Source organism: Musa acuminata, chromosome BXJ2-4 (assembly GCF_036884655.1).
Source record: "Musa acuminata AAA Group cultivar baxijiao chromosome BXJ2-4, Cavendish_Baxijiao_AAA, whole genome shotgun sequence".
Classification (NCBI taxonomy): Eukaryota; Viridiplantae; Streptophyta; class Magnoliopsida; order Zingiberales; family Musaceae; genus Musa; species Musa acuminata.
This window is the reverse complement of record NC_088341.1, coordinates 10,656,600-10,935,968: the sequence shown is the minus strand read 5'-3', so window position 1 is coordinate 10,935,968 and position 279,369 is coordinate 10,656,600. Positions and strand designations below refer to the sequence as shown.

Below are 279,369 nucleotides of genomic sequence, written 5' to 3'. Positions count from 1 at the left end.
ACATATATGTTGCTCCCTAATAAGGTATATTTTGGGCACTGACCACGTCACGACCAATGCTGCACCACGCCATCGCCAGGTTAGCGAGAGTACTCTCACATGTCGAGCCAGGATCCGTACCAAGGCATTGCTTAGTACATCTTGTCCCGGAAAGCTCGGAACAATGGCGGCATAAAGGTACCTCCTCGCCTCTCGATGATCGACCGTCACACCAAACCCACGTATAACCGACCATCATACAATAGTATAAAAACCTCTGACCGGCATCTAGCCAAAAGAAGAGAAGACAAACAAAACCAACCAAGCACTGACTTACTCGTTGAGGGGCCAAAGTCGGTAACAACCCGACGAGGGTCTTATGTGCAGGAGAGCGACCACCCTCCGAGCCGCAACCCTCACGACTGAGAGTCGCCAACCAGCATCTCAACCGAAAGATGCCAATCAACATTCTGGTGCCAGCATCCCATCCTGTGGGCATGATTGACCTCGGCAACCAACTCAGCCGACCGAAGACTCCCGACATCGACCTGCGGACCAAGCCGTGCTGACTCACTAGCCACGACGCATCGGTTCATCAATATTTTTGGCGCTAGAAGGAGGGCCATATCGTAGGAGCATCCCGCAGGAGTTCCCCCCGAGGGAGAACCACTGGTCGGCCACCCTCCTTCCGGACTCGGGGATCAACCCCTCCCCGTCCTCAAAGACGGGGGGATCCTGGCCTCGACATCGGATCACTACTAGCACCTGTTTAATGATCCGAGGCTCTCTGCCCTTGGATATACCATAGGACCCTCGGTCATTTCGCCTGAGGCATTCCTCGGCTTGGCCAAGCAAGTACAAGCCTTGGCAGGAATGATGCAGACAATCGTCTTACTCATGCCGTAGATTATGCAACTAGTAGCTCCCCCGACCTACCTGACGCAGCAAAGGCCAAGCAAGGAGACACTCTGGACAAGAGAAGCCCAAGAGTAGGCAATAAATCCGAGAGGCCTACTCGAGCAAAGCATGCTCGCATATAGCCAGATCGCTCCATCCTACCCCTGAGCCTGATACCATATTATCGGACTCGGCGGATGACTCATTCAGGATCCAACTATCCATGGTCAACCGATGCTTGGATGAGTTCTAGTGCGAATTCCAGAAGTCACGGGGTGAGACAGGCGAAGGCAGCTCGGGTGGATCCCCCTTCACTCAAGAAATACAGGACAAGCCTGTATCGCTCAACTTCGGGCTACCAGCATTGGAAACGTACGACGACGGCTCCGACCCCGCAGAGCATGTCGTCGCGTTTCGGGCTTAGATGGCCCTTTATGGCACCTTTGATGCCTTGATGTGTCGGGCATTCCCAACCACCTTCAGAGGACCGACACGAGCATGGTTCAGCCAACTGCGCCCGTTCTCGATCTCATCCTTTGATCAACTCACAAGGGAGTTCAAGCAAAACTTCTTGGCCAGCGTGCAACCTAAGCCTTTCATCGCCACCCTGCTTGCGTTATCCCAACGTGAGGATGAATTGCTCTCCCAATTCGTGGCATGCTTTGCCATTGAAATCCGAGGATTCCCAAACTCTCACCCTTCTTTGGTCATGCATGCGTTTTTGATGGGCTTGAGGCCCTCAAGGTTCTTCTGGTCGCTGATTGAGAAGCCGCCCGCGACCATCCCCGAGATGCTATAGTGCGCCAACCAGTACATCACCGCCGAAGCCCTAATGGCAGGGAGGCGCGAGGACAATAAGAGGCCGAGGATGGAGTAGGCCCGAGGAGCGGCTTCGGCGCCACCAACGTAACCTCGCAGGAGGCCCGATCGGCCCGAGCTGTTACTCCCGAGGCCCCCGCCTCTGCCTCTAAATGCATCCCGTGCCGAGATCTTTCTCCAGATCAGGGAGAAAGGTCTCTTACACCAACCCAATCCCCAAAAAGTCACTCACAAGGATCGATCTAAATATTGCAGGTTTCATCGGGACTACGGCCATAACATGGAAAATTGCTGCGACCTCCAAAATCAAATCGAGGAACTAATCCGAAGAGGTCACCTCGGGCGCTACCTCAAGGAACCAAGAGAAGCAACTCCGCACCCTAGGGGACCTGTCGAGAGGTAGATCGATGTCATTACCAGAGGACCAGCAGCAAGCGGCAGCAACTCAATGGCAAGGAAAGCCTACGCCCGAAGCACGGTGGAAAAATACCCCAAACCCGAGTTCGAGCCCGAAATCACTTTCGGAACCGATGAGGTCGAATGCTCCCATCATGACGACGCTTTGGTGATCTCTATCCGGATCGCCAACGCTCTGGTCAAAAGGATGATGGTTGACACCGGGAGCTCTGCCGACGTGTTGTACCTCGACGCCTTCAAGAAGCTCGGCTTAACCAATGAGGACTTCACTCCCATGAACTCGGCACTCATCGGATTCACTGGAGATTCCATCTCCTCGCTCGGGACCACCACACTCCCCGTCACCATCGGGGAAGAGCCGAGAGCCAAGACGACAATGACTACCTTCATGGTAGTCGATCTACCCTCAGCCTCTTTGGCCGCTCGACACTCAACAAACTGAAAGCGGTAGTTTCCACCTACCACCGGGCCATCAAATTTCCAACTTCAGTAGGGGTCGGGGAATCCCAAAGCGACCCAGGCGAATCAAGGCGGTGCTACCTTACAGTAGTTACTCTCCCGGAGAAGTCATGACCCCGTAAAGTCCCAGATCCCCGTGAGAGAGCTGTGACACCAATGCACCTAGAGCCCCATGAACAACTCACTTAGGTACCCTTAAAGAGGAACCGACCCGATTTGACCATAAAAATCGGGACAACACTCCCCAAGCAAATCAGCTCCAGCTCATCGATTTCCTAAAGGAAAATGCTGGTGTGTTTACATGGTCCTCCAAGAAGATGCTCAGGATCAACCTAAGGGTGACCTAGCACCACCTCAACATCCACCCCGAGGCTAGGCCGGTGAAGTAAAAGCCAAGGAAGTTCGCTCCCGATCGACAGAAGGCGATCAGCGACGAGGTTGACCGCCTTAAAGAGGCAAGATTTATAACCGAGGTGAAATACCCTCGGTGGTTGTCGAATGTAGTCCTCGTTAAGAAACCCAATGGAAGCTAGAAGATATGTGTTGACTACACCAATCTCAACCGAGCATGCCCCAAAGATTGCTATCCACTCCCGAGAATAGACCAGCTAGTCAATGCCACCGCAGGCTACCAACTCCTTACGTTTATGGATGCATTCTCGGGCTACAACTAGATCCGGATGGCACCACAAGACTAAGAGAACACTACCTTCATCACCGATAGAGGAGTGTATTGCTACAAAGTGATGCCTTTTAGCTTGAAAAATACTGGGGCGACTTACCAAAGAATGATCGACAAGCTGTTCAAGCAATAGCTCGGGAGGAACATGGAAGTATACGTAGACGACATGATCGTGAAGAGCAAGACTGCAAGCACATATTTGGCTTACCTGGTGGAGACATTCCAAATGCTTAAGCAGTTCAACATGCGCTTGAATCCCTCCAAGTGCATCTTCGAGGTCAGGTCAGGAAAATTCCTTGGTTTTTTCATCCACCAAAGAGGGATAGACACCAACCCGGAAAAGGTTCAGGCCATAAATGAGATGCAGCCCCCTCGCTCGATCAAGGAGGTGTTGCGCCTCGCAGGGAAGCTGGTGGCGCTCAGCAGGTTCGTGTCGCGATCAGGTGACAAGTGCCTCCCTTTCTTCCGGGCTATGCGACAGGCCGACAGCTTTGCGTGGACCCCGAAATGTGAGGCGTGCCTCGCTCGCTTGCCCCGACTCGCCTGACCCGAGCCGGGCTAGACCCTCGGTCTTTACCTTGCAGCTTTGACATAGGCGGTCAGCTTGGTGCTAACTCGAGAAACACCACCAACACAATAACCGGTCTATTATGTCAGCCATGTCCTTGTCGGACCCGAGGTGCGACACTCCCCAATCGAGAGGCTGACCCTCACACTAATGAAAACGACCTGAAAGCTGCGACCGTACTTTCAAGCCCACACAGTCAAAGTGATAACCAACCAACTATTACGATAAATCCTCTCCAAGTTTGACGCATCGTGTTGGATGCTGTGATGGTTGGTCAAGCTCGGCGAATTCGACATCCAATATGCCCCTAGGACAGCCATCAAAGCCCAAGTATTAGCTAACTTCATCTCCGAACTGACTCCTAAAGATCATGCTGTCAGACAGGAGCACGACAAGAGCACGTGGACCCTGCATGTGGATAGCTCTACCATTACAGAGGAGGCCGGGGTCAGACTTATCCTCAAAAGCCCATCCAGAGAAACCTACGAAAGATCGCTCTAGTTATAATTCTGAGCCACCAACAATGAGGCCGAGTACGAGGTGCTACTCCACAACCTACGCCTCGCCTTGGAGATGCATGTGGGCAACCTCGAGGTTTTCAACGACTCCCAGTTGGTGACGGGACACGTCAAAGGGAGCTATGAAGCCCGAGACCCGACAATGGCGTTATACCTGACGGAAGCAGAACGCGCAGGCCGATGCTTTCGTCGGGTCGGCTTCTGCTCGCAGCATGGAATCAATCTCGACAATTGAATCCATAATGGCGCTGACAATGCCAACCCACGATGTCGCCGAAACAAAGGTCTCGCCGAACTGGATGGAAGAAATCCTCCACTTCAAGAAGGATGGGACACTGCCCGACGACCCGACGAACCCAAGCCTGGTACTGTGAGGTCGGTGGAAAACTATACCAGAGAGCCTTCTCTCAACCCCTTCTATGTTGTCTCGCACCACCAGAGGCTGAAATAGTCCTCGTCGAACTCTAAGAGGGGCTTTGTGGGGAGCACATCGGGGGCCGAACCTTGGCCTTCAAGATCCTCATACAGGGATACTATTGGCCGACCATGTGCCAAGACGCCCTATCATACGTACAGCGGTGCCAACAGTGTCAAAGGCACGCAAGGCTGCAACACCAGCTAGCAGTGCCTCTTAGCCCGATGGATGCGGCTTGGCCCTTCGCCCAATGGGGACTTGACCTCCTCGGGCCTTTTCCTCCAGCTTCGGGATAATAACGCTTCCTCATAGTCGGGGTTGACTACTTCACGAAGTGGGTTGAAGCCGAACCCCTAGCATCCATAATCGAGAAACAAGTTCAAGGCTTCACATGGAAGAACATTATTACCCGGTTCGGAATCCTGAGGGCTATCATCACCAACAATGGAGCTCAATTCAATAATGCTAAATTCAAGGCCTATTGCCAATCATACGAGATACAATTGAAGTTCAACTCGGTCGCACACCCCCAAACCAACAGCCAGGCCGAAATAATAAATTGGGCAATCCTGGAATGCCTCAAGAAGAGGGTCTCAGGCGCGTATGGGGCCTGAGTGGACGAGCTCCATAGCGTCCTGTGGGTAATGCGAATGACCCCCAAGACCACTTCGGGGGAGTCTCCGTTCAGCCTGGCGTTTGGGACTGAAGCAATCCTTCCGCTCAAAATGGTGTTCCCAACCTTGCGCACCGTCGCCTACAAGCAATACAACTCTGAGGAGGACCTACGGGCAAACCTAGATCTCCTTGAAGAAAGAAGAGTCGAGGCGCACCTGCACACATTGAATTACAAGAAGGCGACGACTCGAATATACAATCGCAAAGTTCGCCCGCGACCGATCAAGGTTAGAGACCTCATCCTTCGAAAGGCTGAGGTGAGCGACCTAACTTGAGTGAGGGGAAAGCTCGCACCAAACTGGGAAGGTCCCTATCGGGTCTACGACGTGGTCTGAGAAGGGACCTACCATCTCGAAACTATGGAAGGGAATCCCCTACCATGGACTTGGAACGCAACAAATTTAAAAAAGTTTTATCCATGAAGACAGAAGGTCAAGATGCTAAAAAGATAGTTTTCATTGATCAAAAGAAACATGCATATTGTGGTCAGGCAATACATTCTCAAAACTTGACCCGACCAAAGCAAAAAAAAAAAAAAAAAAGTTACAACTCCTAGTTGGGGAGGGGAGTCTCGGGCCCATCGTCAAAGGGGACACCACCGGCGTGTCAACGTTTTGATCCTTCGGCAGGTCAGCGAACAGGTCCGACTCTAGTTCTAAGTTCGGGTACTTTGCTCGAAAGCGAGTGAAGGCAACCCGATACCTAAACTCATACGTCATTCGCCCCGTCCTTTGGAGATCGCACTCAAACCCGAGGGATGACTTGTACTCGACGATCACCCCCTTGATCTTCTCGGGTAGCGCCAGGAGCTCCTCCAGAATCTCCTCGATGGCCCAAGAGGAAGACCTGGCAGAGTCGATGTCCTGGGAGAGGGTCAGTAGCTCATCGTCGAGTGTCTAGACATGGGCTCAGTTTTCCTCGAGCTCGACCTTCAGACGATTCACCTTTTTGTCTTGGATCGAGGCACACTGTTCGACCGCAGCGATGGCCTAAGGGCTAGATCCGCTCTTCAACTCCAAGATCTCCAGGCGGAGAGTGGAGTTGACGTCCGACAAATGCTCGATCACCCGCCCGACATCATAGATGCAGTTGATCATCGCCATGGTATAATGCTGGCCTTGCACGAAGATCGACGTTAGAATCCACACGCAGAAAGAAGAATCGAACGTGGGAAGAGTGCCAGTACTTACCCAGATGAACGACTTGGCTGCCTGGTCCATCAGCACATCCGAGGAGTAGTAGAGCTCTTTGCTAGCGCCAGGTGAAGCGCCCCTCGGGTAAACTCCTGAGCAGTCAGCCCAGATCCAACTATCAGCCTTGAGGTTCGCCCACCGCGAGGCGTAGGGAGTCCCGGGCTCCCCTGCGGGGAGATCGGCCATGCACAGGGCCTGGAACTGGTTGCCCTTGGCCTGAGAGCAGACGTGGCACAGGTCCCACATCGACTTCGGGCGTGCCGATGGCCTCCTCAAGGGGTCACGGCCGGGCGATCTGGCTGCCCCCTTTCCTTTTGCACTCTCTGAACCCTCGCCTAGAGGAGCGGCTCCCGACGACCCTGGGGTAGCACTTGCGTGAACAGCCGAGCCCGCGTACACCTTCCACGTCCCCGTATTCGCCCTCTTCAGCGGGTGACTCACCTCCAAAGACCCTGGCGTGCCCTTCTACAAGGCATCCCTAGCTCCAGAGCCCTCGCCATCCCGAGATGGCGGCACAACAACCTTGGCATGAGACGTCGCCTTCACTGACTGTAGGTTCACCATCTTTGCAAGCAAAAGATCGATCGATCTACAGCTTAGGGCAAGACGGATGATTCGAAACCTAAGAACGATCGTACCCCTAGTGGTTAAGATTAGTCCCGCCTCAACCAGCCACTTCTCGGTCATCTCCCTGATTGCTCGAGAAGAGGACAAAATACCCCTTAAATGACTCATGTCCGTGGTTTCTCCGTTAGAAAGAAACGATGGGACATTGTTGATGGTTTGGGAAGCTCATCCAATATTGAAACCCCACCCCCGACTATAACTGAAGAAATAGTAGCTCTTCCAACCTTTGTTATTGGAAGGAGTATCGCTGATCTTGAAACCTCTATGGGCGATTAGGTAATACCCACCTCGCCCCTTACACAGACAGAAGCACGGGCCAGGAAGAGCTTCTGGGTCGGCTCAATCCCCACTCCCCGACACTACTCTTATGATAATTCTAGAAAAGATCCCACAGCATCGACAAAACTAGCCCAATCCAGACCTCACACGAACTACTCTTATGATAATTTTACTTAAAAAACAATAGTTATTATCATGACATTGTACTTATATTGCATAAACAAAGCTCATTGAAAGCTGTGATTGACAAGGGTTAAGACACAGTAAAGTAGCAATAAGTTCTGCTAGTAGTGGGCTATCCCTAACACCATAGTTTCCATCGAGTGTGATGTTTGTATTAGACCATAAATCAGTGAACTCTAAATTTAATATCATTGTGTTTGCTCATTACTTCATTCCAGGCACTGTAGATTGTAAATTTTGTCCTAGTTCTATGGCTTATAGTTTGATAGTAAATTGCATACAGTGTTTTCCTTCCATTAAGCTTGTTGTATGTCAATGGTAGAATATGTAATAATCCATAAAACTCATCCTAGAAAGAAAATCCATGTTTGCATGGTGAAAGACTAATCTTTCCAATCCAACTCATTCTGACCTTTGGTTGGAATTTTTTTCAGCCATAACCTGATCTCATTTAGGTTGGGTTAGTCCCATGTCAGGTCAAGTTAGGGATGGGTCAGGTTGATTTGAATTTTCTTACTCGGATTATCTAAAGCATATGAGTTCAAATATTATTCTCTTTTATCAAAATGATACTTTATGTTGGGTTCAGTGATGTTAGACTAGGTTTGAGTTAAATCCATACTTGAGCTCTAGCTAGTTCTGTTGAGATTTTACTACTCTAATTCATCCACACTCTACGAAAACCAACAAGTTTGGCGTAATTGTTGGGTTATGTCAAATAGGCTTTAGATGAATTCAATCAAAGTAACAGTTTTACTATGATTGTAATGTTGTGCAGTGCAAAAGTTAGAACAAGAAAAGATAAATTAGATAAATTTATTAATTATATAATATACATATCAAGCTGGAATAGCTCAGTTGGTTAGAGCGTGTGGCTGTTAACCACAAGGTCGGAGGTTCAAGCCCTCCTTCTAGCGATATTTTTTTTTATCTAATCTGCTTTTTTGCTTAACACTAATTTTTCATTTGTATTTTTATTTATTTTTACTTCATCATAACATTATTTTTTTTCATTTTTATACATATGCAATTGTTTTTTACATTTCTATATTTATTTTCATAATTTTTTCCCTTTATACTTTCTATAATTATATTTATACATTCTATAATTATATTTTATCAAATTATTTGAATTTTTCATATATATTTTTTACTTAGGTGAATTTTTGAAAAAAAAAACATATTTTTTTTCTAAGAGCGTCGTTAGTTTGAAAAATTCTAAAACAACACCCTAATTCCGTGAAAAGATTTTTTTTTTTTTCGTTGAACTCATCGTCGCCTTCACAGTCTCATCGTCACCTGCAACCCTCACACGAGAGCCTATCGTTGTTTGCTACCCCTCGCACTTATAACTCTTGCATGAAAATTGGTTACCTCTCTCCATCTTGTGCGAGAGTTGGTCGCCTCCCTCTATCACACACCGGGCTGCCCCCTTTGTTGCAACCCTTGCATGAGAGTCGACAACCCTCCTCTAATGCACATAAGGTCGCCCCTTCTATTACAGTCCTTGTGCGAGAGCTAACTGACCCCCTCCATCACATGTCGGGTTGCCCCCTCCACTATAACCCTAGCACGAGGGTTATTCGCCCCCCTCTATTGCGAGCAAATCACCCTCCACCAACTCCGAGAAAGTATTTATCGTCGAAAGTTATTAGATTCTGACAAGAGTGATGACGAAGATGGTGGCTAACAAGCTTAGTTGGCTGAAGGCAAGGCAAAAGGGGCAACCAACGATAAGGTAAAATTATTATTTAAAAAATATATTGTTTCCAAATTTTTTAGAGTAAGAGTGCCCTATAAGAAATTTTAATAGGTAAAAGTTTTTTTTTCATGAATTTACCCTTTTTACTCCATCATAGCATTGTTTTTTTTCATTTATATACATACGCAATTGTTTTTACCTTTTTATACCTATTTTCTTTTTTTTTTGCTTTATACTTTCTATAATTATATTTTGTCAAATAATTTTTGTCTTCATCAATCATAACTCTGGTTTTAATTTGTCAAATTTATAATATTTTCATATAATTTTGCTTTATAATTTCTAGAATTATATTTAGTCAAATAATTTTTGTCTTCATCCATCATAACTCTGGTTTTTAAGGATGGAATTCAAACCCTCCTTCTACCAAACATTTTTAATATTTTTAATTTAACACTTTTTTTTTCATTTGTCAAAGTCATACATATGCAATTGCTTTTTGTTTTTTTACCTTTTAGTACCTATTTTCATATTTTTTGCTTAACACTGGATTTTCATTTGAATTTTTCAATACTTTTTATTTTAACATGGCACTGTTTTTCTTGTCAAAGTTATACGAATGCAATTGCCTTTTTTTTAATACCTTTTTATATTTATTTTCATAAAGCTTAGTTTTTTCTAAGAACATCGTTAGTTTGAAAAATTCTAAAACAACACCCCAATTCCGTAAAAAAATTTTTTTTTTTTTCGTTGAACTCATCGTCGCCTTCACAGTCTCAACATCACCTATAACCCTCATGCGAGAGCCTATCATTGTCTGCTACCCCTCACACTTATAACTCTTGCGTGAGAGTTGGTTACCTCTCTCCATCTTGTGCAAGAGTTGGTCGTCTCCCTCTGTCACGCACCGGGCTGCCCCCTTTGTTGCAACCCTTACATAAGAGTCGACAACCCTCCTCTAATGCACATAAGGTCGACCCCTCTATTGCAGCCCTTGTGCGAGAGCTAACTGCCTCCCTTCATCACATGTCGAGTTGCCCCCTCCACTATAACCCTAGCACGAGGGTTATTCGCCCCCCTCTATTGCGAGCAAATCACCCTCCACCAACTCCGAGGAAGCAATATCGTCAAAAGATGTTAGATTCTGAAAAGAGTGACGACGAAAGTGGTGGCTAACAAGCTTAGTTGGCTGAAGGCAAGGCAAAAGGGGCAACCAACGATAAGGTAAAATTATTATTTAAAAAAAATATTGTTTCCAAATTTTTTAGAGTAAGAGTGCCCTATAAGAAATTTTCATAGGTAAAAGTTTTTTTTCATGAATTTACCCTTTTTACTCCATCATAGTATTGTTTTTTTTCATTATATACATACGCAATTGTTTTTACCTTTTATACCTATTTTTTTTTTTTTTTACTTTATACTTTCTATAATTATATTTTGTCAAATAATTTTTGTCTTCATCAATCATAACTCTGGTTTTAATTTGTCAAATTTATAATATTTTCATATAATTTCGCTTTATAATTTCTAGAATTATATTTAGTCAAATAATTTTTGTCTTCATCAATCATAACTCTAATTTTTAAGGTTGGAATTCAAACCCTCCTTCTACCAAACATTTTTAATATTTTTAATTTAACACCTTTTTTTTTCATTTGTCAAAGTCATACATATGCAATTGTTTTTTGTTTTTTTGCCTTTTAGTACCTATTTTCATATATTTTTGTTTAACACTGGATTTTCATTTGAATTTTTCAATACTTTTTATTTTAACATGGCACTGTTTTTCTTGTCAAAGTTATACGAATGCAATTGCCTTTTTTTAAAACCTTTTTATACCTATTTTCATAAATTTTTTGCTCTATAAATATATTTTGTCAAATAATTTTTGTCTTCGTCCATCATACTCTAGTTTTTAATTTTTCAACTTAATGCATATGCAATTTTTTATTCATTTTTATAGCTATTTTCATATGATATTTGCTTTGTACTTTCTATAATCATATTTTGTCAAATAATTTCTGTCTTCGTCCACCGTAACTCTGGTTTTTCATATTGTTTTCGTACTTCTTCACATTTATTTTTGTCAAATGGAACTGGTCTTTTATTTATTGCAGCTACTCATATGAAAGTGCTTTCAACTTCCCTGCATATGAAAAGAAAGTCAAGCTTTTCTTCTAATTTTAGCTTTTATTTCCTCCTTTTCCTTATGTTTTGATACATTCCTAAGTTGATTTTTGTGGCTTATACATTGTGAGAATTATCACATTTCTTTTGATCCAACCACATTCCTATTTATGCGTATAAATCTTAATATATCACGCCACACAAATGTCTCGTCAATCTCGACTACTGGATGAAGAGAACCAACGAAATAATAAGGTTGCAACTAAATATCTGCTCAAATCTGATTACGAGAAAAATAGCTGCAGTTCAGGGTTCAGAAGCCGCATCAAATTTTTTGGTGGAAGAGAAAGAAGAAACGAAGAAGAATTGCTTCCCGAACAGTGCAAGAAAAAGCCATTCGGGCGTGAACAAATCTAGAAACCAGAGGGAGAGGGAAGAAGGGATGTACCTCCGAGGAATCGACTCGGATTGAAGACTGTTCACAGATCCGCTTGGCGTTCTCCGGTGTAGAGGAGGTCGCGGCGGCGGTACATCCACACGTCGTAGAGGAGGTCGCGGCGGCGTGATCCGGAGAAGAGACCGAGGAGGAATGGAGGAGTTCAAGAGTTTGGGAGACGGAATAGAGAAAGACAAACCGATCGGCTTTGTTCCCTCTTAAAAGGAAGCAACAGAATTTTGGAGGGAAAATTCTGTTTAGGGCCTTTTTATTCTATTCGAATTCAGGGGGAGATTACTTGTGCTAAATAATGTCGATCTCAAGCTGACATAGGTAAACTGTGTTCATGTCATTTGCCCTTGAAAAGCGATATACGTATTCATGTCTATGTAACATCGCAGCGATATACGTATTCATGTCTATGTAACATCGCAAACTGTATTCATGTCCATGTTATATGTATGATGGCCATTACAGCAGTGATTACAAATTCATATAGTGACGCTTCACTCGGTTGCCTCTTTCCGTACGCCATTTGACCAAAATTAAGAGGATCATCAAAGCGATCATCGTGATGGAGCAATATCCACTCTATTATTCTCATCTCTAGCTAGCTTGGGGAGAGAACTCCATGACAAAATCTGCCGGTTCCGGACTTAATGTCCAAACGATGGATCTAAATCACCAAAAGCTTTCCAGTAAAATCCTACAAGATAAATAATTAACGTAGTGACATTTCTTCCTAATTAAAAGAAAACCTGAGCCATGATGATTGGTATCATTCATTTCACCCGAAGAATGGTCAACGCGAAGGATGCCAACATATTTTCTTGCATGAAACAGAAACGGTGCATATGCCGGAAAAAGTAAGGCAAAAATATTAACAATCATTTACAACCGCAGTCTAACCAAGTCCACTATGGAATAAAAGAAATGAACTACAAAAGAGAGGCCAAAAGTAGGTGCTCCAAGCATGAAAATTATGAGATTCTAACTCTGAAGTCCATATCATATTATCCCACTGTATGAAATGGCAGATGTGTTCCACCATATTTTTCTATACATCCCCTCGACCTTTCTTTGAAATGCCATCGAGATAGTTGCCCAATAGTCTCTGATCCATTACCATATTGGGTACCTGCATACAGTTTGCTCATACTTGAGACTACCATTATAATGGAAAGGGAAAAAGATAAAAGATAAGTGATTCAATTAATCATTCATCAACCTTCTCCCCGAAGAAAATTTTTGAATTATTTGCAATGGCTTCAATGAATTTGAGCTCAAGAAATTCAGGTGTGAGCTTCAATCTATTGGCTTCAGCTTCCTTCATCACTCTGCAAAGAAATCATGAATACCGAGCATTTACAAGTATCACACCAGCAATTACCCGATCAACAAACAGTGGCCCACCTGTAAAAGTTAGCATCTGCTTGGCTCTTTTCACGTGCAATGTACATCTCATTCTCGATTTCCTCCTGCCTCTTTGCACTGTTCTTTTCCATTAGCTTCTGTTCCATTTGAATCTGGCTGACCTGTGCAATCTTCTCTGCTTCTGATAATGCTATCTTTTTCTGAGTCTCGGCCTCCTTCTCTGCAACCTTCTGTTTCTCTATGGCTATCAGTGCCTAAAAAAAGGGACAATTTAACAGTTAGGTAGCAAACTGCTTATGTGAAAATGCCCTATAGATTGTCGAGGGATCAGGTTTCTATTGAGTTTGTAAATGGACCACAGTATTGGTGTTGCAGTATATGGCTGCAAATGTAGCAATAACAGTACAACTCCATATGAAAAGATATTTTGTACTGTCCATGCTATTCAGTGTCTATCGATGCTTTATAATTGCACCTTGAATTCTAAAAAATTTACCACCATATACATATTCATAAGGCCCTTTTAGCCTATAGTGAGTTCAGAATCTACAGCCTCATCCGTGCAAGAGATCTGTAAAGCATACAAATGATCTCCGGTTTGCCAAATTACAAGCATTCCAAAATACTATCCCTTAAATCTTTATAAATTTCTCCACCAAATATTTTCATCTTAAAAGCTGTCAGAAACTTGATGTGCATTACCATCGATATGTAGATAACCACATGCAACTTGCTCCTGTCCTATGGGAAGCAGTAAAGTGGCATGTCATTAATTCGATGACTATAATAGAGATGAAAAGGCAAATACCTTAGTGCGTTCCTCCTCCATCAGTTCAAAATTCCGTTTAATGCTCACAGGGATGTTTGGTTTTGTAACACGAACACTAATGATCTCAATACCAGGAGCATAACGTGTACAGTCGGCTTGAATGGAATCTTTCACTTTTTCATCAATCTGAGAATTTAATTGTTTCGAAGCCCAAACAATTGCAACTCATCTGCTTTAATATTGGGACATGACTCAGACGTTAAATATCATAACTGCTATTTACCTGATCAAACATGTCAATATAAACTTGCTGCAGAGAATGAGCACTGCAAAACTGATTTATCTCATGATGAATCTTATCATATATCCATGTCTTGTCATAATAAACGCCATATTCATGCAAAGTCTGATACACGAAACTTTTACGAAGCCGATTGACGACCTGCTAGATATGTAAGCATCATAAATAAAGGTGAAAGAACAAACTAAACATGATAGAGAGAAAAATGATTAATGTCTCATACAACAAAAGCAATAAAAAAACAACGAGCACAACCAGTGTACCTCTATCTTATCAAAGCTGATCATAACACCACCTTTGGTACCACATGGAATGTCTCTAACCTGCTTGCCAAAAGATAAATGGCATATATCAACTTAAGATACATGTCAAAAAGAAGAGCTCAACTTGCGTCCATGAACCACCGCGAACAACAGGATGGAGTTGTGGTACAAAGTGATCAGAAAACTGAGGTGCAGTTTTTGAGGAAAGGTTCAGTAGCAACCAGAGCACCCAAATTTGTTTGTCTTTCTTCACAAATGGGGGAAGGAATTCGTTAACGTGTTTAATATCATGGACTTGGTCGAATGAGGAATTAAAAGTTACCTGATCAGTTTGAATAGTCACTTGTATGGGTTCAAACTGGGTAATCAATGGCAACTTCCAATGAAAACCTAAAAATGAAAAAGTTATTAAACAGTCTATGGTCAGCAAAATAAAAACATGGAACAATTCATTTTAGGCACACCTGGATCAGTAGTTGCCTCTAAAAGGGCACCACCCCTCCAATATACCCCAACGTGACCTTCAGGAACTTGATGCAAGATGGAGAGACTTGAGCCTGTTGTTGATGATGATACCAACAATACCTACAAAAAGTATCTCCCACAATAAATACCAGTCCAATCAATCATGACATGGCATCCAAACACCAAAAAACCAAACAATTTTTCTGAACTATTTCTTTCAGGGTGTACCACTAGGAATTAGTACCATACCGACCAATATGTGCCAGTTCCACAGGTTTCCAGTATCAGTATCGGGCTGGTATATTAAACCTTGCTTCAAAATAGAGAAAATCGAGAATGCAAGAGAAACAGGTTTCTCAATGACCAAAATACTCTTTGATGTGAAAATCAATAAACGAAAAGTAATTCACAAGAAGTTTGAAGGTTTCTCAATCTTAGCCATCCATCTAATTGCAATGTTCGATGATTATGCCTACCCCTAATTTATTTCGGAAGATAAACCATCGACATTATAGACGAGTCCACCGATGGTCACATATCGAACACCGTAGGGAAATCGAAAAAGGCCGAGTGATATAAAGACTCATGAATGGAAGATTAACCATGTGTTCACTCATACACTACAAGATGTAATCTGAACTAAATATGCGTCCGATGAATGTTCTAAAGCCACAAATGGTAGCATTAGATCCAAGTTTGGTTTACCCAGACCATTTTACTATCTAATCAGTAGAAGATTCTGCAATCCATTCTGAACCACGATACGGTAATAACTGTAGAGACGCTAAAAATCCGAAGGAAGACTGACTGAAATCAAACCAAAGATTTCATATGACACTGAGAGCGATTACCACTACCAACACGAACAAGAAAATCGTAACCACTGCGTTGAAGATGCTATCGCCACCGGACGGAGGGTCTGGCCTCCTCGGCTGATACTGCTGCTGCCGCGGCTGTCGCGAACCTTGCGGTATGTCCATCAGCGGCTGCCGAAGACCCTGCGACGCATCCATCGGCCGCTGCCGCGAGCCTTGCGCGTCCGGCGACGACTGCGGCGACCCCTGTGGCGGATCCATGGAGATCGAAACCCCCACGAAGAAGGTGAGGCACAAAAGAAAGGACTACAAAGTGGGGGGCGCTCGCCTTGGGGATCAAGAAAGGAACGATATCCGTGGTCGTAATGTGATCGATCGGACGGCCAGAAACATAAGCTGCGCGATCTCTCCGCCGTCGATTGGATGTTAAAGCAGCGGCCCATCAGTCACGGTTACGGCGGACCAACTCGATACCAAGTTCTCGTCTTGTGTTTGCTTGTGGATCCAACTTAGCTAACCATCGTTCATCAAACTCTATGCCACGATGCTCGAGTATGCTGGTTTTAATGTTTGATCGATATACTTTCGAACTAGAATCATACAAAATATGATGTACATCTCTCGTTATTTAACTAATAAGGATGGATATTTTGCGGACTGAGTACCCACATTCGTCCGTACGAGTCAATGTTTATCGCTCTTTTAGTTTATTTTAACTAAAATTAAAAAAATATTATGCTAATTAACATAAAATGTAAAAACAACACACTTAGCCGCCACTATGATGTCTTAATAAAAATAAATTTATATTTATTTTAATATTTTAAAATTCACTATGAATCTATGGAGAAAGAAAAAAAATAAAAATGATAATATAGATATAAAAATGTACCATAATCCATAAAAGAGATAAGGAATTTGAGATCACAAATGATGCAAAGGCATTATATTCTATTAAACACCAAAGGATTTCGATAATTGACTTAACAACCGTACACCTATCATTCTTGTCCAACTAAAAAATAAATATATTAAGAAGGTTGAATTATCCCTCAGATCCAAAAACTTCTTTTTGGGTTTGACCCTTTTCGATAGTTCGTTGAGGTGTCAAAGAAAAAGAAAGAAATCGTGTTGCTCCGATTCACTTTGAATCTACGATAGAAGAAAACGTTTAAAGTGATGAATGCACGTATAAATCCATGAAAGAGGTAAGAGAGATCACAAATAATACAAAGGTATTATTTTGACTTAACCGTCGGTCACGAAGGGCTCAACCACTGCTGTCTTTTAGGGTTAGGATGGTGACAACATGCATTAGCAATGATGGGCGGAAGCTCACAGGAGGCTGCGGTCTTGCTCATCATTTATGATGATGTGGGACTAATGGAGATGTAACCCGTGTCTCTCTCTGCGTGTGCATTATTGGCTCCTCAGCGACGGTGGTGGCCGGATATAATTTGGCACCGAAGGGGAAAACCATCCTCCGGGAAACACAACCGCCATGGGCCAGCAGCCTCATGCTCTGGTTGTTCCGTTCCCGGCACAGGGCCATGTCATCCCTCTCCTGGAGCTCTCGTACTGCCTGGTGGATCACGGGTTCAAGATCACCTTCGTGAACACTGAGATCAACCACGCCCTCATCGCCGCTGCTCTGCCGGAGGGGCCAAGCATGATGGACCCGATGGTACGCTTGATCTCGTTCGACGATGGGTTGGCTCCCGGAGAAGACCGACGTGATTTGCTGAAGCTGAGAGACTGCTTGATGAAGACCCTGCCCATGTGTTTGGAAGAGCTGATACTGAAGAGTCACGAACCTGGTGAAGACAAGATCACTTGCATGGTCGCTGACGGGATGGCGCCATGGGTTCTCGAGGTTGCGAGAGAGAAGGGCCTCCGGTCGGCGGCGTTCTGGCCGATGGCGGCCGCTGTGGCTGCCACGATAATGAAAATTCCCAAATTGATCGAAGATGGAGTAATCGATGCAGATGGTAATACTGTTCTGTCTCTGGCATCACTGTGTTAGGATCTATTGAATGGTCGGTACTGCACACAACTCCGAGAGCTATGATACGAGATAAAGAAAGAAACTTTTAATTGATTGATGATTCTTTTAAGGTCACAAAACTGTTCAAACACTATTATCTTTCGCAGTTTTAACGATAACACAATCAATTGATCGCCAGAAAGATGTTGGTGCACATAAACAACAGAGACAGAGAAAAGAAAAGATGATCGATCCACATATACCGAATCTGGGTTTGACATTGTCGGTATGTTGTGCAGGATTCCCAATGAAACAAGAGATGTTCCAACTCGCCCCTGGTCTGCCGCTCATGAACCCAGCTCATCTTACATGGAACTGCTATGGCGATCGAGAAACGCAGAAGGAGATCTTCCATCTCTTGCTCGACGACGACCAAAGGAACCGGGTTGCCGAATTCTTCCTCTGCAATTCATCTTATGATATGGAGCAGCCAGTGTTCGCCTACTCTCCAAAGATACTGCCGGTCGGACCATTGCTCACGGGGCAGCGTCTCGGTAAGCCGGTCGGCCATCTGTGGCCTGAGGACAGGACCTGCGAAGCTTGGCTGGATCAGCAGCGTCCCAACTCCGTCGTCTACGTAGCCTTCGGTAGCCTCACCACGTTCGACCGCGGGCAGTTCCAAGAGCTTGCACTCGGGCTGGAGCTCTGTGACAGACCCTTCTTGTGGGTCGTCAGGCCTGATCTCGTCGAAGCCGCCATCGACGCCTATCCACACGGCTTCAGAGAGCGAGTTGCGCTTAGGGGAAGGATAGTTGGCTGGGCACCTCAGCAAAGGGTGCTGGCACACCCTTCTGTTGCTTGCTTCATGTCTCATTGTGGCTGGAACTCGACACTGGAAGGGGTGAGAAATGGACTGCCCTTCCTCTGTTGGCCTTATTTCGTGGACCAGTTCCTTAACCAGAGCTACATATGTGATGTTTGGAGGATTGGATCGAAGATGATGCCTGATGAGAATGTAATCGTATCGAAGGAACAAATCAAGTCAAAGGTGGACGAGCTGCTTCTCGACGAGGACACGAGAGAGAGGGCGCGACTGTTGAAGGAATTGGCACAAAAAAGTGCCAGGAATGGTGGGAGTTCCTTCGAGAATCTCAAGAGATTTGCTGATGCCATGAAGCATGAGGGCGACAAAGATTAGTGGAAGCGCGAATGGCTTGCATTACCAGGCTGTGATCGTTTACTAGGAATTGAAATAACATTTGAACAAGTGATGCATTGTGGTGTAAAAGTTCTGTTTGATGTCTGCATGAGAAGACGAAAGGAATCGAGATCAACTCGAGTTACTTTGTTTGTCTCCACGGCAAGCTAAATACTGGTTTTATGCAGACTTAAGTGCTCTCTCAACAAATACGGTAGAATTGAGAACATGAATGTCATTCAAGATAAAGGTCTAAAATGATCAAGAAGAGTCTAAATTTTAGCTCATCTTGAAGGATAAAGGTCATTCAAGATCATATGTTTTTTATTAACCATATAGATAGGTAAAATGAAAGATTCATGAATTGAGAACATGAATGTCATTTAATGTATTTAATAATAGCGTTCAAAACATAAAAATCTTTGCTTTCTTTTTAGCTTATTAAACTTCTTAGTTTGTAGCATTTTAAGGGAATCAATATGTTGTTCTAATTATTTTATCAATTTTTCATTGATAAAGTGATTAGAATAGTTTCTCTTCAATCTTAAATGATTCATCTTGTTTCAATTGGTTGGAGGGTGACAATTTGTATTCCATATGTATCATAGTTCTTAAGCTATTGGGGAGTATGATTGCTAAATTGGGGAGTATGGTCATCTCGACTCAAGTTTGAGGTTTGTATATCCATTTATTTACTATCTTTTAATCTTTTTTTTTCTTCTTCTTTTAACACTATATCTATAATTGTTATTATTCCTTCATCTTCATTGTTGTGTTTTTTGTGTTATTACTATTTTTTTTATTTTTTTACACTTTATAGTATAAAAAAAGAAAATCACAAAGTAAAAAAAAAACAAAGGTAGAAAAAAAGAAAGAGATGAGAATTTAAAATAAAATTATTGATTCAAGAAATTCTTACAAATTACATAATTCTATAATTCTTGAATTCTAATCCTTGCTTGTGATTGAAGTGCATTACACACCCAATTTTGCAACCCTTGTATTATCATAATCTAAATTATTTATTTATGTACCTTAGTTAATCTAAAAATCTAAAAAATAAAACAAAAGAGGTAAAAGGCAAGAGTAGTGAGATTAGTATTGAGAAAAGTTAAAAATTATATGAAACACAAGTGGAGTGAATCAAATCTTGAGTGAAACACATGAGAGAGTGTTGCTGAGGCTGTTTTAAATTTGTTTTTCAGGTTTTAAATATGTCTAAAGATAAAGAAGTAAGTTTTTTATCAAATGATCTTTTAGTTCAAGCAATATAGTAATAATTTAAATGCATGTTCAAAATAATGAAGGATATAAGAGATCATCTAGAAAGGCATGATAATGCAATTAATAGATTGCAAGGTGAATCACAGGGTGGGAGACAACCAGCCTTTGTCAAGGATGAATATGATAGTAGAGATGACATGGATGATAATCAAGTTACTCTAATTAGTCAAGATGTTAATCCTATGAGACAAACTAAGAGAGGACGTTTTGATGATATGGATAAAAACATAGGAGGCATCAAAATAAAATTTTCTTATTTTAAAGGGAAGACTAATTCAGATGCCTATTTAGAGTGGGAATGAAAAGTGGAGCTGATCTTTAAATGTCACAACTGCTCTGAAAAGAAAAAGGTAAAATTAATTGCTATTGAATTTTGTGATTATGCTATTGTTTGGTGGGATCAATTATGTAAAGAATTTGTCCCTAGCCATTACTATAAGGATTTGAATCAACGATTGTAAACTGTTACACAAGGTTCCACGAGCGTTAAGAAATATCACAAGGAGATGAAGATAGCCATGATAAGGGCTAATATGAAGAAAGACTATGAGGCCACTATGGCTCGATTCCTGAATGGATTAAATAGAACATTGCTGATCTTGTGGAGTTGCAATATTATATGGAGATTGAGGACATTGTCATGGACTTAGTTGAAATTGTCTAAGTTGTGAGGCATCCTTGTGGCCAAGACGCGAACTTAGCTTGAGTTGCCTAAGTCGCGATGCACCCTTGCGCCAACTTATCGGACTTAGTTGGGATTTCCTAAGTCTTGAAGCGTCCTTGTGACATATGTATCCCCAAAGGTTCAGCCAAGTTGCAACCTCATACAGGTCCTGAAGGACCAATAAAATAGAAAGTTGATTAGATTGAAAACGAGCAACGGATAAGTCCCGACGTCTTGCCAAGAGGGAAGCATTACAAGCAATTCAGCAAGCACCTTATGTACTCAGGAGAAAAGAGAGAAAGAGGAGAAAAATAAGGACTTTAGAAGGTAGAACAAACAATTGCAAGTCCACAAACAACTGCTCATCAGGTGCTGGGCGCAAAGGCAAGTTCCCATCAAGTCAACGTGCGAACTTGTGAAGATTTTTCAATGCCCGACTATATACCGAAGTTCCATCCAGCCTTGTGCCACCCAAGGTGTTCTAGGGTGCTGAGATGGCTAACATTTCGTGTGCTGCAGCGGGCTGCAAAAAATAGCCCGTGACATGTGAAAACGAAGCCATTTTGGGGCTTTGGGCCTAGCACGGTGAGCGGTCGCACTGTGCACTGCAACATATTTGAATATATATTTTTACAAGTAAAAACACATGCAATTACGGCAAAATAGGTTGTCATGTCTTTATTCAAGCATGCAAAAGCGACGAACAATTCGTTGAACGAAGTTGTTGCGAGTGCGCAATGACCGTTCGTGACAACATGGTGAATATGACCATGAAGATTGAGAGACAACTCAAAACAAAAGACACAATGTATGATTCAAAACCTTATTCGAGTTCTTCTTCTTCTTGAAAATTGAATTAGAGTAGAAAGGATGATAAACCCATTATTAAGCCTGATGAAACTAATGCAAATATTAATTAGATAGAAAAAGTAAATGTAAGAATTAACCAAATCAAACTAGAGGCATTAAGTGTTTTAAGTGTCTAGGCATAGACATATGACACATGAATATCCTAATAAGAGATTTATGATTATGAGGGATGAGATTATGGAATCTAAAAGTGAGAGAGAAGATGATGATGATATTCCATTTGTTGAGGATGCTAGTGATGTAGAATATCCTAAAGGTGAAATTTTAGTTGCTCAACGCACACTTAGTTTGCAAAATAAAAATGATAAACATGGTGAACAACGTAAAAATCTATTTCATACTTATTGTTTGATTGCTAACAAGTTGTGTAATGTAATTGTTGATAATGGAAGTTGTACAAATATGGCAAGTACCTTACTCATGGAGAAACTAAAATTACATATTATCAAACATCCAAAACCTTAGAAGTTACAACGGTTGAATGATAGCGGTGTTGTAAAAGCAAATCGATGCATGTTAGTTTCTTTTTTAATTGGTATATATAAGGATGAAGTTTAGTGTGATGCGGTACATATATATGTTGGTCATATATTGGGGAGACCACGACAATATGATCAAAGGGTAATACATGATAAGTTCAAGAACCATTATTCTTTGATCATAGATAGATAAAAATATCAACTTAGACCTTTAACCTCAAAGATAATTTTTGAAGACTAAATGCACATAAAGCAATAATATGAAGAGCTTGAATCTTCATTAACTAAAACTTTAGGGAGTGAGCAAGAAAGAGAAAGAAAGAGAAAAAAAAAGAAAAAGATGAGTTGAGTGATAAAAATGAGAGTGTTGAAAAACACAAAGGAAAAAAAAACAAGGAAGGCCTTAGTGAAAGGAAACGAGTGTTTATGTTAAAATGAGTCATGTAGAGAAAGTCTTAATCATGAGGTAGCCCTTAATTGTACTTATGTACAAGGACGTTTTGACTGCTTCTAATGAAATTGATAAAAGTTTGCTTAGTGTTATAATTGATCTTTTGTAGGAAAATGAGGATCTCTTTCTAGAAGAAGTTCATAATGGTTTGCCACCAATTAGAGGAATTGAGTATTAAATTGATTTCATTTTGGGTGCAAGCATACCAAATAGGCCAACATATAGATGCCACCCCGAAGAGACCAAGGAAATCGAAAAGCAAGTGAGCTTATAGAAAACGGGTATGTGCAAGAAAGCATGAGTCCATGTGCAGTTCCTGTTTTGTTGGTGCCTAAAAAGAATAAATCTTAGAGAATGCATGTTGATTACAGAGTCATCAACAAAATCACGATAAAGTATACACATCCTATTCCTAGGCTAGATGATATGTTAGATAAATTGTAGGGTTCTTGTGTGTTTTCAAAAATTGATTTGAAATATGGATATCATCAAATAAGAATGAGTAAGGGTGATGAATGGAAAACCACTTTTAAAACTAAATATGGTTTATATGAATGGTTAGTGATGCTATTTGACTTAACTAACACATGTAGCACTTTCATGAGATTGATGAACCATGTTTTACATACTTATATTGAAAAATTTATAGTGGTTTATTTTGATGATATACTTATGTATAGTAAAAGTTTGGATGAGCATTTAATACATTTAAAAGCTATTTTTGATATGCTTAGAAAAGAAAAGTTATATGTTAATATAAAGAAATATACTTTTTGTACTAATAAAATTACTTTTCTTGGATATATTGTTAATGATAAAAGAATACATGTTGATCAAGAAAAAATGAAAGTAATAAGGGAGTGGCCAAAACTAAATTCATTAAGGATTTTTTATAATTATTACATCATTAACTAAATGTATCAAAAAGAATGTGGGATTTAGGTGGTGTAAAAAAGAAGTTGATGCTTTTAACTTACTTAAAGACAAACTCAGTTTAACACATTCGCTTGCTTTGCCTAACATTGCTAAACTTTTAAGATTGAGTGTGATGTGAGTAGAATATGTATTGAAAAAGTTTTAATGCAAGAAGGTAGACCCATTTCATTCTTTAGAGAGAAGCTAAGTGGAGCAAGTCTTAACTATCCAACATATGATAAGGAGTTTTATGTTTTGGTAAGAGCATTAGAGACACGACAACACTACAAAATGAGTTTAGTTTATTGAATTCTTTCCATACATCATCAAGTATAAACAAGATAAGAAAAATATGGTTGTCGATGCTCTTTCTAGAAGGTATGCTCTAATGTCTAAACTTGATGTAAAATTATTGGGTTTTGAGTACATTAAAGATTTATACAATTCTAACCATAATTTTGCTAATGTTCATGGAGCATGTGCGAAAGGGGTTTTGACAAGTTCTTCAAGCATGATGATTTTCTTTTTAAAGAAAACAAATTATGTGTTCCTCAATCTTCTCCTTGCCCGAGGGTGGGCAGTTTCAGGCCCAACTGATGGCCGACCTTCTGGTCGGGCAGTCGGGAGCCCCTTACGCCGCTCGGTGGTCGACTCTGAAGGCCGACAGCTAACCCTAGGATGATGGAGAGACCGCCCAGGAGTTCGTCCGAGGGGCACTGCACCCCTCATTGGCCAAGGAGTTGTACAGCTCCGACTCGAAGGTGCTGGTGGAGCGGGTGGCCAAGTCGCTCGTTCGGGTAATTGATGGCCTTCCTCTTTTCTTTGCATCCTTCCTTCGTGGATGTTGATAATGACTTTTATATAGAGATTGCACTACGGGATGACTCTGATCGATCGGGTCCTTGACACCGAGTGGGTGATTGGGCATCAGATGGACCTTGATGACGCCCTCCGGAAGGTGAACCTGAAGCTACGAGCCGAGGGGGGTGCGGAGGCGATGGAAGTGGCTTGTTTGAAGGCCGAGCTTGAAGAAAGTCGATCGCACATCTGTTCGTTGGATGACGAGTTGATGTCCCTTTCCTAGGACGTTGAGGCCGCCAAGGCAACGACCCTGGCCGCTGAGGAGGCGCTCGAGGAGGAGTGGCTAAGGTTGTCTGGAAGGGTGGAGGAAGCGATCGCCGGGTACAAGGCGTCCCCAGGGTTCGAGCGCGGCCTGGTGAGGTAAGGTCGGGTCATGTGCGAGTACAAGTTCCGAGTGGCCTGTGCTCATTTCTGGGTAAAGTTCTCAGACCTGGACCTGGAATCAGACCCGTTTGCCAAGGACCCTGCAGACCAGAACGTCGACATGCCGACGAACATCCCCTTTGACAATGGGCCGCCGACTCCTCCCTCGAGCTAGGGGCCGCATCCCCCTGTTTTTTTTTTTTTTTTTTTTTTGAGTTTTGTCTTCTCTTCTTTTTCCTTTTGTCTAGTCAGGCCTAGGTTGCTCGACCGCTGTATGTATATCCTTTTCAATCAAGAAGCGGTTTCATTTTGAGAACCCAGGCGTATTCTTTTCCCTTGACTACGTATATGCGGGCTCCCATACCTTTCTTGCGTCCTAATCAACTCCTCCCCCCTCAAGGGTAGAATTTCTTTAGGTTCACGACATTCCACGTCCTTGGGAGGGGGCTTCCCTCTATTATTTCAAGCCGGTAGGTGCCTTCCCGTACCACATCGTAGACTCGGTAGCGGCCTTCCCAGTTGGATGCAAGTTTTCCCCTTGCTTGGGCCAGGTTGTTGACTTTTGCTTTTCGGAGGATGAGGTCCCTGACCTGAATCGACCACGGACAGACCCTCCGGTTGTATATTCGAGTGGTCGCTTTATTGTATGCCAGGGCGCGCAGGTGTGCCTCGGCTCTTCTTTCCTCAAGGAAGCCCAAGTTAGCCCACAGCCCCTCCTTTGAGTACTCTCGCTCATAGTTGGAGGTGCATAAGGTTGGGAACACCATCTCGGGCGAAAGAACCGCTTCAGTCCTGAACATCAGGCTGAACGGGGACTCCCCCGAGGCGGTTTTGGGGGTCGTTCGCATTGCCCATAGGACGTTGGGGAGCTCGTCCACCTAGGCCCCACACACGCTTGTGATTCTCCTCTTTAGACCTTCAATTATTGCTCGGTTTATCACCTCGGTCTGATCGTTGGTTTGGGGATGTGCGACCGAGCTGAATTTCAACTAGATCTCGTATGACTAGCAGTATGTCTTGAATTTATTATTGTTGAACTGGGTTCTGTTGTCGGCGATGATAGCCCTCGGGAAATCTAGGGGCGACATCATATGCGCAGCGAAAGAATAAAAAATAAAAACCTAAATTTCCGAATAAGTGTTCATCGTTGTGCAAAGATTGGTGCGTAAAATCCGTAAAATCAAAAAATGCATGTTAGAAATATAGTTGTGTTTTACCTAGGGAGATCATATATCCCTAAATTCCTATAAATCCGTTGGAGATGACGAAGGAGGTTAAGCGTCTTCCTCTCTAATGGTGATCCATACAGTAGGGCTATGGCGATGCTCCTCAAATGTCTACACTTACTATTTAAGGAGAAAAAGGGGAAAGGAGAATAGGAGATGACAATCAAGAAGCCAAAACTTATGGACCTTTAGTTCCCTCCTATTTATAAAAGCCCCTAGTTAACCATAATGGATCATGCCCTATTGAGTATTAGATCACCATCCAATTACTCAAGCCTCTTAGATTAGTAGGTCTCTACCCAATAATCTCTTATTAGCTCTTATTGGATCTTATCCATAGGATCTAATAATTCAAGGGCTTATTGGATATCCCATAAGATAGAGGCTCCAACGGATATCTCAAATTCGAACATCTACTCATCGCAACACCTACTATATGTGTATGACCCTTTAGACCCAATATCGAGTTGGTCATGAGTCATATCTGTTAGAATTACTTCTAGTTCAGTGAATTATTATCTTCATAATAATTCACTCGACTCATCGACTACGGATGTATTAGGCCACTACGCCGCAGTCTCCAAACGATATAGGGGAATCCAATCCTTTTGACCTATCCATCCTCAGTTACCGTGTGCTTATAGTCTCTCATCTATATAATATCTCAAAAACTATATACTATGCATGGTACTATCAGGCCTATTCAGTTTCTCTTTGAGTCTCGCTCTAATCGGATTCTCTCGAAAAACTCTTTCTCTCTCAATCCAAATGACCTTGGCTAAGGATTTGTTTAAACAAAAATACACAAGATATTCCTCTCATGATATCGAGAGCGAATGATCCTCTATCGACACTTAAAAGCCCTCGTAAGGTTGGTTACCATTCCCAATGATCGGTTGTACTAGATCTGAAATTTTCAAACCTATAAGTTTGGTATCAAAGAGTGGAGTGCTCATATAGGACATCCTTGGTGTCTCAAGTCTAAGGACCAGATATATTACTAGGATGATAGAATCGCTATTTGATAATGAGGTATTATCAACCATCCAACATTTCGTAAGTGGATCAATCAGTGAACTCATTCTCCAATGAGCACATGCACTGTATCATTAGTGTCCCCATATGGGCAGCTATGAGACCAGCTGCCTCCATCATATGGACAGGTATATAGCACACTAGTCTGTCTGGTTATCTCGATATCCCTCTCAAGTAACATATGACTAGGATTCTTTAGGGTTTGTGTTTAAAGGTGAATCAATCTCATTATCGTGATCTCATAATGATCCGATTCACATTGTACAAATCCATGGACATCACTATATATATATATATATATATATATATATATATATATATATATATATATATATATATATATATATATATATATATATATATATATATATGTAATAAGTAATATAAAGTGATAAAATATCAAAATATAATAAGAAAAAAGAATGTGTATCATATCACATGCGTTATCACTCATGTAATTGGATTGTAGGGTATCTATGACTAGCACTTTCTATACTTAGCTTTTATCTTGGGTTTACCTAAGTTGAAATGAGAGAGAAATTCTATTTTTGTTGCTGTTGACAAATTTAGTAAGATGATATATTTCATTCCTTACCATAAAATAGATGATATAACATATGTTGTGGGACTGTTCTTCAAAGAAATTGTAAGTGATAGAGATGTGAAGTTCCTTAGCCACTTTTGAAAAATACTATAGAGCAAGTTGGGTATAAGGTTGTATTCAACCACTTGTCATCCACAAATAGATAGACAAATGAAGATAGTAAATCAAACTTTATCAACACTTTTGAGAGCCATAATTCAAAAAAAATTAAAAAAATTGGGAAGAATGTTTGCTATAGAGTTTGCTTATAACAGAAGTGTGCATGCTATAACAAATCATTCCCCATTTGAAGTTATGCACAGGTTCAATCTATTAACTCATATGGATTTACTATCTTTACCTTTGGAAGAGACTAATTTGGATGATAAGCAAAAAACTGATTTTGTCAAAGCATGAAAGAGTCCGAACATAAATTAAAAAGAAAACTCTATAATATGAGAAACAATAAACCAAAGGTCGAAAGCAAGTAGTATTTAAAATTAGTGATTGAGTTTGGGTACAAAGAAAGGAAAGATTTTCTAGCCAAAAGAAGTTTAAATTAATGCCAAGAAGAGATGATCCATTTCAAGTTATTCAAATAATCAATGATAATGCATGCAAGCTGAAACTATCAAGTGAGTATAACAATATTTATCCAACCTTCGATGTTTCTAATTTATCTTTATTTGATATATGTGAAGAAGATACTAATTTGAGGATGAATCCTTTCGATGAAAGGGGGAATGAGATGAATTAGTAAGTTAATCATAATTCTGTCAAAGACCCTTTAACTATTCAAGGAGGACCAATGACAAAAGCTAAATCTAAAAGGATGAAAGAAGCCTTAACGTGTTTATTGGAAGACATTTGGAAGGAGCGAGCTGATCAAGACTCGATCAAGGTTTTATGGATATAAGAAGAGTCTAAAATAATTAACATGATTTAAATAAATCCAAATCATGAAGAGAAAGTCCAACCTCGAGAGAATGACGAATTTTAGCTTATTTTGAAAAATAAAAATCATTCAGTCATGTTGCACAATATTGGAAATTGTGAGCTTATTTTATTTTAGTTAGGGTTTTATTTTATTAAAATAAAAATTCATGTGTTTTTGATTAGCCAAAGGGAATTTCAAGATAGATTCATGAATGGTTTACATTCATGAATTAAGAATATAAATATCATTTAATATATTTAATAAATTTATTCATTTTGAACTTAACATTTGTCCTATATAAACAAGGTTGATTTCCTTTGTAAAGAGACAATTTCAGAAATATAATCATCTTTCACATGAGTGTTTTGTTTTTAGGTTCTCGAATAAACATTGAAACTTATAAAGCTTTTTTTTACTTTGACGTTTAAAACCTAAAAATCTTTATTTTTTTTTTAACTTATCAAACTTTTTAATTTGTGATGTTTTAAAAGAATCAAATTATTATTCTAATTATTTCATCAATTCATTGATAAAGTGATTAGAATAATTTTTCATACTTTAAACCATCCATTTGTTTCGATAGTAATTTATATTTCATATATATCATAGCTCTTTAACTATTAGGGTGTAGGTTTCATATATATTACAGCTCTTTAACTATTAGGGTGTAGGTTGGTAAGTTGATGATTTGGAGCAGAAGTTATCACGTGATAGAATTTTTAAAGGGATACTGATTTTGCAGGCTGAATAAAACCGAGAAACCCGTGTCACCTTCCATAAAAGCAAGATGCTCAGTTGCATTATGTTTGAAAAGACTACCGAGTTACAGGCATTCGTATGTGTCATTGCTGCATCTGTTTGTCTTGTTTGCAGCCAAACATAAGTTGCATCGCCTCAAGTAATGAACTTAGTGGTGTTGTTTCTGCAAGATGACAACTTCACTTCTTTGAATCTTCCGTCCAACTTCTTGTTCTTAGCGCATCTGAGATGACACGAAAGTCAACACATCAGCCGGCCGGTACGATGAGACCGATCACATAACTATAGTTCCGATGAAGATATGGTAAATATGGAACAAGAAACCAGGAAAGGTATCGAATTGTTTGAATAAGATACCATTCCATCGTCATTTGTCTGCAATATATGTGACGGCTGAAGTGCACAACTGCGATAGCAGAGCTGACATGGGGGTATTGCCACATGCACTGGTACTGCCATACCCAGCACAAGGCCATGTTATCCCCCTCATGGAACTCTCGCATTGCTTGGTGGATCGTGGCTTCAGAATCACCTTTGTCAACACAGAGTTCAATCATGATCGTGTTGTCGCCGCCTTACAGATTGATAGCACGATGGAGCAGATCAATCTGGTTTCCGTCCCAGATGGGTTGGACCAGGAAGAAGATCGAAATGATCTCGGGAGGCTAACCGAAGGTCTCATGAAGACTATGCCGCTGTGTTTGGAGGAATTGATACGGAAGAGCAGTGAAGCAGGAGACCGGATCACATGCATGATAGTCGACGAGAGCATGGCATGGGCGCTTGAGATTGCGAAGAAGATGGGTCTTCGGCCGGCTGCGTTCTGGCCGGCGTCAGCCCAGCTGCTGGTCACACTGCTCAGAATTCCGGAGTTGACCTCCAAAGGTGTCATCGATGCAGAGGGTAAGAATTAGTCTGCAAACTGAGAAAGAAAGCTACTATTTCACCTGTGATTTATTACTCGACTACAGAGCAGTTGAGAGAATCTGTTCCATTCTGTGCAGGAGCAGCAACAAGGCAAGAGATGTTCCAGCTCGGCCCCGGCATGCCGCCCATGAACACAGCTCACTTCGTCTGGAACTGTATCGGCGATCGTAGAACCCAACGAACAGTGTTCAACTACATACTCGACAACAATCGAGCAATCGAGATTGCAGAGTTCGTCATCTGCAACTCTTTCAAAGAGATTGAAGAACCAGTGTTCGCCAGTGCTCCAAGAATTCTCCCCGTAGGGCCATTGCTCACAGGCCTGCGACCAGGGAGACCTGCCGGGCATTTCTGGCACGAGGATACCACCTGCATGTCCTGGCTCGATGAGCAGCCGCCCAGCTCGGTCATCTACGTTTCCTTCGGAAGCTTCACCATCTTCGACCGCCGCCAGTTCCAAGAGCTCGCGCTGGGGCTCGAGGCGACCGGCCGCCCGTTCCTGTGGGTGGTCAGGCCTGACCTCACCGCCGCATCCGATGATGCCTACCCACCTGGCTTCGAAACCCGTGTCGCGGGAAGGGGGAGGATGGTAGCCTGGTCACCTCAACACAGAGTGTTGGCTCACCCATCCGTAGGATGCTTCCTGTCCCACTGCGGCTGGAACTCGACCATGGAGGGTATCAGCAATGGAGTTCTTTTCCTGTGCTGGCCATATTTCGCAGACCAGTTCCTCAACCAAAGCTTCATATGTGATGTGTGGAAGGTGGGTCTGAGGTTGATGGCTGATGAGAATGGGATAGTGAAACAGGAACGCATCGAATCGAAGGTGGAGGAGCTGCTGAGGGACGAGGAAATGAGATCAAAGGCATTACTTCTGAAGGACATAGCCCACAGAAACATTAGCAGAGGAGGGTCTTCCTCTCAGAATCTTCAAGCTTTTGTTGATGCCATGAAGACCTGAACGAAAGAAAGCCCGGAAAGCCTTCGAATTTGAACTTGCACTGTCGACAACAGTCTGAATGACTAAACTGAGCCTCACTTATAAGATTTCACATCTCTTGCTCTGTTCAGTGTATGTAATAAAATGTACAGTATATATATATATATATATATATATATATATATACTCCCACGCAAGAAGGACTCCCATTACGTTAAAGAGGATAGAGTCACTAGGAATAGTACACTGCAAAGTTCTTATATAGCACTACTCGATTGAAAGTGTACAGCCATCTTGGGAACAAGTATTACCAACTTCTTTTTCTATCTTTTTTTCTAAAGAAAAAGTGTTTCCACTAATTTAAGAGCACTGATGCCTTGCTAGTTCTAGCTTAAACATTGGGACAAGGAGATCGCAAAAGAATCTCTCAGTTGGCTGTCCCCTCATCGACCAGAGCCACAATCAACACAGACATAACAAAAGACGCGGCAAAATGACATGATCAATCCAAAAAAACCATCCTTTTAGCTCTCACTCTCACTCTCCAACATATACCGCATCACTCACTGCATGCCGCCATTCTTCTCCGTGCAGGGGCCATGGAAATCCACCAACAGCTTCAAGACCTCGACTTGGGCCCTCAGCAGAAGGATATACTCCGCCGTCTCCTCGAATATCCTGTCGGTAGCCATCTCCTTCTCCTTCACGCTGTCGGTTTTACGCGGTATAAGCTTCCTGAGCGCTTGAAGCCGCTCCTTCACTGCCCCCGACGCCACCGCCGCCGTTGCCGGGCTCTGCTTCCTCCTGCCATCGATATCGTAGCATATCCTCGAGCGCTTTAGAAGCGGCAACCTCCTCCGCCGTCTCCTGTTCATTCTTACTACAGGTCTCGCGATCTTGTGGTCGAGGCTCGTCGGCATGGCAGGGAAGAGGGTGTCGAAGAAGCGGTCGCCGAAGATGGGAAGCAATGAGACTCTTTCAACTCATTTTATGGAGACAGGACGGAGGAAACATGAAACAAAGCTCAAGTGTTGAATCGCATACCAAAGTTCCCCTGTTTCTTCCAATAACTACGATATCACCACCACCACGTCAGTGAAATCAGCACAGGGAGCGATGGCATTCTTGTATATTAAAGACAAGAATATGGTCAAAGTATAAGAGGAAAAGTTAAACATGAGAAAGCCATAGGCGGTACTGCCACGGATCACGTGGGAGCCCGAAACATTCACGTGTCTCAATTCCCAAAATACCCCGTTACGTAAAAAGCAACAGCTGTGTTTTCGCACCGGCAATTTTTACATTCAAACCGCACTGCAAACCGCTGCCGACGCGGCTTGAACTGAAGCGTGAACGGGACCACCTCCTTCCGCGGGCACACTGAGTGGGTGCAGATTCGGAACGTTTCTTTGATCAAACCCGCCTTTTGCAACAGTAACCATCGTGACAGGTCCACGTGGGTGTCAGCGGCTCCTTCGCCCCGTTACGCGCTTTCCTCGAGACCGTGGCACGCGTGATCGGATATCGATCCAACGGCTCGTTACGTTGATGGCGGACTCGTTATAGCGGGCGTTACTACTGCTACGGCAACCGCTACACAAGTTTTATAGCAATAACATATATATCGGTAGACGGTTGCAATCTCGTGCGTGTTAACAGTTTTTGTAACCAAAGACATTAAGTAAAAAAGATATATAATAAACCTTATGTATTTATATATAATTAAGGACGAGGAAAGGATGCTTGCTTGGGGGTACTGAGGTCAGCTAAAACTTGGAGGAGACGGTGGGTGGGGTTTGATACGAAGCAGAGAGCATGTGAAGATGGGGAGCGTGGCCAGTGGCCAGTGGCCAGCGATACATCCGCGTCGTTGCCGCGAGGAAGGGGCGGGAAGACACAGGACCAGAGAGGGAGGGAGACATGGCGGAGAGCACATGGAGGAAGGGTGGGGGAGGAGGTGGGAGCAGCATGTGGGCGGAGGAGGAGGAGGTGGTGGGCGCAGTGCCTGCAACATTCCATGCACCCCCAGAATCGAACAGTGCCCGCTGTCCGCCTGCAAAGCTGATATCGGTAGCCAACTAAAAAACTTTATGTGTAGCGGCTCACAAGCAACCAAAGTTGCAGTACTTGGAAATCCTAAATATTTTCCTGAATCAATCAGGAAGACAATAGTCTTATGATCCTTTCACGCATTTAATGAAAACTTTTTATCTACCTGTTGGGACTTACCATATCATGCGTGAGAATTAAAAGAAAAACGTCGAGAGACTTATGTTCATTGATAGATTCTAATTGTCATTCAACAACAAAAATAGATATTTAACGGACAATTTTGGCGATGGAGACACATTACCTGATCTATGGTTCCCAAGAATTTTAGTCGTGTTAGATGACTAAAAAATTAATGTGCATTCTATCAATTCTACATGGACGAAGAAACTTAAACGTTTTTGGGTCCACGAGACAGCTGTGTTAATCGAGCTTGTTTTGTTCCTTCCCATTCGGTGAAGACAGTTGATGATTAGTCCGGTTTTATGATGAGATTTGGTATCTTCCCTAATTCATGATTGATTATAGATGGTGGAATCTCTGTTTCGGCCATTCATTAGGCATATTGCAGGTCCCATTTATCACTCAATCAAGCCAAAACCCAAGTCACCATTGTGATCGATCGAACTCGAATAATTAACTGTGTTACGTATGAGGAAGATATCCGTAATTTTCGATAAGCGTAATACTTATAAATGCAAATATAATGTTGATGTGACGCATACCGACATCGACAAGACCTTTGAAGGTTTGACCCGGTATTCAGCTTCCATCACTTCAATCAATTCCACACAAGAAAAAGGAGAACAAATATGAATGTGTGCAGGTAGATGCACAGAAAAGGTCGTGAGCCACAATTCCTCCGTGTTCTATCTTGAAGAATTCCACGGATTCGGCCAATCTCCATTATTAAGTGAGACGCAGTGGAGTTAGGCATACGATGATGATGATGATGCAGTAGGGAGAAAAGTACAAGTAAGCGTTAACTAATCTTACCAACAAAAAGAAATATATTTTTTCTATCTTTTTCGTTTAAAGATTGATATATTGTTTAATATATTCAATATGGACGAATTATTTAGACAATCTATTTATGTCGATGTGATTCGATACATAATAATCGATAGATACATCAGTATAAATAAATAGATAAAATAAATCGAGTGAAGATTTCTTTTCTTTTTAATCCATTATCATTACAGTTTCTGTTGTAGTGTTTTCTACGTTATAATCAAATCCACTTGCTTCTTTTTGCTGTATGTTGTACCATTGCATGAGGTTGTCTGCTACCTTCCTCTCCCACTGTCAGTACCCTTTTCTTAAACTATGGATCAGCTTAACATCTTTCATCTCGCACCAACTTTCTCTCAACCAACAATCATTTGCCTTTCCTGATCTCTCAAGTTTCCTCACAGATCTGATCATCTTTATTTTTCTTAAAGAAAATGAAATTTTTTATCACAAAAAATTCGACCAAAGTATGTTCTTTCTGGTTATTAATCTCCTAGTTTGATGATTGTTACTTATCTATTTCAAAGAATACATGAGAGTAAAAGTGCTGTTTCGATTCTGGTGTGGGTTTAGAAGCAAACTTCGGATACTTGGAAAAGTCTGACATGCGGAGAAGAAAAGAACGTCGTTGTTGTGGACTTTCCTGGATTTGTTCTCTGTTATTTTAGATTGCGACCTATGAGAACTTGGTTGTTCTGCTGTCATTGTATTGATTTGCCTGCTTCCTTCATTCTACTGCAGTAAAACATCTTGATCCTCCAGTTCTCTGGACTAGTTATTTGAATCCTAATGCTGTCTGTTTTGGAGTTACGTGATGGAGAACATGCGATCATACAGTTGACTGTTTCCTTCCCTTTCGTTCTCTCTGTCGGTTTGGAAGTTAAATTAATGCAAGAATTTTTCGTCAGAACACGTACAATATTTCCATCCGGTGATAAGAAAATGTTTGTGTTTGGTAGATCGTGAGATGCTTGCGGAGTAGTCGATGTCAGTGTTACCTCTTTGACTTTTTGTGTGGTGAGTTCATGGTAGGGAGAATGAACTAGATCTCACAATGGGAGTATGAGAAAGAAGGGGAAGGCCTCTTTTTAGTATTTAAGGAGCTGCAGACCATTTCCTTTCTCTTCACAGGGAAGTCCTCTTTCTCCTTCCTCTCTGTGATCCTGCCATAGGATCTCAGATCTTCCCGTTCCTGTGCCTCTTCCTTGTAGGAAAGTTCCGAGAAGGTAATGTTCTCACCTGATATGAAGTGTTTCTCTCTGGTTCGATTGATAGATTTCTATCGTCCTCTGTTTGCGCTGGTCTCTTTCTAAGCGTCCTCTTTGATTAGTTATGTGCTACGGTTAGTCTTTTAGATCGACAGTTGTTTCAGTATCATGCTGCTAATTCACAATTGTAGAATGAATGATGAGTAAAAAAAGAGTTCAGATTTCTCAGACTTTGCGAGTGGTGTTATGTGACAGTTTTAGTTGTTAAGATCTTAAGGTGCATTTCCAACTGTGATTTTTCAGATTTGATCCACATGTAATTTTTTTTGCGGCTTGAGTAGCTTTCGTTTGGGGATAAAAGCTTGTTAACCGGCAAAATTTGACCTTGATCTATCCTTTCATCATGGATTCTCAACATCTTTCCGGTTGGAGAAGTTGAGCTTAAGACAAAAAAAATATATAGATATAGCTGCAAAAGTTCAATTACATTATGAACACTCTTTGAAGAACTCGAATGAGAAGGAATCGTAGTTTTAGTTGCTTTGAGTCTCGGACATTATGCTGGTTGCAGATCTGTAGTGTTTGCAGCCACTCGACTCGTATCCTTTCTTAAGCCTTGATGTTGTCAGAAGAATCAACGTCATGAATGATTCAGATTCGTCAGTGTTTTGCATCTTCTGACCGCTTGATATTGTTCGGACAATCTCGAACGCAGACATGGTGAAGATATGCTGCATCGGAGCCGGCTACGTCGGCGGCCCAACCATGGCCGTGATTGCTCTGAAATGCCCTGCCATCGAGGTGGTGGTCGTGGACATCTCTGTCGCCCGTATCGCCGCATGGAACAGCGATCAACTCCCGATCTACGAGCCGGGGCTCGACGATGTCGTCAAGCAGTGCCGAGGAAGGAACCTCTTCTTTAGCACGGACATAGAGAAGCACGTCCGCGAAGCCGACATCATCTTCGTCTCCGTGAACACCCCCACCAAAACCCGCGGCCTCGGCGCAGGCAAGGCTGCAGACCTCACCTACTGGGAGAGCGCGGCTCGCATGATCGCTGACGTCGCCAAGTCCGACAAGATCGTGGTGGAGAAGTCCACCGTGCCCGTCAAGACCGCAGAGGCCATCGAGAAGATCTTGACCCACAACAGCAAAGGCATACGCTACCAGATCCTCTCCAACCCGGAGTTCCTTGCGGAGGGCACGGCGATCCAGGACCTGTTCAACCCTGACAGAGTGCTCATCGGCGGGCGGGAGACCCCGGAGGGCCGGAAGGCCGTCCAAGCTCTGAAACAGGTTTACGCCAATTGGGTTCCGGAGGACAGAATCCTCACCACCAATTTGTGGTCTGCCGAGCTATCCAAGCTCGCGGCTAATGCCTTCCTAGCTCAGAGGATCTCATCGGTGAACGCCATTTCTGCGCTGTGCGAGGCCACAGGGGCCAATGTGGCCGAGGTGGCCTACGCTGTCGGGAAGGACAGCAGGATCGGGCCCAAGTTCCTGAACGCAAGCGTTGGGTTCGGTGGCTCCTGCTTCCAGAAGGACATCCTCAACCTGGTCTACATCTGCGAGTGCAATGGCCTCCCGGAGGTGGCCAACTACTGGAAGCAAGTCATCAAGATCAATGACTACCAGAAAAGCAGGTTCGTGAACCGGGTGGTTTCCTCCATGTTCAACACCGTGGCGGGCAAGAAGATCGCAGTGCTCGGGTTCGCCTTCAAGAAGGACACCGGCGACACAAGGGAGACTCCGGCCATCGACGTCTGCAAGGGCCTTTTGGGCGACAAGGCCAAGATCAGCATCTACGACCCCCAGGTGACGGAGGACCAGATCCAACGTGATCTCGCGATGAACAAGTTCGACTGGGATCACCCCGTCCACCTCCAGCCGATGAGCCCGACGGCCGTGAAGGCGGTGTCCGTGACCTGGGACGCCTACGAGGCCACCAAGGGGGCGCATGGAGTCTGCATCCTGACGGAGTGGGATGAGTTCCGAAAACTGGACTTCGCCAAGATCTACGAGAGCATGCAGAAGCCTGCCTTCATCTTCGATGGGCGCAATGTGGTGGATCCCGAGGAGCTTAGGGAGATCGGATTCATCGTTTACTCGATTGGGAAGCCACTGGATCCATGGCTCAAGGACATGCCTGCTGTGGTCTGATTGGGAGACGACAACCATGGATCATGATGTTGATTTTACTTCTTTATGATTATTGCCTTATCATATTGGGTATTTTTCTCAATTATTTTCAGTCTTATCCTTTCCTATTATACTTTGTAATGGAGTGTCTTTTGTTGCATTAAATGAAAGCATTGCTAGTTGTATTAGATGGATCTATCTATCTATCTATCTATAACTTGATGAGACCTCTGTTCTAGGATCCATATCGACTGCACTGCACTGCACTGCTATCATTGTTGGTTCTAAAACAGTCAATTATTGTGTATAATTCTTAAGTCAAAATGAAAATTTTCTGATAACCTTATGAAACACGTTCACAAAATGAAGTGACATTGCCCAAGATTTCACTTGAGTGTCCCGAAGAAAAGGCCATTTATCTCGAATTGGTTTACTTTGTTTGTGACGGTTTTGAGTCTGACTTCTTCTAAGTTGTACGACCTGCATCAGTTGGAACAGAGCAGATCATTTCTCCGTCTTGTGTCGAGCTCATGCGTTCGCACACTCGAGACTTGCAGACTGCAGCTGCTGAGCATGATATTTCACAGCTTCTTTGCAGGAACTGTGTATGCCATAATAGCTAAATTAAGCAAGTAATAAACAATCTTTCTGAAGCTGAAGCATCAAATTCACCTATGAACCATAAACTCTGAATCCGTAGAATTGCTGATTTCTTACAAGCATGAGATAATTATGAATGAGAAGAAGAAATGTTAGCTAAATTTAAGAATGATTGGTCTTCAAGCTGCAGAACAATTGCTTCCTGAGAAGAAATTGCAGATCCACGTTGTAATTATTTCTGGATAGGAGGAGGACAATGGAAGGTTGCAACGGGTTCATTTGCAATAAGAAACTTGAAAAGGGCCTTTATGCAATACACGTTTGCACTTGGGTTTTATATATACGCCCCTCTCCATCGGAAAATATGCAGTTGCCCCCTCTCCACCGGTGGTTTCACGCCGAACGCCGAGTGGTGGAAGATCCACTAGGTGAAGTGGCCAAGGTAAGGGCCTTTATCACGCGCATCCGGGATCGGTAGTAGAACGTCGTCGAGATCGAGAGATATTCCATGGCGAGCTCCTCGACCTTGTCGTGGATCGTGTTCTTCCTCCTCCTGGGTCTAGGACGCTGTAAAACCGTGAAGAGAGACGGTACTCCTCTTCTTCCGCCAAGCCTATTCTTTTCCGGTTCGAATCGCATAGTTTCTCGACACTTTTGGGCGTGATAGATCGCTCGTAATTCGGTGGCTTTCCTCTCATCTTTTTGTTGGAATCTTGGTGGATCGCATTACCAGGATCCAGAATTGGTAGGCATGGTTCGGTCAATCGTTCGCCTCCACGCTAAATGTGGGCAGCAAGTTAGGTTTTATCGGTTATTGTTGAGCTCAATTCCTTTTCTCGTCGACGAATTGTGCAGTGCCTCTTTCTTTAAAAGTTCACCAGCACTCTGATTTAGGACGAGAAGAAGCTTAATTTGCCCAAGACATTTCCTTGTTGTTTGCTCCCAACACCTTGACCTGAACACTGGCGTTTTCTGAATTGGGAAGGATGTTGGGACTCATACAGTGATGGTGCTTTTTTACACAGCTTCGATGGAAAGGGGGCATGTATATGTTATCATGATTGGACATATAAGAAATTTGAAATGCCTCGTATAGAACATAATAAAATGTGAAGATGTAATTGATGCCTTCTTATTGCTCTACACTGAATACCTTGCAGTGAAAGCACTGAATGAAATCAAGTCTTCACTTGGATGGAGAGTAGTCTATGCATGGGTGGGAGATGATCCCTGTGGAGATGGTAATCTTCCCCCGTGGTCAGGGGTTACATGTTCCCAACAAGGAGATTACAGGGTTGTGACAGAATTGTAAGTATCCATACTTTCCCAACTAATCATGTTTCTTACGTTTGCACCTTGGAAGTTTTGAGACTTTATCTGTCTGCAATTCGGTGGCCTGAGGGAAACGACATCAGTGACTTTTCAATGAGTTGTCCATGATATTTGGACGCAAACAGAGCATTCTATTTCTATGTAGATTACTCTCATTATTAGGAAGACTTGGCAGATGAATGTTATAGTTTTAAGCTTAAATATAAATAAAATCACAAGCTATTTTTAGTCGTATTTGATCTGTAGCTTTTGTCTTCTAGATAAGGTATTGGTTTTGAATATATAGTTTTGATGTAGAGCTTGTATTTTCTGAAGTAAATACTGGTTTTAAACATTAAAATTGTTCTATTGGTCCTACTACACTTGCAGGGAAGTTTATGCAGTTTCAATCGTTGGCCCTTTTCCTATAGCAGTAACAAATCTCCTGGACTTAAAAAGACTGTAAGAACTCTCCCTGAAATATCAGTTGCAAATTTATGAGTTACAGAATATTTATAGCAACAAGTGCTGGTTGTATTCTTCATGGTGCTTTTTCTGTACGCTACATCTGTGAACACAAGTTCACATCATGATGTGACCATGTGCCGGCATTCTTGCATCATGTTATACTGAATAAAACATGGACTTGGTATGTCATTTTTCAATAAGAAATGGACAGCAAATGTATACGGATATGCCAGCAATCTTTGCATCATGTTAATCATGGACTTGGTATATCAGTTTTCATGAGAAAGGAAACATACAGAGAGAGGGTGCTCACTTCCGTTGTTGTTTCAAACAATTAATCTATGCATGTTCACGTTCTGCAGGTATCCTTTGAAAATGCTAACATTACTGAATATGGTTCCTTTATAAAAGAGCAGTTACTTTTATCATTACATGCTGCTACAGTTGATCGAGCTTGCTTGTAAGTCGATAAATAATAATTAGCTGCTGACAGCTTATGCAATGCATTGTTTATCTCCACAGAAGAAATCAACTTATTTGTTAGCTCCTCTAAGTTGTCTACATTAGTTTTTATCTCTTTGCATGTGAAGAATAAAGCATATGACTAGCTTTTTATGAGCTTCCTATAAATCATGGCTTTATACTAACAAACCAGCTTCCAGATTATTAGCTTGTAACTACATGTTGCGGTGCATTTAACAAAAATTTTCAACTCTACTTTACTGTCAGGGATCTTCATAATAACAAGTTGACAGGGCCCATCCCTCCTCAAATTGGACGTTTGAAGCACCTCACGATACTGTATGTTCATCTGAGTTTTTTGGTGAAGCCTGTAATCTGATATTGGTCGGTATTTTGTTCTGTTGTTTTTTCAATGAACCAGACTGTATAGGTAGGTATACCATTAGTATATATGTACTGTACAGGTCTGGATAACAAGAACTAGTATTGGACTGAGTTAAAAATCCTTGTTGCTATGCTTATACTGAGTTTGTCTTTTTACAAGCTTATAGTTCCCCATTTAATTCTGTTTTATCTTAAAAATTATGATATGGTTGAATTTGATTAGAAATGAGACTACTTTTTGTAAGAAAAAAAGTTGTTTATCTTAGGTGACTAATTAGAGAGCAAACTTTTATTTAGAAACACTAATATTATGAACTTTATCTTTCAAAATGACAGTAACTCTGTAAAAAATAACCCTGTAGTACTTTCAAGCAGTGTCTATCATATCAAATCGTACCGCTCGGTATGGGCGGTACGTACTGGTCCGACAGGCCAGCGGTACACGGATCGCCCGGTACCGGTCCGCACTATAGCAGTGCTACAGTGCTCGGTACACCGTATCGTACCGGTACCGAGCCTAGGTCGAAATACCGGTACGGTACGGTATTGCGAACCTTGCTTTCAAGCATTGCCTTTGTGAGTTCCTTGACTGGCAAAGCGACAGCAACTCTTCTTGAGGATTTTCATTTGAGGAAAGCTTATATAACCTGACAACTAATTACTTATAGTTTTTATTGTTTTCATCTGGATGCATCTTAGGAACCTGAGATGGAATAAGTTGCAAGATGTCATTCCTCCTGAAATTGGTGAATTGAAGAAACTGACACATTTGTGAGTTTTTAAAGGTGTATTTGTCATATAATGGTTAGTTTTCAGAAGCTTTTTCATATTGGTGTTTTTCATTTTGAAACCTTTGCAGGTACCTGAGTTTCAATCATTTCAAGGGTGAAATTCCTGTAGAGCTTGCAAATCTACCAGAACTTCGTTATCTTTATCTCCACGAGAATCGCTTGACTGGAAAAATTCCCCCAGAATTAGGGAAACTAAAGAACTTACGACACCTGTGTTGTTTCTCTCTCTCTCTCTCTCTCTCTCTCCTGTGCATGTCTGTTGTCTGTTTCTGGATATGCAGCTGTTGTTCATGCATGTTTGCTGTTAAATAAATACCCTCAAACCTATAAGGGATCATTTAGCGGTCTGGATTTATGTGATAACTCTCTTTTCAGATTCTTTGTTTATCATTTTGTGATAATTTTGGTAGCAAACTTCCAAGATCAAACATATAGAAATTTCCTAACAATGTATCTATTTCTAGTGATGTTAGTGGCAACCACTTGACGGGAACTTTGGCCGATTTCATCCAAAATGGAGATGGTTTTCCATCTCTCCGCAACTTGTAAGTTCCTAGCCTTCTTTCATATTATTTGTTTATTACTCTGAGACTATTTTTGGATACTATTTGTTGATATAGGTACCTGAACGATAACCAACTAAGTGGAGAATTGCCTGATCAAATTTCAAATTTGACCAACCTGGAGATATTGTAAGTTTTGCCATATTGAATGAAATTTCACACTCTAAATGTTTTTTTTACGACATCCAATTTAACCTAGCACCAAGATTTTTGAGGATTCTATCTATTTGTTTATTCTATATATGTGTTTGTAGGTATTTATCATACAACAAGTTGAGTGGACAAATAACTCCCAAGCTCATGGAAATTCCCAGATTGACCTGCTTGTGAGTTTACTATCTAAAATCTCTTCAATTGAAGAATGTACCATCTCATGAAAACAAACTTTTGTTTGTGGTATCATCTAAACTGAGCACTCTATCAATACATCTTTTAGGTACCTGGACCACAATGCATTTACTGGGAAGATCCCAAATGGATTATACAAGCACCCTTTCTTGAAAGAGATGTAAGCTTTTACTAAAATGCTTCCTCTAGACAGCATTGATCGCTGTTGTTTCTTTGTTTCTTAAGAACAAGTCCGATGCAGGTATGTTGAAGGAAATCTATTCAAGTCTGGCACAAAGCAGAAGGGTCCACACAAAATACTTGATCTATCTGACACAGAATTCTTGTTCTAGCCAGCTCCAGTTTGATCCATCCTTACATAGTATCTTACACAGAAATATGTGGAATTAACTATGCTATATGGAAAATCTTCCTAGAGTCAGATATCTAATGTTTCTGTTTACCTTAAGAGACTTGAGCAACTTTGTCATTTCTTTATAGAGAAAAATGGAAAGAATCATTTATGCTGTCTACTTCTGCTTTTGCTTTCTACTACATGATCACAACTGTAAGTGTGATCTGAAGTCCTGAAACAAGTTGCATATGCTACGAGGCCTCAACCAAGATCGTGAATGGTTTGGCAAGTTTGAAGCCACAACACTTGTCAAATTGTTTCATTTCTGAACAGTAATATCACTATATGATCAATTGCTGGATGGATGTTGGATGCTGATTCAGATGGTCGATGAATGATCGGTAAGTCGATTTTCTATTCACAACATCAGTTCTAACATATATGGTTTCACCTTGGTTCAAACAATATGTGGTCAAGTAACTGAGAACAAGATTGCCTTTTGGTTGTACATACATGCACGTTTAAGACTTGCATGAATCTTTATTCAGCTGCAATATTTTCTGAAGTCGAATTAGACGAACTGCTGTCATTGATCAACCCACAAACCTCGGTGATCAATCGACATGCTCCGCAAGACAGCGCCAGTCTCCCAAGCTCAAAGTAGTCCGGTTTGAATCACCAGCACTTTGATAGTCCAAGGTTAGCAGGGATTGTGATTGTTCGGCGTGACTGATGCACGATCTGCCAACTTGCCTTGATATATGGGTATTTGATTCTCTGATCCACGAAACTTTTGCGGCCGGAGATCCTTACGATAAGTTGTAGGAATACAGTAATACTGCTCTGAGAACTTCATCTTCTCCTGCAAGGCAGTAATTTTTTGTTGGAATCTAGTCTAAAACTATGTTAGATAAACTTAATAATTAGAACTAACTTGGACAACAGTACAATCATTGTTACAGGTCTCTGAACAAACACATCATTGACCCAAATAATGCCTGATGAAGTTAACAGATGTATAATCCATAGGTGGGTTGAAGATTTACCTACTATCACATGGTAAGTGTTGTAGCATCAATGCCCGGGTTTTGCCATCTGGTTTAAGTCCAATGCTGCGCATTTTCTTGTACATTATTTTTGCCACTTCGATCTTGCCTCGTAAGCAAAGCCCATGAATAAGTGCATTGTATAGGGAAGAATTTGGTGCAACAACCTGTTAAATCCAAGAAGATATAGCATGAACAAACTGTTGTCAGAAAGTAAATAACCACCTACCTTGATGCCTAAATATATGCATAAATAGCACAGTGAATAATTTCATTTTAAATTTCACAACCAAGAAGGTCAAAGCAGAAAGAGCAATAACAAAGATAGAAGCAATTTAAACCTAAATTTGTCAAAAGCTCATGCCATGATTATGAGGGTCAATAGATAAAATAAACACACTTTAGCCATCTCCTCTGACACCTGGAGTGTAATAAGAGAGGAAGCAGGGTGATGCTTTTGTAGTCACCAGAACAAGTGAGCAAGGACATCAACAGTATCTTGTTCATTTACATCTGCTAACCAAAGTTTTAGATGAAAGAATTTACACACCAAGGTCAATGCCTTTCTAGTCACTGGAGTAGAATCCGCGATGTAAATACCAAATATAGCAAAAGCATGTTTCAGCCAAAATTTTGTTCCTCCCCCACTAAACCTTCATCAAATTGTTTTTATGATTGTGGAGATGCTTCAGTGTTTTTTTTGGATCCAAGAGCCCAAAAGATGAATATTTGTTTCATCATCGTATGGAAACAAAATTGCAGGTGCATAACCATGGTCTTCCTGTGGTGTCCCATGCGTGAAAATCTAACTATGTCTGTGCCAACCAGCTAATTGTTATATTTCTGCATGGAGGGGAGGCGGAAAGAACTTCTCATAGAAGCAGTCCCTTATGCAATATAGGATGCCCTCATTGGTCATTCCAAGGAAAAATGAATACCAAAGCTGCTTTAGTTATTTAAAAAGCAAAAAGAAGATGGCAGGTAGCTACAGGTAATTAGAAATTTGTTTGTTATCTTGAACATTTTGATGACTTCTCTTTCAACGAGCAGGGGAAATAAGTGAGAAAAAGAGAAACAGCTGATTAATGAAGTGTGACAAAGGAATCCATGACCAAATTAAGTTATATGCATTTGACTATAGACAATCTCTGTCAATCTCTGGTGGTTTATTCAAGCAAGATATTTCGAGGAATTCTAACCCTAGTGACAGTACAATGGTGTTTAACTGTTAAACATTCAACGCGGACATACTTATGATATTTGTTGATCAGAAAGACAGTCAAAAATCTAAATGGCATGGAGAAAAGTGGATGTTCAGTATGTTTCCAGCATAGTGAAAGCAAGATAAGAATAGTAGAGATTTCTATCATGCAAGCAAGGATAGATGAACTTGGAAGGAAACTATCTTCACTAAAGACCTATGCAATGCTAGGCACAGGACATCCGTGAATGGTGAGAGAAATAATCAAAGAAGGAGAAAAATCACAGCACACTAAAACCTTCTATATCTCTTCAATAAACCTAGAATTTCCATCAGTGGCTAAAATAAATAATATAATTCTGGCAAGATGTAACAATGTACTTTCCATGGTCTAAACTGAAACTTTGATAGACATATATTGGCATATTATGTTTCAGGTATCATTGCAGATACTAAGGTAAGGCTTGCTAATCATGACTTGTCACAGGTTGTAATCACAAATAAGACTAGAAACCCTGATAAAAGTGAGCTAAGCAATGAGATGGTACATACCTCCATGATTTCCTCTATTTCGGTCCAAAGGGATCCCCAGATGCATGATCTAATCAATGATAAGTATGTGAAGGTGTCTGGGGCACACTTCTGCTGAATCATGTGCCGATACACTTGCAATGCAACTTTTGGCTCCCTTGCAACCTCACAAGCAGAAATCACATGGTTATAAGAGGTAGTTGACATTTGAATTCCACTTTTTTCCATCTGCCATAACAGCTGCAATGAACGCTCCCATAAACCAAGTCTCTGACAAGACATGAGAGCCATATTATATAAATGAGCATTCAAGTCAACATCTTGTTTTGTTTTTATGCCCTCAAATAATTGTATGGCATCAGCATATCGATTAGACCTATATAAAGCACACAGTAATGCACACCATGTGTATCCATCAGGCCTATGCCCTACTGATTTCAGGAGATTATAGACCTTGAATGCAAGATCATCTTTCCCAGCCTTTCCAAGGCAATTGATCATTGAGTTAAAGGCAATCATATTGGGCTTGATGCCACGATCCAACATTTTCTGGAAAATGTTGAGACCCAGATCCCACTTCCCTTCTTTGGTGCACGAAGAAAGAATTGCATTCAGAATATCCTCACTCGGTTCTAGTCCACTCTGAATCATATCATAGTATGCATGAACTGCAAATTCTGGCTGCCCACACTGCACAAAAATACTGACCAACAATTCATAAGTTATCATGGTACTTCTGAGCGCATTCTGCCTTAGCTTTCTCCAGGTTCTCTCAGTCTCAATCCAGTTCCTAGCTTTCCCACAGATTGATATCATCGTATTGTAAACAATAACATCAAAAGTTTTTGATATGCCTGCCTCCTCCAATGCCTTGAACATTTCTAAAGCAGAATTACAACCTTGAGCACTAGCAACAGCTTTAAGTACCAAGCTAAAAGTATGGCCGGTAGCCATTCCTTTCTCATTCATTATCTCGAAAACCTTCAAGGCATCATCATGTGATCCATTGCGCACAAGACTTGATAGAAGTGAGTTACAAGCATGAGCATTAGGTCGAAGGCCAGAGGCTGTCATCGAAGTAAACATTTCTAGTGCACTCTTAACTTTGTTCAGCCTGCTGAGGATCAAAACCCTCTTTGACAACAATTCTTCATCTTGTTCCTCTAAAAACAGCAGCTTTCCTTCCGAAAGCTGAAACTGCCTCTCTGAGTTTGAGCATGAGAGATCATGCGTAATTTCAACACCAAGCTCTTGTTGAATAACTGAGCTCCCCAAAGGCAGCTGCTTTTGGATATACTCGTTCGTGCTGAATCTGACTTCCTGATCCCACGTCAGCATGCTAATTTGCTGTCTATATGCAACACCAGATTTACAGTAGCAAGCAGACACAACATGATCTCGTCTTATAGAGAAGGAAATTTTAGTCATTCTGGACATTACAAGCGGCTTGAGTTCACACAATCTACCACTTTGTGCCACCACCAGCAGGACAGGTGAATGCACGACAATGCAATTATTCTGCAGACAACTCAATTTGCTGGGTCGAAGATTCAGGAAGCAAAAAGACGGACGGACTCGCTCCTGTTTTCTAACAGAGCTTTTACCAAAACGAGAGCCATCATATATGCCGCAGATTGAACTGTAACTGCTCAAAATTTCCACCATATTGATAGATTTAAGAAACCACTAGCCGGACGGAATTACACCTATGTTATCAGGCAGGCAGGAATCGACACTCCCAGATCTAGCAAATACAAGAAAAGAACTTATCTTAAAGGAATTAAACATCAAATAACCCCAGAATCTCTCACATCCATAGACGACAAAGAATTTCCACCATGAATAACAGGCATCCGAGACCTCAGAAGGTTTAGGAAAACTAGTCGAAGCTCCACTAGCTAGAAACAAATAGTATGCTTCTTGGATATAAAAAGAACAACCAATAAAACCAAACCACTTATCGAAATATAACCAAAGATACAACTTTTTTTCTTTTAATGGTAGAACCAATTGAATTTTGACCTTAAAAAAATCGATTTTTTCCCCTTGACACACACCCAAAAAGAATCCATAAAAAACCAGTGACCATCAAGAAAAGGGCCTCGAATGCTAGGGTTACAAAGAAACGTTAGGACGAAACCTGGACTTAGTTCGCACCGACTGTCGATCGGGACTCAGAGGGGAGCTATCGGGGAGGAGGAGAAAGAAGGGGCCTATCGTCGTCCGGGGAGGCTGTCGTTTAGGGACGGAGCTTTCAACGAAGGGGAGGAGGAGAAAGCAGGAGGGGGCTGTCGGGGAGGCTCGGCGGGGTGCGACGGCAGAGGAGGAGGAGGAGCAAGAGTGAGAGCGACAGCGGGAGACGGGAATGGGGGCGGTGGCGGCTCCTCTCGAAGCAGTCCTCGACAGCGGCCCATATCCCAACTAGAAATTTGGATATGATTTGTTTTCTTTGCTTCGGGGATGTCATGCCATTCACGTGGAAACAACGCTGATTTGTATCACTTTGTTTAATCACCAAAGTTTGATGATTTCGGACATTATGTAATACAGTTAGGACATTTGACATTTGCTTAAAGATCATGCATTCTGTATTTGTATTTATATAAATTTCTGATTATAAAATATTCCAACTATTTTCTTCTCATCAACAAATATATTTTTTTAATATAAACATTAAATTAAAAGATTTCTATTAAATATAAATTTATATAACATCTTTATGAGATACTCATATGATTAGATCTATGTATTAATTATTTGCAACCCGATATGATTAGAAATACTATGACACATTAAAGAAAAAGATTAATGTACAAAGAAAGATTTTGCTATAAGTAAGATTTTAAGTGTTTTTTCTACTGTCTAACCGAGTTCTTAGTAAGATTATATAATGATGGCATTTTAATAGAGTTTTCAAGAACTTAAATTATGCAATCTGATCAATCATGATCATGGTCATATCAACATCTTATCATTCTATAATACTAAAAAATACAGTGCGGCCATTCTTATAAAAATATAAATAGATATTAATTATTCTTAAAAGATTACCAATATTTATGAAAATTCAAAACAAAATTCCAACATATTTGTATCTCTAATAATATATATATTATTGCTATGAGTTAATGCTGCTGCTGCTCCTACTGCTACTTATGACCCCATTCAAGGAAATAGAATTAGTCTCGATAAGAACTTTCTTCACATATAAAATCCCCGAGGCTTATAAAACAAGACTATTACTTACTCTAAGAATCCAACAAATAAAAATTCAAATTGTTAGACAGTTTTAGATCATTACTTGCCAAATTGGTTAAAACCAGTTTGCTGTTTAGATGAGATCAAATAGTCCGAATAATATACAAAATTTTTTGACTTGTTTCCGGAGGCATGGATCACTTTGGATGTCATTAAATAGCCAGCCACACATAGGCAATACAATGAAATTAAAGCATAGTATAAAAGAAAAAAAAAAAACACATAGGCATTAGTTAGATATATCAGATGCCAGTAATAAGATCAGCCAGAAAAGGACTAGAAATAAAATGAACTATAACAAAACTAGATAATCAAGTGACGTTATCAAAGGGCTCGCTCATACATGGCCTTCACAATGGAGTCGAATTTTCAAGTGTCCCACTTACGTGATGGTAATATTGTTCATTGCATACATTTATTGCCAAGGTCGGAAATCCCAAGCCATGGCTCAGCAGAAATTGCAAGACATGCATTTAGTAAATGACCAAGCACTAGATGGCTGTTATCACAACAATAGATTGATGCCAAAACATGCAAGCCTCATGTACTTGATAACTAGCCATTTGAACTCTAGTTTGATCAGAAGAAATACAAGTCAAGTGAATATTTCCCTGAGAAGCCAATCCAAGCTAGGGTATGCAAAATATAGTATCAAAAAAGAGGGCAAAGCAAACAGGATAGTGATTAGGAGATAAAGGGCTAAGATGGCGGCACTTGCAGGAATGGCATAAAGGACTATGAGGAGGAAGATTATTACAAGAGGGAACTTGGCTGTCAATTGTATAAAGAAAGCCAGAGACTTGCGTAAGGAAGCACGTAATCTTTCGATACTGAAGTAGTTACCAATAAGTCGAGCATGCATTTGGTTGGAATGATCTTCATGCGTGTGTGGAACTCTATGGGTGTTGTGTTGGCGGTGAGAATGACTTCCCCACGACACATTGCCACTTGAAGGATATACTGGTCTGTGTTCCCCATGGATCGAGGACTGAGATCTCGACCTATCACCGTTCATGCCCTCGACCATCCAGAGTAAGAAAAAATTTTTCCGGGGAAATATGAGATTAGCTTTGTAGACTAGCCGGAGAGACAAGAGGTTACACCACGGGCAGGATACGAGGAGGGGCAACTGGATCGGTACAGTTGGAAGCTTAACCACAGCCCACTGAAGACCCAGGATGCAGTTCTTGCATAGTGTGTGGCCACACCATAAGACATAAGGCACATTCTCAACAATGTTAAATGACTCCCAGCAGATTGGACATTCCAAACCTTCTTCTTCTTTACTAGCACATGAAGAAACATCATCATCAGAGCAATCAGGATTGGTGGTGCTAGCCTTTGCACAGATGTTCTTTGAGCCTGATTTTCCAGTAGTCGCATTTGATATGAAACTCCACATTTTGATGGAAGGCTTGACAAACTATGAAAGAAATGGCTCTAAGGTTGCAATGTCAAGAACAAGATAGCTTGACTGGGTAACAATTTCCAAGTCTGGTACTGATCCAGATTCGAAGAGCCTGTCAAAATGAACCTGAAACCAGAATGGATCCTTGACATGCATTTTATTTTTCTACTAAGATAATACAAGAACGGCATTCCACAATAATGCAAGTGTGGATGTTAAGTAAAATTTGTATGGAACAAAGAAGAGGTTTTGGATTGCAAATACAAACATGAATAGTATCAGAAATACCCAAGCGGCAATTTCATTTTAATATATGCAATTGTAAATCCTAGAAATCCTACCTATGTGTTCAATCATATCTCATAACGTCCTGAGTTTATGTCGATCTAAAGAACAATTTAAAGCACCAGGGATCAAAGATCGTTGATTGACTCCATGCAATATGCATTCCATGAAGTCAATGTCAATCACGTCTCCTGTAATCATAAGTTTATTTTGATCTATAAAGTAAGATCTAGAGAGCATCAGTAATCGAAGATTGTTGATTTACTCTAGGCAACATGCATTCTACAAAGCCACCGTGAGGTCAAATAAACTATAAAGACACAGAAATAGTATAGTAGGACATCGCACTCGTATCCGAGGAACAGACAGCAGATGATCAAGCATGGGAGCAAAACAGCCGTTTGAAAGTTTAATCTCAAAATTGAGCAGACAAGCAACATCTTTTAAGAATAAATTACAACGCAGGACTGAAACACGTAAGTCATTATCATAAACTTTATTACTTTTAACATGCATATCATCTCCGGCTGTCGTGGTTGACAATTTCAAGATCACATCTACGCATATGTAAAAGTACAACTTCAATTAAACTAACAGGAAATTTCCAGCAAATAACGATGTACCGATGAAGAAAAACCAAGAAACCAAATCACAAACGAAACAATCTTATAATGTTCATGAATGATAAACCAAAAGCGCAGCAATTGAGCATAGTTTAGATCACATTCCAATAGTGGCTCGTGCATCCAAATCACACCTTCCGTAACACATTATAAACACAATATATGAAAAGGAAAAAAAGGAGAAAGCAAACCCAACCCTAGAATCCCCAAAGACGGACCACTCGATCAATATACCGCTCATAATTCAGAAATAAGAGACAGAATCCACCTAAAAGATCACAAAACGCCCACATCAACGGCAGAAAGAAGTGATTTTTGCAATAAAAACAGAAACAAACACAATAAATCCCGCCAAAAAAAGCCTGATCCAGAAATCGCGTTTTTCCTGAGAGAAATGAGATTAAACGAAGAACGCACCGACGGTACTGGCTTACCCGTCAATCATTGCGAAACAGTAGATTGCCGAAACAAGAGAGGAAATAGACGAATCGAGGAAGCGATGAGAAGACCTGCGGAACCTCCATCCCAGCTCCCTCGCTCTCGGACCTCAGGGACGCATCGAGATCCTTAGCTCATTATGTAGAGCCTGGGGAAAATGTAATTACTTAGCTGGGCCTAGACTTGAACTTAATCACGAATAAGACATTTGTAATGAACTGATATCTTCCGTTTATTTTTGATCCGACGGTGGCGGATAGAGAGGCGGAGGTGTACGTGTCCACAATGGCCGTGTGCATTGTGTGACAGATGTCGGCACCGTTCTCGTTAAATAGGGGGCTGGTGGGAGTCCTGATCGTAATTTATGATCCACGATTAATACCGATCGGAAGTCTGGATTTGCCTGATTAAAATTGATGTAGGAATCTGAATATGGTCAAATCTAAAGCGAACCCACCCGGTAACGGTCAACGCAGTTCGATTCAAACGATTCATGTTTAATTCGCGAGCCAAACTGTGTTCCAAAAGTAATTAATCTGAGCAAGCCAAACCAAATGGCATAGTTAACAAGTTAATCGTGCTGATGATTCCTATCGTAGTGACTATTTTCTTATCGTAAGTCGTCTGGCCCATGTTTGGGCATAGGAACAAAAGACTAGTACGTGTCCAATTGCACTACTTGTCTTGAGGATAAGCCTCAAATTATTGTTTTATTTTATAAAAAAAATAAATTAAGCCTGAAAATACTATACTTATTAAATGCCTTCCAACTATTTATAAATCTTTGTCGACATATCAATGATGGATAGAGAAAGTTACACTTATATCAGACCATCATTTGATGTGATAGAAGTGATGATTAGACATAATTGAGCTGCAATAATACAGTCAAATCATGAAACGAGATGGCTGCTTACATCGATATGATTGATAGATTTACATGAAAAATAGCTCTCATCACTAACTCGATTTAATTATCTAAAATGATAATTTTTTACATAAAAAACCTCCCTAAAATGATGGCTTCCAACACCGATTGAACTATCTAAAAAAATAATTCTCAACACTTATACGATCGAACTATTCAAAGAGGTGACGACGCACAATATTAATACTATATGATTGCTTAAAAATAACAAACTCTCAACATCAATACAATCAAATTGCCTGAAAAGATAATTTATACTACCAACATGAACAAATAATTTAAAGAAATAATTTTCAACACCAACACGATCGAAAATAAAGTGATTCCTAATACTAACATGATTGAATCATGAAAAGATAATTTTTTGACACATTTTCAAATTATTATGAGGGTTGATAATTTTTTTTAGATTATTATAAAACTTTTACTTGAATAAGATAATTTTATATTATAAATATTTTTATTCATTTTATTTTGTTTGGAATGTGATCAAAATATTATTCATGCAAATATTTTTTAATAAATTTAGAAAGGACAAAAAGGAAAAAAATTTAAAAAAATTATGTGAGATAAATTAGAGTTAATTTAGGAAAAAAACTTAATTCTTAATTTGAAATTAAAGTTAATTCATAAAAACACTTATTAATACGTTTTGATATGACAAAGTTGAGGGTTCAAAGCCTCTAATATATTCATATCTTAAACATTGATTTAGTGATTAATACTAACTTATCAAAAGTTAAGAATTCAAAACATATATTAATATTTTAAATATTGATCTGATGACAATATATCAAATCTTTTACGAAAGGTTAAGATTTGAAACCTCTCTAACATATTAAAGGTATTAATTAATAAAAAATGTTTACAGAATCTCATTTTTATCATTTATTATTTTATAATTAATTTATTACATTAGAAAAAAATTAAAGAAAAATACAAAAATGGTAAGCGAAGCGCAGCGCCATCATCGACCGTCCAGATGATTATGATCCAACGGCTGGGTCGCTACCGGACTCGACGAAATGATCATGTTGGGTTTAATTAAAATCCTATTGCCGCGATTTGGAATCCGGGTTTCTTTTGCTGCGACGACGGAGGAGGGCGAGCGAGAGGTGGTGTGTCGATCGCTTCTCCTCCCGGATTCCTTCGCAATCCAGGTCGATTGATATTTCAAGTACAATTGGCTGTTCTTTTCTCTTTTTACATCGTCATCTATTGTGGTGGAGAAGTGCAGATTTCGGCCGTCACGTTGGACGAGGAGCACTAAGGCCGATGCGGGAGCCACAAAGACCTACCCGCAGCAGGCTGGGACGATCCGAAAGATGGGATACATAGTGACCAAGGAGGATGGCCATGCGAGGTTTGTGTTCTCTGATCACATTGATCGAAGGATGTTGTTGAATGTAATTTTTCATGAGCTTCGTGGATTCTTCTTTTGTTCTCATTTATGTGTTGTTTTAATTCATCAATTCATAGATTATTACGGATTCTTCACTTTCGTCAATAAATTTTTCCTCTAGTTGTAACTGTTCGCAGTTGCCTGTGGATACATGATTTAACTTGTTGTAATCAAATACCTCTGGTTGCTGACTGGTTGATTGGATTGTCATCTATGCTGTTTGGTCCAATGACCGGATTGAATACGGTTTGATGGAGTCAACAATATTTCAAGCATAAACATCTAGAAAGCGAGTGATTCTGAGATGAAGCATTAAACTACTTTTTAGAAACTTTCGACTCTTCAGAAATGTTGAATATATTAATGTTGGTGGTGGGAATCACAATGGTGATCGAGCAAGGTAGTGTGAGCGCAGGAGACTCAGCAGCCAGAATGGGGACAATCATGGTTGCTATAATTAGCCTTAACCTGCCAAGCTCACTGTTTGTTAAGTGGCATATGAAAATATTGGCGTAACCACATTTATGGGCACATGCATGATTGGTGGCAACCAAATGCTAAATGAAAATTTTGCAACAGGAGTTAGGAGAATCCCAATCACAAGCACCGATACTTCATCTTAAACTTTGAGATTTGTCATTGCCTGTTGATTAATTACTTCCGGACTTCTTGCTTAGTTTCATTTACTTTAATTGTTTCGAGGTTTTTTGTTGATCTGAACTGTTTAGTTTTTTTTATCAGTGAACAGTGTCCTTTTTGTCTTACATGGGGTTTGTTTTTTATTTGTTTACATTACACAGTCTTAGTTCTTCAGCTTAATTCAGGGAAACAGACCTTATAATGCTGCATACTTAAATCTAAGTGAGTAGATGCGTTCAATAACACTTCTTACTGTTTAGAAGAGCCCATGTTTTGAGTCACATAATGTTTCTAGTATTATTAAATAGAACAATGATTTCGTTTGAGTAATCTCTGAGAGCAAGTGATATAGTTTGCAGCTTGCTTCAGCCTACGTTCATTTTGATGTTAAAAAGAGCAGCCCAGTTTGTGAGGCTCTTACCAATACAATTTTTCTCCAGGTCATTTGTTGGATAGATTACTGTCATTAGCATGAGGTTCTTTGGTGACAGTTCATTTAGGACCTTTAATACTCAATTAGTTTATATTCATTTTAATTAGCTCATTTGTTCTGTTCTATAATTCCATTGATCTTTTGGTATGTTAATCTTTTGCTTATGATGAAATGGCCAACTAGAAATAGGTCAATCTGAGTGCCTTACATAATCCAGGCAAAAGTTTTTATGGCATCTTTGTCCTTGAAAGACTCCGTAGCATCTTTTTCCTTATTATGCAAGCTTTTGCAGCTAAAAAGGACATGGTCTTTTCAGTACGTTGTCATTGGGAATTAACACACTTGACACTTATCTAGAAGTACGATGTGAATTATGTCATTTAGTTGACTATCTGAGTTGACATTATGTACTTGAATATATTTGTCACTGACTTTACTGGCATAATTGTCTTGATTCCAAGGAGTTCTAGCCATAGTCGCCAGGAACTCTGTTTCCCTCTTCAAGAGTTCTCCCTGGAAACTGAACTGGGAGCCAATTCATTTATCTGTTCAAGGCTTGAGGGGAACTTGACATGCATTCCAATCACACTTGATGAGTTTCTTATGGTTACTGGAAAACTCATATAGCATATAAGCCATTATATATTCATATCTGTTCTAACTCATAGTTAACATATACCCCTTTCTCGGAAATTTCCATTGTTGCAGCTCAAAGCACTCCTCTAGCATCTTGTTTTCGTCATGCTGAAGCTTTTGGCAGGACAACAAAAAAATTTAGTAACATTTGTACATTCAAAAGCTCTCTCTACTTTTCTGTCCCGTAGTAATTTTTTTTCTTTTTGCTCAATTTGCACTGGTGTCATCTATAAGATTACTTCTCCTAGTCTAGATTCATTTAAAATTTTATTGACACATATGATTCTTTGATTCTATTTAATTAAATAAGATATATTATAAATATATTTAGATTTTGATTATGGTTATTGGTCACTAGAAAAAAAAGTTTATATTATAATAGGATTCCTCAAGGGATGTTCTTGACGAGAGGAGTTCTCATAATAACTTATTCTAGACTCTTTGCTTTTGCTTATAAATAAATAGGATATCTAGGGGCTAAAGAAGCATTGACATAGTTTAGAGATTATAGTTTCTCTCTCAATCTTCCTGAACCATCAATCTAAGTTCTCCTTACAGATTGATAGCGATTTGGTGGCAATAGTTGTGCCGAGCAACATGTGCATCACAGGGACGGTCGCAGGTCGAGTGCTAGGCTGATTGTGCAGGTGATGGCTTGGTGCGAGTAGCAGCCGTGCAAGCAGCACACACGCGACGGCCGCGCACGGGCAGAACCCGCGTCCAAGTGGCGACCGCGGGAGGGCCGCACAGTCGACAGCCACCCGTAAGTAGCGGCTGCGTAGGCGACGTCCGCGCGAGGGCACAGGCCATGCCCAGGCGACAGCCGTGCGCGGGCACAAGTAGTGTCACGGCTGCGACAGCCATGCGCAGGCGATGGCCACGCCTATGTGGCGACCATGTGCGCCCAATTTGTACTATAGGGGAGCCGCACAGTTGGCAGTCGCTCGTTGCAGCAACCGTGCAAGTGGTGTTAGAAACGAGTCGATGCTAAGAGTGGAGGGGGGTGAATTAGTGCAGTGGATAAAAGTCATCGATTCGAAAATCTTCGTACCATAAAAACCCGATTCTGACGAAAACTATTTCGTAAAGATATTAAGAGTATGTGAGTGTAATGAAAGCAATTAGAAGGTAAATTGCTCAAAATGAATTGCAAACCGAGTTTTATAATGGTTCGGTCGTTGTGACCTACATCCACTCCATCGATTCCTCTTTCGTCGAGGCCATCGGTATTCACTAACGATCTTCTTTCAATTGGTGAAGATCAACTACCCTTTTACGCCCCTCTTCTTCATTTCACAGGTTTATGAGACAACCTTTTACAAGCACTCACTCCTCCCTAAATAGAATTCTAAACTTAGAACTAGATGAGAGATCTCTCAAGTGATTGTTACAGTGTTTCCCACTTTTAAGCTCTTTGTGTTTATGTAAGTTAACTAGGATGAGAGGGGTATTTATAGGCTTCAAGTGGATTCAAACCTGGAGCCTAAAAAGATCTCATCCCGAGTTTCTCGGGTCCTAGCGGTACCACCGCTTGTAGTACTGACACTTGGCGGTACCATCGCTTGGGAGACTGTGTCTGGGAAGTACCACCGTCAAAACTGGCGGTATCATCACTTGACAGTCTCGGAGACTGAGTCTGGACGGTACCATTGCTTGACATAGTCTCGAAGACTGTGCCACAATGGTTCCACATGTTGGGTCATTGTTTGGGCCTTTTCTCTTGGCCCAACACAGTCCAAACATGGGCCCAATTGGCCCATAATTGAGTTGACACAATTCCAACCAAATTCTAAGGCATACACTAAGCAAATCCAGTCCGGTTAGTCTTGGTTTCTTCCGACGATCTTCCGGTGAACTTCCGATGATCTCTCAGCAATGTTCCAGTAGACTCCCGGCAAGCTCCTAGACTTCACAACGATCGTCTTGGTGAGTTCCGACGAGCTTCTTCGGCAAGCTCCTAGACTTCTCGGTTAATTCCGACAGAACTTCCGACAAACGTCTGGACTTCCGACGAACTCTTGAACTTCCAACGAAATCTCATTCTTGAATTCGGGACTTCATTTTGCTTCATGCCTTGATCACTATCGTAGTTAATCCTGCACAAATAAAACCTACTTCGATCTAGACAATTATTATAAAGCTTGAATCATGTTGTCTGGCATGTCATTGGTTCATCGATGCTTCGTCCGATTCTTCGGCGCATCGTCCTCTCTTACGGCTTATTGCCCAATCGACCAATTGACTTTTGCAATTCCGATTTTTTTAGCGTAATTTTCGCTCTTCTTGGCTCGATGCCCGAACTCATGGCCCGAAGCTTTCTATCGATACGTTGATCGATCCTCCAGCTCGACGTCCAATCTTTTGAAATGTTTTTCTCCAGCCCAACATGATTCTTCCTGTTTTAATTATCTCTCCTTGATCGAAGCTTCCTACGTCACTTAAACACACATTAAATCATAAACACTATCAATTTGTTTCATCATCAAAATCTGAGATTCAAAAGGTGACGGTAGCAATGTTGATTTTTTGCAAAATTATAGTTTTATCCCAGGGTTTCCTTTTGGTCAAATTATATCTTTGCCCTTATATGTTTTATTAATATCTTTTAATATTTTGATAGTTCTTCCGAAATGTCATAATTATACCTTATATCCTATCAATAAAATTACGATTTTTATGAAATCGAGAATTTCTAATTTATATCCTAAATTATAAAATTGGTAAATATGATTTACTATAATTGTGATTGAATTTGATCATGATTATATTTTGATTATTTGATTGAATTTAATTTTTTAAAAAAAATATAAATTATGATTTTCTTTTATAGTTTTCTCATATGACTTATTGATTACATTTTGCATGTGGTAAATAAAATCCAATTAATGTTCGTATATATATTTTTGGTATTCATATGTATATAGTTAAAATTATGAAATAATATTTATCTTCCACATGAAGGCGTAATTTATATGTTATTATGATTATAATTATTATATGAGTTTTTTTTTATTAATTAGTGTTCAATAATTATTATGGTTATTATTCTATTATTGAATTGCTTAGCATAAACTAAATTGAAAAAATTTGATGAATATTATTTGTAACTCATCTCCCTAAGTTTTATCTAGCTTGTAGCCAGCAAAGTGGCTTGGGATGATAAGCTTTTGGGATATGAATTATAATAAAAGTCTTATTATTTATAAAATATTTTAGATTATATATTTTTTTTATTAGTCTTATGGCCACCAAAATTACCTGAACCAATAATCTATAAAATATATTATGGAATTAGTTCTAAATAATATTAAATAAAATAATATTCATAATGACACACATAATTAGGAGATTTAGATAATCCAAAACGAGAATCTATTTCAAATAATTATGTGATGGGACATGATGATACTGTTTTGGATATCCTTATAATTTAGCGTTGTATACCTAAAGGTAACAACACTATTCCACAAGGATGATATCAATCCTCCATAAATGATTATGTGTGTGAACACTAGATATATCAATATTAAAGGTAAAATATTGATGATATCAATAGTTTCACATTCATTAAAAAAAATTCAAAGCATTAATGTTATATTATTATAATTGTACTTCATTCATTTTATCTTTGTAAATATCCCTATATTTTTTTAAATAAATAGCTTGAACATATGCAAATTGTATTAAATGAGTGAGACCTTGATCGGATTAATTGATGGGAACACAGACTTAATTATTAAAAGTTCTATGAAATAAATAATTGAGGAGACCGACAAGGAAAGATCTGAAAGACTCAATTTTATAATACTTAGACTTTACAGTTTACAACTAGCGCATGAGAATATTTAAAGATTAATTTAAATTTTCTAATAAGTCATTAGCTAACACTTTAGTGAAAGAACTGACTACAAATGATAGTATTTAAGAAATTCAAAATTATATCCTTAATTTAATTGACAAAATTGTAAACATAAAACTCATAATATTTTGAATAATGTAAACATAAAACTTATAATATTTTGAGTATTATTCAAGAAGTGGGTAACAATAAAATAAGGATGAAGTATAAGTCACTTAAGTTTATAATTATTATATAAACTCATAAAAGAATATCTTCACAATAAAGTGTTATTTTGTGAAAAAGAACTATAAGATTTGATTTAAAATTAAAAATTATAAGTAAAACCTTTATATAATTTAAATTAAATATTATAAAAATTATTTTTCTAATACTTAGTGGATTAATTTGATGCTTCAACATACGTTATCAATAATAAAAATTTATTTTAATTATAAAAATGGATATATAAAAAAAAAGGTAAAACCAAAAGAGAATGAAATATTCATCTTAAAGTGAAAGCGATAGTAGTTTATATTTATCGCTTACATCTAAAGATGATTTATTTGATGAATCTTGAGGATTCATGTTATGTTCTTATAATTCCAAGAATTTGGGTTCTTTACCTAGAATTATTAGAATATTGTTTCTCCTTTAGTGTGGTTGAAAACTTAATGTGATTCAATAAAAGTTAATATTTGAATTCTGTATAATAGTCTATACAAAATTAATATGAATCTTAAGTTTACAATGATCCTATAATTAAATATAGTTTCATAATTAAATATTAATTTAAGAGTGTCAACAACATGAGACTTTATAAAAATAGGTCATTTTATGTTTTCGTCTCATTAAAGAGAAGCATTTTATTACCATATAGATAATCTATTGAGATATTATTATATATATATCTAATTCATATAAAGTCTCATGTCGTTGACACTCTTAAATTATACATAAATGAGGTTGAAAAATAGTTAGATAGAAAGGTTAAGATAATAAATTTTATGATATTTATGATTAACCCAATTATAATTTTAATTGATTCTTGAAAAAATAAGGTATATGTGTTTAATATGATTTACCAAATGTATTACAGTAGAATATGATTGTTGAAAGGTAAAATTATACTCTTATAGATATGATTAGGAGTATGATGTATTATTCTTTTGTACTCAAAACAATGTGAGAAGAAGCTTTAAGGACAACTTGTATATCTTAAATAGAGTTCCTAATAAATAAATTACATGACTTCTTTTGAGTTATGGAATGATAGGAAACTTAACTTAAGATATTTATATTTTTAGAATTGTCATATAGAGATAAGGATCTTCAACTCACATAAAAGAAAATTAGATTTAATAATTATTTTTAAATATTTTATTATTTATTCAGAAAAGTTCAAAGGGGTACATATCTTATTGCCCTAATAATAGTATGATGATAGTTAAATATGGTAATGTGAGATTCCTATAAAATATTAAATCAACAGGAGTGAAAATCTTGAAATTTAATTTTGATATAAAGGAGATACAAGTTGATACTCCTTTATTATTCATTATTCGAGAGATTGTTGTTACTCAAATCATTAAATGATTTGATAAAGATGAATAACAAAATAACATTATTAAACTCTCACATTATATTGATATCGATATTAGTTGTCTTGTAGAATAACCACAAATGATAGTCTTGGGAATATTTAAAGGGAAAGGAATCCTATCATTTATGGTTATTATATGGTATATCTATAAGAATTATATTATGATATAAAATTCAGAATGAATTCCTCGTTATTTTCATAAGTCATGAGAGATAGCGATTCTAATAAATAATATGATATAATAAAATAAGAGTTACAATCAATAACTAGAATGATGTCTGATAAATTTATCAAATTATTCAATAATTATAAAAGAGTCTATTATATAAATATGATTCAAAGGACAATGTTGAATGATATAATGGTGAGACTTGTGGTTAAAAGTTGTACTCATAAAAAATGTATCAACTATAAAGAGACATTTAGTTTTTAAATGAACTCGTTAAGAGTTTGAGTTATATCATAATGATATGAAAACAAGTTTTTGATTAAGGATCTAGCTTTATATGAGTTACCTTAAACGATTCATAGAGAAAATAAAATAAATATAAAATTTGGTATGCAAATTCAGGAATCCATTTATGATCTTAAACAAGCTTTAAGATAATAATATATAAATATTCTTGATATCATTACTTTTTTTTTCAGATTTAAGAAAAAATATTATTGATTAATATTTATATCTAAAGATTAGTAGGAGCAAGTTTATTGGTCTTATATATAGATAATATTTTGCTTATTGATTTATTATCCTAAATCAAAAAATTTGTCATCAAGAGTTTTAAGATAATTAATATGAATGAGACATCTTATTAGCATTGAGATATTTAGAGATATATCTTAATGATTGTTAATACTATCTCAGAAAGGATATATTGACCGAGACTTAAAAGGATTTAATATACTGTTTTGTTCAATAAACTATAAAAATAAAATTTTAGTCAAAAGTAAATGCTTTAAAATGATTTGAAGAGAATTAGATAAAGAAACTATTCTTTGTATATGTGTAGTTGGAAGTCTATAGTCAAGCTTGTGTCGGAACAAATAAGTTTTATTATTAAAATATTAGGTATATAGTAGAGTTATCTAGAAGTAAAAATACTAAAGGACTACAAAGAAAATAATAAAATATCTGGAAGGGACGAATGATTATATGCTCACATGTATAAAATTATATTCGCTTGAAATGATGGTATTTTTCATATGTTGATTCTATAAAAAACCTCGATAATAAGAAATTTACCTTATGACTAATATCTATATCAATTAGAGAGGTAATTTATTATTATATTATTAATAATAGAAGTTTATTTTGTGGTATGCTTTGAGGCTATTGATCAAACTTTATGACTGTAAAATTTTATCTTAGGACCCAATGTGGTCAGACTCAATTGTCAAGTCGCTGAAGATATTTTGTGACTTCGTATTAGTTTTTTTCTCTAACAATGACAAATACTATTATATCTCCATGCATTATGGTATAAAGTACTTAATGGTTAGAGAAGAGAAGTTTAGAAACATCCAATGTCAATTAATTACTTGAGTTCCACTATATTGATTGCTGATCCATTCACTCAGGACTTACAACCTAAAGTATTTTGAAAGAATATGTTCTTATGATTGGGTTTGTGAGCAACCCATAAAATGATATGGTGATGTATGTTTGAGTGGATACTATAATTGACATTCTTACTTACATACTTAAAGTTATTTATTTATTTATTTTTGTTATCATGTTCATAATTATTTACATACATATTATGGTTGAATACGATAACATGATTGTCTTGACAAGACAAATTATAAATCATTTTGGACTGCATTAGAAAATGTTAATAGTGTTATGGTGCATAGAAAGAAGTGTGACATTAATGACATGCAATCGTTATGACTCGTATTGTTAGTCAAACTTAATTAGTATTATTATATTTATTAGACTTATTAATTTATTTTTAAAAATTTGTGTGCGTATAAATAGTTTTTTTTTTAATTCAGAATCTAATTGGATAAAATTATTTTAAAATAAATTTTATTTATTTAATTTTGATTTTAAGTCTTTTTATATTTTATTAATTAATGGGTCAAGTGAGAGAATGTTAGATTATGTGGTTCTATTTAATTAGGTAAGATATATTATGAATATGATTGGATTCTTATTATTGGCCAATAGAAAAGAAGTTCTAGGATTCCTTAGGGAATGTTCTTGATGATAGAAACTCTCCTAATAATTTATCATAGATTCTCTGCTCTCGTCTATAAATAGATAGAACCTCTAGGGGCTAAAGAGACACAGTTGAGATATTATAGTTTCTCTCTCAACTTTCTTGAATCATCAATTTAAGTGATCGATAGAAAGAGTGGAGAATGAGAGTCTAGTTTTTTTTGCATATTGATAGCGATTTTGAATCTAAAGACAGTGCCCAAATCATATAGTAATCCTTTTTCATATGATATCAAAAGGTACGCATTGTAAAAATCAATCTAATATTATTTAATTTCAATCTTAGCATAATTTTTTTTTTCGTATTACATATAGTATATTACATATTTTATGTTATTATTGGCACAAATCAAAAGCTCTTTTTTTTTTTTTTCTGTCCCTTTGTAATTTCTTGTTTTTACTCTATTCTTGCACTGTTGTCATCTAATCTTGTGGTGACTGTCGCGTTCGCAGGAGGCGGAAAGCAAATCTATGCACTAAAGGACATTGGTTCCAAGTAGCTTTCCTCCATCTACTATTTGCTGGTTGCAGATTCCTACAAGAGGATAGGCTTCCAGATGATACTTTCCGAAACTTGATCCGGCGTTTGCAACAGGTACGAGTAGTTAGTCAACTTGCTTTTCAATGTTTTATTTTATAAAGGAAACCGAATTAGCTACAAAAAGAACCTCCGACAACATAGTACAAAACTTCAGGCCACAATTATCTTGTCAAAAAAAGACCGTTCTTACTTGCATAGTAGTAGCCTTTGGTGGTTCACACTCCTCGCTGCTTGCTGGCCGAGTGGGTTCTTTAGCATGTCCAAAGCTTTGTTTATTTGTAATCCGATTGTGTTTTTCTACGAATTTGGGACAGAAGGCTCATTTTAGAGATGGAAAATTATAGGTAAAATAAGCAGCCATCGTTTGGCACGGTAATACGATGCGATTTATCACATCACAATCGTGATAAACGTGTTTTATCTGTTCATACTGCTTGTACAGCAGCAGAGTCCGTCTGGTGAGCAACGCTGCAGAAGTACCAATGCCAAATCGAGAACCTGACAGATTTTGACAGATCGTGAGCAACCATCCAGAAACGACGAAAGAGTCTGCTCACTTTATCTCTCTTTTTAATTTTACTGCAAAATAGATGTTTGTCCTTTCCGATCAATGATGCTGAGCATTCATCGTGAAGAACCCAGGCGCTCGTGCTTCTCTCTCTTGGTGCGCGTGTGACTGCACAGACTCATGTGGCCCTACTGTAGCAGCGGGCACCAAAGAAGCGCCTCCGCTCTCACCCGCCGCCAACTAACATTCCGTGTCGTCCCCGGAATACCCTCCAACGGCCTCTGGTTTTACAGAGCTGCCTTGCTATGGATCTGTCCCTCTGCTCCATGCAAAGTAAATGAGGAGAAACATGGGTAATGCGGTAATTGCACATACCAACTAATTGGCCGACAAGTCAACGAGTCTCTCTTTACTCCCATCTGATCATTACCTCGGAGGGAGGCCTTATTTTTCCCATTTGTAGCTCCATATTTAACTGCAAGAGTCGAGAGCAGTTTGGTATGAATCTGATGGCGGAGAACGGGGGCGGCGGCGGCGGTGGCGGAGCAGGAGGAGGAGGAGGAGGTGTAGTCCGAGGAGGGAAGGCGGCGGTTCCAGGGCCGGGGACGCTGCCGCGGCCCACCATAACCCTCCCTCCCCGTTCCTCCTTCGAGAGCCTCTTCCACGGCGGCGCCGGGGGCGCGTCGGAGGTGAGCCCCGGTCCACTGACGCTGGTGTCGAGCTTCTTTGCCGAGGAGTCCGAGTCGGACTGTTGCTCCTTCACCCAGCTGCTCGTTGGCGCGATTAATTCTCCGGTGGCGGCGGCGAAGAGGACGGTAGCCTCCTCGGGGGAGCAGGGGAAGGAGGCGGAGAAGCGCTCCGGTGGCAGGGAAGCGGAGAGTGGTGGTGGATTGGTTCGGTTGGGGCAGAGTCGGCCACCGGGACTGGCGATTAGCCAGCCGCAGATGTTCACTGTACCGCTCGGGTTGAGCCCTGCCGGCTTGCTTGATTCTCCTGCCTTCCTTTCTTCTGGCCTGGTATGTATTTCTTTGAAAATCCAATCTTGATATTTTTTTTGCCGTCATTATTTATAGATAAAATTAAGTGTGGATGCCTAAAGCATGTCAGATAGTACTTAGTAACACGTTATGAATTCGGCACCCAAGTTGTTGTTGTTGTTGTTGTTGTTTATAATTCTGCCCATGTGTTAAATAGTGATAAATTCAAAATTTTGCAACATCTAAAATATCTTAATTAGGGGTTTTACAAGTAAGTTTGAAATCTATGCGATACATAAATTGAATTTTAGATTAAAGCTAAACTGAAGATTCAGAACGGACGTCGAGCTATTAATACAACCAAGTTGCTTGTATGAGGGTATAAATTGTACTGGTCGATTCGGCCCACTGCTTAGGAAAGAATACTGGCAATTTGGCACTAGAGAAGGATGCAAAGCAGGGTGCTGTCTTGGTTCGTAATGTTATAATGGATGCTACCCCCATCTTGATGTGTTTTTGAGTTAACAGTGAATGGGATTTTACTAGACAAATGGTCTAGCCGGCTTCCTATCGAAAAGGGATGGATAGTTTTGGATGCATGTTTACCGCAAATTAAGTTTCCTTCAGATAAATTTATTTTAGCAAATTAAAAATTGTTGCTGCCTTGATGCTGTTGACGGAGTAATCATCAGAGCTTGATTCTATCCCGAAGGCACAAGCTCATCCTGATGGCCTACGTGGTAGTCACGAGAGGTGGTTAGAGTGGGGGAAGGTCCAACTAATGCAATCCCGAGGTGTTGCTTGTTCCCTCGGGGTAGATTCTACGTCGGATTGAAGTGGTATGGGCTTCCTTGGGGTTCTGGAGATGAGCTGAGGCGTGCCTTGGCTTCGCCGGGAACCTTGCACAAGCGATCAACGTTGGGCGAGTTCCCAACTCGACCCCTCTGATGGTAAAGTTAGTTTCTAAAAAAAGTGGGAGCAAAAGGGTTTCTCGAGTGTCGATCCCATTTTCAGGCCTTGGGGATCGGCTTTTATACCTAAGTAGCCGGTAAAGGGAGACCGACGATTGATGTGGATGGTCCTATACATCCTTCAAGGGCTAATTTATACAGACGACTGGTGGGTACATTTTCATGTGGCGTGTTGTTAGCAAAGGACGATTGTAGGGGTGTCGTTTGTCAGGATTGGCGTCTACTCGGGATAAGTGGATAACGATTGCCTATGCCAGGCAACCGGAAAAGGGGGAAATAGAGCGGCAAGGAAATGACCTTCCACCCCTAGCCAACCACAGTTTCGGGAAAGGCCGCACAGGCCGACCGCAGGGAGCATTAATCACTAGCGGCGAAACCTATTTCCCCCTTTTTTAGTAACCTAGCATAGGCAATCATCATTCGTTTATCCTATGTAGGTGCCAACCCTAACAAACAGCACCCCTGCAACCGTCCTTTGCTGATGGTGTGCCACATAAAATTGTATCCACCAGCCATCTCCATAAATGAGCCTCCGAAGGACGTACGAGCCTATCCACATCAATCGTCGGCCTCCCTTCACCGTTACTTAGCTATAAAAGCCAATCCCCAAGGCCTGAAGAGGGGATCGACACACAAGAAACGTTACTGCTCCCACTCTCTTCGAAAACTAACTTTACCATCAGAGGAGTCGGGTCAGGAATTCCTCCGACGTTGATTGCTTGTGCAAGGTTCACGGTGAAGTCAAGGCATGCCTTCGCTCATCTCCAGAACCCCGAGGAAGCTCAGACTACCTTGGTCCGATGCGGAATCCATCTTGGGCGAACAAGCAGCACCTCGGGATTGCATCTACCAGATCTTCCCTACTCCAACCACCACTCCTGATTGCCACGTGGGCCATCAGGACAAGCTTGCATCTTTGGGACAGAATCAAGCTGTGACGACTCCTCGATCAACGATATCAAGGCAACAACAAGAAGTAAGGCTTATCGAAACATACATTGATATTATCTGATCTAATGAAGTCATAAGTTGAAATCCTACATTTACTGATGATTGGAAGATGATATAAACTTTTCATTACTCTACATGTGGTTGGTGACTGCTGATCATTGTGTAACACACTGAGTAGCTTCAAACAAATGTCAGAACAGCTGGCTGGCATGGATCATTAGAGTAATATTTACAAAATCTATGTAGCAAAACATTGATGAGGTGATTAATAGAGGAAATTAATGACTGAATTATCCAAGTTGATATCCATTCAAAATAATAAAATCTGATTGTTTCCATGGTCAGAATATTGTGTCATAGATAAGCCTCTTTATAATCTTTGTGTTGACAAATTAATGTGTTTTGGACATTCTACCTGCTGGTGATAGCAACGATGAGAAGGAAGTTTAGAGTTGCTAATGTTGTGAAGGGAACCTTAAAATTATGTGATGTTTCATAACCCTTTATTAAGGTGTATCATTTGAGCAAAAGGTGGTCGTTGTATCAACGTAATTAAACTATTTGACTAAATACTTGATTTTACTTATGTTCCTCATAGTCTATGATTCTATCATCAATGGAGTGCTATAAGGAGATCAATGTGGAAAGGACAAAAAACTAAGCATTTAATAAGCAAAAAAATTATCATGAGAGAAAGCAGATGTGATGTATGTTGCACCTTTTATTGGAAGTTGTTAGTGGATTTCGAAGGTCATATTTTTTTTGAGAAATACATTCATGGTTTCGAGTTCTGAAAAGTTTGGACTTCACCATATAGTGTTAGCATGGTACCAGCACGGGTCTATTTCCAGGTCAGGTAGCACACTATGATAATGTCATGGCCGACATGGCCGAGTCTATTGAAATAATTAACCTATTAACTTTGTCTAGACTGAATCACTGACCCATTAATTTTGTTAATTGTAGTACACTCATCCAATTTTTATAGACCAATTTAAGTCCTCCTCAAACTTTCTATGTGGACTAATCTGGGGATGTTACACATGCTTTTCCATATACTTCTGTTTAAGATAGCTAGTAGGGGTCTTGTGCAGTATCATGCTGATGTTGATGTTGTGAGGCATGTCGACGGAAAGAAAATTCCTATCTACTGTGAATTGAGTATGGAGAGGCAGTAGAAGTTTAGCTCAAAATGAATATGATTTTGTGCGCAGATGACAGCGTATGTTACCATAATCAGCAACCTATGACCAATTTTTGTGAAGAGGGTTCTGGCACACTCAGCCATCTACGTTCTGTTATAAAAATAATACTTCATTAGGAATGTTAAGTTCTGAGATGTCAGAAAAAATCTAGCTGTGTAGGCATAAAATGATCCTTCAGCCAACTTTCGGTAGAGTTATCGAAAACCTTGAGGAAAATGTGTAAACTTGTTTTATCCACCTCTCATTCCACTCTCTTATGTACCTCCTTGTTTAATAGGCCATGTACTATCATTTCAATTGTTAGAAAGACTCGGTTTTTGTACCAAAAGTTACAACTCTATTGGTCAATATGGAGATCAGTAATCTGGAGATCATTGTTGACAATGACTAAAACTTCCAGGTTTGACTATAAAGCAGTCTATCATTAGTAAAGCATGTCCTAAGTGATAATGGAAAATGATGAGTGCATCTTATACTTTGCTTCTCTTTGATGTGTTCTTCAATTATGATACTTTTATCACTAATACTTACTATTACTTGTTTCCCAAGGTTGAGACATATTTGAACACACTTTGTATTATTAGTTTATGAATAAAGTAATGCTCTTGTCTTTAAAGAATTTTTGTTGAAGTCTCAGTTGTTTTTCACTGATCCCTATAGGGGAATTTTGCAATGTCTCACCAAGAAGCCCTTGCTCAAGTCACAGCCCAAGCTGCAGAGTCTCAATTTAGAATGCAGAGTGAAGCTGAATTTCCATCATCTTTCTTAGCAGCAACAACCTCCTCCTCATCACAACAACCAATTCTGGAGACTCCTACTATCAAACCAACTTATGCTGCAGAAGAATCTGCGGACGGATCCCAATCTGATCGGAGGTTGGAATCTAATACTGCTATCGTCAACAACAATGCTCATGATGGCTACAATTGGCGCAAGTATGGTCAGAAGGTTGTGAAAGGAAGTGAATATCCCAGGAGCTATTACAAATGCACCCATCCAAAATGTCCAGTTAAGAAAAAGGTAGAATGTTCAGTAGATGGTCAAGTAACTGAGATAATCTATAAGGGCCAACATAATCATCAACGTCCGACACCAAATAAACGCGCCAAGGAAGCCAATAGTTTTCCAAGTGGATTGAATGAAATGAACGAGAGCCTTGACAATCCTAAACCAGGCTCTCTGCCTCATCATGGACATTTCAGCAAACGGAACGACATAACTGCTGCTCCGATTTCCAGAAGAGATCAAGAATCTGATCATGGGACACCTGAACAATTATCTGGGTCAAGTGATGGTGAAGAAGGGGCTGAAATTAGGACAGATGAAGGAGATGACGATGATGAGCGTGATCCCAAAAGGAGGTATTGTTATATGCATACCAAAATTGTTTATAATTATCATCATTCTTGAGTTCACGAGATCAACTTTGGCTGATCTGCAGGAACATGGCAGCATCTTCTCATAGGACACTGAATGAGCCCAGGATCATTGTGCAGACAACAAGCGAGGTTGATCTTTTGGATGATGGCTATAGATGGCGCAAATATGGGCAAAAAGTGGTGAAAGGAAATCCTAATCCAAGGTAGCATCTTTTCTGTACAATTTTATAACCTGCTTTTGGTACAATAATATGCTTCACATGCATATTTTGGTATTATTTTAAATTATCTTTGAATCTAGCATATAAGTGCTTGCAGAAAGTACTATGTTAATTGGATATTTTGGAAGGTCATGTAAGTTTTCTGCCATCTTACTAGAGCCTGACAAGTTTTTCACAAATGTATCTTAAGGAGAGAGACTTGGAAGATGTTACTGATTTAATCATCCTGTCAAACATGTCTCCATGCTTGTTGGTCGAGTCTGGACAAGCACTTCGAAGTGGCGTCACATTGAATATCGAAATGATAGGTACCATAGGATGCTAAGGTGACAAAAGGATATTGTTAGGTTGCTTGTGGCTATATTTGCTTTGGTATAATTCTTCTTCCATAGCTAATATGCATGGGAGGTTACAGGCTCTCTACATCATAATATCGGACGTTCATTTTCAGATTGACTATTCTGCTATGGATTCGGACAGCTTAATCCTTCTTAATTCAATGCAGGAGCTATTATAAATGCACGTATGCGGGATGCAATGTCAGGAAGCATATTGAGAGGTCTCCGACAGATCCCAAAGCTGTAATAACATCATACGAGGGAAAACATAACCATGATATCCCAGCTGCTAGAAATAGCAGCCATAACACTGTGTCTGTCGGCACTGCTTCCAGCAATGCAGTTTCTGATCAAGCTTCCCTTGCATCTTCAAACTTCAGAAACCAACATCGAAGGCCAGTTGCAGTCCTCCAACTTAAAGAAGAGCATGAAAACACCTAAAATTTTCTGCCATGATATTTTTAGGTCTTGCTGCATTCCCCGGAGTTATGAAGGCTAGAAAGTAAGTTCAGCAAAATGTGATATTTCATGCTTACTATATTCTAGTATTTTATGTGACCTAGCCGATAGTTCTTTGTGTGCTATTATTTATATACCTACCGCTCTCTTTGATAATTATCATTCACGTGCATTCATTCCTTTTCACTCTAAGGTCATTTGACATAAAATGAGATTGATGATTGTATAGATGTTTGCCTCGGGAGTCCAAAGATCTGGCAGTGGATACTTGGGTTAGATTCTGCATTATCCTTGTAACTATTTATTAAGCTAATTAGACATAACAGAGTCGTGATTTTACATTGTGTTCAGCCACATTCTTAGGACCGACTGATTTCAAACAGGTAGTGCTGAGTGCTGACTACTTGTATTTACTTTGATACCTTATTCTGTGGTTTCAAGTGTGTTTGCGAGGCACTCTGCTATCATCTGGCTGCTTGTATAAATGCAGACAAAACAAAGTTGACTTATCATTTCCTTAATCAAAGGAAAGCCTGAGGTAAAGATTATTAAATATGAACCATGATTTTTTTTAGGCTTTGTCATTATTGATTTCCATGTATGACAATTAGTGTAATTATTTTTCTGAAGATTGAAAGAAACTTAAGAAATATGATTTCTAGAATAGAAACATGAAAGCAGCCCAGGAAAATTTAAGATCGTCGGTCCCTTTTTTTTCCCAGAAATAGCATGTCTGCTCTTACTTTTTTAAGATATCATATATCCCTCGAAATATTAAGACCACTGTTCCTTACATTAAAACCATCAAAAACACATAAATTAATCGTTTCTAACTGTGGTGATCAGCGTTGGTTTTAGCTAAAGATTGCTAATGTTAGTGAGTTTTAATTAACAGTCAAACGATATATATTAGGGCAAATTCATTAAAACATTCTAAGTTTTTACTTTTTCACATTGAATATCTTTTTTTTTATTATCATATAGTATTTTTTATTTTTTTAAAATAATGTTATCCTTGGTCTGTGCCTCTCGTCGTCACCTATCACTTTCGTGTGCTTGCCTTCGATGGCCATCTCCATCTTGTTGTGCCCCACCTCACTCCTCTTAGCCTCGCTCTCGACCTCCTTTGCCTCCATCATGCATTCGTCACCTAACTTTTTGCGGAGGAGTTCCTCCATCGAGGCGATGAAGATAGTGGCAAGGGCTCTATGGGTAGGGTAACGACGACGACAAAGATTGTGAACGATGATGAGAATTGTTATCACTTGTGGAGGTCTCGTTACTATTTTCACCATCCTCTTAGGCCCTATGAGACCCTTGTCGCCGTGCTTCCACCTCACAACAAGGATTAATGTTGTTTCAATTTGCATATAACAAACATAAGCAAAAGGGGATAGAACGATGGAGAGCGAGAGGCGACAGAAGCGACAAACAGAAGCAAACGAGTGTTCGAACCTTCAACACAATGAGCCTTGACAACAACGAAGAAGGGCTACGGTGATGAAGGACGAAAGAGACCCTTGTCGCCTCGCTTCCGCCTCACAATAAGGATTATTGTTATTTCAATTTGCATATAACAAGCAGAAGCAAAAGGGGATAGAACGATGGAGAGCGAGGGTCGAGAGAAGCAACAAACAGAAGCAAACGACTGTGACAATGAGCCTTGACAACAACGAAGAAGGGCTAGGGTGATGAACAAGGACAAAAGCGATAAACAAGATACTTAGTGACGACAACAAACGAAGATGAGGATAGAAGCAATGCACAAGGGGATACAATGACAATGCCGAGGGAAAGTGTCAACAAAGGACAATCTCATCTTTTAAAACACAAATAAGACTCTACAAGAATAAAGCAGAAAAGGATGTTTTGCAAGAAAAAATAAATGAGAGATTTTTTTTTAGACAATTTATCTATATAAATAATTTTGCTAAAAAGAAGAGAATTTAAGAGAATATTAAGTCGAACGTTTGCCGACAGGTAGGATGAGGTTGCAAACATTCGTGGCCGATCTCTTTGGTAGCGATGAACAGACATGCAACCATTTTTGCCCAATTATCATTTAACCTCTACACGAGTCATTCACAGAATGTGTAAATAATTCCTGTCACAGTAAAACTTGCAGTATAAATTCATTTGCGCATGTACTAATGATGTTCTTATTTATCACTCATCATTTTGTTCAAATTTCTACGAAATTACGAATGACTCGTTAGTAAAAGGTGTAAAACCGCCTCATAAACTAATATGCAAAACCATTTATCACATACGGAAACACACCCATAGGAAAACATCGGCTCATAATTGTTATAATTAGATTTTGTATTAGCAATGCAAGAAGAAATACGACAAGATCAACGAAGATTTTAATGAAACTATAAAATAAAATTTAATTACTTCTAATTTAGTTAAAGATATTATTTAATGCAGCACTCAGTCATGACAACAAATCCATATAGTTAATGATAAATAGTTAGAAAATTATAGTTTGATGTTGAGAGGAAACATGCAAGTAAGAGCACAGGTGGAGCACATCAAAATAGGACCCAAAAAGGCAAGGAGAATTGAGAGGCTACAGGAGCAGGTGAGAACAAAAAAAAGAAATGTCTAATAGGAAAGAAGTTTATAGACAAACAAATACCACAAGCAGGAAATTATAGATGTAAGCAACTAAACATGAGAACATATCAGACATGCATTTCTTGGTAGCAACTAAACATGAGAAAATATTAGACATGCATTTCACTGAAAATATTTCCGATGGCATCTAACAAAAGTTCAAAAAGTTTTGAAGATGACATGACCATTACATGAACTGATCACCACAGGTCATGCAGGATAGTTTGAAAATTTCAATCCAGAAAACATAAGCACAAAAGTAGATCGCACATTGAAAGGAGCAGATATCGCAGTCGGAGTAAAGACACAGAAAAAGCAAAAGGTGTACCCATGGGACTAGAGAATTACTGGACTACAGACTCCGGCGTTCATCCATATTTGCCAGAGCAAGAAGCGAGCTATCTGTAACATGCAAGACGAGAAAAAGATCATTTTGAGACCGAACAACTTAGATAAAATATGACGATGCATAATACATTCTCTACTAAACAGATGTGTTCTTCCACTTCATATCTTGAACTGTAATTACCTAATACTCAAGGCAATTTAAACCTGAAATAATTAAATAATAATTCAACAATGATGACCAAAAAAATAGAGGTATCTTGAAGCATCTGAATAGGACAATGCTTAACAAAATTTACTTTACATCAAAAGACAATAACAAAGATAATGCTCAACAAAACTTTGATGTTTGCAGACAATTGCTCCAAAACACTAGAACTGAACCACAAAGACAATCATAGATCTCCATATTCAATAAAAGGTTCCAGCAAGATAGACATAAGACATTTTTTCTAGATCCAACCACATTTTCTGGCTAAGTTTAAAGCTAAGCTAACCTACTTGTGATCAGTTCTGAGCAAATTTGATGATCTCGATGTAACATACAGAGGCCAGTAAAAATAACACAAAGACTCAGTATATTTCTCTTTCGTTTTCTCTTGTCCATCAAAATTTTTTTCATACAACTTCAAAGTTCCATGGTTGTTTATTCCATAAACACATTTTCTAAAAGGAGAGTGAACAATTGTTGTCTATAAACACAAGTTTCATAGTCGTTTATTCAATGAGAGGTTTAAGGAGGGTGGACAATTGTTTTCATGATTTAGACTCTAGATATCCAATTCGTAGAGTAGCAATCTCCAAGTTGGGCCAAAGCTCCATCTCATGCATAGATCTTAAAATGGAATTATATCACTTGAAAAATAGAAAATTTTATTTATTAACCCATGTAATAAATGCAAAAGGCCCTCACAAACAATTTTACCGACATGATTTTGATCTGAAATCATTTAAAAATAGTTACATATATTCTAGAAGGATGAACTTTTACGTCAGAATATTGCACAATACTCTCTGCATTGTTTTCTATTCAGAAGATTTGTAATTTAATAATATTCTCTTCAAACCTTGTTTAAGACTGTAAAACTTGATGATATGCATAAAGCTGCTGAACTTGAAAATTTTGGGGCTTAGACCAAAAATGAAATCAGAACTGATAATATCGAGTTTCACCAAGTTTATGACACCACACTGGGATGCTAAATGATATCAAAATCAACAGCATTTTCACATGCAAGGACATAAATCCAGATGATAACAGTAATAGCAACCCAAGACCAGTAGTTTCAGGCTTTCAGCCATGGACAGGACCATGTTGGCGTGGAAAGAAGCTGGGAACAAATTCCATTGACATGTGAAAAACAAAGGCCATACTCCTGCATTGCACATTAAAAACGAGGTAAAAACAAATGCCAAAGCATACAACTAACTATACCTCAGCTAGGTTTGTTTTGATATTATTTGAAAACCCCTACTGACACATTAATTTTAAAAACTACATATAGCAGCTAGAGCCCGGAACATAGAATAATTGAGCGTTTTACAAACATATTATCAAAGGAGGCTTTGTTAATACTTAATAGCAGAGACTACTACAGACGGTATGTCTGTTTGTTGTTTTTTATGTTAAGTGAAAATTCCTATAAAGATGTATAAAAATTCCTTAAAATTCCTCTCCTGATCCCTAAACAACCGTGATCTGAGAACAACAACATTGTACCTTATAATGGCACCACACCATCTCTTTCTTTTCCAATCATGATTAAAAGATATTGGATCAGGTGCAGTAGTTGTCTGTATGAAATTGTGTACCTATAATTCCAGTAGAAGTGCACAGCTTTCAGACTGATTTTTTAATATAATTCTAAAATATTACATATCTTACAAATATTATGTTTTAATTTAAAAAAGGATTACATTCATGACAAAAAATATAATTAATATGGTTGAACAGCATTATCTACTACATTTATGAGCATAAATATTTTATATTAGTTCACATAAACATATGTTTATAATATAGTATTTGATTTGGCTTAATTGGAGCCTTTTTAAAATAGCAAACCGAATCAAATCAAAAGTTTAACTTCAAATTTTATAATTAATCCATATGGCTATTTTGTTTGATTGGTTCATTTGCACCCCCCTATATTTTGCAACATCCCATGTAAGTGAGGAGTTCAGAAAGCTTATTGTTTATACGCATGGTGGTTCTCTCCTTCTTAAGTGAGTAGCATATCCTATAAACGAAAACATGTTTGCTACCTCACATGAAAGACAATGCAAATCCTCGATCCACATCAATTCTAAATGCAAGATGTTACAAAATAAATTGATTCTTCTAGAGAAAACAATTGGGCTTCAGCCTCTCACTCTTTTTTATAAATCAATTGATCTGCTGAATCCCAATCAACTTAACCTAATCTAACCCCACTTGACCTACAACCTAAGCTATGAATTGAGCATGGGATGGGCACCGTTGAGAAAGGTCATTTTGGGTCAGTGTTGAGAAAGTATTTTTATCCTATATGAAGAAAGTGACTACACCTTTGGCTTCTACTCGATGAAAAAGATTGATGAGTCACATACTGGTGTATTCTAAATTAAAGTTGTTTATAAGTTTTACAAGTCAGTCATTCTAGATTAAGTAGAACCATGACCAAACATATATAATGAAAATCTAACAGCACTAAGATTTATAAAAGAATTTTTCGAAATGTAAACTTTTACTCTTTTAAAAAATCTACTCTTCAACAAGAAAAGAAAACTGAAGAATGTTAGTTGGCACCTTGAGACTCCTTTGTACTTCTAAATATAGAGTTCCTGAGTGTCCAGGCATGAACCCCAATGGTCATATGACCCTTGGTTCTCTTAATGGCTGGTTTTGCCCTAGTCCTATCGATTCTAATGATTGAGCCCTTAGTTGGGAGCAAACAGAAATAGAACAAGTATATAGATAGCAAAAATCGCATGCACACAGGTGCATAACATGCCTAGATGCATGCCCAAACGCAACAGACATTGGCAACCCAAGCTTGGGCCAATTGGTTCTTAAGTAACAAAGAAAAACAGTCTTTCAATCCTTGTAGGATTCAGGAGGATAGGCGAAGCATTATGCATCACACAAAGCTAGCAAAAACAAGACAATACATATCATTCACCTTACTAAGGAACATTTAATAAAAGAAATATTAGAGTCTTGAAAGAATCTGCATGGATGCATTCAAAGTCATAGAGGAAATTATGGCACGATATCAATTAAATTGCTGAAGTGAAAACAACAGCAAACAGATCAAAGCTCTAAATATACTCATACGTGTAGATCCAAATACCAAGTTTCAATTCACTCTAATGTAGAGATCCATAGATCATAAATACGGACATATGATCCAAGGTATCAAAACAAGCTGAGTTACCAACCGGAGAAGCAACCGAAGGCCGAACTCAAGACGAAGGAGACTCCGGTGTAACGGCTGAGGTTTCTTCACCAGCACCAGAAGTCATGGAGGCCGATTCAGCGGGCGCCGTAGCTGCCTCCTCAACAGCGGGTGTGGATGACACAGGTGAGGCCCTCGACTTGACGGACTCGATCATGCGCTTGCTGATCTCCTTGGAGTAGATCTGGAGGACCTCCAGCCCGTCGTCAATGGAGGCGGAGGCGCGGACGCCGTCGGAGTCGGCGAAGTCGAAGGCCTCCTGCTCGATGAGGCGGGCCGTGGCGGAGGCCTCGTCGACGGGGACGACGCCGTAGCGTTTGGTCAGGACGGACGAAGAGGAGAGGGTATCGATCAGGCGCTGGATCACGGCATCCCGCGTCCGCTGCGACGGCGGCCAGATGTTGAGGGAGACGGGCGGGAGGCCAGAGGAAGGGGGCGGTACCGGCGCTTCCACCGCCGCCGAGGGCTCGGCTTCGTTGCCTCCTTTGACGGGAACTTCGTCGCCGTGGGGCTTCGCCGCTTCGCCGTCTTCCGCCATTCTGGCCCGCGAGGGTTTGGTTTGGGTTGGTTTGGCTGGATGGTGAAGAGGAGGCGAGGATGCCGATCTAAAGAGGCTCTCTCTTGGAGTCTGTTATTGGAATACCAACATAAGGCTGCCAAGGAGTCGGCCTTTCGGCCTGTTTGGGCCTTTGTTGGGTCTTCATTAACGGATTGGCCTTTGTCGATCATGTACTGCAACTAGGATGAGATTTGATCGAATGATCTTGCTATCAACGGTCAAGATCTCAACAGGTTCATCCGACTGACAATTTTCATACCTCAACATAAGATAAGTGAGTCAATTGTATTATATTAATAATATTATTTTGGAACCAAAGCGATACATTAAGGTGGAGTACAGATTCACATGGAGAGAAGATAGGAGAAGAAAACATTGCATAGTATGACACTCGTGGGAACTCCATAACTCATGAAACCAAGCAGGTCTCATCAGAGTTGTGACAGGACCTCTCTCATGGCTTGGCGAGGCATGCACAAAGCCTCCAAGGGAACAGCCATGGGAGCGGTGAGTCCCTCGCTCTCACTGAGATCCACCTCCTCTTCTCCAACTCTCCTCCACTCAAAGCACTGCACCAGAGACGCCAGCGCCAGCCCCATGGTCTTTTCGGCCAGGGCTTGCCCCGGGCACCGCCTCCTTCCAGCTCCGAAGGGAATGAACTTGTATCCTTCTCCTTCCTCGGTCTCGAACCGCTCGGGCATGAACCTCGTAGGGTTTGCCCACACCTCGGGATCTCTGTGGACCATATGTGCATTGACCAACAGCATCGTGCCGCGCGGGACGTGGAGGCCTCCTACCTTGCATTCCATGGTCGACTCGCGTGGGACCAGGAGAGGACCCGGAGGGAACAACCTGAGAGTCTCCTTGATGACACTGTTGAGGTAGCGGAGGTTTGAGAGATCAGAGTCCGCCACCAGGCGCTGATGACCGACGTGAGTCTCTATTTCGTCGTGAACCTTCTGCAGGGCTTCGGGATGGTTGAGGAAGAGCGCCATTGCCCATTCCATGCTTACAGAAGTCGTATCGGTTCCTGCTAATAGCAGAACCTGGGCATCCAAAACCAAAAGCACCAATCAAACACAAACAAAGTTGTATATGTATACACGCGTAAAACCAGAGAACACCCCATACCTATGATTGCGAACACAATCAAAATAACACAAACAACTTACAGATCATTCCCAAATGAAACTTGAATCTACTATTTGATCTTAAACGTTATGGTTTTTCTCCTTACCTCTACCATTCCTTGGGTGATATTATATGTATAAACCTGCGGATTCTCCTCTTGCATGGAAAGCATAACCACGACAAGAGTCATGTCCGCGTCACCGCTCTCTGTGCACTTTCCTTCCTTCTTCGTCCGCCTCCTTCGTATCTCGTCGACGATCTCCTCAATCAGACCATCTATCTCTTTCTCCAACCTCTGCATTCGCTTCTGGAGTCCATTCACCCCCACCCACCTCAAAAACGGCATGAAGTCTGCAGGGTTCGGAATGGAGCTTAACCGGAAAGCCCCTTCCGCCATGTGTACAAACCTCTTGCCCTCCCCAATGCAGCACCTGCTTCCCGTGATCATCTCCACAATCATGTCGAACGTCGTCTCCATCAACCTGGACCTGACGTTCACTTGCACGAAGCAACGTTCTGCGGAGGAGGTTGAGGCTCCGAAGAAGCGATCTGACGTTTGCCAGAGGTGCAAAAGAGGCCAAGTGAGCAGGGGAGAGTAGACGAAGGGTGGCAATGCGGCGAAGGCTGCGCCAGCGAGCGCCATAGGGGACTACCGCGAAGGTGGTACCGTTGTAGTTGAAGTGTTGGCTGGAGAGGAGGAGGGAACGGTTGGAGAAGCAAATATCGTTGGTCGTGAAGCACTCCTTCGTGGCGGAGGCGGAGGCGACGACGAGGACAGGGCGAGAACCGAAACAGAGGAGGAGGACAGGTCCATAGCGAGCGCAGAGGTGGGTTAGAGCGTGGTGGGGATGACCTCGTGGCAAATGGCTATGGCCAATGATGAGAAGGGGAAGGAGGCCCCATGGGAGCTTACCAAGACCCAGACGGCGGAAGACATAACAGAGAAGAAGAGCAAGAACAAAGAGGATACAAGATCTGTTCCAAATTATTAAGTTTGTCTCTTTATAAATAATTATAAGTTTTTAATTTTCAAGTATCTCCTCTATGTAATTCTATTTTCAACCCTGATTTAGCATCCAACAATTGTCTTGGTCATGCTATCTGTTCAATCATCGTGATAATTAGTGTGAGGTGATGGTTTTTGTTAGGATGTGATGAGTCCCATATTAAATTAATATGAGGTAAATAGGACATGATTCAAATGCTTAAGAATAAATCTAAATATCTTAGAAGTACTAAATATAATTTAAAATATTTATATTGTGAAATAAAAAAATATAATATATATGATTAGGAGATGAGGAATGATCGATTGTCACATTCTAATAATACATCATGGAAGAGGGGTATAATAGCATTAGTATAATATCGTTCATGCATCACTATCACATAAGTTTTGGTAAAATATCACAATCTAATTTTATTTTTTTAATTTTAAATTTGATAATAATACTTAGCCTAATGTGCTATGCTATCTCGCAATGAACAAAAATACATACATCAAAAATTTTAAAATTTGATGTTTGTAATATGAATGGTATTAAAGTAAAAGGGATGTAATATCCCTTTACAATAGAGTTTGCCATATTTTTATTAGGATTTGATATCTATTGATTTATGAAATCTCATCCAATTTTATTTACTTTTCACCTCATGAATAAGGTTGAGATATAGACACATAAAAATTGTATATAAAATTTTCTTTCCAACCTTAAAATCTTTTATCATGTATAATATAAGCCTAAATAAGAAATATTTAGATTTTCTCATCTTGATATTGATAGTTTCCTAATGTATTCAATTAAAATCTTATCGTTATCAATCTTTGTCAAGTGGGTCATGTCACACTTATTTAATTTGTATCTAGCAAGACAAATAAACCATCATTAGTACAATACCATGGTGACATATCACTAGAAGTTTTGATAAAATATCATAATCTAATATTTTTTACTTCTAAATTTGATGATAATACTTAGCTCAATTACTATGCTACTCTTGATGACTAGTGTGACATATATCATGTTTGTAATATAAATGCTATTAGAGTAAAAGGGAGTTTGTCATATTTTTATTACATAAAAGGGATTTGATATTAGTTGTTTATTTTTCACCTCATAAATAAGGTTGAGATGTAGACAGACACGCAAAAATTATATATAAAATTCTATTCTCAATCGATTTAGAATTCAAACTTTAATTATAACTAGAACTTATATGCATGATGTAAGCTTAAATAAGAATTATTTAGATTTATGATCTTAATATTGATCCTTTCCTAATATGTTTAATTAAAATCATATTATTAGACATCTTTATCAATCAGGATAAGTCAATCATGTCACATTTATTTAATTTATATCTAATAAGATAAATGAGCCATCATTAGTACAATATCATGGCGACATGTCGCTAGTATAAAAGTCTTGATAAGATATCACAATTTAATTTTGGTTTTTTTAATTCTAAATTTGATGATGATACTTAGCCCAATGTGCCATGCTAACCCCCCAATGTGCCATGATAACCCCCCAATAACATAGATACTTTTATAAAAAATGTCACGTTTGTGATTTGAATGTAAAAGAGACAAAATATCTCTTTATGATGGAGTTTACAATATTTTTATTACATAAAACAGATTTGATATTTGTTGATTTATGAAATCTCATATATTTTTGTTTATTTTTCACCTCATAATCTTCCTTCAACCTTATATATATTGATGATGGTACTTAGCCCAATTGCTATATACTGTCCTAATGACTAGCGATACATACATCATCTTTATAATATAAATGCTATTAGAGTAAAAGGGACATAATCTCTCTTTATGATGGAGTTTATCATATTTTTATTATATTAGTTGTTTAGTTTTTACCTCATATATAAGGTTGAGATGCAGCCACACAAAAATTATATATATAATTCTTCCTTCAACCTTAAAATCAGATTTTAAGTGTGAGTAGAACTCATTTGTATGATGTGAACTTAAATAAGAAATATTTAGATTTTATGATTTTGATTTTCATCCTTTTCAAGTGCATTTAATTAGAATCATATTGTTAGGAATTCTTATGATGAGTGAGTCATGTCACATCTATTCAATTTGTATCTAGTTAGACAAATGAGCCATCATTTCAATTAGTATAATATCATGTTGCCACATAAGTTTTGGTAAAATATCATAATATAATTTTATCTTTTTTAATTCTAAATTTGATGATTATTTTTAGGCTAATATGTTAGATTTTATGATCTAACTAATTGGTTTATATATATATATATATATATATATATATATATATATATATATATATATAACATAATTATATATTATCTTAACAAGATCTTTATCTAGTTATGTTAATGGTAGAATGTTATAACATAATTATATATTATGTTAATGGTTGAATGTTATAACATAATTATCTTAACAAGATAAATTATAAGGGTAATTTTGGATTACATTAGAAAATATTAACGGTATTGTATTACATAAAAGCAAGCACGACACTAATGATACATAACTGCTATAATTCACATTTTTAGTCAAATTTAATGTAGTATTATTATTTTTATTTATATGCATATAAATAATTTTCAAAATTTTATAATATAATTAAATAAATTTATTTTTTAATAAATTTATTTTTTAATAAATTTATTTTATTTTAAATTCTTTTTTTTTGTATCTTATCAATCAATAGACGAAGGAGAATTTTATATTTTATGGCCCTAATTAATTGGTTAAGATATATTGAGATTTTAATTAAATTCTAATTATAGTTAGTATACATTATGAGAAAATCTACTTATATTAGTATACATTATGAGATAATTTTGATGAAAGAAACTTTTTAAATTTTCTTATTCAGACCCTTGCTCTTGGTTATTTGTATAGGCATGACCTTTTAAGGATTATATTACCATAAAGATTTCTTTTCTCATATTTCGATAGGTAGCTACTCTAACAATTATTGTGTTCCTAAAAATAGAAAAAAAAAATGAAAATCTAGTTTCTTATGTAGATTTATAATGCATGCATATAGTTATATAGTGTGAATGTGTGATGTAGATCACAATGCATTATTTCACAATATCGGAGATACCTATTAATTATTGTCACATCCAGAATTTATTTATTTATTTATTTATTTATTTCCACACAGGTCAAATAGAGAAACATCCTTTATTCATCATCTATAATCATTTATTACAATTCATTTATTCATCAAATTACAAATAGAAAAGTAAACATAGTGATGTTAACTTCAAGAGTCATCCTAGTGGCTCTACCTAGCGGTAGAGGAAGGTCCGCTCTCCACTGGAATCCGATTTAGTACTAGAGGGAGGCTACTCTGAAAATCAAAAACAAAGAAAATTCAGCAACGCTGAGTAGGAACCCCAAAAGTCAAATCAAGATAAATACATAACCAAAATTTAATCAATCATCCCATTGGCGTATATCAAATACCCGAAGGAGCACTCCCCCAACAGCGGATGGAGAGGCTTTATCCTACAGGATGAGTTTGTGTTCTCCCAACAGCGGATGGAGGCAAACTCATATCACACTCCCAACAGCGGATGGAGTGGTGTCCCACACCCGCCAAAGTGGGGACACGTTCCTCCCAACAGCGGATGGAGGAACCGTCCAGCCGCCACGTCTGACGGCCCGCTAATCCCCGAAGGGAATCGCCCTACTTGCCCTTGGCAGGGAAATAACATAATCTCACACTAGTCATGTCCATATAGGGATGAAATAACACATTTAAACATTTCTTTCAAATATCATCAATACCAAATAATACAAATTAGCCCTCAATTGACTTGAACTCTAGTTCAATTGATCAAATTGAACTCTAGTTCAATTGATCAAATTGAACTCAATTTACTAGGACCTAACTGAACCGATCTCGAATCCTTATTTAACTGGTCTGGAACCACCCTAGACTAGTATAATTTGGATTAGATTAGATTCAATTTAGGTTAAACTAACTTGAATAAGTCAATCAATTTGGAATCACCCTGATCTAGACTAATCAAGCATAGTTTAGTTCAATCAATAATATTGGGCTCAAATTCAACAATAATATTGAGTTAGATTAAGCCAGCTCATCTACTAGTCATGTGCATTATACATGACTGGGCATGCATCACACAAAGCTGGCCCAGCCTTGGCCCATGGACTGGTCATGTGCATCGCATGTGACCGCCTATGATGGTTAGGCTGGGTTAGCCTACGGGCCAAGGCCTGATCCGTGGGTTGGGCCTGGCCTACGGGCTGGGCCTAATCTGATTAGGCCTAACCAATAGGCTGTGGCCTGACCTATGGGTTGGGCCTGGCCTGTGAGCAATTTCAATCCAAATAATATATAATTTCATACCGCAACATATATTCACTAGCAATATAAACAAAAAAACATAATAACGCATTGAATGATAGACGAGGAGATAAGCTTTAAAACAAGGTAATAACATTCTAATTTGAATGGAAATCATAATACATTAAAAGACATAAACTTTAATATAATGAAATAACCTTCTAAATTCATATAAAAATCATGCTTTCAATACATATAAAATTTCAACATATTCTAGTCAAATTCTAAATCATACAGAATAGCATATTTTAAATTTCAAATTAATGAATATCACAAAAGATTTTAGATAATATATTTTAATCTAATAATATTTTAATTCAGATAAGATTAAAGATAAACAATAATATCAGAAAATATCAGATAAAACATATAAATTTTTAACATCTTTAAACCTACAATAAAAACTTAATCATGGGTCAACATTATACAAGCGATTACTTTAATGTAATAATAAAAAAAATTTAACAATTAAAGAATTGATAAACATTTTTCAAACTACAAGCTTTCAACATTCAAAGAATCAAAATAAAAACTAAAACTTTTAAATTTAAGAAAGACAGGGAAACATACCTCTTGTCAACAGTGTGTAACTACTCGTTCTCTTGTCAATAGGCTGTAACTCCTCGTTCCTCCTGCTGTCAGGCTCGACTAGGTGAGGAACGAAGGAGAGAGATCCCCCCCTTTAAATAGGAGGAGGTGAGCCTCTATTAAGGGAAATAAATTTTAATTTTCGTATTTATTTAATATAAATTATTTTCATTTAATATACTACCAAATATGATATCATCATATTTGGAATACTTACTAGTTATTTCCTTAATTCATATCAACAAACAAGGAAGTTTCCTTAAATTATAATAACAAGTAAGGAAAGAAAATCAATTCCTAACTTAAATATTTGATGTGATTACAATTATCATATTTTAAAGGTATATAATTTCTTTTATTTACGATACTTGATTTTAATTTTAACATAAATTTTTTATATAATAATTTTTATTTCTTATACAATGTGTTATGTTATCCCTAACAAACAAAGATATATACATGAAAAACTTCATATTTATAATATGAATGCTATCAAAGTAAAATGATATAATATCCCTTTATAATGGAGTTTGTGATATTTTTATTATATAAAAAAGATTTGATATCTCTTGATTTATGAAATCTCATCTATTTTTATATATTTTTATCTTATAAATAATGTTGCACAAAAATTATATATATAAATTCTCCTTTCAACCCTAAAATCTACTATCAGGTATAAATCGATTCCGAATTCAATTATTAAGTATGAAGAGAACTCGTGGATTTTGTATACAATTTTGAGAAGTCTATCACATCACCGTGATTCAAATTACATGTACGAATTGCAATGGTCAGATTTGTGGAATACTGTTGACTTCCTCCATCGCTTTGATGGATTCATGTGGAGGTTCCCGTCACATTACGCCAACTAACTTCTACCCCGCTTCCGCTTCCGCTTCTACAAGAGTTCAAGAAGAACCAGGTGTGAATGATCCTGCTGGGTTTCATCCACCGTCGGATGCGACATCCAAAGGCTGTCGTGGAAGACGTGGTTGCTCCGTGATTCGCAAAATGGTATCTACTCTCTTCCAATCTCGTCCGCAGCTTGTTTCGATCAATGCCGTTCACGGAAAGGCCATATTCCCACGTCGGTTAAAGTCCATGGGCCCCACCGGTGCTAGTTGATAGTTGTCTAGGGAGTATACCAAGTCGAAGCAAACTATAAAAGGCGCCCTCAGGAACTCGCGGCGAAGTTTTCCCCTTCTTCCCGTTTCCTTCCCCCCTCTCTCGCCGGCAATCCCCACCTCCCACTGGCACCTGCACCGCGGCCTTCTCGAGCGGAGTCCTTTCCCCGATCTCCATGGCGCGAGCCAGTGATTGGATTGCCGCCGCCTCCTCCTTCATCTTCCTCCTCTTCCTCTTCGCGGACGCCGCTAGAACGCCGGAACCCTCCCTCCGTGCCCTCGCCACGCATGGCGGCAAGCCGAACTTGGTGCTGCCGCTTGTTTGCTCCCGCTCGAACTCCACCCGCCGATCCGTCTTGGCGAGACGCTTGCTAGGCGAGCAGGTCACTGCCAGAGCAAGCATGAGGCTCTACGATGATTACGTCACCAATGGGTGCGCCCCGCCTCTCTTTTCCTTTCTCCGTCCGTTGATCTCTTGTCTTAGATTCGAAATTTCTTCCAATTATTTTTTACCTACGCTAATGGATTTAGCGTCGCGGGTCTCTCTGCGATGATTAAGTTTCATTCTTCAAGATAGCTTCTTTTTGCTAATCGATTAATGTTTATGCGTATCTTTAGGTATTACACTGCAAAGCTCTTTATCGGAACACCGCCTCAAGAGTTTGCCTTGATCGTGGATTCTGGGAGCACGGTCACTTACGTTCCTTGCTCCACGTGCGAGCAATGTGGGAATCATCATCAGGTATTTCTTCTGTCTTGATGGAACTGAAATCACTTTTCTTTTTCTTCTCTTTCTTTTGTTCCAAACAGAAATAAACACATTGCCCGATACCGAGTTATAATGCAAGGCAACCAGAGCTCTTTTTTGGATTGATAAGTAAATAGGTTGCACGATCGATGGATTTGTTCTTACTGAAGATACTGCGTTTTTCAAGGTCCACTTACCTGCCACCCTTGTTAGTAATTGAGAAGGCCTCTATTGATGTAGACCGAAGGAACACAGCTAACTGACTAGATTTTTTGGTAAAGCAGACTGATTATACTTGAGTTTTTTTGTTACAACTTTGTTATAACATGGATATTAGCTAGCGTGGTTGGCATAGACAACGAAACACTAAACCAACATAATCATAGTACTGGAGCAAACTGCTTTTATATTTACTAGTATTGTGGAATTATCTACACTATTGACCACTTAGAACCATGAATACATTTTGTTAAGTGTTCTATGAAAATTTTAGTAGCTAGGGAAATAATTGTAAAAGAATCTTTGGACAGTTCTGCTGTTATTCCTAAATGACTAAACCTTGTTTTGTGAATCCAGCATGATGTGGCTATTTGTTTGCTGTTCCAAGTCATTTCCCATCAAAATGAGTGGACTCTGAAAACCTGTTACGCAAGTTAGCAGGGAAATCTACGTTATATGTCATAGTATAAGATCATACAATGAAGATAGGTTATGATCTGGCATTGAAGGATCATGAATTTGAATTTTTAACCAGAAGTTGGATGATTTAGAGAATAAGTACAGTGTACCACAATGACAACATAAACGGATTATTTTGTTATTATATATTCACAATATAAAAGCATTTAAAACTACAGAATTCCTACATGCTGCTTCACTCATTTTGTCTTCTTCTGCCTAGATTCATGTTCTTTGAGTCCCCCCAAAAGCTTATCTTAGATTTAATTAATGCAATTACCAGTGATTTGTTATGTGTGACATTCTTCTCCAACTAGTGAATGGAAAGAATCACACATTTGCCTGTTACCATTTCAGTTCTGAATTCTTTTTCAGATGCTGGGCTGTTAGACTTCCTCTTCATGTACTTAGCATATAATAGTCAAGCATGATTGTTGACAGCTCAGGTTATTTTACACTTGAATAAGGTGCACCGATATAAAAAAATTGTAGAAGATAAATTACTGTTGTCTTATTTCTATGCTTCAGATTCATTAAGGTAATTTATTGCTCTTCTTCCATTTATTGGTTTGATGTGGTGAATGTATCTAGATGTCCATTGGTTTGCTATATTGTATCTTTGAATGTCCTGATAACTGAAGATATATGTTATGGATGAGTAGTTTTATATGGCTTCTCACCTTGATTCACACTGTTGATGTCTAGAATTTGAGATTTGAACCTGATTTGTCAAGCACATATGAGCCTGTGAAATGCAATGATGATTGTACCTGTGACAAGGAGCAAAAGCAGTGTGTTTATGAGAGCCAATATACTGAAATGAGCTCTAGCAGTGGTGTGCTTGGTGAGGACCTTATATCATTTGGAAAAGAAAGTGAACTTAAACCTCAGCGTGCTGTTTTTGGCTGTGCAAATTCTGAAACTGGTAATTTGTTCAATCAACATGCTGATGGAATAATTGGGCTGGGCCGTGGAGAGCTCAGCATAATGGACCAACTTGCTGACAAGGGTGTTGTTACTGATTCATTTTCTTTATGCTATGGTGGGATGGATGTTGATGGAGGTGCAATGGTCCTTGGTGAGATAACTCCACCTCCTGACATGGTTTTTTCCCGATCAGATCCTATTCGCAGGTACAACAAATCTTTTGTTTATTGGAGTGATCAAGTTTTGTTTCTCTGCATGTGCATTTGACATATTTCTCAGATTTACTTGTCCTGGGATGGCAACAGCCCATACTACAATATTGAGCTGGAGGAAATACATGTGGATGGTAAACTACTGCATCTTGATCCAAGACTATTCAATAGCAAGGATGGCACAATCTTGGATAGTGGAACCACATATGCATATCTACCAGAAGAAGCATTTATGGCATTTAGAGATGCTGTAAGATTCCTTTCTGCCTTTTTATGTTATGTGTTTTGTTTCAACAAATATCAATTATGAATTTTGGACAGGTTTAATTGCAACTAGTAGGATCTTTGAAATTTGAACCTATGATAATTGTATTCTATTTTCCCATTATCCAATAGAATTTTGAATTACAAGATACTGTTGTATGTTAACATGTCATGAGTTGCTGGCTTTCCTGGTTTTTCTGATAGTAGAAAGTTCCTATATACATTTGCATAGGATCTGATATTGGAACTTATCTTTTGGGGTTTCTTGCTAATGAAGATATTGAGCGTTAAAATATCAAATATTAAATATTAGTCTCAAAATTTACAGAACTACACTTTGTCACTTTTTCAATAATGTGTCAAAGCTTTTCTTTTCTTCTTTTTTCCATTTTGACTACTACTTGCAAAACAAAAGTGCAGTTTTTTAACTTAAAGAAAGCTTTATTGAAATGTTGTATTTTTTTATTGATAGCTTTTAACCTGGTGCTAATGCCAGTTAGAATTTGTCACCTTTTAACTGGATTTGTCTTGAAATAATGTTCTCACATCTCACAGATCTTGAGCAACTTACATTCTCTAAAGCGAATACTTGGACCCGATCCAAATTACAGTGACATCTGCTTTTCTGGTGCTGGAAGGTATTGTAGCGATATTATATCTGGAAATTCCTCATTCTTACAAGTTTATGACTAACTTTTGAATGCCTTCAATTGAAAACCTCCTTGGAACTGTTCCCAGTGATGTCTCTGAACTCTCAAAGACCTTCCCAGTGGTTGATATGGTATTTGGTAATGGAGAAAAGCTGTCGCTTTCACCAGAAAACTACTTGTTTCGGGTAAAGGTGGCTCTAAATTCATTATAAATTTACCAATGTAATAGGTGGACATTGTCCTGGCTATTGCTTAGTTGTTATTGTACTATTTGCTAATGTTCTATTAATAATTACTTTGGTTAACTAATGTGTTTTTTCTGTATTCTTTATGTATTTCCAAAATAAAGCATTCGAAGGTTAGTGGTGCTTACTGCTTGGGAGTCTTTCAGAATGAAAAAGATCTGACGGCAATTTTGGGGGGTATGATACCATATTCATAGGACCCACAGAATAGGATTTGCTTATGTCAATGTTTCATCTTTTAACATAGTTGCAAGCTCTGTTATGGTAAATGATACTTCATCTGAAAACTTCCCATATTAGTTGTTTCTCCTGGCAGGTATTATTTTTCGCAACACTCTGGTAACTTATGACCGTCAGAATGAAAGAATTGGTTTTTGGAAGACTAACTGTTCTGTATTATGGGAGAGATTGCATAGTGATGGAGGCCCTACACCTGGAGTTTTAGATTTTACAAATTCAAGAGTGAATGACTCACCAACTCCTGTTCTACCAGGTAATTAACTGCCTACCTGCAAACAACTTGAAGACAACTATTTTCTAGTATTTGAAGATTCAAGTTGATCGTTGGCTTTAGAATTGAAGTCAAATAGGATATGCTGAAAAATGGATTTATTTCTGCGAGTAAATAACGTAGGATTTGTCTTGATTTTTTTGCTTTTCTCAGATCTGTTTGAAAGTGGGGTCATTACCTTCGACATGATTTTGAACATTGCATATGCTGAACTATTGCCCCATGCAAAGGAATTAGAGGAGCTTATCGCACATGAGTTACAAGTTGATATAAATCAGGTGAGGTTGAACTTTTCTGTTTTGTATTTTGGGAAAAGCCCAACCTTTTGGGATTTACAACTTGGCCATTGTAGAGATTACGAGGTAAAAGTGCTTATGTTTGGGTCATCAGGCAGAAACTAGTCTTGTTATAGTCTTCGAGATGTCATTGGGACTGTCTCTATTTTGTCATAGATCTGCAAGATATTATAGTATTTATTTCATAATCTCTGTATTGTTCAACAGTGGAAGTTATTTGTTTACAGGTTAATTTAATAAATATTGCAAGCAAGGGAAAGAGTACCATGCTGAGATTGGCGATTTTTCCAGCTGCATCTTCTGGTTTCTTTTCTGATACAACAGTGATGGTAACATTTCTATCTGGCGTCTTTCCAAAGGTTAACATTTTTACCTTTCCGACTTACAGCAAAAATACTAATATGCAGGATATAGTATCTTTTTTATCTGAACATCGTGTTCAGCTTCCTGAAAATTTTGGAAGTTATCAGGTGGTTCGATGGAATTTTGAGCGTCCATCAAGAAGGTACTGAAATTATCAATCAGCAATGAGTTTATCTCCTTTTTTCTTTTTGTTTTCCGGTTGTTTATCTACTGTACTCGACAGATACAACAAAGGAGTTTGCCTTTCACTTGCATATTAATTTTAGGTTCCTTCTGCTTTGCCAGAAAAATGGTTGAATACTATGACATTATGCTGGCAATCTTCACCTTATAATATGCTTTCAGTGTCTAGTTTTGCAAGTAGATAGATTTCCTACACAAGTGTACTGGTCAGGTCCTACAATATTATCTAAGTTATAATAAGTTCCACTAAATTAGATTTACATCTTTAGAAATTGAGTTCAGCTGCTTACAAGCACAAAAACTCAAACCATGCAAAAAAAGATTGAGAAAGGTTCTTCAAAAATGTACTAGAATTTAATACTCCGTTACCGATTTGAAGTTTGAGCCACTAGCTTTCATTGGCATCTCATGCTGGAGTGGTCCTAGCTTGAGTTGGCTGAAAGATCATGTCTAATGTGGAGCTGTTTGACCACATTAAAGGCTAAAGCAATGCCATGAATGAAGAGTAAACGTTTTATTGGGTAAAACTAGTACAGTTTATGAAGAATCACACTTGTCACACCATTATCTTCAACTGCTGTTTGTCTGGATTAATGTTGGATCTTCCTTTCTGGTGCACATCTTGGTGCTTTATCTAAATTTTTTTAAACTTGTTGTGGTGGTATCTTTTTATTGCTTTCATCCTCTACTTTTTCGTTTGTCATGAAAATTAAACTTCCTTATTTTCTTGTCCTAATTCAAGATCTTATGCTCTGTAGTACATGGTGGGAATGGCGGACAATGTTGTTACTGGTGGGAATATTACTCGCGGCTTTCCTCCGGTTTACAGCCCTCTCGATGTGGCCCGACGCATCCAGGCCTTTGGATGCACCTCTTCCTGAAGAAGACTTTTGCCCCTTAGCTCGATTCATTTAAATCCTGTTCTCACTGCCATCACTGTCGTCAGAAAAGCTCAGCTCTTGCATTGAAGCATGTCGATGGCTGATGTAGTGATACAAGCTTACAGAGGGAACATCCTAGAATGATTTTGACTTTGGAAGTTTTGGCCATGTAACAATATGTTTAATTTTAGAAAATAATAGAAGCTGGAAATAGATCAGACCTGTATTTTTCATTTTCTTGGACGTTTGGAATAGATGATAAATCAACATAGTTTATACTTCATGGGAGATAATATTCTTGGGAGCCTTGACTGCAAGCAAATTATCTGAGGAAGAGCATAAAGATGAGAGTTGGCAAGTCAGCAGATAAAGGAGAGGGTGTCGCAGGTTACAGTGTCGTTTGTCGCTCAGCTGAGCACCAAAACTCCCTTACTTTGGATTTGCAGGGGCGAAGTGCTGCCAGTAATAACATTTGAGAGTCTGAGATGATAAAAAAGATGTAGAATATGTTAATAAATAAGCAATAAATTGGTGGGTTACAGTTATGACAGCTTGGAGTAAGGAAGATAGTAGGAGAAGACCAGTCAGTGGCTTGGTTAATGTGGCAGCAAGAAGCTTCCTGCTCACACGCCAGTAGCAGAGAAAAGGGGTGGGTTGATTACAGTGGTATGGAGGCAGTAACCGAGTGCATCCGAATCCAGAAGACTAGAGGTGTTTGGTGAAGAAGCACACAATTCCAGAAGGGAAGCAACTTCGAATCATTCTACCTTAAAAAAAACAAAAAGACCTAATCTTCCCAAGAACAGATGTTCAATGCTCTCTCTCTCTCTCTCTCTCTCTCTCTCTCTCTCTGCATATCCTCTGCTATTAGAACAATGGCACTTGATGCAGCAATAATTTAGTTTATATAATATTTAAATAACTTTTATTAGTTAAATATAATTTAAATATATTATAAGTAAAAATACTATCTATTTTTGAAGAAAATAATAAATTGTATATTTGATTTGATACAATTATTTTTTTATTTTTATAATTGAGTCTATAAAAAAATTTAGAATACTATAATACATAAATTAATGAATCGTATTTTTTGTTTCTCTATGAGTGGTGTAAGATCATAATTATATTTTCGATGGCATGATCTGATCAATGGTACAAAAGAATTTATCCATTAAGCTATGATAATTATCTTTATTATTATTATTATTATCATCTTTTTTTTTCTTTTCTATCTACTCGTCTAACATCAGCACTCCTCGGTTAGGACTATGACATGCACTACATTATAATCTACTGACGTCTTCTCACATGCGTTTTTTGCTCTAAAGATGAGGCACATAATCTCATCATCGACCTGGTTTGCAGCAGCAGCAACAGCAGCAGTAGGCCACTGTACATGTACCCCATCTCCGGCATCAGATTCTTGTCCACCAACTTACCGCCATCAAAGCGCTGTCCTCCATCAAAAGACCAGCGAAGGACGGGTCTCCATCCCAAGCCCCATGCTCTCCTAACCCTTCCTTTTGCTCTGTACCAACTGAACTCTCCCTTTGCTTTCACGGTGGAGTATTGATGGAAGTAGCCAAGCAGAAACAAGAAAACCAAATTCCACGGACCGCAGACACCGCGCATGCGCCTCCCTCCACATAGCAAAGCCATGACCATCGGTGCTGCGTGACCGCTCCCTCTCATGGGCCACGCATAGGAGGAGCCTTCTTTTTCCTCTGTTAATCCCAGTCGAAATGTTTCATCCCACTCACTCTTTTTCATTTAATCTGGAGTTCCTCTTGCGAGACTCGATCGACTACTACTTTGTTCTCTTCTGCAGGTGGCTATTGAGCCCTGCTAACGATGTGGGAAGGGAAAGCGCACGCACTGTGGCAGTGGTCGTCGTCCACAGAAATCGTCGATCCACCAACTTAACTTGGTTTCACGTTCCCACGTTTTTGTTCTGCGCTTATGTGCATGGATTTTAGTGCCAACGAAAGGGACAAAGTTATAAAGCATCTTGTTGAACCAACCGTACAAAGGAGGGCGAACAGTGACAAAAGTTGGAAATATTTACGTACAATATAAAAAATAATTATTATTATTATTATAAAAATAATATTTCTAAATATTTAAAGATAAAATCGTATACATTTGATCCTCTTCCGATTTCATGTTCACAGAAGTCTTATGCATTAGTTACATCTTTTTTAATCATATAATATGATTTGATTTAAACGTAATATCGTATTTGTTCGTGAGCTTCGATCATATTGAATCGAGCTGTCCATAAATTTATGATCCTCTTCTGATTTCATGTTGACATAAGTCTTATGCATTAGTTACATCTTTTTTAATTATATATTATGATTTGATTTAAACGTAATATCGATTTCGTTCGTGAGCTTTGATCATATTGAATCAAGCGATCCGTAAATTTATGATCCTCTTTCGATTTCATGTTGACAGAAGTCTTATGCATTAGTTACATCTTTTTTAATCATATAATATGATTTGACTTAAACGTAATATTGTCTTTGTTCGTGAGCTTTGATCATATTGAATCGAGCGATCCGTAAATTTATGACACCAACCAACGGATCAACCTTAGTTGATCTTATGCTTCTTAGTTGGTCTCATGATTGGAATTTCGAGTTCATCGATCAATTCCTTCCTCTCTTGCACCTAAATATGATAATATAAATATATACTATGAAGAACAAAAAGAATCAAAGTGGTTGAAAGAAGGGCGTATAATATCGAGAACAGCATCCGCAATCGTCGCCGAGTGATGTCTTGTTGGGCTCCTTCTTGATTCGCTTCGTCCCATCGACGTTGTGGTGTGATGTCTTGATGGATAGTCATTTCACTGTTTCCATGTGTATCCCTATTTATATCTGTCACTCCCAGTTTGACACTCGTATAAATTATTCCTACGCTCTCTATATATATCATAATAAAGTTTGTGGACGAACATATTAAAGATTATTGAGACATGTCAACACTTTTTGCTACGGCATTAATGACCAAACGTTGAAAAGTAATCCTACAAGTGCACATGTTGCTTATAATATGTGGTACTTTTCCCTGATCGGAATTAATCGGACATGAGTAATCCAACATCAAGTCAACTCTTCAATTCCCATTATCTAACTATTTCTCACACTCAATCTATAACCCTTGGATTAGTCTTACATTTATGATATTAAAATTAACTTATAAAAATATAATAAATATATAGGTCAAACAAATTTGATAGATCAATTAACTTATCAAGTCCGAGAGATTAATAAAAAAAAATTACCGTCCACCATCAGAGTATGTCCGCACCATGTTAGGACTTGATACTAGGTATGTTGGGCCTTGACGAAAAAAAAAATATGTTAGGTCTTGACGAAGAAATCAAGTCTTTGAATAGAAAAACTTATAATATTCCGATTAATCGAAGTAAATCAGACTAATAATTTCAGCTTAAATATTTTGATAAATGATTTGAATCAAATATCCATAACAATGTTTAGGAGGATTAAGCTATTCGTTATTAGCCATAACCCTTTATTACTGAGGTAATCTAAATCGTAAGGTAGATTAGTCTCGAACATCCCATTTGTCTCGAACAAAGAAGAGAGAAAGAGGAGCAATTGTCATAAGATTCATATTTTTTTTGTCGGTGGCGGCATCTCAAATTAGATTTTCTATGTACCTGTGATGTGCATTGAAGGATTCTGTGCGTAATTATTGATGTGTTGCCAATATCTCTCATTTTATTATCTGATGTAATCACGTGTGTGCAAAGACTGTCGTACTATTTACTACGGTCTTGTGCCTCCATTTGCTTGTAACTCCATTTTATTATCTTGATATAGACAACTTTGATCCATCATATAGTACCCGAAAATGATCGTCAAGTAAAGAGGAGACAATGTGATGGCTATTAATTATATAAGTTTTTCTTCTGAAAATATCTATTAAGTGCATGATTTAATTTGCATTGTAATATGTAACATGCATGGAATCTTCCTGAAATCTTTGTACCTTGTTGATAGATAGATATATATATATATATAGTGTATGATAGCATAGAGACGACTTAATAACACTGTGGATAGGGACCCTCCTAAGGGTACCGATGTCGGAGCTCACCACACACCATTAATGGAGGCAGGCCAGAAGGTAAGAAAGATTCGGGCAATAAGAATTGGACACCTTTCACATCATTTAATTGCTGAAACCCCATCCACAGTTCTTGGTTGGCCATGCAGTGCAAATGACCCATTTACTCAACTTCAAACTAAATTTGAATATTCAAATTGATTGTTTACACTGGAAGCCAATTTAGAATCAATTATTATTCTTTTTATACATCAATCTTATTTCGAGTATTCTTAAAAAAAAATTACTTATATAGCTCTTTTTATAATGAGCTCTTAGGGTTACTATTCTCATTATCAATATTGATCATGAAAATTAATTACATACATACATCTCCTAGGTGTTTTCATATTGTGTTATATCGAACTCATAATATAATTAGTCTTACGTTACATAACGAATATGTATTGATTACGTAATATTAAGATATTATTGATTAAGTATTGAACTTATGAGGTTAAGATATCGATCACATTAAATATAAAATATGATTATGTTCTTATTATCATATTAAATATAAAATTAATTTTAACTTTAAAAAAATCTGATATACCGTGATCACTAAATTATTTAATAAACTCATAATTAGTCTTATAAATTAATAATGAAAATATGTATCTTTTACGGAAAAAAAAGGAACTTGGAATAAAATATCGCTATATATTTTGAGCAATCAGATCGGACTCGCCCAGGTGGTGGGCCCCATGGCAGCCGGTGACAAGTCATGTGTCGGGTGGATCACAGTGATGCCGGCGGGCGCTTCTCATCATTCGGAAATCCCACGTGCAGTCCACATGCCTCATGCACCTGCTCGACGGCCGGTCTCCCATGCCCAAGTGCAACTCGTCCGATTCCCACCCTTATGCCTTGCTTTCAAGCAAATCTGACACACGGTGGTGATGGGACGAAAGACCATCGACCAACTATTCCAAGATCCCAGTGGAAACTAATGGCTTAATTTGAGTTTGGTGCCATCGATCGTCACGAAGAGTCAGGGCTCAAGTTAGATCCGATGTGAATTTAATTTTGACTCAGTTTACTCGGTCAAAGCTGTGACCAAATAGGCCGCCAACAACCCGCTCGAAACGTCTCCTCCTCAGCCGTCTGATCTAACTTCTCACGGTCAAGATGCATCGGCATTAGGCTGCCACCCTGTAACATGAGAATCTGGCAACCGGTCACGTGCCGCACCCGTCGCGCGACGCTCCGCCGTCTCCGGCCCGTCGGATTCCTCAACGAACCTTCCTTTAACGGTGCCGTTAGTGAGGCGAGGCACATGCGCTGCTCCCCCAATAACGAGCGCCACGTTTGAGTCTTGCCTCGTCCCATGATAAGTGTGCTTATTCGCGGTGTGGATACCGACTCCATTTTCAAAGGAATATTTTCTTTTGGATATCACGCCGGTGTTACCTTGGCTTGGGTACGTCGGGGCTTATGGGTACCCGGGAGGTAACGAGACATACTCCAAAGTGGTACCGTCAGTGTCGACGCTCGTGTGATTCCATCCATCCTAGTCTTTTTTCAGCGCCACCCTCGATAGATGTTAAATTGTCGTTAACCCCATTCCTTTTCCCTTTTCCTATAGTCGCAACCAATTATTACTATGAGGTCCTTGACGAAACATATTTCACATTTTGGTCCATCCCTTCCCACTGCTTGTAGTTATAATAAGTTACGGATGGTTCGGCGGAGGGAGGAAGTCGAACGCACCGGACCATGGAGAAGAAGCAAGGGTTGTTTTCGGCGCTGGAGGAGGTGGTGCGGGGGCTGTCGCCGGCGCGGTCGAGAGCGAAGAGCCAGTCGCCATCGGCGGCATTGCTGCTGCTCCCCCGGCGGTGGAAGGGCCACGGGCGGGACCATTCGCTGGCGCAGCTGCCGGATGCGCCGCTGATCGCGAGATCCGGGAGCTTCCGGCCCGGCGGAGAGGCTCTAGCGCCGCTCATGGAGGGCCCTGATGGCGACGCGCCGGAGGACGGCGGGGGCACGCGGAGGGAAGGGTGGGGCCGCTGGGTCCGCGGCCAGCTCTCCCGGGCGCCCTCCGTCACGTCCTCCCCCGCGAACGCAGCTGGGTCCTCCTCGTTCCGCCGCTCCGATCTCCGCCTGCTGCTGGGAGTAATGGGAGCGCCGCTCGCCCCCATGCACGTCAGCTCCGCCGACCCTCTCCCCCATCTCAGCATCAAGGAGACTCCCATTGTAAGCCTTGGTCTCCATCCCTCTCCAACGCTGTTAATTTCGTCGGTTTCTATCGTCCTCCGTGCTCTGTTCTTCCATTCCCAGAGCTAAGTTTCAATCTTGTGTTCCAAAATGGCATTGTTTGATGCGTTACTACGCGTACTAATAGTTCTTCTATACGTCTGCACTCTCCAACACCTTTACTTCTTCGCTTTATTCTGTTTCGTTGTCGCAAATAACCATTTTGAGGATTAAAAAGTGCAGTTTTTGCCTGCTCACATCTGGAGCTTGGTGTTTCAAAGATGGCAATTTGATGTGCTCCATGCACCGCTAACTCATTCGTCATTTCCTTCTTTCAGGAAACCTCATCGGCTCAGTACATATTGCAGCAGTACACCGCCGCATCGGGCGGTCTCAAGCTGCAGAGCTCCATCCGGAATGCCTACGCCATGGGCAAGGTGAGGATGGTGGCGTCGGAGTTCGAAACTGCGACCAAGGTGGTGAAGAATCGCGGTGGCTCAGCGCGTGCAGCTGAGTCAGGCAGCTTCGTCCTTTGGCAGATGGCCCCTGACATGTGGTACGTCGAGCTCGCCGTTGGCGGCAGCAAGGTCCATGCCGGCTCCAATGGCCAACTCGTCTGGCGGCACACCCCGTGGCTCGGCGTGCACGCCGCCAAGGGCCCCGTCCGCCCTCTCCGGCGCGCCCTCCAGGTATAATAGCACTTCAAACTATCACGGTTTCAGCTCCCCACATCTCACATCGTCTTATAATGAACGAATTGCTCGTTTGAGCAGGGCCTTGATCCTCTGACGACGGCGAGCATGTTTGCCAATGCACGTTGCATCGGGGAGAAGAAGGTTAATGGGGAGGATTGCTTCATCCTCAAGCTCTGCGCTGATCCGCAGACGCTGAAAGCCAGGAGCGAAGGCCCCGCAGAGATCATTCGGCACGTCCTCTTCGGCTGCTTCAGCCAGCGAACAGGGCTCCTGGTGCACATGGAGGACTCGCACCTCACGCGAATCCAATCCAACGCGGGCGGCGATGCGGTCTATTGGGAGACCACCATCAACTCCTTCCTCGACGACTACCGCCCCGTCGAAGGCATAATGATCGCCCACTCCGGCCGCTCCGTGGTCACTCTTTTCAGGTTCGGCGAGGTGGCCATGAGCCACACCAAGACCAGGATGGAGGAGGCGTGGACCATTGAGGAGGTGGCCTTCAACGTCCCTGGCCTGTCAGCCGACTGCTTCATCCCTCCTGCGGACATAAGACGCGGTTCCGTCAGCGAGACCTGTGAACTCCCGCAAGGCGAAAGGAGCAAAACCAGCATCGGCAACCGGGCGAAGGTGGCGGCGGTTGACAAACCACACGCTACCGCTGCAAGTGATAGAATCATTTGGAGGGTCGAAGTTTAGCGATGCGACGGTGGTGGCGTCTGTCCGGGAAAGATGGAACTGTTCATACTGCTCGTTCTCGTGCTAATTGTCACTGACCGACCATGAAATGTAGGTCACTGCCTACTAATTTCATGTGCTATCCTCTGTAAATAGGAGCGTAATTGTTCTCAGGTCTCATTTGTCACAGGCCTCGCAGAACCTTTATCCTCTGAATGCAGAAGGGTATTGGTAAAGCATCGGTTAGATTCAGATGGGGAAAGACAGAGAGAGAGAGAAAGGGTTTCTTCCTCTTCTTGTTCCTTCTCCTTCATCCCTTTGGCTTTGCTGCCTTTCCATGGTGTTTTAGATCAAACTCATTTGGTGGTCACAAGGTCATTTAATGTGTTCATGCAGTTGAGTTGTCGTTTGTGTTGGTGGAGTTCATGTTCTTAGATCTCTTCGGTGTAAGAATGAGCGAGATATTGTCGGTGGCTACCGAGTTGGTGCCAATCCTAGTGGGAAAAAGCTGACGGCGTGTAAGACAAACTTGATCAGATTATTAATGCCTACATGTAGCTGTTCTTCCCTCTTTGCAGTCTTCGGATGAGGTAGCTTTATACTTGCCACCACCTCTCTCTTGTGGATGCTGCTGAGATGATCTTGTTCTCTCCTCTGTCTTCTTTTCCTTGTTTGCATGACAGCAATTGGGACACAGCTCATCCTCATGTGCTGCTCAATTCTCATCTCAGTCACTGCCTCGGCGTTATTAATCTTTAATTGTCCGTGCAGACATTGCCTGCCTACCTCTTCTTCTTCCTCTATTTTGATAGATTAGATTACATGTCCCTTTCTTAATCAAGCTAGGAAGCTTCCACAAGTCAATTCCATGGTCACCAGCAAGTGCTTGGAAGCAGCAAACACATTTCTCAGATACTGGGAGACTAAAGATCCGTATAAACATAAGAAGAAGGAAGACAACACAGCATCAGTTTGTTCTGCAATGCTTTTCCAGATCCACAAATCCAGATGGACACATGCTGTGAGATATGGACTTAGCATCCCCCTTGATGATTGTCTTCTTTATTGGATTCTTCGGGTGGGGGGGGGGGCAAATTAGACCCCACGTTGAAATGTAGGGAAAACAGTACACATAAGACAAGCATGCATCGATGGAGATGGACACTGAGGTCGAGCTAATTCAGTCCAATCTGGTATCATTAGGTTCCCAGATTTCATCCTTCACCGTGAATCTCCTGTGGCTGCAGTTTGTGCCATGATCGACACTTTCTTTTACTAGCCTTTGGCACGCAGTGCTGCTTTGGGATCCCTCACCAGGGCAGAACGAGAGACTCAACAGGAAGCTGGGCCACCTCCCACTGAAGGATCCATTCACGATGTTTCCCAGCTCTCACGCATCTGGGATCCCAGTGATGATGACGTACTGCTGGTTTCGATAGTACCAGTCCTTTTTGTCTTCAATCAAGCACTCTTTTGGATCTGCTCAGTATGAATAAGATGCACCGGATTGTGCATAACACATCGGTTTCGAAGTCGAATCAGATTCAGCAGCAGAAAAATCTGACTCCATCTAAATGATAAATGACTCGAAGAGAATGCAGTCTTATTTCTACGAGTACTCTACTCGTATGTGATGTGATCGGGATAAAAGGAGAAAAAGCAATGAGGAGAAATGGCTCTACTCTGGCAAAGGTGGAAGATCTTCTGCCTCATCTCATCCTCCCTCAAAAGCCAACATAGGCTTCACAATGCAGCTACCTCCCGACATTCCCTGATTATTGCAAATGATGTTTAAAGTAACAGACTTTAAAGGCACCAAAAGAGACAAACTGATAGGCTTAGTTGATCAAAGCATGATCTTCTTCTTCTTCTTCTTCTTTTGTTTGTTTGTTTTATCTTTCCTGCTTTTACTTTAGTCCACAATGCACAAAAGATATCACTTGGGGCCTCAACCTTTAGGCTTTAGTCTTTGGATTGCTTCTTCATGCAATACTCTCTAAGATCACAGTAGACAAGACCCCCTTTTCCCCCTAGTTTAAACCTCTAAAAGACATCCTATGGTCATGTAGGGCAAACCATATGTGCCATCTCAAACTAAAGTGGGACAAGCATGCCAAATTCAGTGTACTCTGTCATAAATCCAGTCTCTTTCTTCTTTCCAATTCAACCATAAGTGCCATCAAAATAAACATAAACCTCACTATTGTTTAGCCCACATTTTGAGTACGCACATATTATTCCTCAAAATTTTGTACTTTTTTTGTACTAGTAATTCTCAATCAGGGACGCAAAGACCAACTGATGAGAGGCGAGATCATTACTTTAGATTTCCTCTCAGAAAGTGCACTTTTGTTTGAATCAAAAAACCATAGCCAGCTAACCTAAATTATCAAATACAAAGCTATCTACACCAATTACTAAGCTAACTCAATCGAGGATCAATCTCTTTCTGGTAGCCAATAAGTTCTGTAACTCTAAATTTGCGCCTTATACCGAGATTTTGCCCACAGTTTAGTCAGCTGTTGCACCCTGATCACAAATATATGCCTTCTTGCAACCAACACATGAGAGCTAAGATTTCTTCAAGTAGTAGCTGCATTGAGGGAGAAAATGTCCACGGGTGCACTGGTGCAGTCAAAAGTGCTTCCCTGAAGCTTGGAAGCCTTCCCCTCGAAATGGTCGAGATAGATAACGATGACTGTTATATCATCATGGTAGTGGCGCCTTACTCCCTTTTCCATATGTTTTATGTCATCATATTTTATTTCGCTTTTCTTGGCGGCTTCAGTGAGAGCAGCTCTGACAAGTCGCTTGGCTATTCCCTGCAAAACATAAGCCAGCTATTTAATCTATGACAAGTGATTGATAAATGAAGATTATGTGGAACAAAAACAAAAAGTTGAAGAACTAACTGCTCTGGGGCTTTTGAAGACAATATCCACTGCAGCTGCATCACTTAGTTGTTCCCAGAGACCATCCGATGCAAATATCAGAAACAAGTCTTGTTGTGTAAGCTTACGTGTCCTAATTGAAGGCTCTGAAGTCATGACAGGCCGTTTTAGTGGAATGGGAGCAGCACATTGCTGAAACAATGGGTCCCTGGAAAAACTGGGTTTCTTCAGGTAGACATCACCGATCGACCTTGATACCTGACCATGAAGTTTATCAGCTTGTCATTAAAAACATGATGATCGCTCTTTCTTCCAGATATAATGCTTAGCATTGGTGACATCTACATGGACATGGCACAATCTATCATAAAGTTGTATGTGATGCACAAACTATTCAATTTCAACTTGTAAGAACAAAATGTTCAAACACATTGTAGCTTATGCATAGGGTATAAGAAAGGCATATATTTTTCTGATCTAAGTTCAACCAGTAACAATAAAGGAAATAAAGCCTCTAATGTGCCCAGTCCCTTTATGGGAAGATTTTATTGTCATCATATAGAACAGATTCAGAAATCATAAAAGATATAGAAGAAAGAAATTCTCATAATTTGATACAGTCGATGAAAAGCTATTTTTGCTCGTAACAGAGTTAATTGCTAAACCAATACCTGATATAAGTAAAATCGAATCATGGGCAAATCAAGCTCATACAGTTGAAAGTTAATGAGCTTCTTTATTTAGGAAAAATTAGTATCCAATTCATGCTACACTCCCCCCAAAAAAAATGCAATGTCAATCAGCATGGTTTGGAGCGTTGCATGCTAAAAAGGTGCTGGCAGCATGGTATAGGCCCATGATAGAAAGGCAATGACATGCACTCCCATGCTAGTTGCCATGAGACAGCAATATTTGTTGAATATAGACTATATTAAACCCCAAGGAAATGAGGATACAACCTATGACCTTAAGTCCGACCATCATGTAGAAGAAAAGATGTCATGAAAACAAAGGTGAATATTTAAGAACTCAGTACCTTGTAACCATCCAACCATATTTCTAAGTGAGCTTGTGATTACCATAAAACGAGTGATATATATTTTATGTTCAGAATCTTCTCATTAAATAATATGATCATGATGCAGTCTAAATATTGTTAGACAAGATTTAGAGCTAGAAGACACTTATACACATATATACTGGATGGCTGGTCCTTAGGACAAGGCACATATACAAACTCCATGACAACCTGCATCAACCACGACTTGTTTCTGTTAGAAAGTATTCACATAATATCTAGAATGTTTGCCATGAAAGATTCGCACGCTCAACAAACTTGATAGTTGACCATGATAGAATTTCCTAATATGGTTGTCCCATGCAATACTCCTGTTTAATGTACTTATGTTTATCAAAACAAATAGTAAGCTAACTTGATCATCAAACAAAAGAAACATTGTTCTGTGCTACCGTTAAAGGTGACCATTTATTCCGACAACCACAGTCCTGGGCCATCTGCTTACAGAATAACTTTTGAGAAAATTGGATAACTAAATCTGCCACCATCTTAGGAAGAAGTCTATGACTATGTTCCTACTAAAATTTCCCGGAGCAGATAAAAAGACTCATTCAACTGATCTAGTAATCAGCATCCCCAACTCTGTTCAAGATCAGGTATAACGCATGACCAAGAATATCAAATTCTGAATTTGGAGTTTGGTTAATTGCTCTGATTACCATCACTGATCTTATTCTGCATGTAATGTGTAAAAAGATTAAATCAAGTAGCTAAAATGCAGCAGAGAAAATTCAACTCGGAGAAGAATATGAAAGGGATCTAATGTGCCAGGAACCTGGATGATCCCTTTGATCCGCCAGACGCCTCTGTTACATAGAACAATGCGGGAGTCATCAGGGTGGAGTTCAGCAAGTTCCTTCCTCACATCCTCCTCAGCGACATTATGGTCTCTCGACAGCCGCTCTGCCACCACGGACCTCCCATCACTTCCCTGCTTGCCGAGCACTGCCCTGGAGTCTCCCAGATTGGCCACGTAGAGAACGTTGTCTGTGATCGCACCGACGAGGCAACATGACCCCACCGATGCAATATTTGGTCGAGAAAGCCATGATCTCTTCACCAGTTGTAAGAACTCTTCCTCGGTGACATTGAACGCCTTGCGTATTACCTCGACCGAGAGGCCTCCTTGCTCCGACGCAATCTCTACGCGATTTAGAACAACACAAAACATGTCCTAATCAGCGACTCATTGAGACATTTTGCCATCGACCTGTCAGGCATATTGAACACCAAGAACACACACAGGTGCACCATCACAAAGGTCTCAAAAAAGAGAGATCTTTGCGGTGGAATCTACTAAGCAACGAACGATTATTATATCGTTCGTTCGACCCAAAAAGAGATTTTTACGAAACGGGGAGAAAGCAAATCACCATGGAGGTGGGAGAAGATGCGGTTATTGACGAATCGGGAGGCCTCGGGGCCGCCGTGGCCGTCGAAGACGCCGAAGTAGGTGGTGGAGGGAGAGGCGAGCACCTGCCCCTGATCCTCGAGCGAGTTATTGGCCTGGACGACGGCGATGGAGAAGTCGCCGGATGCGTGGGGCTTTAGGTCCGTATGCCAAAGAAGGCCGTCCGCACCGGCCCCACCCCGGGCGCCGCACCACCCGAAGCAGCGGTGCACTTGGTGCCAGCACAATCGCCGCCGCATCGCTTCGCTTGCTCTCTCTCGTTCTCCCCCTCCGGTAGACGCATCCGAGTGGAAACCGCGTAGCGAGATATAAAGACGTGAAGCGAGAGAAGACGCGTTCGTTCTGTTTTACGGGTTCTCCAGTTCTCCATTTCCAGCGACTTTATCGTCCTTTAGCTCGTTCGGTCTTCGGTGACGTCGTCCGACCCGTCCCAAACCTCACGTCTTCGTGGCGTTGGGCAGCGTCTGCTTCAGACTGCTACTGCTGGTCAGTCCTCGCCAGGTGCAGCGATCGTCAACCACCAACGCTTTCCGCACAACGCATTCAGATGGATGAGGCTTTTATGCTGAGCTCACACAAGACGAGACTGTGTCGCTTGGAGCCCACCGCGGGCATGCAGTAGCTCCGGTCTCTATCTGCTGCTGAATCCAGAGATGGCAGTGGGTTTGCCATATGAATATTTACGTATACTCGAGGAGGACTGGTGAGGGCTTACGGTGTGGACTGCGTGAAACGGTGATCGAATCTTGAAGTCTCCGAGTCAATGTTTCCTTTGGAGACGGTGTGGAATTTAAGCTATCTAAAATTGACTGCCATGAAAGGAATTGAAGCTATCTAAATTTAAGCTTTCCAAGGTAGAAGAAATCCAGGTCAAGGATCCAACTGTTGGAGACGTGCTTGGAGTTCCCATCCATGGACTTGTGTGGCAGTTGATCTGGTCATACAAGACGACCTCTATCTAGACTATGAATCCGTAATGCCCATGGAATTTTGGCCTTTATTCTTAAGGAAAAGCCGTGCTAAATCTGTCACATATATATTTTTTGTCAGCATGTTGGTGATTCAGATCGAAGTATAAACGAATAAACAAGGAGTGCATAAGAACCAATTAAATAATAACAAGAATTTGGGATCGATTGTATATGCATCTTTTCTTCGCTATTAATAACAATAAATCTTCTTATTCGCTCATCTTAATTCTATTTGATTCATTTTTTTAGATTAATTTGTTTGGTTTGACTTTGGAAAAATTGGGGAAAAAAAAAGTGTTCAGCTTTACTTAGTCTTCAACTTTGCAGTTTAAAAGATAGGATATATTCTTAAAACAATCTTAAATTTTTATTTTCTCACATAGCATCCTTTTTTTTTTTGTTTGGGGATTTCAAATGGTAATCCCTTTTTATTATTTACAATCATATTTAAAAAATTTTAATATTCTAAAAATATCAATCTGTAAATGAACGTAAATGTTATTTTCTTCCATTCTTCTATTTGAGTCATAAGCAACGTTGGAATGGAAAGCAACGGTATTGGAAGGAGAGTGGATAGAGGTAAAGGTAGGAGAGGATGAGAGTGAGGGAGAGGGAGAGGTGGAGGAGGGGAGAGGGAGAAGGGCGAGGAGTAAGGGGTGAGGGTGACAAAGAGAGGAGTAGGGGAGGGCAGAGGAGGGAGAGAGCTGGGGATGAGATAAAGGAGGGGAGGAGAGCGAGAGAGAGAGAGAGAGAGAGGAGGTAGATGGGGAAGGCTTTGTGGAGGGGTAGGAGGAGAAGGAAGGTTTGGGTTGTGGGAGAATGAAAAACTAAAATCGATAATTATTTTAAGAGATTAATAATAAGGGATTGTCAATATAAAAAAAATCATCAATAACAATTTTTTTTTATATATTTCTGTAAACGTTATTTAATTGTAAAAGATGATATTACCCCACCTCATTAATCGTCATATTTGTTTCTCATCTATTGTTATTGTCGTGCCCTCATCCATCGTTTTCGTTTCATCATCATTGTTTTTATAGCCTCTTCTCTATTGCCTCTATTCTCTTCATATATCCTCTCCTTTGTTAGTTCTCAATACTATAGCTTCCATTTATGCATAGAATGCAATGTCTCCACCTTCATTCATCACCTTTGCCTCTACTCAATTATCTCCAGGCCCACACCCTTTGCACATCATCCCCTACTACACATACTTCTTTTCGCACATCCTCTCATCTAATACATAAAGGGGAGGACATACGACAAGAATGAAAATGGATAGTGAGATAGAGATGATGATTAAATATAATCTCAAATAATAAAGGGTACGATCAAGCAAAAATAAAAAAGGACATTCTATTGGAATAAATAAAAACGTAGAGTTTTTCTTTTGAAAAATTTGCTCTAAAAATATCATAAAAAAATTCATATATTCTATTTTTTATTAAGTATATTTTGGATATATCAGAATTTACATAACATTTCAAAATAACACATGTTAAAATCCTTATGAAATATGTGAGTTTCCAATTAAATAAATTAAAAGTTACAGCTGAATGTGATTCAGATTAACATTTTCCTGTACTCTCTCTCTCTCTATATATATATATAATATGTGTGTGTGTATCAACTCTTTATCTGTCAAGTAGCCTGCTTGCTTTACTGCTAAAATACTTCAATGACAGCACACCTCTGTTTCATCTTCCACCTCTGAATCCTTTCACTGGCTACGCCCCAAAGTTCCAGCATCACACGCACCATGACACCTCAAGGAAACCCTAAAGCCACAAGCCACCGTGCATGGCTCTCCTTTTTGGTTAGGTCAGGAGCCAACATTGGACCCCACGAAAGGACCCCTCTTGTTCCCTTCCTGCTGTCACAGGATGACCTACTTTGTTTCCCTCCCATGATCCCCTACATCCAATTTGTTGCGGTGCACAAGAAGCTTTCCACCCATATCTCATACTGTCAATACTACTACAGCTTTCAGTGCATCCAGTCATGAATTTGGATAGTTTCATTACCAACATTTCTCTCTCTTTGAGATGAGGTTCAGAAACATCAAAAGCAGCATGGCCTCTCCATACTTTGCAAGCTCCCAAAGAGCTACAGGCCCACCTGTCCCATGACCTGCATAAAGGAAATGAAGGAGAGAGATTGGAAAGGAGATAAAGGTCATCCAACCTGACAACAAATCAATATTAACTTGTCACTTCTCCAAGCATCAACGTTCACCTTCACTCTATCTTCCCATGGATTTTTCTCCCTAGGCCAACCTAACCAACTCTTCTTTATCATATATGATTACCACCTTCCTGTCCCAAATCCAGACACATAAACAAGCATTAGAAGATCCAGCATGCCACATTGCATCCATGAGGGGGCAAACGAAGATTCTTACGGCCGCCTTGAAAGGAGGCATGCAAGGGCCCAACACAGCAGGAATGTCTCGGGGAATTAGAATATAGTGAGCCTGCTCTGCTTTCCTTCCATCCATGGTTTTATATGCCTCATCCCTCCGTTTGTCTCCCTTCATATCTTCCAACCTCCCTTTCCACCAAAGAGAAGGTAGGAGAAGTCCTGGAAATGGCTCAACAGGAGAAATGGGAGGCCTTTGAAGAGGAAGAAGAGTCCTTGTCGCTATCTGATCTCCCAGAGGTCATCGATGAAACCATGGATGAGGAGTGCAAGTCTGGCGAGGCCGCCGATGACTTCGAGTTCAAGATATCGGTGGCAGGTGGCCTTCTTTCGAGTTCGGTGGAGACCGACATGTGCGCCGCGGACGAGGTGTTCTTCCAGGGACAGATTCTTCCACTACAGCCCTCAATCAGCCCCGGCAGTGGCTTCTTTGCCACCGGCAGCCGGGGGGCGAGCCGGAGCGGGTCGAGGTCGGACTCGCTGGACCAGTACTCATCTATCATTCTGGACTTGGGCTTCAGCGGTGGGAGTCGGAGCAACAGCAGCAGCAGCAGCAGCAGTTGTATCAGCAGGAGCCATTCGTCGAGCAGTCGCTCAAGCAGCACTCGTGAACTTCCCCGTGCATCAGTCGCCAACAATTTCTACGCCCACCCAAGTCCGACGCCGCAGGTTCGCATCGTCACGAAGACGAGTGCGGGCCGGAAGAGCGCGAGTTCTGCCCCACCTGGGTGGGAGATCTTACGGTTGGGCGTCGCCAAGGCTCCCGAGATGAAACTATGCGACATAAGGTCACGGAGATCAAGCAGCGGCAGGAAGAGCAATGCGGAGGCCGAGAGTGCAAAGAAGGCACCGAGCGGTACGACGAAGTCTCGTTGTGCTAAGAGTCATGCAGTTTGCGGTAGAGCAGCACAGAACCAACAGAAAACGCCGCCGCGGCCCGGCGGGCGTGGGTTCATCTGCAAGTGCTCGTCGGATGCGGTGGAGCCGATCGCCATGTCGAAGTTAACAATTAGAAGGAAGTAAAAGGAGGAGGAGGAAGAGATGAGTTTGAAAGGGCGTGTGACCGTGGTGCAGGAGTAGGATATATGAATGGTTGGAGGAGGTTTCCACTGCAAAGGCAACAAGATTTCAGGTGGTGGTGGTGGCGGCGGCGGTCATATAAATCGGGGTGGAGAGTAGCCGCCTTTTGACCTGTCCATCATTAGCTCCATGGAATCTTCTTTGCATTGGTTCCTTCTTCTCGAGGTCCTCTTATGGGTGAATGTGCTGAACTTTGTATAACTTTCTTGCTCTTTTGTCGTAGATGTATTGATGATGGTGGGAATGGAAAGGGGGGAATTTGGGTGTGCCTAAGTACATAGCTTAAGCTCTCAGCAAGAACTGTGGTTTTTCGTTTACCATATATATATATATATATATATATATATATATATATATATATATATATAAGGTTCGTCTCTACGTCTTTTCCCCGCTGCTTGATGATTTCTGCCAATACATTAGTCTTTCCATTCTGCATTAAGTTCCTTAGGTTTATCTCCTTATTCCGATTGGAAATAGGTAGGAAGAAGAAGTCAATTATAAGAATCTTTGTACGATGTTACAGTTAAATGAGAGATGACAGAGACTTTAAAGAGTTAGCAGAGTTTAGAACACAAGATGCAGTGATTACAGGATATCATAAGCTATGAAACAGATGAGGAAAAGTGCAATGCATCCCCTCCTCTCAACTTTGCAAAGGGAAAGGTGCATCGGACTCGAAGACAAAGAAGCGTAAAAGAATCTCATGTGGAAGGACAGGCCTTGGAAGGTAGTGCTTGGACGCAATACAAGTTGATACATTCATTGTGCATGTGGGACGGATGGATGAGGTCAATTCTGACAAGCTCGGGTTCACACTGGGTGACGAATGAATGGGACTGATCCAATCGAACCTGGCAAAGCAAACGGAACATTCTTCTGAACGAGGGGGCGGGGGCATGTTCTTTTGTGCTTATCTTGTCTAGGTTTCTTTGTGTGTGTGGTCTGATCGATACGGACATGGGCATATATATTCTGGGTCTTGATGAAAGCCATGCTTGATTTAGTTGTAGTTGGACTGTAGCAGAGTCTTCAATCGAAGGACAAAAGAATCTTTGAGTCATGGAGCATATCATGCATTGGGTTCAATTATTTGAGGAGACAAGATATACACTTTCGAACTGCTTTTAGTGGATAAGTCTCCTGGTGCATCTGAGCACACACAGAAAGTGTTCATTGAATCACAGGGTGATAATTGTTTGTCGATCAATCTCCAAACCACTGATATCATTGCAAAACATAATTGAACGACTCACTATAAAATAAAAGAATTTATTATCAGATTGATGACGATGAGACACTGGGAAACGCATGTGAATCCCATGAATCCTCCCCCACATCCTGCACGGATAGAAGCCTCAGGTGCTATTAGTTGCAGAAACTTATCCTCGTCGTTTTGAGTGGTTCAACTGCTTTGGAAAGTTCGATCAGCCCAAGCCTATAATTTGGAGGCCATTGGAACAGCCTGAGCTTACAGAGAAGGGAGCAACTTGGAGGTCATGGATGACGCTCGCCCTTCAAACTATTCTACTGGAGAATCACCGGACAGTCTCTCGTACAGGCGGTAGATCAAAGATGATTTTGACATCTGAGGCTCCGTCTCAAGGGCTGCAATCACATCTTTAACAGAAATCTTGCGTGCCACTTTTGGATGAGATGCCTGGGCACTGTTCCTGCCGAATCTTCTCATGCTCCCTGCAGAATCAGATTGAAGTATAATTCATGGTAACTCTTTTCATGCTGTATATGAATATAGGTCAAACATCAGATCTCTGACACCATAAATGAATGAGATGGGTTGGATTAGGTCGGCTTGGACCTAATCTGAGTATGAGGATCTCTGTTTGATCATAAAGTCGATCAACAATTGATTCCAACCATATCGGATCCCTCATTGAACTAGGTCGAATCCAATCCATCGACAACCATAGGTGGAGTGGGGGTGGACAGCTGGATTAAATCATGATCGTTGCATATTCTTTGCAAGAGATATTAAGTTAAAAATCCACCATTAGATGTGATCTAAAAAACGATTTGAAAACCTCAAAATTAAATATACATCATATATATAACATGTAGGGATATCAACTGATTCCTGGATTGGACTAAAACCTTCAGTTTAAACCAATCCATATCAAATTGAATTATAAATCAAATTGGATTATACGACCATTGGGATCATCACCGTAAACTCAGTCTATTTGATTCTGATCAGATGAGATCTAATTCACTGGCATCCCTAGATTTGTAGTATTAGCGTCAAAGAGCATATACTAAACATTGCATGATATACAACATACTTACCAGATGTACAAAAGGCAGAGGAACCTTTCTTTTCAAATTCTTGCTTTTCTTTTGAACCTCTTCCTGAGCTCAATAATGATTTGCTGCTTGCACTTTTACCTTGTTGGGAACCAGAGGCCCCATCAACTCCATCACGTTTCTGCCGAGCCTGCTCAGCCATGAGTTGCCATTTTGACAGCATATCATCTCCACCGACAGCAGCTCGGGCTGCAACATTTGCAGCAGTTGCTCTCATTTTATCATCCTCTTCCTTGTTAGCCTGCTTACAGACCAATAATTGATTGGTAATAGAAAACAGAAAAAAATATGTTAAAGATCAATTCTACCTTAAGGGTCTTTGAACGGCCTTCTTCTTTGTCCTTCTCTGCATCAACCCCTGCACTTCCATCCATCTGCAATTACAGATAATTGCAGTTATAGATTACCATAGACATTTTTGGCCTGAAATTGCTTAAATGACGTGTCCGAAGTAGAAGAGCAACGACAAAAGGACAAAAAAAAAACATATCGACAGTGAAACAATGACTTGGTTCAGGAAGTGCTTTAGTTTAACAAACAAGTGTTTGCTTAGGGTAAACTGGGTAAGTCCTTGACTTCTGGCTTCCCAAAATAATTCATGCCAAAGATCAGATGTTTCCATCTCCAAATGTGTACTTGCAGCAGTAACTAATTATGATGTAAGAACTAAGAAGTTTGTAGAATGACAAAATAATTGCCAAACAGTGTAGGAACTTGAGGTGATGGACCTATCTAATAGTGTAAAACATAGCCTCGGTGCCTTGTCAATAACCCAACTTGCAAGCTTTTAGAAAAAGTCACTTCATCATTTTATACACAATGTGATAATTTCAATATTATAGAGATTGCAAAAGCAAGAGACTCAAAAAATACAGGTATATGCATATAATCATTATTTTAAAACTAAGCAGCATATAAATAAATGTATTCTGGCATAAAAATATGTGTGTATATATATATATATATATACACACATGCATATATACATACACACACACACACATATATATGTGCCCAAGGATATTGAGGTTTACCACTCAAGTAGCAAGCACTAGCATGTGTGCATAGGCAATCATCCATAACTGACCTAGAGCAATCACTGGAAAGGTCATGTTAGTCTATGTCGTGTCATCACCATATCAGTAGTAGCCTAATATACACTTTCATGCGCGAGGGCTAGACTAACTTATTGTAGAAATTACAACTGCGTATTGCACCGTTAACCTATCCCCATGCATTGGACAAAGTTAATTGAAATTAAGCACTATAATCATGATAAAGTAAATGATTAGCAGGCAAATTATACCAGAAATATAGTTAGTAGCAAGATTTATGTTCTTTGAAAATTCAAATGAAATAGCAAAATATCACACAATGCAACAGATAAACTTAACAATGCATACTCACGAAGAACATCAGTAGTACAGTAGCAAAAAATGAAAAAGAAACAAGACTCTGACTACTCACTTCATTTACTTTTCGAAGCTTGTCACACTCTTCAGCCTGCTTTTTGTCCCACTCTTCCTTGGCTTTTTGGTTCATTAACAAAATTTGATGCCGTACATCTGAAGTGATTACAAACCGGTGCCTAGATTTTTCAAGATCAACCCTCTAAAAAAGGGGCAAAAAGAAAACCTCAGGAGGTGAAAATGATAAAAACTGGTAACTAACGCAGACATGTTGGTAATCTTTAAATAGCACTAACCTGTTTTGACAGTCTTATGAGATAACATATCAACCCCTTCAAACGCTCCTCCACACACTGAGGAACAGCAAGTCAGATCAAGTAATACATCACTTCCAAAATGAAGCATAAGAAATTCCTCACCATTGACAAGCAACGCTCCACATCACCACCTATATTCTTCAAACTACATTTGAACACTGCAACAAGCACCACTAATCAAAACCATTTTGATTATAATTTTCATCTTACATGAAAACAACAGCATCACATAAAAGAGGAAGTAACTGATATCTGAGAGCTTTTTCCGAAGGGAGGCCTGCTGCAAAAGCAACCTCTCTTCTTCTTCTTGTACAACCCTTCGGGTTGCTTCTGAAGTTTGGTTCTCCTCCTTCAGGCCAGATAATAGTTGCTCTTCCTCTTCCTATTAAAGAGTAAAATACAGTCAAGCATTGAGTCTAATAATCCATCACCTTTTTCTTAACTAATCAAAAGCTAAAAGTTATATATACATAACAAAAGTAACATACAAAAATTTTATACCCTTAGATCAACTCCACTAACAGCCGTAACATCATTTAGTTGTTCAATGCTTTGATCAATAGAAGTACCAGATGTCTTCTGCCTTTTGCTGATGGAAAAAAAGAAAGATTTTTGGAAGTTTAGTTCTATTTATACGTCTAGCAAGATTGAACAAGGCTACATGAACCACATTAAAGGAATATTAAATATAAGGTTAACCTGGACATGGGAGGAGACGAGCCTAATGCTTCCAAAGGCTTCTTCTGCCCAACAGTTGGTTTCTTTGAGGGAGTTTTCATGGTTGCCCCAGAAAGTGGAAGAGTTGCAGATGACACCTGAGAGTGCATCCAGCTTCACATAATCCCAGTAGTCAAGAAGAAAGAAAAAGAACACTTTTATGAAACAAAGATGTCAAATGGTCATCATAACCTTACATTAATGTACTTCACATTTGAAGTTTACATTTAAATTTAGAGTAGACACATGTTATAAGAGGCAGTTTGTAAGGAAAGTCTTATGCTAATGTTCTTACGGTAGGACATATTCCACAGACTAATTGAAAAAAAAGAGACTCCTTTAGCAATGGCTTAAGTGTGCCATTCAACATGTAGCTTTCCACAATACTTTAAGCAGGTTAATGTAATCTGAACTATGCAATCATGAATTCAGAGAACATATTAGCTAGCACAATCAAAATGTTCGTTTGCATTCACAAAATTTAAATAATCTAAATACTAACTTTAGCTCATCATCTCAAATGCAAAATGAAAAAAAGGAACTAGAAACAAAGATAAGTAACAAAAGTGAAGGAAGGAAATAAAGAAAGAGGAAAAAAGCATTGATTGTAAATCTAATCATGTGAAAATTGAATCATCTGGTTTCTTTTTTCTCTTAATTAAGGGATCTTACTATGCAGCCATGGTGTTCCAAAAGACAGTTGATATGGGGGAATATAAGAATTACCATGCCAACTGAATTTTGCCAATACAGCTCAAAATGTACCATGCCAAAAAGGCATCCACACATACTGTACCTACTTATGTCAAAGGAGCCAACATGTGGTTAGACCAATTTTTTACCCCCGTCGATTGACACAAGAACATGTCAACCAACACGACACAAAATTGTATCATGCAATAAAAGTACTGTCACACCTAATGCCATGAAACAATGATCCTTAAGCGCATACACGGACAAGTAAGACCACCTAGTAAACAAATCAAACATGCAACAAACACATTATAGATAAACCAAATAAGCAAAATATGCGATTGCATTTCTAGGTCATGCAGCTACACATGCTGCTTCTCATCTTCAATACTATACGTGATAATATATACTAATCTATAATACCACCTATCCTATGGCTTAACATATATTGAATATGCAACAAACACATGCTTTTCTAGGTTATGTAGCTACACATGCTGCTTCCCCTCTTCAACACTATAAATGATAATACTACACCAATCTTTACATACCACTTGTTATTTTAACTTTTCAATGGGTTCTTAAATAGGCATTACCCAGCAATTCTTATGTCCACTGTTGCTTATTAGTCGATCATAATTTCTGATTTTGGTAGTGAGATCATGACTTTGTAGTATGTTCTGGTAAACTACATATGTTCTCATGTGAACTACTGTCCCCAGCATGTGTTACATGGCATCTTGACCCTACCATGTGGCATGTACTTTCTAGATCAGGAGTGCTCCAGTTTCTTTCCCTTTTTCAAACAACCCAACTTCTCATTCATTTCATGTGTGTCTAATTTCTTCTCCTACCTCAAATAAATGAAAGATTCATTAATGAAAAAAGGTTAGTTATAACTGTGACACATTTTGAAAGTGCTTTCAGGTGCATGACCCTTTTGAAAAGATGAATGAACTGTACGCCATAGTGAAACTCCTTGGTGAGACTTGTGAGCCTTTAGAAAGGCAAGTCTCAAAACCTTACTCCTCCAGAACATCTCCAGTGACACTGGCTGTTTTTATGCAGCCACTTGAACAGATTAAGTGTACCTCTGGATTAGTCCAGTTTAAAAGGATACTTGGAATATCCTACTATTTTATGGCACAAAAATGGAACTTGTTAGGTAAGAATGAAATCCAACTGTTACTACCTCCAATAAGCATCAACTTTTTCTTCCAAATGAAGAGCTAAAACTACTCTTCAAATTTTCTTTCTTATCTACTAATCATCTTCTTTGTTGTCTCAAGAAAATAGCCAGCAGTAAGATTTCAAAGTTCATACAGATCTTCATGCTAGTCAAACTAATTGAAATTGCAATTGCTAACCTGCACACTTTGGTCCGTCTGGATAGGCACAGGACCTGAAACCTGAGTTGTTCCCATCATACTTGAGGATCCAAGTGCAGAATTTTTTTGGTTAACATGAGCTGTACGAAGTGAAGTGACTCCTGAAGGTACAATGTGAGACTTGTTTGGAGGTTCAGATGATTGATCAACAACCTCTTGCTTCACATAAGCCATTGACTTGAAACCACTATCATTTTGCTCTTTGTTTGCGTCCAATTGTCGTGCAAGTGGGTTGTGCTGGGAGGCAAAATGGCTTGTCGATGGACCAGCTTGTTGTCTTTTGCTTTCATTAGCAGCATTTTGATCATATTTAGGCACATTCATTATGTTCGTGGATTGGGTTGGCCTTATTTGTGTTGAAACAACTCCCTGAGTACGGGAAACTTGTCTTGTATGTGAATCTACATTAGATGGTCTGGGAGAAGTTGAGGAACTCACAGATGGCCTTGGATATGCTTGGGTATGATAACCACTTGTGCTTCCAGATATCGAGAAAGATGATTGCGGAATATGTGTGGCCTGTTGCTGCTTGTTAACTGACTGTAATGAAACCATTGAAACGTCTCTTTCTGGATTGGCCATATTCGTGTTGTTAGTAAAATTTTGCACAGAATGGGGTCCCTTGCCATCTGACCCTGTCTCAACTTCTTGAGACTTCTTAGTATTGTTCCGGGGACTTGTAAAACTTGTGCCAGGATGCACTTGAAATGTTGTAGAAGGTACATACGGTTGACGGGGAGGTGATCCATTGGCTTTCAGATTCTGAGATTGTGGCATGGAATGGGATGCTGGAAATGATTGTGGCCCAGTGATCTGTTGAGCACCACTAGAAGAAATTTGCTGAGAGGAAGCAGGAGCCTGCAATGAAAATGAATTTGTATTTGTCTGAGAATTTTGAGCTGCTTGAACCTGAACCTGTTGATACGTTCAACAAAAAGCGAAGCATCCGTACAGACTAATTTAATTCTAGACAAAATTATATCCTTCAATAGTATTAAGATACTAGAGAACTTTTAGAAATATGTTTCAAATACTTGCCTGCATCTGGATCTTTTGAGCTGCTTGCCGAAGCATCTGGTCCCCAACAATGTTCCTTGTGGCTCTCAGAAAGTCTTCTTTGCTGACTTCATTATTCTAGAAAATAACAGTGCATTTTTTAAGTTTGACTTCCAAAATAATTTAATTAATAGAAGATTGTTTCATTATTTTTCTTCTGGATTTACCATAATGTTATCATTCACTTCAGCAAAAGTTAATTTTATTTTTTTTTCAGAAAAGTAAAACAAAATCAGATGTGGTATTAGTGACAAATTTTGAATTTGTTAAAATCTGATGCATTAGTTGTACTTCAAATTGAAAAAAGGCTTAGTCATACTCTATCTTTATGATAACCAGATGTTGCATGTATGGCCTCTGGACGAGGTGTTTCTTAATTTGGGAAGAGGAGAAGAGGGTATATTATCAAAAAAAGTAAAAAGACCAAACATTTGACCCCAAAAAAAAAAAAGTTGCATGATTCAATTGGTCATTTACATGACATGGATGGCATATCACTCCCTTTCCTGTTGTATATGTGTCCCAACTTCTATCTGTACTGCATTTCCAGAAAGTTTTCAAGGTGCAGCTTCATGAAATTCCTTGCTTCAGTGAATTCAGTAGAAAATAAAAGCCAATGGCATAAATGTGGAAACGACCTACCCTAAGTTTAGTAAAGATAGCCTGAAGCTGCATGGATCTATCTTTGTCAAGGTGAGGCTGTAAAATTGGAATCAGCATCTGAAATGGTATAGAAGAAGCAGCTTTAGTTTTCCTCATCACCAAGTTTGCTTGGTTAGAAGGGGGTATTTGTTGAGTATTTGACTGCTGCACTACATGCTGCTGATGACCCTCAGAATGATTAGAAGATATGCTTGCTAGGTTGGTAGTAGGTATCTGTTTATTTGACTGCTGCGCTATGTTCTGCTGGTGCAAGTTTTCAGACTGCTGAGTGACCTCCTGCTTTGGTCCCTCAGCTGTGTTTGATTCCAGGATATTGCTTTGCTCAAGTTTCTTTACCTGTTCCTTATCAACAAATTGAAGCGAATTAGTTTCTGACTGTTTCTGAGAGGCTTCTTGCTGAAAAAGGCAGTCTGTCATGTTCTGGTCGGTTACTAACTTGTTCATCTTGAGGTTTGGCAACATATGGTGGCTGAATCAACCCTCCTCCAGTTGAATGCTGTTCTGACGATCCTAAATGTTGTCTGTGTTCCTTTTGTTGGATTTCCCTGCCATTTTCTATCTCACCGGAAGTTTGCCACTGCCCAATTACTTGTCCTGATGCCGAATTGCTCCATTGCTTAGATAGTACTAATGAACTCATGACTAGGTCAAAATGATAAACTTCTAGAAAAAACTCCATCAGGAAAATATATATGCAATTCACTATCCAGTAAAAAAGGTAATTCCATCATCATTATGGGCATTCAAAACATGTTGCATAAAACTGAGATTTTCGACTTATCAATTCATGTAGGAACTAGGAACCAAATTGGAATATTATTCCATGGAGAAATAAAGTGGACAAAATAAAATAAAAAACTTGACCTAAAAGAGTAATGAACAAAAAACAGAAAAGAACAGGACAAATATAAACCTACACTCCATAGGACTTAACCTAAATGTGACTCTGTTGTACTCAACTCAGACAGAAAAAACAGATTCAGGGATATTTCACTACAGATTGGTTCAGAACTGCTAGCCAAACAATTTTGTGTGTTATTAATGGGTGAACAGTATAAAATGTTATTAATGGGTGAACACTATAAAATGTACACAATTGCCCTTTGCTGAACTTATAGATAGCACAGGTTAGACCCATTGTCATTCTCAATGTCTTCAACATCTCCTGCTACACATCACAAAGTCCAACAGATAATATCCAACAATATCAAAGGAATCCAGAGAGAGACTGCATGGTTGGTTATTTCTCCCTCCCATTCTTCTTATTTGTATAACCCCACAAAATGGCAACCATGACCACAGGTTAATTCACATGAAATAACAGGATGTAACCCTTACAGAATGCTCATCCATTACAATTTTTGACATAGAGAGGAACATATGGGAAAAGAAGAGATGAGGTGTAACAAAATAGAACAATAAAAGTGGAGCTGAAAATAGGAGAGAAAAACAACACTGACCATGCTAACAAGGAAAAGAACATGCTTTGGAGTGAAAAGGAAAAGGCAAAAAGGCAGATGTGTTCGGGTTACAAAGAAGGGACAGATATAAGGGCAGTCACAAACAAGATAAAATCTTGTTCCAGTATATCAATTTCAACACCTTGTCAAACCATTAGGTATCAGCATACTGACCTGTACTGCTTGGTATCACTGTAATGAATACCGCCCAATTGCAGGCTATATGGTCCAGTGTTCTTGGTCGGACTGGTAAATAATAGTTGGTGTGTAAAAACCTTGGTCTTAATATAAGTAACATGTGTAAGCATTAAGGACCTTGTGTAATTTGGTGATATTCTCTGCATTTACTTTTCCTTAGCTCCTCCAACATAAGTACTACTAGGTTGAACCACAGAACATATTTACTGGATATAAAGCTAAAGATACTGGTCCATATGAGCAGTCCACCCATGATCCTGACAACCAGACGGCAAGGAGAGTTCACTACACAATGAAACATCACAATCCTCTGTACCTTGATGCCTAATACACTTATTAACCTTGTGAAACTTTTACTCATCCTTGCTCTTTCCAAGATATGCTCCAGAGTTCTTGGTCGGACTGGTAAATTTTTCATCGACATTGGGAGCTGTTTTTGGACCAAATCTCAGTCATTAGAACTCATGCAAGAATAATGCTTCAGGAAATCATTGCCATATAATTGTTTGTCGTTATTTACTAATATTATCCTCCATAGACCATTCCATGATGTGCTTTTTTTCATAGCTATATGCACATAGTACCAAAAGATCCAATCAACCAACTCTTTTCAACATCATATCTTATCCTTAAAAACACTAGGAACATGACTATGATTTGAAAATCTTCTATTTTATTTAAATCCTAATTATGTTACAGAGAAAAGAATGGCTACCACTGCTACCATTTCATCTATAGCTTGTGACTACAAATTATATCCAAACATACAGATTGTGGCAAATATCAGCACCATTCCATCCTCAACCATCGTGTTCACTACCACTTTTGCCACATGGGAAAAGGCCTTCCTTAATTGGCATCTTATCCAAGTGGCGCCTCATTATCTTCTCCAAATCCTATAATAGGCTGTCAGAAGAATCCAAGTGACAATGAAGAAAAATCAGTAAGGCAATACAATCAAGGAGTTATGACAGCCCCTATCCCTATCGACTAAGAAATGTTCCACAACATATGTCTCCGAATAGGATGCAGATTCTAACAGCAAAATGGACAAGAAATCGAACCCGAACATACGTATAGCATCACTACCGCATCAAGAACGTACTCATGCAGGCCAAGAAGGCATAAAAAACAATGTCACGGAGATGAACACAACGGCTTCACCTGCATCGGACTCCGGGGGCTGGACGATCGCGGCGGGTTCACCGCCGATGTCGCGATTCAGCTCGGCCGACAAGGCCTCCACGTCGGCGCCGGAGTGCATGCTCTCATCCTGCACACAATAGATCATATATTACCCTATCTTCCTTCTTCCTAGGGCAGAGAAAGACTCATACATTCCGATGACAAATTGCGAAGCTCAGCAGGTGATTCCAAGAACCAAAGAAGAGGAAGAGGAAGACGAGGAGGAGGAGGAGGAGGAGGAGGAGAAGGCGTACCTCGTCCTCCTCGAGGAGCTTCATGATGGAGGGATCCATGGCGAGGAAATGTTTCGGCCGTCGAGGGCGAGCGCCCGCGAATCAGCGAGTCGAGGCCTCGACGCTTCGTTGGAGGGCGAAACGAAGCAGTCGCCGCTCGGCCTAAATATAACTGAAAGAAACTTCAATCGGGTTGGGATTTAGAATCCGGTTTGGTCTTTTGGGGCTTCATCTCGCGTAAATAGAAGGCTTCCGGGTTCATCTTCTGCTGCTTATATTGTGGAATCCGACTAATTCGCTGCCCTATAAAAATATCAAGTAACGATCGGATCTGGGTCGGTTACGTTTGAATCCGGATCGGATTACAAAAATTGGGATCTTGTTTTGATGAGTATTAAAATTATAGAAGAAGAATAAAATGATGATGATGATGTGATTGATGGGGATGCCAAGTATACGAGCCATTAGTTCTCTTTAATTCATGAAATAATTCTCCTCGTACCAAACAAGATTTATGATTATTATATTATTTTTTAAATAATTAATTAGAACCTCTTAATATAAAAATTTTGTTACGTTGTTATATAAAATTAGACCGGAAGGCTTTTGTCCCTATATTGAATGAATCATGTGGAATGTGGAGTTCAGGGCATGCTGAGACGCCATGACATATCTTATCTAGGTATTCATATATCAAAATATGACAGATGCTATTCCTCCTCATCGTTTTTGCTCCAATTTTGAATCCATTTTAAGTTTATAAATATCTCACTCATCCCTACTTAAATCCCTACTTAATTAGAGAACTTGAATGCAAACTTTGTGATCTAAGTAAAAAAATGCTATTGTAATTCTTTAAGAGTTCTCCTCCTTTTATTCTAAGTTTAGATTTTTATTTAAGGGAGGGATGAGTGACTCGTAAAGGTTTTCTTCTAAGCTTATGAAAAAGAGAAAGAATTATAGAAGAGTAGTTGATCTTCGCCCATTGAAAAAAGATCGATAATGGAAACCGATGGCCTCGACGGAGGAGGAATCAAGAGTAGACGTAGGTCATGACGATCGAACCACTATAAATCTGGTATACTCTTTTCCTTTGCTATTTACATTTATTGCTTACTAGTTTTATTGCCCACTCCACTTTATACTTACTTTAAGTCAAGCTCACTCCATATCGATTTTCATCGAACGAAATTTTTTGAATCGTCAAAAGTTTTTCGATAGCACTAATTAACCCTCCCCCTCTTAGTGTTATTTTCGATTCTAACATGCACGAGTAAGCACCTTCATTATATCCGCTTGCTCCTATCGTAATAAGAAAGGTTACGAATTATACCACTATGATGAGAAGGGGATAGTGATGATGAAAGATGAAGGATATTTTTATCAAATTTATGAAAAATATATATTTTAAGATAAAAATCAATTAGATGAGTCCTATTTGTTAAAAGCCCAATATTTAAAGTTAAGGTATAATGGCCAATTTTATTTAGGTTCAACTTGAGTTTTTAAATTGATTGGTTTGATTTAGTTTAAAAATTCGAAAACCAAGTGTATATTTTATTTTGATTTAGATTATAGTAACAAATCTCAAATTGAAATGACCAGATGTTTGTTATATAATAATTAGATACGAAACAATGCAAAAGCAGATATTTTATATTCATAAATGTAGTAAACAACGTTAATTCAGTTTTAATAAGTATATATAAGAATGTAAATAATAATAAATGTAATAATATATCAAACCTACCGATAATATAGAAATTTTAGAAACTTAATACGAAAAATTGGTGGCAACCCAAATCGGCGTCTGTTTGCATCCCTAACAAGCATAATGCGGATTCGATACTCTATATTTCTACCACATACTTAGTCCACCGGATTCATGTAAGACCGAGGTTTTGTGGGCCCCATCATTGAACCAATAAACTACTCTGTCGTTCTGTATTGCGTCTGACGCAGTTCAGTGAGTTGCGGCAACGTTATTTTTGGGAGTAGAAATGCTTCACCTCCCGAGTTCCGTAGTCACCCACCCGCGTGGCTCACCTGCCCCACGATTGGCAGTGACCATCATGAGCCCAGATAGGGGACCCCCCATCACGAGGTAAGAAGAATGCGAGAGCTTGACACGTGCTATCTTCGTATCCACGAACAGATACAGTTGTTGACACGTGTTAACTTAATTCTTATTTTAAGTCGGTGCTGGGAACAGAAGTCCTCTGTATCCTAAATATAAGAAGTCACGCCGTCTTCTTTTCAACACACCCTTTCCATCGTCAAGTGTTGTCGAAAGAAACCCACAGGGCGCGTGGAATACCCTACGATGGCGTATATTTATCACTCGCCTGCTTCCCGTTCCCTACTTTCAAACGGGACCGAACACAGCGGCCGCCCCCAACTCGCAGTTATGAACGGAGTCTTCCTAAGAAGTGGCGGCCGAGGAGCCCACGGCCTCCTCCTCGGCCACCTTAGATCTCCCCGCGTCTGCGTCGAGCTCTCCAAGCTTTCATCAACGCGGTCCAGAGCCTACGTCCGCTCCCACATCCTCTTCTCCAAGTTCAAGGAGTCCTCATCCGGGTTCTCACACGCCTCGCCTTCCCTATACTCCCTTTCCTTGTCAACTGCAACTGGCGCGGCATCATTTTCTTGGATCCGGAATGGGTTCATAAGTTGGTATATCGGCATGATCGAAGCCCGCCCTATCCTCACCAAGAGCCTCACCGCGGGGGTTGTCTTCACCGCCGCGGACATCTCCTCCCAGGTCTGAACATGTACTTTTCTCTCCTTATACCTCTTCTTAAAAATCCTTTCTTGTTACATTCGTCTGCGTTAAGTTTGTCGCTTGGGAAGTTTGATCGTCTCCCAAACTAGCGGGGTGTGCCAAAATTCAAGGTCTTTGGTTCATTTAGCTAAATTGTAATTATAGGGAAAGGAACGGTATATTGGATTTTGTTTGATGTTTATTTTGGCCTCGCGAGGGTGGTGGATTTAAAGACTACTTTGTTCTTGTTTCTAGGGATTCCGTGAATTACCGAGTATGTGACATTTTTATCTTGTTAGTAATTTGCATATCAATTGTTTGTGTGAATTGGTTCATATGGAGTCTGTTCTTTTGAGTTATCAAATGCATTGTTGATTATATGAAGACTCATTGCACCCCTTGTTTTTCTTTAGTCACTTGGCATCCTCAAAGTACATCAGAAGAATCAACTACAAAATGACTTAGATGAGTCAAGTCTAAAGTATCATGTGGTTTGTTCTAAATGATGCCTTGCATTTTATTTAAAGGTTTGAATGATTTAGCAAAACGATTATGAAAAGGCTCTTACTAGTGTCACTCTAAGCATAAACATTAACATAATGTCCATCATTAGAACCTTAATTCCTTTTAATTAACAATCATAAAATTTTATATATTTTTAGATATTTTCAAGTTCTTTTTGTACAGCATCTTCTAAAGAACTGTAAGCTTCATTGTTTTGAAGTCATCATTTATTGATATAACATTAATGATCCTTAGTTTTCTTCATTCTTAACAGATTATTACACTTGCATCCTCCGGGGGTCTTGATTTCATAAGAACTCTGCGAATGGCGGGTTATGGGTTGCTTGTTTCAGGACCCTCTTTGCATTTCTGGTTCAATTTTGTTTCCAGAATTCTACCAAAACGAGATGTTTTTACGACTTTTAAAAAGATGGTTCTTGGGCAAGTTACATATGGGCCTATAATAACTGGTGTTTTTTTCTCAATGAATGCCGGATTACAAGGTAGGAACCTTTTTTTGGCTTGCATTAATAACTGCATTGTGTTGCATGCCATGTAAGATTCTTTATTCTAATTTATTATCATGTTCTCTATTCGATCATTGATAGATTAATGTAAATCGATATTATCCAGACATCATATGGATGCCTTGAGTTTTGTTATGGAGTTAAGAAGCAGATAATCATGTTTAATGCATTAAAAATATTTTTTTTTTGACAAGCCACATGAGTTTCTTTATTTTGTTTAGTTATAGAACTTTTGTTTTAATGGTGATTACTGTTTTGGTTTATAAAGTCAGAGAAACCTGAGATCATGATTATTATTTTCATTGAATGTTCTCGACAACAATGTCTCAAGGCAAAAGCGGAAGGGTAACCTAGTGCATGAATATAATTTTGCGGCTCAAATCCTTCACTTAGGCTGCAAAAGAGCAATATTGCCATTATATGAAGGCTCACCCTCAATTATGTGTCAAAACTATCTTGAATTGAATTTACTTTTCTGTTGATATGATGCAAATCGTGAGCAGTTTTGTGACTATTACTTTTGAGTTGGGTACATTTAACAATTAATTTCTAGTGTTCATCATGGCAAGGCATTTGTTCTTATTTCCTAGCAACATAAGTTGAGAATCAATTAATTCTAAGTTCAATTTTCTTTTTTGTGATTCTGTACGATTTTTTTCTCTTGGCTTTGGTCTTGTCGACATTTTGATTTTCAAAACCAAGTTTATCATCAACTTGATGGAGTACAGCCAGCACTAAGACATCTCATCTTCTCTTACCTCTTATGCACCATAGATTAAGATGTCTCTTTCCTTCTTGCTTCCTCTCCTCTCACTCTGCCTTCTGACATGAGCCATTGGAAAAGATAGGATAGTTAGATTCAAGAATGATCAAGTTCTAGTTCTGCTTGGCCAATCCTTTGTTTTGATTGGATCAGTCAAGAATCAGTTTTGATAAGGACTGCTCCAATCTGATTCAATAACAACCCCACCCTGGTGCTTGGTTCTTCTTGGAATCTCAAACCAGGCAACCATTTGAGCAAATATGTATGTGATTGGTGGCCACTAACCATTCATAACTAGGTAGCTTGGTGTCCTCCATTCTGTACTCACCGAACTATTTAGAGTGCCTTATGCTCCATGAACTAATTAAGCACCTGGATTTAATCTAGACTATCACCTAGGCACCAAAGCCATCATTCTTTTAATATGTAATGGTATATCACGTTACATTGTTTGGAGTTAATATCATTCATGGAAAAGTAACATTGTTACGAGTGTATATGTTAAACAAAATGTGTGCATCTGCAATGTTTAGATGTCAACATTGTTTGACATCTTAATATTCTTTTATGAAGTTGTATAAATTGATTAATAAAATTTATGATCATTATCTTATAGAAGGCTGTTCATTATTTTACAGAGAGGTCACTGCCTAGGACCATCTAGGATACTGACAAGCTTGCTTGTATTTGATTGCCTGTGCTTCCATCAACTATGCATGTTGGTTGGCCTCTGTCTTCTCTGTTGATATGTTTGGTCCATATACACCTGAATGAAATCTGTTGTTATGATGTCTTGCATTCGACAAACCTCAGATGATGCAAATGGGTCTTTTTTTTTTCCTGTTTGCATCTTGTATTTGGGGTTTCTCGGAGAGGCGAATAATGGTCCACTATGTATCATAGTGAAGTTCTTCTTTATCCTTGCCCATGGACAGAGTGACTATTTGCAAAATTGGGATGCCATTTGGTACTTTGTGTGATTGTCTTTCTTCTTCTCGTCTTCTCATTCCTCTGTGTTGTGTTCCCTATTTTGGCCCTTTATTACAACATTAGTAGATAGTGGATATGCACTTTGTATGTTGTAATTGGTTAAAGGCAATATTTTCTGTTTGAATAATATTTCCTATTTTTGTCAACCATAGGTGAAACTGGTGCTGAAATCTCTGCCAGGTTAAAAAGAGATTTGATTCCTACTCTATTAAGTGGAATTATGTACTGGCCTATATGCGACTTCATTACATTTAAATTTGTCCCTGTCCGTCTTCAGGTAACACGGAAACCTGTATTGTCATTTAATCTCTTAATCTTTGAGCACCTCCTTGGCTGATATAACCATCTTGTTTTCCTTCCAGCCCTTGGTCAGCAATTCATTCTCATTTCTCTGGACCATCTATATCACATACATGGCAAGCTTGGAGAAGGCAGTTGTGGAAAAGACGGCGACGGACTAAATCCTCTTGGTAGCTCTAGCTCAACGTTGTGACTTGGATCTTTCCAAATTTTGAACCGCACAGAAATAATATGGTCAAAAGTGTTACCTAACTTCTTAATTTTTCATATGATGTATTCTGAAAGAACAAGTGCAATTCATAGGTTTCCATCATTGAAGTGCCTCGTTCATCCTTGTTAAACTTCATGGGAAAAACTATCAAGCATTATAGAAAAACCTGTTCTTATTTTACACAGAGAAAAACATTTTGATTGACCTCTGATAGAGAGGAGAACTCTTGTTTGAACATTTCTGATTAATAAGACTTCTGGTTTCTGGGAAAAGAGTGTGCTGATCTTTATATTAAATCAGTAAGTTTTCCAGCATGCAACACAGTCTATATCTTTGGGTTGTTTCTGATTCTAATGGGTTGTGGTTGACTTTGGACGGTGGTTTTGACTTTCCATGCAGGTAATAGGATTCCTTCCCACTGCAAATATATAATCCCAGCCGACAGCCGATTGCTTGTGAAAGCATGTAAATCTGAAGATCTAAACACAAGATGGTTTCTGTATTGCCAATTCCATCTGTGGTTGTTCTAAATGGCTGTAACTTTCTTTGTTGGAAGCAAACTAAGCAGTCAAATACAATGGAAAGCAGTGATTCTATGAACCATTACAATCCAAAAGACACCAGCATGTCACGTTTGGAACAGGGAAAGAGCCAATGAGGCTGCTTCAGTCCATCCTTCCTCATCTGTTCCTCCATGTCGAACCTACTCTTTCCATCACGACCGAACCTTGTGGATTCATCCGCCAGCTGATGCAGCACCCACTCGTTGCGGTTTCGTTTCATGTGCATGTTCCCGTACTCGTTCGAGGATGAGGAAAAGCTGGACGCTGAATCCGAAGTCAATGATGCGTCCTTCTTCTTCCGTCGAGCTCCGCCGCTTCCGGTGGCGAGAGTCAGCTCCAAGTCGCTCTCTTCGTCGGCGTCGAGCACGACCCCTGCCGGGAGTTCCAGGTCAAGCGTCCGACGAGGCCCTGTCTCATCCTCTGCATCAAGTAGCTCGGTATCTGCTCGTGTGCGCCCTTTTTGCCTTTTCATTTCGGCAATCTTCATGTCTCCCATCAACTGCTGCTGAATTCGGTACAGACGATGGAGTTCATGGACCTGAATCAAGCGTGGAAGTAACACTCGGTGCCTCCTGAAACTTCCTCACGGGAGATCAAAGGAAAGAAGGAGGGAGGGAGATACCTGATATCTAAAGATTTCTTCCTGCTTCAACATCGCAATCTTCACGTACTCCTTGTCGGTCTGTTGCATGTATCTCGGCATTGATCTTCTGAAATGTTAGAATCGTTAGACTCGCAACCAATTCCTTGATGGAAATGATCTCAAACAACAGTTTGCTGCTGATCTGTGAAACTGATAAGCAGCAACGATTGACCGATGCTTTCTTTACAGAAGCAAGAAAGGAAAAGAGGCGATGAGCCGATGACATGCAATTCTGCCACAAGGAGAATTCCGAAAGAAGAACTCATTAACGGTGAAAGGATCAAGAAACAAGGGAAGGATGAATCCTTACTTGAGTTGCTCTATCAGATTCCGCTATTGGCAACCTCAGGTGAAGAGCTTCCTTGGAGAAAGCGGCAAGCTTCACATACCCAATGGGTGCAGGATTTAAGGCTCTCTACACAGACTCTCACCAGCATAGTTTAGTGGGCTCTCGACGCATGCCAAACAAATCCCAGTCCTTTGGCTTAGTGCAGCAGTTCGAGTCTTTCTGAAGCTAGAAAAGGACGGTACAGACAGTGCCAAGAAACGCCATAATCAAATAAGAAGGCCCACTTGTTCATCTCCATTCAAATATTATGAGGCACACAACACTGCTCCCAAAGAATCAACCAGACAGCTAAACCTGCCAAGGCAGATCACATGTATCCTAAAGTTTTATGATCACTAACAGTTGTCTCAACATGTATATTATTGTCCTATGCATACACCTTCATTCGTACTTATCACCTTCTTCAGATCGGAGATCTGAAGTGCCTTTGTATATGTACTCAATGACATGATGCTTTGGGAGGAGCCATTGATCTGCTGTTATTTTGGGGGTGATTTTACTTGTAAGAATCACTTGGAAGGACTAATGGATAAGAGATAGGGAGGCGTGTATTATTGGCACAATGATTCCAAAGGTTGCCTCCATTTCTTTGGGGCGGAAGGAAAGGGCTGGCTTTGTCCTTGCAGTGCCGACAAGGCCTCTCCTTGGAGGAGCGGATTGACTCCAAGCACAGGAGAGGAACCAAGGAGCATAAAATAACAAGGAAGGAAGGAAGAAGGGAGAGAGAGCAGATGGAGATGGAGATGAGTTGCTTCCATCAGGAAGTGATCACATGTGGGGGTCATACGGATAACCCTTCTTTCCTTTATTCCCTCTTCCTTGTACTGTATGTTCTCTTGTTTCTTCCTCTCTTTCAGCCGCTCAAGCAAGCTCCAATTTGTCTTGTTCTCCGGCTACAGAACGCCAAGGGCCGACATTGGGGCACGCGTTGCCGGTGAGGGGAGGCACAGCCGGGTGTGGCGTTTGTGCCCAACTTTGGCGTTGTTCTGAGACGAACAGTAGATGTGGAGAAAGGTAGAGATCGTAGATGGGCCCGTCACAATAAAGGCGAAATGAAGCTCTCACCTTCAACCTCACTGATGAAGCTAGGGACTTCATTGTGTCTCTTGCTGTGATGATGGGAACGGCCTTGATAGCTATCTTGACCTAGTCAAGGTATGGGAGGAAGAAGAAGAAGAAGAAGAAGAAGAGTGACTGACAGAACAAAACTAATAAAGGAAGCCTGCTTTATGAACTCAGAAACCAAGGTGTCAAGTAAACCTATACATTAATATGTGGGTCATTTTGATTCACTTGTTCTTTTTTTTTTTCTGAGAGGATCTTGATCTAGCTAAATAAAGATTGCTAGAACAATTCAAAACCTAGTTGGAACATGATGAGCCATGGCTACGAACTGTAGCCAATCTATATCTCTAGATTTTGCGGACATGAGTTGCAATCATTGTTTGGATTCTATTCAGATTTCACAGACATGCTTCTTAGATTCCTTGTCTTGGAGTGGGCAACGATCTTTCAGGTCTCGAAGGAACAGTTGACAGGAGCTTAATTTTATGGTGCACTATTCTTCCTTCAACTTGCTAAATTATAATTGCAGGAAACATCCAATCGAATGCAGTGCCAATGAATGGGTGTCGATGCCTATCTGTTTGATCTTGCTCCAGTCACTATGATTGGACCTACAGTGTCAAGAACAGGAAGTGTTCCTTGAACTGTGAGTCCCACACCCACCTGATACACTTGTGGGTGCACCTGTCCTTGTTCCCCCTCATCCCAAACTGGACAAGAACTTGATGGTGATGGAGTGAATTCACAAGAAGATATAATTGCAGGACCTTTTTTGTTCTGTTTTCTTGTCCAAATCATGGTTCTTTGATCTGAAAAAACCAAAAAATTTCTGCATTTTTATAGAGTCCAAACATTGTTAAGGACCATTCTGCATGATTCATAATGTTAGTAAGAAAGAAGGTAGAGATGTTTGGCATAAAAGAAGCTTCATCAACACTGATATCATGTGCTTCATTCATTGACTTGTGATCCTCCTCTCCATATTAGGGGGAGCCAATCTTCCCTTGAAATTATGAATAGGATCAGCTGTTAAGATTGTTCGAATCTTAGACATTACAGTTTCTTTTTCCCCACATCAAGTTGAACTTGACAAAGATCTTATTATTCCATGTCCCTTTAGATAAACACATCCTCTTTTGCCATGTTTTAGTCAATTCTAATGCATAACCAGCAAGCCAACACATTCTCTTCAGTTCTCATTATTAATGGCCAGTGTGCTTATTTTGACCCTCAAGTGGAGAAGACTATTGCACATTTAGTATTGACAGTCACATAACATGAGATCAGTCAACATCATTGCTCCATAAATATATCTGCAATATGAACATATGATCATTAACAGTATTCCCCCAAATCCACTAACATAGTCACATTTTGTAGGTCACAGAGAGAGAGAGATGGATCATCCAACACCACAGCTAGATAAGGTGGTGTCAATTGGTTTGAGATGTCCATTATGTGGCCTTAAACCTAAACTTCCAATAAAATAAACTAATAAATTGGACCATGTCCTGCCATGAGGAACATGCAGCAATAAGTAATCTGATGGATAGTTATTATGCCAATTAAATGATGTCTTTATGAGACATGCAAGCATGAGGAGATTGTGTTCATCTTTGGCACATATAGAAGATGGATTAGCATGAAATGTGGTAGGATAATGACAACACCAATTCTATTTTTTTTTTTCTGCAAAATATTTTTGATTAGAAAACTAAGCACCATTTGAACTACCTTAATAAATTCCAAACCACATGGTTTACAACTCATCCGGAGGCATTAAACACTAATCCCACATACCAAACACCACATGCTTCATTCCAAGTATTAGATGTGGACACAAACAACATTTCTTAGTCCATCACCTCACCTCAAAAGTGTCACATTGGTATTGTTTCTTAGATCTCTTTCAAATGTTTAATTGGTAGGTCTATGTTCTTGGGGGGAATGAATGATGAGAGCTAAGAGATAAGGATGGTGTTAGTATTTTATATCAAGACATACATCAAGATATATGGTGAGGAATCATCTTTAATTTGCACTGTGGGAGCACATGGTATACAGTCCTACATAAGCACCAAAATATTGAGCTTCCTTGGAGTGGTTAATGCAAGCCACATCTTGCATTACCATTAAATAGTGTCACACTATTGGGAATAGCATTTTATACATTAAGTTATGTGAAGTTAAAAGCTAGAAAGTTCAAATGTTTGTTGTACTTACATGAATGGTTTTGAGAATTGATGCACAAGTCAAGCAATTTGGGTTCACCATCTCTTTTATGGTTCATGAATTCTCAAAATTACATCCCTTGTTCAAAATTTTGGATGAATGATTTATTTTCTTACATCAAGTATTTTATGTTGATAAAAAAAAAAGGTTCTGAAGTCATAACTTATTAATTGTACTCATCCTTTTCGTTTAGATTCTTCTCACCTATCACATCTCATATTTTGATAGACATGATCGAGTAAAACAGCTTGAAATGGAAGATTATGTGAGTCCAATTCTCAATAAGTATTAGAGGATTCTAACCCAAACATTTATCCCTATCCTTATGTGATCCCCAAGGAAGAGGAGATTATTAAAAGGGTAAAATGATTCATTTGAACAGTAACTTAATTTGGATGCTAAATGATTCATTTAAACATTAACTTCGTTTGGATGCTCTCTCTCTCTCTCTCTCTCTCTCTCTCTCTTGTTTGTGCTATTAAAAATTAGTGAGTAGTGAGAGGGGAAATAAACAAGTAATGACATGAGTTCTTTCTCATCTTTGGTTGTCATTATCCTCTCCTTAGGATAATATAATTGAGGAGGCCAAGACTTTGGATGAGGTCTTATATTATTATTGGTGCTTAAGAGCTTCTTTCATCTTATAATTATATAGGAATAAATCGTAATATCTCCTAAATCCTAAAAATTAAATTTATCCTTCAAAGATTAGAAGATTAAGAAATCAGATCTTTATTAACTTTTTTCTTGTAATTTGGATTCTTATAAGAAATAATGATCACAAATATTATTATCTTTAATACTAACGCTAGTTATGTTTGAATTAGACCTAACGAGGTTAAATGGATGATTATATATTTATTTTTTAGATTATAATAACTCTCCCACACTCTATTTATTAATCATAATTAGTTATTTTATTATAAAAATAAATATTAATCTTTCATAATAATCAAGTTCTGAGTACTATTACACTTTGATAATAAATCCGATTTAGATATGAGTAAATAATAGATATGATGAAAGTGTCAGCTAGTATAGGACTTTTGTGACCAAACAATACCATCAACCTTACCAGGATAATAATATATAATATATATAATTATATATATATATATATATATATATATATATATATATTTGCCATATTTAAATTTAGGTATTTAACATTGATTACTATCATTGAACATTTCATTGGATTTGGCAAATTATTAGTGAATTTACGACGACTTTATGTTAAATAAAATAAAATATCAAATCCAATATATATATATATATATATGTGATTCCAAATCATAATGGAGTCGGTGGGAATAGCAACATACCACACATTGGGCTGGGCTGCTCCTTATGGATGAGGCCCAATCCTTTCCCCAAGTAAACGAAAAGAGATTTATTTGGACATCGATTGGATTGCCATCATGCCACAAATGTTCCCTCAATATTGGGATTAAAGTTTACATGTAGAGAGCATAATTGGGTCGAATATTCAATTGGACGTAATATGTCATATGAGTTTTGTCCAACAGAATCTCGATCTAATTTTGTAAAAGAATGAATCGAAACAAACTACGTATAACTTTTATCATCAAAAGAACTTGAGTCGTGACTTGGAACCACATCTCATAAAACAAATTTCTTCTCCTCTTTCAAATGTCATAACACTTCAAAAAATAAGATTGATCGGATCAAAATTAATGTGAGGTTGGGACCAAAATTGAATTGACATAATAAAGAAGAAAGAAAGAAAGAAAGAAAACGTTTCTTCTTTGTTTTTCATTGGCAATGGAATGAATAGAATCGACCATCTCGAATGACCAAATGCTATATGATATTAGGCTGGCCTTAGCGATGCGTATTCCGATAGGGTTAAGAATGATTAGAAGCAGACACATGTCACTAAGAAAAAAAGAAAAAGAAAACGCATGCAGTCTACTCAATCCATTTGAGTTAGATTACGATACACATTAATTAATCGGTATTAGAATGAATAGATATCAAAGAATATGTATTTGAACTCAACTTTTTCGATTTAAAGGTAAGCGATGAAGATAGATTTGATCTCAAAATATTATGGTGATACATCGACGATAAGTGGCAAATGACTTAATTGATACTTCATCATCATGCAAACTTAGTAGCACGTAGATTGTTTGAGGCTACGTCGGTTACACACGATCAATAGATGAAAAAGGATCTAAACAACATGTTGACACATCGATAGTTCGAAGCCATATCAAATATACGTGAGCAACGTCACATGTCTCCGACAAAACTCGAATCAATTTAGATGAAATCCGAATTTGGCACACCATAATATCACCTTATCGATTCAACTCAAGAATGATGCAAGATCACCCTTCCATGATCGTTTGTTGATGATTCTAAGAAAAATAATCTCCTAAGTCAGGTATAAAATGGGTTCACTGAGTATGTTTTCTAAAATTTTCTTGAGAAGGTTATCTAAATAGTTTAAATTCCAAATTAATTTGATCGTCAAAAAAAAATATTTATTAAGAATACTTTCGATTTAATTTTATAGGTCCAACCCTTTGAGACGATCAAAATAATAATTTTAGCCGAGACAGAGTTAGGAAGAACTATACGAATACAATTCATTGATCGTAAACGGCGAATGTCTAAATTATATTTGAAGGGTGCATCTACTTTCTACATGCGGTGTACGCTTTCGTTTCGGTGTTCAAAGTGAAGGACGACGTATCCCACCATCGCCGGTTGATGTCCCCGCGTCGTATCTAATGGTCCCTAAGCAATAATGGAAGAAGGCTACAAATAGCAGAGAATAGTGGTCCATCTTTCCTAATCAAATCAACACATACATACATAGATCAAATCATCATTTTCTTTTTTCGTTGGACTATCAAATCGCATCTTCCAACTCAACATGCTCTCTCTCTCTCTCTCTACATTCCATACGTGAATGGCTTTCCCCCATTTTATTACCCTACTTTGATGCTTCCACCTCTTATCCTAATCACAACGTTTATACGACTTGAGTTTGACACTCTCCAAGTAACTATTTTGAATTCTACGTTCGCGGGGTCCGCAGTGTACTGGCTGTTCCCTGGAGCGGTCTCCCGACGGGATCACGCAAACCGCCCCCACCCCAGAGTGTTTACCGACTCGACGACGACACCCGCTCGCTCACCCGGGCGTCGGACGGTGTTCCTGTCAGGGCCCAAAACTCTTGGTGCAATGGAAACACGAGTAGATGATGCAGGTAAAACGTAGGCATAGAATACTAAGTCGCTGCCGCTTCGGGCAGATGCCTGCGGCCCACGTCAACCGTACGATTCGATCATCATCATCCACGCGTCGGTCGCTGCGTACGTCGACGCGGGAAAAATCTCCGACGTGTACGGGGCAGGCTGACCGTCACGTGCCCGTCTTGGAAGGAATTAGCCGGTGAACAGTCGGGTGGGCTTTTTTAAATGGGAGACGTCGACACCCGTAACGGATTCCAAGAAACACACTCGTTCGCTCTCTCTCTCTCTCTCTCTCTCTCTCTCTGCGACGGCGGCGGAGGATGGCGTGGTGGGATCGGGTGGCATCGCCGATGAGGAGGGCCTGGGCTGGCTTCGCCACCCGGCTCGGGATCCGCAAGTCCGGTGAGTCCCACCCCTCCCTTCATCGGATGGCTACGATCTGACCGCGGGGGAGTACCGTACTAACCCCTCTTTTCCTCCGTGATTCGCCGCAAGGGCTGATGCGGCTGAGGCGGGAGGTGAGGACGTGCGAGTACGAGGACGTGCACGTGATGTGGGAAATGCTGACGGAGTCGCGGCGAGCGGGGCCGTACCGGGCCGCGGAGGCGGAGGCAGCGGCGAGGAGGAAGGGGAGTCGCCGGCGGGACGGGTCGCACGTGTGGGCGTTGCTCGGGTAGCTCCGATTCGGCCTTCTGCCGCAGGTCCTAGAGGCACCGCACGCGTGGGGGAAATTGTAATCCGTTCGATCTTGCGATGTCGCTACGATGGCTGCTTTGTAAATACCAGGTTTCGAGAGGGTGGGTGTGGCAGCGTGAGGCGTGTATAAATATTATAATATCATAAGGCTGCTGCTATTGGTTGATATTAATTGCGTTTAAATTCATCTGAGAGAGGTCAAACCAAGTCAATCGTATCATGTCAGAAACTTCGCCCTCGTCGTGGTTCAGATCACTAATTGATGAACACAATCCCTTTCAAATAAAAGGAAAAAACTTAGTCTAGAAATTAATTGCATGTCACATAGTTAGATGTCATATCAACGTTCTCCACAGGTTTTCTTGTACTTTTTCATTGTGGTATTAATTTCTTGGGTCCTACGATGCTGGTTTCGTCTTTGTGGGGTAAGTCGCACCCTTTGAATTTATTTCTTTTAACCTAATAAAAATTATTTCTTTTCGATCGGTTTATAAGATTCAATGATTTAGTTTCTTCCAAAAAATATTAAAAAATAATTTAGTATTTAGTAGTACTATAGTGAAAGTTTTTAGCGTATTTTATATTGTCGACTTTTTACCGTATTATATTCTTCATATTTATTTATTTTTACTTAAAGTTTTTTTTATTTGGATAAAAATACCCTCGATCTTTTACTAAATTGACTTATCATATATGCTATTATTACAAAATCTTTAAGAAATAAAAAATATACTAATAATCTTAGAATCATTACTAAAGATGATTACTATTTTTTATTTTATTTTAAAAAAAATTATAATAACTAATTACTAAAATTAAAGATTTTTGAATAACATCGACAAAAAGTACAAAGAAACTTTAGAATATGGGGGTATCATCTGATTAAAAAGCTAATATTAATTTTTTTTCAGTAAAATACCCAAATTCTTAAACCATAATGAAACAATCAATTTGAAACATCAAATCAATACGAAATATCAATATTGTTTACATATCAATTGGGACCATACGGTTTGGCATGTAACCATCAATTCGTGAAAGGTTGTAAAAAGATCGAAGCCTCCTTTGTCAATTATTCGAGCAGTGATGCGTAGAGTGCAGACAGTGACTACGACAGCAACTGATACATCACTGTCAAGGAATTATAAAGCAATGTAGGATTCTGTATCATACCTGAAGGCTGAGAGCAAGGCAATGGCTCAGTTTCTTGATATGATCAACCATTTGTTTCCAGGGTGGTGACATCGACGATGCATGCGAAAGCTCTCACGAGAAGCTTAATCCGACTCCAGGCTCATCGATTGCGACTAAAAGAATAAAAGTCATCCATCATCTTAACGTGAAGATTCACGAGTGATCACAGCTCGACACAGTCGTTCCGAGTATGTTCACAGCAGCAATGAATTGCCTCGAGGTTAACGGGCTGTCAGCTAACAGAAAAGGCCCAAAACATTGCATTCATGCCATGTACCACTAGTTGAGACTCTCTCAGACATTACGGCGAACACCTGATCGCCCAAAAGCCCACAAACTTTGAGCAAGCAACTACTATCAGGAAAAGGATCCCTGCGAACATGGTCAACGATGTCACACTCGAAATCTAGTTCGATAAAATTGACGAAAGGCAAACCTGGGGATCCACCTGTTTCTTGAAGGGAGGTACGAGTTCTTCCCCCTGCTAATAGCACCAGCAGAACGCAGATCATGTTAGCTATGTCAGAACTTGGTGACATGGCACACATCACTTTTTGGGCTGTGCTGTGTCGGGATCATCTCATGCATCTGTAGCTCTGGTTTTTTGCTTGAAATCCAAGACATGGCTATAGAGTCTTATGATGAATCTTTTGGACCATGAAGTAACAATGTCACTCGGGCAGTGGTGCAGCCAAAATTGATGTTGCTCAGAGATCAAACCCCACATAGCCCGATCTCGTCTACCATTGGAATACTTTGCTTACAAGTAACAGCAAGCAGCATATGCTTAATACGATAGGTTAAAGAACATCATCATCTTCTCTGGCCTTCATCACCGTATTATATGAGGCATCACAACTGCTGTCAACAACAACAACGACGACGACGACATGTTAAATAGAACCTTAATCTTGACACGGTGATGAGAGGTTCAACAAAGTGAGATTCCCTACAAAAGTGTAAAGGCTTTCGCTTTGGAGCATGAGACCACATGGGATCATGGCAATGGGAGATCTGGTAATGAAAAGAGGGAGGAGGAAAAGAGGACGATGAACTGTGCCCATCTGTAAAAGAAACGGCAATGGGGACCCCCCAAAAGCTGAAGCCGGAAGGTGGAATGTTTGGGACGCGTCGAGTGCGTGCGGTGACAGACAGCGCCATGATAGAAAGCTTAGGTTGCAAACTACAGGCTTTGTTAGGGCTTACAAAAGCCAGTGGTTGAATGCTCCATCAACTGAGCTTGAAACTTTAGTGTGTGGCTTTCAGGATCTTTGTTTATATCGGAGAAAAAAAATTGTTGGTGTTCATGACGGTACGTTTCAATTTGATACCGGTAAGCTGAATCTTTTTTATTTTTTTTTGCTGTTCTACGTGACAATTTGACACGCATTTAATATATAATTCAATATTTATATAATTTAACTTAATTTTGATAATTTAATATTATATATATATATTCTTAAAAAAATATAAAAAAAATTTCTCACATAATCTTCCTTCTTTCGTAAAAAGATTATTTTACCCTTGTCTATGTTGCATCAATCATCACCTTCACCCCCGGTCGTCTTCTTGCATGTTTTCCTTACCTTCATGGATTATGTTCATGGTGACTAAAGGGAGTGAAAGAGGATTGTCTCCCCCTACCCTCTTATCGTTATGTTTATAACAATTGAAAAAGGCGAAAGAGAAAAATCAAGAATTGATCACTAACTATCAACCCCTTCATAAAGAACTCACAAACCTTGCCCATGTTGTTTTAGCCGGTGACCCCCTCCACCAAGGATAATAATGGGGACGACATGTGGAGGTAGCTAGGGACCCACGCATGGAGACCGCTAGGGTTGGATGTGTAAGCGCAAAATTATCATTTATAAAAGAATATGTACTATGTAAAATTTACTTATATATATATATATGTGTGTGTGTGTGTGTGTCTAGTTTTATATATTAGCTTTAGCCAATATATAACATGGTAATAAAATTTAGTATGGTATAAAAGTTTGATCCAACATAAATATTATGAGATATAATATTACTAAAAAAAGTATATTTAATGCACAAAACACCCTAAGTAGAATCTGTTGATAGAAACAATATTAAAACTCGAGCTCAATAATCTATCTAGTTGTTGATTGCAAGGTGTCAAGATGACATCTTATCTTCATCAAAAGAAAAAAGAAGAAAATTGTTGATCCGTTGGATCCTCCTCCTCATCTTCTTTCTTTCTTTCTGTGTCCTCTCCTCATCTTCTTCTCCACCACCTCCTCCTCCATGGATGATCTGTGTGTTGATATATGGATTCAAAGAAGAGCTCATTGCAAGGAATGGCGATTTCATGGGCTCGATACGAGCATGTGCTCATGCTCTTAACTTGTCCCATGAACCTCTTCTCCGGACAACGACGTACGTACTCTCGGAGTTAGCACGTCTTTCCTTTCATCGGTTAGCATTCGGACGGGCACAAGACACAAGATGGCCTCTAGTGGTTTGGCAACCAAGTTAGGTTTAGTAGCTACGCCATCATCATCATTAAGATCATTGCGTTGGATGTAGCTCGCCGGCCTTTTCTCGAATGAGTTCTAAAGCTTATTCGTCCTGATTCTACTCACTCAATTAACATCTTTATCATGGTCCTAGGCCAACCCTAAACCCAATTATCTTTAAGATTTATGAATATATCTAGTCCTTTTTCGGATCGTTTAAGCTTTTAAGATATTTGGATGAACAACGTTGGAGAGACATTACGATCGTTTATGTATGGAGACGATTAGATTTATTTCGATATTTCATAATTCTCTAAAAAAGAACTTACAAGATAAAAGAGAACATTGGAGAGACATTACGATCGTTTATTGAAATATGTTTTTTAGAGAAAAAAGGATGCAGTAGCAAAAGATTTAGATATTATTTATAAATTGTACTAATTTCTACTTTAGAAACCTTTTTTATTTTTTATTATAAAAAAGGGGAAAAGTTGGCTCATTATTCTATAAAATTATACTATATTAAGAGAAAATTATGACCAATCAACTTTACATTTGTTTTTGGTTTGCTAATGATGCAACAAAGGCATGTGTGGATGTCACATACTTCAATGCTGTATTGAATTCACAAGCATGTTTTATCCAACTTCCCATCACAACAATGCTCTTATTAGTTGGTATTAAGCAGAAGCAATTCCAAGCCTCATCAAGCAGTAGCCATGTTTACCTGCAATTGCAAGCCAAGTAATGCTGAAAACAACCATCCAACCCCTAATCTCTTTCTGACTATATGACTCAATATATAAGTTGGACTCATCAGGTAAACTTTCCTCACTTCAAACTGTGAAGAGAAATGATCCACTTTGGATGGCACCATAAACCAAATCCAAGCAATCTAATAAGGCAGCAGATGAACTGAACTGAAGCCACTACTAGTAAGTAGCATAGTAACACACTTCACATCCAAAGGAGCTTTAAGTGGGTATTTTGCAGTGCCACCACCATGCTCTCTGCCAGATCTCAACTTACTTTGGCAGCATTATCTATCATCTTTAATTAACATATTAATCAAATTGATTAAGCTCTTCATTCTGTCCTTCCCAAGTTAGGTTTGGCATAGAAAAATTAAGTCCAGAGACCTGCCCACCTCCCACACTGCTACTACCTGCTCTTCCCTTTTGTGATCTCTTCATTGGGTGAAGTCTAATTTGAGTCCTCCTCCTCCTCCTCCTCCATTGTTGTCCAACAACTGTAATCTACTCTATCAATGCTTTGGATCCTGTAAGGAAGGGAAGGGGTAAGAGAAGGGAAACAGCATCTATGCCCTCTTCAGAAGTCTGTCTGTCTGTCTTCCCTTCCCTCCATGCCACCCAACTCCTCTGCCCTTAACACTGCAACCTTCATCTCCCTTCCTTTGGCCCCATTTATTACAGTTCATGTGTTGCTCATTGTTGCCACACCAAACACCATTCTGGGTTGCCTTCTCTCTTACTCTATTAGTCCACTGTGCACTCTCTGTATTTTTACTGCTTGAACTCTGATCCCAATGCACAGATACACACTCTCCCAGTGCTATCTTAGCAGAGCAGCAAAACCTTGCATTACTTAACAGCAAAACCACACTAACACAACTAACAAAAGCTTTAGCAATATAGTGTGCGTCTCTGTAAGAGAGAGAGAGAGACAGAGACCGGTCTCTTCTCTCTCAGATGCAAAGCCTCTCTCTCTCTCTCTCTCTCACACACACACACAAGCATACACTCTACTCTGCTTCACACTCTTCTTTGTTTCCTCTCATTCTTATAATTCTCCTCCTCCGAGTAGTGCTGGAGTCCGGTGCTCCGCTGGTTGCGTAACCCCCTTCCCGTGCTTCCGATTGCTATAATTCGAGAGGGAAGCCGGAGATCGAGGTAGGGCGGCGAGATCGATGGTGGCCGCGGTCCCGGCAGCCGCCACCAACGCCGCCGCCGCTTCCCGGAATGCTCCCCGCCACCATAAGAACACTTCGCCGCCTCCCCATCGTGATGATCTCCAGAACCCTCGCCGCTCGCCGCTGATCCCCTCCGAAAAGGACAATGCTGCTGCCGGCACGAGGCGGCCTCGCGTCAAGGAGATCACTTCCCGGTACCTCTCGTCTTATAGTTCCTCCTCGTCCTCTACCTCCACCTCATATTCCACCGCCACTACGTTCTCTTCCTCGAGCGCTTCGTCCGGCTCGCGGCGCTTCCCGTCGCCGCTGGTGACCCCCCGGTACTCCACGCCGATGGCATTGCCCCAATCGACTGCTCAGAAGCGATCCCTCTCCGTAGATCGGGCTCGGCCTTCCACGCCGCAGACCGATCCCCGCCCGACCCCGGCGGAGCCCTCTGCCGCCGCGCGCACCCTCTGCAAGACGACGCGGAGCCTCTCTGTCTCGTTCCAGGGGGAGTCCTTTTTCTACCAGACTAGCCGCGCTAGGGCGGTCTCCCCCAGCCCCTCCCGAAAGCCTACTCCCGAGCGGCGGCGAGCTAATGCTTCTCCCGCCGCTCCAGCGAAGGCGGGTGACAATTTGGAGAACTCTAGGCCCTTTGACAACCACCACCGATGGCCCGCCTCCAGAGCCCAGCCGTCAAATCCGTCGATGAGGAGCTCGAATTGTTCATCTGAGAAGAAAGAACCGATCTTGGCCACCGTCAGGTTGCTCCAGCAGTCGATGATGTTTGATGATAGTGCGAGAAGGGCTTCGTTTGATGGCGGTGATCTCTCAGCTTCATCCGATACTGATAGTGTGTCCTCTGGCAGCAATTCTGGGGCGCTAGAGTTCAGTGTGCCTCCCAGGGCAAAGGTGACTTCCCGGGGAATCAGTGTCCCAGCAAGATTGTGGCAGGAGACAAACGGCCAGATGCGCCGCTATCCTGAAACTTGTTCTCCACTATCTTCGCCAGATTCAAGACCAAGGATGGGGGTGGTCAAGAAATTGTTGGTGGATAGCCCATCGTCTTCTCCGAGGTCTGTTTCTTCACCACTCCGTGGACCCATGAGACCTTCTTCCCCGAGTAAGCTTGTGGCTTCACCATCAAGGGGTATGGCTAGTCCTTTGCGGGCAAGGAGTAATGTATCGATGAGCACCTCTCCTGTTTGTCAACCAGGCAATGCACCTTCGATTATAAGCTTTGCTGCTGAAGTTCGGAGAGCAAAGAAGGGGGAGAATAGAATTGAGGAGGCTCACACGTTGAGGCTGCTCGATAACCGGCATTTACAATGGCGATGTGTTAATGCCAGGGCTAATGCTGCACTGCTAGTGCAGAAACTAACTGTAGAGGTAATCTTGAATGTTATTAGCTTTTTCAAAGTCATTTTTGTTTATAAATTCTTGCTACATTGTGATGGATTTCCTATTTGTTCTTCTTCCCAGCACAACATGAGCAAAGTTTGTGGCTTTTACAAAATCTTTCTGTGATTTAGAATCTTCCACTTTTTTTTCTTTTTTAATGCAAAGCATTTGTGGAGAGCATTATGCAAGATAAATTTGTGGCTGAATTGCATTCACTGAATATAGGTACCTTCGCTGAATATTTCACATGAAAATTCTTAAATAGTAATTGTAGCTAATCTTGGGATGATTAGTCTTCCAAGGCTTATAATGTGAGGAAATCATCAGATGGAGGTTGTGCCAATTCTAAAGATCAGGAGGATTCATTGAAGGTGGTCTGTGTACGTCCAAATAATCTCTCTACATGAATAGTATAGGAATGTCAAGTTGGTTTAAACAGTTGAAACCAACAACTTATGATTATCCTGATATTCTCGAATGCTTTGCTTTAACTGAAGCATATTGCTCTATTGAGATTTGAATTTCATAATGAAGAACAAAATGAAGTTCATTAAATTAATGAAAAACTATTGATTTATGGATAAAAATGAAACAAACTTATTGCTCAAGAGCAGCAAAAAACTATTGGTGAGCTGTATATAGTTTCCTATAACCCTACGATTTCAAATGGGAATTTTACAGGATGTCTATAAGTGCCATCATACTTCATGGATCAAAATGTTGAACAATTTAGAAGCAACATGTGCTGAAAGTTAGGGTAGTGCATAATGTTGAGATGGATGGTTAGCATTGTAAGAATGGTCTCATGTAAGTCATATGTAGATCTAATTGTGTTTTGGATTGTTATTTTAGACCTACATTTCGCAGTTATGCTTCCAGATATATCATCCATAATTTTGTGTTTGCTTCTTGCTGATTTTGTCCTAATGGTATACTTGTGCTTTCAGATACACTCGTATGTTTGATTAGACAATGCTTTTGTTTCATCTATATCAACGAAGATTGGATGATGCTTTATTAGCTAATGCTTTCATTTGATCTTTACAGAAAAACTTATATGATGCATGGATAACTACCTCAAAGTTGCGTGATTCCATCACTATTAAAAGGATCAAGCTACAAATTCTGACACAGAACTTAAAGCTAATTTCCATTCTTAAGGAGCAAGTAAGCCTTTGTTTCCAAGTTATCTCTTTGTTTTAAAATGTCTGATCAGGCCTTTCTTTAATTTGCATTATAGTTCTACTTTAGTTCATGCTTCATATTTCCCTGCAAGTAGACTTGGTCATTTTGTAAGTTTAATGATGAGCTGTTGGCTCAGCAGCCAACTGTCTGTGACAGCCACCATATTTCTAGTTTTGAACATTGGGTAACAAAGAAATGTTATCAGAAGTTTCACACAATTCTTTCATTATTTATGCAGTATCATGACCCCAAAGTGCCAAACTGAAACCCTCCAAAATTTCATGTCTCAAAAAGTGTGTGGTTGAGAGGAAGAAGACATGTATTTAACAAGTGGACAACAATCATCTCTTAGGCAGATATAACAAGCCAAAAGGAGTACCATTCCCTCTGGTTGAATGCTGGAAGATTACAAGTGAAGAATATCTTGACAGAAGACACTTCAGTAATTATAGTGAAATTTAATGGACAAAATTAGTTAGAACAGAAGATACATCCTTGAGTTGCTCCTGACAATTTGTCACTAATCAAGTGAATCTCTTAAGAAAAACATTGTATCATGTTCAAAAAATTTGTTCAATCCTGACAAAAAGCAATCAATTCAAATTGAGAGTTGCTTGAGTCATCCTAAAACCCTTCAACTTACCAGAGATGATTATATTAGGTATGGCCGGGATCTGTCTGGTTGGCTACTGATCCAATTGGTCAATCTTGGCCTATCCCACTAACTCTGTCCAATTTCCACTGAACTCGAGATACTGATTTATACTGATGGACTTCAACTAATCTGGTCAACCTCAATCAATATTTGCTGATTCCAAACTGACCTTAGCTATTTTCAGCCAATCTCATCTTAACAGAGACCTGATCACCCATTGGCCAAGTGGCATATTCCAACGAGGTGTCATCTCAGGGTTCTTAATTTCTATAGAGTTTAAGGACTTTAGCAGTATGAAACGAAACCAAATTATTTAACACAGAAATTTAGAACTTAGAAATGTGTTGAATGGGAAGCATGTGAAGCATGAAGTAGTAATGGCTACCAGAACTTATATTGGAATGTGAAATAAACCAGAGAAGGCGGAGAAGGTTTTCTATAATAATAAGGGTATTTGTAGACTTAATGCATCATAACTTCTCTGAGGTGTTAAATGTGACGATTCATTCAAAAATTCCAAGTGTAGCATCAAGACCGTGGGGTAGTACTTGTCTCTTCATTAGAAAAGCTGGAAAAAAGAAATATCTTAATTGTCCCCAAGAAACTTTTCATTTATGAAATTAGCAAACATAATAGTTTATATAAGTCAAATATGCTGCCATATGAAGCGTTTGTTAGAAGGGACATGCTCCAGAAGATGTATAATAATTTATGGAGTCCTTTTTTTGTCTTTTTCTTGATGCAATGGAAGATAAGCTATTATCCTGTAGCTCTTTTCATGAAAATATGATTTTCAAGTTTTGTTCTAATTCTTTATGAATTGTGCATTTCAATATTTTAAAAATTTGTTTACTGCAGATGGTCTATCTGGAGGAGTGGTCTCTCATGGAGCAAGACCATTCGAGCTCATTATCAGGAGCTACTGAAGCATTGAAAGCTAGCACACTCCGTCTTCCCATAGTTAACGGAGCCAAGGTTTGAATTTCCTGCTTTTTCATATCAACAGGTGAACTCTGTGATATCAATCCAACTATGGGAATAATATAGTTGTCTCATTTGACAGGCAGACATCATTGAAGTTAAAGATGCTATTGGTTCAGCAGTTGATATGATGCAAGTAATAGGCTCTTCAATTTGCTCTCTGCTGTCAAAGGTGACTTCCTCTACATATTCATCTTGTTATAAACAATTATGTTTTCCCTTCCATCATTGCTTTGGATGCTTTTGGAGTGTAAGACTGGTCTCTGTTTCAAGTTTTCTATTAGCCATCTAAAATTTGCTTTTGCGGTATCTGCTTTTTCATTGCCTTATGCATTTAACTTGAAGGTAGCTTAGCTGCATTTATCCGTCGCTAGGTTTTGACATGTATAAACAGGCATGACTACCTAAGATAGGTAAACTTATGTTTCTGATATAACCCTATTGATCCAGCAGTTGCACCAAATCATATATGAATTAGGAAATGTGGGTGCTTTGAATCACTTGCCCGACGTTTGCTCAGGAATAAAAATGATATATTGCAAGGAATGATAAATTGACACCAAAATGAATAATCAATGGGAAAGATGGGCACGAGCAACTCCAAGATACAGTTGGTAAGGTTTTGAAGTTGTGCAACTTAAATGTAATCGTGATCAATATTCCAACTTGAGTTACAAACTTGTGCTCTAGTAATTCATTGACATGTTCAATGGAAATTCCTACTGTCAGTTCGGGATTCATTCTATCATATGTGCCAAGGATGGCTATCATTAGTTTCAAATTTTGATCTGTGGTAACCATACGCATTCATACAGGTAGAAGGAACGAGTAACTTGGTGTCTGAAATTACAAATGTGGCTGCACAAGAGCGGGTGCTTCTTGATCGATCGAGATCTCTCTTGTCCACTGTAGCAGCATTGGATGTAAGTCCACTGTAGCAGGACCATCCTTTTTCTTATTTCTCCGGGTTTAAATTTAACGCTGACCTCATGAACCAGGTAAAGCATTGTAGCCTGCAAGGGCAGTTAATACAGCTAAAAGGAAAAGCCAGCCAGATACAAACACAGAGCAGATACTTTTACCAGCCTTGTGATCACTAACATCACAGCAAGCTCTTCTTTTTCTAACTGGAGAGTGGCAAAAGAAATAAAGCATGAATGAAGTATTGGTTTGCATGGTGGAAAGCTATTACTACCTGTCTATCCCTGGCTGATTTGTGTATTTTCTTTTGTTCTCTCTCTCTCTCTCTCTCAACCTTTTTTTTCTTTATGGGTTATGTGTATCATCACCATATTGTTGGCCTCTTTCGCAGCAGGAATTAGATTGCCTTAGTACATAATGCTAATCAAAGAAAAGCTTCTTATTATTTTGTTCCTTGTTGTTGTGGGAAGAAAAGGAATCTCCATTAATTTGCTTCACTTGCATCTTATTTGTTGTGATGAACGATCCCATAGCCATGATGTTGAAGTTGGAGGTCATTCTCAAGGCATAGTTTGACTCGTGGGATCAACAGGAGTGGCGTCATAATGCTTGTGGACAACGAAGGCCATTCTTTTAGGAACTTGTCTGCTGCAAACTTCTTGCCACTTCTCCATGTCTGATTGCCTTGGGCCAGAGAGTGACCTCCACTCTGAGAAAGGGTTTTCCATTTCTTCCTTGTGTTGCTGCATGCCTTACGAGGATGCTTAGGCAAACACCTCCACCAATAATAATAATAGAATAAATATTTTATATAATAATAATAATAATAAATAATCCTAACTTAATCAAATCACTTGCAACTCTAAGTCTTTTTATTACTTTCGTAAATCACTATCAAGTAAATCCTAACTTGATAGTATAATTAATTATTAACTTTGTTGAACTCGAATCACTTGTCTAATGTTCTTAAGAGTACACACGATACATTCTTACAATGTGATCCATTTCATCTTTTATGTATGAATTTTCTTATTTGATATATTTAATAATGCATGAAAGTTTTGTACTATGAGATTGATCATCATAATAATCATACAAGAATAATTTAAGCATATTTTTTAAACTTATAATCATTCTTACATTATTTTATTTGGACTCACACATCTTTAACAATTTTTTTTGTTAGGGATACATTATCGATTAATTATTCGACACGTGAGGCTCAAAGTAAGAGAAAAAAAATATACCTTTCTTCTTATCATTTATGATCAAAAATATATTATTTATAATCAAGAGGACAATTGTAAGTAGAAAAGAAACTTCCTTTGACATATATTTTATATTATTAACTTAGTATGAAAGAGATTATATCGAGAAACATTTTGAGCTTGATGTTTTAATCTCAATTTTTTTTTAAAGAATTATACATATTATATGGTTCGTATCATATTGGATTGCATGAAATATCAATCATATTTTCTGACACTTAAACAACTTAAAAGAAAAAAGAACAGAGAAGAAAGAAGCAATTTAAGACGACGGTGAACTCCTCATTACATCAGCATGGCATTGCGGCTTTTGGCTGCTTGAGAGGGCTATTGCAAGGACTACATTTATGCCTAGGGACAAGCAAGCTCGTGCTGCTTTCATGTACGCCATTGTTGCGTCATGTTGCCACTAGACGCGTGATGGGTCAAAGGCCAATTATATCAGATGTATAGGGATCTCAATATCTTTGGCATCTGAATTAATGTGGAACAGTACCCATCTTCTGTGGCATCGATTGCAAGAAGCTACAACGACATTGGCCTACATCGAGTCAGAATATAGCCAAGCCTATCTTGCATTCCACACTTTTAGGAGTGAGTGCCCAGTGACCATCCATCCCATTGTTATATTTAAAGCATCTCAATCAAAGTAAGGGAAGATCCATCTTATGAGTCAAGATTTCGTCATTTATTTCGTTTTTATGTTACTGTGCTTTCCAAGGAAAGATTCCAACCCTAATTCATCACATCAGCATGTATTTATCTTATCTTACTGCTGATTTAGTCGTACATAAATTTTGTTTATTTATTATGTGATCGATCCGAAATAATTAAGATTTTTTTTATTCAGATTTATTTCATATGTAGAATAAAAATAAGACTCAGATGGTCTGATATGATACATGAGGATGTCTGTCTTAACAGGGATGATTAACTAAGTACGCATGGAATCTCTCTCTCTCTCTCTCTCTCTCTTCTCATGGAGTTGGGGAGGGGGGGTTTAATAAGAGCTTGGGGGCAACACAAGAATGTGCTGCCCCATGCCGGACGCAAAAGGCCATTAAGCAACTCAAAGTGGAGTCCTCGTCAACCCCATGCTACCCAAAAAAAGAACAAACCACATCAAGACTAGTTGTATCAAAGTATCAGCTCCAATCACAGCTCTTGTGGGTTCCTCCGATCATCTACTTCTCGGTGCGTGAGCTTGACGACGACGCACCACGCCCTGGCTACCACTAAACAAAGCTAACTGTGCTGCAGAATGGAGATGGAGGACGGTGGCTTTTCTCATGTCAATGTTCCCCTGAAACCCCACCAAATCATCGCCAGTTGAGCGGAGGTCTGTCTATGTCTGTGACACCATTAGTTTAACCGGATGACCATCGTCCATAGAAACCGACCACCTCAAGTCATCACAATGTGAACGTAAAGAACATTTCTTTACCGTCATACATACAATGGCTGTGTGCAGAGTTGAACAGAGTCCCCTGTTTTATGCCAAGGCCTCTCGAATCTTACTTTTACGGAACGTCAAGTCGTAGAAGAAGAAGAAGAAGAAGTGGGAATCGGAGGGGAAAACGCGGCGAGCGAGCGAGAGGAAGTGATGGGAAGCGCGGCTTGCTTTTGGTGAAAGAGAATATTTTGGGAGAGAGGCGAGGAGAGCGCAGAGTGGGGTGTGGCTTTTCCTACCCCGTCATTCTCCACCCAGCGAGGGAGAAAGGCAGCAGAGGGACCGCCGAAATAGACGCTGACATGCGCCGCACACGCATGATTCGCCCACTCCCAGCGAACGGTGCGCCCGCGACGCGACACGCCCACCCGGCGCCTCGTGCCCCCGGGCCCCGCCGCCGCAGCATCGGATAGGATGCCTTCTCCTCGTCCACACGCCTCCTCCTCTCCCCAAGAGCCGTCCCTCCTCCTCTTCCCTTTCGACGGGAAAACCAAACGGAAGGAAACCGAAGAGTTTTGGATAAGCAGGAGACAGCGACGAACGGTGATATGTACCGCTCGCGGCGGAATCGCGAGAAGACGAGCATCATTAACCGTAAGTACCAAAGCAATATTCTAATAGCATTACCATGATCGAGATGAACAGACGTTTACCATGTAACCACGTCACTCATGCTATTTAGCATGCTTCAACGTACAATGCAGGTTGAGCTGCACGATCACATATCGTTATCAAAATTGGGCTTTGATTTTTTATCATATCTTACGGCATAAATTCGAGAAAATTAGGAGGGAGTTTATTGAGTATTATAAGATAATACACTAATAATACACCGTCTAACGGAAGAGGGCGCCACCTCATTACCCCGAAAGGTTACATAACAACAGAAACCTCGCCGGTTACAGTCCGAAGCCCAAAACTTCCGCGGGGGTCAAAACGGACAAGCCGATCGACACCCTAATCACGATCAAACCCTCACGTGAAGAGGTTCAGAAGCGTCGGCTCGACGGCGGAGCGGTCGCTCTCGGCGCTCGTCGTCACCGACCCCTCCGAGTTCATCGACGGCGTCGCTGGCCGCCGCCGCTTATCCTCTCTCTCGCTTCTTGGAGACCGCGGGGTCAGGCACAGGTCCAGGTCGCACGCCGCCGCGTAGTCCGCCTTGGATGGAGCCGGTGCCCTCCGCCGCTTGGCCGAAGAGAAGGAGGAGAACCCCATCCTCGGGGGAGGGCAGAGGCCGTCCGCCTCCGGCATCGCGCCGCCGCCGTGGGCCTCGGCGGCGAGATTCGGGAGCGGGCGGAGCGCGCCGCCCCGGAGGACGGTCTCCACTGCCGCCTGGCAGAGGTGCCAGTTGCCGGTCCACAGCAGGCCCACGGCGCCATTCACCGGGTTGATGGTCCGCCCGCACGCCTCGTAGAGCAAGGATTGGAACAGACCTGCGGCCAAACGGGTTCGGGCGAGTCAGAACGGAAGGGTTCGGGAAAGAGGAGGGAAGAAACCATACAGACAAGGGACATGGAGGGACGAACCTGGGCGCTGGGAGGAGGGGACGGCGGAGATGAAGGACATAAGGCCGGCGCGGCCGAAGAACTTGGCGACGAAGACGGTGGCGTGGGCCTGAGCCTCGGCGGAGTCGATCCACTGGAGGCAGGGCCGGAGCAGGCAGGAGTCGCTGCAGCCCCTGCGGAGGATTCTGCACCCGTTGCAACTCATCTCCTCCTCCGATCTCTCATCCACCGTCGGTTAGCTCTGTCCCCTCTCTCCTCTATTCGAGTTGCTGTTACCGTTTGTTTGGTCCGTATCGGAGCCGACCTGAGCTGCAAGAAACGAACGCCAGAGAAGCGAGGGAAACGGGCGTAGAGGCGGTGAGGGGAGTGGGCGCGTATATATAATGATTTAGTTGCGGCTGGGGTTACTCGACCGTAGAGTTAAGTCAAGGGCCAGGGGAAGTCCGCTTACCGCCTCGGGGCAGCGGTGCTGTTCCAAGGTCGTGGGGTTCGGGACGCAGGCGGCTCCGTGTTGCCGCGGCCGGTTCCCGTTTCCGGAGCGCTGTATTCCGCGTGTTTCTTATTAGCCCTGCTTTCGCTGATCGCTTTCTTTTTCTGTTTTTCTTGGGCCAGTGAGATCGAGAAGCTTCCGCTGGGCTTTTGTTTCTATTCTCGGGTCGTGACGTAATTGGTCCATTCTCAATCGGGTCCAGTTTTTTTTAGGTGCGGATCCTCACCCTTTAGGGACGATATCGGGCCAGACCCGAACTCGATTGGTACTGTATTCACATGATACAGTGCTTGCTTCTAATTTTCTGTTTCAATTTAGACTTTGTGATTCGCAAACACAGTTGATGATGTATTACCCAAGGTCCAATCTGGTCATGATTTTATAGTTATAATAATTTTTAATAAATAGTCCTTTCTTTTAACATAAAAAGATAGTGATAAGAAATTCAATTCATATCTAGGGTTAGAAAACTAGTCATGTGTGTAGTAAAGATAGAAATGATGTATGATATAAAAAAGTTAAATTATAATTTTAATATTTATATTATATTGGTGTCATATATTATATACATTGGCCCTAATCAATTTGACTAGCATGTCTTAAAGGTACGACCAAGTTGTTTGGGTTTGTTCTATGTGGAAGAGACAATCAACTTTTATATTAAATAAGTGCGAGATTAATCTTTTGTTTGAAAGAGTTAGAAAACATATTCATAGAACTTAGGGCATAACTGAATGCATAAGCAAGTATACGATTTCATGTGGAATAGCATCGATCAATTTTGTTCCGTGAACCTCAAGCCGTGACTACATGGCCGACATGGCTTGGTCCGACTAGTGATGTCCAGGATGATCCCAAAGGCGAAGATCTTGGTCGATTGGGTCGAGATTGGACTTGGTGGCGACGCGCTTCTCCCCCGAACTCGTTCGTCGTTGCTGCATTTAGATTCCTGTGCACAGGCCTAGGTCGGGATGGGGATGATCCCGACTTGAGCCCCTCCGAAGCTTGAGTCAGTAGTTTGCTAATGTTCTCATGCCCCCCGTCAAATGCTGGCAAGGGGTTTTTATTGTGACTCCCAAGGGTCGACCGTACGACCGACCTCGATAAGCAGCGAATGTACCTTCGGGTGTTCGATGTCTAGGATACATGGGACTGCACCATGCGGCGTCGCCCCGGGTTTCCCGGGACAGTCCTTGTTTCGGCAGGACTGGTTGGCGCGACACCGAACGACGTGGGGAGATGATAGTTGCATCCCGGATTATCGGTTGCACATCTATCATGGCTTTATCTCCCTCCTGAGGTCTTGTGCTCGGGCTAATGAGGCGGGGGTCAGATCCCCGTAGGATGATCCATAATATGCCATATCACTTCTCTCCCCCCCCATCAAGTCATGTCTCGAGGTCCTTGTGAGGAGCTGAGGGCACGACTGGGTTTGTAAAACGGCGGTCAGGTGACAGCTTGGCGAGGTGTTGTTTATGAGTCCTTTAGCCGAATTGCATGACTTGGGTAAAGGTTGATTTTGCTGGCCGAGCTACTCGACTCGGGCACTAGGTAGACTGATTGGACGAGACGCTGCTCGTACAACTGTTGGCCGAGTTGCGCAACTTGGGCAAAGACTGATCCTGCTGGTCGAGCTACTCGACCTGAGCACTGGATGGACTGATTGGACGAGATGTTGCTCATACGACTATTGGTCGAGTTACGTGACTCCGGCAAAGACTAATCTTGCTGGCCGAGCTACTCGACTCAGGAACTGGGTTGACTGATTGGACGAGACGCTGCTCGTACAACTGTTGGTTGTGTTGCGTGACTCGGGCACTAGATGGACTAATTAGACGAGATGCTGCTCGTACGACTGTTGGTCGAGTTACGCGACTCGGGCACTAGATGAACTGATTGGACGAGACATTGCTCGAACGATTGTTGGCCGAGTTGCGTGACTCGAGCACTGGATGGACTGATTGGATGAGACGCTGCTCGTACGACTGTGAGCTTTGCACAACTCTTTCGGTCGTTGAGCAACTCATTCCACCTTTCATGGTCTCATCCTTTACCAAGTGCCTCGTTTGTCTTGAGCAACATCAAGTATAGTTGTCAACGTCGAGTCGTAGCTCGAACTCAGCCATCCCAACCTTTGTGCACTATGCATTCTTCAAAGCTTGCTTGTTCTTGTGGTGTCTCTTACGCGAAGGGTTGGTCATTCCTCTAAATGTCAATCTCATATGCCCGCTCCTCCTTTTCTCTACATCTCCATGCTCGTTTTCCCCCAAACGATCGCGCGTGTGCTGACTACCCTCAACGCAACCCCGCTAGGTCCCCCACATTTGCATGCCAAGTATTTTGTTTATGAGTGCTTGTCCCGCTCTGATACCATCTATCACGAACTTAGCTGATTTTACCTAAGTCGTACCGCAAAGGTTAGCCTCCCCGAAACCTCCCATGGTCCCTTAGGACCTACAAAAGAGAAAATATGTTAAAGAAAGTGCCTCGTTTGATCCGACTGGCGACGTCCAAGATCGTCCTGAGGGCGAAAATCTCGATCGGTCGGGTCGAGATTGGACTTGGTGGCGACGCGCTTCTCCCTCGAACTCGTTCGTCATTGCTGCACCTAGATTCCTACGCACAGGCCTAGGTCGGGATGGAGATGATCTTGACTTGAGCCCCTCCGAAGCTTGAGTCAGTAGTCTGCTAATGTTCTCATGCCCCCCGTCATATGCTGGCAAGGGGTTTTTATTGTGACTCCTGGGGAATGTACCTTCGAGTGTTCGATGTCTGGGATACATGGGACGATGCCATGCATCATCGTCCTGGGTTTCCCGGGACCCCAGGATGATCCTTGTTTTGGTAGGACTAGTTAGTGTGGCGTTGAACGAACAGTGTAGGGAGATGATCGTTGCATCTCGAATTATTGACCGTTGCATCTCGAATTATTGACGACATATCTGTCATGACTTTATCTCCCTCCCGAGGTCTTATGCTCGGGCTGATGTGGTGGGGGTCAGGTCCTCGTAGGATGCTCGATAATGTGCCCTATCAAATTTGACTCAGAATCATCTAAATAAATCTCAATTCATAGACTGTTGGGCATGGTGTTTAAAAAGAAAAAGGAAAGACAGCAAAATGTGAAAACAATGACAAGGTAGGGATTAGATAAGAATATGTTCTGACTTTGCCAAGCTCATAGACCACATAAAGTAGAAAGAATCTTCTTTTCAACTTAAGGACACCAAGATTAGTTGTGACACTATGGTGATATATATATATATATATATATATATATATATATATATATATATATATATATATATATATATATGTATATATATATATATATATATGTATATATATATATATATATGTATATATATATATATATATATGTATATATATATATATATATGTATATATATATATATATATACTTAAAGATTTTTTTATGTATTTCTTTAAATTGAAGTGTAGTATCTTTTGTGATGTTCGTTTCTCTTTGGTTTAAACCATAGTCTTCTAATCATGTGTCTCATCCTAAATAAGCATATGCAAATCACAACATCGAATAATTCAACTTGATCTTCTTGGATAGGCCTTAAGTTGCACAGAGAAAGAGATCAGATAGATCACACTCGTGATGGGTCAACGCGACAAGGCCAACTAGGTCAGTCAATCCATCGAGTCAACTTATTACCATCGACTTCATGTTGGCTAGGAATGGGTTCCAAGTCTCAATGTGACAACCACGCTTGAAATTTAGCCTAAATCGCAGCTTTATGCTAATGGTAAATTTTCTAGTGTTCGATTATAAACAAATTGGATCTCAATTTAATTTGCACCGTAATATATATAGGCATTAAAGTTGGTGAATTTTTATTTTTATTTTCTGGTTTGGCATATATATACTTGCAAAGCTCAAAAACTTGCAAATGTCATTATAATGATTCACATTAATTAACTATCAAAATAGTGAAACTGAAAAAATATAAGGGGCGAAATAATTGATGAAATTAATAAAAGTTTTTTTCTAGGTACCTATAATTATTAATTCTTTTTCAAATCTAGTGATCACAATGGCTAGTAGTAGTTTAATTTTTTTTATGGATATTTAAAGGGATAAATTTAATCAAATTAGTAGAGGGATATATATATATATATATATATATATATATATATATATAAAATTTTGGAGGGGCCAATCTGCAATTTTAAGAACCTTAGATCAAACTTTCATTTGGTACGGCAGCATTAGACGCATAAAACGACGGTAACATGTCATATTTCCATGCCTCACTGCTGCAGCTCGAAGGCGGAGACAGGGAAGCTGTCGGACAAGCCGGTGCCGGTCTTGAAGGTGATCTTCCCAGACGAGGGGTCGTCGACGTACATCTCGACGACGGAGAGCCACAGCAGCAGCTCCTTGGTCTTCACCCCCGTCATCTTCTTCATCTTCCGCTCCTCCACGAAGGCCGTCACTTCGGCTGCGTACGACACCTGCCGCTTGATCTTCCTGAAGGTGTGCTCCTTCTTCCTCCCCTGCACCAGCCATATGAATCCGGTCTCCCGGTTGTATCCGAACTCCTCCATGTCCTCCAGGGGTAACAGACCTTTGGGCAGGCCGAGCTCCTCGAGCAGCTCGATCGACCTCCTCTTGCAGATGGTATCCCCGCGGTAGATCATGGCGCCCTTGCGGTAGCTGTCGATGCTGGCGGACGCCATCTTAGCTAAGTAGAACTGGTAATTAGGCTTGGAAGCAAGAAGGTAGTGAGGAAGAAGGGTTGGATACCCATAGCGCACTTATAGCATGCAATAGGGGTAGAAATTTGACCGAGTCCGAAGAGGAAGACTTTGACCTTGACTTTGACCCAGGAGTGTTTAGCACGTTCTCTGGTTTCATTGACCTTGTAGGATTCTGAGTTTACTTGCTTTAGGTTGGTCCATCAACCGTGAAAATGAAGTTGGAGACTAGATCTTCTCACTCGGTCAAATTTTAAGACCTGTAGATGTGGAAAACCACCAATGGATCTTCTCGATCCATTGCAGTTAACAATGGCCGAGTCAAGACACTCTGCTTCCTCATCAGCTCTCCTCTACATAGGCCGTAGAGTAACTCGGAATGAACAGGTTGTAAGTGGCTCTTCAAAGTTTCCTGTCTCGTCACTCCATGGTCTCTTTTGCTTGGAAGGAGAGCATTGTGATCTCATTTAGAAAGAGTGATGGAGTTGTGAAAAAAGATAATATGGAATGATAATTTTATTTTATTTATATATTTTAATCTTCAATCAAGTCAAAATTAATCATTATGATATATATGCATGATTTAAATATATGATCGAGGAAAATCTCTCCCTTAAATTATGTATAAATATATATTATCTCAATAAATAATATTATCATTTTTTTCACAGTAAATTCTTTATAGTACTCGGTGAACTGTCATCTCCCCCTTATAACTATTCTATGTTGCTACAGAGTCATCCTTTGTTCTTCTCCACTGCAGATCCAGTGAATAGGATATCTACAATGTTGTCTACCTGATCTGATTGCTCTCAGTGATCAAAATCTCCCTACTTCCTCCTCTTAATTCCCTTATTGCTCGTCACTGCTTTCTCTATAGTAACAATTATGGCTCTTGGTTCAAGTTGCTCTCCATCGATTACCTTCTACCATTGCAAGCAATACTCCCTTCTCTTCAACTCACAGCCAACGACGTGTTCCTCGTTCTAGGGCATCATCAACGTCATAGGTCAGATGTCCTATAGGTCTACCCTTAATCCATATCTACTTAGCATGCCCTCTCTTCCGACCACCAAAACTCTTGCTCCAGCGATGCCTTAAACCCACCCACTCAAGCACATCTCTTACCACATCAACTAGTAGTTCTCATCTAAACATATACCCCTTTAGTACTCTAGTTCAGTAGCACCTCACCTTCTCTGTAACTTCTTCATCTACCTCTCTACCAACTCACTTTGCAATGCCTAATGAAGCAATACTCTCAGCACCACAAATGATATCTTTAATCTCTCATCGGTTAAGTGATACCAAAGTGCATTAGTTTCATCAAGTATGTGTTGCCAGCTCTTCACTAATTCGCATATCATCAATATAACCCAATAATACCATTAAGACTGAACATCACATGATAACATAGTCCAAAAATAACATCCTCAAACCATGTCAAATCTTTAATCTTCATTCTACAACAAGTTCTCAACCTGACTCTATTAAACTCATAAGCATCACCTACGCTCAAAAATCTTCACATAGAAGTAAAATTATATATGACAAATATGACCATACTTTATAATGTTATATATACCTTTACGTCATCTCACCTCATATAAAATATCATCGAGTATAGATGAATCTTTTGAATTAAGCAAAATCCAAATGAATCCATTACTAGATACAAAATATGTCGAGTGACTAAAGAGTCTCTCCAACGATCAAATATTAATATCACAAAGATCTTTAGTCTAATTATTAAATTAATGATAATTTAAATTATCCCGAGTTTGACTATCACTTAAGGTTGGCATATATATCAACTAGGTATTAATAATGTTTTCTTATAAAGGACCTTAATTGAAAATATATTTATGCAGTAACCCCCTGACTTTATTAATCCTCAATATCTAGACTATGTTTGTAAACTATGAAAAGTTATTTATGGACTTCACTAAGCTCCAAGAGCTTGGTATACCAAACTTGGCTTATTTTTAATGTCAACTAACTTCGTCAATTTGACGGTTCTTTATTCTTACGATAAAAAAAAATGATGTACTATATATCTACTGATTCATGTGAATGACATTATCATCATAGGTAATAATTCTATTGAGATCAAGCAATTTTTTAAGCAATTGACATATCGATTCTCCATTAAAGACTTAGGAACCTTAAGTTATTTTTTTGAATGTGGAAGCAATATTCATATCTAGACTTTTCTTATATCAATATAAGTACATTTGAGATCTATTATTGAAGATAAATATGTAGAATATCAAAAAAGTTGCCACCCTAGTCTCCTCCACTAAATCACTCAAATTATATAATGAATTATATAATGCAGTCCTATTATGGATCTTATACAATATCAACAACTGTTTGGTTCATTGTAGCATTTATCTCTTAGACATTTAGATATTTCATTTGTAGTCAATAAATTATCATAATTCATGCATCAGCCCTCCACTGCATATTGGTCTATACAAAAATGCATACTGTGATATCTTAAAGAGACTCTCAAATATGGACTTCTTCATAAACACTCATCCATTCATCATCATGTCTTCGTTGATGCTGATTAGGTAGTCAATATTGATAATAGAACATCTACATCAACATGCATTATCTTCCTTAGAGCAAACTTAGTGAGTTGGAGTTTCAAGAAATAGAACACGGTTGCAAGATTCACTACTGAAATTGAATACCAAGTCATCGTCACCATCGTTGTAGAAATCAAATGGGATCGCCAATCTATTTCACAAACTTGACATCTCATCAATCCACTCCAATAATATATTGTGATAATATCAATGCCACCTACCTATGCTCCAACTTGATATTCTACTCTCGTATAAAACATATTGTTATCGACTTATATCTTGTCAGAGATCAAGTTATCCGACATCAACTACGTGTTTGTCAAGTCGATACTTTTGACTGGCTAGCTGAGTCCCTCACAAAGTTTCTCACACTTAGGAATTTTTAATTATAACATTCTAAGATTAGCATCTTTAATGGAAGCTTAATTTTATGGGGGCATGATAAAGAATCATAATAGAGATAAATATTGAAATGATAGCTTAATTTTATGGGGGCATGATAAAGAATCATAATAGAGATAAATATTGAAATGATAATTTTGTATTTCTTATGTTGTGGGAAACAACCTTGAGCCGTGGCCTCGGGGCCGACGCGGCTCGGTTCGGGTCCGGACGACGGGGATCTCCCTAGGGCATCCCTCGAGCCCGCTGAGGGGGTTGGGTGCGGCGTCCGATTGGGACGGTGTGGTCGTCTCCTCCGGGCAAGAACTCCTCGCCTGCGTGTCCGGCAGGGACCTTCGACTTCGCACCTGCGCAAAGGTCGGGCCGAGGTGCTCGGCCCGACCCCTCCGACGATTAAGTTAGCAGAGGATGTGGAGGGGGTTTCAGGAGAAGAAGTGGTTTTGTGTCTCTACCCTCCTCTCTCTCTGATGAACGAGAGGGTATTTATAGGAAAGCTTACTGTTTCCTGATGTGCCCGCTTGCAGGGGGCAGGCTGGTAGCGTCGGACACCAACGTTGGCATGGCGTGAGGAATTGAGCTTGAGTAGGGTGTTAATGCGCCTCAGTCGGCGTTCCGGTCAACATCGACCAGGTGCTTTTGAGTGAGGCGTCATCTGACGTCAGCCGAGTCTTATCATAATTACTATCCTCATCATATTCTCCCCCGGAAAGAAGCTATGCGTCGGTCGTTGTAACGGGGGTCCGAGGCATGGCTTCAGCTTTCAAGTGGGCTGGCCGCGGAGGCACGGTCTCGGGGAGCATGGAGCCGAGGAGCCGAGGAGCACGACGCAGGCGGGCTGATCGCGCAGGTGTGTCTCGGGGAGCATGGAGCCAAAGAGCACGACGCAGGCGGGCTGGCCGTGTAGGTGTGTCTCGGGGCATGAGGCCGAGGAGCACGACGCAGGCGGGCTGGCCGCGCAGGTGTGTCTCGGGGAGCATGGAGCCGAGGAGCACGACGCAGGCGAGCTGGCCGCGCAAGCGTGTCTCGGGGAGCATGGAGCCGAGGAGCACGACGCAGACGGGCTAACCGCGCAAGCGTGTCTCGGGAAGCATAGAGCCGAGGAGCACGACGCAGGCGGGCTGAACGCGCAGGTGTGTCTCGAGGAGCATGGAGCCGAGGAGCACGACGCAAGCGGGCTGGCCGCGTAGGTGTGTCTCGGGGCATTGGGCCGAGGAGCACGACGCAGGCGGGCTGGCCGCGCAGGTGTGTCTCAGGGAGCATTGAGCCGAGGAGCACGACGCAGGCGGGCTGGCCGCGAAGGTGTGTCTTGGGGAGCATGGATCCGAGGAGCCGAGGAGCACGACGCAGGCGGGCTGGCCGCGCTGGCGTGTCTCGGGGAGCATGGAGCCGAGGAGCATGATGCAGGCGGGCTGGCCGCGCAGGTGTGTCTCGGGGAGCATGAAGCCGAGGAGCACGACGCAGGCGGACTGGCCGCGCAGGTGTGGTCTCGGGAAGCATGGAGCCGAGGAGCACGACGTAGGCGGGCTGGGCGCGCAGGCGTGTCTCGGGAAGCATGGAGCCGAGGAGCACGACGCAGGTGTGTCTCGGGGAGCATGGAGCCGAGGAGCACGACGCAGACGGGCTGGCCGCGCAGGCGTGGTCTAGGGCAGCAGGCCGCCTTGAGGGGGGCTCGACAGTTTACGGCCGAGGGATTTGGCAAAGGCCGAAGGACACGGCTCAAGCGGGCAGGCCGTCCTGAGGTGGGCTCGGGCAGTCCGTGGCCGAGGGATGTGGCTCGGGCCGAGGAACACGACTCAAGCGGCAGGCCGCGCTGAGGTGAACTCGGGCGGACTATGGCCGAGGGACACGGCTCAGGCGGGCAGGCTGCGCTGAGGTGGTCTCGGCAGTCTTCGGTCGAGCCGTGTAGATTCAGAAGGATTTAGGCAGGGGCTAATCGCGAGCCGAGAGGTAGTTAGGTAGATACTGAACCTTCGCTTCGGAAGAGACTGAGGCCGGGCTTAAATTTCTTTTCACAAGGACTACATTGAATAGCCGTCGCGGGTGCTTGACCCCTTCTATGGAGCCCGCTGCCGAAAGCCAAGAATAAAAGAGGGACTACATTGAATAGCCGTCGCGGGTGCTTGACCCCTTCTATGGGGCTGAGGAGCACGACGCAAGCGGGCTGGCTGCACAGGTGTGTCTCGGGGTTTGGGTCGGAGGAGCACGACGCAGGAAGGCTGGTCGCGCAGGTGTGTCTCAGGGAGCATGGAGCCGAGGAGCACGACGCAAACAGGCTAGCCGCGCAGTTATAATTGAAATCAAAACGTAAACGTAAACTGAAATGTAATGATCGTACGAAAAAGCTGATTTACGTCTAAACGCTGATTCGGAAAGCTCTGAACTTAGAAACTCGTTCGTAAAAGCGCAGAAGGCAGTAGCTATTTAGGAGGTTTGCAGTAAAGATAAAATGCTCAAAGTAAATGTAAACCGAGATTTAGAGTGTCTCGGTCAATCTTGACCTACTCCACTTTTGGCTTCCTCCACCGACGAGGTCACCGACGTCAACTAGAGGCATTCTTTCAATAGGCGAAGGCCAACCACCCTTTTACAGTTTCACTCCTTTTTTACGGGCTTAGGAGACAACCCTTACAGAAATTTTCTCTCCTCTCTTTACAACTCAAAACTTTGAAGAATAGAGGGAGGAGAACTTTTGGCCTTGACAATAATTTTGAGCTCTAAGAATCACAGAAAAAGATCAAGATTTCGAGTGTAAGTTGTTCTCTTTCAGTGCTGAATGGGTGGGGTATTTATAGGCCCCAACCCAGTTCAAATTTGGAGCTCAAAACTGTCAATTCCCGGAATTCCGGGATCAAGCGATTGCACCTCCTGGCAGAGCTCGAAGACTGAGCCTCTAGGCGGTGCCACCTTTGTCAGGGGCGATTGCACCTCTCTGCCAGAGCTCGAAGACTGAGCTCAGGCGGTTGCACCTCTTGACTGGGGCGGTTGCACCGCCTGCCAGAGCTCGAAGACTGAGCTCAGGTGGTGCTACCTCCTGTCAGGAGAGGTTGCACCGCCCAGTCTCGCTCGGAGACTGAGCCCAGGCGGTGCTACCTCTTGGCTGGGGCGGTTGCACCGCCCAGTCTCACTCGGAGACTAAGCCTAGGCGGTGCTACCTCCTAGCTTGGGCGGTTGCACTTCCCACAGCAATCAGGGTCCGAATGGGTTGATCCATTCGGCCCAATTTGGGTTTTTTAGGGGCCCAATTGCCCCAAGATTAAGCTAATGGGATCACCTCCCATTTCCAACTTAATCATTGTGCTAACTACGATAAATCCTAAGACAATTTCTGCAGCTTGCTCCGGTGCGTCAATCGCTTCTTCCGGCGAGTTTCCAACGAACTTTCGTCGATCAACCAATGAACCCTCGGTGATGCTCCTGCGGACTTCCAGCAAACTCCTGGACTTGCGACGATCCACTTGGCGAGTTCCGACGAGCTTCTTTGGCAAGCTTATGGACTTCTCGGATTTGTTCCCGCAGAACCTCCGACGACTGTCCGAACTTCCGTCGAACTCTCGAACTCCCAACGTGATCATTGTCTTGACTCCGGCGTAACTCCTACTGCATGTCTTACTTTCATCGTAGTTAATCCTGCACATGTAAACAAAACTTCGATCGAGACAATTAATCCTAAGCAATTAACTAAGTTGTACGGCATGTCATTGGTCCCTCGACCCTTTGTCCGATTCTTCGGCGCATCGTCCTTTCCTGCAGCCTATTGCCCAATCGGCCAGTTGACTCCGCAACTCCGATATCCTTGGCACAATACCCGCTCTTCTTGGCCCGATGCCCGAGTCCACGGCCAGAAGCCTTCTGTCGATACGTCGACCGATCCACCGGCCCGACGTCCAATCTTCTGACATGTTCCTTCGGCACAACATGATTTTCCTACTTTAATTGTCTCATCCTGATCGAAGCATCCTGCGTCACTCAAAACGCAGATTAAATCATAAACATATATCAAGTGGTTTCATCATCAAAATACGAGATTCAACAACGTGCGCGACCTGCCCGCCTGCGTCGTGCTCCTCGGCCGCATGATACCCGAGACCACACCTGCGCAGCCAGTCCGCCTGCGTTGTGCTACTCTACTCCTTGCCCCGAGACACACCTACGCGGCTAGTCCGCCTGCGTCGTTCTCCTCGGCTCCATGCTCGCGAGACACACCTACGCGGCCAGCCCGCCTGCGTCGTGCTCCTTGGCTCTATGCTTCCTGAGACACGCCCGCGCGGCCAGCCCGCCTGCGTCGTGCTCCTCGGCTCCATGCCCCGAGACACGCCTGCGCGACCAGCCCGCCTACGTCATGCTCCTCGGCTCCATACTCCCGAGACATGCCTGCTCGAGTCGACCTCAGCGCGGTCAGCCCGCTTACGTCGTGCTCCTCGGCTCCATGCCCCTAGACACGCCTGCGTGGCCAGTCCGCCTACGTTGTGCTCCTCGGCTCCATGCTCCCGAGACACGCCTGGCCGAGTCGTGTCCCTCGGCGTGAGCCACGTCCCTCGACCACAGACTGCCCGAGTCGACCTCAGCGCGGCCTGCCCGCTTGATGTCGTGTCCTTCGGCCTTTGTCATATCCCTCGGCCATAGACTGTCGAGCCCCCCTTAAGGCGGCCTGCTGCCCGAGACCACACTTGCGCGGCCTGCCCGTCTGCGTCATGCTCCTCGACCGCATGATACCCGAGACCACACCTGCGCGGTCAGTCCACTTGCGTCGTGCTCATCGGCTCCATGCCCCGAGACACACCTGTGCGGCCAGCCCGCGTGCGTCGTGCTCCTCGGTTCCATGCTCCCCGCGACACCTGCGCGGCCAGCCCGCCTGCGTCGTGCTCCTCGGCTCCATGCTTCCCGAGACACGCCTGCGCGGCCAGCCCGCCTACGTCGTGCTCCTCGGCTCCATGCTCCCGAGACACGCCGGCTCGAGTCGACCTCAGCGCGGCCAGCCCGCCTACGTCGTGCTCCTCGGTTCCATGTCCCGAGACACGCCTGCGCGGCCAGCTCGCCTACGTCGTGCTCCTCGGCTCCATGCTCCCGAGACACGTCTTCCCGAGTCGACCTCAGCGTGGCCTGCCCGCCTGAAGTCGTGTCCTTCGGCCTTTGCCATATCCCTCGGCCGTAGACTGCCGAGCCCCTCTCAGGGCGCCCTGCTGCCCGAGACCACACCTGCGCGGCCTGCCCGCCTGCGTCGTGCTCCTCGACCTCATGATACCCGAGACTACACTTGCGCGGCCAGTCTGCCTGCGTCGTGCTCCTCGGCTTCATGCCCCGAGACACACCTACGTTGCCAGTCCGCCTGTGTCGTGCTCCTCGGCTCAATGCTCCCCGAGACACACCTGCGCGGCCAGCCCGCCTGCGCCGTGCTCCTTGGCTCCATGCTTCCCGAGACACTCCTACGCGGCCAGCCCGCCTACGTCGTGCTCCTCGACTCCATGCTCCCGAGACACGCCTGCGCGGCCAACCCGCCTGCGTCGTGCTCCTCGGCTCCTCGGCTCCATGACCCGAGACACACCTGCGCGGCTAGCCTGCCTGCGTCGTGCTCCTCGGCTCCATGCTTCCCGAGACACGCCTTCGCACCCAGCCCGCCTGCGTCGTGCTCCTCGGCTCCATGTTTCCTGAGACACGCCTGCGCGGCCAGCCCGCCTACGTCGTGCTCCTCGGCTCCATGCCCCGAGACACACCTGCGCGGCCAGCCCGCCCACGTCGTGCTCCTCGGCTCCATGCTCCCCGAGACACACCTGCGTAGCTAGCCCGCCTACGTCGTGCTCCTCAACCCCATGCTCCCGGAGACTGCGGTTGCGCGGCCAGCCCGCCTGAAAGCTGAAGCCATGCCTTGGACTCCCGTCATAACGACCGACGCATAGCTTCTTTCCGAGGGGGAATATGATGAGGATAGTAATTATGATAAGACTCGGCTAACGTCAGACGACGCCTCACGCCTCGATCGAAGCGATAACACCCGGTCAAACGGACCAGAACGCCGGCTGAGGCGCATCAACGCCTACCCAGGCTCGGTTCCTCACGCCACGCCAATGTTGTTGTCAAACGCTACCAGCCTGCCCCCTGCAAGCGGGCACATCAGGAAACAGTAAGCTTCCATATAAATACCCTCGCATTCTGAACAGGAAGGGGAGGAGACACAAAAAACACTTCATCCAAATCCCCCTCCACATCCCGTAACTTGATCGTCGGAGGGGTCGGGCCGAGCATCCCGTCCCGACCTTTGTGCAGGTGCGAAGCCAAAGGTCCCCGCCGAACGCGCAGGCGAGGAGTTCCTGCCCGGAGGAGACGACTACTCCGTCCCGATCGGACGCCGCACCCGACCCCCTCAGCGGGCCCGAGGGACACCCCATAGAGATCCCCATCGTCCGAACCCGAACCGAGCCGCGTCGGCCCCGAGGCCACAGCTCAAAGTTGTTTCTCACAACAAAGCTTAAACTCACTTGCATACGAGAGGAAATATTATATCCTATGAGTATATTGGACTCTTCGTAAAAAACTTCAACTCACTGCTATAAAATGTTGAGAAAACAGTGGAAGATGGAAGGTGGGAAAAGATACAGTTCATCTGGTCGGGTTGGCCATTGGTGACCTGCAGAAAGATGTCGAGGTTGTATTGACTCGGCCAATCCTACAGCCTAAGAGATTCTCCTATATCCAAATCCAAATGGAAGCCTCCGAGTGAGACCGCCATTGACTTGGGAGTCTCGAGGTGTCACTGACGACGCCCATGTTCGATTGTGTCTCCCGATGATAGCTTAATCATATTAGTAGAGTCTCAACACTAACAGAGAGTAAAAACGTGCAGAGAACGGCCGATACTGTCATTCTCAGCGCCCATGAATCGAACACTTACCAGGCGCATCGATAGGAACCGCCATCGTCGCTGGCGCTCCCACTTGTGCTAACGAGGAGTATCCGCGGCTTCGACCCGATCTACGACTTCTCAGGGACGACTTGATGCGGCGGCATCGGCTCACGCCCACTTGCACGGCCGACAGTGCACCATTAACGCCGAGCTGTGGCGTACGACGGAGCACTAAATAGCCGACCCACGACGCCTTCCTTTAATTCCACAACTGCTCTCCCCTCCACCGACCCAAGCAACGATGGGCGTGGCGATGGAAGACTGTGAAGCTCTTTAATTAGCGGTCGCCACACATACACGATTTATTCTTTCTTTTTCTTTGCTATAAATAAAAGAAAATATATTTAAGAAAAAGGTTCCTCCTGCTCTGAAATTTACATATTGTGCATCGTCCGCGACGACGATTCCGGACGCTACCTAAGCAACGAGTGCATGCTGTGTCACGTTGCCACCTACTCCGTCGATGCAGTCGTGAGACGAGCGCTGACGGCCCGTCAGGCGACCATGGTTTCTAATTGGCCACATGTCCGGCTAACGCCGTTCTCGGTTGGCTGCCGCAATAACTCGACCAACGCCTCCGCCTGTTTATTTAATCGTAAAAAAATAATTTATACCGAGTCAAAAAAAAAGAAGAAGATAATTAAATACAGGTTGGAGTCGGAGAACCGCACAGGATGGCGAGGTGAGGTTACCAACCTTCTTCTCGCAGTCTCTGGAGGATTGGGAGAGGGCGATGAGCGGCGGGATGGCGCCCTCGCGGACGACCAGCCTCCGGTGAGCGTCGCTCTCCTGGCAGATCTGTAGGAGTGACAGCATCGCCACCTTCTTCTGCTTCCCTCTGCCCGTCTCTAACATGTCCACCAGTACCGGCACCCCGCCCTCGTCCACCGTCGCGGCCCGGCCCTCCGATGTCGCCAGCACGCAGAGGAGCACAAAGGCCGCCTTGTCCACCATCCCGGACTTTGGATCGGCTATCAGGTCCAGCAGCGGGTGCACCACCCCGGCCTCCACCGCCGGGGCCACGTTGTCCTTGGTCGCCAGCAGCACGTAGAGGGCGGTGGCGGCGTCCTTCTTGCCGCGGGGGCTGCCGGTCTCGAGGAGGGCGACGAGAGGTGGGATGGCGCCGGAGCGGGCGAGGACGGCGCGGAGGTCGTCGAGCTGAGCGAGGCGGAAGAGGGCGGACGCGGCGTTCTCCCGCGCGGCGGGGGTGCCGGCGCGGAGGGCGCGGACGAGGTGGCAGACGGCGCCTGCGGCGGCGATGGGGGCCTTGTTCTCGTCGCACAGAGAGAGGTTGAGGATGGCGGTGACGCCGTGCTCCTGCATCTGCGGGTCTGGGTGGGAGAGGAGGGCGACGAGGGGGGCGACGGCGCCGGCGCGGGCGATGCGGAGGCGGTTCTCGGTGCTGTTCTTGGCAAGAAAGCGGAGCACCATGACGGCGCGAAGCTGCGACTCGACGGAGGGCGACTCGAGGTCCAATATGAAGCCGCGGACCATCTCGTCCGAGAAGTCGTCGTCGGAGCAGACCAGCAGGCCGTCGAGGTCGCCAGTGCGATCGCTCCGGCACTCGCTGAATGGGGCGGTGGAATCGGTGGTTTCGCTGTAGGAGCGGCCCATGCGGCGGTGGGACTCCGGTGGGCTCCCCATCATCATCATCTCCGTTCGATTCGACGTCGAGAGATCGACTGCGGGGGAAGCAGGTGGAGCAAAGCAACCAACCGGCGTGAGGAATCCCCCCGTGATGACCAACTTATATAACTATCAAACAGATAATTTATTCTTGCATAGGCACGAAGTATTAGTGCGTTTTCAACACCCCTGAGTCAACGCTTTGATGGGTCTCGGAGTCCATGCTACTTGTAAGATTATATTGAGCAGCAGTGTTATGATTGGGTTTATTACGGAGCAGTATTATCGAGGTTTTCATACCCTTTTTTATTATTATATTCTTCATCTCGGATATTAATTACAATTGAAGGAAGTTTGTAAGACGCAGTCATCTCGACCGAAGCCAGCCTCCGGATAAGAAACTGCGATGTATCTGATGGGGAAGAAGTGAGCGAGATTGATTTGGACGCAACGAAGGAACGGATTAGATTTCATCGGGTGACGGTGATCCGGTGTGTGTGTGTGTGAACAAGACTTGTAAGTTGTGCCATGGCCGGTCCTATTCGAATGACGAGATGCTCCTCCAAACAAAGAGGAACCGGTCGAGGAGAAGACGGTGGTGGGTGGCTCTTCTTCCTCTCTTGTCTGCAGCCGGATATACATAAATGAAAATTATAATTACTTTCCGGAAGGAAGATGCACAAGTTGGACCACTGCTTTGCTTTGAAAGAGTAAAGAATCCTCGTCCACTACTAACATCTAATTCGTGGTCAATTCCTCCTAATTTAAACATGCTGAATAGCTTGTGGCTGAAATATCATATTCTTCATGTACTTGACTGAATCGCTTTGCTCGTTGATTGTTTAATTGTGGGTCGAGAATTTTCCTCGTCTTTGTGTAATAAATTTGAAATCCATAGCAATTCCGAATCATGTTGGAAGAGTAGCAATCGCGGAATTACACCGACGACAAGTCTTGCTCCTCCAGTCAAGCGTTTACGTGAGAAGTGTCCGCAGGCAGACCGTGTGAGACATTGTTTTATATATATATATATATATATATATATATATATATATATATATATATATATATATATATATATATAAACTAAAGAGTAGGTGATGAAAATGAGATTTGATATTCTGATTTTAAGGTGATTTGATAAAATATTTACGGATTGGGTTCGGTAGTACCTTTCAGAATATTACGATGATTTGATATAATATTTATATCAAATATTATATCAAATCATTTGTGCTGGTAAAGACTTCTCCTCCTCCGTAAAGAACAACAAGGACTTAGCGTGTTCTTTTTTTGTTCTTCTTTATTATAAATACAACTTTATTGATCAAATCTTACTCATTTTAACACAAAGACCTATTCAAAGCTTAATTTCTCCCGATTGATTATGTAAATAATTTGAAGTTAATGATATTCATCGTGTCAACACTAAAATCTTTCGAATCAAATATGATACTTATTCTTCTCCGGTCATTTATGATAAAGGTCATAACACTAGATAAGATGCCTCTTTACGTATGACATCATCAGACTCTTCATTTTTCACTCTTAATATTATTTTTTATATCCAACCTCTATTAACTTATGCATCGAATGAATCTCGATCGATATATCTTCGTGTATCTCATAAGAATTTTATCATTTTAATAACGTCAATCATGTCACAAACATAAGTCTAGATATCCAAATCGATAAAGATTAAAAATCTCTAAGTCGAGAAATCCAAGTCCAAAGAGATAAAAAATATCTATTTTAATTCGAGATTGAAAGAAGTTAAAAACAATAGAAATAACCAAAATTAAAATTAATAAGCTTGAATACTAAATGAGTTTGATAGAGCAATATTTAAGGTGTAAAAATATGTCAGGCTCTCAACTTTTGGTAAGTTTGATACACAATCATAAGACAAATGATTAAGGTGTGATCAAAATTGAAATTAATAAGCTGGAGTCGCTAAATTAGCTTCTAATTTCGGTTTGATGTATTTTTATTTAACTAAAATCAATAGCTACCGTTCATAATCATCATGACTTTGCTCAATTGTTTTTATTTATGTTAGAATATGCTGAGATATCACACATGTTTTAACCCATATGTGATCATAGATATGCATCGACCAACGCAACATGACATATCCTCAATTTTTTTTCCATTAACAGTCATTTTTATGAATGTGACATGCATTTAAAAATTAAATTATTATAATATATGCAAAAGCATCATATCTCCGTGCATTGCACGCAGCTAATTTATTTTATTTACTTATTTATTATGTTAAAAAAAAAAAAAGGGCAGAGCTAAAGGTAGAAAAAGACTCACCGGAGAAGAGCGGACATTACAGCAAGCAGCTGATCGGCTTCGTGATGCCACTCTCCAAAGGCGTAGCAGCATCCACGACTTCACAAGTCTACTTCAACGGTGAATCCAGGTCTTCTGCGATGAGGCTGCATCACGACGAAGAAGAAGTCTACTCTGGCTACCATGTCAAGAAGAAGCCCATCGAATCCCCGGAGGCGTGGGACCTCCTCTCGTATCACATTTGCCACGGAAGTGGCCATCGACGGGACCTCCATAAAATAATATTCATTGTGGAATTGCAGCGAACACGTCGTGGGCCACACTCCATATGCTAATAAAAAAAGGCGACGGCGACGGCACGCCAGCATCCGGTGGACGTACGGCCTCCGAAGGCCGAGTCTTGCTTCTCAAGTCCACCGGTGAATCGACTGCTTGTGCTTTTGCCTCCGGTCCGACAAAACTCCGAGCATCGATTCCAAGCACGTGCTTTGCGATCTCATTCTCACGGATAGCTACCTCTCTGTTGCTTTCTGCCGCATCGATTCCTGCGGTCGGACGATACCCTTTTTCAAGACTTCTTCATCTTGATTTTTCTATTTGATAAACTAAAAGAAGGAAATAATAATCATAATAATTAATTAATGATGGAAATTTAAAGATTCCTGTGATCGATTTGTAGTTTTACTAATATATGTATATTATTTTTAATTTAAATCATATGATAAATGAAATCGAAAATTTAGATGATTAAGTTCACGACTTTTGAATTATGAATAAAGGGATTAAAATTGATTTAGTAGAAGCCTCAAAAAGACTCGATTGAGCATTTTTATTGCATATACACACATACGATGTTGTCATGCAAAGATTGCATTTTGGGGGAGGAGAGGAAGCATTTTTATTGGATCGGGTCAAATGGGCCATCTTGGACCAGTGTTGTGTGCGGAGAAAGAAGGTTCCTTGTATATTTGAGGCAGTGGGTGTAACACCCAAAACTCCGTCGTTATTCCCGAATGGTAATGGACATCGTTAATTAAAAATCAGATAGTGATGATTTTTCTAGATAAATTGTTGTGACTTTGTTTTCTTATTTGATAATTTTGTTTCTTATTTAATTGACCAAGTGTTATTGTATCTTGATTAAGAGAAAAAAAGTATGACCTCTTTATGTGACAAAGAGGCTAACACTGCGTTGGGTATGCATCACCAATTGTATTAACAGTCACTTTACCATTTCAATGGTCTAAATGTCGCCTAAGAGACAATTAGACTATGTAATTATGGCAACTTGATAATTGAAACCATCATCTTAAACTTAATTAGGTCATGTTGTCAGTCACCTTCTTAGTGATAGTTATGCCACCTCGACAATCAAAATCATTACCCCACCAACAATTAGATCACGTTACCACCATCTCCATAGGCAATGATTCCACTACCTCGATAAGTCACAACTACCACTCTAAATATAATTAGGTTATAACGCTTCTCACCTGAATGATCGAAACTATCACTCTAAAGATGATTAATCACGTCACCTATCATCTTGATACCCACTCTAATTATCCTAACCATGAATGATTAGGGACTTAGGCTATAAATAAACTTTCTCTCATCATCATCATCATCATCATCATCATCATCATCATATTATTCTACATCCCAATATTCATCATACTCATTAGAGGAATCGAATCAAAAATCCCGAAGCTGATATATCGAGATTCTACAATGACTACTAAAATCCACATCGGTAAATTAACATCCCGAGTTGAATCAATTAACCTGCTTCTATCTCAGTCTCGAGCTACGTCTTCAACTTCTCCTACTATGACAGATATGAGGACAACACTTCCACCGTCCTCGTGCACCTTTTTTGCGAACAAGTTTAATTTCGTCTTCCTAAATGGAGTAGGACGACCATTTAATCGGTGAAGGCCAATTGGATCAGCCAGTTCGTCCGATTCGTATCAAGAATTGCTTGGTTGAACCCGGTTCAATTCGATAATTCGGATTCCAGACCGGTTCTTCCTAAGGCGGTGGCTAACGAATGTGATGTTTGGCATAGGGTCGCTGTTCATCCATTGTTTCGTGGTCATCGTGATGGCGGCTAACAAGTGAATCATGTTGCAGAACCTGACGCCGTGTGTTGACTGATGTGATCGACGGATCCACCCGATCATCCGGTCCGTCAATTTGCCGGTCAACGATTGATGCTGTACACTGTACCTTCTTCATGGCTCATGTGTTCTCGTGCTAACCGGTAATTATGCCGCCATTGCTGAGCCCAGATACGAACAGCAGAGATTAGACCCAATCTAAGTTTAAATCGGGCTGCTTATGACCATTAAATCAAGCTCAAGTGACTGCATTTCCTTAGTGTAAGAACTCGGAATCATATATCAACAATCATACAATGAAGCAGATGTGAGAAAATTATAAAACAATTATATACAGAGTTCACGAGGTTCCATTAATATGAGGTTTAAAGAGATGATTTCCGTGAGAACCTGACAATCTTAACTTCCGTATATTTAATATAATTAACCTTGTTGCACAGGGTGAGCAATCTTAACTTTCTTGGCGATCCTCATTTCAGTCAACGTGAGATCATCGTTAGGTGATACCTTGTTATCTCCTCATATATACAATATAGCGCCTGTTCGTTGACCAGAGAAAGTCTAACCCCTGGAAACCGCGAAGCCTTTTCCCCTCTGTGGCTGTAACAAACAACCAGTTTCTAACCTTGCTTACGGCTCAAGATCACAAACCAAGAACATCATTATTGAGATCTCAATCCCAAAAACCAACTCCGAAGATGATGAGCTTGGATATTTCTTCCCGATCAAACCCATCATCCAGAAAGATAATTTACATCAGTAATCACATAATGATCGAAAAACGGGGAAAAAATATTTACGAACAAGAATCAATGAAGGTCTTCCAGATCACTTGCATGTCCTCTCCACCTTCTTGTCCTGGTAGGAGGAAGGTGCCACCACCAAACTCTTCTCACTCATCCGCCTGTCATCCTTCTTCCTCTTCACCCTTCTCCTCTGAGCCTTACCTTCTCCTTGCATTGTGGGCACCATGTACCACCATATCGAGGTGCAGCATATGGCAAACACTCTTCCAAACATCAACAAGCAGAACAGTATCAGCACCGTCACCATCACCAGAGGCCAATAGTAGCTTGGCCTCCAGTCCCTCCATGACCATCGTTTCTTCACCTCCCTCTCCGATACTGCAACCATCTCCTTGATGACTTCCTTCTCATCCTTAGAACCCACGAGCGGTATGACTTCCTTGAGGTCTTCATCGGCGGCGTGAGCCACCGCCGGCGGCATCGGCTGCCGGCTCATATGATCGTTGTGTCTTAACAAGATCGGCACACACTCACTGGACTCCGAATACATGAACCAGACCGACGTCGACGCATCCTGCGGTCCAGCGTTCGCCATGATCTTGGCCCTTCGGTTCTCGAGGTCAGCAAGCACGGCGGCGAACTTGTCGAGGCCTCGCGTCGAGTACGGGTTCTTGTCGGCCTTCTTCTTCTTCGATGCCTTCGGTGACCATGACTTGTCGACTCTTTTGAGGCTTCTCAATCCACACAACATAGCTTGGGCAAGCGAACATGAAGGAGTTCTGAAACCTGATGGCATCTCGTGGTGTGTTTATATACATTTGACACATTTAATTATATCTGTATCCTTTTCTTGGTGTGCAGAGAAGGAATTGATAAGTCAAACTTGGACACGGAATTACTAAAGCAATTCTAAGAAGTTTCTGCAAACTACGTTTTCTTGCGGTTGACTTTGTCGAGGGTTAGATGGGTTTCTTGGAGAAGCCGCCACGGAAAACTGGGTTTAAATCAATCCTTCTAACAAACTAATCGCATGTGACGGACTACAACGCCAAACTAACAAATCCAAACGGCTTTTACTGGAAAGCGACAGTACAAATACCGTGCAGAATGTAGGAATACGTTAGAAATCGTTGCTTCGATGATGTTCATCCTATTTCTATTTTATAAATTCAATAATCTATCCGAATTTAATCGAATCAATTTTGTGACAATCAATTTTCTTTTAATATGATAAGCAATTGAGATAATAACTAGATACAAGATTGACAAAATTTTCCTCGTAATCAAATGTTCATCCTATTTTCACTTTTTTTTATTTTTAAAATAAATGATGAAGATGAGATGTTTTTCTTTTATCAATACCTGTCTGCTTGTCTTGACATGTTTATTTTCTACAAAACTAGTAGAGGCCTCTTTAGTGCTGAGTTCTATATATGGTACCATCCATTAGAAGGTTGTAAAGGATCACTCCAAGAGAATATTTTCCTCCATTCTCACATTTCATTACGATGGCCTATATGTTTTCATCCTTTTTTTTATTGAAAACTAAAAGGGATATCTTATCTATGACTTTTCCAGATTGTTCTCAAGTCTGACGACAAGTTCTCCCTGTTACATGATAAAGAGTGAAAACTATCCAGATATCTTCAATCGAGTTGGACCAAAGGATAATGTAATCATATCTTGATTTGGGTTTAGATGACTCCTAAAATTGATACATGATAATACTTGAATGTGATAAACTCATACATGGCCCATTCCTGTGATGAATGTATTTTAAGGGGTATACATATATAAAAATCATCAGGAAAAGGATATTTGGATTGAACAAACAAGATAAATAACACCGCCATATTTACATAATAAAGGTGCCCATAGTTAGATGATAGATTGATGGAATAGGTTTTCTGCCATGACATTTGACTTTTTCTCACTATGATACAAGTGTTACTAATGAGCAAGTCATTTCTATTTTTCTAATTGATATAGACCTGGATTATCCCTTTTAATAACAATGCTATAAAACTGCAATGTCAAATTCACAAAATTAGCATCTTGGAAGCTAATTATATTTCCTCTCTAGCTTAATACCATGAACTAAGTTGGAAGAGTATAGAAGAATATTCATAGTCCTACTATTGATTTATAAATAACAATACTCATTAAGCCTTTATTGCACCATGTAAAATCAACAAGAACCATAGTCTGGGAGGAAGTTTTATGGACAAGAAAATGCAAGCAAATTGCTAGCTAAAAACAAGCACGTGGGATGTTCTATTGGTTTGCTCACAGTCAACTAATTTATTACAAAGAGACTGTTCTTAAAATGACTTGAGCTGTGGGCCTGCCTTGAATGACACTCCAAGCCAAGGTTGGAATCACTAGAAAACGTTGCTATCTTACCGCTTGATGCATGCTTTCTATCCAGAAACACAAAATTTTCCTGCAACATGTTCTAGATGCATCAATTATCTCATGGGCACTGTGTAAGTTATGAGCACTTGTCAAGGAAAAAGGAAGAATGCTTGCTATCATATCGTGGAAATTCTCTCTCTATTTTCTTTTTTAATATAAAACTAGATTCTATGTTAACGGGTTGGATGGGATGTTTACCATGGACACACACTACAGAGCCAAATCCGCTCCCAGCAGACCGGATCGGATCTGAAACCTTTATCCAACATTCAAACGGATCATTATAAGTGAGATTGGTAGACCAAGTCATGGTTGTGCTAAGAGGTTTTTAAGAAGCGAATCAGACCAAATCGAGTCAAACCATTCCGAAAAGGAACAACCAAACACGAACCGATCAGCCAACAACCGGGTATGACTCATGAACCCAATCGGCTGTTTTGATTTGTGATGGGTTCGCATCGGATTAGATCGTTCTTTTCTATCTAATTGATTGAGTTTACCAAACGATCTGATTCTAAGAACAAATTGAACGAGAACTGGATAAGCCAATGTGACTACCAAAATCAAGTCCCTAAGTCAAATTGTTTTTCTCTCTCGATCAGAATAGTTTACTTGAAACGTGGTGGGCTCGACGATAAGCCAATGTGACTTGCGTAGAAATCTCGAATAAGCAACATGAACCTGTCTCCGCGAGATGCAGAAGACCAGTGGCGGTTTTCAAATCGATCTAAACACTACATTAAAAAAAAAGAAGAAAAAGACGAAATTGACTACCTCGATTCTGAAACTAAGATCCACCACCTTGAAACGGGATGCGTAAGTCGGGCACCTTCTCACTCGATCCTAATCTCAAAAGCAAGCATCCAAAAGACAGCCACAGCAAAGGGCGGCCAAGCTGCACCAACCGAATTAAACACGCAAGAATGGTCCTATTTTTGTGTGAGAAAAAAAGCTCCGAGGAATTCGGCACACTTCTCATCGGGAGAAATGGCGGAATACTTCTCGCAAACGTCACCAATCTACGGAAAAACAGTAATCATGCGAAGGACGGGGGCGCAGGATCTGCTAATCTTTGCGATCAGATCAAATCTTGTTCGATCCGTCTACGCAAAAAAGAGGGACCAAACAGAAAAAAGGATTGGGGGAAAATGGGAGTTTAGTTTCGACTACTTACCATCCTTCCATGACGGAAGGCCGGCTGATTGACTGCTGGGGGGCGTCTGAGCGTACGGTGAAGGGTATCCGGGTAGCCAGCCAGCGGGTACCCCTGCGGCAGATAGGCGTTTTTCGGGTACTTCTCTGGCGGATATCCTGATCAAAGCAACAACAAGCATCAGCAAGCTGAAACCCTAGAAAAGCATCGATGGATGGAGGAGTCGGAGTGCCTTGGGAAGGAAGGACCCCGATGGAAAGCTGCTGCTGGTTGTAATAGCTCATCTTCTCAAAACTTCGATCAGGGGCGGCGAGGCGAGAGACCCTGTTTCGTAAGCCGCAACAGTATTTGAAACGGAAATGGAGCGGGAAGACGATGCTTTCAGCGCGCAATTAATAGGACCGAAACGATCTCGTTCGGAACGGTCATCAGAAAAGTCGGTAATCTTATGGTATGACACACCAAGGAACCCCACCACGCGTCTCACCCTTGTGTCCAATGACGGGCAGGAAAGGTTTCTATTCAATGGATCGGATAGCGACTTCTTTAGAAACGTAGCCACATCTCCGTTGATTGTTAGAAACATGCTTTTACAATATAGACAATTTGTTGTCGCAGCAACTATCTGTAATAATAATGTTTGGTGAAAAATAGGAGCATATTTTGGTGGAAAAGAATAAACAAATTTTAGGTTAATTGCCCATAATAAAATGTTTATTTTTATTCAACATAAAAGAAATTTCTGATGATATGGTATCATGGAATTCGCAAAATATTCAAATACATTTTTTTTTGTATAATTGTAGCTTATATATATATATATATAACATTATTTTTTATATAAAAATTATTATCACCATCATCATCATCAATAATTAATTTGAGTAATAATAATTAAAAAATTAAAATATCTTAAATATTTTGAATATTTTTAAATTATCTCTTTGTAAATAGATATATGTGCTTTCAATGTAAGTGATAAAATAAAATCACATAAGATAGACCAATTGCATTCACCTAAAAAATGTTATGTTATTGGGCAGTCTTTGTAAACTGCCCAATAGGATGCGTGGGTTGCAGGTAGAGCCGATGGTAGTAGGGTATATAAGAATGGAGGGAGATGATGTGATGAAACATGTATTAGATTTTATCTGAATGTTTGACTTCACAACTCATCAAACTTAACCCCTACAGTGGTGACCACAGTCGAGAAATATCCAGTCTTATTCTTGGAGAATTGGTTTAACCAAGGTTCGTCGTACCGTACTGTACCGGTGTTTCAACCCGGGCTCGGTACGGTACGGTATCGGTGTACCGAGCGGTACATCAGGGCGTACCGAGCGGTACACCCTGGTGTACCGAACAATTTTATACTTTTATACCGTAGCAGTGCTACAGTATAGTACTGTAGCACTGTAGCGGTACCGAGCAGTCCGTGTACCGGTAACCTATCGGATCGGTACGTACCGCACGGTACGGGCGGTACGCTTCGGTATGGCAGACCTTGGGTTTAACCATAAAACTGCACGAAGGGGTGAAATCATTTCTCAGGTTAGCTAATTTGTGATTTCGGGTGATTTCTAAATCTTGTTCTTTTGTTAATTATATTGGATTTAATTCCTTTTTCCAAGCTTTTATCCCAACAACTACTACAAGTTATCCTGATAGATACATTTTTAGTCTATTTTATTATTATCCTGAAATCATTTCACAAGTTATCCTAACCACAAATAGGTGAACAAGTTTTAGTGCGTTGTATTTGGTATCAAAAAAACTAATTGATATATAATCTAGATTTTTTATCTTTTAGTTTATGTCTATGTAATAATACGCTGAACAAGTCACAGGTGTATGGCTGACATTCGGTTTCTATGTCTTCCATTTGTTTATACCTAATTCTTGACTTTCCAAATTTTGCTGCTAATGTTACATTTGCTGTTTAGCAGTTTTGTGGAACCTAGGGCATATTGTTAACATGCTATATAGTTTGAAAGAATGGTTACATGAAATAACTATTCTCCCTTGGATATCTACAAGCAAAGCATCTATTCAAGATTACCATTATGTTATTTTATTACTATGTTTTTTGGCTTACCACCGGTGATGCTTAGGCTGAAAACATTTTGGCTTACCACTGGTGATGCTTAGGCTGAAAACATTTTGGCTTACCACTGGTTATGCTTAGGCTGAAAACATTCTTTCCAATGTTTTGCTTGCTGAATCTACTGAAATATAGGACTGACATGTTTTTTTTTATTAGGTGCAAGAGGTGTTAATCCCATAACCTTGTTAGTACTTCATGATTTGCTATTGTCCTTAGAAAACACTTTGTTTTTACAAAAATGTGATTGTGATTTGCCTATTGACTGACTAGTTGTTCCTTGATATACCCCGTAGCTAGGCCTTGTTCTAGGGAGGTTTATGAAGTATTGTTTAATTTTGAGTCTTTTTATACAATCATGGAAGTTATTCAATAAAGAGAAGTGACACTATCACTGTGGCATCATTGTTCAACATGTTGGGAAATCTAGGGGCGACATCATATACGCAGTAGAAGAACAGAAAACAAAAATCCCATATTTCTATAGAAAAATAGTCTCTTATTATCGTACGAAGATTGGTGCGCAAAAACCCGTAAAATCAAAAAACTACACGTGTTAAGGGATGTGCGTTATCTAGGGAGATCGTATATCCTTGAATTCTTGTAGATCTGTGGGAGAGGATGAAGGAGATCAACTGTCCTCTTCTCTAGTGATAATTCATATGGCAGAGGCTACAAAGACGCTTCTCAATTCGGTGCTCAAATCTTCTCGCTGCACGCACCACATAACTAAGAAGGGGCCGACCTTTCTTGTTATTCACACGCCCCAAATAGGGGCTGCAGGTTGACGAGGAGAGGGGGAGAGGAGAATAGGAGGTGGCAGCCAAAAGGGTCTTGCCTATGGCCCTTTGGTTCCCTCCTATTTATAGAGGTCTCCTATCAACTTAACTCTAATGGATCCTGCCCTATTAAGTATTGGATTTCCATCCAACTACCCAAGCCTCTTAGATTAGTGAGTCTCTACCTAATAATCTATCATTGACTCTTATTGGATCTCATCTATGGGATCCAATAATTCAGGGGCTCCAACGGATATCTCATATCCGAACTTCTACTCGTCGCAACACCTACCATATGTGTGTGACTCTCTAGGCCTAATATCAAGTTGGCCGTGAGTCCTACCTATTAGAACTTCTTCTGGCTTAGTGAATTATTATCTCCATAATTCACTTGACTCATCGACTGCGGGCGTACTAGGTCATTACGCCGCAGTCCCAGACGATACAGGGGAATCCAATCCATTGGACTTATCTGTCGTTAGTTACTGTGTATCTGTAGTCCCTCATCCATCTAATATCCTAGAGATCGTATACCGGACATGGTGCTGTCAGTCTCATATGGTTTCGACTTGAGTCTAGCTCTAATCAGATTCTCTCAGAGAACTCTTTCTCTCTTAATCCAAATGACCCTAGCTAGGGATTTGCTTGAGCAAAAACACATGAGATATTCCTCTCATGATACTGAGAGTGGATGATCCTCTATTGACACTCAATAGCCCTCGTAAGGTTGACTGCCACTTCCAATGACCGGTTGTGCTAGATCTAGAACTTCCAGGTTTATAAGTCTGATATCAGAGAGTGAAGTAATCATACAGGACATCCTTGGTGTCTCAAGTCTAGGGATCAGATACACCACTGAGACGACGGAATCGTTGTCTGACAATGAGGCATCATCAACCATCCAGCATTCTGTGAGTGGATCAATCAGTGAACTCATTCTCCAATGAGCACCTGCGCGGTATCCTTAGTGTCCCTACACGAGCATCTATGACACCAGCCGCCTCCATCATATGGACGAGTATATAATACACCAGTCTATCCGGTCACCTCGATGTCTCTCTCGAGTGACCCATGACCGTGATTATTTAGGGTCTATGTTTAAAGGCGAATCAATCTCATTATTATGATCTCATCACGATCTGATTCTCATTGCACAGATCCATGTACATCACAATATATGCAGCATGCAAGATAAAGTGATAAAATGCCAAATAATATAATAAGCAAAAAGAGTACATGTCATGTCACACGTGCCATCACTCACGTGATTGGCTTGCAAGGCACCTATGACTAGCACAACATACTTTCTAGAATAATTCTAGATATCCTCAATCTGTGGCAAACATTGGAATTATTTTCATATCGTATTTAAACTCTCAGGGAGGTAACATTTAGTTTATGCTCATTGTAAAGTGCATTTTATGAATAATAGTTTCTAGGGGCAAAACCATGTTGGTTTTGAGCTTGTTGTGATCCTCTATCAATTACTGGAATCTAATCGAAATGCCCGTATGTGTTATTACATCCTTGATGCAATGATGCCGCCCTTAGATTTTCCAACATGTTGAACAATGATGCCACAGTGATAGTGTCACTTCTCTTTATTGAATAACTTCCATGATTGTATAAAAAGACTCAAAATTAAGCAATGCTTCATAAACCTCTCTAGAACAAGGCCTAGCTATGGGGCATATCAAGGAACAACTAGTCAGTCAATAGGCAAATCACAATAACATTTTTGTAAAAACAAAGTGTTTTCTAAGGATAATAGCAAATCATGAAGTACTAACAAGGTTATGGGATTAACACCTCTTGCACCTAATAAAAAAAAACATGTCAGTCCTATATTTCAGTAGATTCAGCAAGCAAAACATTGGAAAGAATGTTTTCAGCCTAAGCATAACCAGTGGTAAGCCAAAATGTTTTCAGCCTAAGCATCACCGGTGGTAAGCCAAAATGTTTTCAGCCTAAGCATCACCAGTGGTAAGCCAAAAAACATAGTAATAAAATAACATAATGGTAATCTTGAATAGATGCTTTGCTTGTAGATATCCAAGGGAGAATAGTTATTTCATGTAACCATTCTTTCAAACTATATAGCATGTTAACAATATGCCCTAGGTTCCACAAAACTGCTAAACAGCAAATGTAACATTAGCAGCAAAATTTGGAAAGTCAAGAATTAGGTATAAACAAACGGAAGACATAGAAACCGAATGTCAGCCATACACCTGTGACTTGTTCAGCGTATTATTACATAGACATAAACTAAAGGATAAAAAATCTAGATTATATATCAATTAGTTTTTTTGATACCAAATACAACGCACTAAAACTTGTTCACCTATTTGTGGTTAGGATAACTTGTGAAATGATTTCAGGATAATAATAAAATAGACTAAAAATGTATCTATCAGGATAACTTGTAGTAGTTGTTGGGATAAAAGCTTGGAAAAAGGAATTAAATCCAATATAATTAACAAAAGAACAAGATTTAGAAATCACCCGAAATCACAAATTAGCTAACCTGAGAAATGATTTCACCCCTTCGTGCAGTTTTATGGTTAAACCCAAGGTCTACCATACCGAAGCGTACCGCCCGTACCGTGTGGTATGTACCAGTCTGACAGGTTACCGGTACACGGACTGCTCGGTACCGCTACAATGCTACAGTACTATACTGTAGCACTACTACAGTATGAAAAAGTATAAAATTGTTCGGTACACCAGGGTGTACCGCTCGGTACGCCTTGATGTACCGCTCGGTACACCGATACCGTACCGTACCGAGCCCGGGTTGAAACGCCGGTACAGTACGGTACGACGAACCTTGGTTAAACCAATTCCCCAAGAATAAGACTGGATATTTCTCGACTGTGGTCACCACTGTAGGGGTTAAGTTTGATGAGTTATGAAGTCAAACATTCAGATCAAATCTAATATATGTTTCATCACATCATCTCCCTCCATTCTTAATAGTGGAACCCTACTACCCTATATATATATATATATATATATATATATATATATATATATATATATATATATATATATATATATATATATATATATACATATATATATATATATACATACATATACATATATACATATATACATATATATATATATATGTATATATATACATATATATATATATACATATATATATATATATATATATATATATACATATATATATGTATGTATATATATATATATATGTATGTATATATATGAAACCCCTGAGTTATTTGATTTAGTGATCGGATTTATAAGTCCGTGTCTGAGAGAGAGAGAGCTCCGAGGGAAGTGGCGCAGGTGAAGGGAGACGACGGCCAATGGCCACCATCCGCGCCCGCGGATGACACGGGCCCTCCCATGGCTCCCGTCGCGCGGCATCTCCGAATGGCGGGGTTTCGCGCTACATCGCTTTCGGTCGAAACGCATCCCCCTACTCCCCGCTCGTCCCGTCACTGGGTTCCCAGCCCTTCTCCCCCCCGCGACGGCCACATCCTCTTCCGCTCCTCCATCGTCGTCGTCGAGCGTCTTCTCTTCTCCTCCTCCTTCCTACTTCCCAGAAGAGGAAGTTCGATGCGAGCCAATCCAAAATGGTCCGGATACCTTGCCCTGGATCCCTGCTTATGCATTTTTTGTTTCTTTGGTTTACGTTATCGGAAGTGCCTCCGTTCTTGATGTTGTTCTCTTGATCTTGAATGTATTTTCAAGATTTTGAATTAAAGAAGGGTGACATATATCATGTCATGAGGGAAATTTAATTTTGAGCTGACTTCAAAATTAAATCTACTACTTATTACTCATTGGGAAGATCACAACGTGCCCTACATATCATAACACAAATTCACAGTAAAAATTGCTGAAAGCTATGAAGCCCAATACTTCAGAGTTCTTGCGGTGCCGGTTTTGTGTACCAACGGGATTTTAATGTGCTACAAATATAATTGTCCTAGTTGTTTGTGTTTGCGTGTGCCCGCATGGGCTCGGGAGCAAGTTTGCTCGACCGAGGTGCAAGTCTCTTGTAGGCTCGTAAGGAATTGTCTGCTTTGGACGATGGGTGTACCCGCACGATTTTGTCCTTTCGGAGCATGTGATCTCCAAAAGACGCCTCTGAGGGTAAGGGAGACTCGACGGATTTATGAGCCCTTGGTTCCCATACTCCTCAACTAATGTGGGACTAAATGACCTTATCAAAATATTTGTTATTTAGATGATTGATCATTATTAAGTTAGATATATGGTGGTTATAAATTATCCAGATTGAGCGTAGCATACCTTTATACATAGATTTATAAAAGAATACTTTTTTATTAAATTTTGTGTCTCCTACTCTTGTGAGATTTTTCAAGTCGTTGAGTTTATGTATGTGTTTGTGTCCATGCTTCATAGGCTTCAAGTTTTAATCGTGAATTAGAAACTATTGAGGCTTGAAATTTTAGGAAACTTTTGCTGGTTTCAATACAATAAGCTAAAGACGAGAATAACTAACTGAAAGTATATAATTGTTCTGTTAACTTTTGTTGGAAACATAAGAACTCAAGAAGAATTGTAGCTAAATATTGCATTAATGCACTTTTGTGTGTAAAACTTGATTGTATCAATGTTCTCCACTTGGTATTATGGGAAAGATAGGTGGAATTTGTTTGTATCGGAGATCTGATTAAGCTAATAGGGGTTCCACAGTTTCGCAAGATATTGCTGGACATGGGTGTGATTTATATAATGATTTGTGAATCTTTATTCTAGGTTATTAATAAACTCATAAACAACAATAACAATCTGTCATGTGCCATCTTTCTGGGTTGGCTACATTGATTTTTTTCTCACCATTGTGAATGTATTGTTTAATTTATGTCATTAAAGTATTTTCATGTTGGGGAAAGAAGTTGCTAGTGCACTATTTTTTTTCCTAAACTGGGAACATGATTACAATTTACCTTTTTTAATTATTGCAGGGAACACCAGTTAATATAATTATAGGTTCTCTTGTATGGGTTGAAGATCCAGCAGTAGCTTGGATTGATGGACATGTCGCTAAGATTACTGGTCAAAATGCTGAGGTTCAAACTTCTAATGGGAAAACGGTAAATTGATTGCTACTGCTTAACTCCAGTTCCATTTAAGCATTATGATTAGTAGATAAATAGACCTAGATATATGGCATTAAGCTGATGAGATTCCATATCACCTGATACTTTGGTAATCTGTTTCTACACAGATAAGCGTATCGCTGAACATAATTGATGTCGAGTTTGAACATGGATGATTCATTTACCCACAAACTTCTGTAAACAACATGACTCATTCATTCTTCCTGACAAACTTCATTAACTTACGGAAGTTCCAAACCAAATCAATGCAGTTTCATATTCATACTTGTGAGGTTATCTATTTTATATTTTGTACCTAGTTTCCTCCTTTCTTATTATTTTGGGAATGGACTTGAAGGCAGTTCTCGTTCCACCTCTACAATGGATGCTTTGAATCTAAAAATGACTTATCAGTAAACTTTAATGTTACTACTTTTGCCCCTTTGGGGTTCCCTGTAAGTTCCACTATTAAGAATGGAGGGAGATGATGTGATGAAACATGTATTAGATTTGATCTGAATGTTTGACTTCACAACTCATCAAACTTAACCCCTACAGTGGTGACCACAGTCGAGAAATATCCAGTCTTATTCTTGGGGAATTGGTTTAACCATGGTTCGCCGTACCGTACTGTACCGGCGTTTCAACCCGGGCTCGGTACGGTACGGTATCGGTGTACCGAGCGGTACATCAGGGCGTACCGAGCGGTACACCCTGGTGTACCGAACAATTTTATACTTTTTCATACTGTAGCAGTGCTACAGTATAGTACTGTAGCACTGTAGCGGTACCGAGCAGTCCGTGTATGCTTCGGTATGGCAGACCTTGGGTTTAACCATAAAACTGCACGAAGGGGTGAAATCATTTCTCAGGTTAGCTAATTTGTGATTTCGGGTGATTTCTAAATCTTGTTCTTTTGTTAATTATATTGGATTTAATTCCTTTTTCCAAGCTTTTATCCCAACAACTACTACAAGTTATCCTGATAGATACATTTTTAGTCTATTTTATTATTATCCTGAAATCATTTCACAAGTTATCCTAACCACGAATAGGTGAACAAGTTTTAGTGCGTTGTATTTGGTATCAAAAAAACTAATTGATATATAATCTAGATTTTTTATCTTTTAGTTTATGTCTATGTAATAATACGCTGAACAAGTCACAGGTGTATGGCTGACATTCGGTTTCTATGTCTTCCATTTGTTTATACCTAATTCTTGACTTTCCAAATTTTGCTGCTAATGTTACATTTGCTGTTTAGCAGTTTTGTGGAACCTAGGGCATATTGTTAACATGCTATATAGTTTGAAAGAATGGCTACATGAAATAACTATTCTCCCTTGGATATCTACAAGCAAAGTATCTATTCAAGATTACCATTATGTTATTTTATTACTATGTTTTTTGGCTTACCACCGGTGATGCTTAGGCTGAAAACATTTTGGCTTACCACTGGTGATGCTTAGGCTGAAAACATTTTGGCTTACCACTGGTTATGCTTAGGCTGAAAACATTCTTTCCAATGTTTTGCTTCTGAATCTACTGAAATATAGGACTGACATGTTTTTTTTTATTAGGTGCAAGAGGTGTTAATCCCATAACCTTGTTAGTACTTCATGATTTGCTATTGTCCTTAGAAAACACTTTGTTTTTACAAAAATGTGGTTGTGATTTGCCTATTGACTGACTAGTTGTTCCTTGATATGCCCCATAGCTAGGCCTTGTTCTAAGGAGGTTTATGAAGCATTGCTTAATTTTGAGTCTTTTTATACAATCATGGAAGTTATTCAATAAAGAGAAGTGACACTATCACTGTGGCATCATTGTTCAACATGTTGGGAAATCTAGGGGCGACATCATATACGCAGTAGAAGAACAGAAAACAAAAATCCCATATTTCTATAGAAAAATAGTCTATTATTATCGTACGAAGATTGGTGCGCAAAAACCCGTAAAACCAAAAAACTACACGTGTTAAGGGATGTGCGTTATCTAGGGAGATCGTATATCCTTGAATTCCTGTAGATCTGTGGGAGAGGATGAAGGAGATCAACTGTCCTTTTCTCTAGTGATAATTCATATGGCAGAGGCTACAAAGACGCTTCTCAAATCGGTGCTCAAATCTTCTCGCTGCACGCACCACATAACTAAGAAGGGGCCGACCTTTCTTGTTATTCACACGCCCCAAATAGGGGCTGCAGGTTGACGAGGAGAGGGGGAGAGGAGAATAGGAGGTGGCAGCCAAAAGGGTCTTGCCTATGGCCCTTTGGTTCCCTCCTATTTATAGAGGTCTCCTATCAACTTAACTCTAATGGATCCTGCCCTATTGAGTATTGGATTTCCATCCAACTACCCAAGCCTCTTAGATTAGTGAGTCTCTACCTAATAATCTATCATTGACTCTTATTGGATCTCATCTATGGGATCCAATAATTCAGGGGCTCCAACGGATATCTCATATCCGAACTTCTACTCGTCGCAACACCTACCATATGTGTGTGACTCTCTAGGCCTAATATCAAGTTGGCCGTGAGTCATACCTATTAGAACTTCTTCTGGCTCAGTGAATTATTATCTCCATAATTCACTTGACTCATCGACTACGGGCGTACTAGGTCATTACGCCGCAGTCCCAGACGATACAGGGGAATCCAATCCATTGGACTTATCTGTCGTTAGTTACTGTGTATCTGTAGTCCCTCATCCATCTAATATCCTAGAGATCGTATACCGGACATGGTGCTATCAGTCTCATATGGTTTCGACTTGAGTCTAGCTCTAATCGGATTCTCTCAAAGAACTCTTTCTCTCTTAATCCAAATGACCCTAGCTAGGGATTTGCTTGAGCAAAAACACATGAGATATTTCTCTCATGATACTGAGAGTGGATGATCCTCTATTGACACTCAATAGCCCTCGTAAGGTTGACTGCCACTTCCAATGACCGGTTGTGCTAGATCTAGAACTTCCAGGTTTATAAGTCTGATATCAGTGAGTGAAGTACTCATACAGGACATCCTTGGTGTCTCAAGTCTAGGGATCAGATACACCACTGAGACGACGGAATCGTTGTCTGACAATGAGGCATCATCAACCATCCAGCATTCTGTGAGTGGATCAATAAGTGAACTCATTCTCCAATGAGCACCTGCGCGGTATCCTTAGTGTCCCTACACGAGCATCTATGACACCAGCCGCCTCCATCATATGAACGAGTATATAATACACCAGTCTATCCGGTCACCTCGATGTCTCTCTCGAGTGACCCATGACCGTGATTATTTAGGGTCTATGTTTAAAGGCGAATCAATCTCATTATTATGATCTCATCACGATCCGATTCTCATTGCACAGATCCATGTACATCACAATATATGCAGCATGCAAGATAAAGTGATAAAATGCCAAATAATATAATAAGCAAAAAGAGTACATGTCATGTCACACGTGCCATCACTCACGTGATTGGCTTGCAAGGCACCTATGACTAGCACAACATACTTTCTAAAATAATTCTAGATATCCTCAATCTGTGGCAAACATTGGAATTATTTTCATATCGTATTTAAACTGTCAGGGAGGTAACATTTAGTTCATGCTCACTGTAAAGTGTATTTTATGAATAATAGTTTCTAGGGGCAAAACCATGTTGGTTTTGAGCTTGTTGTGATCCTCTATCAATTACTGGAATCTAATCGAAATGCCCATATGTGTTATTACATCCTTGATGCAACATGAGACCTGTGACAATGCCCAGGTGACTGGTACATACCTGACCGCTATGTCTCCATATAGTCATTGTGACAATCCAGCAAGAGCATATTATTTCTGTTCTAATTCATATGACGTTTGCAAGTGGTTTATTATGGTCCTTGCTTTGATATATTTGCACATTTGTTGCTCATATTTAAATAGCACAAAAATGATATTTTATCATAATTGGATGAAGTACTAAAAACTGATGGCCACTTCACTTGGCAACACTAGTAAAATCATTTGGTCCTTGATGCTTTTTGTGGGTCTAGGATGTCAACCTTTTGATTACTTTAAAGGAAGTAATTACTAGCCGAACTTGAAATGTATTGTCTTCTCACTGTTTTTTTTTGCCATTCTCATTGCTTTTTGATTTGCAGTATGAGTCATGTGCAAACAAACAGCAGCTGATTCACTTGATCATATCTAGTTTTTCTTGAATCTTGTAAAGTGTAGTAGTAGTATTCATTTTTTACACTTTTTAAGTCCCTGAATTAAAAATTGCTGTAATTTTGGTGCATGAATTTGTAGTTTTAATCCTTTATATATTTTAAATGTTAAATTACTGGGACCATATATTCTATGCATTGTGCACTGATGGTGATTCATTAGGTTGTTGCCAATCTGTCAAAAGTATATCCCAAAGATATGGAAGCCCCTGCTGGAGGGGTTGATGACATGACAAAGCTCTCTTATCTGCATGAGCCTGGAGTTCTGCAGAATTTGGCAGCCAGATACCAACTGAATGAAATTTATGTAAGCTGCACAGCATTTATCATCCAAGTTACAGTTCAGGACATATGCTCTTTTTGAAACAATGTTCTGATGTGACATGTATTTCTGTGGCAGACTTACACAGGAAATATTCTGATTGCCATAAATCCATTTCAAAGGTTGCCCCATCTATATGATTCTCACATGATGACCCAATATAAAGGAGCTCCCTTGGGTGAGCTAAGTCCTCATGTATTTGCAGTGGCAGATGTAGCATACAGGTTTATCACTTTTGCATACAAGATTATTTTTCCTCTAAATTCACGAATTTACTCCAAGCTGCCTATATGAAACAGGGCAATGATAAATGAGGGGAAAAGCAATTCCATTTTGGTTAGTGGTGAAAGTGGTGCAGGTAAAACTGAGACAACAAAGATGCTTATGCGCTATCTTGCTTATTTGGGTGGGCGTGCTGCTACTGAAGGGCGAACGGTAGAGCAACAAGTACTCGAAGTAAGTTGAGAATCTCTGGCAATTAGTAAGCACAGTTCAACTGGAGCTTCTGTGGTAGTCCATGCGCATGTTCTTTTTCTGAGTGTTTGATAAGTGACTGTTTTTCCAGTCAAACCCAGTTCTTGAAGCATTTGGAAATGCAAAAACTGTCAGAAATAACAACTCCAGGTATTGAACAAGAAGATTTTGATGTAAAATTAAATGTTACCGTACAACATTATAGTCTTTATGAGCATCTGTGTTAATTCATACATTTTTAAATGCATGCAGTCGTTTCGGCAAGTTTGTTGAGATCCAGTTTAATAGGCAAGGTAAAATATCAGGTGCTGCCATCCGTACCTACCTTCTTGAGAGGTCCCGAGTTTGCCAGGTTTCTGATCCAGAGCGTAACTACCACTGCTTTTACCTTCTATGTGCTGCACCACAAGAGGTGTTGTTTTTTCTGGGAATTATTGTCTGCAATTGATGTATTATGATGCTTAATGGAGAAACATCTTTTAATCTTAACATTCGGTAGTTTCTGTAACTAATTTCTGTATCACCTTGCAGATAGTTGACAAGTATAAGTTAGGAAAACCAAGTTCATTTCATTATCTTAACCAATCAAATTGCTATGAATTGGTTGGTGTGAGTGATGCCCATGACTATTTGGCCACCAGGAGGGCTATGGATATTGTCGGAATCAGTGCACAAGAACAGGTAAAGATTAACTTTCTGTTAAGCATGATTTAAACCAAGGTATGCAATACCGTACCGTACCGGTGTTTTGAGGTTGGCTCGGTACGATACCAGGGCATACCGAGTGGTACACTAGGGCGTACCGAATAATTTTATATATTTTCTTTATTACTGTAGCACTTTTAGTACTGCTACAGTGTAATACAGTAACACTGTAGCGGTACCGGACGGTCCGCGTATCGGTATGCCGTCGGACCGGTACATACCGCCCGTATCGGGCGGTACCATTCGGTACTGCATACCATGATTTAAACTACCAGAGAGACCAATATGTATTGACCGGTATCTTATGGTCTAACCAAGTACTGGTATCAGAATGCCTAACTTGGTGCCACTTGATATTACTGCCCATTTCCATTTGTATTGTTTTTAAGTGGTACTGGGTGTTGTAGATTGGCATACTGCTTGGTATTTCAATACCAAACCAGTCCGACAACTAATCGGAATCAATATAGACCAGTATATAAAAAACCTTGACTAAAATTATGTTTGAATTTTTATCTGTTGGATCCTTTTGCCAGGATGGAATTTTCAGGGTTGTTGCAGGCATTCTTCATCTTGGAAATATTGATTTCACTAAGGGACAAGAAGTAGATTCGTCAGTTTTAAAAGATGACAAATCTAAGTTTCATCTCAAGATGACTGCGGAGCTTCTCATGTGAATTCCACATTCCCATTCCCTATTCCTGTTGCTTTTAGATGCTGCTACTTAAGGTTTTGAAGGTATCATGTTTCAGGTGTGATTCTGAGGCTTTGGAAGATGCTCTGTGTAAGCGTGTGATGATAACACCTGAAGAAGTTATTAAGAGACCACTTGATCCTCATGCTGCAACCATAAGCAGGGATGGCTTGGCTAAAACTATATATTCTCGGTTATTTGATTGGTAAAGTACTATCTCATGACCCAATCTCATACTTCTTTAAAGTTGCTTCAAGCATTAATGATATAGTAAGTTAGTAACCACCAAATGATGAATCTTGAAGAAATTTGTTTCATTAAACTACAGGCTTGTTGATAAAATAAATGTCTCAATTGGACAAGATCCAACTTCTAAGTCACTGATTGGGGTCCTAGACATCTATGGTTTTGAAAGTTTCAAGACAAACAGGTAATAATTAAGAAATAGAGGATTTCATTCATATTGTGTCACATAATATTTAACTTTATCCCTAACGCTATCATCTTCTATAATTTACCTTCATTGTTTTGCAGTTTTGAGCAGTTTTGCATCAATTTCACAAATGAGAAACTACAGCAGCATTTTAACCAGGTAATTGCTTCTTAAATGATACATTCATTCTTTTCTCTAGGCTGACAAAAAGTTAAGCTAGGAACCAAGATTTCACTTAGAAGATGCAATATGTAGGGCCCAAAGTTCCCAATTTAGTACAACCCCATACCTTTCCGGCATGAGAAAATTAAAAACGTGTTTCAAATGGTTATTTAACTATTAAGTTAATTGCAAATTGTTCTTTCAGCATGTTTTCAAGATGGAGCAGGAAGAGTACACGAAAGAAGAAATAGATTGGAGCTACATTGAATTTGTTGATAACCAAGATGTCCTGGATCTTATTGAGAAGGTTTTTTATTTATTTATTTGTACTTGCACATGATTTTTGAATGTTCTATATAGTCTTGTTTTTCCTTGTTTGCACTTCCCCTAGACATGTTAATCAATATCCATCATTCACATATTTGTGTGGCTTGTGTTTACTGTATATGCCTATTAACTTTTGATAATGTGCAGATATTGATCAATAATGTTCGAACTTCTAACAGTGACTGGTAGTTTCCATGTTCTATTTAGTTCATGTATCATGCATGGTGATGGTAAATTGTAGAATAGTAGTGATGTTGATGCATTAACATCATAGTTGTGATATTGTGGGATGACATAAAGCAACCTAAGATGGGGACTTATAGCCCAATCTCATTTGTGGCTCATGTTAAGAAAAGTTTCACTCTAGGTAGCATTAACAAAACAATAAAGGTCCTAAATAGAAACATCAAATTGAGTTCTCATATTTATTAACAGACTATAATAATGACCAGATGTTTGTCACTCTAAAATGGTCAAAACAGTTATGTGTGTTCTGTTCCATTCCCAGCATTCAGAATTATGTACTTCAAGAGCCTCGGAGTAAACCTACAGTTCCAAGAGTTTGCTCTAGCTACAAGTAGCACAGCTATGTTTAATGAAAGGATGCTCTATTTTTTCTTTGAGCACAGTAAACATATGTAATAGATGGTGTTGTTATATTATAAGAGATTGAGGGAGGGAACTTAGTTAGCAAAAATAGTTTAGTAGATTGTCTGAGATTATTTTCTAAGATTACATGTTTAAACAATATAGACCATATTGGCTAGTAGTAGTACAACAAACATATTCTCTTTAGAGATCTTCCCTGACTGTAAAAGTATTCTGGTATCTCTTTCGCAAAGATGTATGGCAATCTTTATGCATTTTCACAATGGTCATGCTAAATGAAAATTTATTTTCATGATATAATCAAGAACAGTAAGATGAGTCTAGTACCCAATAATATTAATTAATGTGAAGAATAGCAACAATGAGACCTTTATATGTTTTTGCACGTTAAGAAACTTTATGTAATACTCCACGGCGGAAAATAATCTATGTAGTTGACCCTAAATAGCTGGACCATTATGGCTTGTTGTTATTGAAGGAACTTTAATGGAAACTGTTTGTGCTAATAACTAAGGTTGCTATTTTCTTATACAGAAACCTGGAGGTATCGTTGCACTCCTAGATGAAGCATGGTATGGTCTTATTCTCTTTTCTGTTCTTGTTCTTTTCAATAAAATACTATTTTTTTGGTGTGAGACAATTTTTTATGGATTTTTAGAATGGACAACTTATTGTTTGATGTTAACAACCCTTTTTCCAACAGTATGTTTCCAAAATCAACACATGAAACCTTCGCGCAAAAGCTTTACCAGACATTTAAAACACACAAGCGCTTCATCAAGCCCAAGCTTTCTCGCACTGATTTTTCTATAGGCCATTATGCTGGCGAGGTTGGATTTCTTGATTTAGCTGAAAATAGTTTTAAGCATTAAGATTTATTTTTGTGTTTGTATTCTGTTATTAGGTTTTATATCAGTCTGACCAGTTCCTGGACAAAAATAAGGATTATGTTGTGGCGGAACACCAAGATTTGTTGAGCGCATCAAAATGCTCATTTGTTTCAGGCCTTTTTCCTTCTTTACCTGAGGAGACATCTAAGTCTTCTAAATTTTCATCCATTGGTTCTCGATTTAAGGTGTATACTTATCTTCCTCAGTTGTTGAAATATTAGGATTATTCTTTTTTCATTCTGGAGAACAATTTGGGGCCTCTCTTTTTCTGTAAAATATGCATCTAATTCCAGTTTGAAAATTTTGCTGCAGCTGCAATTACAGGCCTTGATGGACACATTGAATTCCACAGAACCTCATTACATTAGATGTGTGAAGCCGAACAATCTTCTAAAACCTGCCGTATTTGAGAATCTCAATGTCATGCAACAATTACGCTGTGGTGTGAGTATTTTTGGACATTTGCAATGGTCCAAGCAGAGTTGTTATTTTATATAGTAAGCAAGTCTAAATTCTATCATTGTTATTCTTTTTGGGTGTCATTAGGGTGTTCTTGAGGCCATCAGAATTAGCTGTGCTGGATATCCTACTCGTCGTATATTCTATGAATTTTTACACCGTTTTGGTGTTCTTGCTCCAGAAATTTTGGAGGGGAAGTAAGTTCGCATTGTCTTTCATTATGATGGTCTACATGTGTTCTTTATAGTTATTTATTAGATTTCATGACTTTCATTGTATGAGGAGCTTTTCTATATGCTTTTTGAACAGCAATGATGAAAAGATAGCTTGTAGGAAGATTCTAGAAAAGAAGGGGTTAACAGGTTTCCAGGTGATCGCTAACACTGTTTTTCAGCATAGCATTTTACATGGTGAATTTATTGTGCTTTTGAATGGCCTTGTAAAAAGATGATTTCTGTAATCTTTCTAGTACTATATTTTTAAGCCATTTAGCACTATTGATGGCTTGACTAAACCTGTCACTGTAAATTTACATGGCAAAAGGCACCTTCCTATTGAATGAGCTCGTATCATGAATTTCCTTGCAAGTAACTACTGTTCAGGAAGTTATCTGTTGCCATTGCTTTAAATTTGTTGATCACTTGTAGACGTGCATTTTTTAATTTTTGACCATTGATAGAAACATTTTAAGATGCATGAGGTTTTATACTGCTTCTTGATTTTGCAGATAGGCAAAACAAAAGTTTTCCTTAGAGCTGGTCAGATGGCGGAGTTAGATGCTCGACGAGCTGAAGTGCTTAACAGGGCTGCAAAATCTATTCAAAATCAAATACGAACTCATATTTTGCGGAAACGATTTATTGCTTTACGGAAATCTACCATTCTTGTGCAGTCATTATGGAGAAGTTTGTTTCACTTTAATTACTGTTGCTGTGTAATCTTTGGTTCTTTACTCATCTAACATGCTTGTGTTTCTAGGAAAGCTGGCTTTTAAGTTGTTTGAACGCATGAGAAGAGAAAATTCTGCAATAAAAGTTCAGAAAAATTTGCGTCGATACAAGGCTAGGAAGGCTTATACACAGTTGAAATTCTCAGTTGTTGTCCTGCAAACTGGTTTTAGATTTTTGGCTGCTCGGAATGAGTTTAGGTTTAAGAAGCAAACTAAGGCAGCGACTGTTATTCAGGTTAAAACTTCTTCTCTTCTTACAGAATTAATGACTTTGTTCACAGTTTGACATTCTTTGAAACTTCAATCTTACATATATATATAATATTTTTTCTTCTTTTCTGCTATTTGAAGGCCCATTGGCGTTGTTATAGAGCTCATTCATACCATAAGAAGCTAAAGAGGGCATCGATTGTAACCCAGTGCCGATGGAGAGGAAGGGTTGCAAGGAAAGAGCTTAGGAAGCTCAAAATGGTTGGTATTCTTATGATATAACATTATTTATAGAGGTTGATGCGCACAAGAAAATGTGATGAAACTGCATACTTCTTTTGCTTTCCTCTTCTTTTATCTTTATGTGTGCTAGTAAAAAGTCTTGCAATTCTAACAATCGATAGGAAGACTACATCAATGTTTTTCACATACTTTCTTGATTGTGGGCACTTTTCTGTGAAGAAGGTTTGTTTGTTATAAGAAATATTTGATTTTCTTGTTTTGATGGAGCTTGCTAACACATATGTTCACTCCTTTGGTACAAATAGTCAAATACAATCACAAAAATGAGCAAGGAAAAAATTACTTACTTTCCTTGTTATTGAGGGGTGTGCACAAATGTATAGAGGGACTGCAAGCATTTGAACGGCAAAGCTTTTGATATTACATATATTTACTAATAGGATCAATCGTACAGATAAGCATAAAAACCCTTTGTAGATTTTCTGGGGAACTCGTTGATTTGTGATATTTTTAAAGGATAGGTCATCTTAGCTTTGATACTTGAAGTCTTGAACAAAGGAAGAAAATGGTAGGCCAGTATCTATTAGGTTCAAATTGTATGGATACGCATTGAAACCTGTTCTAGATCTTTAAGGGCACTCATCGGTTTGTGGCATCCTTATAATATGTTGCCTCTTTTGATACTCAGACAAAGAAAATAAGGAAAACCTAGCATGAAGGGAGTAAGCAACTTACCAGCCAAGTGGGAAGTCTGTTTCCTTTCATGTGTACAAAAGAAAAAGAAAGAAATTTTTTGAGTTTAATTGAAATGTCTTCATTTGCAGGATGAATGAAAGAGAAGTTTAGAGAGAAAAAAGAAAATAGGTAAATAAATGATTTACCTAGTAGAAGGCTTATTTTTACTGTTAAGGAATCACTGCCAAATGACTGAATCAAAACTTAGATCATATCTCTATCAAAGGACTAGCAGGCCTATCTGATGTGAACACTTATGGCTTAAGAACCCACCATAATCAAACTGTAGGTTGTAGCTCAATATTATTGTTCTCAAAAGATGATAGTCAGAATTAACATAAACCCGAAGTTTCTAGCAAATAAGAAAGGAATAGTTGTATTCAACTGAATAATTTATGAACCCTTCATTAGTGTATGGTCTTTTTCTTTGATGGACTTTGTTTCAGAGGTTCATGTCAAGTTGTCATTGGATCTGTAGACCCATAAATTTTTTGTGTTCATATCAGAATTTTTTTCATCTTCGGTTAATGTATGGAAGGTCACAATCTTTGTTTTCTTGCCATTTCTTGTGTTAAGTTGGTTCACATTTTTGGCATTCAGATTACACATATTTCCATTGAGCTAGTCCAAGGCATTAGGTAAATGTACATTATGTTCATAAAGGCAACTCAAATTTGTTGAACGCCTGCATACTGTCTAGTCATAAACATGTGAATCCACTGTTTTTAGACAATGTTGATGAAATTTAAAGAAATAAAAATTCTATTAGGTTCCATAAAGGTGTGATTAGGTGGCAACCCTGCATTTTGGGTATTCTAGACTGATGCCATGAGATGGATATTGTGCTTCTGATTGAATAAATTTAGTATTCAACCATGGATTTCCTTGTCTTTAACATCTTGGCCTTCTGATGTTATGGGCCTTTTCATATTAGTCATCTATGTGATAAATTATTGTGACATGAAATCAAATCATTCTTTTCTTTTTAATGATTCTGCATACTAGGGTATGAGGTATTCTATATCTATATAAGAAATTTATGCAAGTCATGACTTGCAATAAGATCTTCAATCATTTCCATTCACCACCTTGTGTTTAACTGCTTAAACATAGGTGATAAGTGACCGGTTCTTTTTAATGATTCTGCATACTAGGGTGTGAGGTATTATGACATGTTTAAGGTGTGCACATGAAATCAACTTGTGTCTAACTCCTTCTCCCACGCGGGGCGACGTCGCCTCGTATATATATATATATATATATATATATCGTTCCGTCTGGTAACGGGCGGTCCGTGTATCGGTCAACTGACGGACCGGTACATACCGCCCGTACCGGGCAGTATTATTCAAAATTGCATATCTTGGAAAAAATAAAAAAAAAAAGAGGTGTCGTTTCTTCTCCCCACATGGAGAGAAGAAATCGCGGGGGAGAAGCGGCGGTTTCTTCTCCCCGTGTGGGGAACGGTTTCTTCTCCCTTTGAGGCTTCTTCTCCCCACGCGGATGAGGAGAAGTCGCCAACGACACTGAGGCCTCGTCGCCTCAAACGAGGAGGAGGCGACATCTCATCTGCGGTGTCTAGCGAGGGAGGGCGGCGACGGATCGAGATCGTCGAGGGAGAGCGGCGTCGAATCTCCATGTTCTCCCTTTTCTTCTCTCTCTTCTTCCTTCTCCCTCGGCTAATATTGCCCGCTACAGTAATGGGGCAGAAACAACCCAATCAACGGTACCGCCCGGCAGCGGGTGGTCCGTGTACTGGTCTGCTGGCGGACTAGTATGTATCGCCCGGTACGGGCGATATCATTCGAAATTAAAATCCTTGGGAAGAATTATCTTGAGACTTCACATTATACAAAGATGATGCAACCATGAGTACATCCAAAATTTAGTGTTGGTTGTATTAACTCCAACATAACATTTTGCATTTGTTTGATTCATTTAGTTTATGATAAAACAGCTCCAACTGATTATTGATTTCATGTGCACACCTTAAACATGTCATAATACACATGATTTTCTTCAAGTTTCTTGATAATCCCCATGTCAAACTCTTTTGTATGTTTGACATCCACAGATATTCACTTCCTGAGGAACTTAGTTAAGTTGTAACTCTTTGCAACTAGATGTGATCATCACCAATTTCAAATTATAATATGATAAAGCTAGGACCTCTTGAAAAATCCCAACAATCCTCTTAAGTTTAATAAAAAAATTAAAGAACCAATATTACTTTTAATCACAACTATCACTATTTTGTCTTTGTTTAGCCCTGGCCATTGAAAGAAATTTAAGTAACTTCTTGCCCTTTGAATCCTTTTACTACTTCCATCTTTCTAAAGTAATAGGACTTTTTTTCAGATACCAAGCTTCTCATCTACATAGATTCCTTTTCTATTAAAAATGGCATTTAAATGATGCACTGATTTATTTTCCAATTTTCTGGCAACAGTTGTTTGCCCTATTTTATGGAGAAGTTTCTAACAAATGTCATGTGTGATATTCTAGATAGCCATTCCAAGTTTAGTTTCACATTATTTACCAACAGGGCATGCCCTACTTAGTGCAAGGAATGATGTCCTTAGATGTCAGATTATTTAGAGAAGAGACCCGATTTATTTTTGCCTAATGTAAATCAATTAGCTTCAAATACCTTGATCTCTCTGTGTTCTCCTCCTATTGCATTTTACAGATCTATTTAATTTCCTTAATGAAACCTCCTATAAGTCGATCTGTTCAAACCTCCTATTGCATTTTACAGATCTCTCTGTGTTCAAGACCCTAGGATTTTATCATAGAAGAAAGGGGAGACAATGAGATAATCACTTTGAGGGGATTAGCCTCTTAGGGTTTGTTAAAAGACTGGAATAATATTTCATTGATTGGTGAAAAGAAACAAATGCATCCTTATTTATAGAGTTTCACCCAAAGTCCACCAGGATTTGGACTCTTAATAATAAATAAATATTAAATAAATCCCTATCCGACTCTTATTGAACTAAACAAACTCAATAAAACATTATTCAAAAGCTCAGAAAATAAAGGGATCCTAACAATTCCTCCCTCTTCAAATCAACCTTGTCCTTAAGACTTAGTAGCATCAAACTCAGGGAGCTTCTCTTTCAACACTTCAGTCACAGGGTATCTACAACGCATCACAACCCGTTGATCAAATAAGTACGGTCTCCACTTCTTGATAGTGTAAGCAATAGGTTAGTCTTTCGGTGTAGTAGTCATTGCAATCTTCTGGAGAACCCTCTCTATCTGATGGCCAGTGCCAATTGTGACCTTACTTCCATGTCTTCTTTTTAGGATTACCTGTTTTCCATTAATAAAAAACTTCATGATTATTTTAGAAAAATTTCAAGAAATATCACCCAGGGTTGATAGCTATTTAATTCCGAACACCACTTCGAAGTCTTCCAAGGGTAGCAAAAGAAGTCCACAAGCAACTCTTGACCTTGTATAATCAATTTTATCTTCGAACATTTGCTATCACAAGTTAAAATCCGTCTATTAGCGATCTTTACTTCGAATTTGTTACAGCTTTCAACGTGGTAGGCCAATCGGTTAGCAACCTTATTATCCATAAACTTGTTAGTGCTACCAGTATCAATCAAAACTGTAACATGCTGATGTTCCAAAGTTCCTCTAACTTTCATAGTTTGCGGGTTAAAGTAGCCGGCTAATGCATGCACTATATGTATGATAGGTCTAACATCTTCATCAGAATCATACCTTTATGATCGGAGTCTACATTGTTAGCTTTCGGTTCCTCCTCAATTGGTTCAATCATCAGAAGTTGCCCTTGTTTACATCGGTGCTCCCTACTCCACTTTTCATCACAGTGCCTACGCAAAACCTTCGCTGATCTTTTCTTGAGTTCTTCTCGAGTTAGTCTTCGGGTGTTAGGGTTTCGGTTGGGAATAGATAGGGCGGGTGACTTGCTGATCTTCTGTTTGTTGTCACTTCTGTTTCGATGATTTTCCCTGCTGATTTTTTCTTCATGCAAATGTGCAAATGAGATTGCAGCTATCATAGTGCGGGGTTGGTAAGCTTTGACTTCACACTGGATATCTAGATTAAGTCCTTTAATAAATGTTCCCACCAGTTGTTGTTTGGACCAGTATCTGGCTTGATTTGACAATCGTTCAAATCTGCTTTGATATTCTAGCACTATAGAATTCTGACGAATTTTAGCGAGCTGCCTATCAATATTCTCATATTCAAATGGTCTAAAGCGAACGAAAAGCCCTCTCTTGAATTGCTTCTACGAGGGGACCCCGTGGCAGGTTTCGTACCAATCATATCATTGAATTGCATCTCCATCTAGTTGGATTGAAGCTATTTCCACCTTGGATTCTTCTGGAGTTTTGTGAAAACGAAATTTTTTTTCTGCCCTAGAGATCCAACTGGTCGGATCTCCATCTTCCCATCTTGGAAATTCCACCTTCATGCGGGGGTAGCTTGTGTCCTGTTCTTGGTTCCTTTTTCTAATGTCTCCAGGTCGGTTCAATGTAAGACTTGAACTTTCATCTTGTTGAAGCTTGCTAAAGCTCTCCAGTAAGCTCATTTCTGTTGTCTAGTCAAGGGCATCAGCACTGCCCTATTCGGTGCAGCTATTGTGAAGCTTGCGTTGAGGGCGTGAGGAATCGTTGCGAGGCTACTGAGGAAGCGGATGCCTAGAGCAGCGTGAGGGCTCGTTGCAGTTGCTGCATGCGCGGTTGGAGGCAAAAGCATCGTCGCGAGCGGTTGCGACCCAAGGGGAGGCAGCGAGGGTCGCGGTTGGGAGGCGGGTGTCAGTCGAGGCAGTGTTGAGGGCGTGGCTGGGAGGCGGTTGTTGTCGATGCTGGTAGTGAAGAGGGGAGGAAACAACGGTGGCTGCGGCGGTCGTGGGGAGTTGCCCTGTTTCGGTCGTCGCGAGGAGGGATGATCGAGCGGTTGCGACTGCGACTGCGACCCAAGGGGAGGCAACGAGGGTCGCGGCCAGGAGGCGGGCCACGGTGGTCGCTAACCGGGAAGCAGCGGCGGTGGTGGTGGCAACCGACGGCTGCGGCAGCAAAGGGTGCTTTGTTTCTGTCGCACCGTAGAAGGAGATGCTAGCGACGCCGAAGGATCACGAGCGGTTGAGGAAACAGCGGTGGTTGCGATGGTCATGGTTACCCTGTTTCGGTCGCCGCGAGGAGGGATGGTCGAGCGGCTGCGGCTGCGACCCAAGGGGAGGCAACGAGGGTCACAATTGGGAGGCGGGCGACAGTGGTCGTTGGCCAGGAAGCAGTGGTGGCGGCCCTTTCTCGCTAAGCAGGATGGTGCGTGGTGCCCTCACACTGCTCTCGGCTAGGAGGCATGCTGTTGGCAGCGCCGTCTCTGGCGGAGGCGCATCTGAGGCAACTGTAGAGATGCCGAGGACCGCAGTTGCTTCTTCTTTTCTTTTCTTTCTTTCCTTTTTTTTTTAGATGATGATAGCTACGGCGAGGTGTTGTGAGAAATTGCAACGAGAACGCCGAGGATCGTTGCTCTGATACCAAATGAGAAGACCCTAAGGTTTTATTATAGAATAAAGAGGGGGAAAGGGGATGATCACTTCGAGGGAATCGGCCTCCTAGGGTTTGTCAGAAGACTGGAATAACATTTCATTGATTGGTGAAAAGAAACAGATACATTCTTATTTATAGAGTTCCACCCAGAATCCATCAGGACTTGGACTCTTAATAATAAATAAATATTAAATAAACCCTATCCGACTCTTATTGAACTAAACAAACTCAATAAAACATTATTCAAAAGCTCAGAAAATAAAGGGATCCTAATAAAACTTTCCAATAACTCTGCATTTTGAAGAGTTGGCTTTTTACTCTCTTTAACATTTGAACTACTTAGTTGTTTTTTTGATGTACCTTCTTTGTGTGTTGTCAGATCCATATAATATGTAAAGTTTGCATATAGATGATTTTGCATGTTTTTACTTTCAAAACATTTCTTCTTGGATCCACTGTTTTATATTTCTTAAAATTACATCGGTTTTGTGTGCTAGTTACTTCCCTCCAAAAGATAAACAAAATATTACTTTAAACATAATCTACATCCCCAATTACGACAATATACCATGGTACCACCTCCATGCATGTAATGGTTATTGTCAATACGTGAAGGAAAAAAAAGCAAAACCTGATATCTTCAGATTTATTTTGGACTATCAGAGAATAATTTTGAGTTTGAGTCTCTTGTCTATTTATATGTACAACAGATCAATAACAGCCATAAATTCCTAACTGTATGGGATCTACTCCATGGATCCTTTCTATTTATCAGATCTTGTGACACAAAAAACGTATGTCTATATGCTTATATTATTGTAGAACTGTTCCCTTCCTCTGAAAAAAACTATATTATTACCAATTGATCAAACACTGAAGAAACAGTTTCAAATGCAGTTGTGTTTTGCAGTAAAAAGTTTGTTCATTGAAGGGGTTTCTAGTGTTCCTTGATAACTGTATGTTTTAATTTCTTTAATTTGTTTGGTTCAGGCTGCACGAGAAACAGGTGCCCTCAAGGAAGCAAAGGATAAGCTTGAAAAGACAGTGGAAGATCTTACATGGCGTTTACAATTAGAAAAGCGTTTGAGGGTAATGTTTGGACATTTAATAGACTATCCATAAGGTTAGATATGCTGAAGTTGACCAATAATGGATGAAAGAAACTTAGGGCAATCACATTCAATTTTCGATTATCTCATTGAATCTACAAATTGTACGCTCTCTGTTATATTGTTAAGCATATGGTACTGAAGTTGACAGGGATAACTTAATTGTGAATGGATACAGACGGACTTAGAGGAAGCTAAAGGACAAGAGATAGCAAAGTTACAAAGCTCTTTGCAAGCAACACAAAGTAAATTGGATGAGACAACTGAAATCCTTGCCGAGGAACGAGAGGCTGCTAGAAAGGCTATTGAAGAAGCACCCCCTGTTATCAAAGAAACTACCATTCATGTTCAAGATACTGAAAAGATTGATTCCTTGACAGCTGAGGTGGAGAACTTAAAGGTGCTTGGCTTCATATAATTGGCCATACCTTAACAGTATTAGTAAATTTATTTGTTTGCTCTATATTTCTGAAATATACCGGGTGTTTGTTTAATGGTTTTCACTTAAAAGCAGGCTTAATTTTAATCCCCCATATTACTTTTAATTATTCTGCAGGTAGAAGCATTAGATAGTTGATTTTACAGTAATAAGGCAAAGGGGCTACATTTGAAGGAGAACTAAAATATGACAGGGCATCCCCCTTTACAAACAATGGGTGAAAAACATTCTTAAGTAGTTAAGCATGAAATTTCTTTGTTTGCAAGCTATATGTATTTAATATGTTTCGAAGAATGACGTAGGCTTTAATATGGGTGGATCAGATCTCATAACTGCAAATAGTTACTGATTTAATTAAGATTGAAATAATATCTGCTCGCATTATGATTATGGTTAATGCTTATTTTGGAAAGTTTTTCTAATGAAGCAAATTACTAAGTGGGTAAACATCATTCCTTTTCTATACATGTTACAAGTAATTTACTTTAGCCAATTTATGTAGTAGAAAGTGTCTTTTGAATATGAACATCTTGACTTGTTTTATTGTAATCTTCTTGTTTTCTGCCCTTTTAGGCCTCATTTCAGTCAGAAAAACAACGAGCTGATGATGCTGAGAACAAATTCACTGAAGCACAAAAAATAAGTGAAGAAAGACAGAGAAAGTTACATGAATCAGAAGGAAAAGTGCATCAACTTCAGGAATCTTTGCATAGGTATAATTTCTTACTCTTATATCTGGCACATTCCCATGTCACTGAAGTACAGAGTAGGAACCTGACATGTAGATGTGATGATGTCACATCTACATAGGTACACACAAGGAAGTACAACTTTTCTTCCTAGATCAAAAAATGGATGGATGTCATGGAAGTTTCACAGTTTTAACATGTAGATGTGATGATGCTTACTGATAAAGGCAATGGGCATAGTGGCATCTGTTTGTTGTAAGCCAGCAACTGTTTTGTAATTATTTTCAGAACTTGACATGACATTGCTCATAGGTAAATTTCCCCTGGCATAGGGATGATGATCTGTTATCTGATCATCTACATAGTCCTATCCAATGCAGAAAATATTCTTCCTAGCAATATTTCCTTGTTTAAAACTCTGCACTCAACATCTTTACCACTAAGTGTATACCTCGGTTCATTCATGATTAGTAACCTAAGAAATCTGGAAACAAGCATCCATTTCAAGATGAGGTTTTTGTTATTCGAATCAATTTAGGAGATGTTGGAACTGCTTTATGCCCTAGAGGTGAATGACACAGACAATTTTAGAGCAGTTGGTGATAGTCTCACTATGTTGAAGGATACTGCAGATAAAGCAACTTAAGTTGCATACTTTTGCAGCTTTAGCAAGGTAAGTCACAAAGCTGCAAAACAATTTTGAGTTGACTGTTTGAGACCTAGGCAATTCGAATTTTGTAAAGTAACAAAACCTGCTTTGTTGGGTTTCAGTAGTGCCTTGACCCAAGATTTGTCACAAAAATATGGTCAAAATCTCTCTCATGGTACTCCGACTGTTGGTCTGTATCATCTCATTTGAGGTCATCAGAAAGCACAAATGGTCTTACAGATCATTTTTTAGAAATCAGTTTGATGTTAAGGTGTCCTTTCATGTTAAATCCTCTTCCCAAAACCTCTGAACCTTTGGCACTGCATAATTGCTTTTGTTGGTGGGCACTATCCTCTGGTCAACAGTGATTATTAATAATAGAGCACATGAAAAGTATTGTCAGAGCGAGATGCAACTGTCTACTCCTGATGCTTTGTTGAGAAAAGTCCAATTTAGGTTCCTCTATAACGTTTTGTTCACAAGGATGGATGAGTGCAGATTTTTAGGTTACATATGATATTTATATATGTTCTAATGTTTTCTCACTCATCAAGATTGTGCATGAGTTCCATAAAACTTCAAGAGGAATAGAGAACTTCAAAACAAATCAGGAGATGTCTATATTCCTCTTGGAACATATTCATGCACCATAATCTGATGTTGTTTGGAAACACAGTTGAGGATTGGACTAAAAGTGCTGTTGGATGGAAAATTGCTTTATATAGAACATGTTACATAATTAAGGTGTTTCAGTTTGGCATGATATGAGGTCTTAATAAAATTTCTCTTAATTGTTTACAATGAGCAATTGAATGTAGTAGATAATGCCATCTACATCTACATCTACATTCAATTCTTTCTTATTTAGGATTGAAGAGAAGCTGGCAAATGTAGAATCAGAAAATAAAGTACTTCGTCAGCAGGCTGTATCCATAGCACCCAGCAAATTGTTATCAGGACGTTCTAAATCATCGCTACAGGTGAATGCAACAAACTTCTTGTACTGTATGCCAAAATAACTCTAGCAATTTTTATTTATTAAACCTTTTATTGATTTGTTTGACAGAGGAGTTCTGAAAATGGTCTTGTTATTAATACCGAGACCAGAACAACTGCAGTAAGTTGATGTTTCTTTTGATTTTCAACTCCAGCTACTTGAAACCTGATAAACTTCAATTTGTTGTTTTATTCTCAACTAAATGTGTTATGTGGTTTAGGATCCACTTAGTGCATCATTCAACATGAGGGAGAATTATGAAGTAGAAGATAAGCCACAGAAATCTCTCAATGAAAAGCAGCAGGTTGGATAGTTGGCTTGAACAGTTTTCTTCTTTCCTGCAATGGTGCTTGACATGCGATCTTTGAATGAATTCTGGCACTCCAAATTGACTTGTTAACTGGTTTTACAGGAACATCAGGACTTACTGATTAGGTGTATTGCGCAAGACTTAGGATTTGCTGGAAGTAGACCTGTTGCTGCTTGTATTACTTATAAATGCCTTCTACAATGGCGATCATTTGAAGTTGAGCGCACAAGTGTCTTTGATCGTATTATTCAGACAATTGGTCATGCTATCGAGGTTTCAACTATTCTATTATTTTTATTATAATTTCTTGCTCTTGATGAGCTTTGTTGACTACAATGAGATGTTATTCTTTACATGTTGAAGACTCAGGATAATAATGAGGTCTTGGCCTACTGGCTTTCCAATGCATCAACTTTGTTATTGCTACTCCAACGTACACTGAAAGCAAGCGGTGCAGCAGGCATGGCACCACAACGCCGACGGTCATCGTCTGCCACCCTTTTCGGGAGGATGACTCAAGTATTGAAATATCTAACTTAATTGCTTGTAAAAAGATTTTCTACATTTTTAAAGTCTGCTTGGGGAGACAGTTTCACAGGGACACTTTTTTATTCTGCACATGTTTTTTCTTAGAGTTTCAGGGGTACCCCACAAGGTGTGAACCTTTCTTTTGTGAATGGAAGTTTGACTGGAGTAGATAAATTACGCCAAGTTGAAGCAAAGTACCCTGCTTTGCTTTTCAAACAGCAGCTTACTGCATATGTAGAAAAGATATACGGGATGATCCGGGATAACTTGAAGAAAGAGATATCTCCCTTGCTTGGTTTGTGCATTCAGGTAAATATAGTCTGTTTGTGCTTTAAAACTAGGCTAATAAGGATGTTGATATTTATATCATGTTGCTGCCTTGCTGGTATTATTTTGTATACTGTTTTAGAAGTTTTACCATAATTAGCTGAAGAAGTTCTTACATTGAATGCTTGTTCATTGGCATGTTCGGTTCATTTCCATACATGGAAAACTCAGGCACCACGAACTTCAAGAGCTAGTCTAGTCAAAGGAACTTCTCGCTCACTGGGAAATGCTGCTGGACAGCAAGCTTTGATTGCTCACTGGCAAGGGATTGTTAAGAGTCTCGACAGTTTCTTGAACACGTTGAAAGCAAATCATGTCAGTTTATTATCCATACACAATGCCAAGTTTTATTATGGTGACTTTTTGTTCTATTCCTAAGAAAGTGTCCTTGAATATCTGTTGGTTTTGGTCACAAATTATGGTCGGGTTAGAGAATTTAATGCAACTGAGTATAATCAAATTTGTCAAAAATGTTCCAACCCCATTTTTACTTCATTCTGCGTTTTTTGGTTATGATTTAGTTGTGTATCCTCTGACTTCTACTGTGTGTGTCCTTGTATAACCAGGTGCCCCCATTCTTAGTTCGAAAGGTGTTCACACAGATATTTTCCTTCATAAATGTGCAGCTATTTAACAGGTGCACTTTTTTGGACAGTAACTAGTGTCCGAATGCATTTTTTGGTGGACAAGTGAGAATTATCACTGATTGTCTCTGTTTTTTCAGTCTTCTTCTGAGGAGAGAATGTTGCTCATTCAGTAACGGTGAATACGTTAAAGCAGGATTAGCTGAACTAGAAAATTGGTGCTACAAATCAACTGATGAGGTAGTTCTCTTGGTTCCAGGCTAATCTTCAATAGATGCTTACACCAGGACAGGCAAATCAGTCTGTTCTTGTTTTCAGTGGTAGCCTTGCCCTTTCTCTATACTATTTCTTCTTCAATTTTGTGTAACTATTGTTGTTTCAAACTTTCAATAACATTATAATACATGAAAGTAGACCAAGATTTTTTGCTATGTCAGCTTATTCATCTTAACTTCTTTGTCGGCATAGATTTCCGAACAAAAAGGAACTAAAACATATAGGAGTACAAAATCATAGTTAAGGTGCATGACTGCATTCATTACAAGATTATATATACCGGTTGGACCATTATGGACCAATCAGTATTTATAACTTAATACTTATTAATATATCATTCATTTTATTATTATTATTATTATTTAAGGATACTGTTGATACATGTTAGTATGGTGGCTGGATGTTAATATCTTGCCTTCATCATATTGGCAAGTAGCAATTAGTGAGTTTAACATCAATTTTCTGATACCTATGTGGCTTACTATTGTGTTTCTGCTAATTTACAATTGTAAAGAAAAGAGATTAAATATTAAAATTTAATGACAGCATAGGATGTCATTATTGCCACCCGTTTGTTTGTATTGTCCCCTTTCCTTGTCCAAATCTAAACATCAGAAATACACTAGAAAATATATTCGCATCCCGCTTCAGAAATCTATAATCATTTTAAGAAGACTAAAAAAAAATGATGACTGCATGTTTATTCTTACATTTGACCATAAGACTAGGTTACTTGGCTGAGCTTCATGGATCCATCAGCTGCTCATTGGTAATTGCTTAATCTCCTTTTGGTTCTCTCCCTATTGGGCATCTTAATCAATCAACTCGCACATCTTCAGGATCACTGCAATCTTTATTGGACATATTGAACCTTCAGTTCCCTCAAGTCTATCTAAAGCTGGTGCTACCTTAAAGATATGATAAATTCAATTATTTCTTGTTCTATATTGCCTAGCAACACTACTCACCAATCCAAAAGTTGTCATCTCAGTTGCATTAGTTATCTGATACATTGTCCACATTTGTGTAAGAGCCTTAAAAAGTATTTGTTGTTTACCTATTTAACTCAAGGTCTTTATTCAGTTACCAAAGAAGACCCTCCCCACCTAACCTCTTATGTTAGTTTTTCCTGTTCATTCTTCGATGTGAAATTTTAATCTAAAATGACAAAATAATTTGGTTCTTAATTTTTCTTGATAATGTATTACCTATGTATTTAAGAATTAATGTTATTGAATTCTTGTGCTTAATCTTAGTTTCAGTTATTCTTGAAACCCTTGATTTTGCAGTTTGTCATTCTTGGACTTCATTTCCAAATATAACCTCGTCATCCAAGACAATTTCCTTAACAAATGGTATAAATTTATGCCATGAAACCGCATTTAGTGAATTCTATCATTTAATGTATGCTCTTGTTATTCCAACATTACAGAGCTCTCTAAAGCTAGTCATGTGGAGCACATATGGACTAAAAAAGCTGTCTTCTACAGAAAGAAGAGAATCTTCTTTAGAGTGTGGATCTTTATATATAACATTGTTTCCTGGACTGCCCTTGAGAAAGTTCTACATGTGTATAATGCCATAAGTTATTGTAGTATTTTCCCAAGATTGATTTCCCCAAATCTCCTTGGAAATACAGACAAATTTGGTTTCAAGTATCATCCCTTCATATCACTCTTTTTCTTCCTAATGATCATTTCAGCCATTAGATTATCTAAAAAGCAACAAGCTGTTTGTAAACTACCCTTTCATGCGTTCCAAATTCTTGGAAGAAGCCTACTGACATTTCTCACCATTTTAACAGTAGAAATTTTTTCATTGAGACCAGTGATTTAAAAAGGCGCTCGGGCGCTCGCCTAGGCGCTCGGGCGAGGCGAGGCGAGGCCCGAGCGCCTTGCTTCATTTCCAGGCGGCGGGCTTCAAAGAGGCGCCGCCTAGGCGCTCAGCCCAGGCGCCGGGCGCTTCGGGCGAGCGCCTGGGTTAAACTAGGCGACCGAACCAGCGGTTTAGGTCTAGTTCGGTCTCCGATGCTTTAGTTGGTTCAATTGAACCAACTAAAGCACCGATATCAGCGCGACTTCCCCAACCCTAACCCTGCTCGCCATTCACGCTGTCGCCACTCACCGCTCCCGCTGCTCGCTGCTGTCGCTGCTCCTGCCACTGTTGCCGCTCGCCGCTCTCGCTGCCGCTGCTCACTTTTACTACTGCCGCTACCACTGTCGTCGCTTGTTGCTCCCGGTCCCGTAGCCGCTGCCTTTATCGCCGCTCTCGCAGCTCGCTGTTGCTGCCACTGTCGTCGCTCGCCGTTGCCGCTATCGCTCCCGCTTTTCTCAGCACCCTCGGTTTTCCCTTACACTCTTCTCTTCTCTTTCGCTTCTTCTCTTTCGAAATCAAAAGTATACTGTTAACAGTATACTGTATACTATTAACTGTATACAGTATAACACTATTATTTTGATTTTAATACTATTAATTTTTATTTATTTGAAATTATTGTTAGGTTTCAGGATAAATGGCTAGTGTGCATTTTGAAACTTTTTGTTAATGTGACATTATGATTTTGTATCTTAGATTTTCTTAATTTAATGGTATATTTTTATTTAAAATTTTAAATAATTATATTTATTAATTATATTATATATTTTTATAATTTAACGCCTCACTTCGCTCGGGCGAGCGCCTAGCGCCTCGGGCGTTTTTGGACCGTGGCGCCTTTTGGCGCCTAGCGCTTTTTAAATCACTGATTAAGACTATTGATCTTAAATTATCTTACGAGTTTTGATCCATGCTCATAGGTAAAGATGATTAGACACTTTCAACAGCTTTCAAGCAAAGCAATGTTTTGTAATCATCAAAATTGGTTGTGAGATACTGGTGCCAACTTATTATTATGCATACTTCTTGAGGAGCGTAATAAGAAGAAATTGGTATCATAAAATACATAGGCTGTCTAATGGCAGAAATCAGTTCTTCTGCTTTGTATTATTGCTGTGTTGCAACAGAATTCTTTCAACTAGGTTACTTCATTGACTATGGCTTGTTTCTGATTGCAGTATGCAGGTTCAGCTTGGGATGAACTAAAGCATATAAGACAGGCTATTGGATTCCTGGTAATGTTGTCCTCTTCATTGTGTTATGCAATATATGTCACGTGTAGAACCAGGATAGCTGTTTCATCAGGCACAAAATAAATCCTTATTGTGGAAGAAATTTGTATGCCCAATTTGAACATAGTCGATAGAAAAATATTGCACTACCCCTTGTTCTTTGTGAATGTCTTTTGACTAGTTATATATTCTTTGACAACGCCTATGATATTCAATTTGTATAATGCACTAATGCACCCTGTGAGTAGATTGCAAAATTTGCACCTGGAAGTTTGGCAACAACCCTAACAATTTGACAATTTTGTTCCAATTAATTTACAACTCGTGAACAATGGCTTATTCAGGTCATCCATCAAAAGCCAAAGAAGACCTTGGATGAAATTAGCCATGATCTTTGCCCAGTGAGTGAGGGCTCCTGATATTGCTTTGTTTCTTTTTCCCTCCCAACTTTCTTGAAAATCCAACAAACTTTGTTTTCTACATTTGCAGGTACTAAGTGTGCAACAGTTATATCGGATAAGTACAATGTACTGGGATGATAAATATGGAACACATAGTGTGTCCCCTGAGGTAAGATCCATGTTGGATCCATTAAATAAGAAACGGTTCAAGCTATGACAATGATATGTTAATTGTGTGATGCACCAATATTTCGTTTATGTGATTCATTAGGTTATATCAAATATGAGGGTGCTGATGACTGAAGATTCCAACAATCCTGTCAGCAACTCATTCTTATTGGACGATGACTCAAGGTAACACATTTGCAATTACTCCTTGAATGAGAAGCAAATCTTTGCCCATTGCTCTTATGATCTTTCAATAATTGTTATTCCATGAGATAACTTTTGGCTGGTTATTTTACTGTGTCGAATATGCAGCATACCATTTTCAGTTGATGACATATCTAAGTCGATGGATCCGATTGATATATCTGATATTGAGCCGCCTCCACTTATTCGGGAGAACTCAGGTTTCATTTTCTTGTTGCCACGCACGGACTAAGAACCTGAGACAGTTTCTCATTCTTGTTCGATTATCGTTAATGTTTGAGTTTCAAATGAGGTGACACTTATCGTCAACCGCTTCAAGACAATTCATGTTTGCAAGATCAAAATCCTTTCCCTAGTTTCAGTGCAGTGTGTTGCATGCAGAAACCAAGCGCATCGATCGAATTCTGCCAAGATGAGGGTCTAGTCTCCCTTTTCTCTCTTTTCTTTTGATGGGGCATTTTGTATAGCCCTCTCAATTGTAAGCATGTACAATGAATTATAGCACTACTAATTTGATTTTTTGCAGTCTGTTCATGTGCCATCCAACTGGAATTTTACTCCAGACATAGCATTCACCTAGGAAAAACTTTGGCAGCAGTTGGCTTCGGTTGATGGTTCCTCCAGAGACATTCCTGAATCATGGATTAAGGTCAAATGTGCAGACTGAAATCGTGCAAATGAGTATGTAGAGTAAACGTGCACTTAATGTGCATTCTTTTCCTTTTTAGCTTTTGCTAAATTCATTTGGACAGAATCAGCATAAATGTTGAAGTTGATCTTAAGAAAGATGTCATGCACAGCACGTAGGAGATGGATAATTGTGATCACACGAGTGTCTTGTGTACAACTGTTTTGTTTGGAGTGTCCATTAGTCATTGGTAATGTGTGTGATATCGAAGATGCTGGACAGAGTAGATGAAAACCAATAATGGTACAAGAACTCGAAGCTCCTCGTCTTCCTCATCTAAATGCCAGGCCAGGCCAACAGAGGAAGGTGTTCTTGTCTCCATCTGATGTGATGAAAGACCAACTCCGTTCAATGTCCAAGTCTGAGAATGGACAGTCGGTTCCCATCTTTAGGTCTTCATACACGCAGACGCTTCTTTTTGCCTCGGAAGCAGATTTGATGTAAGGGAGCTGTTCCTGCAATAAATAATGACTTCTCCAAGGGACAAGCTTTTATGTTGCCGTAAGAACTTTTTCTAGAGAGAGAGAGAGAGAGAGAGAGAGAGAGAGAGAGAGGATGCTAAAATCTCGCCTGCTAATTGTGCGTTGCATGGGATTGGCAGGCTGTCGATGCTAGCCGAGGAACATCTCGTGTACGAGTCATCATAATCTTGGAATGATTCTGGAGATGCATGTAAATGGAATGATCATTGGTAAAAAGCGAAAAAGTGATTTGGCGATTAATGATTGATTTCTTCCTACGAAGTTTACATAATGATTCATCGATATCAAGCATCATAATTTGCCATAAGGATTTCAGGCATGTCCGCCCTCGTCTAAATCTTATTTCTTTCCCCCATGCATCATCATTCATTAGATAAAAAAACTTGTTTTCTTTTCTGTAATTACAAGAACAGAATCATGCTCCCTTGTTGAGGTGCAGTTAATAGCTACTCATTGCAGTTTGACCGAAAGCTCACTGACGTTGCGAGTGCGATCACATCATTGCCAAAAGTATGCGAACCACAAAAAGAAAAGCGAGGTGGGAAATGCTGACAGACACACACACACACACACAGACTCTCTCTCTCTCTCTCTTTATTGTTCCTGAGCAGTAGTTTGCTCACGACGAGACTGATTACTGCATCGATTTCTCCGAATCATGGTTTAGCCTAAACTCGATCGATTACTTGCACGGTGTAATGCGTACGTGAATATAAGTAAGCAGCATTCGGGGAGAATGTAAATTATCGAGCCATGAATGACCAGTATATACTACTTGCGTTCCCTTTAATTCCCAGTTCCGAGAGTAGACAAGGAATGGCTCCGAAACCACGGTCAATCACATCCGGTGGGGCCCACACATCAGGAGGGACCGGGATGGTCCGATCGGTGAATGGACGCTCAAGATTCTCGACCTTTGGCGGGAAAACCACGGCAGGGTTGGGCGTGGGTCGCCCCCAGATACCACCGGGTGGGGTGGGGTGGGGTGGGGTGCTTATGCTGTGGTGCGAGGCACGGGCAACGCGACGGGTTGGACTGGGGTCCAGCGCTGCTGCGGCCGCTCCCGTCTCTCCGGTCACGGTTCTCGACGCCGCCCGCTCCTCCTCGTCCTCATTGCCTTTGTTCTGACGCCGGTATTACGGACTCTGCCACTCTGGGGAACGCGGGAGTAGTAAGTAGGTTTTGCTGTACCACCAAACCATTGTACGAGCTGAAGGGGTCCAACCGTCTTTTCGTCTGCGAACGATCGCTTCCGTCACCGTCATAACGCTGCGCCCGACGCTGCCTGGGGCAGCCGCGCTCGTGACGGACCCTAACCTTCACACGCGTCAGTTTTCCATTGGTTGTCCCCTGGATGTCGGGACTCACAGCAGCATAGAAAAAGAGAGCGAAGAGCGGAAGATTTGGAGGAAAAGGATGCACTTTTACTCTCTCTCTCTCACTCTCTCTCTCTTCTCTCTCTCTCTCTCTCTCTCTCTCTCTCTCTCTCTCTCTCTCTCTCCAAGTTTCGGTCGATTTCTCTTCCGTAATGCTTGATCTGTGTTAAATTTGGCTCATTTGATCCGGTTCCGTGAGTTTTCCGCTGTTTTTTGAGGTGAATTTGGTCCACTTTGGGGCGGTGGGGAGTCGGGGAATGCTGGCAGCCGTGGAGGGCGGGATGAGTGGCGGATTCCGGCAGAGCTGCGGGGAGAGCAGCGAGGAGGAGCTGTCGGTGCTGCCGCGGCACACCAAGGTGGTGGTCACCGGGAACAACCGGACCAAATCGGTGCTCGTCGGCCTCCAGGGGGTCGTCAAGAAGGCCGTGGGCCTCGGCGGCTGGCATTGGCTGGTAATTCTCGTCTCTCGTGCGATCTTGAATGGTTTCTCGACTTCTTGATGGAAAAAGAGTGATTTTTATTGGGTCCGTGTGGGTTTGGGCTATAATTTGATAGGGTTTTCACGCCAAGAGAAGAGTAGTGTGGATTTTGTAGTTCAATGGATGGATTATTTAGACAATGCGGTCCATCTGGTGAGTCTAGGAGTCGGTTTTCTTTGCAAGGTTCTTTATCTTGTTCATCCGAGATAAAATTGCACCTTTCTTGATGAATTTTAATCTTGACAGAAGTATTGGCTTTGAGGCTACATTATGAAGTAATTTTAGATTGATGATCGCAATTCGACTAGTACTTGCTATTTGGACGAGTGATCTGCCCTTTAGGGTTTTACATATTGGTAAATTGGTGTATTATATCATATAGCAGTAGCGGTATATGCATGCAAGCTTTAGGAAAGGGATCCTGCAGCTTTTGGTTTCTCTCGAGTAATTAACTTGTCTCGATTGACTGTGCATGTGCTTAACTACTGGCTTTAGTCAGTTTTCACGTTGTCGATTACACTCTTATTTGTGTATCTGTAAGTCTATTTGGAATTTGGGGGATTATTTAGGATTGGTAAATCTGCAAGATCTAGCGAAGTCTTTTTCTTGTAGTTTCTCTTCTGTTATAGGATTGATACGAGTGGGTTCGTAAGCATTTTTCTCAGTCTTTTGATTGCAATCGTTGGCAGGAAGCATGTATCAGCATGTGCTTCAGTATTTGCTTCTTTGTATAGCTACGTAGAAGAGAAATATGCAAAATTTCTTGATGGATCTGAAACTTGGAAGGGGAAAAGTTTTCTGTTGTGTTGCCCTTCATTCGTTGATGCATCCACTGCTTTCAATTATTAGTTCTAAGGTCAAACTTTATCTGCTTGAGCAGAAGTTTCTTTGGTTCAGATGTCCTTGCTTATGCAGGGATGACTTGTTTTGCTTAATATTTTGTTTCTGTGTTAGAATCACATGGTTCTTTCCATCCACATGACTTTTCTGGTTTGAAGTTCATGGCAGAATATATTTTCATTTTGCATATAGATTCAGTACTATGATATTTCGATTTTGGCATCTTGCATAAGATATGTATGCTATATCTGTCTATGTTTCTGGGTCTGTTATTTCTTAATCATGAGACCATTTGGTAATTGCATGGCTCGATGTAGGCCTCTTGTTATACTTCTGAAAACGTTTATGAGTTTTAGTTGCTATATATCCAAGAGTTTCTGTGTTCTGCTTCTGTGATAATTAATTACAGGGATGCTGTGCCCTTGATTAACACATATGTTAAAGTAAACCAATATGTTTTTCAGGAGGTTGAAATGGATGAAGTTCACTAATATCCTGTGTTCCTTATGCACACTGGATCCTGACATTGTGGTCCTAAACATTTTTCTTGCTTCTCTCTGACTGTCTTTATATCTGGGTAGATGATATCAAGTACAAACACATGACTATGCTCTCTTGGAACTTGATTTAAATTGTCATTCAAACCATCAGATTTCTTATTGTTTATCAGTTAGAAGCTGAAAATGTTCGTTTGCTTTAGAGTAGATGCTTCTTTTATGAAGGATTTGCTGCCTGAATGTGTATGTAATTCTTTATATTGTTTGCTAGAGTGTGTAAACATGGCAAAGCTCATGTAAGGTTAACTATATTTTAATTTTTAAACATTCAGGTTTTGACAAATGGAATAGAGGTAAAGCTGCAAAGAAATGCCCTTAGTGTGATTGAAGCCCCAACCGGCCATGAGGAAGATGATGATCTCGAAGTTCACAACATGCAGTGGAGTGGCTCATATATGGGTAAGCTTCAATTTGGTCTATCGAAAAATAATGCATGTATTCTTGAATTACTTGGATTTTCCCCTGATGTCTAACTATGTCCTCGCCAGCCACTCTGTATTAGGTACAAATCAGAAACACTGACATCGCTCTTGTTCCTTAGCCAGTGTGGTCGATGTGACTAATATAACATGATTATATCAATTGTAAGCCTTTAAATTGAGTAGGTTACTTGTACGTTGAATGTACACTGGTTTTCCTTGATGCTTCTATTTAAACTTTCTTTATTAAAGCAACAAATGCACTTCTACCTTGTATTGTGTATTCCTGCTCCTCACACATAGTAATTCATTCTTGCATAACATCGTCATTCTAAGCTTAGGACCTGATCCATTCATCAATGTATTGTTCACTTGTTTAAATGATTGTGATACGTATTACACAAAGATGTTAGTCTCACTAGAAGGTCAATTTTTTCATTTCGTTTGCCATATTTCTGAAGTATGTGTGGTGGGACTAGCTTTAAATGTTTGTTGAAAATGCTGTTCTTGAAGAAGTCAATACTAAGAGTATAGGATGGGAAGTATTATCATTGAAAATAATGCATCCATTTAATCTTTTTCACTGGGAGAACTTGTTCTCTTAAATGTGTTGCTGGAAGGTTCTTCAGCTTCGAAGTTGCCCACATACGGTGACAGATGTACTTGTATCTAAGTATTTTTTTGCCTATGGAAATGAGCCCATGTCTTGTTAGGATCATTATGTCATCTTGGAATTTTCTTGAACATAGGTTGGGTGAAGTTCATCTGTGACATAAAATTTTCAGAAGCATCTTTCATCGTTTCAATCAGTTCTCTTGATATGGTTCTCATTTTCTTTTGACATTATTTGTTTTTTCTAACAACTTTCAGCATCTGATGATACACATACACAAAAGCCTCCAAAGTTGAGGACCAAGCACCATAAAGGATCTTCTATTAAATCCTTGAGCCGGTCTCACTCTTCTGATTCGCAATCTAAGGGATCCGGTCTATCCTCAAGAAACAACATGGTAAGGTCTAACATTTGCATGGTTCAGTTACAGCACTTGGTGCATAATTTGCACTTGTGACTAATGTAGAGGTGCTGAAAGTGGCTGTGTAAATTATGTGTTTCTGTTGTTGGCTCTTTTGTTGTTTATCTCTAGACATTCTTTCCTAGATATCAGCCTTCTTAATTCATTTACATGTCCATAGTGCTGCTCATGATAAAAACCTACCATGTTGTTGGTGCAGAAAGTTGACTTGAGCAAGCTAGAAACAACAGCACTGTGGAGATATTGGCGTCACTTTAATCTTGTAAGTTGCATAATTCATAATTCCTGTATTTGCAATTTCAACCATGAACCTCATTGTAAATGTATCTATTATTTCCCACATTGAAAAGAATTATCATCTTTTCGATGTAATCATGCTTTCTTTTTCTGCAACAGGTGGATGCCAGTCCTAACCCCTCTAAAGAGCAATTAATTGAGGTAGTTCAGAGGCATTTCATGGCGCAGGTAAGAGAACAATTCACATGATCAAATGCATCATTTCTACCCAGTGCATTCGGTGGAGAAGTCGAAAGGAGCTTGACTCTATTATCTCACACCCGATTGCTTTTTGCGTACCCTGAAGCAATTGGATGAGTTGCAGGTAATCGTAGGGTTTGTGCAGGCTGCAAAGAGGCTCAAGACCATCTGCAATTGATCGGCGGACGACCCTGCCGCATTCAATCTAACAGATTGGTGCCAGGCCTTTCGACGGCCATAGCTACGTGTACAACAACATGCTGAGTGCAGAGTTTGGCTGTAGGAACTCGGAAGAAATCAGATTAGTAGGTTCTAGAGGTAGTATCTTGCTAGTCATACAATGTATATATGTACACCGGCAAAGACCATCGGCTTTTGACACTGCCCACGATACGTTGCTGACTGACTGGGAAAACAACAGATGTTTTCTTTGGATTATGAAAGCTTAGAAGCATTGCCGAGCTTACCAAGTTGTACTGGTTTTTCTATCACTGAGTCGTGGTTGTGGTTTGAATGCATGCAGCTGGTTTGTGACTTGACAAAGAACACAGCATGGAAAGCATTGTGCTCTGTTGCGGTGTGACATGGTAGTGCAGTATGTTGAATTCATCATACTTGTGGCTTTCTCTCTCTATGCCAATTAGCTTCGTCTCTGGCGCATGTTCGTAGTGGGAGATCATTGCTTGCCCCAGTATGTCACCGGCAATGTGCATAAAAAGACACGACACTTTAAAGCGATCAGAACATCCTTGAAATGAGTTGGAATCTTTCACTCGAACGAAGAATTATATAAGAAGGTCGAGGAGTATGTTACAAGTCACTCGCTCTGAGCCATAGAAGGGGTTTGAGCATGTGAAAGAATCCGAGGCAAAACATGCACATCTCTATTCAGCTAAACAAGAACAGTGCTTTGGCCTCTCCCTCGTTTGATTAACTTAGTACATCTGCTTTGCTCGTGGTAAGCATGATGTGGACATGGAAAACATGTTGTCTTCACTCTGTCCTGTGGATCCGATCTATTCTGTCCGCCTTCTCTGTCCATTTCCAGGTTGAGCAATCTCTGTTCATCATGGTCTTTCCTTGATATCTTCACCATATTCTCCGCTTGCGAATCCAAATTGCAGGGAATATTTTGCTTGGGAACCAACATCATCCCCACTCAACTCCGCAGTTGCGGCTGAAGAGAGAGAGAGAGAGAGGGACAAGAAAGCTGTTGCTGCTGTCAACCTTATCCACACACACCAAGGATACTGGAACTCATGGCATCAAGAGATGAGGAGGATAATGGCCGGAGCACGATGAACCCACCTTATGATGAACCTTTTACAAGTCACTCCCTGACACCTCCTCTCATGGCTTCTTCTGACCTTCGGGCCATTTGCTAAATCTTGGCTCGTTCCAACGCATCTATGGAACGGAACATTTCCTGAGAAGTGATCACCAAAGGCCTAAAGGTGTGGATAGCTCCATTACCATGAGTCTATAATGCCACTTACAGTAATGCTGATCCTGCCAGCTAGAGATCGGTGCAGTAAAGGTGGAGTCCTCCATGTGAGGCTAAAGATGAGCATTGCTAGTCTTGCAGAGGGGAAAGAAGAAGAACACAATGACCGCCAGAGATGGCTTGAGGATAGACACTGTCTCATAGAGGCAAGCCGACAGCGACTCTAAGACTGGCTTGTGAAGAAAACACAAGGACCCTTCCCAAGGAATCAGATGCAGAATCTTTTTGCAGACGACTGACACAGATCAAATGGAAGACGACTCGGGTCCTATTATGGGCTCTATATATTGATGTCGTTAGATGTGTTTAGTGATTTAAAAAAAAATATTGATATCTATATATTTATTTATAAAAGTGAAATGTCTAAATTTATTTATCATAACGATATGAGTTTTACTAATAAAAATATGAAAATAAAAGGTAAAAAAATAATTTGAATATTCGATGGTAAACGATGGCACTATTGGTGTCGACGTTGACGCAATTGCCTGGTTGCCTCCGACGATGATAAGGTCCGCTCTTATCGTGATGCCACCTGATATCAGTTTTACTAATAAAAATATGAAAACAAAAGGTAAAAAAATAATTTGAATATTCGATAGTAGACGATGGCACTATTGGTGTCGACGTTGACGCAATTGCTTGGTCACATCCGACGATGATAAGGTCCGCTCTTATCGTGATGTCATCCTCCTTCACGAGAAACATGCCGTCGACCTCATCATTGTATGTCGCATCACTTTGTATTTATGTCGACATCGACACAATTGCAGAGTGATGCAGGAAAAGCGACGATGAGATTGGTGACGTACTCCTCATGGAGGCAAGTGATGTCGTGGTGACAGCGGAACTTATCCTCATAGGAGGTGGCTAGACAATTATGTCGGCATCGACACCAGTAGTACCGTCGTCCACCACCATCTACATCATCCACCACTGAATGTTAAAGTTATATTTTTATCTTTTGTTTTCATATTTTTATTAATAAAACTGACGTTGTTTGAATAAATGAACCTAGATATTTTACTTTCGTAATTATAAAGATATTAATATAATTTTTTTAAGTATAGAGACTAAAACACTAAAAACAGCTAGAGTAATATATAATTAGCCGCATGAATAATATATAATTAGACCTCTCCAAATTGACTTCACCAATCCTTATCAAGATACTAATTTAAAGGATCATTGTATCCCCATGTAATCTCATGTGCAGATAAACCAAGCCACGAATATAAAAGCTTCTACTTCGTGGGAAGACGCATATGGTTGACCTTTATCTGCTACAAACCCAGACGATCAACTAAGAGGCAGGGGGACGAAGGAGGAATGTGGTTCTCAGGACACGCCAACCTTTAGGGAGTGGGCCCAATTGGCTCGACCTAATGTGTCTCATTGCGTTGGACATGCTTTAACTAGCAAATTATATGATGCAATACTTCTTTCAGCTTCATAATCATGTAAATTATGTCTACGATGGGTGTGCTTGAAATGACCCTCCTCATAATTAACGAATCTCCTCGGTTTCAGCGTCTTAACTAGGCAAAACATGTATGTGCCTTCATAGCCATGGCATCTCCAATGCTAGCTAGATATATCCAATGCAAGTCTTTAATTGATTCCTATTTGATTCAAGTAGAAACCGATTTCTAATATGGGTTATAACTATTGAGTCCTCGTGATTCGTTATCAAAAATAAACTGTTCTTGATGGACTGCACGCGATCTAGTTTATTAGCAGGCACTCTCTGGTGTAGTTGTTTGATCATGGTGACACCTCTTTCTTCTTTATTGCTAGTCGTAAGCCACCGTCCTTCTTGCCCTTACTGCAGCCGTAAGCCACTGCCTTTCTTCTTCACGACAGGGAAGAGATTGGGGTTTTGTTTCCGTGCTACGATAATAATGCATGTACTGTTGTTTTTGTCTATGTGAATTGATCATGTAAGTGTCTGAATCAGTGGATCCGTATAATGGCATTACAGAGTCAACAATGTCGTCAAACAAAGTTGCTTTATGGCGACAGTGAACTCTATCAACTTGGCTTCACCGCCACGTACGCCTCTCCCCATTTTTAGCCATGGCATTCATGCCATCGTAGCCAATGGTCGGAGGGCCTTTGAGTCCACCACCACCCACCTACCTATAAATAAGAGCCGGAACTTTAACCGGTGCATGCACCGTAGAGTCTTTCTTTCCCTCCCCACCACCCCCCTCGTACTACAAGAGATTAGAGTGTCTTTGTTCCTTCGTGACTCACGCCAACATGAGCGAAGCTTCACTCTTAGCATCCCAACTCTGGTCTCAAATGCCTCGAGGTTAGTCCACCACATGACATTTCCATTCCTCGCAAAGGCTAACGTGATCTTTTCAGTAGGCGACACAAGGACGCGGCGGCGACGGCTGCGGCTGAGGAAGGTAAAGGGAGACGCGAAGAAGAGGCGGCTGAGTGACGAGCAAGTCAGGTTCCTGGAGATGAGCTTTAGGGACGAAAGGAAGCTGGCGTCGGGGAGGAAAGCCCACATCGCCGCCGAGCTCGGGCTCGACGGGAAGCAGGTGGCCGTCTGGTTTCAGAACCGGCGGGCGAGGCACAAGAACAAGCAGCTGGAGGAGGCCTACCTCAAGCTCAAGCTGGAACACGAAGCCGTCGTCGTCGAGAAATGCCACCTCGAGAACGAGGTTGGTCGATGCCTTCCTTCCTTGTAGAATGTACAGTAGAAGCCTTCGGCAAACCTGACATGGCAGTGATGCTGATGGCAGGTGTTACGACTGAAGGAGAAGCTTTTGGAAGCCGAAGAGGAGATCAGGAAGCTCTCGTGGAGCGTGAATGGAGGCAACCTCGGCTCGTCCTTCTCAGCCGTGAGCCAGCAGCCAATACATGGAGAGTTCGGAACGGAAGCAGAAGCTGAACTTGCTTACATGGACGAGTATGACTTCTACAACTACACGATGGAGTGGACTAATCCATATGGCATATAAAGATCATTGCAATCGCCGTCATTCATATATGTGATTAATCCTCGTAGATTCAACAACGTGAATCTCTAGTTGTAAATTAAGATTGATGTAGCAATTGATGTAGCATGTGCAAAAAGGGGGATAATGCTGCAACTATTTAGTTCTGTAAAGCCTTATTATTATCCAGAAAGTCACAAAGTAGGTGTTTGATCTCCCAAGAACATGAGAGAGACATGAGAAATGGCAGGACTTTCTATGAAGAGGGTTGAAAGAGAGGGAAGAACGAACCAAAAGCTGCTCATGGTTGTCACTTTCTTGCAGCTTTTGAGGAGTCCTTGTGGTGGCAGTGGTGGTGTGAAAACCCAACCCTGCTGCTTGTCTCTGCTGTTGTAATGTCCATTGTCCATTATGTTTCTTCCTCTACCCTGCATCTCATGGACCATATCCCTCTCATATGAAAGTAGAAAGCAAGTTCATGGGAACAATGCCATGTAGTGAGTGAATTCAACTTACCAGTTTGATCCTATTAGAAATCATGAGAAAAGATTCAAAAGCAAACTTATCCATCCTATCTTTAAACAACAGCTTGTATGATTACCTCAACAAAAACAAAAAACCCTCATAAATTAAAATAGAATCATGTTTAAAATGACAGATTGCTTACTGCCAAATGCTGAAAAAGCTATAAATTCAATTGATAAAATGAACAGAGAGAAAGAAAATCCTACAAACCAAGCGATAAAGAGGTGACTACCTAAAGAGCTAAGTGCAAGCAGATGATATCGAATGTCATAACTTCAGGATAATCAGAAAGAATAAAAATAACATAATGGAAACAACAGATTGGTGCAATAAAGTGTCGTCAGAAGTTAAAAGATGATATCCTCGCCGTTGCAAGAAATTCAGATTATGTCATAGAGCTGGAAAAGATTATTAAAAAATGCTATAAAATTCATCAAGCATATTCTTCGAAACAGCTCTCCAAAAATGAATCAACATATGGAATGGTAACACAGCAAGAGTGAATAGATCAACAGATTCAATGGCATCTTGACTTGTCCTTGCAGAAGTGTACTAAGTCAGAGCATTTTGCTTGTTCAGTACTGACATCTACAAAGATCCTGACCTATTTTCGCAACACAGAATACTTGTATCTTATTTTTCATCAACATATTGCATAAGTCAGAAATTCATCATCTTAATCCCCATTTGTCGTGCCACAACTCAAGCAAATGACAGGAACCATTCATGATTTCAATTTATTGAAGTTCAGTATTTTTGAAGAATTAATAAATATTAAGCAATGAATAAATTGTTAGTAATACAACATGAAAGCTAATCAAGCTTTAGTATTTCAGAGAAAAGGGAGGTATGCAGTACCCAAAATTTGGGCATTGTAGTGACAAGATAATACAAGAAATCTCAGCTAATGTAAGCTACAGAAGTCTCTGTTCAAATGTGCAACCTAACAAATAACAGAAAGCATCATACCTTCATTTAGTATTGACATCAAACGAACATTCTGCCGCAGAATTCTCATTGATGATGAACTTATGTAACAAGGCCAAAGCTCACATCACATCCATCTTCCTATATTATGGTCAACACTCGTGACAAGCTTTTCCACCAAAAAAAAAAAAGGAGCTCAGAACTGTAACTCCTTTCTCGATCAACACCTTTCTCGGTCAACAGATGATGATATTTTCAGGTTTCCTACAAAGGAATGACATTAGACCTTCTTAACTCCCAGTGTGAAAGGCACCCTCTAAAACGAGATGTCAAGAAAAGAGAAGAAATAGTGAACTGCCTCTGGCACATAGAAATCGAGGATAGACAACTGAAAGCAGTTCTCAGCTGCCTCCTCTCTCCATCCTCGGATTGGAAATCTGGGTCATGCTGAACAGCAGTTATCAGGCAGTCAGCATTTGCAAAGGGAACCTGCAGAGAAGCATATTGCCATAGCATTTGATATGTCCAGGAAGATCAATAGCCAAATTAGAATAAGAAAAAACTACACAAAATGATCAAAGTTGAAGTGATACACTGCTTGCCACAAACAAATGGAAAAGGATATTTCACTCATCTTGGTTATAATGCCGGTGAAGAGTGCCCTTAGGGAGGAGGTTGAAGCTCAATCCATACAGACAATCAAAATTTGCTTCTCCATAACATTTAACTAGAAGACACCATAACCAAAATAAAAAAGAAAGAGAACTAATGTACATTGTTCATGTTTCATAATGCATTCAAATACTTGCTGGCAATCATCTGACTCGATGTCTACCAAATTGCAATCAAGAAGAAAGAGAACTAATAGAACAAATGCTAAGTAAGACCAAACAAATCTTAACACATGTCCATCTTCTTCATCACCAGAGATTAACATTCAAGAGAATAAATTTCTCTAAAGATGTATCTAGAGATAATTGCCTAGTGTCCCAGCACCCAATAGAATCCAGTTATTCTATTCTTACAAAACTTGGTAATTTTAAAATCTCCCACGTGCATCCAAAAATATATGAAGGTCAAGCCAACCATAAATCTGAACTCTAGGTTACAGAACAAGCACCGATATTTCAGACCTTGCTATAAATACATTGGCAAGAAACTGAAACAATAATGATCGGATCAACATTTTCCTCTCTATATTTGAAGTGGCTTCTAATACTTTTTTTTATGATAATATCATTGATGTAAAAAAATATAGTCATGAAGTGGTTATCAATATTTTGAGTTGTGCAACAGGAACATCAGATGCAGGAAAACTGCAGAACTACTTCATGATCACCAGAATACAAATCTTCCAGAAACTACAGTTGTTCATGCTTTAAACAAAAAGAAGCATACAAGTTGGTTCACCCATTTTGGAATCGGAGTTACCGGTCATCTTATGACAGATTTCTTTGCAGAAATGGTTGCAGTTCTTCATGATCAAGTGGTAGGTGTCTCCACTGTAATTAACGGACTGAAGTTCCATAAACTCTCTAACCTGCAATGAGTCCAAGCATGTCGTACCCATGAATATTGATTTCTTAAACATGAAGCCTGGACACTGACGAGGCTCAACCTCAAAGACTCCGCTACTCGGATAGTCATGTGCTCCAAATACATATTCCACCCCATGAACTGGAAGAACCAATAAAGAGCATCAAAATTTATAAATGCCTGACAGAAAAATGCTATTATCTAAAGAACTTTAAGACAAACTCAAGAAATCAAGGATATTTCTGGCCCTACAATATTGACTTGGAGGCAGCAATCCAACCAGCATGTAAGGAATGTACAGAAGTACCGAAGCATCAACTTGCCTGACAACTATTAGGATTTGGATTAAGTATGAATTTTTCTTAATAAATTTTCATGTCCAAAAAAGAAATCCAGGAACTAGTTAAACAAAAATCTATGCAGGTGGATAGATGACATATTTGGTTGCAAGAATTTTCACCATTCATGTTTCAAACAACAAATTCAGCATAGAGAAGCACATTAAAATGATGTCTTACCATTGATGTATCTATTTAATGCATCCTTTATCTAAACCAAAAAGGCAACAGCAAAGAATACCTTCAACACCGGTGTGAAATATCCCAAGGCCTGCCCAGTACATAAAACCATTCATTGGTGGCAAGTCATATACATTCAGATAAACTAGTGCATTTCCTGGTGTATGGCTGGCAGACCAAACCTTTGGAAACATACAAAAATGGCTGCAAGATCTCCTGTCTAGCCAAAGAAGCATGAGGGAATTTCAACCCTTCTTCGAACCTGACCTCATATTTCTTCAGATGAAGAATAAAGAGAGGGAAAATTTTATGCGATTTAAAGTATTCTGACAGAGATCTAATGAGAAGAATCATCAACAAATTTCTCCAGGCTTGTGTTATTATCACTTGAATGCAAGAGCAGCAACTAATATTGCCAAGAGCAAAGGAAACCTAAGAAAACAAGGAAGACATAATCATACCATGATAAAACCTCACTTAAAGAAGAATGCTTTTCAGACTGAAACTACGATGAAGAATTAATGCCAAAATGTTGGTGCAATTCATCAAGAAATGAGGCATTTCAGGAAGAAAAAAATTCAAAGAACATGTCATCGAATTTCTTGAGCTAAGAAGCAAGAAAAGTGCATGTCATCACATTAAAACAATCAGATCTTGCCAGCTTACGAGAGGAAGTCCTCATTTGCGGGATGAAACAGGATGAGTCTGAAAACAAGATAAAAGGAATAACCAAAGAAAACTCGAGGAATCAAAAGACTTAAATCAAATTGAAAGAAGAGTGACGACTGGCCAGTGATTAGCCGCAATACTGAGCATTGGCAAACTCGAGCACTTGAACAAAATACGCGACTTTAGAAACAAGTAAAAACCAGGGAAATGACCCTGATTTGTAAGATTCGGAGATCTAAGTAGCATAAGGAACCCATTTGAGAAGTGAACTAGATGCACATTGCCAAGAAAAAGTTTGGGATACAGTTCTTGACAGAAAATTCGAAGCACACACGAACAGATTGTATTTCACAGCCAGTGCATCTACATTTCCTAAAGGGGGGTTTGAAAATAAGATGCTTTCATGAAAAAAATGGTGCTTCTTCCACAATTCCCTCACACGAAAATCCAGATTGCCGTAAGGTCACGAGAACCCTTCTTACATCAGAGTGGTGGCAAAGAACATGAAAGAAAATTCCAAAATTGAGCTGGACTCGTCCAATATCCTTCGGAAAAAGGAATTTTTCCATGAATTCCACCAACATATTTAACAGCTAGCAATCAAACGAGCTTGCAAGAACCAAAATTGCAAGCGAAAACTCCCAAGAAAAGAGAAATCCCGCGAGAGAGGAGGAACAAACAGAGAACAAAGAGACCGACTTATCCTCCTCCGGAGAAACCCCCGAATCAGGTTATTGGCCGCCACAATCAGCAAGGAGAGGCGCCATGTTGAGGTCCCGAGGAATGGGTGGGGGGAGACCGGAGGGGCCTCGAAAGAGTCGAAGTGGGGGGAGAGATACGTTGGAATTAAACTGGTTGAGAGATACATTAAACAGGTTTAAGGTATCATAAAGAGATTTATTATATTTAAGAGAGAGGTTACATTCAAGAGAAGAAACACATTTGGATAAATTAAATTAACTATTGATTTGATTTTTTTTGGAAATGAATGATTTATTTTCAATACATAATCTATTTTTTGAAGACTATATAAATATCATTGGGTTATGAAATATATAGAGTTTTTAAAGTTATAAATAATTTTGAGGGAAACATGAAATATTTTGTCCTTGTCCTACTTTTACTCTTTCTTCCTGTGATAGTTTTATCTTTTTTTATTTATTTTTAATATGTGATATTAAAGCTTAGGTTAAGCATGACCTCTTCTTTAAACATCATTCAACTTCATATATTTTGTTTGACAAAAGAAAATTATAATATATGTTGTATCTAAATGAAGATTCTTTTAGACTCTCAATATGTATTAGACTTTGTAGAAGATAAATTTGCTAAGAAGGAGTAATGAATACGGAAGCAAGAAAACAATTCAAAGACAGAATGAAGAAAGTGGAAAAAGTTTTATTCACGATTTACCAAGAGCTTGATGACATAATATTCGAGATCGTCACTTTAACAAAGACTTCAAAAGAGACTTGGGAAATATTTTAAAAAATATTCGGTAGTGTGGATAAGGTAAAAAATCTTTGCCTATAAGTTTTATGAGGTGAGTTTGAAAAATTATATTAAAGTACTTCTGAATCTATTTCTAATTACTTCTCAAACATAATTTCTATTGTTCATCAAATGAGATGAAATAGTAAACAAATCAGTAATTAAATAATAATAGAAAAAATATTAAAATCTTTAGATCTAAAATTTAATTTTATTGTTGTAGTGATAGAAGAGTTTAGATATTTGGAATAAATATCTTTAGAATGACTTATAAGTTCTCTTCAAGTTCATGAACAAATTATTACAAAAAAAAAAAAGAAAAAACTATAGAGCAAGTATTATAAACCAAGCTTACTCTTGATAACAAAGGTGAATCAAGATCTCAAAAAGAAGAGGTCATGGACAAAAAGAAAAAGGCGATAGAAATCAAATCAATCAAGAATCTTAAAATAATGAAGGTGATAGAAAAATTCTAGTTAAAGAGGTCGAGGTTATGGTAAAAGCCATGAATGTGATAGAAATTTTAAAGGATAAGAAATATAATGCTATGTTTGCAAAAGGTATAGACACTACTCCAATGTTATTATAATCCCAGTAATTAAGGTGACAAGGCAAATTTTATTGAAAAATAAAAGAACAAAAATCAAGTTTTATTAATGACTTATGATAATTTGAAAGAATATCAGTCTATGACATGGTATCTAGATACAGAAGCTTCAAATTATATACGTGGTATTAAAAAGTAATTTTTAAAAATGGATATAAGTTATTCCGAGAATATTACATTTGGTGATCTATCTCAAAGACGAATAAGAGGCAAAGGCAAAATTTTTCTTGGATTCAATAATGACAAAGAATTATATATTTCAAATGTTGATTATGTTCCTGATATGAAAAATAATATTCTAAGTTTGAGATAATTACTTAAAAAATATTATGATATTGAGATGAAAGATATAACTATTTTAATTCATTATAATAATAAAATATTAATCTCACATGTAAAAACGATGAAGAATAGAATGTTTCCTTTGTATTTGTATATTTTTTATCGATCAAATTATTTTAAAACTGATATTGAGGATATTTCTATATTATGATATCCTAGATATACATATTTAAATTTTGAGGCTTTAAAACTTTATTAAAGTATAATATGGTAATAGGAATGCTGATTGTTCACCAAAATTATGTGAAGTATGTGTTATGGGCAAGTAAGAACAAAGGTCTTTCAAAGTCAAAAGAACAAAAAAAAACATGATATTAACTTGATCTGGTGCACTCAATCTAATATCACTTAGAGAAAGCATGTATTTTCTTATCTTCGCTGATGATCATAGTGATATAACTTAAGTTTATATGTTAAAAGAAAATAAAATAATTTTAAGTAAATTTAAAATTTTAAGGATTTAGTTAAAAGATAAAGTGGTTGTAGGACTAAATATTTAAGAATAGATAGAGATGATAAATACATATCAAATAAATTTAAAAGTCTTTTAAGAAATAATAAAAAAATTAATAATATTTAAAGATTAAATCAATTCACCATATCATACACACCTCAACCAAATGGTTTCTCAGAAAGAAAAAATAGGATTATAATTAATATAGTCTAATACATGTTAAAAGAAAGAAGAATTCATAAAAAATTTTGGGGAGATGTTGTCTGTATAGTTTATTTGATTAACGGATCAACAAAATAAATTGATAATGTTACACCACATTAAAGAAATCAAAAGTCAATCATTTGAGAATTTTTGAAAGTGTTGTATTTGCTAAGATACTTGAAGAAAATTGAATAAAACTTAAGGATAAAAGTTAAAAATACATCTTGTTAGGTTATGCTGAGAATTCCAGTAGCTACAAACTCTATAATCCTATCACAAACAAAGTTATGATGTTAAGAGATGTTGAGTTTGATGAACAATATATTTGGAATCGGAAAAGTAATGAGTAGCATAGAAAGTTATAACTTTATAAGATGATGATATAATACAAACAAGTAGTCGAATCATCACCTATATCAATTAGATCACATGATTCAAAAAGTTTGATTGTAAGAAGGACAGTACCAATTCAGGAGCTATATGATACGACCCAAAGGATTAATACTAATAATGATGATTTTTTTTATTTTATCTTTTTTACAAGATATGATATATTAATCTTCAAAAAAGCTTATAGAGAAGATAAATTGTGATAAGCTATGAATGAGAAAAACTCGTGCTATGAACAAAAATGATGTATGAGATCACAAAGTGATTAGTGTTAAGTGGATCTTTAAAATAAAAAAAAAATACAAAAGGAGCGGTGGAGAAATATAAGGCATGATTAGTTGCAAAAGGATATAAATAACAATATGGGATCAATTATGAAGAAGTATTCGTACCAATTGCTTGATTGTAGACAATAAGATTACTTATTACCCCGGTAGCTCAAATGAAATGAAAATTTTTATATATAAATATCAAATTAGCATTTCTTAATAGAGATTTTGAAGAAGATATATATGGTTTTATTATTCATGAATAAGAAGATAAGGTATATAAGTTAAAGAGAGCTATTTATGGACTTAAACGAGCCTCGCGAGCATAGAATTCTCGAATAGATGCTTATTTTATTCAAAATAATTTTTTTAAATCTCCATATAAATATGCTCTCTATACAAAATTTAACTATGATGGAGATATTTTATTTGTATGCCTATATATAGATGATTTTATTTTTACAAGCAATAATAGCTCCATAATTAAATATTTTAAGTACTCTATGAAGAAGGAGTTTGAGATGACTGACTTGAGCATAATGACTTATTTCCTTGATATTGAAGTTATACAAGACAATAAAGAAATTTCTATCTTACAAGAAAATTATACAAAGAATGTACTTTTTGTATGAAAGATTATCATCCTACAATTATACAAAGGAGGTACTTCTTGAAAAATTATACAATAATTTTTTATGAAAGATTGTCATCCTACATATATACCCGTGGAAGATGATACTAAGTTGACTAAGGAAGATAAAGGTAAAAACATTAATCCAACTTATTATAAAAGTTTAGTTAGATGTTTATGGTATTTGACATGCATTCGACTTGATATACTATTTGGAGTTGGTTTAATAAGTAAATACATGAAAGCTTATAAGACATCTCATTTAAATATCGTAAAAAAAAATTTATAATATATTAAAGGAATAATTGAATATGTAATGCATTATTCATCATTTAAAATGTTGGAGCTCATTGGATATAATGATAGTGATTGGGCAGGAAGTTATAATGATCAGAGTACAACTGGATTTGTATTTTATTTTAGTAAAACTATATTCATATGGTTTTCACAAAAACAATATATCATTACTCTATCAAGTTGTAAAGCAGAATATATAACAGCATCTTCTTATATTTGTCATGCAATATGACTAAGAATATTACTCCAGGAACTTTATATATTATAAGAGAAGTCAATCAAGATTTATGTTGATAACAAATCAACTATTGTCTTGGCCAAGAATTCAATCTATCATATATCATAAAAGATCGAAGCATATCAATACAAAATTTTATTTTATAAGAGATCATGTCAAAGACAAAAAAGTTAAACTGCTTCATCTTAGAACAAGTAAATAAGTAGTCGATATACTCACAAAATCTTTTAAGTTTGAAATATTTCAACAACTTAAACAAAAACGTAACATACTAGATGGAACAAATTTAAGGAAAAAGAATATTAAAATTTAACTTATTAAGGTATCATAAAGGACAAACTAAATTAACTATTGATTCTTAAATATTTAAAAAAAATATATATATATATATATATTGAGTCTAATTAATGTTATGTATTTTGAAAGAAATATAAAATATTTGTCCGTTCTTACTCTTTCCTTATCAGATAGTTTTATTTCTTCATCCTATCTATTTTCAACAAGATTACTCCCCCGATTTTATATTGACTTTGAAGGATACCCTCATCTACATATGAGAGAGAGAGAGAGAGAGAGGGCGCGCTTCGGTCTTGTCTGCGTGGCTGTTGTAGCACGCGAACTATATGGAAGAGTCAGCTTATGCTCTTTTATCACTTTTCTATTGATAAATAAAGTGTTGAGGGAAAAGATGATAAGAAATGTCACTTCCGAAAAAGATTAAAACAAGTTCCAAATTTTGCCATTCCTTCTATTTTGATATTTTTACTGGACTTATGATAGCATTACCGGATTATATTGGTAATGATGGCATTATATATATATATATATATATATATATATATATATATATATATATATATATATATATATATATATATATATATATATATATATATATATATATATATATATCTTTTTATTTTATTTCGTGAAATACTTTTTTTATTTTCTAAACGGTTAGATTATTTTGATCTTTATCTTATCAATTATCATCTCCATCTTCTCAATATCATCCCATCTTATTATGTTGCATATCATAAGGTTTCATTGTGAAGCCTTTGTCGTCATCCTTATCGTATTCATCCCACCGTAAAATCTTACTAGATCCCTCTTTAATCATGTCCCATGTCTCTCAAGCCCTCACTTCCATTATCGTTAACCTAAACTAAGGGGAAGAAGGTTGATAAGAACAAGAGCAACACGATCTTAGTGACACAATGGATGAGGACACCAATCACAATTGGTAGAGGATTGGATAATGTCATCCACTCGATGAAAGTGTTGAGGACGATAACAAGAGTCTTGCAATGAAGATGACTCGTAACAAAGTATAATAAGGATAAAGGTGATAACCAACACAACGAGCACTCCATGAAATAAAAATGTTTTACAGAATATATATATATATATATATATATATATATATATATATATATATATATATATATATATATATGTTGCCTCATTAGATCATTAATTTCTTCTCCTTTCCTGGGAGCGATCGTGAAGCCCACTGTCAGAGGGCAAAACGCAAAAAGCTGCAGTTTCACCGAGTAAGTTGAAAATCTTTCTGCTGCAACTCTTAGCACTCGAATGTTTTTGAGTAATATGCTGTGGGCAAAGTTTCGAATTCTACGCATATTTTCTACTCAGTGGCTGCTGGGTCCAGCCCATAGGTGGGCTTGGACCGGTGAGCCCAAATCTAATTTATTAAAAAAAATCTATTAGAATTGTGCACGACGTAAGAGACATGGGTCTTGTTAGATAATCTAAACGATTTTGGTTCAAATTTTACATAAAGAATTCTTATAACAAGAATAGTACCGATGTATAATTTGTCATCTCTAAAATATTTTTTAATATATTCACTTGATGAGATCTAAATATTTTTTTTTTATAAAATTCATGTATGATGATGATGATATATTATTGTTGAACTATTCTTGATATTATTATGGTTATTTTAGAGAAGACTTATTGTAAATCTATTATAATTATTGGCGATAGTATAGTTTTAAAGTAGATTACATTCTCATGGTATTTCTCGTATTGGGTTGTTTACGTAAAAATTCAATGTTTCACTTTGTAATTGATTCATTATTCTATTATTTATGTTGTTCTGATTAATATTTATTTTTTTAATAATAAATTAATATTTTAATGAGAAACTATAGAACAAAAAAAATTATTTTACTATAATATTTTTTCTCTCACTGTACCAATATACATTGACCTTTCAAATGTACCATTGTGAAACTAAAAGTGAAAGAACAAATCATGAATAAGATATATTGTGTTTGATATGTGTTCCTTATTTATACAGGCTAGGAGGAAGGATTTTCATCGATATAATAGCGAGATTTTCTCGTACAATTGAGAAAATCTTAGTTGCTATCATGCCCCCATGAGATTGTGTGATGATGCTCCTGTCAAGGATGTCGATCTTAGACTGATGCGATGAAAATAGTTTGCGAGCGAGAGGCTTCGTGAGTGAGTCAACTAGTTGATCAGCCGTATGTACATGATAAACACATAGTTGATGTCTGACAACTTGATATGACACGAAGTGAAAGTCGATGACAATATGTTTCATGCGTGAGTGGAACATTGGATTGACGTACAGATAAGTAGCTCCGACATTATCACAATATATCATAGGAGTAGAGGTGGAGTCAATGTCAAGTTCCTTGAGCAGATTCATGACCCAATTAAGTTCTGCAACAGCGATGACAATAGCACAATGTACATGAGAAGGCTTGCTATCACCAAGGAGATCAGAGTAATCGTTGTCATTGGATAGCGATGATAACGAGGAAAGAAGAGAAAATCTTACTAAGGCAAGAAAGGCCATGATATCATAAAAGAATAAATTATAAAAAAAATATATATTATGTTTGATATATGTTTTATATTTATATAGATTAAGAGAAATTTTTTTTCTTAACATAATAATGAGATTTTTCATACAGTTAAAATATTAACTGGTCTAAAAAAGAATTACAATAATATCTTGCTTTTTCTGTGTCTATCGTTCATGGATTCAACCTGTGGAGTTCAATTTATACTGTCCAGGAATACTGGCCCTATATATTTTGACCCATTTGGGAAGGCTGCAACTGAGCCAGACAAGGGTTCTCGTGGAACAGCAGACGTTTTGCATGCACTTTTGTCTTGTACGATGAATTAATCTGTAATACGCCAATTTTGCGACCACTGTTACATTATGCTCGAAGGCCGCAGAAAGTACATACAAACACATGTTGAGCTAAATTCAACCCATAGATTTAGAAGAAATCAGATTTCATTAGCTCTACTTGTGACAGCAAGAGGAATCTTACAAGTGTCATCTGTCCACCCGAACTCATTGCTGCCGAAACGAGTCACGTTCCGAGTCCCCGTTCAACGTGGCTTCCATGCACATCACCTCCAAGAGAGAACCACGCACGTCGCCACCTTTGGTCTTATCGCCTCCCTTTTTATGCACCCTGCTGTCTATGCTTCCATCTCTCAACTGGAAAAGAGAGAGTGAAACCGTGAGAGGACATGGACTCCAAGGTTGTGGTTTTTGTTGTTGGGATGATCCTCTTGTGTTCTCTTTCTTCCGTTAATGGCGAGGAGTGGCCGAGTCCAGTGGTGACCAGAGAGAGCCGGAGGACCTTGGTGTTAACGGAGTCCGGAAGGATCACGGCCGTCGATGTGCATGATGGGTACGGTGGTTCCTATCACCTTCAGTTCATCACCTTGGAGCCCGTCTCTCTGTTCCTCCCTGTGCTGCTTCACACTGACATGGTGTTTTACGTGCACACTGGTAATCCTAATTATATCTTTCCAACAATAATTAAAGCCACCTAGTTGATCCCCTGAAACAAAATGAAATCTCATTTTAAGATGACTTAATGTCGAATTAAATCTTTATTATATATAATATTTTCTTGTTTGCTATGATTTTTTTTTGTTCTCATGGCAATGGAAGGGATCGTGAAATAGAACTTGCTGCTGCAGGTAGGGGAACAGTGACTTATGTTAACGAGGATAAAGATGAAACAGATGAGATGGACGTCGGCCATGGTGACGTTTACAGACTAGAACAGGGCACTGTCTTCTTTGTGCGAAGCCATCCTGATCCAACAAGAGAGAAGCTTAGAATTCATGCCATATTTGACACGGCAGGCATTGATCATCCCTTGGTATGTTCTCTAGAGAGAGAGAGAGAGAGAGAGAGAATGGAAACTCCTTAGTTTTTCCTCTCTTCTTTTTTCCTTTTTAATGTGTGCCCCATCGGAGACTAATGCTATTTGCTTGCAGGGTTGTGCTGTCAGAGCCTACTCGAATATTAGTGACTTAGTTCAAGGCTTTGATGAACGAGTTCTCCAGATGGGCTTTGGGGTAGGCTACTCTTGATCTTCTTGATTCAGAATACTTGAATTCTTATTATACGGAATCATAATAAACCAGGGAAGGAAAAATGATGAGTCCATTGATGTGTGTGTAAGGCTTCTCTGGAAAGCATCCGTGGTATCAAATGGGCTCCGTCCCCTCCCTCCATAGTTCCTTTCAGCCAAAAAGATGCGAGAGTACAGTCAAAATGGAAGGAAGGAGTATTTGAGGCGCTTATGGGCGTTCGTGGCCCAACTGGTATCATAAACAAGAAGAAGAAGACCAAATCCAAGACATTCAATTTCTTCAGGGCCAAACCAGACGTGGAGAACTGTAATGGGTGGAGCACTGCAGTGACTCACAAGGACCTTAAAGCTCTTAAGGGCTCTAACTTAGCTGCATTCATGGTGAACTTGGCCACGGTTAGTCATCTGAATCCTCAGAAATCCCTGTACTGTGAGTGCACTAACTTTGGGTTCCATGCTTGAAGGGTTCTATGATGGGGCCTCATTGGAACCCTAGGGCTACGGAGATTGCTACGGTGATACAAGGGCAAGGCATGGTGCAAGTTATATGCCCCAGTGATCCATCGGGCAAGGTTGGTGATGTCTCCAAATGCCAAAACAAGAAGTTTAAGGTCCAAGAAGGGGATGTCTTTGTGGTGCCGAGGTTTCATCCCATGGCACAAGTTTCGTACAACAATGACACACTCGTCTTTGTTGGATTCAGCAGCATGGCGGGTAAGAATCATCCTCAGTTCCTGGCAGGGAAGAGGTCGGTGCTGCGGACGATTGATCGGGACGTATTAGCAGCGTCCTTCAATGCGCCAAATGCCAGTGCTATCGGTGACTTGTTAGTTTCTCAGGGTGAGTCGGTAATGCTGGCATGCACATCGTGTGCAGAAGAGATGGAAAGGAAAATGACGGAGGAAATTGAAAGACAGAAGCAAGAAGACGAAAGGAAGAAGGAAGAGGAGGAGAGAAAGAAGGAAGAGGAGGAGGCCAAGAAGAGAGAGGAAGAAACCAGGAGGAGAGAAGAGGAAGAGGCAAAGAAGAGGGAAGAGGAGGAAGCTAAGAGAAGGGAGGAAGAGGCAGCCAAGAGGAGAGAGGAGGAAGAAGCTAGGAGAAGAGAAGAGGAAGAGGAGGCAGCCAAGAGGAGAGAGGAGGAAGAAGCCAGGAGGAGAGAAGAGGAAGAGGCAAAGAAGAGGGAAGAGGAGGAAGCTAAGAGAAGGGAGGAAGAGGAAGGTAGGAAGAGGGAGGGTGAAGAGGAAGCGAGGAAAAGGGAGGAAGAGGAAACCAAAAGGAGGGAGGAAGAGGAAGGTAGGAAGACGGAGGGTGAAGAGGAAGCTAGGAGGGAAGCAGAAGAAGCCAGGAGGAGGGAGGAAGGTAGGAGGGAGGAAGAGGAAGCGAGGAGAAGGGAGGAAGAGGAGGAAGGTAGGAGACCGGAGGAAGAGGAGGCCAGGAGAAGGGAGGAGGAAGAAGCCGAAAGGAGAGAGCAAGAGGAGGCGGCCAGAAGAAGGGAGGAAGAGGAAGCAGCGAGAGAGGAGGAAACCAGAAGAGAGCAAGAGGAGGCGGCAGGGGGGGGGGAGGAAGAAGCGAGAAGGACAGAGGAAGAGGAAGAGGAAGAGGAAGGAACAAGGAGAGAAGAAGAAGCTAGGAGACGGGAGGAACAAGAGGAGTCTCCCGAGAGAAGTTGAGAGGAATTCACTGTGTGGACGGGGAACGATGAAGATAAGCATGAGAGCAGGCAATAGAGTCGAATCACGTGGCGCGGGACTTCAGGTTGACTGTGGAATAATACATGGAGAGTATAGGGTGTGGTGTGTCTGCAGCTTCTCCTAGTCTTTGATGCAAATAAGAAGCTCTCTCTCTCTCTGTTGGTGTATGCTCTTCTTTCGTCTTTTATAATGTTTTTGGAGCACGCGAAGTTTCTTCTGTTGGACTCCGTTTACTTGTGTGCTAATACTGAACATAGATCTGCTTGTCGGTGGATCGTATCTCTTCATTTCCAATGGGCCCAGCGCAGATCGGTAAGATGTTAGAAATCATGAAGATCGTGGTTGCTGTGGCCCTCTTGAGGTTATGGATTTTGATCCGTACACGATTCTTGAAGCATCAAACACGATGATCTTGTGTCGTGAACGGTATCGCAAGACTATACACGGATTCCCCGATGGAACCCACTGGGGCACGGTGTTTTCCACCAAATGTCGCACTACCTGGTTTGGGTGGTGAGATATTTTTGGAACGATAAAGTACTTTTCGATAAGCATCCTGAAACAAATCCGATTTAGATTATCCAAATTGACATAGAAGTCGATTCAGATGTTTTAATCTGTTTCAAGGAGTCAATCTAATGCGAAGTAAAACAAAATTGATCGCATTCCAACACACACAATTGACCAAAATCAAACGCCAATCTAAAAGCTGCAACTTTGATTTTTACCTTACATCAGGCAACCCTCTAAATCATGTACCTCCGCCGCAGAACGTGGAAAGAGAAAGCAAAGACGGGAAGTCGGAAGGAAATCTATGTGAACAACTGAAGAAAAAGAATGATTTGCTTCCTGCATCTTGTTGCTTGTCCATGGCAATCAGCTGCTGTAAATCCCCTCGACCTATCTTCGTGGTGAACGAACGCATCCAACCCAGTGCTCCAACACCACTTATGGGTTCGGTGTGATCCGTCCCCAGCCGCCAAGCTTCTATTTCAGGTTGGATAATGGCAGCACTTGCCAGTCTTTTGGGTAAGCTGAAGAACCCCACGTCAATGTCTCGAGAACCATAAATAAACGATGTGCACAAGTACTATATTTTTCCTGTACGTTACCAAAACCAGAGCAGAACAAACATACAGAAAAAATGAGCAGATGAGATGGGGAAAGAACAGCTCTGACGCTGTCCGATGGAGATGTAATAGTGCAAAACGGAGTACATGCAGGCCCCCCCACCTCATCCTCTTCCCCTTCCCCTTCCCCTTCCGAGTTGCCGCTGAGAACTAGGTTTGCCGGACTAACAATACGGCGCACCAGAGTGTCCATTGGCTGGAGAACTGCGGGGCTACTTGGCTTTTCTTTCCGCCCCTTCCCACCCTCCGGTGGCCGCTCCTGATCCAATGTCGACACCTCCGCTGCTTATTGAAGTCATCAATGCCGGTATTCTAACATTGGTGGAACCGGCCAGCGGCCCCATTCCTAAACCCAGCAAGTCCAGCGTCGCCGGCTTCGGTCCGAACAATGGCGAGGATCCCATCATCAGGTCTGGCTCACAAGCGAGTCCGAGTCCGAGTTGGGCTGATAGCATCGGTGCTGGCTCCGGTTCCAGTTGCTGGTGGTGGTGATGACGACGACCCCATTGCAGGCTGCTATCCTGGATGCTCTCTTGCTGCCCCGCGGGAGTATCGAGGCCGAATCCCTTGAGGAAGGATGAGCCGGTCGCTGCGGCACCCATCTGAGCTGCCTTTTGCAGCAGCGCAGTCGCAGACATGTGCGGGGAGGGAGGCGGCGGAGCGAACGGGCGCCGATCATGAGCTTGCGCCTGCGGGGAGAACAGTGATGCTGGCCCTCCATTGGTGGCAAGACAAAGCAAGGGAGGATCCATGAGTGTCCGGTCGACGTGGCTCATCGTACCCATAAGGTCCGACAAGGTGGCGGTGCTGTGAGCTGCGGCGGTGGTGCCACTGGACGCGAAAAGGCTCGCGAACAGGCTGGTGTTGCTGCTGCTACTGCTACTGCCGCTGCTGGTGATGGCGCCGCTGGCGTGGGCGATCGAGGCCGGAGGCGGCGGCATGTACCGCAGCAATTCGGTTGGATTCTCCAGCTCTGCAGAAGGATTGCAAACATGTCAATAGACCAAAAAAGAAAAGGTAGATTTCATGTAAAGGAAAAGAGAGCAGTGTAAAAAGGAGCAATGATGCCATGGATATGAGTAGATTTCTTGTGACTTTCGATTCAATCCAACTGCTTTAGTTAGTAGCAACGATCGAAAGCTTCCAATCACAGAGCTTTTGGAAGGAAGCAAACGTCCCTCTCTATAAAAGTCGCCGCATTTTTCATCGTCATCTTCTTCTTCTCACCATAAACTCTTACCTTTCTCTTCTCCACTTGGATCCGCGACGAGGGCTTGTCGGCGAGCATCAAGCGACAAAAGACACCAACAAAACCATGTCGTAATCCCCGCTAACTTCGCGCGTTATTTTATTGCATCGGAAGCTTCAGATCCGACAAAACCCCTTCGTTTCTCTCCTCCACCCATTCCCTCGAATTAAATAGCACTCTTCCGCAAAACCAAAACGAGAAGTACAAGAACTACATACGAACACAAAGGAGGAACACCGACCTTGCTGCTCCAGTGGCGCTGCCTGCTGTAGCGGCGACGACGGAGCCGCCACCGCGGCCGGAGCTTCCTCCGCCGCTGCCGCTACTGTTGCTTCTGCAGCTGCAGCTGCCTTTCCATCATCCTCTGATGGGGGTCTTGAGTTCGTCGGTGGCGCTGCTCCCCCTTTCTTCCCGTTCTCCTCCGCCAGGGCGTCGCAGAATGCTCTGTGGGTGATGAAGCTATCCCTCCTAACCAACCACAACGAAACACCATGAAGAAGGATGACAACGATATCTAAGATCCAAATCGGAGAGAGCAGAGCCACGACGACCAGATTAAGTACCGGGAGAAGAGGGTGCCGCAGTCGCAGCGGTACTCGCGAGTGCCGCAGACCTTGGAATGGGCCTTCCAGTCGGACTGAACGGCGTACTTCTTGGAGCACTTGTCGCACTTCCACTTCTTCTCGCCGTGCTTGCGGCAGAAGTGCTTCTTAATGCCAGTGAGGTCGCCAAGTGCTCGCGACGGGTCGTGGTGCACGCAGCTCGACTCTGGGCATACGTACACCCGCTTCCGCGCCTCCTTCCCCGTCCGCTGCCGCAGCTTCCACGGCAAATTGTGCCCCCTCCGGTGCAGCTGCAGGTTCTGGTCCCGCTGGAACCCCTTGTTGCAGATCTCGCACACGAACCGGTTGGTGGCCAACAGCGTCTTCGGCGACAGCGCGATCACCTCCGCCTCCGGATCTACCGACCACCACATTCAACTCGAATTAGTACATGGTGGAAAAAGATCTCACCTTTTAACTTTCAAGAAGCTCCAGTTTCACTCACCTGGATTTCCGGGGAGGTTCCTCTTCTTTTTGACCCCCGGAATCGAAGGCGGAGGAAGTGGAGGCGGCGGCGCAGGGGGCTGTTGCTGACTGGAGGAGGACACACTAGCCTCGCCGGAGCCAGAGTTGGAGACAGTCATGACGGAGGAATTCTCCAATTCCATCTCTCTCTCTCTCTCTCTCTCTCACAACTTTAATGCACACAAAAAAAGGAAGAAAGAGATGGAGCCCAAAACAAAAAGGGAGAAGCTTTCTCCAGCTACCAGTCTTTTTTAACACAGTCACACGCCAGGCTAATCCAAAAGAAAACCGGCGCTCCCAACCACCGTTCCACCTCGCCGGCACACAAAATACCGATCCACCGGCGACGCGCTGAGTAAAGCAGCCTCCACTACAAGAAAAGGGCGAACCTTTTAACTCTCCCCTTCCTCCGACCGGTGCCTCTCTATAAACCGACACGAATCAACGACAAAGCTGACCACTCGGCCTCCCATTACCGGGCGATACTCGAGGGCTGAGAGCGTAAGCGTACTGTTTCTGGTCTTCTTGGGCGACCCTGATCAGCGAGAAAGAAAACAGAGGAGAGAGATAGAAAACAGGACGCGACGTAATAAAAGAAGGTCTATTGAGGCGGTGGGAGGAGGCAGTTAACTCGGGTTAGGAGATGGGTCGAGCCCCGGGGTTAAACCCAGGCAGACGACGTGGAGACATCATACCTGTCCACGTGGGAAGCAAGAGGGGCATCTGTCCGCAGCAGCGCAGGCCCCTTCATATAAATTACTTTATTCCTATAAATTAAATAATTTTCTTAGAAAAAATTGGGGGAAATGAGTGAGGTTTATGGGACACGCGACAGCCTTGGGGAGTAAATAGCGTATAGACACGTGTGTTGTGTGGCTTAATGTTGAGGTTTAGAAGCCTTAATTAATGAGTAGTCCCAACTTTTGCATTCCAACAGTCTTTTTGCAATTTGTTAATGGTATGTATCCACGTAAAGAGATCATAAAAGCTTGCCTGCACTGCCACTGCAGGAGGCGACTGGATACGACCAAAAAGCCGGCAAAATCTTTTACTCTTCTCTCTCTCCCTCTCTCTTCATGATCAACTTCATTGACTAATGCTTTGTTTTCTTCCTTTTTATTTTTACCTTTGGAGGTTCCAAATCCTTCGTTTGTAGGTGTTTAGCTCCTTTGACCTTTTTGCTCAAGGAATAGATTATTGTTCGGGTTCCTCTTGCGCTGTGCTCTTTTCTTTGTTTTCTGTGGAGGTCACTTCGATGCATATGTTTCTTATGGAACAAAGAGTTGATTAGAGATCAGCTCCATAACACCCAAAATAAATATCTAAAGGCTTCAGTTCTAAATCATTCTACTCAGATGATTTCCATTCACAGTTTAATTTCTTTTTCCAATATTATCAGTCTCAGCTTACAGCTTACTGATATCAAGTCGGTGCAGATCTATACAATTGATGATATATTAAAATATATAAATAAATAAATAATCATATTATTAGTTTGGCAAGTCACACATCGGAAAAATTAAGTTTGGTATATCATGTTTAACCTATAAATAAGAGTCTGTGTTTTGAAGTCTCATGCACCACAAGAAAAACCTAAGTATTTAGGTTTAAGTCCATATTCAGTTAAATAGTTTGGGCTTATAGTTTGAGTTTTTTTCTTGTTTAATATTTTCGGGTGTTTTATGACCTAGAAACATCTTCCTAATGCATTTGTAATAGTCTCATTTTTATAATAATGATTTGCTCATCTTTCATCCGTGGATGTAGGTCAAGGTCAATTGACTGAACCACGTAAATCTGGTGTTCTTGTCGTTTTTATCTTTTTGCTTTATTATTTTTGTTGGGTTGTCAAAATTACACCTTGGTAAATTTTCTGGGACTAGCTCTAACACATATTCCATCCATCTTTCTAGGAAATGATAATATGATCAAATTCTATATTGTTGAGTAAATAACTTTGGATGCTTCCTGAGGCTTTAGATAGTAGATGCCAGATTGGGAGGTCCCAAGATTGACTCTCTCAGGTGGGCTAATTGTTCTTGCCTCGGAAGAGTTGGGACTCACGATGCCCACATGTTATTGTTATATTCTGCCCAAACATAATAGCATTTGTTGATTCAGAAGTCTGGTCAGAAAGAGAACATCTACCTGCGGTTCCTCAAATCTAAGGAGAAATGCAGGAGTTTTCTCGTCAAGTCTCCGTGTCCCAATTGCAGTAACCAATTCATGTGGTTGAGTCCGATGATAATATCTTTGAAGCATCTGTTACATCCTTCGTGAAAAGAAAAGTCATCCGGTCAACCTATCAGGATAGGAGACAGCCAGAATCTGATATCACCCATGATCCCACACACAAACTGAGTTGAGAAGGGGCTGGTGAAAGCAACAAGACAACATAGATCATCATCCATTTTATTTCATTACTAAAGTCCTTGTAATTGTTGCCTTAGTTTCTCTGCAAGGTTTGATCACACTTTTCCATCATGATGGGTCACGAGATCATCCTCATCCTCTTCTTCCTCCCCTCTTGGCCTTCGTTTCCTCTGCTGGCCTGCACTGTGCATTTGTGTGCTCCACCTGCAATGATGTTGTGTGGGGACTTGATTTCTGCCACTGCCTCCCCACATGAAAGGATGTTGAGGTCAATGACTGCTCTCATTCATTTCAGATCCCACAACTCAGGCCACGTAGTTTTCTTTCTGGGGGTAGAATTGCTGCATTTATTGTCAGCTTCAGATGAAGCCCATTTGAAGTAGCAGTCTCCGGCAAACACCCAGTTTGAGGCCCTTCAAAGCACTATTCATTGATGACCCCAATTAAGACCCTTATCGAGGCATCTAATTTACAGAATTCTGGCCTATTCGAACACCCTGTCGTCTCTTTCACTGACTTGCATTTGCTCCGCAATGAATGGGGAGGTACAATTCCCTGCTGCAGAGTGAAGGGATGTTCTAACCAGGACAGATCCCGACGCCTTGATGGAAACTTATGCATGGGCCTAGCTGTTCCATGTTCATGTTGGCTCATGCACTGCAGTGTTCTTCACAGTGCTTCCATGTGTAGATAGATCGTCACCAAGATGACTTCGATTCTGTGCAGGATGCAATAACTCCACGTCTACCCCTGCAACCTGATTGCTCGCCATTCATAGACCTTGCAGCTTTTGTCAGACTGTAAAGATCCATTCTGGCTTAGATCTTGGACTACTTGGGTCATATTTCCACCTTGCAAAGGAAGCAGTCTCCTTGTTCCCTCACAAGCATGCAGTGGCTCCCAACCATTTACTGGGAGAGCAATAGCAATGGCTGACACACCTTCCTTGGAACACCACCCAGGCTCCCTCATTCTTCAGGACATGGCGGCCCCATAGAGAGAGCGAGATGGAGAAAAGTGAACATCTCTGTAATGGTAAGTTAGAGGATTTTTGTCACGTATCAGAATGCAGGAAGCCACCACCATTTCAGTCTGCTTGCAGCAGGAAATGCGATTACGCCACTAAAACAGAGTTGGAGACAGTATCGCATTAAACATCTGCATGATAGATCTCAGCTCCTGGTGGATTGGCATATATCTGTATCAGAGCAACACGCAGTAGCAGAGTACTCTCTTGAGGTGCACAAATCACCACACCCGTACGACCGAATTGGACCATTAGCTTCTGATGCACGTGAAAGGAAATCTTTGCTTGGGAATGGAAGCCATGGACAGATCACATTCTCCATGTTCGACAGACAATAGAAGATGGATCATCTGGTGAAAAAGATGATGGCAGAAAGCCTCGCTGTGTCAATCATGGTAGGGGACCAAAACATAACTTGAATCTGCTCAGATTAAGGACCAGTATAAAGCAGGCTGGTATCCCGATAAGAATCCTGCATATAAACATACCTGCACATCGAAGCATGTACTTGTAATCTTTGGAAGAATTGGAATAACAGGAACAAGTAGTAAACGGTAAGACTTACAAGCTCTTGGACCTGATGAATCTTCCTTTTGTCACACTTGGACACCACATGCACTTGCGATTGATTTGTGATTGGAACACTTTGTCCGTAGACAATCTACAATTTAGGAACACCCTGCAATTTAGGAGAAATTTTCTCCAGAGTCACCTGTCTTTGTACATAATCTGGAAGATACAAATGGGAATCCTGAGTTCCAATGGTGCCTTTCCTTGTATCTTAACAGATTGAGGGTCTCTTGCATCTAAATTTTGCTCGCTGTAGCCTTTGAACAGATCTGTTCTTGCCATCACAAAGAAGCAGTAAATCATCAGCAAAGCTAAGGCGTTTACCACCTGGAGAATAGCCCATAAGGGCAAAAAAGGAGTTCATATCTGCATTTGGTTCTTCATCAGCATGCACAGTGTTCTCATGGCCAATTGACATGAGCAGGGCAGCCCAGGATAAATCATTCAGAATTGCTACTGTCGATGCTCATGTTTGGAGATGCCAATTGACTTCGTCATTGATACAGAAGCTGATTTTTGTTAAAAGTAGATTTAATGAAGAAGATGGAAGGGACTTCAGGGCAGGAAATTCAAAGTTCACTTATTGGACAAAAAAAACTCAAAAGAATTAACAAAAATCCTCAATTTCAAGTAATAAACAGGTGAAAGATAAAAAGGTTCACTTACCAAGAATATTTTAGCTTATGCAAACAAAAAAGAACAGGAAGGTGGGAGTCTCTGCCTCACCCAAAAACCAATCTGCAATGAAGAACAAAAACAATAAGTCAATTGTCAACCTAAGACCTCTGCATTAGGAAAAAGAAAGAAAAAAAAAAAAAAAAAAAAACCGGAAGCAGTCTAAGCAACATATGAAACAGAAAGCTTGCATTTGTTCAGAGAAGAAGCTGTTTAATACCTGAGACAATTCTCTTAACTTCACCTGAAAAACAGGAAGACAAGAGGCTCATGGTCAGTCACAAAATATTATATTAAGACCACAGAACCAACAAGTGCTTGAATTCTTGGATGAAATCTAGTCAAACAAGGATGAAACAGTATGTTGAGATTGAACAAACATAGGATGAAGAGCATCCTAGAATCAGAAACCGTGATTAAATAATTAAAAAAAAAGGTTAATGGCCATGAGCAATGTACCATCAGTGCAGAAAAAAATACATGCAGGAACTCAGAAAACTTGTCTGGTTAGAAATTTATAAAATCAATTTATATCATTATTCGAGCATCATGAGTGTCTTCTATCTCATGAGAAAGAGAAGATACTGCAAAGGATTATCAAGCTAACAAATGTATGTAGATATTATTTGTGTGAAAAAGACAGAACTTATCATTCTATCTAATGATATGCCACTGAAATCATGATATCCATAATGATCATATATTCATATTTTTCCTTAAACTGGGTGTCCGACATCTGTCAGAATTCTAGAACCTTTTAAATTATGCCTAAAATATTGGTCAAGGAGGTTTCAGCTGGAACATTGCTTTCACTCTCAACTGTGGCTTCTGCAACAGCATCACCCACTGCCACGCTTTGCACCATACTCAAACCAGAGCAAATGGATGCAAAGATTTCCACCAGCCAAGTAGTCACATGCTCCTGTTAGGCCCATTACTGATGCATGAAGTCCAGGGAAATAGAAAGCATAAAATTCTGACAAAAGTGTACCAGAATCTATGGTGCAATTTTACTTCAAAGTAGAGTTTCCATTCACAAGTTCATGTTGCCTCCTTCCAAGACTGGCCAATTTGCTTCTCATCAGATCATGGTTTTTAAACCTTGGCCACCACTTTTAAACAAAAGAAATCCCTATCTAGGCCAACTATCACAAAAAGAAATTTGGCACCTTTGTCCAGCAAAAAATGATATGCTGGCTTCAGATACTGAATTGGAGACTCTGCAGAGTGCCCTTTCATCGTTTCTTTTTTCTCTTCTAGAATTCCTTTTGTTTGTATCAATGGTGCCCTAGTTAGGTTTCTATGAAGATGTTTCGAAATGTGATGTGTTCTTGATGAAACTTTTAAAGATTCTTTGTGGATTGTAATGAAACATTTTCGGGTTTCTCTATAACTTGACATAATTATATACTTTATCTTGTGAAATTCATCCACCTACCAACCCTTGTCTTCATTCCCGTGGTCTTCCATCTCATTTGCTACTGTCACTTCACATTACATCGTGCACCAGTGATCTGCTGAATCATGACTACTCCACCACTATCAATTAATCCTCGATATCACTTCACTTCCATGCTAACCACGTTGAACATCACCGGATCGATTCCTTCCCATATCATTCAACATCAGTCTTCACCAAATACAACAAAGAACTCGAATACCAACCAAAACACTATCAGTTTCATAAACCGAAAAATAAACTTATGTGACCTGACAAACAGATGCTCAGTGTGCACTATATTCATCAGATCAGATTAGAGAGAACCAAAAATATGCTCCACTATGGCCAACTTCAAGAAGATTGTCGAAATAGAGAAAGTGGTCGATCGAGACCCAAACAGCCTAACAAAAACCTAACACGCAATAACTCAACCAATCTAATCAAACCAAAAGCTTTTCTAGCAAAAAAAAAAAGGTTCTTTTAATCATAAACTGAAGAAGAAGTGCGAAATGCGAAGTTGGAAGCCATAAAACCCCACACATAACAATTTTTTTACAGACGGGAATAAAGAATACAAGAACCAATACCTCCCCAGGAGCAGTGGTTCCAGGAATTGGGTCGGCGTCAGGCTTGGCGTGGTGTCCAAAATCATTCCATCTGGCAATAAACGAGTCTCGATTCTGACGAACTAACATGATTGTTGACCAAGACCCGAAGAACCATCCAAGTTTCGTGCAAAACCCCGCAGAAGAAAACATGAAAAAGCAAGAAAAAATTGAATCGAGATCAAGTTCAATACTTAGGAGAAGACTCGCTACGGAATGACGATCTCGGGAAAGTATTAAGGAAGCGAGGAAACAGCGGCCGAGGCAACCCAGAAAACGCTGTCGGTCGGCAAAATCTCCACACTCGGTGTGAGCTCGCAAGCCAATCCGAGCGAGAGAGAGAGAGAGTGAGTGATATATATATATATATATATATATATATATATATATATATATATATATATATATATATATATATATATATATATATATATATATATATATATATATATATATATATATATTCTTAAGAATTATCATAAATATTCCTATAAATTGGATTTTCTTTTGTATTATCACCCATTACATTTAACTTTATGATGAAAACTGGAGGGATATATACTCTATATTATGTTAAAGAGTGACAAATATATTATTTTAAAGCTTACAAAGGATAGACATATAAATGTCTTTTTCCCTATTATTCTTTGTTAGATTATTTTGTTACTTGAGGTGTTATAATTTTTAAATTTAATATTTGGTTGGCTTCCTATTAGGATTTATTAGAAGACTTGTCTTTTCTGTTAGTACCTTTGTGTTTATTGTGTTTTTAACATGAAGAAAGTTTATTTTTTATTAGGTTTAGCACAGGATCATAATAGATATAAGGTTACAAAGATCAGATAATCATATGATTCTGGTTTATTACCTACAATTAGGTATAGATTTACCTACAATTAGGCATAAACTCAAATATTCATACCTGATCCCTAATTTTAGAAATCTCATGTTTTTCAGGTCCTTATCATTTCAAATATGAAAAAAAAAAAGCATAATCAAGAATAAAGTGCATGATATCTTCATTTAATTTTTTGTGCATTGGAGGATAAGGTAGAGCCAAACAAAGAGCTTCAAAACTCTCCTACTTTATATTTATTGATTTGCATGTTAATTTAGCACTTTGACTTTTTATCATCTTTTTATTTATTTTTAATAATATTATAAAATATATTATAATATAATAAAAAAATATTGTAACTAAGAACTGATTTAATTCGATAGACCAATTTACACTATAGACTGATCCATAGGAAAAAAAAAGAGAAAGAAAAAATGATTGATTATCAAATCAAGAATATATTTAAAATTAGTAGAAGGATTACTCTTACGGAATGGGCATCTTTCGATAAAAAAAGTCTTTAAAAAGTAAAAAAATAAATCTCCGAAAGATTTTTTTACATTGTTCTCTTCCCTATCTTAGGGCACCCTTATTCAATATCATTTAATCCTAATTGATAATAGTAAATACCATCAGTTATAAAATTTTGATTGGGTCACTAAATTCCAAAGGTTTATCATTCAAAATAAAAAAAAAATCTATCATCATGTACATTAAATCATTTGATGAATTAAAATTCGCATGAAATAAAGGAGAAAAGCATTTGATCCAAACTTATATTTCGCTATCCTATCATAAATCCTAAAATCTTAATTTTTTAGGAGAAGTTCCAATATAATAATACCTTAACAAATTATGACTAAGAACTTGCATTAAGATAAAAAGTGTTGAAAGCAACTCTCCTTCCAATCTCCTTTGAAACAAGAGAGAGAGAGAGAGAGAGAGAGAGAATTGGGCCTCCGCAAGTCTTTGTGCAAGCAGTGACAAAAGTTTCATTTTCTAGTAGTGCCCATACCCAATTTAAGAGGCAGGGGAATTAAGTCCCCACATCACACTGGACCATGTCACATAGATAGATACATACTAGAAAAATACAACTAGATAACTACAAAGGGAAAGAGTTGGACAACATATATATATAGAGAGAGAGAGAGAGAGGTAGAGAGAGAGTACTGCACACATTGCAAATCCAGTTATGCTACAAGAAGAAAGATACGCTCCTTCGATCAACCAATGGCAGCTCAAGCTGTTATGCTCGAGGGAAAGAGAAGTAATATTAGACAGGCATTTATTGCATGTTGAAATCTAATGTTCCTGTGGCTATGGATTTTCTCACACAGGTATTTAGTATGTGTGTGTGTATATGATCTGATTCCTGCCCAATTGTTTTCATCTTCTCTATCTCTTCATTCCTCTTTTTTGGCTTTTAGTTAACCAAATTGCTATGAGTAGGAGGTTGTATCTAAGCCATTTATCTTGGACTATTCCTTCCTCCCCATGATGAAGAACCTCTCTGTTCCAGCTACTGCTATATATATGGATATATGTGAGCAGCTCTGCAGCCAAAACTAAATGATCCAAGCTCTGTCTCTTCTTGGACAAACCCCTCTTATGTTCTTCAACACTCTTAGTTTTCCATTTGTGCTCTCAAATCTGGCTCATCAGAAGTCTTGAAGTTTCAGCCTGTGTAGACACTGTTTTCTCAGTTAGTTCTCCTTTTATCCAGCATTTTGTTTTCACTCTATTTAAGAACACATTTGCTGAGGATCTTTCTCTCTTCAACACTTGTGTGCGATCACTAGTTCTACAGCAGCTTCTCCAATAGCTGTTGTTCTTATGACGATTATGCAAAGAAGAATCGAAAATAAGCGATCAACCGCAGGGGAGTTTACTACGGGCAATCAGCATGATTCTCCAATCCTGCAACTAAAGCTCTATGGGCCACCCATGGCGTCAAATCTCAAGCAGGTCTGGGTTCCCGGCCCCCTGATCGTAGGAGCTGGACCTTCAGGTCTTGCCACAGCTGCGTGCCTCAAAGACAGAGGTGTCCCTTCTCTGATACTCGAGAAAGAGACTTGCATCGCCCCTTCGTGGAAGCTCAGGACCTACGAGCGCCTGAGGCTTCATCTCCCCAGGCAGTACTGCGAGCTCCCCTTCATGGCCTTCCCACCAGACTTGCCGACGTACCCCACCAAGCAGCAGTTCGTAAGCTACTTGGATGCCTACGTCGAACACTTCGACATCAAACCATTGTTCGGCGTGGAGGTTGGGCACGCCGAGTATGATCCGAGCACTGGGTTCTGGCGAGTGCAGACGAACGACTTGGAGTTCATATGCCGGTGGCTCGTCGTTGCGACGGGGGAGAATGCAGAGGCTGTGTGGCCAGATATCCGCGGGATCTCAAAGTTTCGTGGACGGGTGCTGCACACCAGCTGCTACGTGAAGGGAGATGACCACCGGGGAGAGAAGGTTTTGGTGGTGGGCTGTGGCAATTCAGGCATGGAGGTTGCTTTGGACCTCTGTTACAATGATGCTAAGGTTTCCATGGTGGTTAGAGATAAGGTGAGCTACTAATCGTCCCTTCTCTCTCTCTCTCTCTCTCTCTCTCTCTCTCTCTCTCTCTCTCTCTCTCTCTCTTGCAGCTTTGCCTACTTCCTCTTGGACTCAATTGTGTTCTGTCGTTTTCATGATCTTGCAGTTGCACATCTTGCCGAGGGAATTACTTGGGATCTCAACGTTTGGACTCTCCATGTTCCTGCTAAAGTGGATTCCCGTTGAAATGGCAGATGCTTTCCTCCTGTTTTGCGCGAGGCTGATACTGGGAGATACAGGAAAGTATGGGATAAAGCGTCCTAAGGTTGGGCCACTGGAGCTCAAGAGCACCACCGGCAAGACCCCGGTATTGGACATCGGCACTCTGGCCAAGATTAAAAGCGGCCAAATTAAGGTTCTCTTTCTGCGATGATAACAAGGGTTAAATGTGTCTGATGATCTTGAGATGAGCCTAATTCTCAGTGGTTTTCTGCAGGTTGTCCCTGACGTGAAGCAGTTCACAGATACAGGGGTCGACTTCGTGGATGGTACGCATGAGGACTTCGATTCCATCATCTTAGCAACAGGCTACAGAAGCAGCGTCACTTCCTGGCTCAAGGTACATGAGAATATCGCACACTTTGTAGGCAGATCACTGTAAGATTATAATTGTTCGACAAGCTAAATCTATTCTGGTCACATTTAAGACTGAGAGAGCCTGAGAAAAAATTCGGATTAGGTCCTGAGAGCTCCATAGGATTAGTTCTTGCAGAACCTCTTGCAGCTGATTGATGATTTCCTGTGTGAAGAGAGTTCAACTTTGGGATAGATAGATAGATAGATAGATAGATAGATAGATAGATAGATAGATAGATACAAGAACAAACATAGTTCATGGCTCCAGGGACATCACACCTCACAAGTGCACCCAAAGGATCTCTCCACTTATCGCTAGCAATTTGGAAGCATGGGCGATGAGGGCGATTCGTTTGAGAAGAACATGCAATTGAACTCCGATGGTGACTTTGGTCCATGGCGGAGACATCCAATTCACTACCACTTCAAAAAGAGCGCACTGATGCATCCGCTCCACCCGCTCTGTTTGCAAGCACATGCAGTACCAGTGAAGGGAGCACCGAGAGGACACATCTGAGTCTGACCTCCCCGACGCCCATTCTGTGTGTGGACGGGAGAGAGTGCAATCATGTGGTACGCTTCTGCACTGAGGGAGCCTCTTGGATGTGGCGGCCATCGTACGCTTAGATGACCCACACGATATTGTCTTCACATAGACACACACACACACTGTTGTATAAACCAGCGATCCATGTATCTTACAGTGGAATTGTCATGTTGCGAGGAGGAGAAGGACGAGGAGTTCTTCAGTCAGAAGAATGGCTTCCCGGGGACTTCGTTCCCTAATAGCTGGAGAGGAAACAATGGTCTGTATGCCACTGGTTTCACCAGGAGAGGATTGCTGGGAGCTGCCATGGATGCCCAGAAGATAGCACAGGACATTTCCAACCACTGGAGCTGTAGATCTTAGTTGTAACTCAAAGATCACGTAGCCTTGTACTCCATGTATGATAATATTTATCACGTCCTTGGTTTGTTTCTTTCTCTGTATAGATTGATTGATACAGCCAAACAGAGGGGATATGTAGCATTCTCACTGTTCTTCTTTTCCAGCTTTTCATTACTAGTTGACTTGTAGCCTTCAGTCCTGTAAGCTGGCATTCAAGAGACTCCATTGGTTACATGTTTCGGCCAAGAAAATTGCAGTGAAAACAAACCTGAAGGTTCAAATCATTAGATTGTGTTAGGAATCGGAGGCATTATATATCTCCTTACGAACAGCAAAGGAAGATTACACTTCATGTTACTCTCTTCACACCAAAAGGTCTCTGGTATTACCAGCAGCTCCATCATCATCGATATCTTTCTATTGCAAAGTCAAATACGTCACTGATTGATGGGACTGATTTCTTCAATCAGAAAAGCTGCTTTGTTTTACTATCGATGGCGATGGAGAAGCCTTTTTAGTTTCAAGAAACAAAGTCCAAAACCCTGCCCACTGCTTCAGCAACTTGAGGAGATCTACTGGCACCGCCAACCTATCAAACAAAGCTAAGGCTGTCATCAGCTCTTGCATTCTTATCCTTGCTTCTGTGGTGCGGCCATGATGCCAACAGCAGTTCCGTCCAAAATTTTGGTGCCCCACTAAAGCGTGCAGCGAGTCTCCATGTGCTCCGAGTGAAAGTTCATCCAACAAAGATGTTGGAACTAAGCTTTGGACGATGCTTTGAAAGAGAAGGAACGAAAGAAATGTCTTTCTTCCTCGCGATGCAGGATATGAACTTTCAGGGGTCTCTCACCTTTACTGCTGATTACTTCCTTCCTGTAAATATTTTAGATGGAATCGAATGCATATTGCATCTTACTCGTGGTTTAAGATGATCATCTCTTTCTTAACTTCGTTAGATTTCTACATCCGCTTTGATGACGCATCACTTCTATCAAGGTTACCCGATCTTGGATCGGGTATCGATTTCGGATTGATCTCTGTTTGGGCTTTGCGTGTCTGCTTAAGTATTAGATAGAGCCACGATTTCCAACTTTTGGCTCTTTTTCTGAGACTACTCAAACATCTCATCGGTTGCAGTCCTGGATTTTTCGAGTAACTATATGATTTCTAGCTTTTAGTGTTTGTAGTTGCGATGTTCTTGCGGGTTGCAGGGATGACCTCAAAGTTCGAGGTTTATCTACAATTTACAGCAGTTTAATTTTCATTCTTGTAGCTTCCTAGTGGTATCCATTCTATGCTCTTCTCTCTGCAACAAGAAATGTACTCAATTCGCAACTCATTTACGGAATCCAATTCTGTTGTCTTCCTCCGCATGCATCCCCACACTGGCAGCACTGTGACAAGCCCACAACCACACCAACAACACACGCATATTATTCTGATACCTCAGACTTCCTCCTTTACCATAACGTTGACTGCGGGGAAGAGCAGCGGCGGGCGGCGCCGGCGGCATCAGCCGGCGGCGGGAAGAGGGCGTCCCAGATGTCATTAAAAGCGGCGACGATGGCGGCATGGTGGTGACGGGAGTTCAGGGACAGAAAGCAGCGAAGCAGCTGCTCCAGCCCTCGCGCGTCGAAGATCTCCTTCTCCACTACCATCTCCGCCATCGAGCGCCGAAAGTCCTCCTTCGGATTCTCCGACAGCTTTACTACCGCGAAGCTCTCCCTCACCGCCGGCACGGTGCAGGGGATCAGCCTCCCCACCGCTGGCCAGCCCTCCGGCGACGGCCAGCTCCTCCTCCCCCCGCCGCACCCGAAGCTCTTTCTCCTCCGTCGCCGCCGTATCACGTTGTCCGAGGACTCCACGTCCGTCGTCGACATCAGCGTCCCTGTTTCCTCCTCGCTGCTGAACCATCCGCTGTCGGTGTCGGCCGAGGAGTTGCTTCCGCCCCGCGGAAGTCGCCGCAGCGAGGTCCTCCTCCTCGACGCCACTTTCCGCTGGCTCCCCCAGCGGAGCTCCGCTCCCCGCCGCCGCGTGGGCAGCGGGGGGAAGATCCCATCATCGGAGTCAATCTTCTGGCGAGGAGTGGAGGGAGAGTGGCCTTCGTCGTCGGCGGCGCAGGCCACGACGTGCCACCACTTCTCCTCCTTCCGCCACAGGTAAGCAGGCGAATCCATCGTCAGCGGGGGGACGGCTTCGGGCAGCGAGCGGCGGCGGGAGGGGAGGCAGCAGGAGGCAGAGACGAGTGGAGGGTGGAGGCGCCGGGGGAGGGGAGGCGGGGGCGCAGGGAAGTCGATGTCGGAGCTCACGAGCGAGGAAGCGGCGCCGTTGCCCTTGAAGCGGAAGCCGGAGGGTAGCACACGGGACAAGCGGAGACGGAGGCGTTTGGCCATCGTGGAGGAGCGCATTCGGACGTAAGAGGTGGCGATGGGAAAACTTACGTAGGCTCGACGGTGTGGACTTCAAAAGCAAGCAAGCAACACCGAGCGATGTCTTATTCTTTCGGGAAGACGATATCATGATTAATCACATGATCTAAGGAAGTCGTTGGCCTTTGACAGCACATCTTTAGGCCCAGAATCGGCGAGAGAAATCAACGCTGACCCAAATCATTCTGTTTGACCGATTCATTCCTCTTCATCCTCGGTGAAGTGCTTCTTTGTCAAAGTTACACAGTTAAGTGCTTCCTTTACCGATAATTAAACCTCCATAAGCCCGACACAGTGCTTCCTTGGGATTAGCCAAACGTGCTTTACGACACTTGGGGTCGGGGCCGTACGTTTCGCAACTTGTACACGGAATCTAGGGCGCGAAAAGTGCGGTTGAAGCCAAACGAGTAATGTGGTTACGATCAGCTCCCTCCCGCAAACAGGAAAAGCCATGTGTGCCGATAGATCTCGACCAGCTTGCTTAAGATAACACGCGTCGGCAACGGGACGATGAGCACGCACACCCGCGTGTCCGGATCCTCCTCCGAACTAAACGGCTACAGCACATGCGACCCGGTAACAGCAGCGCCGGGTCACGACGTCGTGCCACGTGTTCGCTTGACTTTTTTTTATCCGAGATCAGCCTCCGTTCGATCTCGATCGTAGGGACGGGACCAGTTTGCTTCGGGGCGACGTTGGATCCTGTCATGGGTGGACGGCAACGATCGAGACGTAGCCTGCGTCGACGAGACTATGCGCGTACGCAGAAAACCATGCGGGCTAATCTCCACCCTTGGTGTCGGGCGTACAAAGCCATTCTCACCGTCGGATGAAGGAGCCGTCTCCCGCATAACAAGCAGTATGCGGAGAATTATGACGATGTCACGTCGCTCGCTCGGTCTTCGCCGCTTCTTTTGAGGAGGATCGCGGCAAAGATCGGGCTTCCCGTTTCCGAGGAACGATTCGTGTTCTACTGTGATGCCCTTTGTATTATTCGGATTCAAAATACAATACACGACATGGATGCACGATTGGAGAAGAACAATAGTGGCTCCGAGTAGGAATACATACACATTCGAATTAGAGGGTTGGTGATGGAGCCCCACATGAAACCTTTGCTACCTCACGCTTCAACATCATCATTGGAAAGAAATAATAGAGTGGCGTTGGGAGGCAGATTCGTTTTTGTTCCCACCAAATCATGGAGGCAGCTTCACGCAATGAGCTTTTTGACCCGATAAGACCCGTCGGCTGGGCCGTGTACGACGCACTTCCTAAAGAACAACACTTGACGCGACCTATTTTCTCGCTCTATGTTTTATCTTATCTTAAGAAATATAATTATTAATATTCTATTTGATTAAATATAGGTTTATAATTGGAATTATATTATTCTATACCCTTTTTTTAAGACGAATTTCCGAAGAAAACAACTCCTCCTTTTTTTTCTTTTAAGGGTACCTCACATTTTCTATAATACTTATAATGTCCCTCGTTATCGTGTAATGGTCTTCGTCATATCATTCTTGTCTGTTATCTTTTTTGTAAATATTGATCGTAGAACCTCCTCTCATAACATCTTCTCTAATAATCTTTGTCTAACCCTCGATTCCATTATCGTCTTCAACTTTATTTATTTGCATGAGAAAAAGCCATAGAAAGGAGATGAGTGAGAGGACAATAAGATCTCATGGTGCAAATGTGAGTCATCATGGGATAATTGCACGACGAGACCTTAAGGATGAAAGTAAAGTATTATAGGGTGAAAGTGAAGACTTAGTAGGGCAAAGACAGAACAAATGGAATACACATGTGTTACAAGAAATATAAGATATTAAATTAAATTAAATTAAATTAAAAGCTAGAGACACTTTTCTGAAAAGTCCCAAAAACAATCATCCGTAACTAATTATTCTCATCACAATCTCCTTCCTTTCTTCGCTTTTTTCATCGCTTTAATTGTCCGTAGGGGAGTTAACATTTTAACTTTGTCTTTTGAGACAACCCATTTATTAGTGATAGGTATGACTGTCTGTCTTATACGTTATTTAATATAATATTTTTTTCTTTCAAAATCTCTTATTTTATCTTATTAAAGAATACTGACAATTCTTAGTCTGAGCTAATATTATTATTCTTATGCTTGATGCAAAAGTTTTAAAATATTCTTAAAGCTACTCAACCCAAATATGGAGAACTTATAAAATCGAATAGAAAATGTCACAAACTACGAGTTCTTAGGGGCACATAAATTATATTAATTCAAAAAATATTTATTTTTCCTCCAAAGACCAATAATAGCATTCGTGCTCGTATGATCATAGTTATACTTCCAAGGTGAGGGTGAGTTTTGATTTTAGAATATTACAATTATTGAAAGAAAAAAAAATTTATTAACCAAGCAAGTTAACATATTCTAAATTTTTTATAAATGAATCAATAGAATATTAATTGATATGATATATTTCGGTACCACCCACATGACAATAATAAGCAACCATGCCAGTGTCAACAAGGAGGCTCGAGATTGATGCGGCACATTGCGCCGACGTGTCACCTCGAGCTCAAATGGGATGATCGCCTACTCTTGCGTTGTCCGAGGCCATCTAAGACAGCGCTACATAGCACATAATCGCTCTGGAAAGCTTGGAATGATACTATGTGGCATGAATCCATGCAGCTTGGTCAATGCTCGTACGATAAGTACAAGCAAACCATCCGATGAGTCGATCATGTATGATTGGCCTTCGTTCACAAGTATAAAGGTTGACCCTCTGATTGGCACTAAGGAGGCCTCAAATACTTCAACTACACTTAATACTTGACATTCGAAGGGGCTAAACCAAGAAACCCCCTCTCGACTTTGGCCTTTGTATATGAACCCCGAGGAAAAGAAGCAACAACCCGTCAAGAGAGAGACCACACTCGAGAGACAAAGGCTTGACCCAACCCGACTCGACACCATCGTTCGTCGACCATAGCTTATGTGTGGGGGACTGTGCGCACTCGGGATCGTAAAAATCTCCAACATTAATTATTCCAATTCTATAACAGAAAACATAAGGTCCAATCACTATAAATAATTAGATCACATATATCCGATGCTAATCGATTTGACTCTCGTATCGTTGGATCGAGTCACTATTCTGATGATCGGGTGATCATCTCGATCCATATCGGGTGCTAATCAATGTGAGTCGATTTGATCCACTCGACCCAATCCCTAACCCAACATCCCAATTTGAGCCAACCACGTCACATAGGCCGAACCACACCACGCCGCATGGTCGACTCACGGACGCACCCGTACACGCCGTGCATCTGTCAAAGCGTCGGTCTGACCTGGCGAGAGTCAAAACTAGAAATTAGATACGGATAACATTAAGGATAAATGGGGCCCAACTTTCGATGACTAAAGCTGATCTGGAACCCTCCGTTCCCCGCATCTCGACCGTCCATGCTGTTTTGATGGGATAGATTCGGATAGCGACGGTCGAAGAAAGGAAGTTTAGTCGATCAGATTCAGAACATACCATGAGATCGCCATTTCCAACAGATTGCGGCTACTACTCCGAGAATAATCTTATCCATCTGTAGATATTGGCGTATAAATACAACGCAAGATTTAATGCTGCAGCATCCGAATCAGAAAGGGAGTTCAGAAGACACACTCGTGTGTGGAAGATGACGGAGAGTGGAGTTGCAATGGAGCAGCACAAGGCCAACGAGGGGAAGAACAAGTATGCCTTCGCTTGTTCTTTCATCGCTTCCTTCATCTCCGTCTTGATGGGCTATGGTGAGCTCATCTATCCTTGATCATTCGTGTGAGTCTTCTGTTTCATTGCTTCCTCATTTGGATGCCGATGATGGCAGATACTGGGGTCATGAGCGGCGCCATGATCTTCATCCAAGAGGACCTCAAGGCGACAGACACCCAGATCCAAGTCCTCGCCGGGGTCCTCAACGCCTGCGCCTTGGTTGGGTCCCTGACCGCCGGCCGGATATCCGACTTCATCGGACGGCGCTACACCATCGTCGTCGGCGCCGCCGTCTTCTTCCTGGGGTCGCTCCTCATGGGCTTGGGTCTTAACTTCGCCATGCTGATAGCCGGCAGGTGCATCGCGGGAGTCGGCGTCGGCTACGCCCTCATGATAGCTCCCGTGTACTCTGCCGAGATCTCCACCACGTCCTCCCGCGGCTGCCTCAGCTCCCTGCCGGAGATCTGCATCAGCATCGGCATCCTGTTCGGTTACCTCGCCAACTACCTCTTCCGGAAGCTCCCGCTGATCTACGGCTGGCGCGTCATGCTCGGCGTCGCCATGGTCCCTTCCGTCGCGCTGGCCCTTAGCGTCATCCTGATGCCGGAGTCGCCGAGGTGGCTTGTCATGCAAGGCCGCATCAAGGACGCCAGGGGCGTGCTGCTCCGCGTGTCGAACTCCAAGGAGGAGGCGGAGCGCCGGCTGGGGGATATCAAGGCCGCCGTGGGAATCGACAAGGGCTGCACCGACGACGTGGTCCACGTGACGAGCAAGCACCACGGGGAGGGCGTGTGGAAGGACCTCCTACTGTGCCCGACGCCGCCGGTGAGACGGATTCTGACGGCCACGGTCGGCATCCACATCTTCCAGCACGCCACCGGCATCGAAGCCGTCCTCCTGTACAGCCCCAGGATCTTTAAGAAGGCCGGGCTGATGACCAAGAACCAGCAGTTCCTCGCCACCATCGGCATCGGTGTCTTCAAGACCGTGTTCATCTTGGTGGCCATTCTTCTGGTGGACAAGGCGGGGAGGAGGAAGGTGCTGCTCTCCAGCCTGACCGGGATGATACTGTCTCTCGTAGGGCTGGGCGTCGTCCTCACCGTGGTGGAGCACTCACCTCACAGGCTGATCTGGGCGCAGATTCTGGCCGTGGTGTTCGTGTTGTCCTTCGTGTCCTCCTTCTCCAGTGGGATCGGTCCGGTGACATGGGTTTACTGCTCCGAGATCTTTCCCCTGAGGCTAAGAGCACAAGGTGCCAGCCTGGGGGTGGCCATCAACAGGCTGATGAACTCCGCCATGTCCATGTCCTTCATCTCGCTCTACAAGGCCATCACCATCGGCGGCGCCTTCTTCTTGTTCGCAGGCATTGGGGTCGTAGCATGGGTGTTCTACTTCTGCTGCCTCCCCGAGACGAAAGGGAGGGCGTTGGAGGAGGAGATGGAGGAGGTCTTCACGAAACGAGGTGACAAGAAGCCACCGAAACAGCATGCGGTGGAGATGGAAAAGGTTGAGATATAATTTCATTCTTCCTTTTTCTGTGTTTATGGGGGATTGTTTTGCTTATTTATATGTGTTTAATGAAAGATTTGAGTAATCGAATTGAAATTTGAATTGGGAATCGTAGCATCTATCAACTCGAGTAATCGAAAAGGGCGGCGATATGGGCCGGAATTCTTCCTCGTGGGCTTCGATTGTTGTCCGCCACACACACGATTGTTGCCGGTCAATTTAGGTTGACCGGTTGAAGCTTAAAAGAAATAGAAAAGACAAGCAATTAAGGACTTTATCCTTTGATTACGAAATAACAAGTCTGAGGTACGTCGCATTCATTTCGCGTGCTTTTAGCGATAAGAGGATGATGTTTTGGGTCCCAAAGAATCTACAAAACGATGCTGTTGATGACTCAGCATGACTTAATATACTTTCACTAAATCATGTATTATAATTCATTAAGTTTATTGAGTATAAACATATTTAATTAATAATAATACACATTCATCTTAATGTTACCTTTTTGATGTGTGACTAATCAAAAAATAATACAAAGAGTTGAAGCTATTATTTACTCGAAAAATAATTTTAATTTATATGATAATCAACTAAAACCAAGCGAGGAGAGAGTTTTATTTGTTGTAGTTTATTCTCGTGCAACGTAGATGATAGGACCAAAATACATAAAACTTGTATTCACTATTTTGAGTTTATGATTTATTATTATTATCTATAATGTATATATTGCATAAAGCGGTAACAGAGCAATATTATCATCATATATTTATTACAAGATAACATGAATACATGTTTTTTGCTCACACTTCTGAGCACTCGAAATGTTTACACCTCAACTTAAAATAAATTTATAATAGTTTTGGTTGCCTCTGGGATTGTAGTCTTCTCATCAACCCGGTCACCTACTCCACTGAGTAGCAAAGGTACAATACCATAAAAATTTCATAAAGCTTTGATAGAAAAAATATAGTAACAATATCAAACAAACTGTGCTGCGGTTAAAATTTTACAGTGTAGATTTTCAAGTATAGCAGTTTAGACATAAAAGATCAATGGCTTATATTGAGAATTTTTTAACAAAGCTAAAGGAAAATATGCTATTAGGAAGTATCAAAACTGTCATAAAAATTTCATAGAGATTTGGATAGAAAAAATATAGTAGCAAGATCAAATAACTATGCTATGCGGTTGGAATTTTACGGTGCAGATTTTCAAGTATAGCAGTTTAGACGTAAAAGATTAATAATTTATATTGAGATTTTTTTTATAAAATCTGTTGCTCGGAAATGTCAAAGTTGTCTTACTGGTCTCCGGATGTTTTTGCTATTCTATCTTAATATCTTTAATGAAATCGTTGGTCCAAAGTAAAACGACTTAAAATTCAAATCCAAGAAGAATTCCATGATCTCGGAACGGGACACACGAAGGTTAATCTCAGATCAGGTGCCCTAAGACACAACACGATGGGATCTCTAAATGCCATGTTGCATTTAGAGAGAGATCCTCGTTTCACCAAACTAATCTGATCACCAACCCAATCTACCACCACTAAGTAGCTAATAATAATCACCCTCTCTTCCCATGCAGCAGCAGCTGCAGCAGCAGCAGATGAGAAGGTGGTGGTGAACAAGAAGAAGACTCGAGGTGAGAGAAGTCTCTCAGCAGGGGATTAAGGGTCGTGTATATGACGTGGGAAGGGCAGGAAATAATTGTTCGCGGGCCCATCTTCTTTTGACTCCAATCAACCCTCAACCAAAAGTGTTGTGGTGAGTTGATCCCCACGTCCACGCATGCCTTCTTTCCCCGTTGACCGGAGACATATGCAGCCCATGCCTTCGCCATAAAGATTGAAGGGGGAGGATAACATTGCAGCACGAGATCAACGCCCCATCCTCCCAAAAAGATGGCTGCTCCACCACGGCTTTGACTCGCTTCTTCACCCACCCAACCAAAAGGTGTGTGTGTGTCTATATATATATATATATATCTATATACACACACACCTTCTGTTGATGATTCGAGTAGGAAGGGGGGTTTGGATTTGGTGATTGATGCCTTAGCTATCCTTCTCTCTTTCCTTTTACTTTTGTTGTAAAGGTCTTAATAGAGTGGATATGGACAGAGCAGTGATAGAGTTGAGAATCTATCACACGGATTAATTACGTGACAATGTTTGATGCATCCACTTTGATGCTCTACATTTGTATTTGATCCATGTGACATATAAATGGCACTTAGATGAACCTAATCAGATTCTAAAATCTATGGTGTCATTATATCCCGACCAACTTATCTATCATATCATCATTAAAATAGGAAACAATACAATGGGTGAATAAACACTTTTGCAAATAATCTCTTCTCTCACTAAGACTCTTCCTCGATCAATTTATATATATTTTTTCTTCCTTGACTCAATATTGATTTAGCTTGAGCATTAAAGAAGTATCCATCGGATTTATTCTCAATAATTTTTCTATTATGCATTAGCTATTCTCATATCAATTATTGTCACTTATGATAGGTCTCCATGATGTTCATTTTTTACAGATATTTATTTCATAAAGAAACGATGACTACACACTGTGATATATCTTCAATCTTTTTTGACATAACATGATTCTTCTTGTAATCGAATCGTAATAGTACCAATTCAACTACCATAATACTAATGATCAAGTATTTTGACAAGCATGAAATTGTTTGTTTGTGATGTATGCATCTACGAACCATCATAATTTAGATGTACACAATGTGTATAGGTCCATCCATAGTAGATACAATAACAATGTTACGAGTGAAAAGTTGGAGGCTGCGTGAGAATGGACTCTTATGTCATGTCATGGTCTCAGAATCTTCGGAAGATATGTAATGTTAGTCGGCAGAACACTTGTTCGACCTTTCATTGTCTGCTTCATAGATAAACATGTCATGCATCCCATAAATGCAAAACTTATTTCCTTATAAATCAAGCATATCTTAAACACTTCATCTGTACGATTGCATGCCCATATTGGTTTGATTTCATTTGTATGGTTTAGTGTGATTGTGGAGGCCATGGTAGGTTTTCTCCCACAAGCTTGAAATCAGGAGACCTCCATTAGCAAGTGGGCGGCCACCACAAGTAGCCATCTAATCTAATCTAATCTGTGTCTTGCTTAGTGGAGAATCTACTTGGCTTCTTCCTCTCCAACATGACTTGGAAGGCACTCCCAACAAAAGATTAATTAATATCATCTATCAACAAATGATAAACGATAAGGGCGTGATTTGATACTCAGAAGCTTTTCATCAAGTAATTGAAGTCTTACGGATATAATATTTTGTATAACCTTTCGTATGATGTTTTGTTGAGGCTTCCACAAATTTGATGACATGAGTGTACATTAAATTGATGATTAGAAAGCATTGGTTGCTAACCAGTCCAAGAATTCCAAGGACGAGACAGACCACCTAATACTTGTCTTCCCACACACACATCTCATTACAACTCAACAATAAAGTGAAGAGCAGTAATTTCATTAATCCGAAGACGTTTGTGATTCCAAACAATAAGAAGAACTGTTAATATTAATAACATGTCGACGTCTGCGGTCAACTCTCAAAGTCTTGCCACAGTAAGGACGAGATAAGAAGACAAAAGGAGTCCGCAGTGTTCATACACGCAATCCGAGCCCATTCGGAAAGGAGAAGATTTGCTGTTCATTGGAGATGGCCATGTGATGAGATCCCGTGCCTATTTAATCCCTTCCCGGCGCTCTCCTCTCCACTGCCCACAGCCACTGCTTAGGCCTCTCTGTGAGCTCCCATTCGTCCACGACTCCATACCTTCGGGTAAAGAGGTCAGATAGAGAGAGAGAAAGAAGCCGACATGGCTGCTGAAGTCCCTGACCACTCCCACCGCGGAATGGTGGCCGCACCGGCGAAGCGCAAGAGCAAGAGGTTCGCCTTCGCGTGCGCCATGCTCGCCTCCATGACGTCCATTCTCTTGGGATATGGTAATCAGGATCCTACTCACCCCTGCTTTGTTTCTTACTAAGCCTTATAAATTCGATAAGCACGTCTAATCCCTCGAGTAGGGAATTGAAGTCTCACAAGAACGATAAGACCTTTGACTCACTAATAGTGGGCATTGATAAGCATATTAAGTCTCATCTCGATTGAGACTTAGAGATCTTATAAATCTCACAGTCACCTTCTACCTTATAGACATAACGAGTAAAGTAATCAGAGTCTTCTTATAAGTCCCATCATCGTCTATTTTGTATCGACGATGATAAATAATGAATAATTAATATCAAAAATCATAATATCATAACATATGATGATTTATTAATATCAAAAATAAATTAAGACTAAGATTGATTTATAAGGATACAACACTATGCTATTTTGACCATCTGAAGAGCTGATGATGATGATGATGATGTGGTGTTTTGTTTCTTGCATCCAAAGATATTGGAGTGATGAGTGGAGCGGCAATCTTTATAAAGGATGACCTCAAGATCAGTGACACGCAGGTGGAAATCCTCCTGGGGATCCTCAACCTTTACTCCCTCGTCGGCTCCTACGCCGCCGGTTTCACCTCCGACTGGATCGGCCGACGCTACACCATCGTCTTTGCCGCCGGCATCTTCTTCGTGGGTGCCCTTCTCATGGGCTTCGCGGTTAACTATGCCTTCCTCATGTTCGGACGCTTCGTCGCCGGCATCGGCGTCGGCTACGCCCTCATGATCGCCCCCGTGTACACCGCCGAGGTCGCCCCGGCCTCCTCCCGTGGCTTCCTCACCTCCTTCCCTGAGGTATTCATCAACTCCGGCATCCTTCTTGGCTACGTCTCCAACTACGGATTCGCCCGCCTTCGCGAGTCCCTCGGCTGGCGTCTCATGCTCGGCGTCGGCGCCATCCCGTCCGTGTTCCTCGCCCTCGGCGTCCTCGCAATGCCGGAGTCCCCGAGGTGGCTCGTCATGCAGGGCCGCCTCGGCGACGCCAGGCGGGTCCTCGACATGACCTCTGACACCCCGGAGGAGGCGCAGCTCCGCCTGGATGACATCAAGGCCGCCGCCGGCATCCCCGAGGGCTGCAACGACGACGTCGTGCCCGCGCCCAAGAAGAACCAGGGGGGGAGAGTGTGGAGGGAGCTGCTGCTCAGGCCGACGCCGGCGGTCCGGCGGGTGCTGCTCACCGCCGTCGGGATCCACTTCTTCCAGCAGGCCTCCGGCATCGACTCGGTGGTGCTCTACAGCCCCCGGGTGTTCCAGAAGGCCGGCATCCACGACAAGAACAAGCTGCTCGGCACCACGGTGGCGGTCGGCGTCACCAAGACTCTCTTCATCCTCGTGGCGACCTTCTTGCTGGACCGCATCGGGCGGCGGCCGCTGCTGCTTAGCAGCACCGGGGGGATGATCCTGTCACTGGCCGGGCTCGGCCTCGGGCTCACGCTCATCGACCACCACCCGGACGGGCAGCTCCGGTGGGCGGTCGTGCTGTGCATCGCGTCGATTCTGGCCTACGTCGCCTTCTTCTCGATCGGCCTGGGCCCGATCACCTGGGTCTACAGCTCGGAGATCCTTCCCCTGAGGCTACGGGCGCAGGGGGCGAGCATCGCGGTGGCTGTCAACCGGGTGACCAGCGGCGTGATCACCATGACCTTCATATCCCTCTACAAGGCCATCACCATCGGCGGCAGTTTCTTCCTCTACGGCGGGATCGCGGCGTTGGCGTGGGTGTTCTTCTTCGCGTGCTTGCCGGAGACGAGGGGGCGGACGCTCGAGGACATGGAGGACTTGTTTGGAACGAGGAATAACACGAAGGAAGCGACGAACGGGGTGGAGATGGCGAACGCAAGTCAAGGCAACGAGAAATTATAATAAATGAAGGGGGTTTTCTGCCAAGAAAATTGAAGTTTAAGTACCAAAAAGCAATATATGAAATGTTGTGAGCTAAGATGAGAAATTTTCATTTCAAGTGGAAGAATTGGAGGGAGTCTGCCAACCAAAGACTTCTGGGTTTGACGATGACAACATCGCTGGCCAAGTGTTCGAAAGTCAACGAAGTTGGTATGCAATCTAAGATGAGTTTTGACTTGCGAGTCCAAAATAATGGAACAAGACAAAGAAGGATACATCTAATCATGGATCACAAGATACGAAAACAAAAGAAACAGTGGTCACCAATGAATGGAGCAAACAAAGGAAAGATTGGTGAAACAAAGTTCATCGATGAAGGGCAACCCAATCTTTATTTTGGCATCAAACATTTGAAGACATCTCATGGACCCATTACCAAATTTCCTGCAGTCGTGTAATACAAATTAGATGAAGGATCTATGGGAGTTGCCTTAAATGTAAATCCCTCACCCTCATCTTCTCCAGACTCATAAATTCTGGTGGTGTGCGAACTTCCATTGAGGGAAGACAATGGGGTCGTTTGGATCACCAGCTTGCCACAATCCATGGATTGTGGTTGATAGTGCTGTAACTGTTCGATTTCTAAAGGCTGCTGCTGCTCATTTGAGATGTTACTTTGGCAGGGGATGATGCCAACACCAAGATCAAGGCTGACTGTGTCACTCTCCTCTATTTGTGTGAATGGGTGGGGAAAGGTTCTGGTGCTGGTGCCGCAATTCCTCATCATACCACCGAGAGCTGCTGTACTGTGGCTACTCAGAGAACTTTCACCAGTTGTGATCATTTCATGGCTAATTGTTTTTGCAGCAGGGACATCATGATTGTGCTTTCCTTCATAGGTCGTGATCACTGCCTTCGGATCATGTGATGCCCTCTCAACATGCTTCCTAACAGGGCAACCAGAATTTGTGCACTTGTAGTAACTCCTGCAAGTCAATCAGGAAGAGTTAAAGATGTGTTTTTTCCCCTAAGTATCTCTTTTTGATAGACCAAGACATACTATACTGCATCGGTCCAATGATTTTGGTAAGGGTATCAATACTAGTATCTATAGCCTTGATCACAACCATGGTATCCTAAGCATGTCTCAATAAAGTAAAATAGCAAAATTTAGGTCTATCTGTTAAGAGGAATTATTGTTTCGTAAAATTTTTACACCAAAACTATCAAAATCTCAGTTTTCATGTGCAATCATCAGGGACTAGATAAAAAGGACATCAGAAGAAGATTGAACAAAAGTATTAAAGAAAAAGAAAACAAGAAACTTAGCACATACCAATGTAGCACAAGCATAATACCACAGAGTTTTCCAGTCAGAAGACTGTTAAATTCTAGAAACTTTACCTGTTGTCAAATGGTGGCTATCCCTGGAAACAAATATAATAATTTCTAAAAAGTGCAAGTCATAGCCATCTCCAAAGTTTCCTCCTGAACGTGCACCATACTTTTTTCTTTTATACTTTTTAACTATTTGCTAAAAGGTCAGAAACTATTTTAACTTTTTCCCATAAGGTCACAAGCAACATAGAACAAGTGTAGGCAAGACAAGAAGCAATCATCAGTCAATACGAAACATAATTTAACCATAGAAGATGAAAATTACCTTGGGTTAGGATTTCCTTTAACCACTTTCTGCCCATATTTTCGCCAACGATACCCATCATCCAAGATATCAACTTCGCTCACAGTTTGCACTACAACACGTGGCTCGCGGTTCATTTTGCCAATTGAAGCAGATTCAATGTTAGCATTTTCCATCTTCCTGCTTAGCGATATTGCAAAAATCAAGCAGTTAGATCATGTGATTGTCTTTTACATGTGAACCTTGGACTTTAACAATAAGAGAGACAACCTGCGCTTTGACTCCGGATCACCATCTCCAACAACCTCATTGCAGTTATTGGATTGCCCACCACCAATTTCAACATCATTTTCACTGACCAAGGCAGGAGACAACTCGGTCGTACCATTAGGATCAACCTGATGAGTAATGTGGAATGGCACATTTGCTGATTTATCTGGAAATTCATGCTCCAGGATGAGAGAAGAGTAAGTGAAAAATTGATGAAAAGGATACAGTATCCGCTCATGAAAATCCCCTACCTTCAGCACCCATCAAAGAAGAAAATTCGGCAGGTTTTTCCTCTTCTTGGCTGGAGAGAACTGCCCCAATTGCTGAGCGACGATTAGGCTGGGGCTTAGGGTGATCATGCCGACCTTTATAGATGATTTCAGTGATCTGTCCATCTTGAGAACGTTCTATTTGCTTCTTCATTTGGCAATGAGGATGTGTGCATTTGTAGTAGCTCCGAGGATATTCACTACCTTTGACATGCTTCTGCCCATATTTTCTCCAGTTATAACCATCTTCTGCAGATCTTTCAAGTATACTTGACGGAGTAGGTTCACTGGGATCTGACTGTAACATCTGTGTACTTTGCTCTAAACTTTTTGCCTGTTGTAACTCACCAGAACCTGCTTCAGATGGTAGGCTAGCTGTCACATTGGACATTTCAGTAACTGAATTTGGAGCTGAAGCCAACAGAGTTGGTTCATTTTTGGAGGTACCTCTGCACTGACCTTGAGATTGACTTGGAATCTGCATAGAAGGCATGTTCTCTTCTTGGATCAAGCCTACAGATCCCTACAACAAAGAACATGGTATATAACAAGCATTACAACAAGTGGTCATTTGCATTGAAAATAGCATATCCTTTTGATGAAAGAAAAGTAGAATGCAACTCCAAAATGTCAAAAAACATTGGTCTATGACATATTATGATGCAGTAAAATTAGGCAGCAGAAATTAGTCAGTTGCATCAATTATGTGTACAACTGCAGCATACATGCAGCAAAACTGTGAGCTCTTACAACTGAGCATAGCTGCAGAGGTCCACCACTAATTCTCAAGTGCCCCTGTCGTTGTTAATATATTCACAAAAAAGCTTAACAGTTGACTTGAATAGCAAGGAGAAGCATTCTGAGCATATTATTCACTTTGTCGCTGTCATGCTTTTTTTTCACATCATATTGGAAAATCTACAATCCATTCCAAGGTGTAACATTAAATTTCAGAGTCAAATAGTAAACTGTAATTATCAAGGCTGTCAAACTATTTGGAAAAGAATTTGAAAACTTGAGCAAGTGTGAATATTGGCATCTAGAGACCTTAAAGCAAAAGAAAAGAGAAATATGGACCAGAATCCTCTAATAGATCAAAAACCAACCAGATTATCCAAGGTACTTGGGCAAAGCCATGTGATTTACTTGGAAAAAAAATAAACATATTAAACTAGAACAATCATTATGAAATATCCTCTCATGAATCTACTCTTTCCATAATTGAAGTACCCAACTCCCATATTATATTCATTTATTATATGGATTCTCAGACTGGTTATCAGTATATGTCTAATAGAATGTTTGTTGAGGATTTAATTTTTAACCTAATAATAAATGGATTGGCCATGTCTAGTGTATTACCAAACTAAATCGACATAGTTGTGTTATACGGTGATGCACATAACTAATTGGGCTAGTCAATGAAAGACTTAGAAAGGTGTAAGTATCTTTCTCATTGAAACTTCAGCAGTCCTATTTTCTAGTAGTGAGTTACTTGAAGAAAGGTGCTTAGTTGGTGCGATAGAGGATGCATATCAGTGTTTTGTGGTAAAATAAAAGCATTTTTCTAGTTGCTATGCTATGTGGCTCTTATTTTCTTCTATCTTATTCTTCTAATTTGCATACTCTTAGAGTTCCTGAACTACTGTTTATTCTCACTGTATTTCTGTATAATTAAGCTGAGCAGATCAGACCATCTGTTGTCTGTCATTTTATTACCAACAGATCAGCTGAAATTTGGTTGTCATTCAACGCCTTTTCATTTTCTTGGTGGACTTTGTGAAACAAGTTCATATTGTTATCTCTCTCACACAGGAAATCACACTTCACAGAAAGTTATTAGCACAAGGCAAAAAGAGGGGATTTTTTTCTCAAGAAAAATGCACACTAATGCTTTATCTAAGTTACCGAAAAAAAGAATGGAAATTACCGAAGGTTTTAATGAGGATAAGTCAGGATTATAAGATGCTCTGCCATGGGGTTTGAACTCAAAATCTCCAGAATTCCCTCCATCATATGCATTGACATCTGAAGTATCCCTTGTAGAAGATGATACCTCAATACAAACAGTTTTATCCATGATAGAGCACATATTGAAGGTTCCGGTAGTTGGAGAAGGCTCAGCCTGCAAAAAAAGAATATCAGAATATAAATAACAATTTCGACTTCCTAGTTCTGCGGTTGAGATTTAAGTATATTAATCTATTACAAGAAATGTAAAAGATACAAGCTTCTCGAACAGCATAGATGACCGTCCCAGCAACCCAAGTTATCGAGGGATGAATGATCAGGATGACTGTCACAACTTGTCTTTGATTTGATATAACATGGACTTTTATTCCAAAACTACTATAAAACAAAGTAAAATTATTCACCAAAGAAACACGATTGAGATGCTAGGAACCAAATGTTTTAACTTCTCTAGGGTTTTAAGAATTTGAAGCAAACAAAGACAGACAGGCCTTTGGAAGATATATAGGAATGGAAGTGACAGTAATACCATAGTGCCGGTCGTGGACACTCGGATTGAAACTCAGCCTAGAGCTTTTACTCATATATAAGGCAGTCAACACAGCATTTAAGATGGATAAAGAATTGCGTACAGATTAAAGCCAGCTGAAGGAAGCTCTGAGAATTACAAATGTAATAGTTACGAATACCTCCGTTTTTATGTAATTTTAGACATATACTTTCTTTTGCTCATAAAAAAAAAAACTAAATCTACATCAATAAATCACCATGAAGTAGACAATACCATTATTTGACACTGAAGCAAGACAATTGCAATTCAACAGAGTGCGCATAAGAGGAACGGACATTTTACTGGCTTCCTTAACCAAATTTCTAATATATATGCTCTTAAATGCCATCGGCCTTTTGAATCCGCCCTCACATCACAGCGTAAAGACCTCATGAAACTAAAAATCAATTTGTAACAGATTCTACCCACTAAAACCCCATGAGAATAAGTACATGAATTACCTCTATCCAACCAATTTTTTTAACTAGAGTTCTCTCGAGAGTTGCACATATATTTTGATGTTTCAAAGATGAACAAGAATGAACATATGGAAAAGCTCACACAACAAAGCAGAAACAGCTGAGAACCCACAAAAAGATGGGTTTTGGAACCACAAGTCCGTCGGAACAAGGACGATCTGGAGGCTTTTAAGAGTAGGAGAGGTTCCCAATCGAACTCACACCAAAGCGTGCGTTTAATACGATTTCACAAAACATATACCGGAATAAAGGTAAGGAAACAGAATGGAATGAAGTGAGAATAAGAATCTATTTAAAGACCAAAGATAATGCGATTCCACCAACTTTGCTTTCTCAATCCAATGCTAAAAAGTAGCAGCCCTCTTAAATAAAGAAGAACACGGTGTAGATTTCATGAACTATCTACAGATCGAGTTAACAGTGCACATCAACTCAGCTGACAAAGCCAATAAAGGCATCAAATGCACACACCGAAGACAACCTAAAAGGAAAAGATTCTGATGTCACTCCTCTGTATTACTCTAGTCATCCATGAGTGGAGAATATTTACCTGATTGACATGAAATTTTCTTTTATGTACACTTTATAAACAAAAAAATCCATATCAAAAAGGAAAAGAAAGGTTTCTCCTTGCCAACCAGAAGCTCGCGTCCTGGGAGATTCGCTGGCAAAGGGATTTCATTTCGCACCAAGCAAAGAAACCATCAACAAATACTCGACATTCGAACAATAAATGCAGGAAAAAATCGATGAAGCGAAGCAAGAAATAGAGGAGAAAGAGAAAGTGAGCATGTGAAGAGATCGCGCACCTTCATGTTGGTGAGGAGGACAGGAGATTCGAGCAGCGCCGAGGGACTGAACCCGGGAGGTATCGTGAGGCACGGCGCCCGCGCGATCGGGAGCCGAGCCGGCGACATCGACTTGTACCTGGCCCCGTTCGCTCCGGCGAGCGGAGAAGCCCCAGGATCCGGCCTCCCCTCCTTCCCATCGCCGGATCCCTCGAATCGCAGCTCCGGCGCCGGAGGACGGCTCTCCGCCGCTCCGCAGCCGAGATCTCCCGCCGCCGACTCGGGATTCCCCTCCATTTCTGGATCCAACCGGAAGTGAGGAGGTAGGGGAGAGTGACAGTGGGGAAGACGGAGAGAACCGAAGGGCGCGGACAGGTCGGGGGATTTAGGCAATGATGGGAGGGGCAATTTGGGAAATACAGTGCTTGTCAGCGACAATCGCTCTGCGACGCGGTTGACTTGAAAGGCCCCATTAATTGAAGGGGATTTCTAACTGACATAACTACCCCTACCTACGACTTGAAATATCGAGATGCCCCTCGCGATTCAGGCGAACGAGACACCGGTTGAATTGACTGTTATGCCCCCTGTTCGTTCCCCATGTTAAGAGCATGAGAGATTCACGTGATCCGAGTCTTCCCTCACAGAAGCGAATGATTAGTGATCAAAACTTGTGATTAAGAAATCATTGAGGGGGAGAGTAAATGAGGTAGAAAAGTGGGTACGAAAGCTGTGGGTACAGTTTGTGGTGTCAGTAAGCCGTAGCTGTGGGAAGATACATTAATATATATCTTTTACATATATTTTCATGATTACTAATAATATTTGAATTTGATTTTCATTTATTTTACTAATTAAAATAATAATCATCATAGATATCGTTCATTATCAATGAAATTGTAACATTATTTTTTCTTCATAACAACATGACAGCATATTATTATTATTATTATTATTATTATTATTATTATTATTATTATTATTGTAATATCATAAAAACAAGGATTTTTTTCTAAAGAAAAAAAGAAGCATTAGTAAATCTAAAAATAAAAATCAGTAAATGAATGATCGAATTGCCTTACAATGAATGAATGCATGGAGTCTAAAATATGAGCAATTTGAGTTTAAGAAAAGCATGGAATGATTCTTGAATCGAGGAGCTCATGTGAGTAGGTGGTACATTACCCAACCCACAGTTTGTCTCATTCGATCCTTTTGATGCATCAAATACACCTAACGTTTACTAATCAATCATACGTTCACCATGCTACTATTTAGTTCATAAATCATACATCTCCTTCACGAGTGAACCTATGAAGTTGTCGATCGAGTGAATTGTTGGCTACTAATCAATCGTTCGTGGTTGTGACATCAGCTCAAACTATTCCGAGGTTAAGTGCAGCATATTTTAGTACGACGTGGGGTTCGTCCACAGGCGAGCAATCAGAAGTTGTGGGCTTTGATTTCTTAGGTAATAATGATGGCAGGACGTACCATTTTATTCTGATGGAGAAACCCAAGGGAGGTATTGCGGCTGTGGTGGGGCTCATCGGTTTCTTCTAAGTCTTCTTCCAAAGAGACATTGGTGAGCATATTATAATACGTAGTGAATTAAACGTGAGAGGACATGGTCAATGATTGTCCGATCTTTCTTTTTTCCATTGACATTCATCGAAAGAAAAAATAATAATTAAAGTTAATCATTGCTAACTATGACTATTAGTATATTTTTATATGTATATTGGCAATGACAAACTATATAGTAATAAGTAGGATTGGTCCCTCGCGTCTTGAGAGGCCATAATTTGCATGTACGATTTATGTTTTTTTTTAATATTAAAAAAGGATAAATAACGATGATGATCTTATTATGATTTTGCTATCAGTCGTAGTAAGTGCCTTAGTTGGTACATTAGAATTAGTTGTGAATTGAAATCTCACGATTACCATCAAGGAGACATAATACGAATGTAATCTCCCACACATCAGGCTTATGTCAACATGTTACTATCACTTGATTGTTGGGTCCAGCTGGTGGGTTTGGACTGATTGATTTCGACATTGAGTCCAAATCTAATTAATTACAAAAAAAAGTGAAGAAATGCATGAGAGAGGAGCGTGCGAACGATGGAAACTGTGACCACGTAGAAAAAGAGAGAAAGTTAGGTTTTGAGATTTTTGTGATTAAATTTTATTAGTTTTAATTTAAATTTTATATAAATTTTTTTTGTAACAAGCTCTACGATCTTAACGGTGTCAATATGTAATTTTTCCTCTCTGATATGTTTTTATGCTATACTCGTGGTGAGACCTAAAATTTTTCTTTTATGAGTGATGATTATATGTTATTATTGGGTCAAGATCTATATTTTTGATATTATTATGATCATTTAGTTATTTTGGAGAAGACTTACTGTAAGCCAATTATTATTATTGGTGATAGTAGAAGTTTGAGATGAACTATTCTATGGTTTTTCCCGCATTGGATCTTCTATATAAAAAATTTTGTATCTCATTTTGCGATTGATTCATTGTTATACTATTTATGTTACTCTAGTTAATATTTATTTTTGGTAACAAGTTAGTATTTTGATGAAGAACCAATTTTAATATATGAAGAAGGAAAAAAATTATCCCGTTATAATAACTTTTCCCAACAAGTGGTATCAGAGCATCGGGTTATTTGGTGCTAGTTTTTCTTATGTTATTAAAATAGAAGAGTCAGAAGGTATTATTAAATTGAACTCATCAAATTATTTCACTTGGAGACATATGATGAAAGATTTGCTCTATTGTAAAGATTTATATAAGTCCATCAAGATTAAAAAAAACTTTCTATTATGGAAGACGAGGAATGAGAGGTTCAACATAGAAAAGTTATTACCTATATTAGAAGATAGATGAATATAAATTTGCATGAGTATATTTATGATGAAACTAGAGTTGATGTTGTTTGATAGATGTTAGAAATTTTTTTTACAAAAAAGATAATGAAAAATAAAATTTCTCTCCTTAGAAGGCTTATCAATTTAAAGTATAAAGATTATGATAATATTGTTATACATACAAGTCTGTTTTAGTGCAAACATTGCTATGAAAATAAATGTAAATGATGAGATGCAAGGATTGTTATTTATCAGCTTTTTATCGAAAAGTTGAAAAACATATATAGTGATAATTTGAAACTTTACGCCAGAGTAGACTATAACCATAAACATAGTTAAAGATGTTTTGCTAAATGAAGATGCCAAAAGGCAAGAACAAGAAAAATTTTCTTCTGGTATACTTGTTATTGAAAACTAAGAAAGACATGGAAGAATCATAATAGAAATCCACATGATTATAAAGGAAGATCCAAGTCTAGAAGAAATATCAAGTGTTTCCAGGTCAGGTCACATGAAGAAAGAGTATAGGTTTTGAAAGTGAGAACAAAATGAAAGGGAGAAAAATGAGAAAGAGACTAATACAATTGTTGCTGAATATGATATCATTATTATTTGTGATAACGGATGTGTTAGTCTTGCAGCTCAAGATGGTAACTAGATAATTGACTATGGTGCTTCATTTTATATTACTTCTCATAGTAATTTTTTCAGATCTTACACTACTAGTAATTTTGATAATGTTAAAATGGGAAACGAAACGATAGTACATCTAAGATTATGAGTATTAGAGATATTTGCTTTGAGATCGATATTAAGAACAAATTGATAGTCAAAGATGTTAGACATATTTTAGATATTTTCCTTTACTTAATATCTATAAGCAAACTTGATGATGAGAGATTTACATACTATTTGGTGAAAGTAAATGAAATCTCACTAAACATTCTCTAATTATAGTGAGAGGAAAGAAGTTAAACTCTTTCTATATCATGTAAGCTAAGATATATGAAAAAGAGATTAATACAATTTAAAAGGGTGAAAGCATAGATCTTTGGCATAAGAGGTTTGATCATATCAACGAAAAGAATTTTCAAACTCTTGTTAGAAAGTAGTTTTTACCGGAGTTACAAGGTATATATCTTAAATTTTATGATTATTGCTTAGTTGGAAAAATACATAGAATTGCTTTTCATATATATTCATTATCTAGAAGATCAAATGTTATTGATTTGATTCACAATAATGTCTGTACTATGCAAACTAAAACTCTTAAATGTGCTCTTTATTTTGTTATTTTTGTCGATGACCATTCTAAAAAAAATTAGGCTTTTGTTTTGAAATCTAAAGATCGGGTACTGGATATTTTTAAAGAGTTTTATATCAGTATTGAAAGAGAAACTGACAGTAAGCTAAAGTATGTTTGAGCAGATAATAATGACGAGTACAAGGGTTATTTTGAGAATTATTATAGGTTATATGGTATCAGGCTTGAGAAAATAGTTCTAAAACTCATCAATAAAACAGTATAGCAGAAAGGATGAACAAAACTATTGAAGAAATGATTAGGTGTGTGATTTCCCATGCCAAGTTACCTAAGTCATTTTGGGGGGATGCTATGAAAATTATAATTGATCTAATAAATCTTTCTTCATCAGTTTCTTTGAAATGTGATGTTTCAAAGAGAGTGTCGAAAGGAAAATACATATCTTATGATTATTTGAGAGTCTTTCGGTGTAAAGTATTTGTTTATATTATCAAAGATGAGATGTTCAAGCTTGATAATAAGGCAAAAATATATATTTTTTTTGGGTATAGTCATGAAGAGTTTTGGTACAGATTATAAGATCCAATAAATAAGATTAATAGAAACAAAGATGTTATGTTTCTTGAAGGCCAATTGTTTGATAATGGTGACAATGTTGAGAAGTCAAAAATGTCTATTTATATTCTTTAGAGTTTGGTCCAATCCTTCCATCTATAGTTCATAATGATCATAGGAGAGATTGTTGTGAGAATATCAGTGATGATGCTTTTACAGTTGATAATGTTGAACCAACTGAATAATTTGAATAAGCACCTCCACCACCAATTGAGATTCCATTAAGAAGATTTATAAGAAAGCGACAACCATCTACAAGATATCTTCTACATGAGTATGTTATGTTTACTGACAAAGGAGAGCTAGATATTTACTAAGAGGCTATTCTATATAAGCACAAGAATAAGTGGGTTAAAGCCATAAGAAAATATGAGATCTTTGTTTAAGAATCACACATATTACTTAGTAAAGTTATTTAAAGGAAAAAAAACTCTCAAGAATAAATGAGTTTATAAATTGAAAATAAAAAATAATAGCTCACAACAAAGATACAAGGCACGATTAATTGTGAAAGGATTCAGTCAGAAGAAATGTATTGATTTTGAAGAAATATTTTCTTCTGTGGCGAAAGTATCCTCTATCCGAGTTGTTCTTGGTTTGATTGCCCGCTTGAACTTAGAATTTGAGTAAGTTGATGTGAAAGCTATATTTTTTTATTGTGACTTAGAAGAAGAAATTTACATTTAGCAACCAAAATATTTTAAAGTCAAAGGAAAAGAAAATCTAGTATGTAAGCTTAGAAGAAAAAAACTTATATGGACTCAAACAAGCACTCAGATAGTGGTATAAGAAGTTTGATTCCTTCGTGATGAGCCAAAGAAAAAATAAAACCACATCTAATCATTATTTGTTTACAAGGAAGTTTTTATATGATGATTTTATTATTCTCCTACTATATATTGATGATATGTTGATGATTGATTATGATGCTAGTAAAATTGAGAAGCTTAAAAGAGATCTAAGTAATTTTTTATCATGAAAGACTTAGTATCAACAAAACAAATACTTGATATGAAGATTCTTCGTGATAGAAAGAATGGAAAGATTTTACGATCTCAAGATATCTATATTGAAAAAGTTCTTGAAAGATTTAATATAAGTAAAGCTAAAATAATTTGTTCTCAACTTGTAGGTCATTTCAAGCTTAGCTCGAAATAATATCTTACAAGTGAGAAAGAAAAAGAAGAAATGTTCAAAGTATCTTACTCATCTACGATAGGTAGTTTGATATATGCTATGGTTTGTCCTAAGTCAGATATAGCTCATGCAGTTGGAGTTGTCAATCGATTTCTCTCTAATCTTGGTAAAAAATATTTGACAATAGTGAAATAAATATTAAGATATCTAAGAGGTACTTCCAGGTTGTATTTATATTTTAAAAGTGGTGAACCTGTATTAGAGGGGTACACAAATACAGACATAGCAGGTGATACTGATTCCAAGAAGTCCACTTTAGAGTTCTTGATGACGTTTGTAAGGGGAGCAATCTCTTGACAATATAAGTTACATAATTATATTACTCTATCAACCACAGAAATAGAATACATAATAATTATTGAAACCTATAAGCTTTGTGGGTGAAAAAATTTCTATAAGAATTGAGTTTGAAACAGGAAGGATATATTATTTACTATGATATTTAGTGTCATTCACCTCTCCAAGAATTACACTTAGAAAAGGTGCCTGAAAATGAATTAGGCATGTTATCCAAATATTTATCTAAGAAGAAACTTGAAGTAGGTAGGTGAAGAGTGGGCTTAATACTGCTCACCATATGAGCTGGAGAGGGAGAATTATTAAGTCCAACCTGTAGGTGAGCTCGGATCGTTGATTTGGGTATTGAACCCAAATCTAATTTATTAAGAAAAAAAAAATAGAAACATGCGTGAGAGAGAGGCATTGAAACAATGAAAACTATAGCAATGCAGAAAAAGTTAGATTTTGAAACATTTTGTTAAACGATCAAGTGGCTAAACTTCGTCAATTTTAGCCCAAATTTTATGTGAAGTATTGTTACAACAAGCTCTACAATCATAACGCTGTCGATATGCAGTTTATCCTCTCTAAGATCTTTTTCTATTTTACCCATTTGGTAAGACATAAATTTTTTCTTTTATGAAATCCATTTATGGTGATGATGATATGTTATTGTTGAGCCAAGATATATATGTTATTGTGATCCTTTAGTTATTCTAGAGAAGATTTATTATAAATATATTATTATTATTGGTGATAATAGAAGTTTGAAGTGGACTACGGTTTCATGGTATTTTTCGTATTAAGTTTTTCATATAAAAAAATTCGATGTCTCACTTTATGATTGATTTATTGTTCTATTGTTTATACTGGTTAATATTTATTTTTGGTAACACGTTAGTATTTTGATGAGAAACTTATTTTAATATATAAAGAGAAAAAAAATATTTAACTATAATAATTTTTCCTATTGACTAATACATAAAGATCTTCTTTACCAAATTATAATATAGAGGATGTTAAATAAGATCGATCACTCAATATTGATAAAATAATTAACTTAGTAAATTATTACTTTGTAACCCTCCAATTTGATATATGATC

At 40.3% G+C, this 279,369-nt stretch overlaps 33 protein-coding genes, 3 long non-coding RNA genes and 1 other non-coding gene across 65 annotated transcripts; 20 read left to right on the top strand and 17 right to left on the bottom strand.

Annotated features, from left to right (window-relative positions):
* The first annotated feature begins 8,554 nt into the window (after nt 1-8,554).
* On the top strand, nt 8,555-8,628 carry TRNAN-GUU (transfer RNA asparagine (anticodon GUU)). The gene has a single exon. It is a non-coding gene; the product is annotated as a tRNA-Asn (tRNA).
* Nucleotides 8,629-12,778: 4,150 nt separating this feature from the next.
* On the bottom strand, nt 12,779-16,277 carry LOC103981425 (uncharacterized). Of its 3 annotated transcripts, none has more exons than XM_009398155.3 (9): nt 16,000-16,277; nt 15,148-15,268; nt 15,006-15,073; nt 14,684-14,743; nt 14,403-14,561; nt 14,159-14,305; nt 13,390-13,604; nt 13,205-13,313; nt 12,779-13,114 (listed from the first exon to the last, which is right to left on the bottom strand). In XM_009398155.3, exons 1-9 carry the CDS (start codon nt 16,222-16,224, stop codon nt 13,034-13,036), a joined length of 1,185 nt encoding a protein of 394 aa, XP_009396430.2. In that variant the 5' UTR covers nt 16,225-16,277; the 3' UTR covers nt 12,779-13,033. The 3 variants fall into 3 exon arrangements, with proteins under 3 accessions (XP_009396430.2, XP_064959952.1, XP_009396432.2); XM_065103880.1 differs by having other exon boundaries at nt 16,006-16,277; XM_009398157.3 differs by lacking the exon at nt 14,159-14,305.
* A 1,061-nt stretch (nt 16,278-17,338) lies between these two features.
* On the top strand, nt 17,339-19,305 carry LOC135609020 (UDP-glycosyltransferase 83A1-like). Its single transcript, XM_065102109.1, has 2 exons — nt 17,339-17,951; nt 18,247-19,305. Exons 1-2 carry the CDS (start codon nt 17,465-17,467, stop codon nt 19,143-19,145), a joined length of 1,386 nt encoding a protein of 461 aa, XP_064958181.1. The 5' UTR covers nt 17,339-17,464; the 3' UTR covers nt 19,146-19,305.
* A 10,781-nt stretch (nt 19,306-30,086) lies between these two features.
* LOC135608701 (UDP-glycosyltransferase 83A1-like) lies at nt 30,087-31,460 on the top strand. Its single transcript, XM_065101727.1, has 2 exons — nt 30,087-30,475; nt 30,577-31,460. The coding sequence occupies exons 1-2, from the start codon at nt 30,166-30,168 to the stop codon at nt 31,458-31,460; spliced, it is 1,194 nt and encodes a 397-aa protein (XP_064957799.1). The 5' UTR covers nt 30,087-30,165.
* Nucleotides 31,461-35,520: 4,060 nt separating this feature from the next.
* Nucleotides 35,521-38,034, top strand: LOC135609995 (UDP-glucose 6-dehydrogenase 4-like). Its single transcript, XM_065103879.1, has 2 exons — nt 35,521-35,725; nt 36,423-38,034. The coding sequence occupies exon 2, from the start codon at nt 36,425-36,427 to the stop codon at nt 37,865-37,867; it is 1,443 nt and encodes a 480-aa protein (XP_064959951.1). The 5' UTR covers nt 35,521-35,725; nt 36,423-36,424; the 3' UTR covers nt 37,868-38,034.
* Nucleotides 38,035-38,821: 787 nt separating this feature from the next.
* Nucleotides 38,822-43,285, top strand: LOC103981422 (probable leucine-rich repeat receptor-like protein kinase At1g35710). Its single transcript, XM_009398151.3, has 11 exons — nt 38,822-39,036; nt 39,607-39,754; nt 40,148-40,219; nt 40,955-41,026; nt 41,771-41,842; nt 41,931-42,074; nt 42,327-42,407; nt 42,483-42,554; nt 42,680-42,751; nt 42,862-42,933; nt 43,015-43,285. The coding sequence occupies exons 1-11, from the start codon at nt 38,955-38,957 to the stop codon at nt 43,103-43,105; spliced, it is 978 nt and encodes a 325-aa protein (XP_009396426.2). The 5' UTR covers nt 38,822-38,954; the 3' UTR covers nt 43,106-43,285.
* A 217-nt stretch (nt 43,286-43,502) lies between these two features.
* LOC135609993 (pentatricopeptide repeat-containing protein At3g29290-like) lies at nt 43,503-48,292 on the bottom strand. Its single transcript, XM_065103878.1, has 4 exons — nt 48,026-48,292; nt 45,907-47,629; nt 44,154-44,320; nt 43,503-43,969 (listed from the first exon to the last, which is right to left on the bottom strand). Exons 2-4 carry the CDS (start codon nt 47,548-47,550, stop codon nt 43,960-43,962), a joined length of 1,821 nt encoding a protein of 606 aa, XP_064959950.1. The 5' UTR covers nt 47,551-47,629; nt 48,026-48,292; the 3' UTR covers nt 43,503-43,959.
* A 1,207-nt stretch (nt 48,293-49,499) lies between these two features.
* LOC135609992 (uncharacterized) lies at nt 49,500-52,050 on the bottom strand. Of its 3 annotated transcripts, none has more exons than XM_065103875.1 (2): nt 51,894-52,050; nt 49,500-50,677 (listed from the first exon to the last, which is right to left on the bottom strand). In XM_065103875.1, exon 2 carries the CDS (start codon nt 50,543-50,545, stop codon nt 49,739-49,741), a length of 807 nt encoding a protein of 268 aa, XP_064959947.1. In that variant the 5' UTR covers nt 50,546-50,677; nt 51,894-52,050; the 3' UTR covers nt 49,500-49,738. The 3 variants fall into 3 exon arrangements, with proteins under 3 accessions (XP_064959947.1, XP_064959949.1, XP_064959948.1); XM_065103877.1 differs by having other exon boundaries at nt 49,500-50,663; nt 51,894-52,017; XM_065103876.1 differs by having other exon boundaries at nt 51,877-52,000.
* A 1,840-nt stretch (nt 52,051-53,890) lies between these two features.
* LOC135609023 (uncharacterized) lies at nt 53,891-54,419 on the top strand. The gene is made up of 2 exons (XR_010485666.1): nt 53,891-53,985; nt 54,063-54,419. It is a non-coding gene; the product is annotated as an uncharacterized LOC135609023 (long non-coding RNA).
* A 10,581-nt stretch (nt 54,420-65,000) lies between these two features.
* On the top strand, nt 65,001-71,497 carry LOC135609991 (probable WRKY transcription factor 4). Of its 2 annotated transcripts, XR_010486001.1 has the most exons (5): nt 65,001-65,662; nt 69,411-70,111; nt 70,192-70,332; nt 70,856-71,190; nt 71,377-71,497. XR_010486001.1 is itself a non-coding variant. In XM_065103874.1 (4 exons), exons 1-4 carry the CDS (start codon nt 65,147-65,149, stop codon nt 71,127-71,129), a joined length of 1,632 nt encoding a protein of 543 aa, XP_064959946.1. In that variant the 5' UTR covers nt 65,002-65,146; the 3' UTR covers nt 71,130-71,333. The 2 variants fall into 2 exon arrangements, 1 of the variants encoding a protein (XP_064959946.1); XM_065103874.1 differs by lacking the exon at nt 71,377-71,497 and having other exon boundaries at nt 65,002-65,662; nt 70,856-71,333.
* Nucleotides 71,498-73,866: 2,369 nt separating this feature from the next.
* Nucleotides 73,867-78,159, bottom strand: LOC135609990 (MFP1 attachment factor 1-like). 2 transcript variants are annotated; one of them, XM_065103872.1, is made up of 2 exons: nt 77,532-78,159; nt 73,867-74,168 (listed from the first exon to the last, which is right to left on the bottom strand). In XM_065103872.1, exon 1 carries the CDS (start codon nt 78,084-78,086, stop codon nt 77,556-77,558), a length of 531 nt encoding a protein of 176 aa, XP_064959944.1. In that variant the 5' UTR covers nt 78,087-78,159; the 3' UTR covers nt 73,867-74,168; nt 77,532-77,555. The 2 variants fall into 2 exon arrangements, with proteins under 2 accessions (XP_064959944.1, XP_064959945.1); XM_065103873.1 differs by lacking the exon at nt 73,867-74,168 and adding an exon at nt 75,242-75,487.
* A 293-nt stretch (nt 78,160-78,452) lies between these two features.
* On the bottom strand, nt 78,453-80,172 carry LOC135609018 ((+)-piperitol/(+)-sesamin synthase CYP81Q2-like). The gene is made up of 2 exons (XM_065102108.1): nt 79,345-80,172; nt 78,453-79,153 (listed from the first exon to the last, which is right to left on the bottom strand). The coding sequence occupies exons 1-2, from the start codon at nt 79,879-79,881 to the stop codon at nt 78,539-78,541; spliced, it is 1,152 nt and encodes a 383-aa protein (XP_064958180.1). The 5' UTR covers nt 79,882-80,172; the 3' UTR covers nt 78,453-78,538.
* A 6,264-nt stretch (nt 80,173-86,436) lies between these two features.
* LOC135609017 (aspartic proteinase 36-like) lies at nt 86,437-92,459 on the top strand. Its single transcript, XM_065102107.1, has 12 exons — nt 86,437-86,770; nt 86,956-87,079; nt 88,469-88,896; nt 88,996-89,152; nt 89,722-89,804; nt 89,905-90,001; nt 90,166-90,238; nt 90,378-90,554; nt 90,726-90,850; nt 91,096-91,197; nt 91,276-91,373; nt 92,173-92,459. The coding sequence occupies exons 1-12, from the start codon at nt 86,514-86,516 to the stop codon at nt 92,327-92,329; spliced, it is 1,878 nt and encodes a 625-aa protein (XP_064958179.1). The 5' UTR covers nt 86,437-86,513; the 3' UTR covers nt 92,330-92,459.
* A 5,679-nt stretch (nt 92,460-98,138) lies between these two features.
* LOC135609989 (uncharacterized) lies at nt 98,139-100,481 on the top strand. The gene is made up of 3 exons (XM_065103870.1): nt 98,139-98,631; nt 98,970-99,320; nt 99,405-100,481. The coding sequence occupies exons 1-3, from the start codon at nt 98,155-98,157 to the stop codon at nt 100,023-100,025; spliced, it is 1,449 nt and encodes a 482-aa protein (XP_064959942.1). The 5' UTR covers nt 98,139-98,154; the 3' UTR covers nt 100,026-100,481.
* Nucleotides 100,482-102,238: 1,757 nt separating this feature from the next.
* On the bottom strand, nt 102,239-105,740 carry LOC103981416 (probable protein phosphatase 2C 78). Its single transcript, XM_009398145.3, has 4 exons — nt 105,347-105,740; nt 104,749-105,116; nt 102,917-103,153; nt 102,239-102,826 (listed from the first exon to the last, which is right to left on the bottom strand). Exons 1-4 carry the CDS (start codon nt 105,621-105,623, stop codon nt 102,587-102,589), a joined length of 1,122 nt encoding a protein of 373 aa, XP_009396420.2. The 5' UTR covers nt 105,624-105,740; the 3' UTR covers nt 102,239-102,586.
* A 2,822-nt stretch (nt 105,741-108,562) lies between these two features.
* Nucleotides 108,563-110,122, top strand: LOC135609016 (probable membrane-associated kinase regulator 1). Its single transcript, XM_065102106.1, has one exon. The coding sequence runs from the start codon at nt 108,864-108,866 to the stop codon at nt 109,797-109,799; it is 936 nt and encodes a 311-aa protein (XP_064958178.1). The 5' UTR covers nt 108,563-108,863; the 3' UTR covers nt 109,800-110,122.
* An 842-nt stretch (nt 110,123-110,964) lies between these two features.
* On the bottom strand, nt 110,965-121,752 carry LOC103981414 (transcription initiation factor TFIID subunit 4b). Of its 2 annotated transcripts, none has more exons than XM_065103868.1 (15): nt 121,519-121,752; nt 121,244-121,352; nt 118,858-119,015; nt 118,401-118,763; nt 117,741-117,836; nt 116,682-117,560; nt 114,604-114,719; nt 114,406-114,493; nt 114,151-114,286; nt 114,007-114,062; nt 113,884-113,940; nt 113,646-113,789; nt 112,487-112,552; nt 112,161-112,419; nt 110,965-111,551 (listed from the first exon to the last, which is right to left on the bottom strand). In XM_065103868.1, the coding sequence occupies exons 1-15, from the start codon at nt 121,555-121,557 to the stop codon at nt 111,379-111,381; spliced, it is 2,739 nt and encodes a 912-aa protein (XP_064959940.1). In that variant the 5' UTR covers nt 121,558-121,752; the 3' UTR covers nt 110,965-111,378. The 2 variants fall into 2 exon arrangements, with proteins under 2 accessions (XP_064959940.1, XP_064959941.1); XM_065103869.1 differs by having other exon boundaries at nt 110,969-111,551; nt 118,401-118,757; nt 121,519-121,751.
* Nucleotides 121,753-123,788: 2,036 nt separating this feature from the next.
* On the top strand, nt 123,789-127,825 carry LOC135609986 (protein SYM1-like). The gene is made up of 4 exons (XM_065103861.1): nt 123,789-124,258; nt 125,037-125,265; nt 127,195-127,319; nt 127,405-127,825. The coding sequence occupies exons 1-4, from the start codon at nt 123,821-123,823 to the stop codon at nt 127,501-127,503; spliced, it is 891 nt and encodes a 296-aa protein (XP_064959933.1). The 5' UTR covers nt 123,789-123,820; the 3' UTR covers nt 127,504-127,825.
* Nucleotides 127,826-128,071: 246 nt separating this feature from the next.
* LOC135609987 (uncharacterized) lies at nt 128,072-130,274 on the bottom strand. Of its 6 annotated transcripts, none has more exons than XM_065103864.1 (3): nt 129,070-130,274; nt 128,739-128,991; nt 128,072-128,621 (listed from the first exon to the last, which is right to left on the bottom strand). In XM_065103864.1, exons 2-3 carry the CDS (start codon nt 128,817-128,819, stop codon nt 128,157-128,159), a joined length of 546 nt encoding a protein of 181 aa, XP_064959936.1. In that variant the 5' UTR covers nt 128,820-128,991; nt 129,070-130,274; the 3' UTR covers nt 128,072-128,156. The 6 variants fall into 6 exon arrangements, with proteins under 6 accessions (XP_064959936.1, XP_064959938.1, XP_064959937.1 ...); XM_065103866.1 differs by having other exon boundaries at nt 128,072-128,618; XM_065103865.1 differs by having other exon boundaries at nt 128,739-128,826; nt 129,070-130,272.
* A 5,620-nt stretch (nt 130,275-135,894) lies between these two features.
* Nucleotides 135,895-136,494, top strand: LOC135609015 (uncharacterized). The gene is made up of 2 exons (XR_010485663.1): nt 135,895-136,034; nt 136,128-136,494. It is a non-coding gene; the product is annotated as an uncharacterized LOC135609015 (long non-coding RNA).
* A 4,760-nt stretch (nt 136,495-141,254) lies between these two features.
* Nucleotides 141,255-147,513, top strand: LOC135609985 (QWRF motif-containing protein 2-like). Its single transcript, XM_065103860.1, has 6 exons — nt 141,255-143,306; nt 144,366-144,485; nt 146,017-146,133; nt 146,222-146,311; nt 146,955-147,062; nt 147,138-147,513. The coding sequence occupies exons 1-6, from the start codon at nt 141,933-141,935 to the stop codon at nt 147,237-147,239; spliced, it is 1,911 nt and encodes a 636-aa protein (XP_064959932.1). The 5' UTR covers nt 141,255-141,932; the 3' UTR covers nt 147,240-147,513.
* Nucleotides 147,514-150,552: 3,039 nt separating this feature from the next.
* On the bottom strand, nt 150,553-151,813 carry LOC135609984 (LOB domain-containing protein 37-like). Its single transcript, XM_065103858.1, has 2 exons — nt 151,305-151,813; nt 150,553-151,211 (listed from the first exon to the last, which is right to left on the bottom strand). Exons 1-2 carry the CDS (start codon nt 151,486-151,488, stop codon nt 150,754-150,756), a joined length of 642 nt encoding a protein of 213 aa, XP_064959930.1. The 5' UTR covers nt 151,489-151,813; the 3' UTR covers nt 150,553-150,753.
* Nucleotides 151,814-155,965: 4,152 nt separating this feature from the next.
* On the bottom strand, nt 155,966-156,992 carry LOC103981406 (uncharacterized). The gene has a single exon (XM_009398134.3). The coding sequence runs from the start codon at nt 156,481-156,483 to the stop codon at nt 156,055-156,057; it is 429 nt and encodes a 142-aa protein (XP_009396409.2). The 5' UTR covers nt 156,484-156,992; the 3' UTR covers nt 155,966-156,054.
* Nucleotides 156,993-166,689: 9,697 nt separating this feature from the next.
* LOC135609983 (U-box domain-containing protein 4-like) lies at nt 166,690-168,228 on the bottom strand. The gene is made up of 2 exons (XM_065103857.1): nt 167,092-168,228; nt 166,690-166,976 (listed from the first exon to the last, which is right to left on the bottom strand). The coding sequence occupies exons 1-2, from the start codon at nt 168,046-168,048 to the stop codon at nt 166,890-166,892; spliced, it is 1,044 nt and encodes a 347-aa protein (XP_064959929.1). The 5' UTR covers nt 168,049-168,228; the 3' UTR covers nt 166,690-166,889.
* Nucleotides 168,229-173,267: 5,039 nt separating this feature from the next.
* On the bottom strand, nt 173,268-173,981 carry LOC135608700 (uncharacterized). The gene has a single exon (XM_065101726.1). It carries the CDS (start codon nt 173,979-173,981, stop codon nt 173,268-173,270), a length of 714 nt encoding a protein of 237 aa, XP_064957798.1.
* Nucleotides 173,982-182,899: 8,918 nt separating this feature from the next.
* On the top strand, nt 182,900-212,307 carry LOC103981403 (myosin-11-like). 2 transcript variants are annotated; one of them, XR_001977484.2, is made up of 40 exons: nt 182,900-183,247; nt 184,607-184,735; nt 189,110-189,253; nt 189,347-189,492; nt 189,568-189,724; nt 189,834-189,892; nt 189,995-190,154; nt 190,274-190,423; nt 190,984-191,120; nt 191,200-191,346; nt 191,470-191,571; nt 191,676-191,733; nt 191,942-192,043; nt 193,207-193,244; nt 193,376-193,502; nt 193,577-193,747; nt 193,875-194,006; nt 194,109-194,218; nt 194,331-194,391; nt 194,749-194,926; nt 195,000-195,205; nt 195,322-195,441; nt 202,683-202,781; nt 202,980-203,201; nt 203,814-203,953; nt 205,447-205,558; nt 205,645-205,695; nt 205,796-205,879; nt 205,988-206,158; nt 206,249-206,404; nt 206,519-206,722; nt 206,912-207,055; nt 207,307-207,377; nt 207,465-207,564; nt 210,654-210,710; nt 211,052-211,108; nt 211,197-211,277; nt 211,380-211,462; nt 211,589-211,898; nt 212,007-212,307. XR_001977484.2 is itself a non-coding variant. In XM_009398130.3 (39 exons), the coding sequence occupies exons 1-39, from the start codon at nt 183,245-183,247 to the stop codon at nt 211,710-211,712; spliced, it is 4,593 nt and encodes a 1,530-aa protein (XP_009396405.1). In that variant the 5' UTR covers nt 182,900-183,244; the 3' UTR covers nt 211,713-212,307. The 2 variants fall into 2 exon arrangements, 1 of the variants encoding a protein (XP_009396405.1); XM_009398130.3 differs by having other exon boundaries at nt 211,589-212,307.
* Nucleotides 212,308-214,088: 1,781 nt separating this feature from the next.
* On the top strand, nt 214,089-218,302 carry LOC135609980 (uncharacterized). Its single transcript, XM_065103850.1, has 6 exons — nt 214,089-214,478; nt 216,175-216,301; nt 217,192-217,331; nt 217,555-217,617; nt 217,752-217,820; nt 217,939-218,302. The coding sequence occupies exons 1-6, from the start codon at nt 214,284-214,286 to the stop codon at nt 218,008-218,010; spliced, it is 666 nt and encodes a 221-aa protein (XP_064959922.1). The 5' UTR covers nt 214,089-214,283; the 3' UTR covers nt 218,011-218,302.
* Nucleotides 218,303-221,519: 3,217 nt separating this feature from the next.
* LOC135609981 (homeobox-leucine zipper protein HOX12-like) lies at nt 221,520-222,429 on the top strand. Its single transcript, XM_065103851.1, has 2 exons — nt 221,520-222,011; nt 222,093-222,429. Exons 1-2 carry the CDS (start codon nt 221,664-221,666, stop codon nt 222,309-222,311), a joined length of 567 nt encoding a protein of 188 aa, XP_064959923.1. The 5' UTR covers nt 221,520-221,663; the 3' UTR covers nt 222,312-222,429.
* A 1,506-nt stretch (nt 222,430-223,935) lies between these two features.
* On the bottom strand, nt 223,936-227,302 carry LOC135586012 (deSI-like protein At4g17486). 10 transcript variants are annotated; one of them, XR_010485997.1, is made up of 5 exons: nt 225,976-227,302; nt 225,855-225,884; nt 225,171-225,416; nt 224,098-224,466; nt 223,936-224,003 (listed from the first exon to the last, which is right to left on the bottom strand). XR_010485997.1 is itself a non-coding variant. In XM_065103854.1 (5 exons), the coding sequence occupies exons 1-5, from the start codon at nt 226,145-226,147 to the stop codon at nt 224,366-224,368; spliced, it is 471 nt and encodes a 156-aa protein (XP_064959926.1). In that variant the 5' UTR covers nt 226,148-227,302; the 3' UTR covers nt 223,936-224,365. The 10 variants fall into 10 exon arrangements, 5 of the variants coding, with proteins under 5 accessions (XP_064959926.1, XP_064959928.1, XP_064959925.1 ...); XR_010485998.1 differs by having other exon boundaries at nt 224,098-224,228; XM_065103854.1 differs by having other exon boundaries at nt 223,936-224,466; nt 225,171-225,279; nt 225,358-225,416.
* Nucleotides 227,303-234,779: 7,477 nt separating this feature from the next.
* LOC103981714 (vicilin-like seed storage protein At2g18540) lies at nt 234,780-237,636 on the top strand. Its single transcript, XM_065103847.1, has 5 exons — nt 234,780-235,193; nt 235,388-235,572; nt 235,691-235,771; nt 235,879-236,184; nt 236,253-237,636. Exons 1-5 carry the CDS (start codon nt 234,929-234,931, stop codon nt 237,456-237,458), a joined length of 2,043 nt encoding a protein of 680 aa, XP_064959919.1. The 5' UTR covers nt 234,780-234,928; the 3' UTR covers nt 237,459-237,636.
* Nucleotides 237,637-238,637: 1,001 nt separating this feature from the next.
* Nucleotides 238,638-241,492, bottom strand: LOC135609979 (zinc finger protein GAI-ASSOCIATED FACTOR 1-like). Its single transcript, XM_065103848.1, has 4 exons — nt 240,906-241,492; nt 240,422-240,818; nt 240,100-240,326; nt 238,638-239,582 (listed from the first exon to the last, which is right to left on the bottom strand). The coding sequence occupies exons 1-4, from the start codon at nt 241,066-241,068 to the stop codon at nt 238,822-238,824; spliced, it is 1,548 nt and encodes a 515-aa protein (XP_064959920.1). The 5' UTR covers nt 241,069-241,492; the 3' UTR covers nt 238,638-238,821.
* Nucleotides 241,493-243,023: 1,531 nt separating this feature from the next.
* On the bottom strand, nt 243,024-247,928 carry LOC135609014 (uncharacterized). 2 transcript variants are annotated; one of them, XR_010485662.1, is made up of 5 exons: nt 247,599-247,928; nt 245,791-245,814; nt 245,562-245,633; nt 244,891-245,404; nt 243,024-244,813 (listed from the first exon to the last, which is right to left on the bottom strand). It is a non-coding gene; the product is annotated as an uncharacterized LOC135609014 (long non-coding RNA). The 2 variants fall into 2 exon arrangements; XR_010485661.1 differs by having other exon boundaries at nt 244,891-245,633.
* Nucleotides 247,929-249,882: 1,954 nt separating this feature from the next.
* LOC103981713 (indole-3-pyruvate monooxygenase YUCCA2-like) lies at nt 249,883-252,668 on the top strand. Of its 2 annotated transcripts, none has more exons than XM_009398455.3 (4): nt 249,883-251,016; nt 251,153-251,401; nt 251,483-251,605; nt 252,356-252,668. In XM_009398455.3, the coding sequence occupies exons 1-4, from the start codon at nt 250,291-250,293 to the stop codon at nt 252,530-252,532; spliced, it is 1,275 nt and encodes a 424-aa protein (XP_009396730.3). In that variant the 5' UTR covers nt 249,883-250,290; the 3' UTR covers nt 252,533-252,668. The 2 variants fall into 2 exon arrangements, with proteins under 2 accessions (XP_009396730.3, XP_018680519.2); XM_018824974.2 differs by having other exon boundaries at nt 252,347-252,668.
* A 452-nt stretch (nt 252,669-253,120) lies between these two features.
* LOC135609013 (transcription repressor OFP7-like) lies at nt 253,121-255,147 on the bottom strand. Its single transcript, XM_065102104.1, has one exon. The coding sequence runs from the start codon at nt 254,917-254,919 to the stop codon at nt 253,972-253,974; it is 948 nt and encodes a 315-aa protein (XP_064958176.1). The 5' UTR covers nt 254,920-255,147; the 3' UTR covers nt 253,121-253,971.
* A 3,498-nt stretch (nt 255,148-258,645) lies between these two features.
* On the top strand, nt 258,646-260,240 carry LOC103981712 (probable polyol transporter 6). The gene is made up of 2 exons (XM_009398454.3): nt 258,646-258,736; nt 258,814-260,240. Exons 1-2 carry the CDS (start codon nt 258,646-258,648, stop codon nt 260,214-260,216), a joined length of 1,494 nt encoding a protein of 497 aa, XP_009396729.3. The 3' UTR covers nt 260,217-260,240.
* A 3,730-nt stretch (nt 260,241-263,970) lies between these two features.
* LOC135609978 (polyol transporter 5-like) lies at nt 263,971-266,293 on the top strand. Its single transcript, XM_065103846.1, has 2 exons — nt 263,971-264,205; nt 264,663-266,293. Exons 1-2 carry the CDS (start codon nt 264,079-264,081, stop codon nt 266,075-266,077), a joined length of 1,542 nt encoding a protein of 513 aa, XP_064959918.1. The 5' UTR covers nt 263,971-264,078; the 3' UTR covers nt 266,078-266,293.
* A 128-nt stretch (nt 266,294-266,421) lies between these two features.
* LOC103981397 (WRKY transcription factor SUSIBA2) lies at nt 266,422-272,557 on the bottom strand. 5 transcript variants are annotated; one of them, XM_009398122.3, is made up of 7 exons: nt 272,047-272,557; nt 270,168-270,362; nt 268,685-268,760; nt 268,220-268,591; nt 267,969-268,134; nt 267,720-267,878; nt 266,422-267,042 (listed from the first exon to the last, which is right to left on the bottom strand). In XM_009398122.3, the coding sequence occupies exons 1-7, from the start codon at nt 272,320-272,322 to the stop codon at nt 266,478-266,480; spliced, it is 1,809 nt and encodes a 602-aa protein (XP_009396397.2). In that variant the 5' UTR covers nt 272,323-272,557; the 3' UTR covers nt 266,422-266,477. The 5 variants fall into 5 exon arrangements, with proteins under 5 accessions (XP_009396397.2, XP_009396394.2, XP_009396395.2 ...); XM_009398119.3 differs by having other exon boundaries at nt 268,220-268,612; nt 272,047-272,505; XM_009398120.3 differs by having other exon boundaries at nt 268,220-268,612; nt 268,697-268,760; nt 272,047-272,505.
* Nucleotides 272,558-279,369: the final 6,812 nt, after the last annotated feature.

Excerpts from the sequence above, each read along its gene's own strand:
- LOC103981425 (XM_009398155.3), bottom strand. The coding sequence starts at position 16,224 with ATGGATCCGCCACAGGGGTCGCCGCAGTCGTCGCCGGACGCGCAAGGC. Across the intron at positions 13,605-14,158 it reads TGGAGGAGGAACGCACTAAG|GCACTGATAGCCATAGAGAA; the intron begins GTATTTGCCTTT and ends CCCTTTTTTTAG. Across the intron at positions 13,115-13,204 it reads AAATTTTCTTCGGGGAGAAG|GTACCCAATATGGTAATGGA; the intron begins GTTGATGAATGA and ends AACTGTATGCAG.
- LOC135609020 (XM_065102109.1), top strand. The coding sequence starts at position 17,465 with ATGGGCCAGCAGCCTCATGCTCTGGTTGTTCCGTTCCCGGCACAGGGC. Across the intron at positions 17,952-18,246 it reads TGGAGTAATCGATGCAGATG|GATTCCCAATGAAACAAGAG; the intron begins GTAATACTGTTC and ends TATGTTGTGCAG.
- LOC135608701 (XM_065101727.1), top strand. The coding sequence starts at position 30,166 with ATGGAGCAGATCAATCTGGTTTCCGTCCCAGATGGGTTGGACCAGGAA. Across the intron at positions 30,476-30,576 it reads AGGTGTCATCGATGCAGAGG|GAGCAGCAACAAGGCAAGAG; the intron begins GTAAGAATTAGT and ends CATTCTGTGCAG.
- LOC135609995 (XM_065103879.1), top strand. The coding sequence starts at position 36,425 with ATGGTGAAGATATGCTGCATCGGAGCCGGCTACGTCGGCGGCCCAACC.
- LOC103981422 (XM_009398151.3), top strand. The coding sequence starts at position 38,955 with ATGGCGAGCTCCTCGACCTTGTCGTGGATCGTGTTCTTCCTCCTCCTG. Across the intron at positions 39,755-40,147 it reads TACAGGGTTGTGACAGAATT|GGAAGTTTATGCAGTTTCAA; the intron begins GTAAGTATCCAT and ends CTACACTTGCAG. Across the intron at positions 42,555-42,679 it reads TTGACCAACCTGGAGATATT|GTATTTATCATACAACAAGT; the intron begins GTAAGTTTTGCC and ends ATGTGTTTGTAG.
- LOC135609993 (XM_065103878.1), bottom strand. The coding sequence starts at position 47,550 with ATGGTGGAAATTTTGAGCAGTTACAGTTCAATCTGCGGCATATATGAT. Across the intron at positions 44,321-45,906 it reads AAATAGAGGAAATCATGGAG|GTTGTTGCACCAAATTCTTC; the intron begins GTATGTACCATC and ends TGGATTTAACAG.
- LOC135609992 (XM_065103875.1), bottom strand. The coding sequence starts at position 50,545 with ATGTGGAGTTTCATATCAAATGCGACTACTGGAAAATCAGGCTCAAAG.
- LOC135609991 (XM_065103874.1), top strand. The coding sequence starts at position 65,147 with ATGAATCTGATGGCGGAGAACGGGGGCGGCGGCGGCGGTGGCGGAGCA. Across the intron at positions 65,663-69,410 it reads CCTTCCTTTCTTCTGGCCTG|GGGAATTTTGCAATGTCTCA; the intron begins GTATGTATTTCT and ends TGATCCCTATAG. Across the intron at positions 70,112-70,191 it reads GAGCGTGATCCCAAAAGGAG|GAACATGGCAGCATCTTCTC; the intron begins GTATTGTTATAT and ends GCTGATCTGCAG.
- LOC135609990 (XM_065103872.1), bottom strand. The coding sequence starts at position 78,086 with ATGGCGGAAGACGGCGAAGCGGCGAAGCCCCACGGCGACGAAGTTCCC.
- LOC135609018 (XM_065102108.1), bottom strand. The coding sequence starts at position 79,881 with ATGGCGCTCGCTGGCGCAGCCTTCGCCGCATTGCCACCCTTCGTCTAC. Across the intron at positions 79,154-79,344 it reads TCACCCAAGGAATGGTAGAG|GTTCTGCTATTAGCAGGAAC; the intron begins GTAAGGAGAAAA and ends TTGGATGCCCAG.
- LOC135609017 (XM_065102107.1), top strand. The coding sequence starts at position 86,514 with ATGGCGCGAGCCAGTGATTGGATTGCCGCCGCCTCCTCCTTCATCTTC. Across the intron at positions 89,805-89,904 it reads TGCTTTTCTGGTGCTGGAAG|TGATGTCTCTGAACTCTCAA; the intron begins GTATTGTAGCGA and ends AACTGTTCCCAG. Across the intron at positions 91,374-92,172 it reads TTTGAGCGTCCATCAAGAAG|TACATGGTGGGAATGGCGGA; the intron begins GTACTGAAATTA and ends TATGCTCTGTAG.
- LOC135609989 (XM_065103870.1), top strand. The coding sequence starts at position 98,155 with ATGGAGAAGAAGCAAGGGTTGTTTTCGGCGCTGGAGGAGGTGGTGCGG. Across the intron at positions 98,632-98,969 it reads GCATCAAGGAGACTCCCATT|GAAACCTCATCGGCTCAGTA; the intron begins GTAAGCCTTGGT and ends TCCTTCTTTCAG. Across the intron at positions 99,321-99,404 it reads CTCTCCGGCGCGCCCTCCAG|GGCCTTGATCCTCTGACGAC; the intron begins GTATAATAGCAC and ends TCGTTTGAGCAG.
- LOC103981416 (XM_009398145.3), bottom strand. The coding sequence starts at position 105,623 with ATGCGGCGGCGATTGTGCTGGCACCAAGTGCACCGCTGCTTCGGGTGG. Across the intron at positions 105,117-105,346 it reads CATCTTCTCCCACCTCCATG|AGATTGCGTCGGAGCAAGGA; the intron begins GTGATTTGCTTT and ends TAAATCGCGTAG. Across the intron at positions 103,154-104,748 it reads GGATCAAAGGGATCATCCAG|GTATCAAGGTCGATCGGTGA; the intron begins GTTCCTGGCACA and ends CTTCATGGTCAG.
- LOC135609016 (XM_065102106.1), top strand. The coding sequence starts at position 108,864 with ATGCCTCATCCCTCCGTTTGTCTCCCTTCATATCTTCCAACCTCCCTT.
- LOC103981414 (XM_065103868.1), bottom strand. The coding sequence starts at position 121,557 with ATGGATCCCTCCATCATGAAGCTCCTCGAGGAGGACGAG. Across the intron at positions 113,790-113,883 it reads TCATAAGACTGTCAAAACAG|AGGGTTGATCTTGAAAAATC; the intron begins GTTAGTGCTATT and ends CCCCTTTTTTAG. Across the intron at positions 111,552-112,160 it reads CTCTGCCTTTTGTACATCTG|GGAGCATGAGAAGATTCGGC; the intron begins GTAAGTATGTTG and ends CTGATTCTGCAG.
- LOC135609986 (XM_065103861.1), top strand. The coding sequence starts at position 123,821 with ATGGCGTATATTTATCACTCGCCTGCTTCCCGTTCCCTACTTTCAAAC. Across the intron at positions 124,259-125,036 it reads CCGCGGACATCTCCTCCCAG|ATTATTACACTTGCATCCTC; the intron begins GTCTGAACATGT and ends CATTCTTAACAG. Across the intron at positions 125,266-127,194 it reads AATGAATGCCGGATTACAAG|GTGAAACTGGTGCTGAAATC; the intron begins GTAGGAACCTTT and ends TGTCAACCATAG.
- LOC135609987 (XM_065103863.1), bottom strand. The coding sequence starts at position 128,819 with ATGCCGAGATACATGCAACAGACCGACAAGGAGTACGTGAAGATTGCG. Across the intron at positions 128,655-128,738 it reads AAGAAATCTTTAGATATCAG|GTCCATGAACTCCATCGTCT; the intron begins GTATCTCCCTCC and ends CGCTTGATTCAG.
- LOC135609985 (XM_065103860.1), top strand. The coding sequence starts at position 141,933 with ATGGTGGCCGCGGTCCCGGCAGCCGCCACCAACGCCGCCGCCGCTTCC. Across the intron at positions 146,312-146,954 it reads TTTGCTCTCTGCTGTCAAAG|GTAGAAGGAACGAGTAACTT; the intron begins GTGACTTCCTCT and ends GCATTCATACAG. Across the intron at positions 147,063-147,137 it reads CCACTGTAGCAGCATTGGAT|GTAAAGCATTGTAGCCTGCA; the intron begins GTAAGTCCACTG and ends CTCATGAACCAG.
- LOC135609984 (XM_065103858.1), bottom strand. The coding sequence starts at position 151,488 with ATGAGTTGCAACGGGTGCAGAATCCTCCGCAGGGGCTGCAGCGACTCC. Across the intron at positions 151,212-151,304 it reads CCCCTCCTCCCAGCGCCCAG|GTCTGTTCCAATCCTTGCTC; the intron begins GTTCGTCCCTCC and ends GTTTGGCCGCAG.
- LOC103981406 (XM_009398134.3), bottom strand. The coding sequence starts at position 156,483 with ATGGCGTCCGCCAGCATCGACAGCTACCGCAAGGGCGCCATGATCTAC.
- LOC135609983 (XM_065103857.1), bottom strand. The coding sequence starts at position 168,048 with ATGATGATGATGGGGAGCCCACCGGAGTCCCACCGCCGCATGGGCCGC. Across the intron at positions 166,977-167,091 it reads CCAGAGACTGCGAGAAGAAG|GCGGAGGCGTTGGTCGAGTT; the intron begins GTTGGTAACCTC and ends TTAAATAAACAG.
- LOC135608700 (XM_065101726.1), bottom strand. The coding sequence starts at position 173,981 with ATGCCATCAGGTTTCAGAACTCCTTCATGTTCGCTTGCCCAAGCTATG.
- LOC103981403 (XM_009398130.3), top strand. Across the intron at positions 189,893-189,994 it reads GTCAGAAATAACAACTCCAG|TCGTTTCGGCAAGTTTGTTG; the intron begins GTATTGAACAAG and ends AAATGCATGCAG. Across the intron at positions 191,734-191,941 it reads TACAGCAGCATTTTAACCAG|CATGTTTTCAAGATGGAGCA; the intron begins GTAATTGCTTCT and ends TTGTTCTTTCAG.
- LOC135609980 (XM_065103850.1), top strand. The coding sequence starts at position 214,284 with ATGCTGGCAGCCGTGGAGGGCGGGATGAGTGGCGGATTCCGGCAGAGC. Across the intron at positions 216,302-217,191 it reads GTGGAGTGGCTCATATATGG|CATCTGATGATACACATACA; the intron begins GTAAGCTTCAAT and ends AACAACTTTCAG. Across the intron at positions 217,332-217,554 it reads TATCCTCAAGAAACAACATG|AAAGTTGACTTGAGCAAGCT; the intron begins GTAAGGTCTAAC and ends TTGTTGGTGCAG.
- LOC135609981 (XM_065103851.1), top strand. The coding sequence starts at position 221,664 with ATGACATTTCCATTCCTCGCAAAGGCTAACGTGATCTTTTCAGTAGGC. Across the intron at positions 222,012-222,092 it reads AATGCCACCTCGAGAACGAG|GTGTTACGACTGAAGGAGAA; the intron begins GTTGGTCGATGC and ends TGCTGATGGCAG.
- LOC135586012 (XM_065103852.1), bottom strand. The coding sequence starts at position 226,147 with ATGATTCTTCTCATTAGATCTCTGTCAGAATACTTTAAATCGCATAAA. Across the intron at positions 225,885-225,975 it reads ATTTTTGTATGTTTCCAAAG|GCCTTGGGATATTTCACACC; the intron begins GTTTGGTCTGCC and ends TGTACTGGGCAG. Across the intron at positions 225,417-225,854 it reads ATTTCACACCGGTGTTGAAG|TTCATGGGGTGGAATATGTA; the intron begins GTATTCTTTGCT and ends TGGTTCTTCCAG.
- LOC103981714 (XM_065103847.1), top strand. The coding sequence starts at position 234,929 with ATGGACTCCAAGGTTGTGGTTTTTGTTGTTGGGATGATCCTCTTGTGT. Across the intron at positions 235,194-235,387 it reads GGTGTTTTACGTGCACACTG|GTAGGGGAACAGTGACTTAT; the intron begins GTAATCCTAATT and ends TTGCTGCTGCAG. Across the intron at positions 236,185-236,252 it reads TCATGGTGAACTTGGCCACG|GGTTCTATGATGGGGCCTCA; the intron begins GTTAGTCATCTG and ends CCATGCTTGAAG.
- LOC135609979 (XM_065103848.1), bottom strand. The coding sequence starts at position 241,068 with ATGGAATTGGAGAATTCCTCCGTCATGACTGTCTCCAACTCTGGCTCC. Across the intron at positions 240,819-240,905 it reads GAACCTCCCCGGAAATCCAG|ATCCGGAGGCGGAGGTGATC; the intron begins GTGAGTGAAACT and ends GGTGGTCGGTAG. Across the intron at positions 239,583-240,099 it reads AGCGCCACTGGAGCAGCAAG|AGCTGGAGAATCCAACCGAA; the intron begins GTCGGTGTTCCT and ends ATCCTTCTGCAG.
- LOC103981713 (XM_018824974.2), top strand. The coding sequence starts at position 250,291 with ATGACGATTATGCAAAGAAGAATCGAAAATAAGCGATCAACCGCAGGG. Across the intron at positions 251,017-251,152 it reads CCATGGTGGTTAGAGATAAG|TTGCACATCTTGCCGAGGGA; the intron begins GTGAGCTACTAA and ends ATGATCTTGCAG. Across the intron at positions 251,402-251,482 it reads TTAAAAGCGGCCAAATTAAG|GTTGTCCCTGACGTGAAGCA; the intron begins GTTCTCTTTCTG and ends GGTTTTCTGCAG.
- LOC135609013 (XM_065102104.1), bottom strand. The coding sequence starts at position 254,919 with ATGCGCTCCTCCACGATGGCCAAACGCCTCCGTCTCCGCTTGTCCCGT.
- LOC103981712 (XM_009398454.3), top strand. The coding sequence starts at position 258,646 with ATGGAGCAGCACAAGGCCAACGAGGGGAAGAACAAGTATGCCTTCGCT. Across the intron at positions 258,737-258,813 it reads CTCCGTCTTGATGGGCTATG|ATACTGGGGTCATGAGCGGC; the intron begins GTGAGCTCATCT and ends CGATGATGGCAG.
- LOC135609978 (XM_065103846.1), top strand. The coding sequence starts at position 264,079 with ATGGCTGCTGAAGTCCCTGACCACTCCCACCGCGGAATGGTGGCCGCA. Across the intron at positions 264,206-264,662 it reads GTCCATTCTCTTGGGATATG|ATATTGGAGTGATGAGTGGA; the intron begins GTAATCAGGATC and ends TTGCATCCAAAG.
- LOC103981397 (XM_009398118.3), bottom strand. The coding sequence starts at position 272,322 with ATGGAGGGGAATCCCGAGTCGGCGGCGGGAGATCTCGGCTGCGGAGCG. Across the intron at positions 270,363-272,046 it reads TCCTCCTCACCAACATGAAG|GCTGAGCCTTCTCCAACTAC; the intron begins GTGCGCGATCTC and ends CTTTTTTTGCAG. Across the intron at positions 267,879-267,968 it reads GATCCGGAGTCAAAGCGCAG|GAAGATGGAAAATGCTAACA; the intron begins GTTGTCTCTCTT and ends ATCGCTAAGCAG.